Source organism: Xiphophorus couchianus, chromosome 3 (genome assembly GCF_001444195.1).
Source record: "Xiphophorus couchianus chromosome 3, X_couchianus-1.0, whole genome shotgun sequence".
NCBI lineage: Eukaryota > Metazoa > Chordata > Actinopteri > Cyprinodontiformes > Poeciliidae > Xiphophorus > Xiphophorus couchianus.
This window is the reverse complement of record NC_040230.1, coordinates 23,718,860-24,007,217: the sequence shown is the minus strand read 5'-3', so window position 1 is coordinate 24,007,217 and position 288,358 is coordinate 23,718,860. Positions and strand designations below refer to the sequence as shown.

The window sequence follows — 288,358 nt, the reverse complement described above, 5'->3', positions numbered from 1 at the left end:
AAGGATGCATTCTGTGTGTGTGGGCCTGTGTGTGTGCGTGTGTGTGTGTGTGTTTAATAGCTCTATTTAGCCTGGCCTAGTTTCCATTAAAGCAGCACTGAAAAATATGGCAGGCTACAAACCCATCACTCACTCCCCCTACTTTATATTAAATTTCTTCCACATCTAGGACGGATTTCGAATCTCTCGAAAGCGACATTACGTAGTCTTTGAACTACAAAAGGTAGTATTTTGTCTGGCCTAGCAGTTGTTTTCACCTGTTTCCTCCCTCTCCTCTCATCTCTTCTCTCTGACAGGTTTATTGCCAGCCCAAGGCAGTCTGCCACTCACAGGAAATAGAGGAGTTTTGCTGCCTGAATGAAGTAAGTTGTGATGGAAACAGCAGGACAGGTTTCACACACCCCCACACCACACACACACACACACACACACACAAGCAGAGATGATGTTACTTATGCACATGTACTTATATGAAAGGAAACTTGTAGATAAGACAGTAAGTAAAGGTTTGCTTGAGTTTGTTCACATGCCACTGTTGCATGGAAGAGGTACACAACACTGAGATGACAAATAGATCCAATTAAATGCGTGCTCACACAGTAGTGCACATCTCGCCCAGACTTGCTTTAGGGTTCAGAGTTTTCAGTATAAACCCATAAACACTCACACATTGTCCTTTCCACAAGGAAACTTTCTTCTCCAAACATGATTTCCAAACCAAAGTTCTGGTTTAGCTGCTCTTTAATACTTCTGCACAGATATCTCACTCTGCTGGTTTGGGGATCACATGCCCCAAACTAGCCTGGTCCCACTGACCTCTTTAAAAACTTGTTCAGTTTCCATTGCCCCTTTTACTTAAAGTTGCCATCATGCAATTGTGTCATGTCTACCACTTTTGTCCACCATCAAAATGTCTGATTAGTTCATTATTGCCCATTTGTCAGACCTTCCAGCCCTACAGGCGTTCCTGGATACCAGGGGTTATTCAGGAACTCCTGTCTTTAAGGGCTGGTGTCCTGTATGCTTTAGTATTGACCTCGCTCTAATATGACTGAATCAAACTTCCTGGATTTCCTCAACATATCATCTAGCGCTACTTAATCCTGCTAATTAAGCCCTAAATCTATGCAGGTGTGTTGAATCAAGGCGATTCAACACACCTGCATAAAACCACCTGTTCCTGAAAACTGACTTTTGACTCCAGCGGTGCACCTTTCTTAAAACTTGTTTTCTTTTTTTTTCCTTTTTACATTTTGACTGCCTGCATGTTACACCCTGCACATGATATCCTGTGGGACGTTTTATTTTATGTCAGTGGATCTTGGAACTTATATGAAGTGGCAAATCACAGCTTAGTCCACATAAATCCTTATTCTATTTACTAAATCACAAAAATTATTTCAATTATTTGTTGAAATTATTAATTGGTACAACTGGATTTGATTATTGAAAGCAGGGGACCCCAGAGTTTTATCAAGGGCAAAATGAGAAAAAAAATGACCAGAAAAAGTGACTGAGGACGTTTAGCTAACGTCATAAATCCTATGCCACAGACAAACTGGATAGATTTTTAGTACGTAAAATTACTGACTAATGAGAAAAGAGTCTGGACCAATTAAAATTATATATATATATATATATATATATATATATATATAAAAGAAGGACATGATTATTTAAAGTTGGCAAATCTCACAACCTCCGTGAAACATAGGAATGAAATATCAAGTACAGCAGCAGCAAAAGGTTTGCAGAAATAAAGCTTAAGGGGTTTTGAGGGGAGTGAAGGTCGTTGATTTGTTCTCTGAGGGGAGGACAGATCCCCTCAGGGATCTCCCACACTTTGAAATTTCCTGTTTTAAAGCACTTATGCTTTAAATCTCACCCATCATCTAGGTTTTTCTCCCTGTGCGCCACCTGGTAACACTTGAATTACAACATTTGGGAAGTGGATTTTCCCAAATGTTAGCAGATGATAGGCTGTAATCATACTGAGATGAAAATATGAAAGTTTTTTTTTGTTCTGATCTCTTCTGTTCATACAGTTTTTGCAAAGAAATTCTTGGTCAGAAATTTGTAATTTTATCAGGTTACTGGCGGCTTCATGCTTCTCCCAGGTGTCAAGAAAAAAATGCTCCTTCAGTCACATAGCAAACCACTTTTACCTTGACGTGGAAAACGTGTTCAAATATAAAGGACCTGTAGAAAGTGCGAGGTAGAAATGTACTTCTTAAGCTGACAACGACAAACACTTGAGTTATGGAAAGCTATTTATTACAAGCGTTTTAGCTTCTATGACGACATCAGTTTACTCTTGTTTGCCACCTACCATTGCTGTGGTAGACTGGTGTTGAACTCTTCATTGTCCCACAACAACAAAAAATAAAAGTCTGTTAGCAAACAGCAGAAATGTGAGTTGATTCAAAACCTCTATTGCTTCACGGAGCTGGTGGCGACACTAAAAGACCAATTGCTCCCGGTGGGAGGCTTTAGTGTATGATCCGTCATCACACTGATAATGAAACGACACCAACGACACAACTCTAACTCACACCCACGCTCCCTGTTGCTCACCTCCATTTGTCCCTTTAGCTCACCTTGTGGTGCAAAATGAATTCTCAAAAGTTGTCGATGAGTAGAGGGGAGAACCAGTCCGCAGGGAAAACGCAACCCGTGGTCAACCTGCGGGGGTCTTGCTTTATTATTCATCTTCATGTGATTTAAATTTGTGAAAGGATTTAGATTTATAGGGGATCACTATAAAAAAAAAAAAAACCCGACAACATTCAAAAGAAGAGCTGGGAAGAGAAAATATGGCAACATTTTAGCACTAAATATTACAGGTTTTGTATCAGTTCTGCTCATTTTAGCTCTTTCTGTGCAGGTAAAGTTTGAAGTCTGTCTTCCTGGTGAGGAATATGAAATCACTGAGGTGACGTGGCACATTGTTAGGCCTGGTGCTTTGCAAGGACATGTTATTGAAGACCCAGCACTTACTTTGCATGAATTATGATGGACATTGACTCACCTCCTCATTGGCTTCTTTTGTGGCAGTGTAAGGAACCGAGGTGGTGGTTTGCAGTTCATTGTCGACATTTACTCCTGGATCTTTCTTCAGCTTGTAATTCATGCATGCTTGTAATTCATGCATGCCTGCGTTAAAATTCCCCCAGTCGAACCACAACGTGCCATGTTTCCTCTGCCATATTGTCACTGATTATAGACTTTTTTCCCCCACCCTTACAAAACGTCACACATTTAACAGGAGAAACTGAAAGAGCATTACTTTGTTTCTTTGATTTCAGAATGTTATATTTCAGAAATCATGACTTTGTTCTTCAAAGTGGTACAATCATTACCATGCAAATTTTATGTCACCCCGTATTTGAATAGGGTGCATTTGTCAGTAAAATTAGAGACGTGTGGATGAATTTTTAAAGGCCTACTTAATGGAAGACAGCAGGTTATTTATTTCAGAACAAAGTAAAATGTGAAAGAGATTTTCAAGCAAGAAACAAAACGATGCTATCAGTGGCGCCGCCGCCGCATTTACATGCTGCCATTCTTCTCCTCCAAGTCTCGTGATTAGCAAATTTACACTGTCGTTATTTAGTTATTGTCTATTCTGTTAGCTTGTTTTTATGCTATTGTTTGTTTTGTTATAGGAAGCCAGCCTGAATTTCATTGTGCAATGTAAAAGTAATTTAAAATCACTCGTTCAAGCTAGACCATTTAAATATTTTCACACAAGACGTCAGGAACAAGAGAAAAATCAAGTCACACCAGTCTGGATTTCATCTTCAGCGTAATGGATAATCTAAAGATCTCATTTTCCAATAGAGAAAGGTTCGGATATGAGAGACAGGATGAACGTACTGAGTGTGAGCTAAAGATGGAGCTCCCTGTTAAATTCTTTGTTGGCCAAAAGACTGATTCTGTCCAAGTGGTTAGATTTTCTCTTTCCACCAGCAGAATAATTTAACTATGTTAGATTGTTGAATATTTTCTGCTGTTCAAACTGGTTTCATCATGAAAAGAAGGCTGCAGAGCAACCAGCACTGCTGTGTTTTATACAAACATGTGTGATAAATCTACATTATCATAACACATTTGTGGATTTCTATTAGAACGCTGAAACATATCGACGTCCTTAAATGAAACGCAACGGAGCACGCTCCGCTACGCTTAAGCTCCCCCCACATCCATCTATTGTAAGCTGATACTGTTGAAAGCGTAGATTGTTCTTGGTATTACTTTTAGAATAATGCACATACGTGTGCGCTCACTCAAACACTTGATGACCTTTCTGTTTACCGTGCCGGATGAGCTACGGTCATGTGAGCCGCTTAGACACGATGCACTTAGTCATACCTTGATTTTGCATAGAAACACACAGAGGGACCGAAACAGAGCTGTCACCAGAGTAGCTTTAATGATCACTCACCATAAAGTAAAGGGCCATTGCGTGTGAATCACTGAATAAACAATGTATTGTTCCTCGGTACTCTGCGTAATTTGATGGAGAGCAGCTGGATGAGTGGCAGGAATATTCCTCAACACGATTGTTGATTACATTTTTCTTAACGGGTTTACGGGTCATTTGACATTCACCTTCTAGTTTTTTCTCTCAATGGAAGTGTTACTTATCACACCACTGATTTATTTGTTCATGAGCCTAAACTGTGGGTTAAGGTAGCGAATGTTGTAGTTGTTGTTGATATGGCGGCTGTTTTTAAAGACACTTGCCGCTATTGTCCATTGACTCAGCTTAGAAGATGGGAATCTGGACCTGATAATGCTGCATTGTGAGGCACATCCGCTCACAGACGTTCCTTAACTAACTGGACAGATGTCGCACATGGGAGGATGACCTTGGGGTAAGCTTTGAATTTTGCATCTGTAATTACTTTTTCGTTTAATAAATTGTGTCAAAATATTTATTTAAAAACTTCTTTGCCTGGAAGAAAGCAGAACCTTTTGTCCTTGCTTCAAAACACTTTAAGGTAGAATCAAGGAACCGCTTTGGAGTCTCTGACAATTTTGAGAAATGACTTATGCAATGCATTGTACAAAAAAATGTTTTATAATGTTTTCCTATTTACATACATAATGCTTTTAAATTATTGTTTTAGTAGTTGATGTCCAACTCCATCTATTATCTCACCAAGTGCTCCAACAAAAGGAAACTGGACTTCCAAATCTGGTTTTTGAAGACGTTTCATCATCCATCCAAAGGGTTTCTTTACTTCATGTCAATGGCTGGGCATCCTGAGTTTGTAAAAATCATCCATCCATCTAATAAGCTTATTCTTGTGGGGTCATGAGATGTGCTGGTGCCCATCTTCAGCGGTTAACGGGCAAGAAACACCCTGGACAGGTGACCAGGGCAACATGGAGACAGAGTCCTCACAAGACCAAAATATTACATGAAGTCTCAGCCTTAACAGTCAATCTCACACAACATGTTTATGTTGTTTTATTCAAAAATATATATTTGAATTAAACATACGAGCTGAAAATATCTAACCACATTTTATCACACCTTTAACTCAAACTTGGGAAATTTCTCTCAAGGCTTCTTTTAAACGATTCACCTGTCAATTCAAAGAAAATAAAAAGCTGAAACACTCAAAGAAGAAGACAAATGTTTCCATCTAAACTGACGGATACAAGCAGATTTACATATTTCTGACACAAATGAGAACGTTTGATCCTCGGGCACGACTGGACTTTGCGTATTTGTCCTCGGCATCAACTGACAAATACTCTTACATACCAATGCAAGTCTTTAGAAGTTGGAAATGCTGCTCCATTTCCGCACTGAGCAAAGAGAATCGGCACTCATCGGCCTCTGGTTGCGACTAGAGAGACGGGTGATTGGTGGGACCGAATCGGGGGAAGGCACAGTCTGAGGAGGTGATCTTTAATTGGATCTCAGTCGCTCCAGAGGGCCATTTGTGTTGCGCCGACAACAAAAGATACGCTGATTCTAAGCACACGCTGACAGCGATACTCATTTAAAAGACAAACACGCTGCGGTGTAATCGCCGTGCCGCCTTGATAAGTCAGAGTCTTGTGTGTCAACCTTCTCTGTCTCACAGTTTCCCTAACAATCTTCCTGAGCGCTTAAGTGGTTTGTCAGACAATTACCCTTGTGGGAAAACAGGTCTAAAGGTCTGGCGTTTTACAAACGTTTCTCAGTGGACTCTTGTATCATTTATGTAGACAAGAGTCCAATTAACTCAGAGCGGCTTCTGGAGACAAATAGTTGTTTTTGTTCTGTGAATACTATTTGAATTCTGTCAAATCTTTTACATGAGCGTCAATTTGTTCACAACTATCAGTATTCCAATAAAAAATATATTTTTACCGGAACAGGATGGAAAAACCCAAGACAAAGTAAAACAACAACACAACAATAGACCATATTTATGCATCTACAGTGTCTGTATACTGTTTCAGACATTGCACATGAGATTAAAGGTCAGGATTTATTTAGCGCAACAACTACCTTTGGGTGGGAAGGGTTTTTAAAACGGATCGTGCGTCCTTTGAGTGTCCGGTACCGCCGTCCTGAGGGTGGAAGCTGAAACAAAGTGTGTTGCATCTTTAATAATGTTCCTGTGAAGCAACAGGATTCTTCCTGCGTGCTGAGAGAACAGCCAGTCAGTTTCTCCGCTGACCTGATGAGCCTCTGGAAAGTCTTTCTATTTGAAGCTGTGCAGCTGCTGTACCTCACACAAGAGCAGTAAGTCAGTCACGGCCACGACGGAGCTGAGAATTCAGGGCTCAGAGGGGTTTTTCTCTGAGAGAGTTTTTTTTTTCTCTGAAGAATCCCAAAACACAAAGCTTCTGCTCCTGGATTGGCTGCTTTGCAAAAGTCAGCCAATAGCTCGTCGGGTAGCATCGATCGGTCTCAGGTTCGCAAGCTGGGCTCTCTTTGTGCTCTACGAAAAAATTTTGATTGTAGTCTGATTTTGTCTCATTAACTGTCAGATAGATCAAATATTATTTGAATAAAGATATTAATGAAGCAGCGGCGACTCAAACGTCGTCTTAGTGTGTCTTTGATTTGTGTTTCCTGTTGAAAATCCTTCTGGGGAAAAGATCTGTACAAGTCTTTGAGTTATGATTCTCTTCCACCCGGTTGCTGCAGAATTGAGACAGAATATTTATTACCCTTGAATAAATATTTCAGTGTTTCTTTTTGTTGGAAATTTTGCTCTATGTGAAACTAATCCTCAGAGTAATCCCTCATCCCTCTTCCATCCACACATTTTCATGTTTCTCTCATATCAACAATAATCCATGAGTCGAGATGGAAGCAGTGGCCCTCGCAGGGCGGGTCCAAAGTGTTTTCTCACTGATTTAGACTCTCAAACTCCTCTTACTACATGTCACTGAATATTTGTGTTTGTTATCTGCGAGACGTGAAACTGAAAATTAGGAATAAACTTGTGTGTTTGAAGTTTCTCATAAAAAAGTTTCATGTCAAACTACTGAGAAACATTTTCTCACCACCACTTTGTAGGATTTGAAAGATTACAAGAAACGCAAAAACATAAAGAAATGCACTTCAGCAGTGATGGACTAAACTGATCTTGGTCATTTGATCTGGGATCTTTTCAATAACTGCAGAACGTTTTCACCCAGTGACCACAGCAGACTGTCCAGGCATGTATATGTTTTTCACCTTGTCTATTTCCATCGGGTTTCTTTTCTTTGACTTTGGATGCTATAAATATATAAATAGCAGCAGTCCTGAGTAAGGCGAGGCTGGCGGATCACACTCTCCGCCTGCGCTTTCAACCTGACAAAGACCTGAGCTCCTTACTGCGTTTTACATCGTCTTGTATTTGAAATAGTTCTTCAAATAAAGACTTGAAAGGTAAGAAATAAATGGACAAAGTTTCAACATGTGACCATAACTAGCAGTGGAAAATGTTGTTGTGTACTTTGCTTTTTAAGCCGACTCTTGCCGCTTTAAAATTGCTCGTGTTCAGTTTCGTTCCAGCCTAAACCTTTACCATGCAGTATTTTCCTTTTTATTTGTAAGTCATAGTTGTGTAGTACTTTGTGTTGATGTCGTCACATAAAATCCTGACAACTTACTGTGAGGTTTGTGAACCAGATCTAGAGGTTTAATGCAGGGCACTGAATATGCCCAAGGTTTCACTGTATAGACCTGTCTGTGGCACATCCATAACATTTCTACATTAGCAAAATAAGATTATTATTATTTTTTTAATCAAAAAGCTTAATTTGGTGATAATTTGGATTTGGCTAGCCTTGTGTCAGGTTCAGACACAAGCTTTCTAAACAACACATCCTCCTATTAAAACTAAAATAAAGATTAGTGAGTGACAAATACCAAATTATGCTTGGTATTGAATACGGATTAAAAAGAAAACCAAGTATCTTCTGTATTTGCAAGATGTCTCTCCCCAAACGGCAGTGAGCTTATGTGTGTGTAGAAAGAAACTAATTAATGATCATTATTTGCCAGAGTTACGGGTTTCTTTCATATTTTTAGTTTCATGACACATGACTAATCTGCTCATTATGAGGATTATTTCAATGCTTGGAGCAGCCAAAATCTCATCGTACAATTACTGACACAAATCTTTTTTTTGTTTGTTTGTTTTGATGTTTTATCTATTTTATTGCTTTTATAAATCAATCATGACAACAATATCTGACTTTTCTGACCAAAACAAAATACAATAGAGACCTTTAACATAAAAATAAAGCTACACAGAGATGATTTGAATACAACAAGGTGGATGTCCTGAAGTGGCCTAGTCAAAGCCCAGACCTGTTTACAGCTTATAACCCCAGCAACCTGACAGAGCTGGAAGAGTTTAGCAGGAAAACTGTGCAAAACACGACATTAACTAAGCACACCAAAATCAGAGGTCATCATTATTCTTCGTTTTTTTCCCAATGCATCAGTACCAGAGAGAAAAGCAGGCCCACATCATAATGCAACCGCCACTATGCTTGACACTCGGTCTGATGTTCTTAGGCTTGAAAGCCTCACCGTTGCTTCTTTAAACACAATCATTGCCCCATCTGAAAAAATAAAAGAAGAAAGACTTCTTCATGGGAAATCTAAAAAAAAAAAATAGTCCCTGTGTATGTTAAGTTTTTTCAGCCTGTAAGTGTAATTTTCACTCTTTGCAGATAACTGACAATATAAAATCAAATGTGTGGAACCCACTTGCTGATTTGACATTTATTTGAAAGTTGTTTGTTATGTTGTTCAAATAAAAAATTAAAAAGTAATAAGTAATGAATGACATGCTGGCCTTAGAAGAGTGAGTGGAAACTTTCGAAAGCCTCTGAAACTGTAAATCTGAACCTCCGCTTCAAAATGGAGGGGCAAAAGAAAACCCAGAGGCATCCTGGGAAATCTGACACTAATATGTGTCAAACAGAAATTCATTCTCTCCATCATCACAAATGGCTTTTTTTTTTTTGCACCCAGAGAGATTTTTGCCCTTAACCTCATTTCCACTTACCGTCAATAAGAGTAGGACTCAACAGGGCTTTAATTTAGCCGCCACTCCAATATTCAGTCTTCAACATTTGCATATTTTAGTCCATTTTACTGAAAAAGAAAATCTTACAGCTTTTTGACTCGGAAAGTCATGAAATTCTTCTGTGAATACAAACTTCAATTAGGAAGAAAAAGTAAACTGTTTGAGTTTTTGTGCATCCTAATAACCTTTGATGAGATTATAATTATATAATCTATTACAAATACATGAGTAATAGATGAGATTATACATATATAATCTCATCTATTACTCATGTATTTGCCTATTTTTCCAACTGAAAAAGTTTTGATTTATTAGGTTTATTACAATTGTGTATCCTTTAAAAAAAATTGTGGCACTTAATTAGAGTTCGAGGTTGGCAGCGTTGATGACTTTTGGGGAATGTCAGAGAATCTCAGGCACTCGTAACGCGGCCGAGTATTTAAATTCAGCCATTTTTAATGCCAGAAAGGGCGGACTGACACAATGACTCACACAAAGCAAAACCGCGGGGAGCCCAGAATTCGCATAACAAGAGCGACAGTAATGTAGGCAGTGTTTTTGACCCAGTCCTGCTTTCCACTGACAGATGGAGAGACAGAGAGTGCACTCATGGCGGGAGCGGTCCTGATGAGCAAAGCAGCGTGTCTGTGCATGTTAACAACTGTCATGACCTTAAAGTCAAGTGGCCAAACCAAACATAAAAAACCCCCCCAAAAAACAGCAGAAGTATTTGCTCTGAGTTTAGTTTTTCTAGCATCGTTATAAATTCAAGCACTGGTGTTTGGGGGACTTGCAGAAGGAACTTGAGTTGAACAGGATCTTATGGGTTTTTTCCAGCATGACACACTCTCTCACACTGAGAGTGCATCTGTTTTACTCTTCCGTTTTATTTTAAAGCCTTGTGGTAAAATTTAGGTGCATATTGAGAGTTTAAATATTAAAATCAATGTATAAATACCACACTTTTTGTCTACGGAGCACGTTTCGTCTTAGTTTGGTGCCTTTAAATCTACACAAAGAGTGAATAGTTCAGTTAGCCTTTGCACAGGATGGTTGAGTAATCTAAGGAAGTACTTTACTCTCACAAAGAGAGCAGCTGAAGTCAAAGTCAGGTGCTCACAACGTGTAGTGAGCACGATCATGCTAATAAGGAAATGTGAGATTCATAGAAATAAATGTATACAAAGGCCTCTCCTCACCAACCAAAATCAATCTGCAAGAACCAAGATAAAAAAAAATGTGTGTGCATCCAACTTGGCTTCAAAGAAAACAGAAGACTGTGGAACTGTGCATAGGTAAGAACACAGTTCATCCCACAGAACAAGAAATAATTCAAACAAGCAGCCAGATCACAAGTATGAAGTTCACCAGGTTACACAAAAAAAAGGGATTTCTTTGTCCTTGTTTTTATTTGTTTTGACAACTATGGAATATTCTATAAAACTTTTCCCCCTTCATAGGATGAGTAGCTGCACAAACTCAAGTCTGAGTCACAGGCTTTGCAACGCGTTTGGCTGCAGCTGCTGTCCATACCAGTATTTTAAGTGCAATCCCATTTACCATGTGTGGCGTTAGCTTTAAGACGCCAGAATGGCATGCTGCAAAAAAAAAAAGTTGTAGACGGGATAAAACTTAAACTGCTTATCTGTAGAAGAATTAGACTTTTTTGCTGCTTCCTTTCACTGTCACTATGCTTTGTACCACCATTTTCGTGGCTCGCTATTAAAAAAGCGCTGTACTCACAGAGTTGTTTGGAGAAACAGTCTGTGATTTCCCCATGTTACTGACCCTCACACTTTTATTATCTTTTGTTTTCTTTTTGTTGTAGAAATCACCAACTAGACCTTAAATTAGGAGCTAACATTTTACTTCACAGTCGCTGCTTTCATGCTGGCTGACCTTTTTGTTGTGCACGGATACCAGTCGTCCACACTTAACGCCGCGCTCACTGGAGCACAGATTCTTTCGCACTTGTGTGGTTTTTTTCTGTTTCTTTACTTCAGACATAAAAATTTAAATAACATTCAATACTTACAAGCTCAAATACAATTGAAAATGAGAAGGTGTAAAATGATTTTTTAAAAAGGATCAAATATTTTAATATTGTCTTACTGAAATATTTCCTTTTTCTGTAAATAGAGGCAGATTTTTGGCTCAACGCTCTTCGATACTTTGTCTTTTATTAAAATGTCACTTAAAGTTTGAGTCAAACAGCATGTCAAAAATAATAAGATAAACTGAATAGCTGAAGAAACATTCTTGTTGGTATGTTGGAAGCATTCAACATTATATCATAGCAAAATATGAGAAAAGGTTTGTGCATTTTCAGCTATTCTGATTTTCTTTTTTATTTTTATGAGTGTATTTAATATGACAGCGCTGATCCGACTCACTTTGGAAAAAGAGGAGTTAAGAGGTCAGATTTTAAAATTCATTGGATAATACGTCAGAATTGCTTGTGTGTTTTTATGTTATCCAGCATATTTTTAGCTCCATACATGCTTCACATTAACACAAAAGTAAATAAAAACTGCACAGACCTCATTTTATACGTCTGTAGTGAACACTCTGGTAGAATAACAATATTCTGCTGTAATATAACATATTTTCTCTTCTGTAGCAAGGCAGAAGAGAAAATATGTGGGGTTTTTTTTTGTTTATTTTAGCTAAGTAAGACCCCAGCTGTTCACAAATAACATGCTCCCGGTTAATTTGGGCATCTGCTGCAGACGGCTCTACTCTCTACTTCTCTGGACACTCAACAACAAATTTAGGTCTGTCAAAAGTCTCTCCAACTCATTAGCAGTTTTAGTTCATTATCTTTCTAAGAACAAGTCTCATTTTATGTCTGTGGGCCTGTTTTGGCCCTGCAGCCTGGCTCGTCTGTGAAGTGTAGGTGCGTCGCTTCGGCTCATGTTGAAGTAGACGAGTCTAAAACGCGTCACGCTGAGGACGGTGGATTAGAAATGACACGGGCTGAAGGTCTGTGACTCCGTGTCCTTCTAATTCTTTTCTTTTTTCCTCCTGCTGTTGACCATTATGGGCAGCAATAAAACATCAGGACAGGTCCACAGGAGGTGGGAGCCATAAAACAGGCGCGTCCTGCACAGAGAAGTGTGGCTAATGAGTGTAAAGCACACAGAGCTGAGCGGCCATGAAATGCAACGACCAAATAAAAACAGTAGATATCAAAACCAAAAAGCTTCAGGTATAGGCATTAAATACACTTTATAGATATGGTCATGTTCATCTTGGTAATGCAAACATATAATAAAGCTATTATAATGTCATTATTATTCAATTACTGGGCAGGTGTTTACTGTTATTCTGGTCTCTATGCAACAGTAGTTACCGCAAAGAAAACCTTGACAAATATTATATATAAAGAGCTTCTTTTCCTCTGCACATTATGATCACGGTGTAAAATATTAGAGTTTTGATATGAGTATTGTGTGGATGGTAGTGAAGATGATCTTTGAACTATGTCAGCCTGACTGCTTAGTATCTTTGGTACTTCATGAGCTTTTTATTTTGCTCTTAAAACAATACTTTTCTCATAACTGAGCCTGTTAAGCTGATTACATTTTAGCATATTACAAAAATGACATTTTTACAAATGCATTGTGGTTTAATAAGCTTGTGGTTGTTTATTAAAGTTTGACATATTAATGTTTTATAGTAGTTACCTTATGCAGAATTTATTTTGAAACTGCAGTTTCAAACAGACTCAGTTTGTGAGTCTGATTGTGTCTCTGTTCCTTTGCTTTTCACTTTGGTTATTTCAATAAATCCCAAAAATCTTGTTTCTGCCTGTTTCTAGCTACTACATCTCACCATGATATGACATAAAGTGCATGTTGAATCATATTCTGATGTGAGAAAGCCTTAAAATCTTGTCTGTATAAACAAAAATAAATCCCAACCTCATTTGAATGAAAGCCTTTAAAGCCTTTTGATTCAAACAAATCTACTGTACATGGAGCTGCACTCTGTTGAAGTTTGTCACTGCAGAACGTATTGTCAGCTTTTTTAAAGATCTCTTGACTTTCAGAGAATTAATATCACTAGGAGTTACAAGCCAGAAATGTTATGCTGTTGACAACCAGGAAGGTGAGGAAATGGATTGAGCTAAATGCTACAGGCGTCCACAAGGAAAAACCTGTTAGAGGATGTGAAATATATACAGCTCTGGAAAAAATTAAGAAAACACTTAAAATGATCAGTTTCTCTTATAATGCTCATTTTAGAGTAAAATGAACATTGTTCTTTTATTCCATGAACTACTGACAACATGTCTGCGAAGTTCCAAGCAGAAATTTAGTATTTGTTTGCAGAAAATGAGAAATGGTCAGAATAATGAAAAAGATGCAGTGCTTTCAGGCTATAATAATGCAAAGAAGTTCATCTTCATTAAGAAACAACAATAATGTTTTAACTCAGGAAGAGTTCAGAAATCGATCTTTGGTGGAATAACCAGGAGGTTCAGTGCAGTGGAGTCTCTTAATGTTCTCCAGAGCTGCATGTACATACAAACCCTCTGAACTAAACCAGGCTGATGCTACACTGACTCATGAAAACCTCTTCCGTTGTGCAGCCTCTGCTCTTGTTCCCAATCCTCAGCTTCCTGTTGCCATTTCACACTTGTGAGTTGGCTGTCAAGGGCCATCAGTGCGCCCTGGCAGCCCTGCTGTCACTCTGCCAGACGTGTCTACACGGCCGTCCAACAGCCTACTCTGGGACATTTGCATTTAAAGCATTTCCACAAACTTTTAAAACTTGCGGCTGTTTATTAAAGGCGCGTCGTCGGGAGACAAATTTCTTTCTTGCTGTGTTTCGTCAAATGCTAAACATCAAGCAAATGAAATCTAGAACTATCTAAAAACCTTTAAAGCAACGTTTGTATTAAATATGCATGTAATCTTGCGAGTACTTCAACTCACAGACACACCTATGCACCATAAATAATCCTGGCAAAGCTTTTAAAGTAATGAAACCTTTCTGTTCTGCCTGGTTCTCTCAACTTTTGCTCCAAACTGAATAATGCACACATGTCCAACTTTGTATCTCCTGCTATAGCAACGTGCGATAGCGATAAAGGTTGTATGTTTGACTGCACCAGTCGTTTTGTGCGATAATGTCCGAGCGCCTTATTCGTATAATCTGCCTCTCTAAGACAGACGCAGACAGATAAATAAACACGACATCTTCATGTCATTTTCCTGTCATGTCATCTTGTTCTACATCCCCCAGATGACTCAGGTGATGCAAGCGGAGGCGGCTAAATATAGCTTTGTGCTGGAAATGTCATCACTGTCACATTCCCAATCAAAGGCCTTGGTGTGTTTGCTAACCTGAGCTGGTTCTGTCCCAGAGGTCTGAAGCAAACTTCCGAGTCCGAATCCGACTCACACGCATGCTGGCGCTGTTTGTCTTTGCTTTTACTAAGCAGTTTCCTAAAAACTCATATTTTTGAGTAAAAGGTTTTAAACCTACTTTATTGTGAAAAAGCGTTCTTATGGAATGTAGCTTTTTTCTTTTTCTTTTGCTAAATCTTGGCGTCACATATTTGTCGTCCAGAATGACCAGAGAGCATCCTGCTGCTTCGTCCAAATATTTCAGAAGCTCTAAAAGTACAGAAAATGTACTAAATAAAAACTAAAAATTACTTACAAATATGTAGAGTTAAAATCAGAAGTTTCCATGCACTCATTCTGAGCTTTTATTTCTAAACTTTTCCAAAAGTTTGAATGCAGTTTGTGTTAAATATCAAACATTTAACACAAACTGCCATCCTCAAATGAAAGGGAAACGGTGAGAAGGTTCAGGAAGAACCCCTCACGTCAATCCAGTGACATGAGCTCCAAAGAACCGTCGACGTCGAATTTAGTTGAACTTTAACACGGTTGAGGCTCAGAAGTCACCAGCTCAGGCTGAACCTCTGTGAGGAAGATGATAACGGTGCTCAAGATGACGGTGCAGAAGATGAAGGCCGTCCTGCAGACAGTAAAGGCTGCCCTGGGGTTGATGGCGAAGGTACTGGTTTAGAAGAGGACCTTGCTGATGAAGCATCGAGAGACTCTGAAGTCGGACGTGATAAAGACTTCCCAGACGGTGTATGGCCGCACGTCGGCTCTGAAGCCTTAAGAAGACAACTTAAGGCGGGATAGTCGATCTAAAGACGATGCTGGAGACTGAAATGATGACTAATCTTTGGAAGAGACGAGAATCACGAAAAAGGTGGGGTTTCTCAGAAAAGATTTGGAACGACTGATGGGAAAGACGAAGATGCTGCACACAGTGAAGTCGAAGACCTCAAGACACAAACCCAAAGTGGGCAAACTAAACGAAAACAAATCTAAGCCAGACATCTGCACAAAGTGTAAAACAACTGAAAGTGATCTGAGTCACTGGCTTGGAGACTGTAGTCGTACAAGCCGATCCGACTGTTTGGCTCCCACATTGTTAAAAAGTTTTCCAGCTTATCGCACCATCGAGGAGCAACTAATCATTCCCAGCTTCATTCAGCAGCTCACGACGATGAGCCGGAGTCATAAACAGCTGTCCTCAGCCACAATAACAAGCAGTCCTGCAGCAGAAGGCCTCTGATCACAGCATCACGGAGTCAGGCTGGGAGCAGTTCAAGAGACACGGAGGCCGATTAAACTCAAACAACAGTCACAAGTTCTCCAGGATGGTGTGGAGCAAACGGGAAGAACTTTGACAAACTTTTCTGTTTCGTTAGATGGTGTGCCGAAGCTTCGTAACGGTGGCAGTTCTCTACCTCCTAGGTAAAGCTTTAACCATTAAAAGTAATTACTCTGGCCCACTTCAATGGGTGGAGTAAAATATGTTTGTGGGGTGTTTGGGCTTCAGAGAGCCCCCATATCTCTCACCCAAAATGTCAGAGGTTGTCAGGAGAAAAGGTCAGCCGATGTTTCACGAGCTCACCGAGAGCAAATGCAATCCCACCTCATTTGATCTGATTAAATTTGCTGTCTGCTGGCAGGTTCTGATAATTTGATGTACATATTGTTAAAAGCTAAAAATGTCACAACAACGGTGTGATGATTAAAGCCGAGGAGGAGGACGTTCCTCACACCGTCTACAATTAAGGCCCCCCCTTTCTCCCCGAAGTGAAAGACATTAACTTTCAATTTGTTGTCCCTTCTGGAAGCGCTGACGATCACATGAAGGATTGTTGGTGCTGGATTGAATTGAAGACCGTTTCCGGATCACGCTCAGACAATCAGAGCGGTGAAGGTAGGAAACCTTCCTTTACTGGTTATGATTATGTTTCTCTCGTCATTTAGGAGGTTTGAATTTCTAATTTCTATTTATTAAATGACGTTCACTGAACAGGTGGAAAAGAATTAGTACGTTCAGAAAACAATGTGACAAGATAGGACAAAGACGTCTGCTAAAAATGTTTATGTTTGTTTGCAAAGACTATTTGTCTGAAACGTAAAACGATGCTTTACGTATAATGTGTCGTATGTATCAAACAAAACAAAAAGACAAATGCAGATTTGACCAGAAACAAGTTGGTGACAAGAATCAGACAACTGGAAGTTTGATAATATTGAATATATTCAGCCTAAAAGGTGATATGAAAAACCTCCATAACGTGTTTCCTCATTATTGCGCTGTTTACTGGTTTTAAAATCGTGCAGCGTCTATAAATAAACAGGACAACTCATGTTGCAGATGTGTGGTCTGGAGCTGCCTGGAGGGCAGTTCAAGGCAAACAAAACTCAGAGGAGTTGGCAATTGGGTCTAACAATATACTTACAACGCAACAATAATCACAGACATTGCAAAGTTAGTTTTCAGGTCTTACACCTGCCTCTGAGAATGGGCAATAGTTTAAGTTTAAAATATTTATGCTGGATTACAAACATGAAGGGTTTAATAAACCAGGATCATCCCTGTATTGCCTGATTTGGACTCTGTCGGGATCTTTCTGTGAAGATCTGTTTTAAAACGTTAAAATAAATCAAAACTATTGTCCTGTACGTGAGCAGGTTCAAAAACACAAACACGTGCCACAGCATGACGCTGCCACCACCATGTTTCACAGTGGTGATGATGTGTTCAAATCTGATTTCAACTTCCCACAACTTTCTGTCTGCTGGGTTTCTTGTTTGTTCTTTTCGCTAATGCATCAAACCTCTGAGGCCTTCACCGAACAGCTGGATTTATACTCAGATTAAATTAAGCACAATATTTGTTTGCCGTAAACATAACTTAATTTAGTAATTCAGAATAGCCGAATTTCACAATAAAAACATTTTTATTTAATAAAAACCTAACTTTATGTTGAAAATTTTTTTAAAATGCTTGTGTTTTCTATTTAATGTACGTTTTGACGTATTTTTGAGAAAATCAAATGGAATCAAAATGTACAGAGCCTTGTTTTTCTTTCTTGTCTCAAAAGGTTTTTTCTCTTTTATTAACTTTTTTCCATGATGGTAGCAACAGTTTGTGATGCTCAAATTTTGTATGTGAGAAACTTTAAGACAGCAAGCAGAAATCACACATATGCAAGTCTTAGTCTGTCATGATTTGACTACCCTGGGTCTGATATTAAGAAGTTTATTGTTGAACTTTTAAAAATAAATAAATAAAATGCAAGTTTTATTGGTAACTATAATTTCTTTAACAGAGAGTGTAAGTGACAGAAATTGACCAGCTAACCCAGTAAATCATCCAGCACCTAAAGAGACGTTCAAGGCTGCATCTTAGTTTTCTGGCAGCCCTCAGGCCAATTATTCAAGTGCCAACAATCTTCTTTATGTGAAGGGCTGACCGCAGAGGGATGCAGCTGGTCACCCTCCGAGATTATAATCACACATCCCGTCTCTGAAGTGACCTTCTTTTCCAAGCAGCTGGCAATTGCTCTGTGCCAAAGAGTCCTGGCCTCTACGCATTCACATCAGCTGATGGGGGACATGGAAATCCTGCCTGCACAAAATTTAAGCAGATAACACAAAAGTACTTTAGATGTTTTCTCTATGATTTCTGGACTTTGTTTTCTTGTTGTTAATTTCTTTACATGTGGTTTCAATGCAGCTATCTCAGAAACAAGATGCACCGAATAACCACACTCGAGGAACCCAAGAAAAAAAAACAAGGTTGTCTTATTTTCCATCTGACTCAGCTCTGCAGAATGTTCTCATTTTCCCCATGTAGGAGGCACACCTGCCCGTTTTCCTCCAAGCACCGAAAACAAATTTTAAATCATTCTGCCCTGCTTACCCATCTGTCTTGATCCTGCCTCCATCATTCAGAGAGGAAGAGTTGTCAAGCTTTCCGTTGAACGCCTCTCGTTCTTCTCCTCTAATCTCTATTATGATTTTCAAGAATGAAATAAGTACTGTTCATGATGTATATTTATTTAATTTTACTTAAATGTGTTTGCAAAAACCCATAAAATACATCAAACGTTTCTTAAATTAGGTCTACTTCCGCTTCCAGGCTTTGGATTGCATGTGGTTTGGACACAGTGCCCCCCTGTGGAAAACAGCTGTCAGTACAACAGACATAACAAGAAAGCGTTTCGCAAAAATCACTTTTACAGATATTATAAAATCTGATAAATCAACAGTTACCTTGAAACTATCTTCATATTTGGTATATATATATATATATATATATATATATATATATATATATATATATATATATATGTTAGAATATATATATATATATATATATTCTAACATTTATCATATAAATGTAGCAGGTCTCTGCAATAATTACTGCAGAGATCTGAAATAGCTGTTGAGATCCACGTGAATTTAAGAAATTGTAGTAGTCTAAAGTGTTTTTTCATTTAATATTACGATTTAAATTTGACTTCAAGTTTTTGTTATGTTAAAATAAAGAGTATAATCATTTGAAATATGTACAACCGCAGCCCCTTAAAGAGACAGAATTATATGAAATCTACTTTTTCTGAACTTTAAGTCATTTTATAATGTCATTCTGTCATAAGAAACGTGCATGGAGTGTTGCTTCGATTATCTTATGCATATTTGAGAAATACTTTAATCTCTCATGGCAACCACTCAACTGTGCAAAACACCTGGTCGGACCTAGCCCCGCCTTCGAGATGCAGCTCATCGTCGGAGCTAAATTTTCCAGAACTTTTGTGCTTTCGCCTCACAGAGCAGGCCTTCCCTGCTCAGCTCCTTCAGACTAGCCAGCAGTAATTAGCAAACGCCTGGTGGAACTGCACATTTGCTAAGCTCATTATACAAGCTACTTCTCAGTGCAGTGCAGGTGAAAACATTGTTAAATGGTTGACAGAGGAACGCTGTTATGAAGGCGGAGTCTCAGAAAGAGCAGGTTTCAAAGAGGCACAGGCCCAATTTTAAGGCTTTAAATTACTAGTTACTGTTTACTAGTTAACACAGTAACTAACATAGTTACTATGTTAGTTATGCTTAGTTAACACAGTTGCTTGACTGTGCTATAAAATGGAACAATATACCTGGAAACAACATAATACTGCCCCTTTATAGCTGAGAGGAGCAGAACATCATCGGATGTACAGAATAAAGTCAAAGTATAAAGACAACAATTAAATCTTTATTTCATATTTTATTGACAGTTGGACATGTTTTATAAAATAGAGCCCACCAGTCTCTGACTAGAACATATTTCCCTATAATCCTACATAAACTACTCACCTTTATTACTTTTTTTTAACCATACTATATATATATATATATATATATATATTTCAAAATTATACATGTTTGTGTTGCATACAGTTACAATGAAATGATGAAATCAGACATAAATCTGTACAATGGCCCTACAAGCTGAATAACAACTTACATTCGGATGATGTGGCACAAAAATGACATTAAGACACCCGCTGTCGTACCAACATTACTGCTCCATTCTTCTCCTCTGAAATACTGAGTTCTTTTATTTTTCTTAAACTGTGCTGCTGCTTAAGGCAGAAACGGGCTTGTAGACAGCGAACAATCAATGCCCCTGCTGGCAAGAGAAATTATTCTAAAAGGCTCGGCAGTATGAAGAATTTAATCCGTACAGTAAAGGTGATTCCACATGACACTAAAATAAACAACCTGAAACATCCTTCACTTTGAAGATGTGCAATTATCACTTGCGTGACTTATGAAACGAAACAGCTCAATTTCCCATTCATTCAAGCTACAACGTCTTGGTCCAGGTACAAAGTCCAAACCCAGATTACGCATTGAAACTCCTAATGAAAACAACAACCTGAATGTTGATCTGTGTAAACGTCTGAAACGCTGCGTGTTGGGATCACAGTTTAGTTTACCAAGTCATTTTACAAACGTGAGTTCCAGTCGCCCCCCTCATTCAGGTGCAATCGAGCCAGAAAGATTAAAGATTGAACTGATCAACTCTGCAGAGACGGGAGCTGGAGATCAGCAGGATTCAGATTTCACTGCTCTCTGCTGTTTGACCCAAACTCAGTAAATTATGTACATGCTTAGAGATGCAAGGTGGACAGTATTGAAAAAACAAAACAAAACAACAACTGATAAATGCTTTGAAAAAATTAAAATACGCAGCAAACTGACATCAGCTTCGAGGGTTAAATGCGAGATTCATTCTCAGCTGTGCTGAAGGGGCTGATGTTGCAGTATTTTGCTAAACCGCCATGTCTGTGTCCATTTTGTCTGTCAAACTCCCAACACCTACATTCATCAATGTTATCCTTTACTGCCTGGATGCAAACGGACAGATCAAGCAAAATAAATAAAGGGGGGGGAGGAAGAGGAAAATATTCTGGGACTCCTTCAGATTTAACAGCTTTACTCTATTCCCGTAGAATCCAACATTTTATGAGGACTTAAAACAAAAAAAATTAAATAAAAATGTACATCTGAAATGAGAAGAACGCACAGAATCTCACGCAAACCGTTGAATTGCACAAATAAAGTCATGTCTATTGCACATAGCAAAACAAAAGGCAAACAAAAACATTTACAAACCAACAAAGGACGACAAATGCAATAAAGTTTCTAATGAAATACAGTGTGTTTGTTTTTAGGCACATAAGAACATTCAGTCACAGCAACAAGATATCTTAAAGCCCCAATCTGGATTTTTTTTTTTAAAGGAAAAGAGGAAAAGACATTGTAGACAAAAACTGTGACGCTTTTTCAGCTCCAGCGCAGAAAAATAGAAAGACAAGCAGTTAGGATCTTATAAAAATGCCTAAATTGCTTCATGAAACAATGACAACTTTTTAAAGGAAAACATTTGATGATATCTATTGGCTGGTCGGAAATGCGACTGTCCAACCGTTCCTCCGATTAACAAACACAACCAGCACAAACATGACCGTGTCGTGCTGGCAGCGACGCGAGAAGAGGAATCAAAGTTGGCTGCTTTCTGCATCAGCTTATGTGTTAAAAAATGAAACCAGAGAAAGTACAAAGAAGCTATTTAAAAGGAAACTATATTTTATGACACAAAGAGGCTGAAGGGAATTTAGCAAAATTTCTCTTTTTTCTTTCTAATCCAGTTTAGCTTTCATGAAGCCTGTTGAAATTGGAGACGCTGGTAGTCTCAGAGTTCATCTAAAGGTCTCGATCTGGTCAGCTGGGCAGAGGTAATGAGCTATTGGCTTGATTCAAGTATGTTGGACCAGTTCAAGGACGTTGGCTCTTGAGGACTGGAGCTGATGACTGGAAACCGGCCACAGAAACCAGTGCATCTCTAGACATAGCACATGAATTCAGCCACATCGTAAAAGTACTCCAGACTGGGGCTTTAATAATATGCTATATGCCACAGTATATTGCATATACAGTACATTGTACAATAATGACACAAAGGAAGGCAGCATACTCCGTCGTTAATCTGGCCAGACAGTATTTAAATATAACACAGTGTAACAGTTTCAGCCACTACTGCTCTCAGTCGTCACTCCGGCATTTTGTTCAGGTTCACAGACTACTGGCTGTAAGGGGAAATGGGGGCGGATTGAACCGGTCTGCTTTTGCAGACAAAGTGTGCGCTACATATACTTTTTGGCTTTGTATTTGTACATGTGTAATGATAACATGAAAAGTGTATTAAAACGCTGTGATTTTGGCCTAATGTACTGAGTTTTTCCTACCATGTCCTGGTTTGACCCTCACTGTGTTGGCCTTGTGTTGCTGAGTTGTCTGAATCCCAGTTTGGCCTGGTGTGTCTCTGTATTATCGTCTGTGGTGTGACTGGTTCCAGTGCGTGTAAAGTCTGTGGTATGTGAATGGCTTTCCTGACGACAGAGGGATGTGTTTGCACTTTGCCCGTTTCGTCTGTCTGCGCCGGATCCTGTGGGTGTGATGTTTGCGTCGTCTGTGGGATGACAGCGCAGGGCGGCCCACCAGGGTCTTTCATAGCCATGCTGGCCCCCACCAAGGCCGGATAGCTTCGGTTCCTCCTGAGTCCTGCATTTAAACCTGGGAGCCCACCACCCAGTCCGCTGGAGCTGAAGGGCGCCAACAGACCGCTCCCGGAGGAAACCGAGGCGGAAACAGGGGAGAGCGTTCGGAAGCGTTTCAGTTTGTCCACCAGTCCGAGGTTCGCCACCTCGTTCTGGCCGTCTTCGTCCGCCTCACCGTCGTACTCTCTCTCTAGATCCATCAGCACTTCCCTCAGAATGGTGCGAGCCGGCTTGGAGGCGAGGAAGGCATCGTAATACGGCGGATCCTCCTTCGAAGGGCTAAACTGAAACGCGGGCCGCGCCGTGGCAGCTGAGGCGGATTCCTGGGGCGGGGAGTTCGGAGGGGAGCAGGGCTGAAGGAGGAGTGTGTCCGGTCGCCTCACCAGCTGTCTGACTTCATTCTCCCCTGACTTGGCTGCGCTGCTCTGCACCTGCACTCTTCCTGTGGGCGTTGAAGCGCCGCTGGCACCCAGCCCTCGGTCCCAGCTGCAAGGATCGTACACCGAGGCAGAAATGCCATGCTCCAGCAGGAGGCGCACAAGGCCTAGAGAGGTGCTGGTGGTCTTGGTGGAGTCTCTCAAGTTGGTGGAGGACTCGCCGAGGGAGAGCGAAAGGGAGAGGCGGCGCGGGGTGCAGCAGGGGGTGTAGGAGGGCGTGTGCGGGGCTGAGAAGGGTACGGGAGAGGAGGTGTGGGTCGGAGTGCCGATGGCAGAGCTGCTTTGACAAAACGCTACGGCAGGGCTGGAGACATAAAGAGGAGGGCAAAGTAGAAAAGAAGACAGAAATGACAGTCATTAGGTGAAAAATGCTTGAGTTCAGAAACAGATGAACTTGATTTATCAATAATCACCATAACACATCTGCTTAACAACTGAGGAACAGCGAGAGCACTGTGAATTTTTCTTCTTCTGAAAGGCGTTTCTGCAAATCCTACAATGAATTGTAGTGGAAATTATGCAGAAATTTACAGGAGACCATGCATGGATTAAACTTTGAGAAGTAGCTGATATAATGCAATCCAAGCTAAACATGTAACCACTCTTGTAAGATGCTAAGAAGAGTCTCAATCCTTATGTTTCTATTATAAGGAGGTAAAAGACGGTGTTCTTGTGCAAGTGTCATGATGTGGCCTCTGCTATCATCTATAGCACGTTATGGCAGAAACATTTTTCAATATGGTCCTTCTACCTTCTTATGATATAATAGAGAAAAACAAAATGGAGAAGACTGACAACAGCAAGTCAAAGCCTAAGAAAAACTGTGGGGCACAAATTGATCAAAACATTTTGATTGGGCATCTCTACTACCGACATTCTTCAAAAATAAACCTTTACCAGCTTGTAAGGCTGGTAAAGGTTGAAAAAAACAAACAAACAAACTTCAATGTCTTCGATCTGCACAAAACCCCAGACAGTCTTTCTCCCCTTCAGGGCTCAACACAGTGGCTCATCTACCTGCATCTCATCCAGTTCCTGCAACCTCCATGTTCACGCCACATCTCTCCTCCTCTAGACTAATTCATTTTCTGTCCTTCCTGCCAGTTTAGATATTCATATTAGATTATTATCCAATGTATACAGTATTGTGTCACTTCTCATATCAAGACTGGTCAAGCTACAAAAATTAATCAAAAAGCAAAAGACTAACTTCTACTACTCGTAAAGTAATATGGTTTAAGAGTCTACCAACAGAATGACACTCCACAAAAACTTTACACTAGAGAATATAAAATATAACATTTCACCGGCCAATAAGTGAGAAGTTGAACTTTTGTTCAAAAAGACCATGGATGTCTGGCAGCTTTTAGTTAAAATTGCATCAACGTGTCAAAACATGCATGATTCATTTTAGTTTAAACAAGGTAGGTTTAGAAAAACTTACATGCAAGCCCACTAATATTTACTCTGCTAGAAACCTCGACAGCGGCGCAGCGATTGTGTCGAGCTTTGTTCAGACTCCGTGATCACTAGATTTCAAGCATGTCATCCAGAAAATGCATGACTAAGACAGTGGATATTTTGAGGTGTCTTTGACGTAGGCGTCATCACCGCCCTCTGGCATCGTTTTGCAGGAATTTCCAAACCTCAGTAGTCAAATACCTTGTTACAAAATAAAACAAAAGTCAATTTAAAAACATTCAGCGGAAAGTCAGAGGGTAAGGCAAATGGTTTCTCAAACTGGATTTGAACTTTCTGCACCCAGACAAAATGCAGGACAGTTAGATTTAGTCACTGTAATCATTTCGTCCTAAAGGCTTTTCACAGGCCTGAACACTGATTTTAGAATTATTATTTCCTTATGATGAGAATCCACCTCAAAAAGAAACTTGTGCACACTGGATTAAAGAACACATTTAGAGGCAAACCCTGATGTTACTTAGGTTCAAACACACCCACACAAGGTCTTTAGACATGCACGTTCTCACCCATCTGCACACTGAACGGTGCTTTCAATGGGTCTGCTCTAATTCTGCCAGAAGAGCTATTTGATACACCTCCGGCTCGTCTTCCTCATCACATGACCTGTCAAGCCAATCACACAGCAGGGACACAAACACTTGAGCGACCTCCTGTGACACCAAAATGTGTTTCGAAGAAAGAAAACAAAAAGAGAGAAGCGTCCAGCTAAATTTAATTAGCGCCTGTATGTTTGTATAAATTAACAGCGATTTGAAGTGAATATTAAAGGAACCCAAAACAGAAAAAATAAATAGATAAAAAATCAAGCTGAAAAAGTGTGCGTTGATGAATATTTAGGTGCTATGTTACCTGGGGGACACCGAGGTCAGCTGATCAGAAGGGTGGAGAATCCTGCAGGTGGTGAAGGTGTAGGTGGAGCTGGTGTGGGACAGACATTTCCCTGGGAAATGGACTGAGGCAAATTTCAGAAGGAGAACAAAATAAATTCTGTCAGTCACAATGAAAAATGCACCAAAAAGCATACACTGTAAAACAACTGCATGTTGTAAAGAAAGGGGAAATAGGTCGCAGTCACAGTTTAGACCCCAAGCGAAAGCACCCGTTTTAATTAGACCCGCTTTTGTATTTTTCAAGAGATTTTAACATCTAATGATCTACTTAGTTGTTGAAACCGACCTGCTACATACAAGTTAAATGCAAATAAATCGAAAGCAATTTATGTATTGAAAAAAATCCCCCCTCTGAATCAAGACTAGAGTGAAGCAAGGATAGGAAATGAAGGGATGAACAAGAAACAGATGAAAATTATATTCTTTAAATAAATCTCAAATGATCGCAACTACATGCAAATATTGTCAAAGTCCAAACGTGCTCAGATCAAGATTAGTGTGTGAGTGCTGATAGAGGTGACCCTCTGACAGAGCCACTGAATTAGCTCTGAGCGTCATGCATTCACGTGACTTGGAACAACTGCAGTCGCAACACCTGATGCAGCCTCCACGCACGCACACAAGCAAGCAAGCTGGATCCAAATATGATGACATTTCTGTATCTCTGCACTGCGCCAGTCATTTTCAAACTCTAATTTTTTTGTTGTTGTTGTTGTTAAAGTTTTAGAACTTTGCAGGTTTTGGTTTGAGAAACTTGCCAGGCACTGAGGAAGTGTGAGCAAAGCAAAGGTGGCGTATGAAAAGGAGAAACTGAGAAGAAGAAGAAAAAAAAAAAGTAAAAACAACAATCAAAAAGTACTCTGTCTGGACGGAGGCGGACGGCTGCGTGGGTAAGGCGCGGCTCCTGGCTTGAGCGAAGGTGAGTGTGATCATGCAGGAAGTGTTGCCACGTTACAGCTGTGAAATGTCCAGCGAAAGCCTTCCCTTCACTCCTTCCACCCTCCCACCCATCTTCCTTCTAGTCTTCCCATGCTCCAGATTTATTTTTATTAAAATCTGCATTTTGAGGTGGGTGGGTTGGGTTTTTCTTTTCCTGCTAAAACGCTCCCTCACCAGGCATGCGGTCCACAGTGGCGGGTTGCAGGGATTGGAGCTCCTTGAGGTCCGTGTGCCTGCTGCCCTCCGAACAAGAGGGAACGGGAGAGGACGGGGGAGGGCAGGAAAGGGGAAGGAGAGTGCCGGCGACAAGTCCATCTTTTCCTTCCACTGCCTCTTTCAGACCACAAATTCCTCCATTCAGTCCTTCTAGCTGGTTGCTGCCCTTGATGTTACAGCAGGCGGAGCCGGCGGAGGTAGAGTGAAGCGAACTTGTCGGCGCAGGGCTCTCCCCTGACAAGCCGGTGAACGAATCACACGACGCCTCGTCCTCCTCCGGCTGGTCCAGCTGCCAGCTGTCCTCCCGCTCCTGCTCCCGGTCCTGCTCTAAATTGCGAAAGCCCTTTGTGACCACGCCCGGCCGATGATCCAGCAGAGCCCCCATGTGTGGTTGAGCCAGCTGCTGCCATGCGTGCAGGGTAGCAGAACCTGCACAAAAACGGAAAGCCTTATGTTACTGGAGAATATGCTAAAGATACTCTAGATGTACAGTAATTCACAATGAGACCATTTCAGCTGTGCTTCTACCTGAACACACGACATAATGAGCTGTAGATTTATAAACGTATTGAGATATAGATCTGAGAATTGAAACATTGGTGTTATTCCTTAGCAAAACTAACATTTAGGTCTGAAATGTGGAGTGAATGAACAGGCATGCCAACAACACAGGAAGTAAAAACCCACCACACAACCTGAATCAGGTTAGCTTGTGAGAGCTAGCTCTGTTAAACTGCAGCAATATGTTCCACTGAACAAAATATTTGACAAGCATAAAGATAATATCAGAAAAGATTGTGTCCATGTTTTAACTGTCTAACAGTCTCACACGATGACAGACAGCAAAGTGGGCAAAATGTCTATGTTCAGTTTCAGCACTTTGTGGTCCTGTTATTTCATTATTCTTGGTGCTTTTTATGTGAAATGTGGGAACATGTGAGCGAATTAACTGGAAAAAAAGAGACAAGAATATAATGAATGGAAGATGAGGAAATTATATTTTATTAGGGAAGTTGTTTACAAAGAAAACAGAAGTTAAATGGAAGAAGAAAGAATCAAATATAGAAAAGAAAGCTCAAAAATAGACAGAAATGGAGGTAAAAGAAAAGCAGCTACAGATAAAAGATGCCGTGTAACTGGGAGAACAAATGTGTAAGTGTCACGTTTCAGAAGACAGATGTCATGCTAATAGTTTTGCTTACGACGAAAGAAGAAACAACAGAGAGAGCAGTAACAAACCTACAGGGTGATGAAACAGTAACAATAATCTATGAACTTGTCCTGTTTTGTTACGTTACAGTCACACATTTCAAGGCACTTTGTCCCAAAAAAATCCCAAAAGACACAAACATGAAGAGCAGAGCTAAAAATGAACAAAAAATATATACATGATAATTTATATATTTTTGTGTGAACCTACATCTCTGTCACTTTGTTGCTTTTACACCTGAATTCCCCTCCATGTGGAACGGTAAAGGATATTTCTAATTATATACACTATCTGTTTTGTTTATTCTATTTGACCCAACTATAAAAAATGTTGAACTACAAAATAACATTTTCTATACAAAAAAACCCCCACATTGTTTTCCATCCTATTGTTTATGCTACCATGTAGTTTTTTTTTTCTCCCATTTTATTTAATTTTACACATAAGACAGCAAATAGTGTAATGCATACCTTTGTGATTGTAATTTTAGTTCTGAACACTAGGTGGAGGAAAAACACTGCACATGGTGTATTTAGCAGTTTAATCATTAAAAAGTTCCAACTACCAGGAGTGAAATCTAACTCTGTCAGGTGTTAAATACGGCTGTTAAATATGGATATGGAGGTAAATGAATGATGTAATAACTATGCTGACAATCTTAGTGAAAACATAAGTTTATGCCTAACGAATAAGGCATAATTTGGATAATATATTGATTAAATGCATACAAGCACAAAGTATGTTTGCTTTAAAAAGTATACAGACCACGTACTCACTTTTTAAGATTTGTAACATTCCTGCGCTGTCAGTGGCCTGTGTGGTTTCTACACTTTGAACCAGCAGCGCGGCTGTGTGTGTCTGAAATAAAAGGAGTGCTGAAGGTTCAATGTGCCTTCCTCTTGTCTTAAGGCCGTCAGCAGACCGCTGCCCAGAGCCAGAGGAGCTCTGAGGGGAGGCTGTAAACCCGACAGGCTGCGAATCTCCAACAGACTGGAGCTTCTGCGCAGCTTCACATTCGGTGAGGCACTCGGGAGGATCTGTGACTCGTTCTGGTTATGAAAGATTAAATACCGGTTCGGGTGTTTGCCGTCATTGCCTTGCGTTGGACTAATCTGTGTCTCACTGTTTGAGCTACTTAGAAAGACATAGTTGTAGTCCTGTCTCTGCTTCTGGTTGTGATTCTCTTTTCTATTTGAGTTTTTGTTTGAATTCAGGAAGACGTTTTGAAAGCTACGATTTTTCTTTTTCTTATTCGTGTCAAGAGGATCATTAGACCAATAATCACCTTCCAGCGGCTTTACAATCTGCAGCTTCTCCGGCAGGTAGGACCTGGCTGTGATGGAGTAACCCGACCAGATGCTTCCAAAGGAGGGATGTGAGCAGAACGACAGCAGGCTCTCCGTTGGGGACCCCGGGCCCCCACTGCCTTCAGCCTCTCCCTTTTCGTCCTCTTTCCCCAGGTAGGCTAGCTTTCTCTCCCTCTCTTCTTCGAAGAAGCGTTTCTCTGAGAGGTAGTTGTCACGGCGCAGCGACAGGCGTCGCAGGGCTGCCTCCAGGTCCCTGCTGCCCGGGGTCCCCGGCGTACCAGGGGGCCGCTTGTTGGAGTCTTCTGACCTGAGGAGAGAAAGAGCGATAAGAAGAAGAGCAATCTCTATTTTTTCCCCCTTTCTGTTTGCTAAAGATTCAAAATGTTCCTCACCCGTCATCCGGACCCTCCAGGATACTGCTTGCCCTGTTGTCCAAGATGATCCCACTTCCTGTGTCACTCCCGTGGATGGAGTTGGAGCGAGGCGTGCCCACCCTGCTGGAGCGGCCCGAGGTGAAGCACGAGTTCTGATTGGACCCTGGGATGTTCAGAGGGGAGGGGGCCGCGGAGGAACGCTGCTGACGCATCAAGTTGAGGTTTTTCACCGTCTGGAAAACTCGCTTTGGGTGCAGTCTGGAGAAACGAGCGACACAATCGCATTACTACGGAGATCGAGGGATACGCTCAAAGTATCGTGCAGGAACAACGTTAGAGCGTAAAACTAAAGGCACCTCTGCTCTTCTACGTCTGGATCATCCATCTGAAGCTCTTTTCTCATAGTTCCCTCTATTTCTGCTGCAAGCGAGTCCTGGGAGAAGAAAATGAATCCATTCATTCTGCTGGAGCTGACAGTCTAATATGCTAAACTGCATAAAGCTGTGACGGCTCATGTGCTGACCATTGGGAATAAGCCCAGTGTATGGAAACGCCTCGGGGTGTTGAGAGGTAGAGTTTTATTCCTCAGGTTCTTCAACTCCTCCTGAGCCTCATGGAGGATCTCCATACACTCTGCATACTTATCCTGCAGCTCCCGCAACTGAGCAAGGAGAGAGGAAAGGCAGAACGACAGAAAAAAGTGAAAAAATGTAGCAGGTTTGGCTAAACTTAGGCTTTTGACTTAAAACATAAATATATATTTTAAAAAATCATTGCAGAGATAATCACCGCAAAAACATAAAATATTACAAAGCATTTTTTGTGTAATTTCTAGTGCAGATATCTTACTGCACTTGAAATAAGACAAAACTAACTTACAAGTAACTTTTCAGCAATTTGTAGCAGCTTGCTTAGGGTCAATAAATCCTTAATACTGATGAAAAACTTCCAGTTTCATTTGCAGGTTGTTTCATTTGCAGCAAGACCTTTTTCCCATGTTATAAATAAAATAATCCGCCAGTGGAACAAGCATTTTCTTATTCAAAATTAAGGAATTTTTGACTCTAAATAAGATCCTATTTCTTGCAGAAAATTTACTTTTTAGCTACTTTTGTCTCATCTGGTATCTCATACTATCTGCAAAGATATTTGCAGTAGAAACTAAACCAAAAATACTTTTCGTGTTTCTGCAGAATTAAAAAAAAAAACAGATAACATTTAAACTAAATATCTACCAAATTTAGTCTTGATGTACCCTAGCCATTAAGACATTACTTTGGACATAAATAAGACATGACATATTTTAATAGATGCATGTCTTAATTCCTATCAGGAAACAAACTTTTTGGTTGTATAAAAATAGCTTTAAATTTTGATCTGAAAGAGAGATAAACACAAATTATTCTGTCCAAAAACCTCCATCCAAGTTTAACCTTGACCTAAACCTAATTAACATCCAGTCTCTAATTACTGCAAAAACTGGAATCTAAGATTAAATATTTTGGATTAAGGATATTTATGCTTGTTTCCTTTCTGACAAAATAAGTATTCTCACAAAGAGGTTTTTATGTTGGAATATTTTTCTCATTTGTCATTTCATTTCATTCTCATTTTTTCTCAAGTGTTTTTGAACCTAACTAAAGCTTGATGAAAATATTACTTACTATGAGTAAATATATAGTAGAAAACTTCCATATCAATAGTTACAACTTCAAGTCTAGAACTTATTTTTCTAAGTAAAAATTAAATATTTAAGAGTTCGTTGCATTAAGAGAATTCTTTGGTCCTCAAAAATGGTCACTTTTCACATAAATAAAAACACAGATAAAATAGCTTAATAATAATACTGATAATCCTTTGCAGTCATGTGGTCACAGCCTGCAGCTTACCTCAGCAGTGAGCTGTCTCTGGGCGTCCTTGGCTGCACCCAGGTGCTGAGTCAGCTCTTCGTTCTCCACTGCATACTGTGAACACCGAGGACAACACATTGCATGCAGTAGCAATTCTTTATCTAATGTATCCAAAAGTCCTTGTTTGCATTAGCAGCTTTTTTTTTTTATTTATTTTTTGAGGCTTTCGTACGAGCTTCGCCTTCTTCTGCAGGTCGACGATCTGAGAGAGGAGGTGTGTGATCTCCTCCTGCTGTCTGGAAGCATCCTCGCTCTTCCTGGCCAGGTCTTCTGCCAGAGAGGAAATCTGGAGGTTAGCAGCTCCTGGGAGGATAGAAGGGGAAAAAAAATGTATAGCCACTGAAATTTTAATGATAGATAAGAAAAAAAAAAGATATAAAACTCACGTAGTTCTTTGACACAGTCGTTGACAAGCTGCTGCTCTTTCTCCTCATACGAGATCGTTTCAGTCTCCAAATGATTCGCCTGTGAGGACAAATAGATAAAACGGTGATCAATCTTTGCAATCTGAAAAGATTCCACGATGCATTTATTTAACATGGAAAAAGGATACAGGTTTTATTATTATAGCATATTGGTTATGTATTGCTGAAGCTATGTCCCTAAATTATGGCAAAAATGTAAAATTGGATACATCATTAAGCCTCTGGAGTGGCCGCGACTTCAACTCAATTAAAATTTGTACAATTTGCTGAAGCGCTGGATCTGCGGCAAAAAGCCAACATATTTAAATAAACTCAAGTGGTCAGATATTCAGCTAGGAACAAACTGAGGGCTAGAAATAGTGTGCCGTTTATTTTTAGCCACATATGCAGCAGCGCTGTTTAATCAAATGTTAATGGGCTTGTATTAGAACTTATATGTGTATCTACTTCCTGTTATCTGAAATGTAGACTGTCATCTACATTACAGTGAAAGCTCATGCTTCTACGTACCGCAGATCGCAGTGATTTGTTTTCTTCTTCCAAATCTTTGAGTTTCTTCTGCATGGAGTCCAATGGAAACAGGGCCGGGGTGGACACGTTAGGTTCACTCAAACGCACCCTGTAAACACACCAATATTTCACCTGCATTACATTTCTTTTATTTACAATCCCCAAAATAAATAAATTATTATTAGATATTCAACCAAAACTTCTCAATGTCAATTCAACACCACAGCTGCATGCTGATGTGACCGGAGCAGATGAAGTGAGTATTAGGATGCTTACGGCGTGGAGGTGTTTGAGTCCCCATCACTTTCCTCAGCAGCGTTGGTGTAGAACTGCAGCAGCTCGTCTTTCATGGAGAGGTCATGACGCAGCTGAGACACCTGGATGTGAACATATGTGGAAATGATGAACACTGGACAGGGGAAGAAAAACAAAAGAGCTGATTTGGAGAATTTTGTTCACAACATGTCCAAGCACCTGCAAGGCTCAATAAAAAAACAACACATATGTGGCAGTTAACTATTATCACCTTTGAATCTGAGAGATTACAGAAGCCCTTTAATGATGCTGGTATGTACCTCCTCTCGGACGTGCTCCACCTGCTCCTCCAGCAGCTCGTTCCTGTCACTCAGAGCTTTGTTCTTCTTCAGCAGCGACTGTCCGATGCGGGCTGCCAGCTCCAGGTCCCGCTCTTTCTGCTCCAAACACAAACTTTTGATTTAGAGCAATTAAAAAAAAAAAAAAAAAAAAATATTTTTACTTAACCTTTATTTTAAACAGTATTAAATCCCATTGAAATTAAAATCTCTTTTTCCCCAAAAGGAGTCCTGGACAAGAGGCATCAAAAAATACAAAACTGACACTGTTAAAGAAAGTGTGCAAGATGTGTAAAACAACAACAAGTGAGTTGGTATACCAGTCCTGACTTTATTTCACAGTTAAATGTTCAAACTAGTGTTTTTTCTCTTTTGCTTCTCAGAAGGTGGGAAGACAAGTGGAGAAAGTCCCAAGTTCAGGAACTGAACCCTGGACCGCTACGTCTATGACTATTAGCCTCCACATCATTACGTCACGCACCACCCAAGCTACGTACATCAGGTGTGTGTTTATTGCTCAAGAAAAAGACATTTATTCAATCAGTTTTGAATAATTAAAGTGTATTTAAGTAGAATATCAGTCTTCTTAGAAATATATTAATCTTAAAGAGGAGGAAACATCAACAAAAACAAAATAATAAAACAAAAGATGAACTGTTCAAGCTTTTATTGCAGGCAAATTTATCAGGGTCCCTTCATCAGAGCTGCGCAATATATCATGACCAAATGTTTCAGAATTGCAATACCATTGTTCTCCAGATCAGTATTGCAAAGAAGTAATAAATATTAGCCAGTTATACAGGTATCAAGAAATCTGGCTGTCTGTGCCAGTAATATAGTTGGTTATGCTTAATAGGGCAGAAAATGTTTTTAGGAGGATGTTAAAAAACAAAGATTTACTGGATAGACTACTCTGTGTTTCCAACAAATCCAAAGCAGAAAGACATTAACACCGCTTCGTCAAGTGTTTGTTTATACCGTCACATAGTCATCAAAGCCTATGAGTAAATAAAAAACCTTAAAATAGATTCATCTCTTATCGCAGTAACATAAGTGCACGTTCAAATCTTTTTGGAAAAATCCAACATTTATAATTTAATGTCCTTTACTCAGTGGGGAAAAAAGTCAACTTAGAAAAAAACAGGTTTTAACAGAAATCAATGGTGTCACAATCACTGGTCCCCCAAACACTTCCATTCAAAAAATATCAAAAAAGCTTTTTTTTATTTTTACTTTGCCTTAATAAAAGTCAAATTTTCCATCCATGATTCTCTTTTTTTCCTGTGTTATTGATATGACATTTCGTTCAGCTACTGGTCAGTATGAAACTCATATTTGTTTTGTCAGCACACAGTAAGCAGGCAGGTCTGGGAGGTAAAGAAATCTCTCAAGCTCACTGCAGGGAAACTGCAGCAAAGAGTATGATGGGGTCAGGGAGTTCTATGACCTTACATACCGTCTACATCCCAACCATCACAATAAAATAAAAAATGTTTCCAACCTAAACAGGTGGAGATTGCTAAACTCTACTGGGACTTCAACTGGAACCAAGTGCTCTGGTCAGACTAAGATTGAGTTTTTCAGCAACAAACACTCCAAGTGTGTCTGACGTGAAGTGATAAATAGGTGGGAAAAGACTTTGTGCCCAAATCTGATGGAGAATCTATAATGCTGTGGAGCTGCTTTTCTACTCAAAAAAAGAAAAAAAACATCGCCAGACTCAAAATCAACCTTCTTTCATGGCTTTCTCTATCCTCCAATGGGAACACCCACAGTGTGAGCTGAAGAAAAGACGAAATCAGGAGGAGGATTTCACACTAGAGGACTGAATACTGTCCTGTTTGCAAAATGTGGTCGTCTAAAGGGTGACTAATAACTACGCCATTAGCCATTTTCTTAAAACAATTATTTCTTACAATGTTTTTCCCCCTGTTAAATACACATAATTAAAATTTTGATTTTTAAAAAATTAGAATTGTCCGATTATTCTACTGCAAATACAAATCCTTTCATTTGAAGGTTATTCATTAATCTTCCGAAGGACTGGCAATAAATGAAGCAATGGAAGAAATCATGAGCTAAACATACAGAAAAGGCTGCTGTTAGTCATACCTGAACAATCATTAAGGGCTTATTCACCTGAGGCTGAGTCTGCTGCCTCACAAACATTTTGTTTCCTGGCAGTAAAAATAACCTGACACACAAAGGCAGCAAGGCTAAGTTGTGTTTCATGTGCAACTGAAGAACACAAAGCAACTGGCATGGTCACAACCAGAGCTTTGTTCAGAGAAAACCTGCATGCCCATCTGAGTGTTACATCTCAAGTTGTATTTGACAGCAACACCATTCAGTTTTCAGACACTTTTGTCTCTTGATGTCCTACTTTATGCTCTTTTTTTTTTGTCACTGACGGGGAGAGGTGAGCCCTGCGACAGACTGGCCAGGGTGAACCCCGCCTCTCGCCCGGAACGTAGCTGGAGATGGGCACCAGCACCTCCCGACCCCATTAGGGACGAGGGTGAACAGAAAATGGATGGATGGATGGATGGGGAGAGGTGATACATTAAAATATCAGCTTTAGGAAACAAGTTCAACGATGTTGTTCTTTTGACCCTCAGAGAGAATTCCACATTTTAAATCGTCACTTAGTACATCCCCAAAGTAAGTGCTTTAAAATCCCTCTAAAAATGTCGCCTTCTGTTTGATCTGCTTTGACAGATTTTACTTTTCCGTACTGACCTCTTCCAGCAGTCGGGTGACAGCATCAATGTCGCTGTAGGTCTTTGTCATCTGGCCCACTCTGTCTGCACACAACACTGCAGGAGGGAGACACGGAGGGAATGGTAAGTTTCAGAGACTAATGTCCAAAAGAAGATTAACAAACGACAACAACTGCACTTAAAGCAGGCATTACAAATGTGATCTTGAGGATTTTTGCCTTAAATAAAAAAAAAAAAAAGACAAACGGTCACATTTACAGAACATTGCAAAAATTGTTTGCACCTCAATGATTTTTGCACATTTTATCATGTTACAACCAGAAATGTTAATGCATTTTATTGGAGTTTTATGTAGAAGAAAAAGGTTTTTTAAGAAAAGAGGATTAGGCAAGGAGAGTATAAATCAAAGGAGCGCATAGTAACTCTGGAGGAGCTGCAGACATCCACAGCTCTGGATCTGGAGAATCTGTTGACCACAAAACTATTAGTCATACACTCCAAAATTTCACATTTTGAATGTAGCACTGCACATCTTCCTGAACACAGCATCTTTATGGCAGCATCATGCTGTGGTAAAAGCTTTCTTCAGCAAAAAAACAATGAAATCCTGGAAGAAAACCAGGATGAATACTTTTGCGAGACACTGAAAGCTTTTAGAGATCAAATAGTGCAGAAAAAAATGTGCATATTTATTACACTACCAATTTGAAATTCAAAATAGAATCACCATTATGTCTTTGAATTGGTGATTCAATTACATGGACTCTTGGACCTGCATAGCGTGATTAGTAAAGGTGTCTCCAGTATTGACCCTGACAGATAGAAGTGGGAGGCGGACCTCCGCTTGTATCAGACATCAAATTATATAACTTTGATTAATAAACAGCTCATTACCTCCTGGATTTTAACTTGCAACCATCACAGCCGACATGTAACCAGAGTTTAGCTGCTCCCTCTGCAGTCTTCTTTTCGCTTCCAGTTAAAAGCACATGCATGATCAAAATTCAAAGAACAACCTTTATTACCCACATAAACAACGCACTCGCCTTTAACCTAACTAATGAGTCAGAAACGATAAGCTACTGAGCACAGTTTCAGAGCTCAGAGTGTAAAACCACAACCCTGTTCATCTGTATGATTATCCATCTCCTTCATTTGCAGATTCAGTTATCATTTCCTAGTGGAAGGTACATGTCTCATCATGGCTGACTTTTCCACATGCCACCTTTGAAGCCCTAAAAAAAGCCAAAGAAATTTGATCACATCTGACGCTTTCAACGTTTATCTTTAGCAAAAAGGGAATGTGATGCAAGGAATATGCAAAACAATAATGCAAAAAGAGTCGGCCCATGCAAAGCACACATTTTATTATCAACACTTGGAGCAACAGCGTGGCTGTCAGAAACAAGATATACAGCATGTTGTAAAAGTATTTATACCCCTACAGGGTTTTGTTTCTTCTTCATATTTTACAATGTTGGGACCACAGCCTTAAATTTTTTGTAATGGAGGGATGTTTAGATATGATCCTTCCAAGTTCAACTATAAAAGTAGGTGTTAGAATGGCCCAGTCAAAACCTAGACATAAATGCAGCACCTTACAGTACAGTATAACTGCTCTGTGTTATCATATTGTGCTTTCAACCTCGGTCTGTTATGGAGCATGCTTGATTTGGAAATGTTGGCAGTTTTTTTGGGAATCTCATGGTTAAGGTTAAAGATCAAGACCATTTTAGGGACACACACACAGAGAGTGCTGCTTTAGTAATTCTAGCTAATTACCACAAATGCGAATATAAAATGCTAGAGACAGCTCGAAGAATCAACTACACAATCACTTTGTGAAGGTTTTAAAATATTAGTAAGACACTGTTTTACAGCATTTACAGGTGTGCGTCACCTGTCTTAACATAAAAAAATAAGGACTGCTCAGGCCATAGAGACCAACCCCTATAAAGAATTTGTGCTAGCATCAATGACGACAAACCTGAGGTTAATAAATAATCAGAAAAATAAACTTAGATCAAAACTGTAATCTGAACTGTAGCATCAGCAACAAATAGGCCTAAGGATGAAACACACAAATGTACTGTAACACATTTGTGTGTTTCGAAAGCCTCAGATCCACCCATATGCTTGCCAAACCACAACAATTGTCTTCATCTGCTATCTGCCTTGGAAGCGTGGAAGGACAGGGTGCAGCCTGTTTACCTGCCATACTTTATATTTGTGTACGTGCAGCTAATCAAAGAGCATGCTGGCTTATTTCCACTATAATACTCCTGCCAGGTGAAATGACTAAACGAAAATACACGACGATGAATTAAGGCACAAAGGCTTCGGTGCCAAGAGGAAGTATTCATACTTTACTCATTAATACTTTAGTAATAATTTACCCCTTAAGACAAAAGGGGGAGAAACATTTTGATGAGGGCAAGTCTAACATAACAGAGAAGATAATTTAAAAAAGATATGCTCACTCTACCCACTACGTCTTTAATGTGAAGGACATAAGAGAGAAGACGCATTATGTCTTGCTCAGCCATGGCAGTAATAAAAGGTTTATTAGTCCAGAGAGTTATATTAATATTATAATGGATGTTATTAACCAATCAGCTGAACGTATTACCATGTTTTTTATTTGTAATTTTCAAGATGACTGACTGAGTCACAGACACATTTAGCCCACTAGTGAGCAACACAGTGGGCTAAGACTTAGCCCACTGTGTTGTCTTAGGACAACACTTAGTCTTAGGAGACTAAGACAACACATAGAAAGGAGCTCTTGTTATCTTAATCAATGCCCTGAACACAGTCTGCTCGGACTGGTGACATGTAACACAATGGGATTTCACTAAAATAATCATTTCCTTATTGGATCTGGGTTAATATGGCTTAACTATTTATAAAAATTAACTAGCACAGCATAGCGTCTTTTGTCAACAGAAAACTTAAGTTGCAGCTACACGTAAAATGCTAACTCATGCTTTTATATTAACAATGCAACAATCGATTTTTCCCCGGGGTGATTTCCAGTGGTCTGATTTGCCAAGTTTGATTTTGTGCGATTAAAAATGATTTTCAAATCGAACAAAAACAAAAATGCATGACAGCATATGTCAAAAGCAGTGCACTGTTTTTTTTATTCCACACAGAAAAATTTGATTAAAAGTACATGTTATTGATTAATGCATTAATAAGCTAAAAATGATTAGATTTTTCACTTCTGATGCATTTAAAAAAGAGGGAAAAAACCCTCATATTTGACCCACCAATTACCTGTTACAAAAATGGTCTAATTCCGATCACGGGCCATTCAATCAGGGAACCTCTAATTATAGAGATAGTTTTACATTTAAACATCTTATGATGTTTTCTGGCAGTGTAATTTGTAAGACGGCTGATTAAATCTGCAGTGTGGAGTTACAGACGAGGCTGAGGGGAAACACTCAGGCACAGAGAAACAAACTCTAAGGCAACACACAGGAAGGAGCTGTTGTTTTAACCAATCAATCCCCCAAAGCACAGTCTGCTAGCAATGTTGATGAGCAACACACAATGGGGAATCATAAGACATTATTTCCTGATTCCATATGGGTTACAATTCATCTTAACCGTGATCATAATATGAATTACAACAACATTAGAGTTCATTATGTCATTCAGGGGGGATGAGCTATACTGTCCAGTGTGAGACAGAACCACAAAGGAGGGACTGCACCTGCAGGACAAATGCATGATTCCATAGAAAAACAGCAACGTGCAAATTTTTCATCTATATGCTTTTGAACAAGCAATGAAGACTGTTGATGATCACACAGTCTCTATTAACCAGTAGCTACCTTCATAAAGTATCTGCTGCTCTTCATCCATGTCTTCATTCTGCTCATCCTGTTTGTATCTTCCATGCCTGGAGAAGCCAGGTTCCGCCTCTTCATCATCCTCCTGCTGCTTTGTGCTTTCATAAATGGGCAAACAAACATATTCCTCGTCCTGATCCTGGTCGGAGAAGTCCTCATGGCCGGACATGCAGAGAGCCATCCTCCCCTTCTGACGCTACAGCCAACCAGTAAACCCCAAAGTCCTCAGAGGCAAAGCCATGTGTCCTACCTGGGGCCAGTACATTGCTGTAGGTCTGATGTTTGACAGACAAATGTTTGCATTTCCCTCTCGCAGTGCCTGCCTCTCTGACAGGGAAGATCCAGTGTTTGTATGTGTTGGATACCAGCCTGATGAATATGTAGGAGTGTGAGTATCAGCTGTCCCTTATCGCAAGTCAGAAAGAGACTACCAGACAGCTCAACTCCTCCTCCTCTCTTCTCTGACTGGTCAGTCTGCGGCCTGCTCTACTTCAACACAGACACGGGGAAGAGGTACATCCCCACTTGTCTCATATTTAAAGTTAGAAAACTGGGTTGGAGCAGATTAATTCAACAGATGAAGGGATTTAAAGAACATAATTCCTAACTCTGTAATCCACAACTGTTTAACGGAGATTTTTATTTCGACGGTGGAGAGACACTGGCAACTTAAAGGCGGAAAAGTTAAAGCTGTTGAGTGCTGGTTCTTACTCGGGTTAAAAGGAAGATAAGTCATTTTACAACCCCTCTCAGGTGACGACACCTTGGTACAGCCCAGCCTCCATGGTGACACTGAAACTGGGCAAACAGCGACAGCCACTGGTTTCCAGGGTGTGGCGAGATAAACAAACCCCCGCAGGTGAAAGGTTTTACATGGATCCAGCACGCAGTACCATCAAGCCGAAAAATATTTCCCTGTCTGTCCTTGTCCTGATAATATGCTGTATTTCTACCTTTCAAAACATGCATTCCTTTCAAATTGTGTCATAATGGCTTTTTTCAAACCACCGAACAGGTTCGGGCAGACAGTAGCCACCGTCCCTCAGCCTGGTTTTTCCAGTTTGATTCCTGTTGAAAAGGACAGCTTCTGCCCTCCCACAGTGCTCACTCAGGAGGCAACCAGTCATCTGAAAAACGTGTTTAATTCAAACACAATGAAAGTCGATCATTCAGGTTGTTGTCTGATGTGCTGGACCTCTTGGTCAGAGGCGGGCATAACCTGATTCTGACAGAACATTTTACACACAAACCAGCGTGCCAAAGCATCAAGATACTTTAGCCGAGTTCCACACAAACCAAAGGATCTATAACAGACTTCCAAGTTGCAAAACATTAAAACAATAACAGCAAACTTCCAACTTGAGTCCCTGGGAAGCAGCCTGCGTATTCACAAACTTTGTCCGGCCTGCGTTTTATTTTATTATTTATATTGTCTTGCAGAAGAAACAATATGTTCTTGCATCTTGACACGTTACATCCACAAAGCACTTTAGTGAGACTTTATATGTTGCTCTACTTTATGTGACAGAAAGGAAGTGTAAGGAATAAGTTCGGCCATGAATAAACTTTGATCATAGCTCGTTGCCCCGCTGGAAGGTGAACTCTTCAATGAGTCTTAAACCCCTTCAAAAAGTCAACAGTTTTTCCTTCAGTACTGCCCTTTATGCTGTCCAAGTTTGGGACTGGTGGTGCAAGTGGTTCTGCAAAAAACTCGGTTTGCTTTTCCAACACCCGAGAGTCAAGTCTGAGCCACGACTGTGTCATTAAATCATAATAAACATCTCATCCAGTTCATGTTTGAACCTCCCCCTGTTTTATTCTGAGATTCTGTGAAGGGCAATAATACATGGATATAGTTGGACTACACAAGTGACATTAATTATGCTAATATCCCTGTAAACAGATGCCCTAACATCACTGAGTATTACTCAACTGAGCTGAATTATGATCTTAAGGAGGTTCACTTTAATTTTTGAAAACAGTTGAAATTAGGAAAAAGCTTATGACTGAAACATTAAATATTCTCTTCTGCTCAACAAAATGAAACCTGTGAGCCTCAAACGTTTAGAAGTGATCATGAGCTTTAGTCCAAAATCCCAGTTCTTTGCACAACCCTCACGCTTTTCATTGTAATTAGTTTAGAAAAGTGATTCTAGCTCTGGACGACCTTGCATGCTTGAGTAGCTCCACTCAATAGTCCCGCAGAACAGCTCTGTTGTTCTGCGGACAATAAAGGGCTTCTCCACAAACAAGATTCATTGCTTTCCTGGTCACATTCACTCTTTTCAGCCCGTGTGTTTTCTTTCATTCTTGCTTTTGCGCTTAATTTAAATAACTTGGATCAGTTTCTCTCGACAGACATGTTTATAAAGTTACCAAACATTTCTAATATAAACAGTGGCTTTATTTCCAAAAAGCAAAAGTGAAAATAAATTTGCTGAATGAGTGTCTGAAGGTAGTCAACTTTTAATGACTTTTTTCTACTCTGGCAGGTTAAAAAGTCTGAATAATTAAATCAAAAACAATTTAAAAAGACATCCCCTATTCCCAGCCGGCCCCCACATTCCCATTGAAACAATAGATCGGGGGTTTTTCCCACGCCCTTGTTCTGATTGGACTCAGCTCATTCGGCCCAGTTCTTTTGAAGGCTTCTAAAAGCGACAAGCAGTGTTGCAATCTGCCGTTAACAAAAAAGGGACTTTGAGCCACATGCAAATCACTGAGCTAAATATAAGCCAACCTACTTCCCCCTCCCTCCTCATGGCGAGCTCAGAATAAAATCAGCTGCTTGCTATTCCTGCCTCCATGAGGAGATTTGTCAAAAATAATCCCCTCGATCTGATTGCCAAGAAAGCCAAAACACCAAACATTAGAAATCAAAGCTTGGCTGGCAGCCACGGTTGAATAACACAGCTGGAGATGAAGTCTTATAGGAAAGGTGCTTAGCTGCACCACACTGTTTGTTACGTAAGAAAATCTACAGCATCCCTGAAGCACATGGCTATTACAACACACTGACATGAAATAAATTATTTTCCTCCTCCATCCGAACAATATTCACAGGAAATGTGGAATTAGATTACAATTAAAATAAAATAAAAAATACAAGAAATTCCCATAAATACAGCGGTGTACATAACATACCTAATATTAGGTCTCAGAAATAAACAGCGTGTTATGAGCAGCAGGTAAGCTGACACATTTTACTGAAAGCTGCAGCGAAGCCAGATCAAAGCAGGCGACCGCAGACATATCACAGACACAGGCAGAGCCACAGCCTGGTGAAACGCTACTGACTGCTCCAGCCTGCTGCCGTTAGCCCCACCTGTCACATGACCAGGTACCATCACCCCGGGCATCCTCAACAAGTCGCATGCACCAGGACCAATCTGTGGGATCATTACCCACTGTATCTGGTTACACACTGGCGCTCCTGAAATGTAACCCTACATGATGCTGTAACTGACCTTGGCGCATTACATAAATACTTCTCACTGCACCAACACCTACAGAGATTTTACTGCTTGGTTATTCCTTTACATAATTACCCCTCCTGATGCTAGTCATGCTTTTGTTTCATTCATTCATTCATTCATTCATTCATTCATTCATTCATTCGAATGCGCTGTTTCTAGTAAAGCACGTTGAACAGCTTAAAAAAAGTTAAATATCTATTTGTCAAGGCACTGAAGCGCTGTGATTATGTTGGAGAAAATCGACTGCTGAGATCGCACATCCAAATAAGTGCAGTTAGGTAACGTCACTAAACACAAAGAGAATCATTAAGATGCTGTTCAATTACATGCTATGTGGTTTATTTCAACAAGATCTTTCCTTTGTGGCCACCTAAGAGCTAAGTGATAGCTCTTTTGCAACAATAAACTGCTCTTTAATCAGCCAGTCAGTCGGGATTGTAGCATTTTGTATAAACTCTGTTTACTGAAGGTACGCCTCAACATGTACTGCCAGCAAATCTATATCCAGACACAAAAAACCTGAATAAAACTTACGTTTTCTTTATCTTCTGTCACCACTAAGTTTAAGTTTAATCTGGTTGCTTTAACCCTGGATGCACCAGCTAACTTGTATGTTTTTCGCAAAACCACAAGGTTGCATTCGGAATATCCCTGAATCCGAAGCCAACATTTTCTTCCTCTTCAAGTTTTATAAATTTTATCCACCATGAATTACACGAGAAGCCTGGTTGTTAGAGCTCTTGTCCTGGACAGGTTTCTCTTTTGTTGTTAATGGAAATCCATTTTAGGATATTACAGTTTTACCATGTGTAAATTCTACATAATGCCTTATGTTATGCTATAAGTAGAGTCAGAGAAAATTGCATATTTCCAGCTTGAACAGCTAGCAACAAACATATTTTAGTGAGAAATTTTGTGATGAAAGCAGAAAGGTGATAACACTTGTGAGGCATTTAGATTTTTAATGTCAAGTTATGTTATCTTGATATTCATTAACATTATTGTGTGTTTTTCTAATATTGTGCAGCCATAAAATGCATCATATCTAAGTATTAAGACATTGCACTGACAACAACACTGTTCATTGTGAAAGTATGTAACTAAGGGAAGAAGATTCAACATTAACTATTTTTTCAATATTAGTGGATTTCAGCTTACAGGAGTAATGCCACTGTTTTGTCTTAAATTTTCAACCTTTTCCTGTTATGGAACTTGTTGGATTTGGAAATGTTGCTGTCAGATTAAAAGTTAAAATTTATATTTTCTTGTAAAACAAACAAAAAACACGTTGCAAGCGATTACCTACTGTCACTACGTGCTTGTCCAGGAGGAGAGAATGCTGAAAGTCAATGACTTGATGTAGTCTGCTGGGCTTCCTTTAATAGAAAATGTTTGACTAACCAATTTCACTATTAAATTGAACTTGAATGCATTGTTGGATAGCTAAGATCAATTGGATTGGATTTAATTGAGTTTTTGGTAAAGCCTTGAGGTGACTTTTATTTGTTGTGAATTGACACAGTATGATATACAAACTGAAATGAGTTGAAAATGTTGTATTTTGAACACTGTTCTAATATTTTAGCTTTTATAGAGATTGGCAAAAATAAATGTCAGCCAGTTAAAAGCTTCCTAGAACTGGACACTGTAGATCTGAGACAAATGTTAAACTGTGCATGTCTTGATATAACAAAAACTTTATGAGCACTCAACAAATCCTAACTTCTTAACGATACGAACAGTCTTCTTCACAGCATAGTGTGACTGCAGAACCTGATTATATATTTCTTCATACAACTGATCTGTTTTTCTTGTTAGCCGCCTTGAGATGATATTTGTTGTGAATTAGTGTTGTATAAATATACTGAACTCAACTTTAACAACTCTTACTAAAGTATATTGTCCCTTACCGTCCGTACACTCTTCATAGTACCAGTCCAGTTCATAGTAGTCAGCCTTGACAAACCTCTGGCCTCTGGTGTGGCCTCGTCTCTTCATCCTCACTGCTCTGTTAGAAAGACGCACCAATGTTCCAGCATGTTTGGCCCTAGCGTCTTTGGTATGTCCAGCATCCCGGCATGGCTAAAGGAGTTCAGCTACCACTTAAATGTGTAATTCCAGATAGCGTCTGGGGATCAGTCAGTCATTTCTGCTTTGCCCATGCTTGGTGGTCAGCAGAGGCCACACAAGTTAAAACAGGTACTCTTATTCTCATGACATATCCTTTCAGCTTGTCTGTGTATTAGCTCTATTCATTGGATATCTGGTGCCATTTTAGCAGGTCACTCCACAGAGATGTTGCCTGCGTCATCAGCTGGAAGAAGAAAGAAAGAAAAATCACTGTTGTGCTTATGTCCATCAGCAGAGGGTCTTCTTTGAGTCTCCCCGTTTCCTCTAGTGTGTTTTCTCCTTTTTTCTTTTTTCCTCAGTCACTCCGAAGTTTCAGAGCAAAAGATGTAAATCCCATCGTCTTCAGATCCATTTAAAGCTTCATGTTGGTTTGTCTTCTTCTTTTGGCCGATTCCTTGGTGATTCAGTTCCCTTAAGGTCCAGTTCTGTCCTTTGTCTTCCCTGTTACAATACTACTCACCAACACTGACCCACACATGGAGCTCTGCATCTCTTACAATGACTCAATGAATACACTGACAAGCAGCAGCAGCAGTCACGGGTTTTGCAGCAGAAATGATGCTAACCATGACAACACTACAAGGGAGGGCTTTGAGGAAGCTTCTGGCCAATAAAAAGGAAGATTATTTCCCAGCATGCTCCCGCCTACTGCTGCATGTCAGCATTTGTTCCCTCCTCTCCTCTACTTTGTCCTTCTGAGGGGTTGCTATAGTAACAGGCTCTGACTCCAAGGCCTTTCGGCATGGGGAAGCTGTTAGCAGGAAAAGCTGTGTAGCGTTGGCAGTGGTGACGTGGCTGGCCCAAAATGAATGAACATTTTTGTCTTTAAAGGGAATCAGTCACCACCTTGAGAGTGATGAAACAAGTTCACCAGACGGAGGCAGGGAACATAATTCTAACTTACGGTGCATAAAAAATACATACAAACCACATTATTTTAACTGAGAAACACAAACATGGTGTAAGGTTATATATAGTTTACAGATTTTAATGCACTTTAAAGTACACACCTTAAATGTCTGAACCGTGCGTGATTTCAATAGTGTGAAAAACTACAACAGTTATTAAAACTAGTTTATTACTAATGAGCTTAAAGAAGTATTAGTTACTAGCCTGCTAGAGCACTGCTGAAGGATAGTAAAAGATTCCTTAAATTGTGTTAAAAATGCCCACTTCGTATTTGTTTAGTTAATTTATAGGTTTTAACATACAAATATAAACGTAACTGTTTAAAACATAAACTTGTGATTCAATTATTTTTGACTCTTCTGAAATATTACAAAAAACATCTGACCCAACCCCTGGATCTATTTCATTGGAAGAAATCAGAATTAAAGTTATTTTTTAAAACCTTGATTTTTTTTTCAGTATACTGTGCTTCGAAAATTTCAAGATTTGTAGTAAATGTCAGCTGATAAGCCACAATGCTTTCCAATGCAAATCAGAACAAAAACAAAAGAAATCCAATGGAATCAATTCTACCAATCAGACAAAATATCAATATAATCTGTGTTTGGTTAAACGTGTGGGTGGCATGTCATCACAACAGAGCTGATCAGCTGCCTCCATGTCACCATCTCCTCAGACATGACCTTCTCATGTAGCAGGTCACGTCAGCACATGTAGCTGCCAATGCAAAGCTTTGGAAAAAATTTTGTAAAAGAGCGCTGAACATGTGATTTAAGGTTGGGCCGCTAACTGGATAACTAAATGCTTACATGATGAGGTATACCACTCTTTATGATATCTGGTTTGATGCGTCGTGCAAGCTGCGTAAGCCTCATGGCCTGACAGACACCCATATGTCCCAACAGAGCTTATTTATAATGTGCCCTCAGGGTGCTGATACCCAGACCATCTGTCAGAGCAACTTTCATTCATGGCAGATCCTGACAGCCAGGAACTGTAATACCTGGAAAATACAGACAAACAAGGGGTGGGGGGGGAAGCATGGCAGACATCCCAAAGAAACCTTGACCTTGTTGTTGTCTGTGTCTGCACAGGCCACAGTGACCCAGTAGTCACTGAACACAGAGGTGAAGTCTAAGTTTTCAACTGAGAATATAAATAGAACGTGTAATCTAATTTAAGTAACATTACTTTTACTCTAACTGAGTCACTATTCAAGCAGACAGCAGTTAGAACTGAATAATTAATGGTGAGAAAAAAACAAAACAAACTTCTGTTCTCTGGATTTGCTGTGTGCACCAACGGCCCGTGTTTCAGTGAGCCTGCTTGTGTTTATTGGATTCTTGGGTAGCTATGTGGGTGTTTTCCAGCTGAAACGGTGGCAACGCTAAGGCAATTTGATAAGACAAAAGCAGACACATGTATATAACACAAGTTCAAAGCACAACACAAAGCTGAACATTAACCCAAGTGTTGGAGATGCAGCCGGTGTTTGTTTTGGTAACCATGTCCACGCTGTAATGGAAAGATGACCGTCAGAGAAGAATGTCACTAACCTCTCTGACTTAAATAATTAAGAATTTTCTAAATATAGTTATTATTATTACACTGTTCGTTTTTAATTTGATAGAACTGCAAATTAGAGTTGAACTTACAGAAGTATTTGAAGGTCTCTTCTATCTGTTCATTGGTAAGGTCAAGGGAAGAGTCGGGGTCCACCAATGGCGTGTGCAGCCAATCATCCTGATCATAACCGAAGATGGTGTCGGCCCTCAGCTTGTAGACAGGCAGTTGTTCCTCCAATAGGCTGACAATCTCGAGCTCTGGCAAGTCAGCACTGTTACACACATCTGTACAAAGAGAAGGACAAGATAGTGTTCAATGACTGGTCCTTTCTTTGGCAGTATGTTTTTCAAAACAATCATTAACGTCTGTCAAATGGTGGATAAGATTAACAAAAAAAGCCACATCTGACAAGTGAACTTCAAACTCCTGGCTGTTACATCCTAGAAAGCCTTTTTTGTTAATACTAAAATAAATAGTTAACTTTTTTCTGAGGAAACATTTGTTCCCTTAAAGAAGTGCAGGCTGTTCGTTACACGCAATTGAAAAATTAATAACACAGACATGGAGTCAGCTAGAACTGAAGGTGCATGTTGCCCTCTAGTGGGCGATCAAGGAAAAAGCTGGGCTATATAAAACAATGACGACTGAAAACTTATAGACTTGGTTTAGAAAAGATATTCAACATAAAACTCAAATGGAACCTGTTTATGTAACTCCTCAAAACTACATTAGCAAGACAAGGTGTGTTGAATTAATTTAGTAATACACAAAGTAAAAGACATCTGATAACTCATACATTACTTTACAAAAGCACCAACATCATTTGAATTTTTACAATTTTTAATAACATTACTACAACCACAAGTTTTCTGTTCGTTTACTGGGATTTCATTCTATTGACCAACACAAAGTGAACAGGAAAAAAAAAGATACACAGCTTTAAAATTTGATGGCAAGTAACAATTTGAAAAGTGTGGCTTGCACTTGAATTCAGACAATTTACATAGATATTTCTAAATAAAAACCAGTGCTAGCAATTGCTGTCAAAAGTCAGACTCCGCCTGTGGGTAATTTTAATCTCAGTATAAATCCAGCTGTGCTGTGAAGGCTGAAAATATTTGTTAGAGAACATCAGTGAACAAACAGCATCTTAAAAGACCAGGTAGAGGGCGGACAGGAAAGGGAGAAAGTTGTGGAGAAGTTTGAAGTGTCGTTAAATTCTAAAATAATATTTTAAATCATTACAATTTTATGGAATACTGTTCATCATCTGAAAATTATACCTTGAAACTTTAAAACTGAGTCAAAGAGGGTTAGAGGTTTATGAGCTGCAGAGATTAATATTTCAGCTGACAGGATCCTTTGTCATCCATTCTACAACTCTGGTAGAAAGCCATAGTTGAAATATTTTTCCACAAGTAGAGTAAGAGTCGCAGCAAACATCTGGAAGAAGGTGCTCTGATCAGATGAAACCAAAACTGAGAGCTTCACCCAACAAGCAAGACACAACATCTGACAGAAATCTAACATTGCAAACAACCCTAAATATCTGATGCCCATAAAGTCTCCGCACAAAACAAAATTCATGTTGTAGTTATGTTTTCCTCAAGAAATGTGAAACAGCAAAGCTTGAACTGACCACATTAGTAAAAACACTGAATGAGAATCAACACGGAGGGAAAAAAAGCTCTTTGTGTTGCTGTTCTGTCGCTCCACTCTGTCTATGACTCCTTGACAAAGCCGTCTGTTACAGTTTGCTAATCCAGACTGAATGACTGACTGCTGAAAACTGCACACACACATGCAACAGCTGGTGAATCATTCGGCAAGCAGACTCAGTAGTTTTCCTGTGTGTTTTAGTACACTGGAACATGACCCATGTTCATAAAAAATGAAAATATTAATCTGTGTTTTCAATTGACTAATTTATGTCTCCTATAGAATGTAAATATTCTTTTCAATGTCTGAAAAATAGTGTGGCTTTTATATTTTCTGTATGTAACCTTTTTACATTATAACATTGAATGGTTTGACAGAATCTGAACTTTACTATCCATCAAATCTATGGATTTTGATGTGTAGGTACTTGAAAACAACTGTAGCAATTTTGTTGATTTCTAGGTAAATCTAAATGTTTTTTTCCAAACAAAATTTTTAACATTAAGTCCACTGATTATAGGAATGGTAAAAAGAAAATCAATTAACTGGATTCTGCTTATGTATATTTTGCGTTCTTGCTGAAAACTGTAAAAAAGACATCCTATAAATGAGAATAGAGACTTCTTATTGTTGGGAAACCTGCACCAGTCAAGCAGTTAGAGAAGGATCTTAATGTAACGCAGAGGTAGAAACTTCAAAATAAACTCAGCACAAACAGCTGGCGATGTTCAGCCTATCACAATCAATAAATGCTTGGATAGGATCACGAGGATTTCAAGTTCCAGGTCACTCCTCAAATGTAAATATAGACCAGATGAAAAGAAAAAAAAAGCACCAGGAACAGGATGACATTGGTTGGATCAGATGCTGGAATACTCTGCTGTCACACCGTTAGTCAAAGCAATAAACACATCGGGATGAGTGCAGCTGACAGAATCATGGTGAAGTCTGGGGAAAAAAAACCCCAGAAAACTTTTGAAATTCAAGATCAACTACAGCAGTAGTGTCCTGCTACTATACTACGATACGAAGCACCCAGCTACCAACACAGCACATTCAGTAATGTGGAAGCCTGAGTTAGGTAACAGAAGAGCAGCGAACCCACACATTACAAGCAAGTGAACTGGTTTCCAACTGGCCACATGGTACTGGTGTCACATTGCTGAACCACCTGGATGAGAGCGCTGAAGAGTTGCTTAATATAAAGACGACATTCTGACTCTGAAGTTCAACATGGCCGCCTCCTGTTGACCACCACAGTGGAGTAATGCAACTTGTGGAAAATCTTCAATCATGCACTCAAACAACATTACATCATTCTGTGCTTTAAATTACAAAGACTGCACAACTACAAGCGAGCAAGACACAATTTCCATGACAACTGAGACGGACAGACAAACACAGGGGTGATATGTACCGAGTAAAACTCGGCCTGTAAAGTTTAAAATAAAACCAGCAGAAAGACCACTGTACTCACTCATGGTGTCTGGAGCCCGACAACCACCTACTCTCCTGTCCTTCAGTCACATTTTCCACTGGTCCAGGAGAGGGACAGAGGGGACAGAGAGAGAGAGAGAGACGGAGCTGGGAGGGTGAGGCACAGGAAGAGCTAGTGAGCGGCTGCTAAAGGTTTTCGGACAGCTCTGTGTGTGTGCGAGACAAAAAGAGAGGAAAGAGGGGAGGGACGAGTGGAGCGGAGAGGAGAGAGACCCGAGCCAAACTGGTCTGTCATGCCTGACATGCCGATGACGATAACCCCACGGACCGCCCTGCCCCTTGCTCTCTAGCGTTCTCCCTCACCCTTAAAGCCGACAAACCTGGTGGGGCACTTCCTACGAGCGGAGTGAATCACAAACTTTCTACAAGCCCCTGATCCTTTGCAAACAGAGTGAGGTAACGGCATGCCCGACCCTGTTCACGACCGTCTGCCTGCATCAGCCTCTGGGTTGGGAACCAGATGCTTGAAATGTGTGGGAGGCAGTGAAATTTAACACTTTAAATACTGTATGTCTTTCTTTTTTTTTGTAATCCTCCGTGTGTCGAGAATCGGTCTGAGCCAGCATTTGAGCGGCAGAGCAACAAGTCAGTGGAAAAGATTACAGCAATAATCATCAACCTGGCTAACATGGGCAAAGCCACACCAGAAACTCTGCCAAATCACAGCCTTTTTCTTCATAGAATCCCATAAACACCAGGATTTGGCAGAGAAAAAAAACTCGATTTGAGTTCTAATGCTCTAAAGCTTATGTAGGAGAACCTCAGAGGGCACAGAAATAACTACAGTCATCAGAAAGGCAAGATTAATGATAATTTTATGTTTTACACACAAATAATTATCTAAGTCATTTTATATTTACTAATATCATAATTCTTTATAAATATAGCTAAAGAATGTCTAAGTTATCTCAGATTCATTGTGTGCAACATGCCTTTCCCACAGAACTGCTTGGACTACAATAATGAGTTGGTCTATTGATGCACCATGGTTTTAATGCAGCATCAAATATTTTTAACAGGTAAAGAGATGGTAAGGTATTAAAGTCATTATGAAACTGCAACTAAATTGCCAAAACGGCAGACAATAACCAGAAACCGCTTTTTCAATGAGATCTTGTAGTTGAGATATCTGGGGGTCTATGTTTGATACGGACCCAAAGGAGACAGAAAGAATCACTTTTTAATTATTTTGATATTTATTGCAAATTATCTTGCATCCGCCAACAATCACCAATTTTCTTACAGGTACCAATTTTCTTACAGGTACCATGTTTTCCTAATAACTTGCAACCCTAAGTCACACACAGGTAGGCTCTAAATAAATTTAATCCTGAATGAGAAGTTTGTGAAAATAAATCAGGACAAATTGAGAGTATTTCTGCCTGCCTAGATGCAATAATCACAGTTCATAAAACAATCACTTTCAAAGTGTGAGCCTGTGTTTTGGATAAAAACAGATAATGCCAACTATTGGCCAAGCTAAAACACTGATGAGTGATTAAGGTTTTGCCAATGAAACTGTTTTAATTCCACAGAGATTGGATTCTTGCATAACTCTGTCGGTGTTTCAATCAAGACCTCTGTCTCCTTTCTTTCTAAGGCTTCTCCTCTCCTGGCCGTGTCCCATAATTTCACTGCGACTCCCCTCATGCCTTACATCACTGCTGGCTGCTAACCACAGACAAATAACCTCATACCCAGGAAGTGCACCATGGCAACAGGCCGTCCTATTCATCACATTGTGTTCATTCATCTTCTAGATTTACTGACTGGGGAGATTTAAAGGCGACAGGAAATCCAGTGAGAGGGAAAATAAATAAATAATGTGATGGAGCGTTAGGAGGCATCTCAACATTTCATTCATGAGCTGAACTATAAATTGTAAAACTATTTGGATTGCTTTTAATGCTGTTATCACAACAAACCAGCAGAGGGCAGCACATATCTAGTCTCTAGAGATTTTGCCTTTGTGAAGGATGATGGGAAAGGCACATGATCCCAGTAAAAGTTTCCACAGCATGTCCCTTATTCAGCAAGTGATTTTGTACAGCAGACAAGTACATTTTGCAAACTGGCTTGTGCAAACGATGTTGGCAAGACTTTAAAAGGAACCGTGGAAAAATATCGGAGAGTCTCCCTCCAGGGCCTACAAAGACGTCTGTATGCTTTTTTTCATGTTTCAAGGTCAATCAAAAACTACACTGTTTTACTCAGGACTAACTATCGTAAGCTCAAAGCCTGAAATCAACTGCAAATCTTTAGCGTAGTTGAAGTTTTCTGCAAGAAAGCTATTAGTGGAAAGTGAGAATGTAAATATTTTAAAGGACCTCCAGGCTAGATATACAAAACCACAATTTAGAATAGCAACATTAAGAGAACTACAAAAACTCATAACTGATTTGCATATATATGTTTATAGTGACCAGAGTTGAAATCTGAAACCTATAAAAAAAGAATGCATGGATGGTTGTCCCTTTCATGGGAAAATGTGTTTTACGAATTGCAAAGTTTTCCAGGACCTTGAAAAATAAGTATTTACATGATGGATGCTTGAAATCAGAGCAACATCTCTGCCATGTTTACTAATGGCATTCTTTGTGAAAGTTTGTGAGTGTAGGATAGAGAGACATTGCTGTTCAAATAATGAAAGGAACTGAGGTCATGCACATAGTTAGAAGGGAGGGACTTTTCCTGCTTTTATGAACAAGAAAGAAGAAAGCGCTCAATCACTGCAATGCTAAACAAAAACCCTGCTGATGGAAATGAGGCAACTTTTATCTGGAGTGTGTTCAGCTTCTAAGAATCTCAGACATTACAAGTGGCTTTTGGAATTTGCTTACTTCAGAAACAATGTCAAATGTAAGAAAACAACAGTGCAGGAGTAGTTAAAGCTGCTAATTAAAATAAAAATAAGTTATACTGTCTCCACTGAGATCAAATAGTCTCTTTCTGAGTGTAATAGCTGAGGTTTGAAAACAAGTAGTGGAAATGGGTAAAAAAAAACTGATAAACTACTGAGAGCTCCTCTCTCTTTCACATGCTCATTTCTACAGGGAGCTGAGGCCCCCTGAGGCTCCGCTGACAGGATGTGACATTAAAACAGGGTCAGAAACAAACTCTTCCCACTACATATCGCCTTCAACATGTTCCTTCGCCTGCAGTATTCATCCAACCATCTGAGATTGAGAGCTTGTAACTCTGCAACTTTTAAAGGGAGATATGTTCTGGTGCACACCTTCTAAAACATGTCAACACAGCCAAATTGACTTTTAAAGCTGTGCATATTTGAGAGATGAATTATATATACCTAGCCACAAAGTGCTGCTTCAGCAAAGCCAAATGGACTCATGTAAGCTACTGACTGCAACTTTGGGTGATGATATATGCGTCAACATTACCAGTAATGGTCTCGGCATCTTTGCAGGTGGCCTTGATCTCCTCAAGTGCAGCAGGCACACTGACGTACTCCTCCTCCTTCTCCTCCTTCTCCTCCCACTCGTCCGCACTGGCTAATAGCAGCTCTGGTCCGTGGAGCTCAGGTATGCCTCTGTGATCCGAGGAGTCTTCAGGGGCCGGGGCGGTGGAACAGGAATGGGTGTCGGGAGGCTGAGTCCTCGGGTCCAGCTTGGCGCTGAATGGTCACCGATTTAAAACAGGACTAGCCATGGAGTAAGCTCAGATCCACAAAAAGTCACACTTGATTTGTCTTGGGCGCATCTTTAGACCAGAGAGGTAAACGTGATGTCACACTGACTCAGCAGCACAGGTCAGATGACGCAGCCGATGAACCTGGAGTGCTCACTCACTTTGGAGTTAAGAGGAGTCATTCATACCTGGAAGAAAAAGAAGGGTGGAAACACAGAAGATAGGAAGAGTTTTTAAAATTTCACATCATTTATGAAGCCTGATTTATACAGAAAAAAATGGAGCGAGAATTTATGCCCAAACTCAGAATTTCAGTTCGTCTCAGCCAGAAAACATCTGTTATTACTAAAAGCTATAAAGCTGCCAGATCAATCCACGTCATCTGCTGAATATGAGTCTGACAGGATAATTTTCTAAACACTTAAACAAAGAAAAGCACATGAATTAACTATTTCAATGCTGTCGTCCCAGTTACAGCCTGTTATACACCCGACATCCTCAAACAATGTTAGCTTAGCGTGTAACACAAACATTATTCAGCTGTGTTAAGAGCAACAAACCAAAAGGTCTTTGTGAAAATGTAGACATTTAACATTTGTTAAAGTTTTGCGTCACATGGTAGAAACATTTTCAGTTTCAGTTGTTTAAAGTTCCTAAAATGAACTAAAATTGTGCATGTCTGACTACCTGTTAGCATTCCATCACTGAGGATTTCTTCCCTTCTAACAAACTCACTGCAATATATGATTGTTCTTCTACACCTTAAAGGAATTGTTGCAGAAAAGTTTCACATCACTTGAAACAAACTATCCATTTACATATGCCAGCTGTAAATGTACTTACTACGGAGAAGCAAGCGAGACTCCCTGTTTTTTCCCCCCATCAAAGCCTTCTTAGACAATGCATAGTAATTATTGGCGATGCTGATATGTAGACATGGACAAAGTTTTTATAGACACACTAATCTGCAACTGTCACATACACTAAACACAAGGTCAAAGGGCAAATAATTATAGACAAGGTTTCACGTTCTAAAAATGTTGACAATTCACTTAATCATTTATAAAATAATCACAGCCACGACAGAAATAAAATATTTCAGTTTCTTTGTTGGGAGCAGTACAACATATGACATGTCTACTGATGAGACAAAAACATCACCACCTCACCTGAAACTGGTAATGTAAGTAGATGTGAAAAAAATTATTGTAAAAATCAACATCACTGGTGACAAATGTTATTTTTGTTGCATTTTGAACTGAAAACATTTGTTACACACCATGCTCATTAATACAGATAGGGTGATCATTGCTCCCTACTTTTACTTCTGATGTACATAATGTCCTGACTTGTTGCTGATTAACCTTTCGAAATCATTGTTCTCTAAAAGGAAACTTGGCGACCAAGTTAAAAGACAAATTTAAAGTAAAACAGAAATCAAATACCGTGCAGTAAGCTGTCATCTTATGCCAAAGAGAAACTGTTTTTATTCATACCAACCAATCAGTAAACACACTAACCACCCTTAAAGTCTCATACTATCATTATAATTCCCTGCAAATATTAATCTACAACTATGCTTGTACGTCTGACAGGTTTTCCTGTTCCACCCTAGTTTCCTCTGAGACATATTGAGTTAGAACATATGGATCATAGTGGAAAGCAGAATTAGGCCACAGTTTCCATTATTTAGGTGCAAACAATATCCAAAAGCCCAAACACTGTTGCTAATGGCAACATACATAAAACACAAGGAAAATACTAGCTTCTTTAGGTCAGAACCCAAAACAGGTTTGTAAGACAATGTTTTTATAAATCTACTGTTTTCTTTCAGAGTTACTGAACTGTTAAAAGGTAAAGCAAATGAAGGGTGTGCCACTGTTATACAGCCCATTTGTGACTGATATTCTGGCCAAACAACCATCCACTCAACAATACCAGGATCTTAAATGCTGTGACCATAATATCTCTACAGAATAACATGGTCGGGTGGAGTTTTAAAGGAAACTCCACATTACAGTGTGCCAGTGGAGCTAGAGAATACAATACTAAGTGCAGGACAAGGTGTTATTTTTATGTGTAAGAATACAATTTTTTTATTAACTTGTTCTTAGGATATGTTCATAACTGACAAGGTAAAGTTGTTGTTGTTTTTCAGTTTTACAAAAATCTCTGTTTACAAAGCTAAGTCTACAACCTTTACTTTCTAAAGCAGCACAGCTCCTATCAGGCATTTCTACCTTTGAATCAAACAGCAATGAAAAAAAAGAAAAATGTCAACTTAAAATATGATTAAAAACTTTAGTAAGGTAAAGTGGTGAGTAGTATTACTTTATCCGGTTCTAGCTCTAGTCATTAAATTTCTGATTTTAGCTGAAGACTCTCGACAAGATATTTAATCCAAGTCGTCTAGAAATGAACACACGTGACTAGTAATGCTTTCTGTTGCTCAGCCACTCCTTACTGTAGCTAAAGCCCTAACAATTCGCAGTCTGACAAACCACAAATATTCATTTTCAGTTCCTCAAAAAAAAAAGAAAAAGAAAACTAGAAACGCACCACCCAAACTTTAGCTGGTAACTCTGTTAAACTTATTGTACTCCATTCTGAACTTATCAGGTTCAGCTCTGTGCTCTTTAAGTTTCACAACTTGCACTCTGTCAGACCTTGAGTTCTTCAGCAGCACAGAAACCGCAAACACGCCGAAAACACACCTATTTTCACAACATAAGATCCCATACCCTGCAAAGAAAGATCTGACGAGGCCCACAGGAAGTGCTGTCATGTTGTGTCACATACAGAAACCTAAGTGAGTTTCAGCACACAAATCCTTTTCAATGTGAACTCTGAGCTGCAAGGTCAGCACAACATGCTAGATGAATATCATCAAACAGAGCAAACGCACAGTGGTACAGGATGTGTGGAGTGGTGCGATCTGTTCTTGTGTATTATCAGTGTCCCAATGATCAAAGCCTTTAAATGAGAGCCCTAAGTTAATGATATGATATGTACAGTAGGGCAAATAATGTGAAAAGCACACAACATGAAGTGCCAATAAAAACATGGACAACACAATGGTCACAATTTCTTATCCGATAATCAGGACGTTCTGGTTGAGCAGCCTTCCATCGTTTTAACATTAAAATACCAATTAACTTAACTATGCAGCCGACCGGGGTCTATATGAGAACAGGCTCTTATCGGTCAAACAATCAGCCTGGCTAAAAGGTTTATACCATTAGCCTGTGTGCTGCTAAGCACACACCCCCAACAGTCAATACAACAGGCTGCAGCAGCACTCTTTACAACCCCAGAGATCAGATGTGTCCTTGCTCCAGGAGATCTCCAAACTTTCAAAAGCAGATCATGCAACACTGATTAAAGTCCTGAGTGATTATAACAGCTGAAATATAAGCTGGTCTGAAAAACTTGATCAAGTGGTGTGATGACAGAATTGTGTCGACATACTACAACTGATAAAGTGTCACAGAAGTGAAGTCTAAAAGCAGGAAACACAGAGCTACCACAAACACAGAGTTACAAAGGCAACTTCCGGTTGTGCTTGTAAGCTGAGAAAAACAGCAGATGTCCTTCTTATGTATCTTTGAGACAGGGGTAATAAAATTTTGCTCCAAGGGTCATTTGCAGCTCTATGAATGGTGGAATCCTAAAATGGGGCAAATCTGGCCTCTAAGCTGAAGTGATAGACTATTTTGTCTTCTGGGGGGAAATTTTAAGGCATCTTCTTTAAATAAATTTAAAAAAAAAATGATGGTACAACAAAAGGCGCTTCTCTTATCATCTAGGTTTCTGCATTCATCTTAATTTTGTATTAAATAGAACCACAAATATCTGGCAATGTTTGACTTGACTTTCTGTCAGGTTCCTCAAGAGATTTCAGGCATTCAACTCTGGTACACTCTGAGAAAAATACAGTTATTTTACACAATGTGAACCTGTTATATGAAGGTCAACTCAGGAAGCTCCATATTCACCATTATCCACTTTGTGATCAATGGGTCCGATCGATATCCCATTGTGTCGTCTGTGACACATGGAGAGCTGATAATGGCACAGGGGTGAGTGCTACTATATTTAAATTTTATCTTATGAATATCAGTGGGTTGGCTGTACAGTTGGACCAGAAGTTTACATACACCAAATAAAAATGCCCAGACACCTCTTTTCCTCACTGTCTAAAGAGAAAGACCAAATTTCTCGTTTTAGGTCAGTTGGAATGACCAAAATTATTTAGACGATCAAAATGCCAAAATAATGAAAGAAATAATATGCAAGAATACATCTTCATAATCGGAAGTTTACAAACAGTATGATTTTCTGCCTTTTTAAGGAATGAAAGGTAGCCCAGAAGATGATGTCATGGCTTTGGAAACTTCTAAGAGGTCAACTGACGCATTTGAGCTAATTGGAGACACACCTGCATTTATGATCCACTTTAAGGCCACACCTGGAACACACTGCTTTCCTGTTTGACACGACGGGAAAGTCAAAAGTAATCTGAGGAGAATTGTGGAGCTGCACAAGTCTGGCCCATCCTTGGGAACAATTTCAGGATGCTTGAAGGTGCGGCGTTCATCTGTTGAAACAATGACAAGCATGTCTACACATGATGGAAATGTCCAAACATTGTGTGTTTTGGTCTTTGGCTTTTATACCCCAGAACACAAGCCAAAGACCTTACATGAAGATGTAAGACAGTGTCATTATTCGCAGTGAATGGGCAGAAAGGCCACTACAGCCAGGATGAAGCCTTTAGTCCAAACGAAACAAGCCAAATCACAGTGTGCAAATGCATACTGGGACAAAGACCTACATTTTTATTTGAATTCTAAGTTCGACTTATATTGCAGTTCATATCAGAGTTAAAACTGAAGCAATGAAGGCAGCGAAGACCCTCACCACACATAAGCAAGTACAGCAGTTGGTTGTCATGGACACTGAATAGAGACTGGACATGAGATATTGTTGACAGATTTATTAGGCAAATCCAACTGCTGCTCAGGACACTTAGTCAAGCATTTCTGATATCCATGAAGGCCACCAGTTCATGCTGCACAAAGTTCTTTGCGAACTGAAATGTAGCTAATAAAATGTAGGACAATAACTAGTTTAACTTGACCAAAGCTGATACTCTCCTGTCCTCAAACAGAGTAGTCATCAGATGTGGGAGTATTGCTGAGAAACTCCCAAGAGACAAACCATGTCATTGATAAAAGCTTTGTGTAGTCTGTTTTTGAGAAGTATGTATCATAGCTACTGTAAGGTTTTCAAATAAATTGTAATCGGAATGAGTTGTAGGCTCATGCTTTGCATTGGCTATGCAGTTAAACATTTTGAGGTATCTTCGTTTCACGAGAGCGAAAATCCTTCCAGTTCTGGTTCCTTATTATTTACATCGCAGCGCAAAAGGTCTGTGAACATCCCTATTCTCCTGACCTTCAGGAGATAAATAGTAATTTGCTTCATCCTCAATTTGAACTGAACAAGAGGCAACATGTTCAGACAAGACAACATGGATTGTGTAACTAGAAAGGTACACAATAGTAGGAGTGGAGCAAAGTCTCTGTTGTTCATGTGACAGCTGTCTTTCAGAGCTACCACAGAGTCTCACCACCTTATCAGTGGTCTGAGTATTATACGTTTCCAGGTGTGAACAGCGGTAGGTTTACAAAGAGTAAACACGACTGGATTCTGTGTAACAAGACAGCCAGAACTGAATATCTCATTCTGTTTAATGCATACCACATCACAGTAGTTTTCATGTCTATGAGTTACTTCTTCATCAAGCAAAAATGGTTTTCAGGCAGTTTTCCTCCTCCGTACAAGATAAAAAGAAAGAAAACCTTTTTTTTTTTTTAAATTATGGTTTTCATATCCGTCCTGCTTCATTTTAATTCTTCACAATACTCTGTGTAGTTAACACTTTCCAAGGCCTCATTTATTCATCAATATCCAGCTTCCAATGACACCCTCTAACATGCATTTAAGCTATTCTGAAGTGATGTTATATTTACCCGGTAGATATAACCGGAGTCCTTTAACAGCTCATGTAAACAACAAATACACACCCTCATACACTATCACTGTCTACACCACTGCAGCGACAGAATGTGTAAAACAAAAATGTAAATGGGACCCACACAAAAGGCTTCAATTATATACGAGCATTGTGTCATTATCTAGGACTGCACAATATCAGGATGACATAATTGCTGTATAATGGTTTAACTTTATTGCAATGACGACATTGGATGTGGTTAACAAACATTTTCCACAATCCTCCCTCTTTTTGCCATCAAGATGTTGCCACCATAAATATGAATTTATGGCATCTCAGCACTTTATATCACAAGGTTCTTCAACATCAGTCCATGAGAGACCATGTCCTACAATTTTTAAGTACATTCCTGCTCGAAATGGCCAAGCTACTTCCTTAGCATGCCGCTAAGTTCTGCAGAGGTCTGGTAATGAAGCATCCATGTGATTCTCGTGTGCTTTATCACCAACACATGTAATAGTTGCAAGACAGTAGCTCTCCAAGACTGGAGTTGGGGACACCAAATGTATCAAGTATAAGTATGAAGGCTATAATAACAACAATAACCTTTATTTAACCAGATACAAAAACCTCCTTGAGATCTAAAATCTCTTTTTTCAAGATAGCAGCACCGTTTACAAATATCAATACTCACAAAAGTCAATTTATCAGAAAACATACTCTATTAGCATTCAGAGTGTGAATACTAATAGTTATTCATATGAAAGCCAACCAAATATTATACAAAAGCTTCCTGAGACTCGCCACAGTAGGATGCAATAGTTTACGCTGACATCAATGTCTTAAGAAGGGTGGTGATTATTATATTAATGATAGCAATAAACTAACATGTAATTAAGAAAAAAATGTAAAAATCAGCTCGTTTTCAGCAGCAGCTGGTGGTTATGAGCTCATAATTCAGAGCTCATAGGGATTGCTTTGGACAACTATGCATGTATCGGTGTTCGTGTTATCAAGGGCTCCTCTCAACTTCAGGTGACCCGTGCATAGAAAAAACAGCAGGAAAAAAAAAAACATGGCACACAAAGCACTGCGCCCATGTTACAAACTACATAAATGTCTCTCTGCTAAGCTCCGTTTCCTAACGCCACGTTGGGAAATGTTACCAAACAGACCTGCGCTGTGTTAACAAGCCGATTACGTCAGCGGAGAATGTATGAATCTTTGTGTGCACGGTGATGCAAATTACAGACGGAGAGTGGTTGGAGATAAAAGGAACATGAACAAAAAGGAGAAAATCTCGTCTGCCCTTCGTGTCCATTTAGTGTCTCTGATGTGTTTCGTTCAGCTGCGCTCACAGAGACCTCACAAAAGGTGCATGGCAACAAGCCTTTTGTTTTCCCCTTACACGCTCAAATTTGGCTAGCTTGTCTTGCCAGACAAAACATATCTACCACCATTACTCATAGGGAAACACAGCCTTTACAGGAAGAAAACACAAGAGAAGTAGGGAAGCTGGTTGATGGATTTTAAAATTCACCAAATCACGTGATAAAAGGGGGTCAAAATATCTTTTTTCTCAAACTCCGCCACTCATTTCTTGATGGTGTATAACACTTTTAGGCCATGGCACTATTGAAAAATGAAAGTGAGGTGTTTTGGAAATGACAACTATTTTAATAGCAACCTGCTTATTAGCTCCAGTAAACAGACCTGTACTTCAGAAAGGAAGAAGTGATGTTATAAATAAACAACTGAAGGGAAACAGTGAGGTACTGAGAGATGTTGTGCCTGTGCAAAATGTACTCACACAAATGAGACCAAACTTCAACTTTTGGGTCTACTTACAACAGCCCACATTTTCCCGGCCGTTGCTGATTTAGCTCAGGTCATGAACTGCAACACAAGTAATTTAGCAGCTTCTAGTTTCACCGTAAAAGTATAAATCCAATTCTTCATCCATGTTATTTTTAAGTGGCAGGACACAGTTCTGGCAGGTTTCCATGAAGGAGATGGGGCCTGTCCCTGGGTCCCTCTGTGACAGACCGTGTACAATTCAAGCATTTGCAACGGCACGGAGTGAGAGGGTCAGCTGCGCATGCGCTATGATTGATCTCTTCAGAAAAACAAGACCAAACAGATAACAAAGTAGAAGAATCAACATGGTCCCTCACTACTATCTACACAATCTACAACGCTTCAGTGAGTGAGCAGAACAGCAGCAGAGCAATTACAAGCCAATACATGTGAAATGCTGGAATACTGAACCAAATGTGCTGTATTGAAAGGTAGATTAGCTGGTCTTCCTCTAAAGTAATTTAAATTTGACTAACTAATCCTCTTCTTACTTTCTGTTACATTTGCTGTATACATGTACATGTTTTAGAGCTTTTCGCAGCAGCATTCCCCCTGGTTGTGGGTGAAAAGTTGCATATTTTTGATATTACACAAATAACCAAAACTTACCGAGTCACATGTCTTTGAATACACGGGGCTTGGCTGTGTGAATGTTTACAAAACGTTGGTGACGGTGTCCAATATTAACACCCGACCAGTCTGTGTTTTATCTGACCTTCAGTTACGTGTTTGGAGTCCAGTCCAGGTCGTGTGAACACTCTCTGCAGACACAGAGGAGACTGTGAGCCCTGCTGTGTGTCAGAGTACGGCTGACAGCATGTGAAGCGTCCACAGATCATGTGCCGTGAGTTGGCAAACTAGCTGGAACCTTATTTAGCTTCTTAGAATTGGCTGAGAGAGCCACCGCTTCAGCTGTGCAGCCAATAAGTGCAAAAAACCCAAAAACAAACAAACAACAACAAAAAAAACCCCCAAAAAACTGACAAAGTTAATCATTTTCAAGGGTTGGTTGTAAATCAACTATACCAAATATACATGCATTTAGGGTTGTCTTTAAGGTCTGACTTGTTGATATTTAATTGTCAGAACTATAACACACCAGAAAAAAGTGCAATGGATATTTTGACAAAGATATTTACTTTAGATTTAACATTAAAAAAGAGAAATCACAACATAATCCTCGATTTATGCTTCAAAATATAAAACAATATGCAATCACAATACCTTTAGTGAATATTGCCATGTCACTAATTGCGATGGACATTTGTCCTCTCAGGTTCTTTTTGTTGTTGATTGGCTTGCAAATTTAAATTTGAATAAATATCTACCTTTGTTCGTTTTCATTTGCATAGTAAAGACAGATTTAGGTCAGATTTGTGCCACGATCGTTTCAAGTCACTTGAGCCAACATAGTCAAAATGTACTAATATAATATGTCCAGAACTTTACTGAAACCCCTACACTTCGATAACGCCTGACAACTTGATCACTTATAATCTCAGTGAAATCGTCAGGATGTCTTCTAAGAGTGAACGGAAGAAGAAGGTTATGCATTAAACCGATACCATCCTTGGAATAACACTTTTTATGATTTGACTGGATATCAACATGATTTTCCTTGGCAAAGATCAGGGACAGAGACAGAATAACATCCTGATTATAGAGGTTCGCCGATGAGTTCCTACTTCCTAAACTTTGCATCAAAGTACTCATCCTTTGGTTCAACACATAAAACTTTCACATTTACTTTTACAATCTAAAATAAGTAATCAAACAATGACATACTTCTTACTGCTTTGTGGCGTAAAACCTCCCAGAAGAGAGAAAGTAGCTCCGTTTTATCTTCACCGGTGGGGGACTCTGCCTACTGAGCCGTGATGCTCGAGTCTGAACTATCACAATCAACTAAATGGAACTAAAGTATCACCACTAACAACCATAGATATTAAAAAACGGATGCAAATTCTGACCCTAAGTAAGAAATATACATATTCTATACACCTGGCAGCTTGTTTTCAGTTTATATATATATATATATCAATGACTTATTTAGCAGAAGTAAGGAGCCGCTTGTTGAACACGCTGTTTAGAGCCGTGTCAACCGCAAGAAACGAAGAGTTAGTTCCTGTTTGAGAATTTTCAAAATAAACTGCATCCTAAACCATCCAACTTGAATTTTATTTTCTAGTCTAATTTGAAAAACAGTTTATCTTGGTTTAACAGTAACACAGGTAGACAGACAGTTAGACAGACAACTTGGTTGGCATGTAAACTTTGCCTTTGAGCCAATTAAAGATGGGCATCATAAGAACAGTGTTCAAAGACTTTTGCATATTTTGCAGTCTGACAGTTTTGTCTAAAACAGACTTTTAGAAACAATTTGAATGAGCCTACAGTGAGGTCATGTAATCATAGAGTTTGGTCCAAATTGTTTTCTTTTATTTTAATTACTGCTACTGTTTCTTCAAATATAAAACTCCTTCTACAATAGGACATGCAAGGGTTTTTTTTTTACATAAACCAACTCAAAATCAGGGGAATGTGAGGTCAGGTGGCCAGGATGAACAAAATATTTACTCAGGATGTTCTGCATAGATCTGCCACGATCTATGATCTTTGATTCTCAATAACTGCCCCATAACCGGGCTCTAGTGCCACAAAATCCTTAAAAAACAAACAAACAAACAAAAAAAAACTAAGTTGTGATTACAAGTTGGAAAAAATTGTTTAACATATGACAAAGATTTATTAAGTAGAATTTTAATTTCTTGGACATTTGAGTAAACACTTTCATTTTGTGTGTTGTTTGTCCAAAAAACAAAAACAAAAGCTTGTAATTACGGAAATATTTCAACCACAATCTGCAACCATATTATATTACCTCATTATATTAAAGCGCCAATGCATTTTGTTTCCGATTTTAGCCTGTGAGATTTATCTCTGTCTATTATATATGACGGTCACATCAAGGCCTAAATACTTTGAAAATCACTATTGATTTATTTTATTCTATTTAGTAAAATAAGTCATACTTCAATCAGATAGATCAGACAACGTTTTTGGCTTTACAGAGGCAAAACACAGTGGCTACTTTTATTTTGTTGAATAAAATATGCCTACAGGAAGCTGTTCCGTCTAGTGCCATTGTGTAGCCTTACTGGTCGGTACATTTGAATTCTGGAGAGTATCAGGAAGAAGTCTGGTGCCCCCTAGTGCAGGTTGGTAACTACCGTGAGCAAACTTGCTGCAACTACAGGCACACGGTGTTTGTTTCCCTACTAAAGCATAACTTCCTCATATATGAATATACTCAAGCACTGATTGCTCCCATAACTTGGTTGTTAGCCAAAATAATCGCCGCTGTTTTACGATACATGTCGCCAAAATAAATAAATAAAATTATGGAACCCCCCCCCGCCAAACATTTTCTATATTTTTTTATTCTTCCCCATGCTTCGTCTGTTGTCTGCAGTCTGGTATCCTAGCAACGCAGGAATATTCCAGTTACGCAGGGGGTGTGGAACAAAACCATTAAAGTGCTTTTAATAAAACAGAAGTTTATCCTGAATATTATGCCAAAAAAAATGTCCAGCCCATCTAAACACGCTTCTTAATGCACATTTCATAACCACAACAAGCAAAGTGAATCCTAATATTCAGATAAATAATTACAAACCTCCCTCTTCCAGCCGGAAATACGTGGTCCATGAGGCTTCCGCTGACCAACAGCGGGTTGTTGAAGAGGTAAGTTTGAAGGTAGTTGAAAATAATAGACTGCTCCACACCATAGTCTGAAATACTATAGTCACCATTAAATTAGCACAGGGTTAATGCTAATATATTAGTTTTTTAGTGTTTACCAGGGTTTTTGTCGAGTTCCGTTACCTGCGAATTCGGTGTCATAGTAGCTCACCGTTGGTGTTTCACGCAAACAGTTAACGCCTGACAAGAAAACGTCACATAATATTCACCACATACACGTTAGCTACTAATATACAGTACAGACCAAAAGTTTGGACACACCTTTTAATTCAATGAGTTTCCTTTATTTTCATGACTATTGACATTGTAGATTCACACTGAAGGCATCAAAACTATGAATAACACATGTGGAAATATGCACTAAACAAAAAAGTGTAAAACTGAAAATACCCCTAATATTCTAGTTTCTACAAAGTAGCAACCTTTTGCTGTGATTACTGCTTTGCACACACTCTGCATTTTCTTGATGAGCTTCAAGAGGTCGTCACCTGAAATGGTTTTCACTTCATAGGTGTGCCCTGTCAGGTTAATAAGTGGGATTTCTTGCCTTATAAATAGTCATGAAAATAAAGAAAACCCATTGAATTAGAAAGGTGTGTCCAAACTTTTGGTCTGTACTGTATGTGTCAGCATGTGTTACTGCTGACTGTGTGGAGAAAGTCCACTTTCAAACTTTTGCATCCTATTGTTTCTATATTTGTTTGTCAAATAATATCAGTTGATACAAATGTAATATTAAAAATTGAAAATTGATTGAATTTTATGCTAATAAGGAGTGTTTGTAAACTTTGAATCATTCTGAGAACTGGTAGATCTGATGTCAATTGCTTTCTGCTAATGCCTCGGCTTTTAAGAATAGCACCTTGTATTTTGTTCTTTTTTTCCAGAGGAAATGGAGAACTTCATCCTTTATGAGGAGCTTGGCAAAGATGGCAGCTTTGTCGTCTATAAAGGGAGACAAAAGAGCAATCTCTGCTACGTTGCCATCATCTGCACAGACAAAACCAAGAGACCCGAGATCACAAACCATGTATTTTAACTATGCCTAGTCATGCTTCATTTGTAATTTTTTTCTAATGCTAATTTTATTGTAAAGTTTAAATGACATAAAGTAATGCGTTAGTCAATTATGAATCCCTAAAAAAATATCAGTGCACAAAATGTTTAAGGTTTTGACTTAGACTTAGACTTGTACTTTATTGATCCCTTGGGAAGACTCCCTCAGGAAATTGAAGAGACTCCCTCAGGGAAGTTGATGCAAGTTGTATTTCTCTCCTATAAGGTACGACTGAGCCAGGATCTGGATCATCCAAATATTGTACGCTTCTACGAATGGTTTGAGACAAGTAAGCACCTCTGGGTGATAGTGGAGCTCTGTACAGGTCTGTAATTTCTCATTTATTCCCAAATAAATATAGGATTTTTTAAATATTGGGGATGAAATTGGACGAAAGTACTTACCTTTCTGTTATACTTACGTTTGCTTTTTAAATGTTAATGTCTATGCTTTTACCTTCTAGGCGGTTCCCTGGAGTCTGTAGTCGCTCATGATGGAAATCTGTCAGAAGATATTGTGAGAAGGTTTGGATGGGACTTGGTCAAAGGATTAAGATACATCCATGAATTGGGAATCATCCTGTCAGACTTCACCCCTGCAAAGGTTTGCATGTGCAATTATTTTGATCCAAAACCAACATTATAACATGATATGTATTTAAATCGATGATACATGTTTTTTTTTTTTTTTAGGTTCTTCTAGATGGTAGCGGCATTTTGAAGTTTAGTAACTTCTGTCTGGCCAAGGCCGAAGGAGAGACTCTGGAGGACATTTTTACAACACTTTCTGCATCTGAGGAACCAGAGGAAGGAGACAACAAGAACATGAGACCAAGAGTGCAAGGTCAGAGCTTAACATTGATGTATGATTAATGAAGGACATGTGGTAATATAGACCTTTTTAAGATTTTTTCAGATCAAGTTGGACTGTACAAACTATGCAGGAACAAAATAATTTGATTCCTGGAAAACAACAGTATTTACAATACTGTGCGACATTCCCGAATCACCTCTGTTTTATGTTTTGTGACAAAATACATAGTTGTTTGTTGACAATAATGATCTTTTGTAGATATTTTTTTGTAAAGCTGAAAGCGCCCTATCTAGAGCAGTTGATCTCTTTTTGTAACGTGTTTCAAAAACGCCACGTTGGTCTTATTGATCAGGAAGAATAACAAAAATCATGGAAAACATCACATTTCACATGTACTGGGTTCTCACTTTTGAGGACATTTTATACTGTGGATTTTGCATACAGCAAGCAATATGATTTCAGTTATTTTTCTAACTGTATCTGCATGATTCTGTTGCATATTTCTAGGTTCTTCAACCTACAGTGCTCCAGAGGTTGTGCAGGGATCAGAAACCAGTAGGAGATCTGATCTCTGGGCTCTCGGCTGTGTGCTCTACTATATGTACACTGGTACCCACTCACACATGTTTACAAAGTAACACATTCACATATTGAAAAGTAAAAATTAATGAATATGTATGATGAATTTTCTCTTGCGCTGATTTGCTTTGTCTTTTTATATTATAGCTTGAAACTGAACTGAATTTCTGATTCTAATATTTGCCAAAAGAAATGGGAACATTTTCACACTTTATAAGCTTATATTTTATTCACAATGGATTGCAGTAAACGTATAACATTTTTAAATTAAGAAATTGTACCATTTTCAGAACAGGTGAGGTGATTCAGAAACTAACAGCTGAAGAGATCCTAAAATAGTAAGGGCAGGGGAGATTTAAAGCTGTTACAGTAAGTGGTACAAATTACTAACAGGTGGATGAGCATTTCAGCAAATAATTAGGTTGATTGGGAGCAGATTAGCATGAGGTTTGGGTGTAAAATTAGCAACTTAGGCAAAATTCCTCACATGTGAAGATGGGGAGAGGTTCACAAGTCTATGAAAATATCTGAATAATATTCGCAAAGTCACTTTGGGACAAAAGTGAGCATTGGTCTTAAACTGGCACTGCCTAAGAAAACACTCAGTCCTTTTTCTGTTACAAACATCACTGCTTGGACTCAGGGACCCTTCAACAAATCGTCATCTGTAAAAACATTTCCCCATGCCATCCACCAGTAAAGCTTAATCAATCAAATAAGCCATAAACAATCTGTCAGAAACGCTGCCATTTTTAATGGACTGTGGCAAAGTGGGAACTTTACACTTAATTCATAGTGTCGTAGTTTCTGAGTGCAGAACCTCTTAACAATAAAAACATTTGGTGCATCATGACATGAAAGATCTGAGACAGAAGATACAGGACTGTTGAACAGCTACAGCAACTGGTCTCCTTGGTTTCTAGATGTTTGTGGACTGTTGTTTAAAGAAGACATGCTTCTCTGTGGCTAACATGCCCTTGTTCTGCCTTTTGGAGATGTGCTGCTACCATCAGTCTCAGAAGCACCTTTTATTTTCTAAAAATCTTGCAGTTTCTTAAATTATATACTTATGATTACTAAAACATGTTACTTGGAAATAATATTTGGTTTTATGGAATTTGAAAACCTTTGCACTTGTATTTTTTGTATGTTTTACATAATCCTTTTTGTATTTGGGGGTTGTTACTGACTACTTGTTTTCCAGGTAAACCTCCTTTCTGTTCTGATGACCACACTGAACTGACAGAGATGATTTTGCATCAGGAACCGCCACCTCTAAGACAGAAAGGTAACATGCTATGTATCAAACACAAGCTACAGTTAAGCTTCAAAGTTAAGGCTAATGTTAATTATGTCTCTTGGCATTATTTAGGAATGTCTTATTCAACCAAGAAATTTATTTCTGATATGAATTGGGAAAGATGTATAACTCTTTAAAGTGACTCAGTTTTGGAAATAACACATTTTTATTTTCTTTATTTTTCATTTACATTTTAACAAATGTAAAGGCAGGTCACAAAGTACTCTCAATATTGAGGGGGTACATTTTTATTTCCATCACACCAGTCATGTCCTTAAAGTTGTTTTTTTGTTGTTGATTTATTTTTGGTGGGGAACTCTTTCTGGTTGGAAGGCCTCCATGCTGTCACCATAAGCTTTAGCTCCCTCCAGCAGATCAGAATCTGGACTCTAACTGGGCCTCTCAAAATTCTTACTTTTAGTCAGAAGTTAGCAAAATTAAAAATATTACTTTAAACCTAAATCTGCCAGGGGTAGGACTAATTTAGGGTCTTACTGTATATAAAGTGTTACATTAACTTATTTAATCTTTTCCAGTGTTTCTCCCAAATCCTCCCAGTCAGGAATTCCAGAGCCTCCTGAAAGGTTTATTAAATAAAAACCCAACCAAGAGGTCAGACCCATTGATTTTTCATTGAAGTAATAGGTTTGAAATATTAATTATATGTATTTATATAATTTTAGTAATCAGATATTTTGTTTTGGATTTTTGCACACAGCAGACAAGCGCTCATTTCTCAAAATTATTTAAACCTTTTTTTAAATCTAAACATACATATTTTTTGTCACAAATCTAACATTTTTTGTCCTTCAGAAGATGATGGCTATAATTTTGTATTAAAATTTTCCAATTGTTCAGTGGATTCTGACTGTGGCTACTTCCGTTGAAGTCATTTTTGGTTTGCCGGTGTTGAGTTGTGTGAACAATTTTTCTTCATCAGGATCAGCTGTTCGGAGTTGGTGGATCATCCTTTCTGGACTCAAGTAAAAATGGAAGAACATGATGCAAAATATGAGGAAGCTGAAGATGTCAATGGGTATGAAAAACAATTCTGTGATGAAGTTGACTCTATTATCATGGGATGTGTAGATATATTTCACCCCCTGTAACAATTGTCTAATATTTTCTTTTTTTTTGCAACATTTTTGTAAAAACGGTGAGGCTGTCATTTGTTTGAGAGGCTTTGATTAAATTATTTGATGCATTTTTATTTTTTTACAGACACAAAAGGACACACAGCCCTTTTCTTGCTGAAAACTCAGTCAGTCAACCCAGTAGCCACTCAGCGATTAGCCAGACAGGTTTTAATGTCTCAAAGAAATCAACATCTTCTCATACGACAAATGTAGCCGACAGGCCGTATGACACAGAAGCTGAAAGCCAACAATCTGTTACACATGTGTCTGGTGGAAGGTTAAATTACAAAAACTCAAATAAGGAAGTGAGATGTGGAAAAACAATGGCGGACCAAGTTGAGACAAGAGATCTGTCTCAACCAAAGCAGGGAGATCCACAGCCCACTAAACCATATATGACAGGTAACAGATTGTGTTTGGTTTCAACAGTTTAATGGTGTGGCAGTTCCTTACTTGGACCCGAGAAGCTTTGTTCTCTTACAGTATACAAATTTAGCATGTCATCATTTGCCTAAGCAGTTTCAGTTATTTCTAAATCAAGATGGTATTTCTGAAAAAAAAATATCTAAAATTAGGTTATATGCAATTCTTTCTTTAACTCTCAACTTTTTTGACTAATTTGTTTTGCATATATGTGTGATGATAAAAATACAAATTTGCCCTTTTTCCAGATAATGTTCTAGGGCTGAAACCAAAGAACGGGGTGGATCAAGACAACACTGATACAATCTTTCTACTTAGGTATTTTTGTTTAAAACATGTATAGAAATATTTTTCAAAAGTATTCTGCAGTTAAACTTCATCAAAACTATTTGGGGATATTGATCTGGAAGTAATTTGATTAATTAATTTCTGAAAGCATAACTGTAGCCCATGTGTTATCTCAGTGGATTTTCAATATCTATGAACAGTTCAGCTACAAAAAGTTTAATTCTTATTTGTCCATTGTTGCTCATTGTTTATTGTTTGTGTTTTTTCATAGCAACTCAAGAAGCCAATGCAATCTCTCTGACCCATCAAACCAGAACTCTGAGCTTGAGGTAAACGTTACTTTACATACTGGATTCACAGTTAACTTTACTAGGGCCATCTGTGAAACTGCTTCCTAACACAAATGGCAAATTGTCAGTTACGTGGTGTCATTTTAATACATTTAGATATGGGGGAGAAAAAGGATCTAAGTGAATCTTGATTCACTTGAACTAATTCGGTTCAATAGAGTACCCTTGGGATAGAACAGGAGACTCCCTGCATGGATATTCAGCAGACATTTGTCACAATATGAACCAAAATGTCTGAATGTTTCTTAACACCTTGCTGATTCTATACATTAAAGCAGTGGTCCCCAAACTACGGCCCAGGGGCCAGATGCGGCCCGCCTCCACATTTGGTCCGGCCCCCTGAACAATACCAGAGTATTTTCATATATGTGCATTTTTATTTGATAAGTTGGACTTTTGCAATAAAATGTTCCTTAGTAATGAACTTTATTTATTATTAACTATTAGTTAGTAACTATTTTATATATGCATATAATTGACCCTAATCCTTTTTTTTATGTGGAGAACCCAGTGTTATTTGGTTATTATTTATTTCATAAATAGTGTTATTTCCTGACTTTTGTTCTCTGAAGAATCCAGAAAAGGTTATTTGATTGTGCTTTCTGAAAAACAATACATTTTTATGTTTAGCACTCTTACAATCGTCACACTTTTTCTGTTACAAACTGACCCCGGCCCCCCATCAGAGAAGGGACAAGTTATGTGGCCCTCACAGGAGAAAGTTTGGGGACCCCTGCATTAAAGAGTCAAGCAAGAGCTGTAGGTGTAAGGGGTCAACACAGTAAAGAGGTAGTTATCTGATTTTCTCCCCACTGTTTTCTATTTTAGATTGTCACCGATACCGGCGTTGCAAGCTGTGTGAAGCACCTTCTACACGCCGAGTTTGACCTGAGTGTCACCCGAATCATTGACAATCCAAAGGTATGGAGATGGAGATGCTGTACAGGGTGTACAGGCTAAATCCTTTAGGATCAAGTATCACTATAATTAGCCTTTCCGTTGTTTCGTCCTAAATGAGTGTTTCAATTGAAAAACGCTTTATGTTAATCACAGAGGGAAATTCACTGAACACAATTGAAGGTTTTCTTCTGGAATCGTTTTTGCTTTGTGAATGTGAATATTGATAGCACAGTCGCAAGGAAAAAGTGAACAAAACAAAGCAACAAAAAGTAAGATGGTCGCAAACTGAAGTTGATGTTTTTTTTTTTTCCCAATAATGACTTTAACAGATACTTAAGAGTACTCCTGTACGATTTGATCCCAAAAACCTCTGTGTACCAGCATATTCAGGTATGTTGTCTTAATTTGCATCAATAAAGTTGAATATATAGCACAAGATTATCTCAAAGTTAAATCTTTTCCCTCTTGTGTAGTGGAGAAGCTGCTTTCTCTGAGTGATGATGAGTGGACTGGTTTTCTGCTACAACTTCATTCATGCTTTGAAGAAAAGAAACCGTCCATGCCACTCGCCTCCTCTTCTGCTCTTCCTCAGTCTACAGCTGTTCGATCTAGACTCAACCTGCTGTGCTACCTCTGCTGTATAGTTGGCCACACAGTTATTGCTGATAGGCTGATTAACTCAACACTGGTAGGAAAACATTTACTTCAGCTCCCTTTTTGGAATGTAGCTTGAGTGGGTTTATTGACCATAACTGTGTAGTTTGAAATAATATTTAGTGTCTCAGCATACAGTAGCATGACAGTGTTAGGACCTTGCTGTCACCAGTGCTATGTTTTCTATTCTATGTTTTAGGATATCATCAGGGGAATTTCAGAACTTCAAATTCTAAAAGGGAAGAGTCGTATATCACATATTTTTCAAACACAGAAGGTTATATTTCACACATTGAATTCTGTAAATTTAGTTAATTATAGCTCACAGATAATAAAACAAGAATTCAGTGTTTCATAAAACTAGAGTGCTATAAAAAACAACAAAAAAAATATTTTAACTTTTTGACTTTCTTCAAAGACTTCTTGCAACAAAGGCTTTATTTACAGAGTGCACAAATAACACTTCTGTGTTAAACTTTATTCACATGAGTTTTTCCAGTTACTTCTCCACAGCTTTATCTTTGACCTGTCTGCTGTGCTCTTTGGGCTTCATGGTGCTATTTGCTCATTAATGTTCTCTAACCTCTGAGACCTTCACAGAAACTCTGCAGTAATTCTGAGATCAAATTGCACAGATTATTAGCCGATTTTATGACTTCTAAATGAATTTGATTATTCTGGATTTTATGGATAAGAATAAAGAGACCTGAATACAAAAACAAGCCACAATTTGCATTTTTATTCTCAGAAATTTAAAATACTATATAGCATTTCTCTTGATGGTTCACATGTGCTACTTTAATTTACCTTTTCACATGAAATCATTGCAAAAATAAGTTTAAAGATATATCCTGCCTTGACGTTAAAGACATTTTTAACTGAAATTTTTTTATTTTGTGTTTGTATTAGAATATGGAGTACCTGGAACCATGTTTTGTACATTTATTGAGATAAGAACTTTTACCAAAATCCAGTAAAGGTGCCATGCATGAAACCCGCATGCCACACCTGGTCTGCAGGATGGGCTTTCATTGTCCTCAATGCTCACACTTTATGTATTTTTGGAGTGGATTTAATGCTAAATCATATAACAATTGTAGGGTCACTGTGGTAAAGAAAAAAATTCAGAAAAAAGCAAAAATAATATTGATTTAAAAAAAAATTCATATCAATACAATACATTATGGTTAATGTATAGTAACAATTGAGTGTTGAAGGAATTAGTAGGAGCTTTGAAGAAGTAACAATCCATCTACATCCCATGTTTTCACATAATTTAATCGTCATCTCTTAATTTAGTTTCCTAAATCGGTTTGTTTTTCTTTTTCCTTATCACTTCTGTACTCTCCTTATGTTTATTTTTTTGTTGTCTTTTTGCAGCTTTCTGTATTGACCCAGCAGTTACGGCAAGCTCCAAACTGGGATTTGTAAGTACATCCCAAGTACAAAAAAAAAAGTTTTTTTTTCCATGAAGAGAAAACATGATAGCTTACAATTAAGGGCCAATGGAGTAATACAAAAATTTTATAGTTTCACGTATATTTTACAGTAAATTCAGAATTTCCTGTGCAATGAAAAGGCTCTGAATTAAAGCATTAGACAAGCCTGAGAGCCAGACAGGCATGATTAATAAAAGTATGATTTGTGTTTTCCACTTGTCTATCCTTTTCTCATACCATCTCTTCAGTTACAGCTTTACTTTAGGCGTTATCATTGGTTAGCCAGATTTATTATTAATTCAGAAATAATTAAGCTAACCTCTTTCAAGGGGATTTAAGTGAATTAAATAAACCATTGTTCTGGTTTTGATTGCAAGCTTCAGATGTTCTGTTACTTTTAGGAAAGCCAATTCAGGAAGTTTACTAACTTAAATTGTGTTATCATGTTCTCTGTTGTGATATGCAAACACAATACCTAAAATTAATTAATCACATATTTATTTTTGAACAATATTTTACAGACGAAGCAAGATCCTCCGAACGATGGGTCTTCTGGCTCTGTACTGTAGTCGTCTTGAAGAAGACTGCCACGTCTCTGAGGTCTGAAGGACTTACAAACATATTACTGTATTTGGGAATAAAAACAGCTGAGTGCAGAACTTAAACAAAATATTTTTTTTTAAATTATTTTTACTGTAGTATTATTTCAGACTTCATTTAATCTCATTCTTTAACAAGTTTACTTAAATATTAATGACTTTTATCAAAAGAGACTTCTTAGTAATAGTCATAGACAGGTCGGTTACTACAAAGTGACCAGGTAAACATTTTCATGTTTGGGTAATATGAATTCATTACATTCTCACATACTCAAAGATCTTAACAGTAACATCAAAGACACCAGGAAAATCACAAATGTAATACCATTTTGGACCATTATGTGGCAGTAAATGCCAGAGGGAAATGTGTTCATGCTGTTCATGCAATATTGAAAATATCTAAAATTGTACTAAAATTCTCCTTCTCGTCTTTGGGCTAACAGAAATCAAAACTTTTAACACAGTTGAGAGAAGATTTACCCTGAATGAACATGTGAACAGCCACACTTGCTCATGCCATACTCACTTTTTGTATCCAGCTTGGACCAGCTGGGGGCATTACAGCTCTTTGAGACAACTTTCTTCCACATGCAGAAACAAATACCAAACTCCTCGACTTTCCATCTCCCTGTTTGTCTCTCATGCATATTTAAACATAAATAGAAGACACAACTGACTTTTAAGTTAATGAAAAACCTTAATATTCTTTACTGTTGCTTGCACCAGGGCATATCTCTTACAAATGCATTTTATTTTGCTTAGTTGAGATTGTACCAATTTGAAACTACTTGCTTATAATGGAAAATTGCACTAAAAAAAAAGATGTTTTTAGAAACAAAATACAAGTGTATGTTCCGATAATGCCTTCGGTGTGATTTTCATTAAAAGCCAGTAAAATATGATGACTTTTTAGATTTTTCTGTTGTAGCTTTTATGACTTTAGAAGTTCTTAAATTATTTGATAAGCTATTTTGCACAGTGACACACTCTTGCTAAGATAATATTTATTAAATGTACGGCACATACAGTTTTAGCCATATGATAAAACACACGTGTTTTATTGTGCATATCTCTAGTCCTGGAGAGCTACTGTCCTTCAACTTTTAGAAGCAGCCCTTCTCCAACCCACCGGAATCAAATGAACGACTCCTGTCCAAGATGACAGGCTGATGGGGGAATTTGGAGCAGGGATGCATCTAAAAGTTGCAGGATATTAGCTCTCAAGGGTTGGTCTTGGGCACTCCTGGTGTAAATTGATCACATGCTTTCAAGCGCTCTGATCTGTTGGGGAATGGATGCAAGATCTCAGCTGGCTTTTCTGTATCCCTCTGGAACGCTTTGAGGGCGTTATAGATTGTTTGGGTGCACTACACCGCTGGTGAATACTACTGCGCTGAGACGCTGCTGCACCTTGGACGTTTTTACAGTCTCCAGTAATATTTAAATCTGTCTGAAAGAAGTACACAACTTGATTGCTCAGGGCAAAGGTTTTACAAAGAAATCTTACATTGATTTTAGATCATCAATGTTATTATCCTCATCTGCAAAGTGATTTTAATGTGGCGGCTAATGTATGCTGGAGCGCTCTGTAATATGTAATGTGGTGTTTCTTCTTTAGCTTTGAGCAGCTCTTGTTGTTGTAACCATCAGAAATGCAGATGAATTGCAGTTGAAAGACCACAACCTTAATACTGCTGAATGCTTTTGTGGTTAAATCAACAAGTTTCCAATGTGGACTGAAACAACATCTGAGCATAATTACCATCATAAACAAAACGATATTCACAAGCTTCATCAGCTTTATTAATTCACATGGGCAATTTAGTCAGTTTATGTGGGTTCTCTAAAAACAAAAGGTTCATACAGAGCTAGCTAAGTAAAAAGCTAATTTTGTGTGACCATTAGTCCTAATGATCTTTATAATTATAAACCAATTTTCCCTCCTCTTTGTGGTCTTTTTTTTGGTTTGTTTCCATATATAATTTATGTCTGCGTGATTCCTGATGTCCTCATTATAGCATTCATACTGCTGCTGCTTATTTGTCTTTGGAATTTAGAAAAGGGCCAGCCTTGGCATATATACGTTCAATGCCCTTGGTGTTTAGGACAAATGGTGGAATGTTTTTGTTTTTTGTCTCCGTTACCCACTTTACCTTCCTGCAGCTACTGTGGATGTAACTGAGCATTGTGCCTGCCTATCTTCCTCTGTCTGTTCGTGACTATGGCCATGCCTGACCATCTATGGGCTCAGCAGGGGTTCTGTGTGTGTGAGTGTCTTTTATGTGTGTGCACAGGCTGTTTTGAACACTGCCTGTGCGAGCTCTCAGCAGGGGTTTTGTGTATGTAGTTCTGTCTGTTCTTATTGGTGTGTGTTTGTGCCTGCAGATACTGTATTGTTGTGTTTCCTTATATTGCAGGGAACAGATGACCAATCAAACAGAACACACACTTGCATTTTTCTCTTTGAGTGTGTGTCGTCTCAGCAGGGGTTCTCCTGCTGCAAACCTGCTGATTGGTGTGTTGGGGCTGGGCTTAGTTACCATAGTAACTTCAATATACTTTATTCAACCCCTCTATTTCCACCTACACCCACACACAAGTATATCCTTTAAACACATATACAAACAAAGTACACCTGTATTTTTTCACTGTCCCCTTTCTGTCTTGTTCTTTCTATGCTGACAATGTTGTTGTTTTTTTCTTTAAAATGATTAAATTGCTTTGAAAAAAAATACTGACAAGTATTCAGCTGTTAATGTGATGCTGTGTCTTTGAAACCTCACACATTTCCCCCTCACTAAACATCACTCAAAAATGTCTCCCGTTTTTTTTAGCCCACCTGCAGATTAAGAAGTACATCCTTTACTGTGCAGGGTGTTTTACACGATAAGGAGACTAAATGCTCCAAAAAATCTCCCAGAAATCCTTGAGGACAGATTCAGAGGGTACTTGCTGCACAAAAACACAAAAAGTAGTAGTATTTGTAATACCCCATCAAGAAAAGGGCAACAGTTTAAACACATTTTTAAAAATTCAATTACAGTAGCGCTAATGGGTTTGGTATTTCATAATGTAGAACATTTGTTTTCCACTTTGCATCAGATATTACCCCATATAGTCATGCATAAGATATAAAAGCAGGTCTCAGGTTACCAGTAGAGCTCTTGTCAAGACATTCTCAGAATCTGGGCTAATCTATGTGTATCATCACTTTGATTGGTTACTGTGCTTTATATAGATTTTAACCAGACATCACCTGCTTGTTCTTCCATTTGATATGCATTATGTTTTATCTGCCAAAAAACCTTTTAAAACAATGCTCTGTTGTGCAAGCATCATTATTAGGTTATCAGAGCACAGAAAATGGGATGAAAATGTTGCAAATTAGGCACGTTGGTGGAGAGCTGAGTACGTGAAGATAAGGTTGACTGCACTGCAGCTTTGTTAACCAGTCTCTTGGTTCACCTCAATAACTTATTGTTCCTGGAAGTGATGCTGCAGTTTTCTCTTTAAAAGATAAATCATTTACTAGTCTGAACCTCTTATAATGTGTTGGCAAATGTTTCTCAAATATATAAAATAACTACCGTACTTAAGAAGGTTGTCTGGACAGAAAAATAGGTTATATTGAGAAATCTGCTTACAAGAAGGGAAAAAGGTGAAAAGGGACTCAGCCTTAGTCAATAGACGAACAGCAGAAATGGGTTGAGAAACCGGCACAGATCTGGCCAATTCAAACAAATAGAGAAGGAAAGATGAATGTTAAGAAGTTGAGAGGAGGGCAGTTTGACAAAGGGGTCAGGCAGGTCTTGCATCAGATCACAGAATTACCCATTAATGTTAATGTCAGAGAGCTACCAGCTGTCTCACCATATACTTTAATATCAGGCTGTAAAGATAAGGCGCTAGTAATTGTTTTGAGTGATCCAGTCACAAGTCGTGCTAAAAACTGATTTATGTTTCGTAACACACTCTTGGTACCTCGGCTCACATTCAGAGGTCGTCTGGAACACCTGTGCCCACAATCTTTTTACAGTCTGAATACAGATTTGTCTCAAGCCTTGCTCAATCTGTTACATTTCCTCTTGATTTTTTTTTTTTTTCTTGCGTTGGACTTGTCTTATTGGTCCTTCTCACCTTTTTAATGAACATTTTCTTAAAATTTTGGAGCTTGAAGACTGCGTTTTTGCCCGTTTCTTCTCTGGGCTATACAAAACATGTTCATTACAATTAATACACAAAATCATTCTGAGGTATTGAGATTTCACCCGATCAATTCTGTTTTGAGCACATGTGAGAATGTGCTGTTTTAGAGCTAAGTCACGATTATGCAAATAAGCTGCTGCTGACCAAGACCTCCAAACTCAGTGTTTACATTGGCACCTCAGACACGTAAAAACGCCTACAAACAAATGCACAGCGGTACAACTATACATCTTTGACCCAGAAGCAGCCGACATCAGCATAACTCCGCTCTAAAACAGTTTTCCGCAAATTCAATCTTTTTTTTAATATATGTTTGCAAGGTCAGAGGAGAAGCACCTCTCTCAACATGTGCAAAAAATAAAATCAAATCAATGTCTGTAGTGTCCAACTAACCGACATGTTTTCACAAACACTTCATCTTCTCAATGGTAGACTCACTTTCAGTTTACTACAGTTCTGACCGTAAATGCACAGATATTGTGTGGAGCGTAACATGAGACATAGCAGAGGCTATTGCTCAGCATTAGCTTGTACTAAATGAAAAATCATGTTCATACCGAACAACAACACAAAACATACAAGATATTATTAAGTACTTGCATCACCATCATCTACAGATTTGTGACAAACAGTAGGGACAGAATCTTCCTTCAGTCTTAAGTATTTTGGCAAGTCCTGCTTTGTGCTGTTGGTAGTTTTTAAAGTATTCCTTTCTAAACTAATTGCATAATCTACAAATTTTTGGGGGAATATCACAGGGACATTGCAAGCAAAAATAAAATGAAGCCACTTAGCTCTGTTCTCCTTGACTGGGAGGAAATGCATGGACACATGATATGTATTGTAGTCGACAACAAAACATTTTCATTTTCCAGCAGCCATTGCAGTGGTAATCCAGAAGAACAAATTTAGCGTTGTCTTGTAATGCAGTGGGTAGATCTCCACTTGGGTTGCCAGGTGAGGGGCTGGGCTTACCTTGGGATTGCTAGGTAACAAAATTGTGACCTAACAATTTAGAGGTTTTTGAAAGAGGTTGTTTTGCAGACACCAGGAGAACATTTACGTATTCCCAAAAACAGCTGAGTGCTTTTATTTTTTTCACTTTGATTGTTTCTAGAAGTAGGAGTTACCCAAACGAAAATATAGAAACATGCAAGAAGTGAATTTTGCATAATATTTTAACTTTAAGACTGGTATCTGATGTAGAGACACGCTAAGAAAGTTAAATGTATCATTTTTATTTGCAGGATTGACTTCTGAATCTCAATTTTTGTTGAATCGATTTAATCTCTGATTATTTTGTAAGTAGTAGAAGTTGAATAATATAGATCGGGTCCATGTGTAATTTACAGAACAACTGAGACTTTTAAACAAAATGAGTAACAAGGAGATCCAGACGATGACCGTCTGTTATGTTATTTTGGGAAAATATATACAGCTTCCTTGTGTTGGCATCACCAAGGTTTCTTGATAATATCAGGTTGGGACATTGTTTACCACTATGTATTTGTGCTGTTGTTAGTGTGAGGAACATTTCCTACTGGTGCTTGGGTCTTATAAAATTCTGCACCTTTTCTAATGACTGTAATTTATCGTATTGTATTTATTGACCTATTGTGATAACACTGCATGCAAACAATTGTTTCTTGTTGCTGTATTAGTTCAGTCACTGTTTCTAGTCCTTCGTATATATCCAGACTTCCTTCATTCTTGTTTTCAAAAGCATAAAAAGCCACTTCATGATACATAAATTATAAATGTGGTTGTCAGTTTGCATAGATTGGTTTGAGCTTTTCGCTGTATCATAACCTTGAGTATAATACAAACATTTTAAATAATTAATGCCATGATCTGATTGCTTATTACTGCTAGTACTGCTACTACCTGCTGCTGCTCAAATAGCTACATATTACAGTCATCTTTAACATTTATTTATTTATATTTCGATCCACAGTACTAAATTAGTATTGATGTTCCAGAGTCTATTGTGTATAATATTAGACATTTTCTGCATTCTAGTCCGTTCAACGTTACAGAAGTATAACAAGCTGATACTATCTTAGCTTAATTAGTCAGCCTGTATGCTTGACAGGGTGACTAATTAGCCTGTCAAGCTGGCTATAAATGCCATCTGTAGTCAATGGCCTTTTTTCAGCCAGCTGACTGGCAGCATTCAACAGGTGGGGGAGCGGCATCACTGCGTTTTTTTATGTGGAGGTATCTCTAGTCGCTCCAGTGCTGTTTTCCCCAGAACATCAATAAGTTAACTTTAAACTATTGGAGCCAAATAATAAACATTTTGGAAATTTGGTTTACCTCCCTATAAGTGTCCGCACAAAAAGGCACCTTAAAAAAATACATCTGATAGACACACCGGTAGACCCTCATGGAGGAAAGTCTAGATTTTTTTGGTATTTTGGATTCAAATCAATTCTGTATCTAAACCACATCTCACTCTGTTTTTCAGGCTGTGTCAACTCTAACAGACCTGTTGCGGGACAATCTCAGGAATAATAAACTGAAACAGTTCCTGCTGCCACCACTAGGGGAATTTCTCTACATGATGTCTTCTGAGGTATACCTTTCATGTCACCTCTTTCTATGACTCTCATGTCACTGCTGATGAAATAGAAATATTCATTTCAGGAGGTTGGATTTGACAAATAAAATGCACTTGTTTGACAAATGCAACCATTGCAATTTTAATGGAATTTTTCTTTTCCATTAAATGAAAATTTTTCATTTTATTTAATGGAAAAATTACCATTAAATAACAATTTTTAACGCCCTGAGCGGGACTTATTGACTGTCACTCAATACGTGGATACATGCAAGGCTGCAGATGTGAAAGAATACTGGGTCAATTGTCCCAGACCCTAGAGGAGGGGCACAACTGGGCCCTTTAAGCATTAAATTATGACTAAGAATATTGTTTACTGGAGGATAAAAGTTTTTTTGAAAAGTATATATATATATATATATATATAGAGAGAGAGAGAGAGAGAGAGATAGGGAAATCATTATTTATTTGAACATCTTCATTTATTAGTAATTATTTTAACATCATCTATGGCCAGTTCATTCTGATTTTTATGATTACAAAAAATCATTATGATGTCAGTACAACCTTGTAATGACATCACAACAAATCTTCAAAGGTCAGGTTATAATGGTTCAAAAAGTGAAAGTTCTAGGGATATAAGCACTTTTCTTTTGCAAGACACTGTAAAAGACAAAAAAAAATCCTTTTGAAAAAAGGTTTTTGAGATGAAAATGAAATGAATTACTTTGAGTTAATAAGTTTAAATGAATCATTCACTGCATTCCCTGCATATAAGATAGATCAAAATGCATTCTCATTACCTCAGAGAAAAAGACCAATCTAGAGTAAAATGGATTTAACTGTGAACTCTATCATGAGGTAATGGAGTTTAATTTTGTATGCTGACTAAACTCAATTGAAAAGGAATTGACCCCTTACAAGAAAGAGTGAAGAAGGCCTCCTTTATTAGGAAAGGTGATGCCAATTTATTTCTGCTTAACCTCAATCTCACCAGGCGAGTCAATTAAGTAACATTTCTATTTACATGACTGACTGATAACCTTCAAAAATCAATCAGCCTACTTGATTACTATGAATACTCTTCCAAAGCTGAAAAAAGAAATTTTAGAGGCTCCCTCTGGATCACTTTTAACATCTTCTTTAGTAGTTGTTTTTTTTTATTTTTTTATTTCCTTTTAGTGTGTTGCTCTGATCAACTGTCCATCACCTTAAAATGTTTCGAATTTAGGTTCAATCCCAAAAGAAAAAAAAATCAGAGTACCCTTCATAATCCTTTCCAGCACCGTAGGAATGGAGAATTAAATGTTGCTAATGTTTCAGGGTGATGAAGTACTTGGTTTGAATCTTCAACATCTTTTAGTGGATTTAAATAAATTAGACTTCAGCTTAGTAGTGATGGAGGAACCTTTTCAGTTTATCAAAGAAACTGAAAAGGTTGTACCATGAGATGGTTTACTATGAAAAAAATATTTCCCCCCTTACAAATTTTGTTGTACTTTTGCTTTTTTGTGTCGTAATTAAGGGTTATAAATTTATAAATTTCTAGTATTATAAAACGAAAATCTGAGTTTGTACAAATGCAGTTTTCAGACAATTATTTCATCCATTAAAATAATTGTTTTAAAATAATTATTTTAATGAATGAAATATCCAAGCTGTCTTAACCCTCTGGGAAAGAGTAGTTGCCCTCCCAGATGAATTAAATTAACTGTATTTAATCTACCTTTTTTTTTTTTTTTACTCAATTTCATTAACAAAACCCATGCCTGATTATTAGTCTTCAGATGCAATGCACATGATTTAATAATATAAGATTTATAAATAAAATGTAAAAAGTAGAAACACAAAGTCACTGCTATCTGTCTGGAAAGGATTGAAAAGTGATGTCTAAGACTTTGGTACGTCATCAAACCAAAACGAGAACCATATTTGGGGAAAACATGCAGCAGTCGTGAGCCTTTCCAGGAGAGACTGGTCAACCAAAATTTCTCCAGGAACACATAAACAGTTCAACCAGGAGGTCATGAAATAACCCTGAATGATATCAAAAGCTCTGCAGATCTCAGTTGCCTCAGTTGGGGTCAGAGGTTGAGATTTAACAATAAGAAAGAGAGGCTGGCCTCCATGGGAAATTTCCAAGGTCAAACAACTGCTGACCCAAAAGAACATAAAGGCCCCTCTCATATTTGCCAAAAACATCTAGATGATCCTCAAGACCTTTGGGAAAATATTTTAGAGGCTAAAGTGAGTTCAAATGATTAATGCAAGTGATCAACTCTACAAGCCACAGGTGAATTTCTGTTACATATGTTGCCTGGAAAACCAATGTTTAACTTATGCAAAATGTTCCTTTTAATATTAACTAAATAAAGTTGTGTGTTTTTCAGTTCTGCCGTTGTCAATGACATCAATTACCCAGCGCCCACAGGTCTGTCTTTTTCCTCAAGGTTAGATGTAGCCTAAAGCCTATAGTTAGAAACTATATGATAAATGATTAGAAATCTGTGGGCTATGAGACAGTGCTTCTATAAAAGTGAAAAATATTTATATATATTTATTTTCAGAAAGACCTACATATTCTTTTCATGTACATATTTGCAATAAAAACCAAGTGTAATCCAATAATAAACAACTATAATAACCTATAAATTACTTCTAAATGATTAATTGTGAAAGTTTGGCCTTGTAAAATGATGCCTACAAATTCCATAGAAAAGCTTATTTGGGGGAAAAATTGCAGTATTTTTTTTTAATAAACAATAATTTATTAAATAATCGTCTGGGTTTTAAGACGTTTGGTAAAGTGAGAATGAGTATAAAACGTGCTCAGATTTATTTCACAAAAACCCAATTTGGCTTTGTTCAATTTGTTGATTACTTTATCTTTTGAGTTGTTGAAAGAAAGAAATCTACAGACAAATGCAAATTTGAAAAAGAGGGTAATTTTTTGTTAAATAAGTGTGTTAAAACAGTCCTCTGGTATGCAAATTAGTGTTGGTTTAGAGGCAAAGCTCAATATTGTTAGCTACTCCTGTTCTAAGTCTAAGTATTATTGTTTTTTTTTTAATAGAGCAGATCTAGGTTAGTCCAGATGACATAAAATTATTTCACTATTAACAAATGTGAAGCCAATTTTATCATTGTGTTGTTTCATTTATGAAAGATCCAGTTAACAAAACCAAAGTATGAAAGTACCTTGAACAAAAATGTTCAGAATGTTACAAAAATCACAACACAAATCTGGAAAAGTATAAAATTTTAAAATGTAAAATTTAGTATGGGACCCTATATCTCAATATCCCAAGCAAATAATTTACACAATTATTTAAAAAAAATTAAAGCAAACATTTTGAGTAACCAACATTTGTCTAGCCATCTGAATAAGCTGAAGCTATGAAGCATGCTGCTCACAGGGATTATAAACCATGTAATCAAGATGTCTTGACTCCTCGCGCTCCTTTCCCTTCCTTGCCTTGGCCTTTTCTTGCCCTTTTCCTCACTCCTCTCTACTTGTATCTCCTTCACTTCATCTATGTGCCTCTCTCTCATTTCCACTCTGCTCCTTCGCTGCCCCCCCACCCCGAACTGTACACCCTCCCCTCTCACCCGTCCTCCCTGTCTTTTCTATGACTCTCTATCAGGAGGAGAAGAGAGGCTCCCCAGAGGGACTGTGGTTCGTTCCTGCTGCCGCCTACACTGGCTTAATGAGGAGCCTGCGGGAAGGGGTGAGTGTCTCTGTGTATGTCTGCGTGTGCCTGTTTGTGTCTGTGCCTGTGTAGCTGTGACTAAGTCTCACTCTGCGTGAGCCTGTGCGTGTTTGTGTGTGGCAGGGGATCCCTGTGAACAGTAATGATGAGGCAGCTGTGGGGGCCTAAAGCGTTGTTTGCCAGCTGCAAGTCAAGGGCATGCAGAGCAGTCACACACATTCATGCATGCATGCACACTCTTACCTGCATCAAACACAACCCTTTACTGCTCTGCAGCCTGACCTCAGCAGCAATTAGGACCCTCCAGACACACACCTACAGTAGATGGAGCAGCAGCACAAATGGAGGAGCCGATATCTGTTTGCTTTCTGCCTCTTTTCAATTTCATCCCTTTTTTTTATTTACTTCTGCTTTATTGTTTGCTTTAGCCTCTCCCAGCATGGTAAAGTAACATGACATTATTTGGTTTTACCGTTAAAATATATATATATATATATATATTGCAAATTTCTCCATCGTCTAATAAAAATGGTTAAATACTTTAACAAACCGGTGGACTGAGTGAGAGGCTGTTAATATTAAACCATGAACCCGTTATTCAGTTTCATCTTTAAATTTTTCAGGTCATTGAACAAAAAGTCAGGCAATGATGACCGAAGTTAAGAATGAAGTTTTCTAATAAGAATTTTATTTATTTGCAAAAATAAACTGACAAACCTGATCCAATGACAAAACATTGTTGCCCCCCCCTTGCTAAATTATGAACCAAACTTATTCCTCACATATTTTTTGTTGTTTAACTTCTCTATCCACACCATGGCCTGATTAATGCTAAACCTGTCAGAAATGGCTTAATTAGAACCTGTTTGACAGCATGAAGTAGACTAAGGCTACGTTCACACAGCAGGTCTTAAGGCTCAATTCAGATTTCTTTCTGAAATCTGATTATTTTTCTGTGGTCGCTCATGATACTAGTTATATGAAACCGCAGTCAGACTTCTATGTGAACAGTTCATGACCCCAAAGCGACCCGCAAGAACAGAAGAACAACAATGCTCATCATTGGTGAATGCACACAAGCCAAAGTACTTACAAGTGTGGATTATTGATATTAATTTGTTCTGCTGATGACTTCTAGTTATAGTTACTGAACTTCCTTCAAAGGGTTAGTTGGCATTAATGTTAAATACTAATCTTATTGTCTAAATTTACAACATAATATTTAAACATATGCCAGATCTGAACGTAGCATTGTTAAGATCAAAGTAGATGAAAAGAGTATAACACTTTGGACTTTGAAGCAAATACAGGAGCAAAAAGCCACACCAGGTCTCATTCCTGCCATTGTGAAACACAAAACTGGTGCTAAAATTCACACACTCACCAAAATGGGAAAATAGCAAATTAGAAAATTACCTGGTGTGATGGGCCTTTGATTTCAAATGCTACATTCAGATGGACCACAATTCTTGCTTAAACAAAATGCAATTTGGACCAAAGTCTCTTGAATGCAAGTAAATGGTTCATTTATAGAGCACCTTTCCCATGCAAAGGCATGGATCGGCAATCCTTGTATTAGGAGAGCAGACTGCTGTTCTTCACTCACTATGTTGAGTTGAGTGTAATGGTGTGGAGAGACTTTCAAGAGCATTGTTAAACTCCACACCCTACCTGAGTTTTGTTGCTGATCATGTTTACCCCATTAAGATTACAGTGTTCACATATTCTAATGTCTTGTCGTCACAAGGCTTAAATCTTCTCGACTCTATTGAACCTGACAATTAGTTCACTGGACTCCGTCTTCCACAGTTACAGGATCTTGATCCAACAGAGTACCTTTGGGACGTGTTAGAAAATAAGAGAGTATTATACATGTGCAGCTGCCAATTTAGACCAAAATCTCTTGAGGAATGTTTTTATCACCTTGTTGATTCAATTGGCATTGATAATGTAAGACAGTTCTGAGGGTAAAAGTTGTTCTAACCTAATGCTAGCAGAGTGTGTCTAATAAATGGGCCAGTGAGTGTATATTGTGCATAAAAATGATGTGTTGTAAGCGGTCAGCTTTTACATATTTTATTAACATTGGAATTTTATGTTGGAGGCAAGATAAGCAGAGGAGTGGTATGTGCTAGCAGCAACGAGAGCATTTGGGGAGAGAGGCAGTTAACTTATTTATCATTATTGAACAGTAAGATACGCTGATGGCCACATGTAGCCACAGGGACCCCTCATCACCAGACTCAACCTTCCTCGATCTGTTTTCATCATTTACCCGCAATCTACCTGTGTTTATGCTGTTTCTGTCTCCGCATCTCTAAATGAAATCTTTCATTGATGTCAGAAAACTTTGAATGATTCTTGGACAAGATAGGCAAAGTCTTCTGTGTCACCAGTAATTACAAAAACAAGTTGCATTACTATTTATTTCTAAGATGTGTCTCCAATTTTAAACAAGTTTTAAATCCAGGTTTGATTTGAAGTTTCAGAGAAACCTTCACTTTCTTTCATTTACTTGGTGTGTGTATATATAGTATATACTGTATATATACAGTATATATGTATATAATCTACGGTTATTTTTGGGTAACCGTAGATTATAGTGCATAGAGATGACTATTTCTGTTTTATTATCTGCAAATTGTCTGTTTTTATTTGCCAGAGTTAGTCTGGGCATATTTGTTTCCATCACAAAGCATTTTGTATGAAGAACATAGATTTTTGACTGTCTAAAAACATAACACATACAGATATGCAGATTCCCATGTCTTAGACTTCAAGAAACATTTTTAAAAAGTGGTGGCACTTTGAAATCAGCTTTTATTTTGAAGAAAAACTTGCAGGAGTAGTATAGATTTTCTTAGTCACAAGGAGTCCATTATGGAGATTGACAGGTGAACTGTGAGGCACCCCAATCAGATGATAGCACTAAACCAGAGGTAAACATAATAGATCGATATCCGTCTTGTTCGTGTTGCACTTAGCCTCATAAGAATGTCCAGGTTTTGAAATTGCTGGTCAGCAGTGAAATTTTATATGTTGTGTTTGGCAGGATCTTCTTTTTTTCTATTTTCCTCCAGTATTCGTTTTCCCCCAAGCGAACTAGCTTTAACCTGTGGTTCACACTCACGCAGAGAGCTTTTAGGGTTACTAGGTATGACTGAGATTGATTGATAAGTGTTCCGGGTTATACTCTGTCTCAAGCCCACTGTCAGTGGGAGCTGCTTCCTGTGTCCTGTAAGTTTCTGAAACTGATAGTTAGAGGATGATGGGTATTGAATGTACTAAATCTCTGTTGATCTGACTGACATAAAGAGGTGAACTTTCAAGCTGTCAAAACAAATCTACTGAATATCAGAACAACCGAAGAGAAAGAGAGGAGGAAAACTGCAGGGGGTTTTTTTGCCCACTGTTTATTTTGTGCATGGTCAAAAATTTGTCACAAGTAATAGCAGCATATTATGTTACTAATGCATTAGAGTTAACCCAAGACCTAGTTCCCCTTCTCAAACTCTATGGATAAATGCCAATGTTGCCTTGCTTTATCTAATGAAACATACATTTCTTTAGCAGATTTAACCTTATTACTGATTGATTAAAACTCTCAAAAGAATCATGCTACTTTGGGAATGATTTAACGGATTCACAATATTTCCAATTTCCGATGAAGGTGACTGAAACAGTGTACCTTATTCTGGACTTAAACCAATATTTTTTTCTGGAAAAATCAATGCCATCAAAGTTGGAGGTTAATCTCATTAAGTTTAGGACTTTATTGAAAGCTTGCAGCTTGCCAGCAGTGTAACGGCGAGTATCTTTAGTTGCTTATGTTTTATAATGATAATATTGCTTTGTTGCACCCAGTCCAGTGTTGAAGGAAATGTAAACTACCAGATACTTATCCACCAACTTAACAAATTGTCTTGGCAAAATTCTTCCTGAACAGAGAAGATGAGCTGTTTTTGCACTTCTTACACTGACTTTTATTATACATTTCAATGGATTTAGGCTGAATTTCACTGCTGATTTTAACTTCTGTTATATTTCAATTATTGTCCTAAAAGTTAAAATTGAATTGTTAAAATTCATCATTATTTACACAGTGGCTGTTGTGACTGATTGGTGTAGTTTGTTAAATGAATAAAAAACTTCTTGATTTCTATTCAATTTTAGTTACCTTTCACTTATGAACCGTGAATGATGAACATTTAAAAAGAAATAAAGTATTCAAACATGGTCAGTTTGCTTTTCACTGTAAATTAAACTAAAAGTTTGTGTTTTTCAGTTTGGTGAACTTCTTACATTTAAATTTGTCATAACACATTAAAAGTTCCACCAGATTTATTATTCACGAACAAATCTGGTGCAACTTTAGCTATCTCTCTATCAGTTGTGAAAAATGTCTTAGCTGCTTGAAATTACAGCTGTGAGAATAGATTTGAGTGAATTAAATAATATTCCTCAAACACAAGACGGAAAAGTTCTGCTATGTCTGTCGTATAGTCAAATTAGAATAGCATATTTGTAATCAAATATAGAATACAACATGCTTTCCATCTTCAATCATTAGATAGAATGTTTGTACTGCATTTAAATGAGTCTTTGTTGGATTTCAGATTTTAAAGTTTAAATCTATTTGTTGTATACGTTTCAGCTGGTAAAGCTGGTTACGGTTGCAGCTGTGCTCTCTTCTAATGTAGCGTCAATAATGTCACTCGTGAAAATTTCTCAGAATTTTTACATAGCCTGAGAAAGTTTTTTTTTTCTTAATTTCTCTCCTATTGTTTGACTCGCCTATAATATTTTCTGATGCATTTCTTATGCAATTTTTGCCAGAGAAGAAAATTGTCTACCGATGTTCTAAATGCAAATTCAGTGCCACACTCTGTTAATTGCATGACAGCATTGAGACACCGTGCCAAGAACCTGTCAAATATGCTCCAGGCAGTGTGTTTTTGCTGCATTCTTTTGACCCAGTGGATAACCCCAGCCCCTTCTGCTGCTGTTGAGACTTTATTATTTGTATTTTTTATTTTTTGCTGATTTCCAAGCAAAGCACTGCAGAGATGGATACAGATTGTTGTACTAGAGGACGGGTTTGACTGGGGAAGGAAGTAGCGGGGGCCTGGAGCCACAGGGAGCATGGTGGTTTTGCCAATGGAGAGGGGATACTGAAGAGTGACAGAAAGGAAGAAAGGAAGCCAGATCAGTGTAGTTGGAGAGGGGGATGATATGGCAGGCAGACAGAGTGTGAAAGGGAGAGAGTTGTACTTAGAGGGGGAGTTGATGGCATGGAGTGAAAGGCAGGTTTCCAGGCCAGACTTGAGCTGCAGGAAATTATTTATGAGCCTGAACAAGATGATGCTTCAGCTGCCTATGATGAATAATCTGTGTGTGCGTGTATGTGTGCATGCGCTTGCAACAGAAAAGGTGTGTGAACAGTATTGCAGTGATAGAAGCCAGAGGGCACTAGGCAGAAATCCCCCTCAGACACACACACGCCCACACACCCCCACACACGGACATTCGCATACATACACACCCAGCTATGGTGAGCCCATTAATCATTTATCACTATCTTCCACAAAAGAGAGGAGAAAGGGTGACTCCTAAAACAGTCATGGGCCCTACCCTTGCGTCTCTAACATGAGATAGCCACCTCATGCTCCTGATCTATCAAAAGCTCACACACGCATTCTGAATAGAAACTATCCTGTGATATGTAGAGGGCCCCTGTCTAATCTCACCTATATGTCAAGTTATTCAAAACCATACCTAAGTAACTGCATGTTTTCTTTTGTTTTTTTGTTTTTTAATTTAAACTGATATAAAAACTAACAACAAAGCCTATACTTTTACTACATTCAGTATACAGGCCCCATAGTAGGAGCTCGGCACACTAAATGTCAAAAAGTGTTCACTGCTGAGATGGAACTCGTATAATTTATTTTCAACTTTGTTGGTCCACCCAATGTCCACAAAAATCTGGGGAGATTTCTTAAGAATTTGCTCCTTAGCTGGAGGGGCTATGCTGCTTTGCTTGCCTCTTTATAACACCCTAAAGGTGTTCTAATACATTCAAGCTAAGCTACACACTTGGTCAGATTCTAGTTTCTAGTTTTTATTAGCTAGTATGTTTGTATATCCAGAGTTACCATGATTACTACAAATGCGTGATCACCTAACATTTATCAAAGTGTGGTCCCACAGACACTTAGACTTCTGTCTTTTATTGTTGTTGGCGTTATACAATCAGTTTCTTCTTCTGGATACATTCATCCAAACACATCAGGAAAATGTTAAGTTGTTTTTTTTAAATTGAAATATGGGACTTTTACATGTAGGAGAGATGTTATTTGTGTGTTTGTGTGAGTGATTTTTATACTTAAATGCACTCAGAAACCGCCCACAACTCGCAGAGCAAAGTGCCGTTCAAAATTGATTATTGTAAAATCACGATGCACTCAATTACCGAGCAGTACTAAGGTTAACTAAATTGCCTTAGCAAACACAGGGTACAATTTACATATATATATATATAATTTTTATTTTTAATTTGAACTTGATCTATCAGGGTTATAACATTATTACATTTGTTTTAAGTAATTTAGTAGACTTCTAATAGAACACCATCATCAAGGAGTGACAGAAAGGAAGGGTTTAATTCAGAGTCAGACAGGAAATAAAGCATATTTAGTGTTTGAATGTCATTTAGATCATTTTTAAATTATTCATTCAGTTTTCTGTGGCAATAGTCATGGCAAATTACTGTTTAATAATCATAACAAACCTTGTAAATACATTTCCTATTACCTGTAAGTAATACATAACACAAAATAAGGTTTCTAAAACTGATCAAAATTTTTTATTTAGCAAATATAAATTTTGCGATCCTAACAGGCCTAAGGCAGGCAAAGTTTAGCTTGGTCCAACATTAGGAGGTGGAAAAATAAGCTTCTGTGTCTTTTTAACCAGCACATGTAAACAGTTTCAATTGTCTCTTTTTTTTTCTTTTTCTTTTACATTTATTCCTACAGGAGCACTCTATATCTCAGTTTCTATTAGCCTTTTAACAAATATGAGCTTTTGATGGTGGCTGTCCGTGGCGTTAGATGTTCTTGTTAGTGAATGATACGCTTAATGTTCAGAATGCGTTTGAGTCTCTGTCAAAAGTGGTTGTTGAAAACCAGGTGCACAATCTTCTGAAGGCCCGTAATTACAGAGAGAAACCACATCAGACATCTGAACTGTGCAAGCACAGACACTCGGACTGGAGTAGTTTTAGCATCTATGTCTTTGAGACTCAAAAGAGCTGGTACAAACTTGTTTCTATATAAAAGTGGTCCACTGAAGGCCGTTTGAAGTAGTTTGTTTCCTCGGTTTATATCTTCCTGCCTTTTAGGTTTTCGATTTGAAAGCAACTTTTAGCCAGGGGTTCAGAGTGTGTAAATATCATCTGTCAGCTTTGAGCTGCAGATTAGGAACAGTTTTAGATTAACCCATTTGAAATGAAGAAGGCTCTCCTGTTGAAACATGATGAAGAGCAGGGAACTCTTGTTTAAGCCTCAAGAAAAGCCAGGAATAAACGTATTTTTACTGAATCTTCTGGAAAGAATATTAGATTAAAACACATGTATGCATGTCATTAGTAACTAATAGACCAGGTATCATTATGCAGGCAGTTTGTCAGCAAAAACTTTTAAATAGCAATTTTGCTGTTTCTTATTCTTTCTTTCAGTTTGGTGATGTTGCAGGGTATTTATTCATAGGAAAATATTTGTATTCTTTTATTTTTAATAAAGCACACAGTCAGATTTACATCAACAGATTTCTCCCTCATTGGCTGAAAATGACACTCAATCTACAGTCATCAGTAAAGGAGGTTTCCCTGACAGTCACCCCATATGTTTTACAGTATGTTTGTTTTTTCACATAAGATCATGAACCAATATTACTGCATAGTCATATTAATCATAATCTTATTTAGTCCCTTAGGCTTATCCAAAGCAGAATTATGTTTTGGGGGTTTTTTTGAGTTCATCTAAATGTTGTCCTAGCTCATATTCAGTATTAGGCTTTGCACCCAGCACTGCTGAGATCTCCTTATGTTTCCAGTGTATATGACCACAAATGTGCAAATAAATGTGTGTATGCTTTTTAAAATCGTTTAATGAAAGGAAACTTTAACTTGACGAAATTGAATAATATACCCAATGTTTTAATAAAAAGTGTGACTTGGTTCCAATGAATTTCTCTGCTATTTACATGAGCCGTAGAAGCTATACAGCAAATGCAAAATAAAATAATTAAAACGAAATTGTGAGAAATGCAGGTGATTTGTGCTGTCTTCTTGTCTTCACCTTACCAACATATGCTCTTAGTGATAATGTGTTTATGTTTGCTTCTATGTGTGATTGCGTGGGTGTGCGTGTATCGGCGTGTGTATCTGTGTGCATTTTGAGTTTCTGCTTTTGCTCCTGCTGTACAGGGTTTCAATACTGTTACATTTTTAAGTATCTACACCCATGTGCTTCCACATTCATTCTCTGTTTACCCGCCTTCTGCCAAGAGCTATTTTGCATTTTTTTTTTTTTCCATATTCTCTCAAAAATGCAACTTTGGGTAATGCAGAAGAGAAAGCTTCGCTTTTGAGTTTTAGATGTAAGACTTCTTATTTCAGTCAGAAGTGCTTTGCAAAAGTATTCATACCCTCTGAATTCGTTCACATTTTGTCACCAAGTAGCCCATAATTATGGAATAAAAGGAAGCAAAAGCATGACTTTCAAAGTGTTTTGCACTTAAAAGGTTAGAATAAATTCAATTGCCTTCAGAGCAGTAATTAGTATAAAAAAAATCCACTTATGTGTAATTTAATTCCATCGTGATTATAGCTCCTTTGTATGCGTTTGTGAACATTAGTAGACAAACAGTGTCACAAAGATGAAGGGACAAAGATCAGGAATAGGAGTGTTGGGAAGTTTAAGGCAGAATTAGGAAAGAAAATAATTACCACTTAGAAAAGGAGTGAGTTTAGAACAACTGCAAATCTACCAAGACACAGTCACTAACCTAAACATATGGAGGGATGTCATTGTTGAAAGAAAAGCCATAAGAAGTCCTATTAAGTCCATTAAGGGATATTTGGCAAACATGTTTAAAAAGCTGCTCTGGTATGATTACACCACAGTTGAACTTTTAACGATTACGTGCAGAATGCCGTTTGGTGGACAAATAGTGCTGTGCATCACCCTAAATACACCAGCCTTACCATGAAACAAGGTGGTGGTAATATAATGATTAAGGGATTCATTTTGTTAGAAACGACAGGAAAGCTGGTCGGTTGGGAAGATGGATAAAGTTAAACAAAAGCAGGGGTGGTGGTTAAGCTTTTAGAAAGCCGGTGGCTTAAAAATACAGCTGAGTCATTGTTGTAGTTTTTTAAGATCGAATCCTGTTCATGTGTTCATGTGTTGGGATGGCACAGTCTAAATGCACACCTAAACCAATTTACAATCGGTGGCAAGACTGAAAATTGTGATTAAATGATGCTGTCCATAAAATGGGACTGATCTTGACCACGACTGCCATCAACCACCACCATCTTCAATAACTCTTTGAAGAACATGAATCAATGAGCCACAACAGCGTTTAATTTCCTTTTGGGATTAGTGAAGTATTTTTGAATTTGAATTTGAATAGAGCCAACTTGAAGTAAGAATGGGCAAAATTTTATTTAGTTTAACTTTCAAGGCACTTAAAAATAAATTAGTCTTTACAACATATAATTAAACTCATATTTAATGTTATGAGAACAACTTCAAAACTGTTGACAGATTTGCGAACCAGAAGTTGTGTAAATATGTTTTTCTTCTAGGGCTTGCATAAATCGCAGAGCTTCACCTTTTGTAGATAAAACAGCATCAATGTCTGTCCGTGTATCAATATTAATGAGCTCAGTTTTGCTAAAACTAAATTACTCATTCAGTTATTACAGCTAGAAACTGCTGACCAGATCCGACATGTGGGTGTAGTGATGGACCCGGACCTGAATCTTCAGAGAAACATAAAGACAATTACAAACTCATTCGCTCAGGTCTTCTGGTTCTGCTCTACTCTGCATCCACAGAACCAAAACCAAATATGGAGAAGCTTCTATGCTCCACTAATCTGGAACAAACTCACATAAAACTGAAAAAACGAAACAATCCCCCCACCACCCTCCGAAACACAGTTTCTTTAAATCAAGGCTGAAACCCCATTTGTTTAGAGTTGATGTTGATTAATAACAACTACAAATATTCTCTTTATTTTTCCACTGTAATACTGTAATATGCTTACAAGTGAAACATGTTTTAATGATAAAATCTGTTGAAGTTTTTGTTATATAGTAACGGATATCCGTACATCTCCCATTGTGTCAAATGCTCTTTGCATTTTATTTTTTGGACAATATCACAAACAGAATTTTAGTTATTTCACAAAAAAATTTATCCATGACTAGTTCTCCTTGTGTTATGTTCCACAGCTAATAATCCAGTGGTATTATTCTTAACCACGACAGCAAGTATAATAAATATCCTTCTGTTTTTCATGGTCATATTACATTGAGGATAACTTCATCGCCTTTTCCCTGCTCCCTTCTTCATGCGTTTCCTTATTCTGAATTATAATGATGAAATTTCTGCTTGTTTCTCACCACTTGTAAGAATATCTTTCTCACTCTCTCTCTTCATGTAACACCCCCCCACACCCCACCCCCAAAACCATCACCACCCTCATTACCACCTCCACCCTCTCTCTGTGTAGTGCCTGGCAAGGCTACAGTCTATTAAACACACAGACAGTGGGGGCTCCCCCGTGGGCTCATTAGTGAGCTGCTCCGCACAGCCTGGGGAACGCTGGAACAGACCATTCCGCTGGTTCCCAAAGGGGTGCCAGAGGATTCATTATGCTGTCGCTCCGCGTAGTCCCCTGGTGTTGGGAACATGCTGTGATGTTGTATATTGAATTAATAGGTTGGTGATTTAGGCTGTCAGTTGTCATTAGAGTCCTTGTGTTGGTTGAATATGATGTATCTTTTTAATGCGCAACATGGATGTGACAATGGATCACAGCTCGGCCACCGCTGCGTGCCACAGGTAGCTCTTTAGGTTTTGCGGTCCTGAAAAGACCTGCTTTCTGTTCATTAGGTCAGAAAGCTGGACAGTGGACCTAGTTTTGTTAACGTGTTGGGTGGGTGGCAAATTGAATCCCTCAAAATATGTTAAAAATAGACCTGAACGTCCCAACATCTGAAGTGGAAATGTGGTTTTTGTGCTGAAAGCAGCTGTTTTGATAATGTCTCTGTCACAAATACTTGCGGCGCATTATGTTTGTGTTTTAATGTATTTTTAAGTAATTTATTCAGTTTCATCTTTATTTTCTCTTTTTACTAATTTATGTTCATTACTTTGGTCAATGTTTGCTTGTATTAATGTTTTATTAATAAAGGTGGTTTGAAAATGATGGTCCTGTAAAAGCAACTTTATTAGTGCTAATTTTCTTTAGATATCACTTAAAGAATTAATTTAAAAAATAACACATTCTCATAGCATAATTAAAGATGCAGTGATCATCTTTAATTATAATTAAAGATTAAAGATGACCTGTTGCAGATCCCTGATGTCCATTTTGTTTTTGTTTTTTTTGCTAAGCTTTGACCTGCTGATATTTTGATTTTCTGTTAAGACTTATAAACAAGAACAGCACTACATTTTAAGTTTTTTAGCTTTAGTTCCAAGAGCATTCAATTTTTTTTTGCAAAAGAAGAGGAAGTAACACCTTCTATGTGGAAGAGGAGACGCTGTAAAACAGTGGATTAACTTTTTAGCTCTGGTGGCCTTTATTTGAAAGTGCTATGACAGGAAAGTAGGTAATGAGAGAGAGGGAAGACAAGCAGCAAAGGTCCCAAGGCTCGGAATTGAATTTGCGACGGCCGCATTGAGGACTAAGGCCTCCTTATGTGGGTTGTGCTTAACTCTTGCGCCACCACAGCACCCCATGAAGTAGCTGTTTTAAAAATATACAATCTGATGATATTGTTGGCATTTTAAACTTGAGTTTAATGTGAATTAAGTAAGGATTTGAACTTCAGAATCACAACCAGACGGACATACATTACACTTAAAATGAAAATCTTCATAGCAGCGGGATACAACAATATGTTAGCAAATATCAGCAAATTATAATTTCTCAATCGACCATCGTTGCGCTTCGTTCAGCCAAACAACTTCTATTATTTCGATGGCAGGTTTCTCTGGTTCAGCCTGTCGGCTGCATCATTCCCTCCAATCAGCTGTGACTTACCTGGGCGCTTTAGCTCTGCCAAGAACAGAGTCTATTTGAGGATTTTACATCCGTTGTACAGCTTCATTAAACATGGTATGTTGTTGTGCTTTCCAGATTTTGTAATTGTTTGAAAATTATCCTGACTCGTGGTCAGCTTATTCAACAAATTAGTTGAGGTAGAGAATTAACGCATTAGCTTGTTAACATCTTTCTACTACAGTTAAGGGACCTACTCCACAGAACTTTTTTTTTTAAGTCCAGCCCTTTAACTCTGAGATTTCCAAAAGGTGTCAGAATGTCCAAAACCAGTATGTTTTATAAAAGAAAAAGGTTGACAGTGCAAAAAAAAAAAAACAACTGACCTCCGCTTGACCTTAATGTTGTCTGCTGAAAGTCGAACAACCATTTCTTTGGCTTGCAACCTGAATGAACCACAAAAATGTCTGGATATGTTTTTGAAAGACTTCTTATTTTAAAATAGCTTTCCAAATCTTTTATTTATTTATTTTAAAACACCTTAGTGTAACAAAAATATATAACTTACATTTTTCTTTTCCATACTAAAAAGTTTTGCTGTTACAGTGATCTGTTTTTACTTGCTTATGGTGCATTCACTGACTGAGAAACAAAAGAGGATTTTCTGGTCTGGGCTGTGAAATTTTCCCACATTGCATTGGCTGCAATTCAGCTACAACTGGTAAAGGCACAAATCCAAAACTCTGCACAGTTTCAAAGGTTGCACCTTTTAAATTGAAAATATTTGTTTTTGCTAGAGTTGTTACCTGTATCTCCTCACTATTTATATTTCCTGTATCTCCTCACTATTTATATGGTACTCTGCAAACTAATTGTACACTAGAGGGTGAAATGCGAAAAGGGGTTTAGTTGAAGTGTCATCAGTGACACCTGCTCTACTTTTATAGGATGACCATGATAAATTGGCCTGGTGGAATTAATGTCGCCGCTATTAATGTAAGCCATTTTTCCTGAAAATGTAGTAAGAATTATTTTGGAAGACGTTCCATTGCATCTCACACCTTGGAGAGAGTAGCGTCAAAGTGATGTAACACAGTGAAACGAAATAACAACCTGACAGAGGCAATCACATCTGTTGTACTTCCTGTCTTTCTCCACAATGACTCTTGTGGGAAAAACTAATTTCCTCAGCCACAGAAATTTCATTAGCCTGTCCCCTTTGTCTGAAAAGAAGAAGCTATTTTCTGCTCAGGCAAAGGTGTGCGGTTGCATACTGTACATATGTAGCACACAAGCACAAATACAATACTTTGTGTGTTTACTGAAATTATGTTGTGTTAATTTAATTTAGTATTTGTAAATTGCTGCAGTATTCAAAACACAGTTTGAATGATTGCAATGGTTGCAGGATGCGTGATGATTTAGTCTCAAGATTTATTCTTATTAATGGAAAAATTAATAAGAAGAGGCATACTGATGCTAGGATATGGCATCAGTATGTCTTTTGTAAAAATGGTTAGTAATAAGTGAAACTTAAAGTTCCATGAAAATTTAGTTTCCTTACATTCACTGCACTGTCAAATTATTAAAATAACTCCAAAGAGATTTAAGCATGTTTTATTTTCAAATACTAGCACAGTCTTATTCAAAATTTTCTAAATATCAACATTGACTTTATCATAATATATATGTCATTGGGTATAGGTCAAAATATCACTACCAACTTTTCACTTTTTGAAATGTAGGCACATAATCAAAAAATTATTTCAGAAATTGAAAAGAGAAAATTATTTGTTTAATGCTGACTGAAGTGAAAAAACTGATATTTTCATTTATGTTTCTTCATTGAAGTATACTGAAATCAGACAGAGTGATTTTGGTTAAACCGTTCAACCCCTACTAAAAATTGGAGCTGAGTTTGTGTATTTCCCTTGCAGGATGATGCCGTGGTTCATCATATGGCTGCAAAAGCCGTAGAAAACGTCTCTTCAACCGTCTCTGGTCTCTCTCGTCACATGGCTACCACAGAGATGGGTTCCGCTTTGTGGTACCTGTTCAGTCACTCGACGGTGGAGGCCGTCAGAGTCACTGCCATCTCTGTAAGCTCACTTGGCGACATTCACTCAACACAAAGGCATGTCATGTACCTTCTGTAAAGCAGGAGAAAATATGCTTTGAGTAAAAATGTTCTTATCTAGTGCAGCTTCAAGGTAAAACTGAAGAAAAAAAGGTTCCCTGTTTACATCAGCCATATTACATAGAAAAGCATGAACATCAGTTTTCCAGTTCTGCCACAGATTCTCTATTAAAATTAGGCCTGGGCTTTGGCTAAGCCATGCAGACATTAAACATGATTTGATTTAAACCGTTCCGCTGAAACTCTGGCTGTACGTCCAACAGGATAGTGAGCCTCCATCTCAGTCTCAAGTCTGGGCTTGAGGTTTAACTATGTCTTTCCAGAATTGTCCAGTGTCCATACTTTTTCCCCATCATACATTTTCCTCAGCAGAAAAAAAAATCCCCACAGCATAATTATGCCATTATGATGTGTTACCATAGGGATGGGTCTTCAGTGTCATGTCCTAAACAGCTCTTAGAAAATTACAAATAAGACTTCCTATAGCTTTCTATTTGTTAATTTGGCCCAGCCTGCCAGTTTAAGGTGATGGTTTGTAGGTGTGCAACGCATGAATCTATATTTATTCTAAGATGAAGTCAGAAGCAGGTGGATGCTTTTATTAATTAGAAGACTTCTGCAGGCAGTTGTCTTGGATTTTATTTTGGAGTAGTTAATTAAAAGGGACTGAATGCAAATGTGTGTTACGTTTTGCAGATTTTTATTGGTAGTAAAACGGCACAGTTTATTATTTTCATAATATTTGTGCTTAATTATCTTCATTATTATGCACTTATTTTATTTGTAGGTCCAATTAAATTCCAGTAAATATCCTGAAGGCTTTAACATGACAAAATGTGTACAATGTAGAAGGTCTGGAAATATAATCACTGTTGATTATTACGCCATGCCATATTTTCAATCACCCACCAATGCACTCCAATATGTTAATTATTTTGTTATTGTGTGGGGCAAATTTTACAGGTTAGTTGTTACAGGATAACTACTCATGTATTTTCTTTAACCTCTAACACTCGAGACCCCAAGCGCAACATACTGTAGCTTTACAAAGACGTAGACCCATAATTCATGAACGACATGCAGTAAAATAGCTCATGACGAGCGCGTGTTTTCATTCGCCTTTTTCCCCAGTCTCTTTCAAGGCTATCCCGGCTGGACCCAGCAGTCTTCTTGTCGGTGATTGACAGCTGCGGCCCCGCAGCCGTCTTGGAGGGCATAGGTGGAGCAGGGTCCAGGGTGCAGCAGCACCTGCTCACTGCCGTGGCCTCTGCCCTCCTCGCCTCACACATCCACAAACATCGTATCACACAGAGCAGGGTATGTGCACTCTCTGAAGCACATGTGCAAGATATTACAAGAAGTTCAAATGTCAACTTAAAGCTATTCGGGCTGCATATTATCAAGCAGCAACGCTGTTTTAATACAGACTTGCGCAGGATATATTGTGGTTATTCAGGTTCTTGCTGATGAGCACAAGAGATTTAGTGAGAAATGTTCTTAATGTCGTCAATACATTGAAAACACCCATCAATAAACGCATAATATAAAAACCACAGTTTGTAAAATCCTTACATTTCATCCTCTCTCTGTCTTCACTGGTTTACCTCCTCTCCTCTTTTTTTCTACATAGTTCCTGAACTAAATCTGAACTGTACATGGACTAATTTGTCAGGAGTTACTTATTTAATTTTTCATGAGAAAACCCATCTAGTGTGTATGTGATGTGTTAATGTTGGGGAAGCAGAGGGGCTGAAATTGATTTGAAGGTTTTTAACTTGCAGTCTAGAATTGGTAATTGACTCTGAACTGAATTTATTTGCATTGAACACTTCCAATTTAACACCAGAATACAAACTTAGTACTTCAACTCTGCTCTAATTATAAACTGATATGCATTCACCCCCCACCTTTTTTCTCTCCCCTGGCACAAAGACAGACAGTCCAGGAGTTTGTTTACACAGAACTCTGTCTGTTTGCGTGTACGTACGCGCACGTGTGGGGGTGTACATGCATGTGTGAGAGGGACTGTGACTGTGTGCTCAGAAGCACAAACACTAATTTGTTGAGTGTGTCAGTATCTGGGCTAATTGGCTGAATGAATACGCTGCAGTCTTCTACTTCTGCAAAGCATTATGGGTAGTGGGGAGGGACTTATCAGCTAAGAGCACACGGCTGGGCTTTGAAATTAATTAACTTGGTGTGTTGCACCACACAGACTAGAACATGCTTTCACATTTGCTCCTAAACACACACACACGCACACACACTTGGTTGTGTATGGTGTTGATGATAATGGTGCTGTTAACGAATGTTGGTCAGTCCAATTTTTTTTTCCTAAAGAGTTAGTCCTACTTCTGCTAAAGGAATGGCTGTTGAAACATTTGTATGTCATAAAGTGCAGCCTAACAGGATTATATGGTTTTTTTTAATCATTTACACTTTTAAGCATAGCCCTTATTTATGTTTCCTTACTTCCCAAAAATCACCTGTAGCACAATTGTTTATACCCCTAAAATGTTAAAATGCATTAAAGAAAGCATTTCTATAATTTATGTTTCACTCTTTTCAGTTGGCGAGAGCCTAGTAACGTCTCATTAGTAATCTGTGATTTCTGTTTCACTAAGGTATAAATATATGACACAGAGGTCCATTTGTTTCAGCCATTTTGTCAAGTTTAAACTTTTCACCATACACAGAGAGCAGGACTGTAAAGGCAGAAGAAAATCTCCAAAACTCACTGTTTGAGAAGTGCAGCAAAGAGTGGCATGTAGGGGCCACTGAGTCTCAAAACAGCAAACTTTGATGTCGTCTACATGCTAATTGGTGGTTTAGGATGCTAGAAAAAGCCTCTATTGTTCTACCATCACAAACATAAACATGTGGAGGTTTTTAAGCTTTCCTTTAACTGGAACTGTGTGGTTTGCCAGTTGTTGTTTTTCAACAATCATCAGCCTGCAGACTTAAGATTCAATGGTGATTCTGTTTTGTAGGATCTGGTTCTGAAAGTGCTGCGTTGCTTGGAGAGCCCATCTGCTGTAACAAGAGCCAAAGCATTACTGCTGTTACTGCTGCTAACACAGGACAACACACACATGCTGCTTTACTGCTGCCAGCACAGGTAAACACTGTACACCACTATAGTTCACACACAGTTGAGTAGTGAACTTACTCTCTGTTATACATCATTTGATTATTTATCCATCTTAATCTAGAGTATTTGGCACAAGGTAGATCTACGTATTTGAAGAACTCAACAACAAACTGACATTATGATAACTATTTGTAACTGAGTTGTTACAAGTTCTAGGTGTTCAAAAACAGTACTAAGAGGCTAGAGAACTTCTATTTGGCTAATTAAAGACATTTTGCTTTTTAAATTGCACTTTATTCCTTGTTTCTAAAATGTGACGCCTGCCTGCTGTGCTTTTCTCAACTCACCACATTTCATTGCACAGCCTCCTGTCTGACTGCACCGAGGCTTAGAGTGGAGAAGCGTCCTCTTAGCTACAGTCAGTCTGGCAAACCATTGGCTAATTAGCTTCTCTGGAATGTAGCGGTATACATACACACACAGCCTGAACTGTCGGAGAACAAACACGTTGCATTTTTGAATTCCATTTCAGGGTGAGATTTCCCTTTAATTATTTATCTGTAGCTTTCAGTACAGCTATGTTTTCTTATCCAACAACACCGCTATATAAATGGCCTCTTCAGTGTATTCTCTGGTAAGACAAATGGATATCTGTTCTCTATGGCCGAAGAAGTATTTTTAGATTAAATGTTTGAAAACATTTTTCGATTAAAAACCAAAACCGGGTCGCAACAGAAAATTCTGATGCTGTAAATCACACAGGTCTGCGGAAACATTTATATATTAATATAAATATATTTCCCCAAGACATTTAATTTTGTCACATACAGTTTAATCATTTTCAAACTTCAAACAGTTTATTCACAGCTTGTCCTGTGGTTCATCCCACTGCATTGCAGCATTAAATATGTCACCAGCATATGATGGAATGTATATGCATGATTCTTGCATCCATACAACCCTGTTCCCACTTGGCTTTTCAATTTAACTATATGTTCAAATTACTGACACATGAATCATTATAATTCTCTTTTATTGGTGTCTCATCTGTTCTTTCCCCCTGGCTCCTCACAGTGTTTGCTCAGCTTTTTCTTGAACTGGCCCTCTTTAGAAATATATTAGGATGGGAACTTGGAGAAGGATTTTATACACCAGGGAAGAGATGCACTAAATAAAATGTTATGGCCGATTTACAAAGCCTTTTTTTAAAAAAAAAAAAACTATGACCTGCTCAAACTAGTTTTAGCCAAGTGCAATTTATTGTTGAGAACTACAGCATCAAAAAATAGAAAATGGTATTGAAAATAATTGTTTATAGCCTTCCTGCCGTGAGTAGTCAGTGCTCTTATTTTGAGCAGAATCAAGGTCGCGTTGTGTTGTATAAGACATGACTTACCCATGCTTTAAAAAAAAAAATACAGCTTAAACTGTCTTTGGCCTCTTAAATTGGTGATTATGTGGCTATTGTTGCTAAAACAGCTGCTTGTGTGTGCATTCTAGATGCTCACAGATTTTCAACAAAATCGAGCACATATCATGAGAAACAGAGGCTTAAACCTCAGAAAGACGAAACATAGGATCTATCCTACAGTCAGTTCACCTTCTTGTTGTCTGCTGAAAGTTGTGTTCTCTCCTGGAGCCTGAATGAACTGCAAAAAATGTTTTACAAGTGTTATAAAATTACACTTTTCATTTATGTATTCATCTAACTTCACTTACCTGATGCTTCAGGTTGTTACCTGAGTCCTTCTCATTCATAACAGCATCCAAACCAAAAAATTATTATATCTGTGCTGCATGGCAGCGATTAGGTATGATGTGTTAAGTGTGCGTAAAAAGATCTGGTTTCTGAGTGTCCAACTGGCTGGTTAACTGTCAGGAGGGCCCAAGCTGAAAATCTGCCAATTTAGTCACCAGTTGATTTGTCTGTGTGTTACTAGAAAAGAAGTTGTAAACTACTCATTGACTATGACTCACTTGAAATTGTCATATTAGGTGGAAAATGAATTCCTTACTCATTCTTCTGGGATTTAAGTATCTCAGGAAACAAGTTTTCAACCTTAAATAGGCAGCAGCTTTGCAAACTTACAGTTGTTTAACTTTTATTTGTTACATCTTTTTATAAATAACTTGCAGGGGAATGTGATCCATTATGCCTCTCACCTACACACTGAACATGTCTCGAAAAAATTATTTCATACAAATTTCACAGTTTATTACAGAAATAAACTGTGAAAGAAAATGGAAATGCAACACAGTTTGTGATCTTTTTGATCCCACCATTTTCCACAATCCACTGCCATCTCTGAAACATTGTATGTCGATTCCCTTACCATACCGCATGTAAACACATCTTCTTTTATTACATTAGAGCAGGATTATAGAAATTCAATGTTTTTGTTTTTCATTTCCTCTGGCTGTTTTTATTTCTGCCTGTTTCTTCACACGCCCCACTTGTTCTCCTTCTGTAAGCAGAGTTGGATCATTTAGATTTGGTTTGCCTGTCTCTCTCCCACTGAGAACGCCACATGACTCAGCCACACAGAGACACATATTTGCCTTAGTCTCACTCTCTCACAGCCTTGCGTTGTGTTTAATTAGCACCTCGATAACATGAAAATATGCGTGCCTGTCTCTGTGAGATAAACTTGCTCGAATCTCACCAAGAGGTGTCAAGATTGGCAGCGAGGGTGGAATGTGATGGCTTTCAGCATATCCAGTCACACCCACTCAGCCGCACAGCGAGCAACTTGTGGGTCAGTTTATGAGTAGCTTCTGAGTCTCCGGCCGTCAGTGACAAAATGGTGGTAAACTGGCGGTGCCTCTCTGTTCAGCGGGCTGCTTGGCTTGTTCACAATTTTTGATGGCATCTTGTAAAAGAGCAGTCCTCAAACAGTAATATCATTATGCTATGGAAAATGTGCTTGGGCTGTTTCCTTTATAGATCATAGTTTTTCTTTCTATAATCTTGACCAAAGGTCCAACTTTACTATACGAGTGTTTTTATGATTATTCTAATCTGTCTTTATATTGGCTTTACACTACTGCATTTAAAGGTTTGGTGATTTGGGATGTTAATCTATGAGATGAGTTGTAAGCCAAAGTTAAAGAGGTTATTAAACGTTTGGTTAACTGATTGCTAATGCATATAAACAGGTACATATAAGAAAATATATTTTGAAAGAGAAACTTATGTGAAATGAAAGCAAAAATTTCTTTCTCAGAAATTAAAATGTTACATAATATTAATAATAAAATACAGTTTAATCTGAAATGCCAGCCATCTGAAATATATGTTCATTTCTATGCACTTCATGCTTGGTTGAGGCTCCTTTTGCATTAATTCAGCATAGCATGGAGGCAATCATCAGTCTGTGATTCTGCTGAGGCGTGATGGAAGCCCAGGTGGTTTTGATACCAGACTTTGTTTTACCAATTTTGATGTGGGGATCATTCTTCTCTTGGAACTCATGCTCCTGAACAACCTAACTCATGTTCTTTAATCTAATTGTTACATGTTTTTGTTAAATGGTTGAAACATGTTCAGATAAGTTGCCCCCAAACACACCTCAAAATAGTTTTTTGTAATGTTCTTTGAGTCGTTCCAGAACTCTGACCTAGACTGACAAAAAATCGTGTACCAGACTTAAAAAATTTTTTTCTCAATTTCAACTGCAATGATTAGGTGACAGAGTCAGTATTTGGTGTACACTGTTCCCTCTTCTTACTTTGAAAAGTCTGTGAAGTTCATCACTCCCATCCCTCCTCCTCCGGGACGGTAAAGGGGCTCCCAAAATTAAAATAGTTATTAAACCACGATGAGTCTATGTATACATCCAACTGGAACAGGACAATCCTGCATTGTCTGTCTGCACAGACTTGTGATGTACCTGGAGAGAGACCTGCGGAAAGCCACTCCTGTCAGAGACAACCCCAGCCAATCAGGATACCTCTATCAGTGTCTGGATTTACTGCTGTCGCATTTTAGTCGAACTGCACCGGTGATAATGGGTAGGCTTGGAAAACTCTCACTCAAGCAAATAAACACACACACACACACATACTGGATAAAATAGGATTTGTAAAAAAATTTTCATTTGATTTTTTTTCTTCACTCAAATGAAGTTATCTCAGTTTAAAAACCTACGTTTAAGATAGTTGTATTTCTAAGGGCTTTAAAGTATATTGAAAATTACACTCTTTCCTTAATATCTTCATCACCAAAAACAACTTTGACTTTAGTAAATGTATGGCCTTTTTATTGACAGGTAGGAGGTGCTCATACTTTAATAGCTAGTCATACTTTTGGCCAATTATATTAATTTTTACCACGTGCAAAATAAAGGAATGATAGAAGCAAGGAAAACATAATATTTGTAGGATATCATCATCGTCACTGGCAGCTTTTCTGCCTAATGTCATTCATCTCTATCATTACTTGTTCATTCTCTTCCATTTTTATGTCTTCATGTCTTCATCTTTTCTCTTAAAGAGGTTGTCTTGTCTGCATTGAGAGATGTGATTGGGAGGAAACACCCATCTGCAGCTCAGAGTAGACAGCTGAAACAGACTTTGCCAACATTGTCTGTAGTTCTAGAGCTCCTTTCATCTCAGGTAACTTAATGGTTGATTTAATATTTTAGCAATGTTTTTAGTTGATGTTTTTAAGAAGTACCTATTTGGTTAAAACATGGAGTGTGAGTCAGTTTACCTCTTGACTGTTTTACTTAGCTGACCTTTGAACCACTCTGTTTTTGTACTTGTTGGTCTGTTCGTCTCTCTCCAGGTCTTCAGACCTCGAATTGTAACCCAGGAGTTTCTGGTTCAAATTGGATTGCTGCTTGTAAGTGCTTCGTAAGCCATCTTTACTAACTGTCCATTTAGATTTTATTACAAACTAAAGACAAAAACCAAAAGAGAAGTTGAAATTACAATTTGTATTGGATTTGAGTTATTTCCATCTTTTAGAGTGATTTTTATACTTACCGTTAAAAAAAAAAAAATCTCTAAACACTAGAGGTTTTTGTAGTTCTACACATTATTTAGGTGATTTAGACTACAATTGACAAAATGACTAACTCATATAACACATAGTCATGGAAAAAAATACTTATTATATTTGCAGAACATTACAGTCATTCTGACTGTCTGATTTCTTTGATTATTTTGTTCACTTTTCCCTGTAGCCACCTTCATACAAACACTACTTACAATTGTATAGAATTGTCAGATCTAATTACTGTGATATTTTTTCGTCAAAATGTTTCAAGGTTTACTGTAAACTACATCAGAGTCCTCCACATGTTGTTACTGTTTTATATTTTATTTCACACTAAATATTTACTGTCTGAACCGTAGCATCACAGTGGAATTAGTAGCCCAGGATAAAATCCAACCTCTTACTCTATACACAAACAAACCCCACTGCAGCATTGCAAGTATAACATAAGATTTCTGTGGTCTTACTATTTTCTTCTTTCAGAACTACATTATTTCTGTGGAGTCCAATGAAACTAACCTGTCCAGTGGTGTGGGTCAGTTCTTTTCCATTGATTATTTTGTAGATGCCAAATGAGAAGCTACAGCTTTATCTGTAGTCATAATATATCGATATGAAGTCACTTAGCATTGGTGTATATTTCTTTACTTTAATACCCATTGGATCTTACACAGTTCCTAATTTTTAAAGTTACATTGACTGTTAATGTTATGACAGAGGCTAAACCTTGTATACTTTAAACATTTTAAATAAGAAACAATAATTATACTCCTGTGTGATTAAGAAAACGGACACAGTCCTAAAAAGAAATGTGTGAATTGTGAATTCCAGTACGTATTTAAACTGCACCAGCATTCAACCATCTTAAGCAATTAGGGAGTTTAATCCCTCAATCCTGATTCTGTGCTGCTGATAAATTTCATTCCTCATTAGGTGTTGCAATATGCGAAGAGCTGATTAGAACATCTCTGTCCATTGTGGAGGTCCTGAGTCAGCACCATACTCTAGTCACTCAGTATCATTGTGCTGTAAGTATATGCATATGTACCTTCCTATTTGTTTTCTGATGTTGCCCTGATTGAATGTTTGAGTTAGTGTGTGTCTATCTACATATGTGTGTGTTTGTCTGGCTGTTTAACAGGCTTATATTTCCATCAGTAAAGCAGCATACAGTAAATCATGTGTCTTGTTATATTCTTTAGATAATACAGTCAGATGGGACTGACTGCAACTTTTACTCATTATGAAATGTCATTATATTTTTTAAGTTGCTAAGTTTTTTGCATAAGTTGTTCACACTAAAATATATATACTGTATGTACTTCAAGCTCTCCTGATTGAGGCCGCTCCCTACAATATCTCTAAGGCTGAGCAAGGCCACTCTACTGATGAAGCTCATTTTAGCTGATTGTTTCCAGTATTTTGTTCTTAAGATCATAATCCATATATAATGACTATATATATATGTACAAATGTAGAGATCTTTGCTTGTCCGTTTCTCCTGATCCATCTTTCCATCACTGATGGACAAAACCACTAGGTACTTCAACTTCTCCTCTTGAGGCAAAGACTGACCTCTGACCCCCTGGGTAAAAAAAAAAACAACTTCTATTGAGTAGATTAAACAGGGCTATAATGATAAAATGTACTGTATAAAAAACAATCTATTATTTGCATCTATTTGTACTCACTGTGTTTAGTATCTTTTCTGTTTGTAGCATGCGTTTACGATTATAATCTTAATTTACTCTAATTTCAAGTGTAGCAAGAATTTTAAGACCCTATACGTATTGATTTGTATAGGGTGACGCCAGTGGGGTCCTGAACATTTATTTAGAAACCACTGTGCGAGGGTATTTGATATTTATATAGAGCTTTATGCACTAAAGATGCACAAAGTTTAAGTGGTCTCTGAGGACACTTCTCTCTTCTTGGACCACAAAACAAGCTTAACTCTATTTCACACTTTACTTTATCCCAGCTGCACTTTAAATACATTCAGAGCTAAAATATATGACTTTGTTTCTTTCTTTTGTAAGTGTTAGTTGCTACTCATCACTTAAATACCTGCATTAAATTATGTTACGTAATCGGCCTACTTTGTCAATTTCATATTGTAACTCCTGGTATTATAGAGTATGTGCCCTTCACTCTTTCTAACTGGTCGGCTGATATCAGAGAGCAGAGGGTCAACATGTGAGCTATTGGCAAGAAATTAATCAAATATTGAACCAAGCGAACCCCATCAGATTTGTGAGTGTACTGTGCAAGCGTGCAATTTGTGGATGTGCATGGAATGGAACAATGAGATTGTATTTAATGACTATTGACGTATGGGAATGGAGCACTGCAGGAAGCAGACAAGATGAAAAGGGAGAAAAGAAAGAGATGAGGAAGAGACAATGGAGCAAAAAGGAGACTTTCTGCTACTGATTGTCAATAACACAGGAAGACACTTTAATTACCCCCAAGCCAGCTCAGATTAGCTTTTATTGCTTCTGGACAAGGACATGGACTCCTACCTAAGTTAGAGAGAGATCTCTAACTTCTCAGCTGTAGTTGTGTAACAAGAAAAGTTTTCTGTTAGTTTGGTCTGTTTCAAAACCTTTTTTAATAATACTTTTTTACATTAATTCTTTTGTCATCAAAGCACATAAACAAGACTGAAAAACGTGTATCAGTAAACCAAGAATACAGGAAAGCACATTGCAGACAATCAGATCCATAAATTGTATCTGCTGTATTTGAATTGAAAAGACTTAGACAAATGTAATAAAGAAAAAAAACAGCAAAACATATAAAAAAAAAACAGTTAAAGAGAAGTGAAAACTTTTAGTCAATACAAAATCCAACACAAAGACTATTAGAAATTGGTGCAAAACACTGCTTTCAAAGCTAAACTGTAAAGGTCGCAGCAGTTTATAAGGTAAAATGAGGTATAATGCTAAAGCTAGCTAATAAAACTAGCATGCTATCATTGGATATGCCAATGATAGCATGTAGGTTGTCTCTCGCAAGTTGACCTACAGTAAAATACATGCAGTGTGAAAACCCCCCACGTAAAAGCTAAAATTAGCTAAAAACGTAAAGCTACCTAAAATACTAATGATAGCATATAGGCTAGCAACCTATTGTAACATATTCCGATCAGTCTGAAAAACACTTGTAAAGGCAAAAATTTGCTAAAACACTAAGCTTAGCTAAAGTCCTATTGAAAGCAACTAGGCAAGCACTATCATGTTGACGTGCATTCACATATTCCAGGCAGTGTGGAAAAAAAACACTCACTTTAAAGCTAAAATTAGCTAAAAAGGTAAAGCTAGCTAAAATACCATTGATAGCATTAGAGCGTTGGAAGGAAAGTTGAAAATTGGGTTGGAAATGGGGTTTGAAGGAGAGTTTTAATGAGGGTTGGAATTAGGGTTCAAATTCAATTCAAATTCAAAAATACTTTATTGACAACAAAGGGAAATGAAATGAATGTTAGAAATTAATTTAAATGTTGGAAGGAGGGTTGGAAGGATTTTTGCGTTTAGATTTAGATTGGGAACCCTAAATCAAAATGCGATCAAAAACTTGTAGAGGGATATTATGAAATCTGTAAAATTTATGAAAAAGTTGAAATAAACAAAAGTAGTTAGATGTGAAAGAGCGACAAAGTTTTAGCAGAATTTCTCAGAAATTATGGGATGGTCCATTCATTTCAATGGGGCCTAAGATGATCACAAAAAGTTGAATATTTCCTCTACCATAGAAGGTGTCGATACCAAAAGACATAGCCGTAGTGTCCTGAATGAGCAAAATATAGTAAAAGTTGACTGGTTAAAATTACACAAGAATGCAGAAGTAGTTCAGTAGTAAAAAGTGTATGGAAAAAAACTGGAGGAACTCATTTCAGTCCCTGTTATAATTGAGCACAGTCCAAAAAGTTTTGTTTATCGTACCGACAGGGGCTCCATAAATAAATGTAATTAATGTATTATATGCAATGCTGCATCTATCTTCTAATGAAACAAGCTACTATTGATTTTGGGGGGGGATTTTTTGCACCACTGGACAGTAGACAGCATGCTAACAAGGTAAAAGGGTCAAAACCACAATCGCAAACAAATACACACATTCATGTGCACACAGGCTCCACCTAGCCTTTTGATGGCTCTGCTATTAATTTGCAGGCCATTAGGTAGTGGGCAACTTCCTTTGTAGTTTTCCTTCTTGTGCTTTTAATGTAATGACCTCACACACTGTGTCTGTGCTAGTCTTGTTTCTATGGTAATATTAGTAATCATGCAAATTTGTGGTATACAGTTCTTGCCTAAATAAGGGTTTGACAGTTCTGGAACATGCGTCTGTTTGATCCTAAAATAAATAAATAAATGAAAAGAATCACTCAGCAGTGAATTTCCATAGTAATTTGACCCTCTGTGACAGTGGTCTGCTTGGTTGATGCCTTCAGAATTAATGCAATGCAGAGTTCCCTTTTCAACAAAATCTAAACATGCAGCCAGTTTATTACCCGGTTTACTTTAGAGGGTATGTTTCCTTTCCCCCCCCCCTCCCACATAAGACAATAAGGATGCAAAAGACTTAGCTGTTAAACAGATAATAAAGGTTTAGTTCAGGATATTTGAAGAAAGGTTCTGTAAAAAGATTAGAAGTGGTTCATATTTTATTTCTCATAGATTCTCTGGGTAAAACTCCTCAAAAGATGGAACTAATGGCTTTTTAGATTGTTAGATTGGGGGCTAATTCCAAAGCATTTCTTTCCGTGAATGCTAACCTGTGGACATTTAAACCATCACCGCTGTCACTTCAGGTAATAAAGGATTATTATTGATAAAGGAGCAGATTGTTTTTTATAACATCACCAATGTTCTACCTTTTTTTAGACATAATACTTGTATGTAGAGCATTTTCAGGTAATTTAGCTGCCTGATATAAAAGTAAGAAGTATTGTAACAGCTTAAAATGAAAAGTGCTTTATTATTTTGTTCAGCGGTTTCTCTGACCTGAAACTCTCACTACATGTTTCATACAGTTGTTTCATACAGTTCCTATGCAGACATGACTGCATAGGTTCGTAAAATGATGTTTCTGAGGTTGAACTTATGTGGTCTTCATTTAGCTTTATTCTAAATGAAGACCACATGAGAGCCATCTGCTGCACATATGATTGTAACTGCTTTTTACCTTTTAACAGAACCTTACTGCAGAAAATCAAGAACTATCCCTTTAATGCTGTATATAGGACAGTTCAATTTTCCTTTTACATACTACTTGATACTATCTCCCTTCTGTTACTGCTTGATGTGATTTGTTTCACGTTCTCATATGATCTCCTGCTGGACTTGCGTATCGCCAGACTGTAAATGATTCTGCCACATTCTGTTTTCTTCTGTTCTTGAAGGTTGTGGATGCTGTCCTACCTCCTCTGACAACTCTGGCTTTCAGCAGAAATGGTATGAGTGGTGTGTCACTTTTAATAAAGTGAATTAGACAGAATAGCAATAGAAAGAGAGGCTAGTATCAGAGTGCTGGGAGTGGGAAGGAACTGAAAAAGCTGAATAGCAAGTTTTCAGGGATAGGATCATTTTAATAGGAGAAACAGACTCTCTTTTTTCCATTCCCTGTCACTTGAAATATATCTGTTATAAAACAAAAGAAAGAGTTTGTAATGTATTGATGATTATGGGCATACAGAAAGATGGTTAGCGGGGGAGTTATGTAATGAGTCAGGGTGCATAGTTGGACATCAACTGCTAACAAGAAGCAAGATTATAAACCAGAACAGATAACCTTGAATTTTTAAGGTGGAGAATCAGTAGCTTGTGTAAATCACTCTTAACAGTAATTTAAAACATTGTTTTGGTTTTAGACCCTCTGTGAGTCATTAATGTGTTGTCGCTGTGGGTGCCCACTGCCCACACAGCAGAGCTGGTTGTGAGGGTAAAGGGAGGTTTTGTTTGCCTTTAACATCTTGTTTCTTTGTTACTTGTCGTTCCATTTTAGTCTAAAATGTTTTGTAACCTTGAGCCTTTGGCTGTTTTTGTTAGCATGGATTTTTTTCATTCTCTTTATACATTTTTATAAATTTTTTTTTTATATTGTAATGATGTAATGAGGCTACTTCTTTAGCTATATTAGTTGTGCTGTTTTAGCTTATGTTTGCACTGTAACACCATTTTGTTAGTATCAGTTTTTCCTTTAAAAAACTGGCATGACGAGCAATGCTTGTGATCGAAACATACAGCTGCACCTTTACACCTTCGCTACAAGCTGTCTTTTAGTTGATTCATTGGTTTCTCGGTAGATGAGGGGATTTTAGGTAAAAAATCAGAAAGTGATGTACATAAAACATGACATGCTGTATTCCAGCCAAATAACACCAATAGCACATGCTGGTCTAAAGTCTTCTATTTATTACAGATGCATGAATGCCAAACTGTAAACACTTGATTTATATTCAGTTTCTCTTTCTCCCCGTTACAGTGGAGTGGTCGGTGTTTGTTTTGAAGGTGCTGTCTGAACTCAGCCTGGTTATGCTCATCCAAAAAGATGATGAAAATGCTGATGAAAATGAGGACAAAATAGAGGGAAAGAGAGACAGGAGAGAGACAGAAGGAGGAGCAGCTGAAAGAAGTGGAGATGGAAGATCCTGCAGCCAAGTCTTATCTGTCTTCACCAAATCTCTACTTTCAAGGTTGGTTAGTCTCCCAAATCCTTTCCTGACAGACTTGCTGTATTTTTAATTATGTTTTTTTGTGTTTGTTTGTTTAAGAAACAAAGAAAATGTTCTGGCTCTGAATAGCATTATATTTTGTGAAAAAAAAAAGTTTAATACCTTTATTGTCTTTATATCTCTATCAGAAAAATTATTTTTATGACTATTAAGAACCTATTAGTCTCATGAAGTTGCTGCTGCTTTGGTATAAAAAAAAAATGGCAGTGATGCGCTACATACCGGCACTAACATCGTTTTTTTCCTATATTAGTCATTTTTAACACATTGGTATCTGTCCAGTAAATCAAACTGAGCTGATATTAACAATCGATACATATATCAGATATCAAGATACCAACCAAATCCCTAAAAAAGAACATTATGCTATGATTTTACATGACTGTACATGTGTTGATTTACCAATGACCTTTGTTACTTTTCACAGCCCAGTTTTAAAAGGTTGAAGCTACTGAATTTTTTCTGCCCTTTAGCTCCCTTTTTTATTACTATAGCTTTAGTCACCTCACCTTCCTCTGGTGAAGCATCATGCGCTAAATATTAAACTTGTTTCTGCCCAGGTTCGAAGTTCTTCTTTGTGCAGCAGAACCTATCCCGCTCTACGCTCTCAAGTTGCTGGTATCAATGACTGAGCACAGCACTCAGATCTGCAGGTACCGCACAGGCAAACCATGACTCACATTTAATCACTCAAATATCTAAAGAAATACGCAACAAAATGCAATTAATTAACCTATGTGGTCTGTATAATTAAATAGACCTGCAGAAAAACTTTAACGCTAATTATTCTGAAGTAACAGAAATGTTATGTTTAGTGGAGACACCTTCTAATTCACGTTGCACATTTGTTTTGATTTAAATGCTTTGCAGTCCTTGCAGGTACTGATACAAACACCACAGTGTGTAACATTTTAATTCCAAGGCCAGTGATTTCTAGTTCAGCTCTGTGAATCACTATCCAGGCGCACACATGCATAAATGCACGAACACACACACTCACTTGTATTAGGAGCAGTGATTTATCTGCTCTTTGCAGGATACAAAAACACCCGACTGATTATTCAATGCAAATGATGCAGATTCACAACTAAAAGTAAGAGCAACTTTCCAGCTGAAGCAGTGCTGGTGAGCTGCATTCAAGTGGACCTGTTTTACCTTTCTTAAAGCCAGACTTCCCTGCATTAGTAATCATTTTAGTGACAGGTAGTGCTACATAAGCTTAAGTGCGTACTGAATTGACACGTTGTGCTGAAAATTCTTTGCGAACTAGCTACTCCTGAAGAGATGTGCTTAAAAATGTAATGCATCCTCTTTAAATATACAACACTAGGACAAAATTATCTCTGCATAATGTAGAAGGGATTCACTATCCAGGAATTTAAAAACAGCTCTTGTGAAGGAAGTCATCTGGCACCAAAATAACAAGAGATAATGATGTGTTGCTCTTGCAGAGAAAATCTGCTGATTCCTTGTCTAACCATGTGATGCCTTACCAGGGTGTGTGAATCTGCGTGTGTGTATGTGCTTGTGTTTAATGTGTTCATTGGTTACATTAACATGGTTGCACTGTGGCTTTTGGCTGACTGAGCTTTACTTAGTTCACTTAGCTCCCAGTGAGTGAAAATGGTTATCGTAGAGTTATGACAGCATTCCTGGAGATCTATTGAGCAAACACAAGGAGTGTTGATTCTACTACATAAACTATCGCAATATTTAATTCATATTTTAGTTCATGTTTGTTGGGTTAATTTCACAAGCTAATTTGGCTTCCTGTTGTTTTTGTTCTTGTGGAGGATAAATCTGCTTTACTTCATGGTAAAGCATTTCCCAACTTTGCCCTTTATGACACATAATCACACTTTGCAATTAAGTTATGGTCTCTGTTTTGTTTCTAAACCTGTAGTCTGAGTTATTTGTGTGGGTTCTTATGTTTTGATTGTTTCCTTTATGTTGTTATATAACATTCACAATTTAAAATGGCATACTTTTTTTCTCAGTTATTCTCTCTAGGCAGTTTTTCTACTGTTGTTTTCCACTTTGGTTTAACTTTAGTATAACGCCTTACAAATGATCCTGCCTACCTCCTGCATGTGCATCGGTCCTTTTCCTCCCACCTCAATTGATGATGGATGCGTACTTCTTTACAATATCTTCCTGTTTTTTTTTTACTTGTTTGTTTTTTTACATAAAGAACTCTGCTTTTTATCACTAAGCATCACACATCAACTGCACTTTTAATCATATTTACATATTTATTGATAAATACTGTATGCTGATGCTCTCCAGGAACCAACAGTGGAGAAAGAAGCAAATGTAATCATGACAATGCGATTAGATTATGAGGTTTTCAAACATCAGTACTCAGAATTTATTGTTGTGAAGATAAATCCAAAATCTTATCATGATAAGAAATGTATAACAATAAATGCCCACCCCTGGTTGTAATAAACTTTTTAACAAAGTAGGTTCATAGTCACCCATGATTTGGTGGTGATGTATACATCAGTTTAACGTGAATGGATTTTTATTCCATGGCCATCAATCTCGTCACTTGTGTAGTTATTAGAGATGTACACTGAGGAAGAAGTGATCAGGTACTGGGTTAGCCAGGTAAATGAAAGGTTGAAACAGAAAGATAAATACATCACAACACTGAAATCTGTATGTGTTGTTGTCAAAGAATTTGTGTAGCTAACTATTAGCAATGATGAGGTCAAAGGTGGTTTCTTATTTTCTCTTAATATGGATTTGAGCAAGACAACATTTATGCCCAAGTTCTGTGTCCTATCCTGACTTGTAGATTCACTCATTAACCTTTCAAATATTGCAACATTTAATTTAAACCATAACATTACCTTTGTTTTTTTATTCCGATTGCTTTTTCTGCTTGTTTTATCTGCTGCGGAAATAAAGCAATAATCTCTATTAACCTGCTCTCCATACATTCCCAACCACCGATTCTTAGAGTTAAAAGTTCATCTGCATAACTAAATACGTCCCCACTTCTCTTATCTGTAATTTTCCCCACTCTTGTCTTCATACCTCTCTTCCTCCACCTCTCCTCATCCCCTTCTTTCCTTGACACAAGTAGAGTGACGTGAACTTTTCAAATTGGTGTCAGCCCACTCTCCTCTTTACATCTGTTTTTCTCGTTGAGTTTTTTCATTCCCTCTGTTTGACATTATTAACAACATTTAACATTTTTTTCCAATCTCCGTCGCTCTCTTTCTCTCTCCATCTCTAATTTATTAACATCATTCCACATTTCGCTCTTTCCCTTTGCCCTCACTCCACAACTTTCCCTCCATCGCTTCGGTTTTACAATCAGAAATTAAATTGCCTGGGTCTTGGTTAGATAAGTGTGGCTATGAAGCCAGCCGAGTGGTAATTAGATGGTAAATTGGAGACATTAACGTTGGGAAGGGAGCCTGCTGTCTCTCTCTTCATTATCACAGTCCAGACACCTTCAAACAACTACATTTACTATGACCTTTAGCCAAAGACCTCTTCCTGTGGGGTTGCAACACAGTAGGTTTTCCCATCAATGTTTAATGTCCTTAAATGTCTGCCTCTGTGGGAAATGTGTGTTTATGTGTTGTAGCTAGCTTTACAGACATCACATTTTCTTATGGGACTGCGTATAGATATATTATGCACACACAATTATAACAATTAAAATGATTCCAGGGCCTCATGCAGAGAATAGAGGCTATCAAAATGATGATGCTGCCAAAGCTACTATACTTTTTTCAGTCACTACCAGCAGAACCAGCCAAATCTATGTTCCAAGAAATTGACAAACTGATTTCAAGATTTATTTGGCAAGGGAAACAGCCAAGGACTAGATTTAAAACTTTACAGTTAAATAAAAGTAAAGGCGGTCTCTCACTCCCAAATATGAATAACTACTACAAAGCAGCACAAATAATCCCATTGGTGGAAATGTGTGACCCCTCATACACAGCAAAATGGAAGGAGATTGAATGCAAAAGCATTGGTGTCCCCTTGCAAGCAGCAATTGGAAATATAGACTTAATAAAAGACCTTAAACAACTCAATCCATGTTCAGAAACAGCACTCAAGACCTGGTCAAAATTAGTAAGAGAAAATAAAGAGTCATGTTTACCAATCAGGTGGATAGCATATGATCAAGATTTTACCCCAAATAAAACAGATATTACTTTTAAAAAGTGGATTGATAAGGGCTTGGTAAAATACAATGATTTATATCAAAAAGGTTGTCTGAGGACCTTTCAAGATATCAAGCAAAAATATGGCCTTGACAACAGAGATTTTTTCCGTTATCTACAAATCTGCATTATCTAGAAAAAACAAACAAAGATAAGCTAGACGGAACATTTGTCGACATATTGAACATCTTTCTAAAATCGTATCAATCAACCCCCGTTAATAAATTAACGTCTAAAATGTATAATGAACTACAAAACTTGGCAGGGGGGAATACACTATATATAAAGGAGAGATGGGACAAGGAAAGGAACAGTCAAATTCACATTGAGGACTGGTCGGACATTTTGAATAACTGTTGGAAATGTACATCATCACTAGCCTACAAGGAATTTGCTTGGAAGACTGCTACACGCTTCTTCAAAACACCAGCTCAGAGGGGCAGAAATGCAGACAGAACATGCTGGAGGTTATGTGGGTCGAATCAAGCCGGCCACTTTCATATTTTTTGGAGCTGTCCTAAACTATTTTCCTACTGGGAGACAATTAAGCAAAGTGTAGAGTTTGTTATTGGGGTCAATCTTGTTCTGAGCTTTGAGACGATGTTCTTGGGCAGACGACCAAACTGTGTAAAGGGATTCTATAAAACATACATGTTCAATATAATGCTTACTGCCAGCAAGAAAGCAATCACTCGAAATTGGATGACTGATAAAACACCCACACTACAAGACTGGATAAACATCATCCAAGACATTCGCAAGATGGAGGAACTGACATTTGCACTGAAACTGGAGCAAGACAGATTTGAAAGATCCTGGACCCCATGGCAAACTTTCATGGACTCCAGATCTGAAAACGATGACAATGAGGTGACACCCACGGTTCTTTAGCTACTCTGTTCGATGTATACTGTTTTACAGTTCAGGAAAGTTTTTATGACGTGGTACCAGTTTGTTAATTCTTTTTTCTCCCCGTTCCTCTGAGAGGGTCTGGGGCGGAAGAAGGAAAAAAAAAAAAAAAAAAAATGGAACACTAAATACCGGTGGTAGGATAACCACAGGAAGGGGTATGTTGTACGGACCAATATGTTAAACTGAATGGATGCTAGTATATGTCTGTACCACCTTTTGTAAATGGAGGAGATACACGTCCTCCGTGTTGTTCCATAATAAAAATTTGAATAAAAAAAAAATTAAAAAAAAAAAAAAAAAAAATGATTCCAATCCCCAATGCAAATATTTATTGGCAAAATTTTTACTTGTTTGTGAAAATTATACACAAGAAAAATGTAAATAAAGAAAATAAATTTTACAAGGGATTTTATATAAATCAAAAACTAAATGTTACTTTCAATCAGAATGCTTCAATCTCAAAATTATTCCACCCTGCTAAAAAAGCATGCATATGCAAATGAGGTGTGTGTTCAGGTACACCCAATGCACCCGAACAGAGCCAAGATTACTGAGCCTTTCATAGAAATCCTTTAATACCGGGGCTATTAATAGACGCAAGAAATATGGCTAAAACAAGGGAATTGTCCCAGAGATCACTGCCTTGGACAAACAATCAAATGATACAAAAAAAGACAGCAAAGGCCTAAATTGTTGTTAAAGATTCTGTTGGAGTTGACTTGATTGCAGCTAGATCAACATGTATTATAGCACCTGGACCTGGCAGAAAGATGGCCTGCCACCAGATTCCTGAGGAGGCAAGTTGACAGAACCCCTCAACCTAAAAAGGACCTATATACCACCAGGTTTTCCTACCACCAGGAAAACCTGGTGGTAGCAGCCAAGGAAGTTTCAGCTTCTACAGAAAAGTTCATACTATGTCCAACCTCAACTGAGCTGAAAAATAGGGGGAAAAAAAATTTAGGAAAGTGGAAACATAACTTTATACCTCCACACCAAGAGGAGGAGCTACTCCATCAGAAGAAGAGCTGAAAGATACAGCAGTATTGTAGCCATCCCAATCACGTGGCTTGAATTTTACTAAAAATCTCTGCTGGGATTTTTTAAAAATATGGTTGCAACCTGTAAACTCAAGGATACAAATAATTTGTGGGCCTTTTGGTCATGAGGAGTGGGTTAATATTCCTAAAGAATGCTGCAAGAAGATGGTGTCTGGTTTTGCAGCATGTTTGTCGCAGATTGTAACGACACAAAGGTGCCCTTCAAAGTAATTATATATTTATCATTATTAGAAGTATTTTGTGTTTAGTTTGGAGAAGGAAAATGTTAGTTATTTAGAGCTATTTGTGTAATCTTGCCCTTGTTAGTGTGTATATTTTGCCAGTAAACTCAATTTTGCTGCTGTATACATAGCAATAGAAAGTATTTCTCTTGGGTGGTGGTCATTTCGCCATTACCTTTGTACCTTACATTGTTTCAGTGTCAGCCTAGTTGCTTTCTGTCTCCCATGAGTTGTTCTGTACAATCTGGGCCTAATTTTTTGTTTACACAAAATTAAGAAATAGAACTTAAGTTTCAGTTAATAGGGTTAGATCAGGGGTCATAATTTGGGTTGTTTTAGAGTCATATGATCAATAATGGAAAACATAGCACAAATAAATAGGATTAGGTTATAATTCTACAGAAAATGGTATAAAGTTATCCTTAGCTATGCGTAAGATTTAAGCAAGTTACTAAATTACACAGTTGTTTTGGTAAATATATAATGACATGGTTTGTTGAAAGTAGGTTGGGACAAAATGGGGGTACAAATTGGCCAAGAGGTGATAATTTTCTCCCACGTGTGAGTAAATACATAAAAAACATTTTGAAATATTAATTTCCCCATATTTCTTTTCATTACAATACAAATCACTATAAAAACGGTTTGATAAATGTAATTTATGGCTTATATAATGAGGATTGATTAATCAGTTTTTGCTCTATTATAGGTCATCTGTTGTGCTCTGGTTCGTTCGGTGTTGTGCACTTTGTCAATTGATGTATGGCTGGTAGTATAAAGGTGGCCCAGTTTATCATGTTGTGCTGGCCTGGTCTGTCCTCTCATCTTTCAGCCTGTCAGTTCCATAATGGGGGGTCATCCATCACATGTACAAGCAAACACAATCACACACGCACAGAGACTTACACACACAAAGTAACTCAACGCTCAGCTTTGAGGAAAACAGCTGAATACAATGAACTTAAGCAACAGCAATTACAGATGTTTAATAAGCGTTATAAGCTCGATTTATCTACAATAGAGTCACAGATGTAGGCAATAAATTTCATCACAATAAAGGATGAAAATTTTTGTTTTTAACAAGTGAGAAAAGGAGCAGTTGGAGAATAAATGTTTTCCTTCAGTGATGCTAAATCCAGCATCTCTTAAACTTTCTCCATGCTGTGTAAAATATCAGCACATTCAGAAGTAGCAGATGCGAACCAAAGTATGAGTTAACTTTTTCCCCTCGAGAGTTTCTAGTATTGAAACACCCTGAAGTTAAAAATTTAGGCCATAACAGTAAAACAAGTGCTTGATTCAATAAACCTCAGTTTGTTTTGCACATGGCTGAGAATTTGGGGTAATGGTGTGGAGAATACGCTCTCAGTAAACATGAAAATTTTATTGATCCTAAAAAAAAAAAAGAAAATAGGTCATAGGACTGCAGCAGCGTTGGGCAGGTGGAAGAACAGCAAAACGAATGTAAAAAGTAAAAAAAAAATGTATATATCACAAGGAATTAATTTAAAAAAGAACAATTTGAGATGAGACTTTTGAAATGTTTGTTTTTAGATCCATCGCACTTAATCTTGTGTTTATCATTTTCAGCTGGAACATCTTCACTAGTGGCAGTGTGTTTACACACTTTATTAAGTTAACTTGTTTGAATGGAAGCTCCTAAAGGTTGTCTGATTGTTTGTTCGACAAGCGATGAATCATAATTAGATTGATGATAAATGACTGGGCAACGTATTAACACCCGTCTGTTTCGATTTAACTTGGTTCCCATTACGACATGAATGCTGTAATGCTTCAAAATGCACATATATGTAAATAAGACATCTATTTAAACCACTTTAGATGCTTTGTCCAGATGGTAATTAAATGTAAATCAAAGAACCTTAATAAATTAGAGAAGAGATTGTAAAGCCATTTCTTTTCTGCCCTTTTCTCCATTCCATCTATATTCCTCTTGTCTTTCAAAGGGGGTTGATCCACTTTCTTTCTTCTGCTTCTCTTAAACCCTCCTTTTCTTTTTTTTCCCACCATCCCTTTGTGTTCTCTGTTAAAATCTGCTCTTTTATAATCCCGCACTTCTTTCTCCTTAAAGAATATAATTGTCCTCATCTTCTCTTCCACTCTCGTTCCATGTCTTTCCATCCCCCTGTCGCACCTTTCCTTATTTCATTTATTCTCATCACCTCTGCTCTTTAAGAAACTGAAGAGAGATCTCCTCTTTTCAGTTTCACCGGTGCCAGAAAGGTGTCGGTGGAGTTAATGAAGATTAAACAGTCCAATCCACACTTATATGTCTGCAAGTCTGTGTTAGTGTGCAGCTCATGCATGTGTGAGTCGTGTAGAAAATCCATAAAATGAATTTTGACCTTGGTTTGTCTACAGCTCTTTCAGTATCTGTATTATCTCTCTTTTTCAGGTTGATCAAACAGGGCAGGATCCTCCCAGTTGTCTTTCAGCTCATTATGGTAAGAAACAAACAGTTTAATAATGTTTGTCAATCAACTATTCTTAAATATCGCCATATGTATCATATATGATACATAAGTTTCTGTGGTCTCTATTTTTTACCCCATGATCAATACTTACCCAAACAACCTATTGTATACAATTTGAGACTTGTGTTCTGCCACCTACTGGATTAGGTGGCAACGTTTTTTTCTCTTTTCAAAACGTCGTCTCGCATGAGATTGGTCATAATCGTTTTCCAGGAAAGTCTTTGCCAATTTTAGACAACTTACAGTGAGAATAATATATACATTGTTATTCACTTTTTCAAAGTAATGTTTTAGGTTTTGAAATAATGCACAATTACTTAGAAATGTTTTTGTTATATTACAGTTAAGTCGTGTTAAAATGTGTGCATCATATTTGGTACTGCAGGTATTTAAGGTGCTTTATCACTGAACAGTAATGTCATATTTTTATAAAGTAATCAATGTCATACCAGCCACAAACTTTTGTTTACTCAATAATTAGCATTAAATGTCATTTAAAAATAAATTTTGGGTTTCTTTCACAATAGTAGTTATTCTAAAATCATAGTTACGGTGTATCGACTAGTTATGTATATTTTAGATTTTAAAAAAAGAGTAGCGGTAGAAGAAAGATAAAGGAAATACTTTGAATAGTCATCAACATGATAATGTTTTACAATTCAAGCTACATAGAGCAGTCAGGAGAAGATGATGAGGATTATGGTGAGGACTGGACTCCCCCGGCCATGCATGATGGAGGATAGTCAGATACCAACTATGATGAAGATTATGACAATCAAAGTGTAGCCCAGACTAATATGGCAATTGAGGTCCAAACAACTACCCTGGACACAGTCAGAAATGAATCAGTGAAGACCAATGTGAAAAGCAAATAATACAAATGGAGAAAATACTGTTAAGTCCCATAATTGATGTCACTGCCAGGGTTGAGGGTTGCCATAAAGCACAACTGTTACATGTCTCTCTACATATACTCAAGCACTTTGTCACTGATGAAATGCTCCAGGGAATTGCAAAACATTTTCCACTGGTTCAATGCCAATAAATGAAGAAATAGGTTCACTACCTGTCATACTAGATCACAATTAGGTTGTTTTCCTGGTTCACTCTGAAGTCCATTCACCCTCCTCCACTCTTCAATTCATTTCCATGCCTCATGAAGCAGTTTTCCATCCACTCCAAAACTCATAAAATGGTTCTCAAGCCAGCCATTGTTGAAGCACGAGTTCATGGGAGGTGTTTCTCTTCTTGATATATTATCAGCATTTTTGAATTTTGGCTTTAGATCCCAAATATGGTGCATGTACATCCAGTGGCACACTGTTACAGTAACCATCATCAATGCTTGAAACCTCTACACAAGAGATTAGCTGAAGCTATAACCTAAAATGCTTCAGTTGGCACTTCTCCTACAAGTGCAGGCAAGGTCAAAATCAAGTATGGTAGACCACTTTCCTCTCCTGAAGCGACTTCAACGGCACCCTGTAGAAGACCAAGCTGCAGTGTGCCTCTTGATGTGAGAAAGAATGGCATTGATCATTTTCCAACATGGAAAGTCCAACAGAGATGCAAGTACTGTTCTGGAAATCACTTTTCACACATCTACTATAAAAAGTTTAAAGTAAAACTTTGCTTGAATAAGGACAGAGACTCTTTTGGTGCCTACCACGATGTGAAATAAATGGCTGTAAAAATTTGTTGGTGGAAATAAAAAACTAAGAGAAAAACTTCCTAAGGTGTTCCATACTTTCTAAATATTATAGGCAACATTTGTTTTTGCATCTAAAACTCACATTGTTGTGAGGCAAAAGTTCTAAGAAAAGCCTGGCGTATCAAATGCAATACAAAAAATATATCATAAAATAAAGGACATGGCAAAAAAAAAAATGTTTTTGCTTCAAGGCTTCATGAAGATCCTAGTTCTAAAAAATTTGAATTTTCTGAGTATTTTTTGATGAGTCAGGCTTTAAAGGGTTCAGCTGAGAAAACAACAGATAAGACAAACTTGTGTGTATATGTTGCACACTCGAACAAAAGTGATGTCGAGACATGCGGTTGTTGTAAATTTCCTTTACTTTCCTTTTTTTCTCGAAACACGAACAACATCCATAATCCAACGTGCTTCACACTCAGGCTGCTATCTACTACTCGGCTTCTTCAACACCGCAAGCACTTAGGACCCAAAGCTGCCCTAAGCGCCTGTTCAAAAGTGATGCTTTTCTAAACTCCTTTCACTCTCAGCCAGAATAGTTATCAACATATATATATCACATGGACAATGAATCACAGTGCTTTTTAATAACAAAACAAAGCAAAAATATTCATAGGAACAAGAGTGGAATCATTTTAATGGAAGGGGGGGAGGGTCCTTGATCTAAAGTCCCCAGCAACTGGTCCCCCACATATATATCATATAGAAATTCACCAATCAGTCAACCAGGGATTTTAATCATTTTCCCTCTTTTTAGTTCTGATCAGTGATTGATAGGTCAAAACCTAAGTAAACATGTTGTGTTATTTGCTTAAAGCAAGCAACATGACCAACACATTGGCCAGTATTTTAATTTTCATGTAAAATTTATGCATTTTCAATATTTTTTCACCTGTTCTTACTTTGATAATATTTGTAACTTTTTCCTTTTTCAGTGAAATCAAGATTCCTCTTGTATGAACTAGAGTAGCTAGGACAGCATAAACAGCACCAACAATATGTGAGGCTGTAGCAAGGACCCTGAAACGCTTCCAGTTTCCTCGTCTTCAGACTTAACTCATTAAATGCATCTAAACTAGGAGCTCCCGCCATTTTCAGTCTATAAACGGTTCAACCAACAGCATGCACTTTGAAGCACTTTTTTGAGTTTAATGAAAAATCTGATAAAGGTTTGGGACATGTGCTTTGACACACATATGGGGATTATCCTCTTAATTTATTCATTTTCTCTTGGATCCACAACTACTAGCTTTATCAAAAAACCTGCAGGGCATTTTTTCCTCTTTAATGTGTTATAGTGCCTAAAAGAAAAATCTGAATCAGTTAAAATCGAACCTGTCGAATTAGACTTCAGTGGAAAACCGGAAAGCCTTATCAGTGCATCTCTTTATTTATTTTTTTATTCCTCTCTCAGTCTTGCTCTGCGCTTTCTCTCACTCGCTCCATCCAGCCGCTATGCAAATGAGTTGGAGTGGCGTTGACCTATTAGAGGGCTTGAGTAATTGACTGGCAGGTCAGCACGAGGGAGGAGGGATGCTTAACAGACTTGGAATATGAACTCCACTGTTCACACCCAATGCAAGACCTCATGCACAAACACACAGCACTTGTCTGTTATCACTGGAGCATAGCAGGGTTCCCAGTAAACAATTTATTTCTCCTGACCCTTTTTTGCTAAGACACATTCTAATACACCCACCCAACATAGGGCAATCTGTTTACAGCTAACCAAAATACTTGTGCTGCAAGAAACAATTTCTCCCTCCTCTCCTCACACACGCACACACACACACCCATCCACATCCATCCTAAATAATGAGCGTTCGACATGGCTGCTTTCACAACCGTGACTAGCTGATGCAGAATTTTTAAACACTCTTATCCAACAGCCTGATTAACTCGTCTCCTGATTGTTTACTGCTGTCTGAACCACTCATGTCTGGGTCCATTAGAGCTGTCTGTGTTGCTCACCTATGGATTGATTTATGTTGCCTGAAAACCTCTGATCAAGACAGAGCACACCTGTCACTCCTGATCACACTTCTCACAGAGAAACTCTCTTAATTGTATTTGTCTACATGATGAAGTAGTTCTGCTTCAAACATAAAAGGACCTCAGGATGGCGCCTAAAACGGACCTGTTAACTGTTAGCTTGCTGAGCCTTTGCTTAGATTCATTTGCTTACAATAGACTCTTGTTAGTTACATTGTTGTAGCATGAGTTTCTAGTGGGTCTTATAGGAGGATCCGAATTAAAATAACCTCTGCTTTTGCTCATTGTTATTGTTCAGTTTAGGCTTTTTTGTATTGACTATAAAGTATTTTTGTGACCTTCTTAGTTCATAAAAATCAAATAGGTTTAGCATCGTCACGGAAAGGCAGTTTGTCCAAAGTGTGAACGGATGCCGTTGTCTTCAGCCTCAGGCAACTGCACCTGATGAGTACCAGCCTGACTTAGCAGCCCGTACACAGACCACACTGATGTACGCAGACCCTGGAGGCAAAGCTGGCATATCTTTAAAAGGATCAAATGCTGAAATGGGGGCAGGAGAAAGAAGGAGAAATGGCAAAAAGCTGTAAAGTAAGGACTGCAGATCCTAATAGTAGGTGAAAGTGTTAGCTGCAAGGAGTGAAGGTAGAAGTTAAGGAGAAGGAAGCATTCAGGAGATGGCAGTAGGAGGAAGGTAAAAGCTGCAGTCTGAAACATTGTTTCTTCTTAAAATAGACAATTATCTTATATTAAATCCCTACTATTCTCCAGTACTTCTAAAAGAAATGCATAATTGAACCTTTTAGTTCTAGTTTTGCCCACCAAGGATCAGTTTGTGCAAAATATGACATCTGGTATTCTTCCCAGAGAGAACATAGCTGCTTTTCATTTCCCATGCTTCTATCAATAGAAGTGTCACAGCAGATCTGCCTGAGTGTACGAGCACACAGTCTATAATGAGAACAAAAAGATCATTAGGATGGGACTATTTTCTGGGAAGGCGCTGACAGCTGTGTCTGCATAAGGCAGCGCTTGAATTAAAGCCGAGCTCCACTGATGCTTTAGACTGTCAAGAAGCTAAAACTCAAACCTATGTCTAAAAAAGGTCATCGCAGATCACCCCAACCCATTGAGGGAAATTTGTTAATCACTTTTAAAGCAGTGTTGGGTTATGTTAGGCTCATGGCAGAAAAAAGAAATTTAAAGTGGAGATGCAAGGTTTTTGGCCGACAGCGGCAAAAACATTGTCAGATTATAGTGCATTTGATTTGATATCAAATCAAATGCAAAGTGAATCACTATCACCCTGCAGAAGGTATTTTTTCTGTGTTTTCATAAACGGTGCTTATACAGAGAAGGCATAAATAAAGTTTACCTCCTTCCTTTTTTCCATTTCTTACTTCTTTACAGTTATTGTTAGATATTTTCTGGTTAAAGGTAGGAGATGTAAAATTTTAACTTTTGGTTGATTACATGAGTAAAACTGAAAGCTGACCTTGCATCCAACTTTTTTTAAAGGCCAACAGTGTCACCAGTGGAACAGTCCAGAGCGCAGTCGTCCTGTTGTGTAATCTTAGCGGAGACACAGTGAAGAATCCCCAACAGCAACATCAGCAAGGTACAGTGAGTGTACACTCCGCACCCATTTCCTCTTCTGTTTGTGCCATTTTAATGTTTTATTTGGTCAGTGGAGGAAGCGAATTAGATAGGACAAGTTGAAAAATTGTTGTTAAAATATCAGCCTTTTGTGATGCAAAAAGTGAGACCATTTAAAAACATTGTCCACCGGCATTGTCACACATATCCTGTAAAGTTCAACTGAAAATCAAACAAATTCATTTTGAAAAAATAAATCATAAAAGCAGTAACAATAACCTGGTTGTCTAAATGTGTATATCAAGCTAACACTGATAAAGTAGCTTCATTTTAATTTCATTTTTGATGACAAAAAGAAATTAAGAGCATCTTGACTTAAATCTGCCAATTCCACCTGGCAAAACTTCTCAAAATTTTGAAGACTTTTCTTATCCACAACCCTTTTCATGGCCATTTCCACACTTCATTAATTACCTTAAATGCTGCATTTTCCTCTGGTGAAGCCGTTCTACTGTTGATGTGTGCTTGGACTTGCTGTGATACTGAAAAAATAAACTCCCTTTTCACAAATACCTGAAGGTTTCAGGTCACAACTGCCTGGTATTTAGAACTGCTCATATTTTAATCCAACAAGTAGTTAGTTTAAGCACATGCAACCAGGTTATTGTGTATTTTTACGTTCTAAATTTTTAGAGAGAATCTTTAGAGATTTTTTTTTATTTTTAAGTTGAATTGTACTGGAAAGGCATCAACTTAAAATTTGGAAGCTTAGAAATGATTCATCTAGGTGTAATTTTTTTACATCAGAAAAATGTGGCAGTTTTGTCATCCATTGTATCCACTGTGGTAAAGGTAATAAAAACCATTTTGTTACGGTCAGATACAGGTTAGTACTTTCTTTAACATTGGGTCATTCTTGCACCATCTCATACAATTGCAATTACCGGTACATGTTTAACTGTAGATTCAAAAAAATAATAAATATTTATACGCAAAGCTTGAACATGCATAGATGCATGCAAAAATCCAAACTAGGAGAAATAACAGTAAAAACAGAAGTTTACAGAATACAACTGTACTGTTCAGTGGTCATAAAATACAATTTTGTAATGCTTCCCTGGAAACTCGTGCTAATTTGTCTCCATGTCCCTTTCACTGACTCTGTGTGCATCTCTCCATCTTTTCCTCGGTGAGCTCATAGCCAGCATCTCTTCTTCTATTTCCATTGGGTCAGCAGTGCAGCAGTTCACTAGTCAGCATCATTATCATCCAATCAGCCCCCCTACCAACAGGAAACTGTCAACCCAGCACTAACACTGGCCTGGCAATTAACACCATCTCCACTTCTTTACTGCTTCTTCATTCCTCTCATGTCCTTTCTGTTTTGTTTTTGACTGTCCCGCACTTTTCCAAACTAATCAGCGCCTGTTTTTACCCCCTCACTGCCCATCCTCCCCTCCCATCATCTCATCGTCTTCTGTTTTGTCTGTTTTCAGTTTTACACATCCCTCATCACCTATTTTTGGCCCTTCTTCTCCTCTCTCCGTTGTTTTGGGAGTCGCTCACTGCAGATCGGTGTAGTGATGGGAGAGATCAGGGGAAAGGGGAGAGGAGAGGAAAGCAAAAAGGGAAGAAGCGTGAATAATTGGCTTTTTAAGGTGTGACAGAGAGAGAGAGGAGGGTAGCTGTGGTTTGCGAGTTTGTGTGTGTATGTGCTGTTAGACAATGAAATAGACAGTGAAGAAGAGCAAAACAAGGTAGTTGTTTTTTTGTGTGCTTGTGCAAACGTGTCTATGTCTATTCCTCCGTGGACGTGTGAGGCTGAGAGAAGATGTGTGTGTGTGTATGTGGAGCAGAGGATTCAGAAGAACCCAGCATCTGTGTGTGTGTGTAACAGAGAGAGAGGAGATGAGGTTTATAATTGGGCAGATTTGCCTCTGACTGAGATAATACCCCCTGGGGAATGAAGACAGAGATAGGACAGAAGAAGGGAACAAGAAAAAGAAAAAAAAAGATGGCAAAAAAGAACAGGAGGGAGGGAATATACAAGGGAGCCAAAACACCAATAGGGGAAGTAAAAATGGTTGCAGAAGGTTTGATGGGAGGAAGAATGGGATAAACAGGCCTACATTTGGGTCAGAGACACTTGGGAAGGGGATGGGATTATGGAGGAGAAAATTGGGAGGTTAAAAATGAGTGACAGGGATGAAGAGAACCAGCAGGAGAGAGATAACCTGATTCCACAGTGAAATGTGATTTCAAAATAAAGTTTGCTTTAATGTGCGTGCTCGTAGATTGCTTGGTTTTAATTTGGGCGCATGCAGCAGACTGACGGAAACTGTCTAGGCTGTAATCTGATTAAATAAAGATACGAAGCCTAGGGCTTATCCACTGAGAGGGAATATGAAACCTGTTTTGTAGGCACACTGACGAGCAGACTGACGGATTTAATAAGGAAATGGACACATTGGGAGCATCCGAAATTCAGTCTAACAGTTCAGAAGTGCTTAATGTGCCGAGATATCTTTGAGCTTGGTCCAGGGTTGAGGTTTGGACAAAACATGAGACAGCTTCATCTTTGATTATAGAAAAACACTTCACAAACTATTCCTCTGTGCTTATATGGATGGTATATAATTTTTTTCTTCTCTCTTGCATTTTATTTTATTTTTTGGCATCTTGGCAAACTGCTTCAGTGCATGTGCTGCTTAATGTCGATGCGATTTGCATCAATGAGTCATCATTCAAAATTTGTTTCAGGTCATTTCCCAAATGGTGTCTCAGCAAACTCCCACATATATGTGAAATCGATCATTTTGCTTTTTAGCATAACTTATACACCAAGATCTGTCTTCCATATTAATGTTTTCCTAATAGCAAAGCTTACAGAGATGAACTGAACTGACATTTCTTCTTAGTGGAAATCAATGGTGTGGTTGTTCACCAAGTTGAAGACACAATGACACTTTTTTTCTCTCTCTCGGTATTCAATGAAACTAAACGTGTTTTTTTTTTTTCTGTTTTAGCTCAATTAGGTTTACCAAAGTCATTAAATGTGCTAAATGCCAGAATAATCAGACATAGAAGTTTGTTTATCTGAGTCAGATTGTGCTGAGCTCAGGAGTTACCCATTTACTCCCAAGCTTTAACTAAAAATACTAAGAATTTATATATTTTATATGGAAGGGACTTTAATTAATAATTAAACATTAAACTTATTTTAATAATTAATTTATATGCGACGTGTTTTTTATTATTTTAATTACAAATACCACGAACTACGTGAAATATTTTTATTGGCCATTCGTGAGTCAGATGAGTTTTCCTCTTCTTTCCTCTGGTGCTTACAGTTGTGCTCTGAGCATTTCAGTGTGTTGTTTCCCAACAGAACTGATTTAAATGCGGTTTATAAATAGATAACTCTGCTAAGCTTTTGCTCGGCTATTTTTAACTTAGATGGTGACAAAATACTAAAATAGATCACTGCAAGGTAACTGCTTACTGTTATCATCATCATCATTTATTTATTTATTTATACATTTTTGAAACAATACCCTTTAAAATGACCAAGTGTCTTAATGAGATAAATACTAAATGTTGTATTACACACACATCGATAGAGCTAATAGGTTTTCTGCTATGACACTTCTAAATTGCTGTATATTCAGATGTTATCATGATGTGAGTTTGTTGTGCTAGACTGTACTCATGTCATAATTACAATAATGATATTAAGTACCATTTTTAGGCAGTAGCAATATTATTGTTGTTGTTGGCAAGTCTTGAGCAGAAATACCAAAACTATTTTATTGTTTTAAATTAGATATCTATTTTATTTAAAGTGCTGCTCATGCCACTACTGAAATATTCCATATTACTTTGCTTTTCATTGTTTTTGTAGTGCAGCTGATTGCCTTCAGATTAGGTACTTGCACATCCATAACATTCTGAAAAAAATTAATGAATGATAAAGACAAAACCCTAGTTATAAAATCTAAGTGAAATTCTATGGCTATTTGGTTTATTTGCTTTGTTGCTCTCCCTCCCTCATATGCCCAAACTTGGCAGCTTGCTCCATTGCAACCCCAAATCTCCCAAAAACAACTATTTGAGAGATTTTCTGTGCACTTTGTTTTTCTTTTAATCTACAGGAAAAGTATTTGACAAACCTCGTTTTCGGGCTGTCCAGTCTCTAGTTTCAAAACTTTACTCGCAGTTTTTCCCACTTCATTGGATATATTTCAAACATAGCAGCAGAGTTTTTGTATTTGATTTGAACAGCCCAGTGCCGTCCAACAAAATAATTTGGCAATTTGGCAGAGTAACAATACATCTGACTGATCTTTCTAGAGCCTGCGATGTTAGTTACACTAACCAAAATTGAGCACTCATCTGCGTTTTAACTAAAGATCTACTTGAACTAAAAAAGAAAACTGGATTTGAAAAGATGGATTTAATATATTAATATATTAATTGGTTTAAGGGCATCTGTTTGCTTTCTTTTTCCTGAGAAACAGAAAAGAAGATCCAGAAGTGTGGACTTACTACGTATATAACTGCATTCATTGGGATCCATGACTTGTGTTCAGCTTGTATTTACAGACATTTCTGTTTAGGCGTTCTCGGTTGTGGTTGCCTGCAACATCTCTGGAGGCTCATAACAGCTTGTTAAACTTACTTCAAAAGGGGAGGTACGTTCTGTCAAATATAATGAGCAATGGAAGGTGAGTCTGTGTGTGGTGAAAGTAATTAAGGTTATCTGAATCATATTATATATATTGGTCAGTCTCTGTGCCCTGAGCTATTTAAAAGGGAGAAAGAGAAGTAGATTGCGTTATTTTTTCTTAATAATCCCATTAATTAAGTTTTCTTTTAGTCATGGTTCATGTCTAAACAGTAAATGGACTGTTTTACCAGATGGTGATACCTTTTTTTTTAGTGCAACACAAAGTTGTTGGATTGAATTTATGTCTAATATTAAATTCACCCTCTTGAGGAGAATGTTGCAACTGAAAGCACATTTTCTTTTTATTCCTTGAACTTTGTTTACTCATAACCATTACAAAATGATGTGAAGGCAAAGTATAAAAACCAATCGAACCTGGCAGCTGACGTGACGATCCCAGTACACCCAAAACAGTCCGGTTCCTTTCCTCATTAGTTCAGGTAAGACTCCTCTGATGTTGTCTCTGGATCAGGAGAGGCTTGATATGCCGAATGTGACATCTGAGGCCCATGTCTGGTATTTGTCTGTCTATGGTGGCTCTTCTGGAATAGATTTCACTAAACCTGCGGTTCTCCCTGTTCCTTTTGCTATCATATTTCTTCCTTCCACTCAATTTTCAATGAGAACCGTTGTCACAGTAATCTAATTTTCTGAGACATGATGTGTAAGCTACAATTATCAAATTTATAACAAAGGCCCTGGATTATATCAATCTTACGCGTGATGATTTTCTTTATAGGAGTTTCACTTTCTGAGATGACTGGCAAAAAATATTGCACTTTTTTTTAGACAAACTAGTACATGCACATATATATACATATAAATACATATATACTGTATATAATGTGGCTATCTCAATAGCAAAATGCCATTCATTTTGACTGTAGATTTAACCTGAGTAGTAGCTTTATGTGAGTTTGAAATATTTAGAAGTTTTCTGGTCCAACAAATATGAAAGTCAGATTCAGCCCTGACTTGGAAGCATTTTGTGCTCCACAGAGCTGGTGGAGGTGTTGGTGAGCACTCTCTCGGAAGCTGCGCAGGTTTACCTTGATGGAGAAAAGCATGCTGGAAGGAAGATCAGCCTGGTTGTCCTGCAAGCTCTCTTGGAACTGCTACACAACGTCCTAAAGCAAACATCAGGTGTTGTGCGAACTGCACTGCAGGTACGACTGCTTAAATTAACAAAACCCTGTCGATCTTTACTATAGAATTATATGAAGGACACAATATATAAATATGTATATGCATATTTGGGTTTTTTTTTTCTTATGTGAGATAATTTCATGTGACTTGCTACATGTCCACTTATAGAGTGTACATTACCTTGCAAAAATATTCTCATGTTTTGTTACATTTTAACCAGAAACTTCAATGAATTTATACAATTTATATAATAGACGAGCACAAAGAAGTACAATTTTGAAGTAGATAGAAAATAATATATGGTTTTAATTTTTTCTTTCTAGTAAAATTTTTTATACCCTTTACACTAATACCCAAAAATAAAATTCAGTAGAGCAAATTTTCTTCAGATGTCAAAACAATAGTCAAGAAGTCATGCAAGCAGTTTGCCACAAACCATGTAGAGGACACACCACATACATTGAAGAAGGTGTTCTGCTCTGATGAGGCAAAAATGTTCAGTTTTGGTCATGTAAAACACTGTGTGGTGGAAAACTACACTGCTTCAGGTATATTTGTGGGAAAAAGAGTCTCTTAAAGACTTGACAGTAGTGCTGAAAATCCCTTTCCAGTGGGAAAGTGACCCTACATATTTCTGCGGTTTGTTCAATCAAAGCGTTTTTATGCACAAGAATGGCCCAGTCAAAGTCCTGAGTTGAATTGAAATGAGAAACTGTGGCAAGAAAAGAAAATTGATGTGCACAGTTGTTGTCCATCCAGTCTGATGGGGGTTGCAGAGACTTGTAAAAATTTGAAGTTTGTAGATATGAAAAGCTGAAAGGGACCTAACTGAAATGACTTGTAGGTGTAAATGCAGTGAAAAGTGGTTCTACACTGGCAGGAGTGTAGGATGAATTCAAATGGATGCGTAGACTTTTATTTTTAAAAATATTTCTGTCCACTTCACAATTAATATTAGTCTAAAATAAAAATTTGGTAACACATTTAAGTTTGTAAAAAAAAGTCAGAGCTGTGAATACTTTTGCAAGATACTTCATTTTCAACACTTTTTTTTGTTTTTTACTGGCCGGTGAAAATCTTTTTACCGATACATCTCCGGTGAGCCCACATCGGCCGACAAAAATCACAAAGTCATCTACCTCAAAATGTTGTCCTTCTATCTTTTCCCCCCAAAGGCGAGTGCATGTGTGTGTTCGAGTGTGTGTCCATTGATGTACGAGGTAGAAGCTAGCAGGTTTAAGCAACTGCAATATTGAAGTTGTAGACTCAGGAGAAAGTGCATGAGGTCCCTGGGACACGTACAGACACACACGCATACACACACACAGGCATATACTGAGGGGCCTGTCTGGCTATGTCCCTGCGGCCTCATTATCACCGCTGGCTTTGTCCTCAGCTTGCCTCACTATATAGACAGACACACGCATACACACAAACCAGCCCCCATCTCCCCATACTGTGCACCCCAGCCCAGTGCATACATATTAATGCCTGGACAAGGGGGTGGGGGGGACTAAAGTGGAAGGAGGGTAAAAGACTGGGTGAAAGAGAGGACAGAGAGGAAAGAGGGGAGAAGAGGAAGCATGGAAAGAGAGATGGAGATGGAGGGGAAAAAGGAACAAAGAGAATGTGCAGCAGGAATCGATTCCACCATAAATGCAAAGCTCATTAAAAAAGAAAAATTCTTCCTAAACCAAATTCTTTTGGGTAATAAGGTCCGATAAGGGAAGCGGACGTGACTCGGCCGCTCTTCCTAAACTGTTTCACAGTTTGTCAAGAGAGAGTATGTCAGATATTTCAGCGCAGGGGTGGGAGAAAAAAAAAACCCAGATCAGAAGTGACTTTGGTAGAGGAAGAGGATGTACGCCAGTATTAATCATCTTATTCCACTACTAATTGGCCTGAAGTTCCACTGCAGGCACAGACTGAACTAAAATAAGCCAAACTGTATTACCGGGACGCTAATGATAAAGGAAAAAAAAAACAAAACACAGAATACGAGAAGGTTAATTCTTTGTGGCACGCTAAAAATACTTGGTGTGGCAAAGAAATGTTCAGTCTATGTTGTCCTGAGCGTCTCGTTAAGGATCGGCGGCAATAACGACACGCAGGGAAACTATTTCCTATCTTAGTCTATCACATCGTCTTTCTGTCAGTCTGTCAGAATAAGTCTTGACAAGTCTCTGGATAAATCATTATTGACTGTCAAATCTCTATAAATGATTTAATGTGCGTGTGTGTGTGTGTGCGTGTGTATAGAGCCAGAGGCTATCTTGTTCAGCAGCAGAAACGGAGGCAGCAGAGAAACTGCTCATAGCCAACAGACCCTTGAGCCAACTCAGCACTCACCTCATTCACATGGTGAGACCTTACACTCGCAGCCTTTTTGTGTTTGTGCTGATACTTTTTCCAAGCGTGTTTGTGTACGTCTCTGGATTATTCTCACTGCATGGCGAAAGTTTTCACGACCGAAGAACTTTGCCAGCCACAAACTATGTTTCATTGGTGTTTTGTGTGATGGACTCGCACAAAGCAGCGCAGGATTCCAAAGTGAAATGAAAGTGATGGTTTTCAACGTTTGGAAAAATACATATATATACAGTATATACTGCATGTATATGGAAAGTGTGTTGTGCTTTTGTATTCGGCATCATGTAGTCAGTACTTTACAGGACGAATTTAACTTATAAACTCAGTATCACGTTTCTTTTTGTGCTATGTTTCCACCAGTTTGACACATCTACACTGAACATTTCCCATTATTCTTTTCAAAATAGCTCCACCTCAGATTGTCTGTGAACTTTGAAATTGGATTCTCGTTCAGTTTCTGATCTGAACTTTAACTGCACCATTCTGATATATCCATATTCTTTGATCCACCTTAGCATTGAGTCTCTGCAGCTCCTCCCAAGTTAACATGTCCCACTTTTCTTCTTCTCTGGTTAATACTCTTCTTGCACAGCCTGTTATTTTGGGTTAGCTGTGTTTTTTGCTGTTGTGAAATACTTTTTCCAGACTTGAGCAGATATGAAAAGCTTCAAATAGTTTCATAACAACCCTCTCTCCAACTTTATCCCTGACCTTTGTGTCGTGTTTCTTGGTCTTCCTGATGTTGAGAAAGCCCTTGCACACATCAACATGGAGCTTAAAGAGCTGCAGTGTAACAGCCACCCTCAAAACAAATTACATCTCCACAGTTCCCCGCGTCATCTGTGAGATGGTGCCTTGACTCCGCCTCCACAACTCTGGATGAGTAAACGCCCTATCTCTGAAGATCAATGAGAGATTGCAAAATTCAACTCACTGATGCAGGGTGCATCCTTAAAAAGTCTTATTTATATATGTAAAATGAATGCCTTAAAATGTCTTAAATTAATTGAAAAATATGTAAATCGGCCTTAAGTTATTCACAGATCTTACATTTTGCCCTGGCAGGTGTATTGATTGTTATATATGTAGTTTATTTTTCTTGTGGGTCTTTTCTGCCAGACATCTTGATTACATTCTGCGACGTGAAGCAGAGGAGGCTACCGCTAACCAGCTGTCAATAAACCCTTGCTAGCTAGCTAGCTTTTTTACGCCCATCATTGGAAAGTGTAAATTTATCGCCAGCTCATCTTTGCCACTGTCTCACTTCTCTTGCCAACCAGAACGATTCTACATGTATTCTGTGAATCAAGCTTGGCTCTTCTGTATAAAATATGCAATTTTCTTTAGTACATTTTGGCCATGATACTTGTCTTAAATTTCCTTCATGATGATTTTAAAAAGGAGGAGCCTCTTAAACATTCTTACATTCTGTCACTATTTTCTCTGCTGGCCATCAAATGTGCTGTAGATAACTCTCCCATCCCTTCATGTGGCCTCAAAATCTCAGTTCAAACTATTAACAGAGTTCAGATTAAATTTAGTATCACAAAATCTAAAATAAACTACCAAGATTCAAATTCTTTAAACGTAACCTGTTCTTATCACCTTTGACATTTATATTTAAATAGCCCTCAAAGCTGGGCAGAGTTTGGCGAAGACAGGTTGCCTCATAAGAAGAAAGAACTGTCCTCTTTACTTTTATGAAATGTAAATGGTTCAGAGAGTAACCACAAGCACTGAATACACACTTAAACAAACTTAACAAAATGAAACATTGATATGTTTCCCATCTTCTTCTAAGAGCGGTCACTGAATTAAATATTCTCTGGAATGATAGTGCAGTGGATCATGTAGCAGATGATGAAAACAAGACGAGTCAACAATGCACTGTGAAAAGTTGCCATGAAATAAACTGCCTGTGAGACAGAAGAAAGAATCCACACCAGAACGGAGGATGCTGTAAGTCATCCTGGAAAGTCGATGGCATTGTGGAGAGAGCAGCAAGAAAGGAACTTGGGGGCCAAAAAAGAGGGGCGTCTCCAGGGACACAATGAACACATTAGAGGGTTGATGGAGCAGCCAACACACTCTCGACCTCTGCTCAGCCCCTTTGCCCTTTGAAAGATTAGTGAGTGAGTGAAACGCTGTCAATAGCAATGAAATATCACTAAAACTGCCAAAACGGGTAGACACCGGTAAACCTTTTATTAATGTAGAAAGTTTAATCGTTTAATTTTGGCTGAATGTAGGTTACAAATTGATACCCTAACCATTCTTCTTCAGGGCTTTCTGGCGAGAAAGGAGAAGTCATAGTTCCAGCAGTTACGATCTTCCAAGTCCTGAAGCAGCAAAACGTCTCTATAATACCACCGCAAACCTATTTTATTTAGAGTTTCTGTATTTTTTTTTTATAATTCTCTTAATAATGCAGTGTCAATGTAAATACAGTTTGTCACACTTTCACAAAGCTCTGTAGTTGGTCTATTTAAGAGGAAAAATCTGTTTTACCTGCTCCATGCTAAACAACTTTTAGGAACCAAATTAACATAACTCCAAATTAAACTTGGAGTTAACTTGTTAACTCCAAGTTTACGCTCATAAAGTTTCTCTGCACACAACACAGTGTGTTGCAAAGATTGGTAGCTAAAAAAGTCAATAATCTTTGAAATTCCGCTAATTTTAGCATTAACATGAATTGGACTGTGGTTTGTCGTATGTTTCAATCATCTCTCCAGCTGTCCACTGAATACCAGGAAGTGTGGGAGGAATCCATTCAGTGTCTGTCCTTACTGGTACAGCTGTACGGCGGAGAGGGTCAGGACTGCTTATCGCCTTCGTGTTTACAGAGCTTCTCCCATCTCCTGCGCACTCACATGAACTCCGAGAACCCCCGAATCCAACGCACGGCTCTGAGGATCATTAAACGGCTGGTGAGTCGCTCACACAGAAGCATCTGATGCAATATATCTAAATTTGTGCTCTGGCAGGAGAGAATCTTGGGGCCATTGAGAGATAATAAAATAATAACTAGACACAGACTTGCACTCTAACTCTAACTCTCACAGACTCTTACTGGGCTCCTACTTTCCTGAATAATGTGCAGTTTCTCCAGGATGAGACTGACAGAAGGTGCAAGACGGATTGAGGGGGGAAAAAATGCTGGGTTGTTTCTTCCTGTCAGTATCTGGTCAAGAGTCTGTCCAATTTTGTGGGATAGTCAGTATGATTTGTTGCTCTGATGAAAGCCAACCTGGAAGAGAGTGCAGTGGAGCACAGCTGCTGCTCCTCAAACACAATCAATACGAGTTTGTTAGTTTTCTCACACCGAGTAGAAAACTGACATTTACTAAACTTTATTTTAACAAGGTGACAGTTTCTATTTCTCTGCATTAACACAACAGTAAAGCAGTGCCGCCCCTTTAATTGAACCGTTAAATCAATAACTCCGCTGTGTTGGAAATATTGATTAGCTGCATTATTTGCAAATACAGCCTTGAAACACTGGAGGGATATCTACTTTCATTCTGCCAGAGGTGCGCAATATATTGAATCGCAGTGTCGATATCTGTAATAATGGGATTGCATAGGACTGCTCGGATTCAACATTTGGTTGGATACTTTATTTAACATTCCTTGAATGCAAATCCTGTTTCCCATTAATATATATTGGCCTGCTGGATGGTGTTTCATTGATCTATATATTTTACAGTCACTGAGATGCTGAAGCCCATAAAGAATAGTAAAGACATTGTAATAAAGAAAAGACAGGCAAGAGCTTCGAAACACTATGTTAACCGTAATAAATGTCATCTTGCAATATTACATAGTACCACAACTCCCTGTTATGATACTGCAATAAAATAGTAAAAGATGTTCCAAAGTACAAGACGCACATTTCACTCTGTGATGCTGAGCCTGATACGCTGTTTTACATTGAATGGTAACCCGCTTACTCTATGATAAACGTCAAGGTTTGCATCCTTTCCTAATACATATATCGTTGCATACTTTCTTAGTTTACCATGTTTTTTTATTCTGGTTGTAATGAGTTGTTAATTGTTATTCAATTTTTGATTTGCACCAGGACTTTATTTTTGGGCTGAGTTGACGAGGGAGTCCGTCGAAAACACATTTTAAGTCGTCAACAGACGGCTAAAAAAATAAAAAAACATGTCTAATTTTTCCGTACACCTCTATGAATTATGCAAAATGCATCCCTAATGTTTTGGCTTGGCCGCAGGGTCATGAAAAAGTTTCTGCACGTGGGACACAAGGTCAGCTGCCACCTTTGTATTGCATGAACTGACCCAAGGCTGTGCCTGGAAGCTACTCTACTTTGTAGTTGTGCGTGAAAGAGGAAGGAGAGGACATTTGCATGTGTAGATATATTTGTAATTCTCCTCACTAATTAGTTCTGGCCATCTGAACCACCCACTCGCTCTCTCTCTCCGTGTCACAGACCCTTTTTTCTCTTTCCCCTTTATTTGTCTGACAAATTTGTCATTTTGTGGAAGCTCCCTCATTACCCCAGTGCTGTGCTGCCTCAGTGTGCCGTCTCTCTCTGACTCTCCACCCTGAGCAACACACGGTGCTATATTTCAGCTATTTCCTTGTAGCTAGGGGATGATTCACCAAGCAGCATCCCAGTGGAAATATAACTAATTTATTTGGTCATAAAAAAAATACCCCATGTCCTCGGTCAACAGCTCTCCTGTTTTTCACACTAATGCACACATAGGAGTCATCAAATGTATGATGATAGGCACATTTTAGAGCCCTAATACTTCAGCTTAGTGTTTCTGATCTTGTACAGCTATAGGTTAGGTTTGGCTATTAATCAGTACCAAAGGCTAATACTGTTAACAAAGTTAGTAATTTAGATCAAAATTAACAAGTCAGGGCACCTGATTATGAGAAATCAATAGTAGAAATTCCTCTGTCATTTATTGTTCTATGAATGCCTACTTGGTGAGGTGTGGCATTATAGAATAGATGAAGCAGTAAATTTGAACATTGATATTCTCAGACATCAAATGAGGAATGAACACAAACAACTTCTCTCCAAAATGTAAACATTTAATGAAATACCTCCAGGTAAAATACTTCACTAAACAAACTCTTTAACTAGGCTAGCAACATTCAACTAAGCTAACAAGTAAAAGCGAAATAGTAATAATGATTTTTTTTTTTACTAGTAAAAAATATCTAATAAAATGATAGAGTGATGTCACAGTTCAGTGAGAATATGGATGTTTAAGAACCAAAGTATGTTTTGAGAAACTGAAAGGTCACAATGAATAACAGCTGCAATGCTTTAAAACAAGCAGTTTAAATGCAACTCTCGGAGGAAAATAAAACAAAATTTGAATAAAGTAATGTTTTGAAAATGATTTGCTGAAGTAGAAATCACAAACATTTTGGACAACTGATTCTCAGTGTTGTACTAACTAGCAATCACATCGACTGACTAAATGGCACGGTGGACTACCAAGATGGTGGCTTAATAATCTTTATAAATCGCAAGATGGCAAACAAATGGCAGACCTGATGATGTCACACCTGGGATTAGCAGTTCAGTTTAGCAAAGAAGGAAAGTAGCAGATGCTGTGCTATTTAGCACCCTTTGAAGAACCTCTTTTCTGTCTACTACGATTAATTACAGCATAAACAGAATAAGTTGAGTGTTAAGCACAGCATAAACTAACTGTGGTTGCCATCTTAGCGTTAGCAGAGCTCTTAGCGTTAGCATTATCAGCTCAGATAACAAACACAATTCAACAATTGTATAGGAAATATTCAGAGACATTTAATATAGGTGAATGAGAGAAGAGGAATGTAAAGCCACCAAAAAACAGAATAAGATCACATTACTGGCCTATCTGTGCTTAAATACTTATTGAAATAAAGTTTGAATCACCGATAGCCTTAGCTGCGGCTCGCTCTGGGCCTGCTGCGGGCCGAAACAGTTCAAGCAACACAATAAAAAGAACAATGTTTAAAACTGTTTTATCCTAAGCTGATTTTCTCTGCCGAGACACGTAAATCATTCTAATGAAGGGAGGAACTGTGGCGGCCACGCTGTGTTGGAGGCAGCGGGCGAGCACAGCTGCAGTTCCTATCCCGTCTTTGTCGGCCTAGTCAGAGACACTGACGTTTCTTTACGAATCTGTAATAGTTAAGAAATCCCAAAAGTTATTTTATTCATAGAAAAAAGACATAAACAGGCCCTACTTGCTAAATATCTGACCTATTTAGGCATAGGAGTTCATCGTTTTCCATGTTTGGATTCTAATCTGTTAATTGTACCATGCAATGTAGTGCTCCTTAATTTGTCTCCCACATTTTGTCTCAAACACACACCTACTCACTGAACCGAGCGTCTGCCCTTCACAAAAGCTTTTTAATTATCTTTCATTGATTTCAGGCCTCTGTTAATCTCAATCAAAGATCCCGCTAATAGCTTTGAAACTGAAAAGAGGGGAAGGGGAGAATAAATCATTTTTGAATTAGTGAAATCTGACTGCAATTTATTTTTACAAATTAAAGAGACTAAAAAAAACTGCTAATTCAATAAGACCGTGTGATAAGTTGCCAGAGAACGAAGCATTTATTATTTCCGTAGAGTAGTTTCTAATTTATTTATTTTTTTACTTGTTCGTTTGCTTCTGGCAACATGGAGTTAATGATCTGTGACGTGTCTTCTCGTACAACAGGAAAAGCAAACTTTTCCACTTTTCGTCTTGTTGCAGCCACAAAATGTAGTTAATATATTTTATCTGAGGTTTGTGTGCTAATCCAATTAAAAGGAGCTCATAATTTTAAAGTTAAAGAAAAACATAGTACCTCTAAATAATATCCAACGCAATTAACTACTATCAGAATTCCCCTAATTAGTAGAAATAGTCCTGTAGGTAATTTAATGGTAATACAAATACAGCAGCCCATCCTATCTGGCTCCACAGATCCACAACTCTGGTGGGAGCTAAAATGTCAAGGTTTTGATCGAAGGTCAAGGTTCGATTTAGGCCTGGCCTAAATCCCATTGAAAGGATCAAAAACACGAAGCTCATGTTTTGCTCCTACAGTTATTGCTAATTATTCATCAAATGATTTACAAAGCACTTAGCCGTATAGTCAAACAAAACGCATCCTTTCAGTCGTTCTGTCAGTCTCTGAAACACACATCTAAATGTTCTGTTATTCATGGATCATGTACAAGTTTTTTCTTTTCTTTTTTTTTGTGGCGAATCTGTTTCCGCGCTGTCAGGTACATTGCCACTTGTCTAAACTCGACGCCAACGTGACAGCCCTGTGCTATACGTCTGAGGAGCTGCATGTCTGTCTGTCAGCCGTAGTTTGTCTGTCTTTCTGTCTGGGTTCATCTTGTACAACTTTGAGTTCAACATTATTGACTCGCTCGTTCGTCACGTATCTTGTTGAGGGGAGGATGGAGGATGAGGTGGTAGCGCCAGGATGAAGAAGAGATGTCTGCGTTTGGTTGGCAGGCACACATGAAGGTCCTCCAACGCCGATGGAGAAGGCAAAAAAAAAAGTGTGTGTGCACTTGTGTGGAAAATAAGTGAGGGGAGCATCTTTTCTCTCCCCCTAACCCCGTTACTTAGCAACAACTGTACTGTGTCGCCACAGAGACAGACATGATGATGTCACCAGAGATCAGAGAAAGCATGTTCTCCGAAATGCAGTGACACGAATCCACTCATCAGCACACGGACAAGCAAACTCACACAGAGAGACACCGACACAAACATGTTTTATTAGTTAGTTGTTAAAGATTTGAGCCACAAAATAACTTTAAATGCAAAGTTAAGGCAGATTTTTATCACTAAACTGTGTGTTCAGTTTTGTTTTTTTGTTTCTTTTTACTCTGGGGAAACTCAGAGACATCACTATGATGAGAGGCCTGACAGAGGAGGCGTAAAACCAGAGGAATCCCAACAGGAGAGAACAGATAGTTTAGGGCGGGGCTTATGGACACACTTCATAAGACTGCAGCATATGAGTCTATGTTCAGTGATGGAATCATAAAGTAGGTCCAGGAAGCCAAACCATTCAGACTACTTAATGACTAAAAAGTACAGACATCAGGAAAAAAAGGGCCTGCAGTGAGAAAGGTGAATTTTGATTAGTTTATTTTGAAATGATAGTAACACACTTGAGTGGCATGCCCTGTTAGTATCATGGACGAGCTTTATGCTTTTATATTCATGAGATGACTTGCAGTTTACTGAAGAAAGCGTTTTAACTCCAGAGAGAACGTTTTGTTTTTAAATCTACTGCATCACTACTGTGAATTTTCTGCTTTGCAATGTAAGAAACAGAAAATAAAATTCATCACACTTTTCGTTCTAGTTCTTTGTTCTGTCAGAATTAAAAAAAAGTAATAATGTCCCTAGACCAGGGATCGGTTTTAGGTTTTCAGGAGTGCAGAACCATTTTGATTCCTTTCCAGAGCCGTATACAAATAACAGCCAGAATCGAATTGGTGTGAAAGTCTAGTAGCTGCTCTACTAGCCTGCTTGTGCCACATGCTAAGCTGTATTCTCTTCCAGATTTAACGTTTTTCATTCCATTGTCAGATTGAAAAATACTCTGAAACATTTTTACTGAATTTTTCTCTCTCTCTTTTTTTTTTTCTCATTAGATACAAACTACAGACCAGTCTGGTTGGCTGGAATGTCCTGAAGGAACGGGCCTAACCAATCTGCTTCAGGACATTGCCGAGTCCAACAGGTGCATCTTTCTAATGTGGAATGCTTGTTTTTATCCGGTATTGTATTGGTTGAAAGCTGAAGAGAAAAATACAGTGACATCTGGCAACGAGTGGAATAAATGAAAGAATGCAAATGATGTCCTTTAAACTCCAGTGGTCAGAGCGGGTAAAAAAAGTGACTCGGGTAAAAGATTTGGCAAACTGTAATCTTAACATTGCGATGTGAAGTTGTCACAGCTGCAGCTCTTGTGGGATGTTCATGAGACTAGTTTAAAAAACAAACAAGTTCTAGATTGTGTATGTCTTTGCTTAAGAGCTTAAGAGAAGAACAGGGAACAAAGACAAGGAGCTTGCAGAACCACCACGATGTTTTTTTTTAGGAAAGTTCTCATTGAGAAACTTGGATCTTGTCATTCAGTTGGATTTTGTTTTTCACATCCATCTATTACTGCCCATATCCAGTAAAACCAGTAGCCTCTTTGGCCAAAATGAATCAGTTGAAGAACTCGAGGTTTTAAGTATCACGATCGCAGACTGGTAGAGAACTTGTGTGACGTTCTGGAAGAGCCAGTTCGGTCTATGTACAGACACATTCTCTTTCCCGCAAACCAGTTTGTGGCGCTGGAAAACATACTAATTACCAGTGTGGGCAGTGTAAATATTTGTAATAGCGCACAACCAGAGGAATCAGCCTTCCTTTCTGCACAGCAGCTCTTTTCCAATGTGTTTCCGGATAACTGAGCCCGTCCAACCTGTTTCTGAGAGCGAATCGTCGTTTCCTTAAATGCGGTTCTCATCTGTCAACAGCTGTTCATGAACCTTTTCCTCCTGTGTTGCTAAGTAGTATTTGTGCTATCAACCCTACGCTGCTATTTGCCCATCTCATTTCAAAACATCTTTACTCTTGAGAAACCCAATAAAAGGATTTATCCTTTTCAACCTTTTCAAAATCACTGATGTATTTAGAGTTTAGCCATGATGCTGCTTGGTTAGCATCACACAGATTCCCTTACTCGTATCCCGGAGTTGGTTTTTGTTCTGTCTAAAGGTAAAATGCCTTTCAACAGGCTCTGTTAGCCGTGTGTTTGGCCTGCTGAGCCGCCTGTCCGGCTCGCTCCTCTGGGACCAGCAGAACAAGTCAGACCCTACGAGAAGCTTTAACCTCCTGCTGACATAGTTTCTTGACTCACGTTGACTGAAACACATCAATCCTTTCACTGTTAAAAGTTTGCTATAGCAAGAAGCATGAAAAACAAATTCTACTTTTGTGTGTTTTGCCCTGAAAATGTATTGAAACTCCTCGAACTTTATCCACATTTGCTCAAGTTACAACCTCACACTTCATTCATTTTTGAAGAAACATTGACGTTACGTCGGTTTGAGTGTTTTTGGCAATAAAAATCTGTAAAGTGTGGCATGCATCTGTAATCAACAAGTGTATTTCTCTGTTGTACACCTGGAAAATGAGATTTGTGCCCCTTTTGTTCTGTCCTATATCAATAAAACTCTTGGCAGTTTCAGTAGAGGCCGATTGTCAACAGCAATTTTCAAACATTTTCCCCACACTCACAGTTAGAGTTAATCTGAGCTATTTTGCTCTAGCTGTGGTGGTAACATTTAGAGTTGGTAGTCCTGCAATCTTGAGTCTTCTGCAGTTTCTAAAAAACTTTTTTTACCAGTATTGAGTCATCTGCCATCCTATCAAGTCCGACCAACTTCCTTGTCTCTGTTGAAAACATAAAACGTGTTTCTTTTTAACACAACATTTAATGCAAACATTCCTTTAATGTATGTCAGTTATATCTGTCACATCTTGTCTAAAAACAAAACTCACTTTTCTTCTCGTCGGAGAAGAAAAAGGACAGGAGGTCAGATAAAAAGCTCACAAAACAGACAGAGATGTAAAATACTCCTTCACTAGTGAAGCTCTGTTGACGGGTTTTGGTAAAAAAAAAAAAAAAAAAAAAACGGAAAAGAAAACTTCAGTCACATAGCAGAAGATGATTTATCCATTCCCTAGTAGTGATGTGTAGCTATCAAAACCAATAACCAACATCTGTAGGGACAAGCGTTGGTCACTGCTACCCGTCCAATGTGTGTGTTCCCATTCGTGCACCTGCATCCCCGCGCCGGCCTGCTTTTCATGAGTGTGTGGGCTGAATGTTTGCTCCCTCTTTGAACCGAGGGTTTTCTCACTATAGCGACCGTGCTTCCTTTGATCCTTTGATGTCTGAGACCAGCGACCTCTCACACACACACAAACGCACGCACCCCCCCCACGTGCGCACCGTGCCGACACACACAGGAACACAGTTAGTTGCTCTCCCCCTCCTCTGTATCCAGATTGCGTCTCTCAATCACACACAGATCCTGCCAGATCAATAATAAAGGTGTATTGTTGGTCTGCCATTGAGGCTCCTCTTACTCGACCCGCCCTCTCCAGCTCTTTTCTCCTCCACCGCCTCTTTTATTCCCCCCCCTCCCTTTGTCGCCCTCGCAGCCCCGTATCTCCAGCATGCACTGCCCCTCTCCATTTCCCTATTTTCCTGACCTCCTCTCCTCGCCTCACTTTCCCGTTTCTCTGGCAGATGAAAGCAAAAATCAGCTCTCTGCTTTGAAGTGGCCAAGGCTGGCGCCCTCCCTCCCACCCACCCATCCAGCAGCAGGGAGAGGGAAGTAGAGGTTTTCAGGGGAAAAAAAAGGGGTAGGAGATGAGAAGAGCCATGTGGAGAGAAGGAAGGGGACAGGAAGAGGTGGGAGAGGTTTTAATTGAGAAGATGAGAGGAGTTTGGGCAGCGGCAGACGAGGGGAAAGGACGCGATTTGGAGGGAGAGCGGAGGTTGGGGCCTAGATACTAATGATGTCATTGTGCTTTCACCATGGCAACTTGAGGAATGCTTTTTTTTTTAAACCCTCAAGCCTGACCGTCTCCAGAGGGAGGGGGGGTCACTTCAACTCCTGAGGAAAAGCCTCAGCCCCCCACCCCACCCAAAACCTGATCCTGGCTCACCGCCACGCTCAGGTCTGTCAAAGTCGTCGCTAATGCCAAGTCAGCGCTCTGATATCCGCGCTGACATCAGACGCGGGACCAAAACGCTCCTTCTGTAAACAACTTTGTCTCAAAAATTGTGAAGCAGCAGCAGCAGCAGAAATCTGCTGCAGAAATCTTTGACGTTCAGCAGTTGTGGAACTTTGAGGCAGGACCAGAAACAAACTAAAAGAAAGAAAAGAAAACAAAAAAAAGGGTGGGGGATTACGAGGCGATTTTTAGTAAGATCCTGGCAATATGTTCCAGAAACAAGTGAGCATCGAAGGGCACCATCTGCTCAGCTGTGATCTGGCCCCCTCGCTGCTACATGTGGTGCGGACAATGCTGAGTGTTGCTAACATTGCACTCAGAGCCACTTGTAATTTTCCTTCAGTTTTCTCCCCGTAATATGAGAAGCTGCTTATTGTTTATGCTGATAATCTAAAACGTATAAATGCAGAGGAATCGACTCGATTGACCCTTACTGATGACCGGCCAGTTGAAGACTCAAAAACTCCGATCGTATTCTGTTTCGTGAATGCACCGTGCAGTGAGGCATAAAGAGGTTATGTGAAGGGAGCACATTTTCTAAGACATGTCTGCGATTCATTCAGGCTGCTAGAAGACGAGAGAGCGCAAGACTTTCTGCAGAAACCAGCAAAGCTAAACATATTATTTGAAGGTTTTGCTGTTTTGAACTTTTCGGCTTCCAGCCTCAGTCTGTCGGGGAGCAGGGCGTTTTAAAAATGCTGGTAAAGTTGAGGTATAAATCTTAATTTCTCGAGGGAAACGCGAGGAAAATTTATTACTGTTCTAACAATATTAACTACTTATAAAAGATGCTAACGACAGTTTAAGATTCCAACATTAAAAGCCTCTTTTACAGAAACTCCTCTTTCACATATTTGTTATGACCAGAAATATGTTCCTAATATAAATAGCAAGACTGGAAACTAATATTTCAGGCCTGTAAACATATCTTATCGTACTATATTTGTAAATTAAGGATGGCCCGATCAGATATATTGAAAATCTGCTAAAAAATTCAGACTAAAACCATTTTTAGCTGGGCTGTTCCTCCTCGTCCTCTGCGTAGCTGCATAGTGTGTATTTGCTAGCATAGCGTGTGAGGATGTAATCAGTGACCAACGTCTGAAGCTGGAACTCGCTCACTTTATCCAAATACCAAAACTTTCAAGGGTTTGCGAGGCCTCTGGGGAACGTTTTAATTAGATCAATTATGAGGATGGTAATTAAGTTAAGAGGCATGAATCTGTGTGTTTCTTTTTTTTTGTCTCTCTTTTTTTTTATCGAATTACTGCAATAATTGAACTTTCAATGATGTCGCTGCTTATAGCTACACCTGTACTGAGAGTGTTTAGATGTGTGAAACCATGTTTATTTATTTATTTTTATTATTCATTTCATCATGTGGCTCCAAGTCCAGATCAGTGATTTTGTGTCTGAGTCGTTATGTTGAGCTGATGATGGATTTTCTGAAAAATTTTTAGTGTAGAGCTGACTGTGTCGCCTGAGGACTTTATGCATTCATGTTATTATTACAGTTAGAATGATATCTGTAAAGTGTTGTGATTTTGATACAAATGTAAGTAAAAACAGAACAAATGTAACATAGTTGATTTTAAGTGCTTATGGAGCAGAATATTATTCCATTTTGCTCTTCTGTGCTTTATAATGTAAAACAAGCATGCAAGGCATTGAGAATACACTATATATGTGAGATAAATTCATTGTTTCCAACTCCATGCTCAGATTATGAATAATATATATGTATATTTTTCGTTTTAGGTGTCCTGCTGATGTGGCTACACGGGCTGCAGAAATCCTCCAGGAGCTTTCTGGACCCCAACAGTGACGACATTTTACTCTTTTTTTTTTTTTAACCCAGTGCCGATTGCACACTCAGAAAGTTTGTTTGTTTGGGACTAAAACATCCTCAGAAACAGGAGTTTTGTTTCGCCGGTACTTGAAAACCAATCGGGTCTCAACATAAGACACTCGGTTGGATTTGACGTTTTGCCTGTTTTAATAAATTAGATTTAATAATTTCAGTCTCAGTCAGCAGCTCCCACATGCTGAAAGCTTCACACGCCACTAAATCACGCAGTTCGGCTATCGGTCGCTTGTCGTGACTCCCTTCATCCATAAATTGGATCAGTGACGGTAAAGAATGTTGCTGTGTCACCAGAGTTGACGGCTCATTTGAAAACATCCATCAGTCTGCACAGGATTACATCATGAGCAGTAATTTGGGCTGTCACATGCATCACAGCACTGACCTTGGAGTCTGTTTAGATGTTCCCATTTAGCTTTAATGACAGAATATTGACTCATTAGATTAGCCCTCAGCATGGCGGGGTGTGTGTGTGTGTGTGTGTGTGCTGTGACAGTCAACAATGAATACTTTACTCTGCCTCTACAGCATAACACGCAGTTTTGCACGCAGAAACAAATGAGCTTAGATTAGGACAGACCTGTGTTCATGTTGGCCTCTTCTAACAGGAGAGCCTGTGAAAATGATTGGGATTTCATTTAAAAATATAAATACTTTGCACTTTGTACGTTTTAGAGTGTGGACGAGGTCAGACGCGGTAATACAATCTGAGCACATGCAACACAGGAGAGTTCATCTATTAATGACAGCTGTGCAAGGAGCTTTGGAAAAAGGATCTGCCAAGTGTGAAATCCAAGCGTACGCGCACACACACGCCGTCACCTGCAGTTTCACAGGCCATCAGTTTGGCGTCAACGGGAGCCGGGAGCTGTGGCCGGTTCACAGCTGCGTCTGCCGCTGTTGCGCGACGGAGACTTCATCAGGAAAGTGAAACGTTGTTTAAAAATAACTCTGCTGTGGACGTTCTGATTGAAGAATATAAGGAAGATATCAGGAGACTTTCTAATCGGGCAGAAAAAAGTATGACGGCGTATTAGGGCCATTGTCGATAGAAAATGCACTATAGATACAAAATCTCATTTTTTCTAGAAAAAAACTTGAATATTTCTGAGTTTTAAAAGTGAGCTCCTGGTCTATGTCTATTACCCCCCTATTTTTGGGGGTAGAAATTTACTTGTCAATTACCCTAATATGCTGTCGTACAAAAAGCCCAACTGTTTGCAGTGATATTCCTAATTACAGTCTGTTTACATAATTCCCAGATAGCCTGGAAAACTGGAATTTCTTTTTAAGGACAATTCTGGAAAAAGGAAAGTAGTGAATAACACTTCCAGTGTTTACTCCTAATTCTGTTTCCACTCACCACCCTTTGACTTCTTACTTCATTTCAAGCTTATTAATTTCAGGTTCATACATTTCAGTGTATTTCCATCAAGTAGAACATGAATGTAAATGTACAAGTTGGAGGTTACTTATCTTTTTACAGGATGTTTCCCCCCAATAAACCAAATGCATCCAGAGTTGGGAGTTAGCGATTTGTTTTCTCCAGGTGTTTACATGCTTCAGATGAGTCGAGTTTTTATAAATGATGTGACCTCAGGGTCACTACAGTCTCCTCTAGTTGACCCCAGTGTGCTGTTCAATGAGTTCTTACAGCGGGGTGAAATATTGCGTTAGTGTGATGCAGTAGGGTCATAACTCGAGACGTTTTCTAATCTATTAAGACACTTGAAGTCGAGTTACAAGCCTGAATGATTGTATTGTTCCCACCTGCACAAAAATACCTGTGAATCTGCTAATTAGTCTGGAAAAGTATGGACTATTGACATGAAAAGGTGTACATTCCCAGAATATGCTTTTAAAAAAAATCTGAAATGTTATAAAGGTGGTGCTGAATATGTGAAGGAGAGTTTAAGCCCCAGTGAGAAGTTTGTCAAAACCAAACTTCTCACTGAAATGAGACAGACACCTGGGTGAAATGACAGTCCGTTTTATTGTTTCAGAACACAGCAGGCTACAAGCAACCAGCGCCTCACTACTTCACCCCTTAGTAACAGCAGACCAATAGGAGCACGTCTCCACCCCTGTCCTTACAGACACGCCCACCCAGCTCGGTCAGCTAACCCCCCTTTGGAACAGCTGGGACACGTCGGTGTCCTCCTTTAAAGCAAGAAAATAGCTCGATATTTGGACCATGATTTCCAATTCATGTTTTTTTGTTGTTTTTTTTTTTTTTTTTGTACAAAAGCTACACAATGTTACACTTGATCATTAGAATACAATTCAACTGATTACCTTTAGTGTTTGGACACCATTTAAAATCTCATCCAGTTCTTTTGGATGGAGCATCACCACTTGAAAAGAAAAAACAAAAAACACTTAGACTTTAAAATACGAGGGACTAGAAAAAAACAAACAAAAAACGATGAGTATCATAATGCAGAAAAATAAAAAAGCAAGCCAAGTTCAGTTTGTACCATTACAGACTTAAAACAGAATAAAAAAGTAAAACAACCCAAAGTATTAAAAATGAAAAAAAAACAAAATACATTAAAAAAAACTTGTTGGAAAAAAAACAAAAAAGAAAACAAAAAAAAAAGCTCATTGAGATCAAAATCTGTGTTTCGTGTCAGGATTGAAGTCGGCCTTTGATGAAGCCGAGAGACCAGAACCGAACCGCACTAAAAAAAAAAACAAAAAAAACAAAAAACTACTTTGTCCCAATGGAGCTCCTGTAGACAGGAAACTGCTTGCTGTTGTTCAGTCATCTTCAGGCACTTTCTGAGACCCCGCCTCCTCCATATGGGCAAATCACGATGCAGGTTCATCCAGATCACATGATACAGCTGGAAGGAGAAGAGAGAGAAAAAAAAAAGGCATTCAAGGAGAGGAAGTGGAGGCTACTGGGTCTGGTGAAGAACCACACACAGAGATCAAACGCCACATCACACAGCTTCAGAGCGGGAGCCGTCCGGACATGCAACAGCCAGAGTGAGCCTCCTCCTCCTCCTAACATTTATCTGGGATACTCCCCACTGTGCTGCTTGGAGAAGTCTACAAAGTGGAATGAGAAGTGGGTCTTACCTAGTAGAAAGTGTAGTGTAATGGTGGTCTTGGTATTTACAGGTCGGTATCAAACCAGGCCAGTTGGTTTGAGTCGCCGGGTGGAAGGCCCTCTATCAGCTCTGGGGCGTGGCCCAGGTCGGGCAGCCCTTCTACGGGTGGGTAGTCCTGGCCTGGGTGGTGCCCTCCACCCAGATCATGGTCCATCATGGGCTCCATGCCCATGGCGTCCCCTGCGTAGCCCCCAGAGTGGAAGGGACGGTAGTTTGGGTCTGGGGGGGAGCGAGGGTGGAGGAGAAGCAGGGGAAGCAAAGCAGCTGTTAGAAGCATGTTAAAAACCACACAGTCACACAGTAGTACGATCATTTCAGCGAAACACCGCACGGCAACACAGCACACAGTTCATCCGTCGGCAGGCTGCATGGTGGCTCATCGGCCCACATGTGGAAGCAATTCAGTCCCAGTTTATGCTGCAGCTCACTTGGTGCCGCGGCGGCTGGATGGTAAATGAGTTCACCAACATTCAGCAAGTTTGGAAGCAGAAATGCAAATAAGAGCTGGCAACTGTTCCCTCTAACCTGCTAATAAGTAAACAGAGCGGCAGACTGGAACTTCCTGTGACATCCCAGCCATTAAAATTACCCTACACACCAGGCAGTTACTGACATCACACACCAAGCTTTAAAACGTTGAAGCTACAAAGATTTCCGCCGAACTTTCCTTTAGATCGAAGGTAAGACTGAGTGGGTTATGAGCTCAGCCGCTCTGACGTGTTTGTGCCTCTTTTCATGTGAAAGTGTTGCAGAAGCATAAACCGGAGAAGGCAACTCACCATCTTGTCTGTAGCCCAGAGGCTCTCCCTGTGCTCCGATGTCCAAACCCAGGTCTCCAGTCTGTGGAAACGCATAAAATGTGTGAACAGAGAAGTAGCAGTCTGGATGATAAAGACCATTGTGAGAAGAAGAAAAAGCTGCCAGTACCTCATTCCAGGACATTGCTTCTGTCCTGAACAGAGAGCTGGTCAGCTCCACAGACAGGCGCTTCTTGTAGTCTTGAGGTTTGTCCTCCGACATGCGGAACAGAACTGCTGCTGCGTATGTTGCTGGGGAAGGACATGAGGGTTGGCTTTAGAAGGAGCTCCTGCAGCTTTAATGATTACATTTCATTAAGCAAACACTACCGTTCCTAAATTGATTTGACATGATTAACCAAATTTTGGGTTTTTGAAGATTTAATTTTCGAAAAATCTGGATTTTTGCTTCACCAATTCACTCTAGTTCAGAGTGACGGCAGCTGCTAAGGCCGCCATCTTTCTTGACAAGTGTTTTGTTTTATTTGCAGCTTCTATTTATTAAGATTTTCAATTCAGATCAACTCTGATCAAATATAAAAGGTCATGATAAGTTGGTTTCACACTCCTACACCCCCAGGAATTGAGTCATAACAAAGTCGAATTAATACAAGAATACAGTCTGATTACCAAAATAAAGTCATAATAGTAAAACGAAGTAGTAATTTTATAAGAACTCCAACAGTAAAAATAAAACGTTATTCACGCTTTTCTTCCCCCTCATTAAAACAATGATTTCAAGACAATAAATATGGTAAAATTACATCTATATTCTGCTAATATGACAAAAGGTCTTGTAGCCCTGATACTCATCACAGAAGGGATGATTGGAATAAAATCTGCTTTTTTAAAATTTTCTGTCATTTGTCTTTTTTAGAATACAACATGAAGAAAATTTTAATTAAAAATCGATAAAAAAAAATAAATAAATTCATAAATGGTCCAAAAAATTACAATTAAACAATGTTTTAAAAATCTGATTTTATTTTTAAGCCATGTCGCCCAGCCTCAATAGTCCCTATGGCTCATTATATGAAATGAACTTATGCATTTATTTAGTATATGACCAGTTAGGGAGCTGTTTTAAAAAAAACAACAACATGAAGAAGTAATAAGCAGGCATTCCTCTGGACGTACCAACTCCTTCGTTGCGGCTGTGCAGCAGCTCCGTGAGCGGGGCGCTGGCTCCCTCGGCCTCGATGGCCTCGGCCACCTCTTTGTCCTGGGCCAGCTCACAGAGGACGCCTGCTGCTACGCGCTGGATGTTCTCAATGGGAGAGTACAACAGCTGCACACAGACAGAAACTCGCAGTCACATTCATTCCTACATTTCCACCTCCACGTTTAAAAACAGACAACAGAAAGACATACCTGTACAAAGAGTGGGATGGTGTTGAGGCCTCTGATGACCACTCTGTTATGGAGATCTCTGGCCAGGATATGAAGTGCTCCTGTGCAGCCCTCCACAATCTCCTCCATACGGACTCCCTCCTGTTAACACAAACACTCCATCAGGATCGGGTAAGCCCAGCGCCACCTGCTCATCCTGCCCTCCACAGGATGTCATTAGAGCTCTTCTGGCCGCTCTGTAAGCGTGCAAGAGCTTATGGAGGATCATCTCGGAGCTATGACGACGGGAGTTTAGTGCGAGCTGCTCTTACCACAAACTGTTGCTGTGTGCCTCCCATGCTGGTGCGTCTCTGCGTGTCCTGGTGGGCTCTGACCAGCAGCTGGACCAGTCTGGGGATGGCGCCCTGCTCCCTCAGGGGGGAGTGGTTGGCGGGGCACAGGGCTAGGTTACGGATCAGACCAACTGTAGCCTGATGGGAAATAACACGGCATGTTTAAGATGTATGCGTTCGACTGAGCACCACTATGGAATTAACAAAAACCTCAGACATAAATCTGGAAAATGCTCATTACATATTTTAAACATAAATTAAGAGCAGGAGCGTGAGCTTGGGTACCTTGATGAGGGGCCAGTGTGATGGTGGATGCAGTAACTTGACGACCACAGGCAGGCCGTAGTGCAGCCGCACGGCATTCTGGGCCATCTCGGCGTCCTGATGTCGAGACGTGAGATGGCGCAGGGCGCAGATGGCTGGCTCTGTGATGTCTTCTCTGTCTCCGGCCCGCAGCACAGTGCGAACCAACGCCTCGATGCCTCCAACCTGAAACGCACAACGCAACAGATGAATGGATGAGGCATGAACAGGTTACAGCAGGAGTGTCAAACTCCAGTCCTCAAGGGCCGCTGCAACTTTTAGATGTGCCTCTGCTGCACCACAGCTGAATAGAATAATTAGGTCACTAGCAAGACCCTGGAGAACTGATCTACACAAGGAGGAGGTGATTCATCCATTTCATTCCAGCGTTTTGTACCTGTGGCACATCTAAAAACTGCAGGACAGCGGCTCTCGAGGACTGGAGTTTGACACCTGTGGGTTACAGGGTTCCGACCTACAGGTTTAGAGAAATTCATGCACAAAAACAAAAGCATTGCTGAAAATTAGAGAGATCCTACTGACCGTAGGAATAAGTAGTTGCGTTTGCATTACAGACATGAGCAAGACTCTGTTGATATCCCACTAATGTTGAAAAAACTATTTCGCAATTGCGGTGTTTCCATTAAATAAGAAAAGCAACTGAAACAACGCAAACACGTTTGATCACGCTACCGGTCATTTAAAAAATCATACCACATTGTCATCCTCCTCCTACCACTTCCTGTTTTCATGGCAGTTTATCCTAGCACAAAAACATTCTAAAAAACTGCAAGTTTTATTTGAAATTGCCGTGTTTCCATTACGCAAATTTATTTTTCTCATTCCAATTTGCGTAATTCTATGGTCAATGGGTACACAGCAAGTGACTGACTGCAGTTTACTGAAGAAGAACGTGCAAATGAGGCTGATAAACTGAGTGTAATCTCACCTGGCAGACCATCATTTTGTTCTTATAGTTGTTACAGGTCAGATTAGAAAGGATCCCAGCAGCACAGGTCACCACGTTGATGTCGTCACTGCCGAGCAGCTGAACCAGAGTTCCCAGAAGACCTTCCATGCCCTCCTGGAAAGCAAACAGAAGACAGTTTAACATCGATACTGTGAACTTCAGATAAAGACTGAGGGGAAAGAAAAATTATTCTATTCTTATATTCTGTATAATAAAAATGAATCCTGTAACTATGCAGTTTTGTGTTAGGTCAAACAGAGTTGCTGCAGCTGCTCTCACCTGTTTGGTGGCGGCATCTGACAAGTTCCTGAGGGTCCAGAGACAATTCTGGACCAGTCTCTGGCTTGGATCTGTCAGGTGGAGACCCAGAGCCTGCATACCTCCTGAACAGACACACAGTGTTACATATGGAACGGCCTGCTGCTGGGAAATCCCCTCAACGTAAACGATTCCCTAGGGTTAAAGACATACCAGCTTCAACAATGGCCGGTTTGTTACTGGAGCACACCGACAGAACCTTAAGGACGCGGCTTGTGGTCCACAGGAGCTTCTCGTACGTGTAGGTCCTCATGATGTTGACCAGTGCTTGGGGGCCACCACTCGCCAGAATGATCAGCTACACACAAACAAAACCAGGTTAGGCTACATGTCAGAGCAGCTCTGACATGTAGCTTCCTCCCTCTGACCCCTTCCTCACCTTGCTTTCCTGGTTTCCATAGGCTAGTATCTGCAGACAGTCAGTGGTGATGGCCAGGAACTTAACATTGGTTTTGCTGAGCAGAGCCACCATTTTCTGAAGACCGCCGGCCAAGCGGACGGCCATCTTGGCTCCTTCTTGGTGCAGCAGAAGGTTGTGGAGGGTAGTGATTGCGTAGAACAGGACGGAATCAACCGGCGAGCTGCGGAGGAGAAACTGTTCAGTGACACAAACTCGACAAGCTGGGAGACGCTCGCTACCGGTGGGAATCATCGCCGCACCGCCTACCCAAGCATTTTAACTAGAGCCGGTATTCCTCCGGACTTGAAGATGGCCAGCAGCCCCTCTCTGTGATGGGACAGGTTGTGCAGAGCTCCTGCCGTGCAGCGGGCGGTCTCCATGTCGTTGGTGTTCTGCATGGTCCTGACGATAGCAGAGACCATCTGAGGGGAGCGCATGATGGCGTGACGAGAAGCTTCCTTCTTCGAAAGCTGGTGGACCATCACTGCTGCTTTGTTAACTACCACCTGGATGGAATGAGATGTCATTTTGATCATTGTGTAAAAAAAAAAAAAATTAAAAGGCAAAAAAAAAAAATAGCTCCGGCAATGAACCGATTTTATTGATTTAATCCAGAATTCAGCACGCCAAGAGCAGCCATCTTGTTTGAATAGTATTTTTTACAGCTTCTATTTATTTAAGTTTTGTATTTAGATCAACTCTACTACATTTTTTTGACAAAATCATGATACAAGAATAAAGTTGAATTAATACGAAAAGAAAATCTCAATATTATCAGAATGAAGCCGCAATATTTGGAGAATGAAGTAGTACATCTGTGAGAACTCAAACACAAAAATAATTTTAAAATATAGAATTTTTAAAATATTCTCTTTTGTGATTTTTTTAAATAACCAAAAAAAAAAAGATATTAAGATCAAAAATCAGAGATTATATTTCTAAGCCACATTGCCCAGCCCTAATCTGGGCCAAACATTTCTGAGGATGAAGACCTGGTCCTCATCGTTGAGCAGCTTGGTGAGTTCCGGTATGGCTCTGGTGGCGAGCTCGGCGTCATCTTGGTAGTTGATCAGATTGACCACAGCGTGTTTGAGCATCTGTGATGGCTCCGCCAGCCTCTGGACGTTGGTGGGGTTTGTAGCGTCGTACTGTGTGGACGGGATCTGCATGCCCTCCTCCAGAGTCTCTGGGAACATGGCCGCACGCACCCGCTGAGCACGCGTCATGGCGTACTGACCGTCTATGTCTAGGACAGAGAGAAGGGATGTTTAATCACTCAACGTTGGATCAACTTTAACCATTGCTTCCTAATCGTCCATAGGGAGGCAGAGAACAGGTGAAACCTACCTTGTACTTGGTCCTGGGAGAAGTTCTGGTTGAAGCCCTGCTCCCACTCATACAGGACCTGGTTGTTGTCCAGGTCGTCCTCCTCTGGGTTGCCTTTCCCGCTGAGGGAGGGAGCAGTTGTGGTGGCCCCTGAATGAATCCCTGAATCCAGGTAGGACTGCTGCTGCCAGTGGCTGACGGCCGCCTTGCGGTCCGGCTCCATGGCCATGTCCAGTTCCATCAGATCAGCTGAGGAGACGCAATTCAGCCAACTTTAGAGTCACTTCATCAAACTACATCTAGCCAAACATTCAAACTGGACTCGATAGACGAATATTTGTGCTCAAGAATAGGCCTGTCACAATAACAAATTCTGCTGGACAATAAATTGTCCCGGACGTTATTGCTATAAACAACAATATCGTTGTTTTGAGAGCGTTTTCAAGTTATATAATAATGTAAGAAAACATTCTCAAAGATCAAACTTTAGATTCTAATAAACATTTAATACTGGAACTGGAAGACATCTGAAATATCCCAAATAAATCAAACAGAAACAAAAAATTAAATCAATTATAATTATATGAAGACTTTTGTTATCTGGCTTTTTGTAGGAAGAGAGAAATAGAAAAACGATAAATCATCCGAATGGAACTTTTTGAGTTTGTTTTCATTTATCATGCGATTATTTGATTTATTGTGACAGGCCTACTCAAGAACAAACAAAAACAAAAAAAAGCTCGACAACTTTTACAATTGTGCAAAAATGACCCCTGAACCCCAACAACTCACCCTGGGAAGCCATGTTTCTTTCTCAAACCACACCCAACACAGCTTCCTGATCTGCAGAGGGGGGGGGGGGAAACAGCAAATTGTCAAACATTTCCACTTCCAGCTTCACATTACACATCCAACTCAAAGAGGAAAGCACTAAAAGAGCAGCTGAAATTAAAGATGATATTAGTTCAAAGGAAACGGCCCAGACAAGCGACTTTATAGTGTTTTCTTTTCTTTTTCTGCCTCCTCCCTTTCTTGGGCTTCCTCTTCCCGTTTCAGACAGATATGCAAACAGTTGCAGCTCACACACAAAAGCCTCCATTAAGGGCAGCAGCTACCAGCGAGGAAGGACGAGGGAAGTGCAGCGCTGGGTGGAGAGAGGAGGCAACGGGAGGGAGGAGGGCGCTCGCATTCCTGAGCTGGCTTTGAAGCCGAAACCACACACTGCTGGAAAGTAAATACTGGCAGTGGCAGGAGAGGTAGAGCAAGCAAAAGGGATTAATTTAGCAGGGGAAAGGGGGCAAAACTGAAAACGGGGCATTTTCAATCCACACTGGAAGATAAATGTTATGACAGAAACAAAAGTTGGCGACCTTCTACAAAGGTCTGTCAAAATAAGAAAAGTTTGAACCTGTGGAGTCGGAATACTTTCAAAAACCATCATGTGAAATTCAACATAACAGTAAATAGGAGAATAAATGAGTTATCTTTACAACATGGTAGTCTGAACGTCCCTTCAAATTAAAGAGGCGCCATATGAGAGACTAAAGGAAAAACACATTTAAACCAATTAATGAGACAATAAAACCAAAGTACATTTCCTACAGTATACAAGGCCAGCTACAGCTTCTACCCAGTAAAATAAAAACACAACCCAGCCCAAAACAGCAAATAAAGTTACTCAGTTTTTCCACAGGTATAGAGGTCAGGGTCACGTTGCCACTGTAAAAACTACAGCTTTGGTTTTTGTTTGTTTTTTTTGACCTCAGAAGTTTGAGTTCAGATCAGGAAGTGGTCACATTTCATCATTCCTGATGCCGCTTGCCACCGACTCTACCAGACATTACTCTAACTTGACCAAAAACTCTCAACATTTATAAAATCAGCACACTTGAGACCATGTGACATGCAACACTAATATTTATGAACCCAAACTGAACCGATTTAGCTGAAGGTCTGGTTTAACAACAGTTTTTGAAAACATATGGGGCAGTAACCTGTGTAGAAAACAAACTTATTGTAGACTTTATTGAAAGGAAACAGGCTCTGCTACAGAAACAAAACCTCTGAAGCACTCAAAGAGAAATCCTGTCAGTCAACACAAATAAGAGTTTGACTCCTACAAACACCCGTCCATCTTGTGTCAAAATCACAGTAATGACTAAAATGACAGGATATTCACAAGAGGGGAGGTCTAGTTTCTGTTTCAGACAATTACAGAACAGTCCCTCTGACTTGGCTTAATCACATGTTATTAAACCACATGTAATTTTCCAGGAGACAGACAGAGGTTTTCTGGGGTCTGTTGCTCTTCCCCGCTTTTATATCCACAGGAATGAGAGCGCAAATCATTTAGAGACACACAAGATACACAGGTACAAGAGTGTGTGTGTGTGTGTGTTTGTCCTGTGATGGACTGGTGGCGAACCAATGACCTCTATAAATGGATACCAGTCCCTACCATCCTTCTAGGATAAGTGACGGATTGATTGAGCTCCTTTTGAGCTAATCTCATGTTTTTCCCCCCTTTAAAAATTGCCAACTTCAATTTCTACTGAACAAGTTGCTGGTTTGAAGGCACATTTTAGCTCAGCAAAACTGGAAACAGGACAAAGGAAAACGTTCACGTTTGTCCTTCGGTGGCAAAACTCAAACAAGGGGAAAAACAACTCTATCCTCTAGAAATGTGTGATATCTGAACAGTTTAGGAGCAATAAGTGGGTTTTATTGTACTGAAGCAATAGCGTGACCAGCAGCAGTACTTTCTCTCCAGTGCAGCTGCCACTGGAACAAGTGACAAATGCTGGCAGACCTAATTTCCCTAATCTACCCTGCATCTCTGAGCCAACACTTCGACAACTAAAATAATGTTCCATCCTCTTGGTCCAAAAAAAAAAAAAAGAAGAAAAAACAGGCTGTGGTTGCTATGTTTCAGAGTGCTGTTGGTCAGTAGTTGAAATGTAATCTTTGCACTGTAACAGTACATGCAAAACTACAACAGCATCTTTTGACTATTATGTTAGTGCTCCTGTCTGGCAGAAAAAGGTGTGGCTTTAATCATTCAAAATCCAACAAGAGTTTGATTCTATTGAGTCCAATCAGCCGTTTATGAAAGTACAAAATCCAGGAAGAATTGACACAAACGTAACTTAAAATCCTGTCTGCAGCTGGATTAAGAACCACCTCCGAGTGTCTGACTGAACAGCGCATCTGGCCCAGTATCGGGTGAGAGCAGTAACACATGGAGGAGCTGATTAAGCCAAGTTTATTCAAATAGAATAGGAGCAGCAGCAGCAGCAGCAGCAGCAGCAGCAGCAGCTAGCTACGACTTCATTACTGGGAGCCTTTAGTTTTAAAACAGTCTAAATTTCCTCTCAGATGGTTTCTAAGGTTTTTAGTTTGTTTTTTTTTTAATGAGATCTCAAATAGTCCTGGAGTGTTGCAGCCCTGCCCCTCCCCCACCAGTTGCTGCACAATGCTGGTCATTCTGGCTAAAACAAGGCTACAATATTTTCCAGAAGACTTAAAAAAAATAAAATTTAAATAGGAAATATATCCTGTTGGAAAACATGACAGAAAAGTTGTGGAAACTAAAGGAGTGCAACTCACTCTCATTCACAACTTTTTTTTTTTTTTTTTATCTCTAGTTGGCAACAAAAATTCAAGTAAAGGTAATTAAACATTGTTACACATTCAAAGTTTCCCCAAGAAAACTTGCTAAGCCCGGAGGTTGGGTGCTAGGGCAGTCATTCATCCAGCAGCCTGTCATGTTTTTGAGTTAAAAATGTTTAAAGTTGACAGGAAAATTTGAAAATATCACTTGATAATTACATGTTATTGAAAGATTGGAAGACTAATACCTGAACATTAACTATAAAGTCTTTAAAAAAATGCATTTAAGTAAATAAGCAATGCCTAGCCTGGTGGGGGCACAAGTAAAGCCTGGTGGCCCGCCAGGCTTATAATATACTGGGGGAAACTGCACATTTTCACTTGAAAGTTTTACCCCAGGTTAATCCTACATCAAAACCTAAAAGGAAAAAGAAGGAGGTGGGGAAAAAAGCAGGAGTAAAGATAAAACAAGCTACTAAAACAGGGCAGGCACAAATTTACTCTGTAAATGTGAGTATATGAAGCTCAATTGAAGCAGATAGCCAAGGAGAAACTCCACCGCCGTAGTTTAGCCGGGCGACTAAAAGAGCCAATCTTGAATCATCTAGAATGAGACGACGTCTGCCGTTTCCAACCATGAACTCAAATTTGCTGTTCACACGCCATCCTCCCGGCACCGCCGGCCTGCCCTTGCATAACCCAACGCAGTCCTAACCAGAGCCACATGCCTCATACATGCCTGGATGCAAATCAAACATACAATCAAAGCACACCGTGGAATCATTTATGATTCACGCTGGCGGTTTGAGCGGTTCGTTTCATCTGGCTTAGAAAACGGAGCTTGTTCTTTATAGATGAGCAAAAGAGAAATCTCTGGATTCTGACAGAGAGAAAATGTTAAAAGTTAAACAGTAAAGCTGAATTTAAAAAAAAGAAAGAAAAGAACTTGTTACTGCGGGACTTCTTACTTTCTGTGTGAACTGCCACAAGAATCTGAACGGTGGGTTACTTTGAAGCCATATGTGAAATCCAGTATGTAGAGTTGTGCCTGGTGCAGTTAAAAGGCGGATAATTAAAACCAGATGCACGTTGCCCGACACAGCAGCCACTAGAGGGAAGGTCTGTGCAGCGAAGGGAAGGAAAACATCACCTTTAGCTGAGCTCGGCTGGGCCTGTTAAGCAGCTGTCACATATATATGAGTGCAGATTATGCAACTATGACCTACGCTAGTTGGTCATGTTGCACGCATGCCGTGCAACATGTCAACAAAGTCTCAGTCCACTTAGACAGAGAAACTTTTTTTTTTTAATGCAAGCCGACTCGCAGCAACACAGATGCAGCTAAAATGCTTCCAAACTTCTATGTGCTGCAGCTCAACGTTGCTGACGAGTTACAGCGTTGACGTAAAATGTAAAAACGAGAAGAACAAAAATGTGTGTAGTACGTTTTATTGTGATCTAATCTAGCCAGGCTACACAGACGCAAAGATTAATGTAAAGGGTTTTCAAAATCAGTTTCTATAAGATTCAAAACAGTCTAACAAAATGCAAAAGAAGCTCCTTTTTTCCCACTAAATTAGTGCTGGGCTATGTTCAAGTGAGCCTTGGGTAAATTACCCCAGGCTAAATTACATTTCTGTCCATTTGGCCTGCAGACTTTTGTGGCTAAATTTTACAACCCTTTTCCTGGTATGTTGAGGCATAACAAAAAAAAAAACAAGCATATGATTATTTTTTAGGGGTGGAAAATGCAGTACTTGACATAAAAAAGCATTTTATTTCAGGACAATACATAAGTGTACATCCATCCACCTTCTACAGAGACAATTGAGTTTCTTCTGGAGAAAACACAGGGCAGTCAATACCTCCAGATGAGTAAATGAGCCAAAGTAAAACCATTATTGGCAAAAGCAGAGAGAAAAAGAAGCAGCCACAGGCTTAGCCGGCTAAAGTGCAGGGTCAGCAGCACTCGGTACTGGCTGCCAAGCACCACAATGAACCAAATGCCTGCAGCCGCTGCAGAGTCGTATTTTGTGTCTCAGCTGCAAAATGCTGCATAGCTGTGGACACAGGACAAACGTCAACGGGGCTCGCGTGAAGAATTCCTTTCTGATGCTGGGAGATCGCCAACGTAGCTTACACACACACACACACACGTGCAGATTAGTTTTTATTTGTTTATGCCTCGAAAGTCTGCCTCGGAACCAGGTGGCAAACACTAATCACTGCCTACATCTAGACAACGCTCGGTAGCAGAGGAAACAGGAAACCCAGCGTTGTTCCGGTAATGACAAGACCACTGGAAAGGTGGATCGTCTCAAAACAAACCACCTACGTTTCCGTCTGAGAAATTTCTGTGCATCATCAGAAAAAGGAAAAAAAAAAAAAAGTGTGTTGACGAGACAGCAAGTTTAATCAACTTTTTTTTTATTCCATTGTGCAACCTGCTTGGGGATTTCTCTGATGAGCCACGCAGACACAAAAGAAGACAATCAAATATTCTAAGAAGTCTGAATAAAACACGTTAAATTGGGAACCACTTGATTTTAAATCGATCATTTTAGTTGCCATGTTCAACGTATGCAGCTAGCTGTACTGTATGAAAATCTTTTAGGTATCCTTGGCAATCTTTCAAATTGTCAAACATATTTTATGAACAAAAACACTTTAGTATTTGAACAAATGGGACATTTTAACCCAAACATCTCCATCTACATTAATAATCTTAAACTTAAATTCACAGTATAGCTTAATCCTAACTCTTAAAACTGATGCAGGACAGAGGTTTCATCCCTGAAGGCCTATTTAAAGTAAGTAAATATACCAGAAAATGACCAAAATAGGTAGCACAAGTACACATGCAAACACACATATAGGAATGTACTAATGTGTTTCATACTTAAGCTTTTTAATTTCTTAACACTGCAAGTCATATCTGAAACCACTACATACCCCTGTACTGAAACCATTTCATATCACTTTATATTCTTCTTCTCATGAATTATTCAGATTATTTGTCAACATTTTTTTTTAAATCCTCAAATCTCAGTTTGTTTTTTTTATTTATTTATTTAATTACATGCCACTGTCAGGATGCGTCAGAGTCAAAGCAGGTACGAAACGTCCCCTGGTGGGTACGAATTGACGCGCGGTAGATGCGAAACGTCCCGCGGCGGACGGCTCCGCTTAGGAGAAAAGTGGGAAGGTGCGAAACGACAGAAACCGCAAAAGCAAGAAAAATCCGAATGGGTCAAATTTGGCTTTTTCAGCCCCGCAATATTAACTAACGCCGCACCAACATGCACCCGGACAATCCGCACGCCGCCCCGCCTCTTCTCCACAGCTGCCCCCGACTTTCTGCCCCAACACCAGCGACTCAAATTTCACACTCAGGCTCCTCCTCGTCTTCCTCCCGAAGCACATCGGCTCGGAGGGATTTTGTCGGTCTTTGTTTAAAAGGAGGACGAAAGGAAAAAAACACACACGCTTGACCAAAGACTTATAGTCAGACTAAAACACAAAAACTTTGTTTCAACTGCGATATGTACATTAAGCAGCTTTGACGCTCCGTGCAGGTTGGGAAGCCTCACAAACTTCCACCTCGAGACAAAACGTTTGTTTTGACTTCAATACAATTCACAAATTCGCTCTGTGCGGTTTTCACATCGATTGAAATAACCACGCAAGAAGTTAAAGGTGAGCCTCCCCACCTCCGGTAGTTTTGGTTGCGCATAAACAGCCGAAAAAACTCGGGCGAAACTCAAGAAGCCCAAACGTGAGTCACAATGGAGGAATGTGGCCAACAGTCTGTAAGCTAACAGGCTAACCTTCACTAATGTTGACTACTTTTAAAAATAGCAAGACGAAATATCCACGTTTCATCCAAACTCTGGGTTTTTTTCCCCCCGCTCCCGAATTAGGTAAAAGGCAATAAAATCCAAACGTGTCTACGTAATGGCTGGGAAAACAGCCTGAATGTTCCTTATAAACATTCGGTCGATAAATATAAGAATACAAGCTTTTGCCCCAAAAAGGCGGTGATTGGATCATCCCAAAAAAATCTGCCGTGAAAGCAGCTGACTCGCAGGTTACCGCAGCTCCATCCCCGGCCGGCTGGCCCGCACACACACACCTACACACACACACACACACACACACACACACACACACACACACACACACACACACACCCCTGCATACACATAACAACCGACTCCACTCCCGCTGGCGTTCACACGGACCCGGGTGCGGAAAAGGAGGAAAACTGAGGAAAGCCGATAGTTTTGAACGTTGAAGCCTACCCTTGTCAATGCGACAAAATCCGTCCACTTGGGTTCCGGAGAGTAAAAAACCACTTGGAAAAGGAAAAAGAAAAAAAGTGGAGGAAAAATGTGTGGAGCGGCGTCAGCGGGGAGCCCTCATCCACTCCCTCACAGGCAGCTGCAGACAGCAGGTACTGACGCAGCCAGGACAGCGGAGACTGGGAAATGTAAGATGGCGGCGGAGTTATATAGACCGGAGAACACCCGCATTCTAGCCATATCCTGCCGTGCTCTCTAATAAAATAGAAACTAAGATCAGGAATCATTTTTCGTCTTCCTATATCTCTGACTCGGTTCTACATTAATTTACCTATGACAACAATACAATTATTTGGTATGAATAAATACCTCTTTTTATAGAATATGCATTTGTACGTGTGGAGTATGAATACACAATGAAATGAAGTTCCAGCCTCCCCCCACCCCCAAAACATAGGAAAACCGATCTTCTTTCCCGGAGTTATCTTGGTTTGTAAAAATATCTAATGAATAGAAAATAAGTATTTTTTTTAAGCTACGCAAAAATAGAAGTTTACTAAAACAGACTGTGTCCGTGTCATTGCTAATTGTACTTATACTGTTACTCTACCTGAAATGGAATGAAAAAATACACTGCTAAAAAAGTTTTTTTAAAAACTCAGCAAAATGGGTTGAAACGAAGGCACCGTCACTGGGTTTGGACCCACGTGGTTCCCTAACCTTTTACCTTCCAACCCTCAAAATAACAGCAAAACAAACCGGGGACTTTGGCTGCTGAGTATACAGTCATTAAAAAGTCACCTGAGTAGGGTAAGTAATGACAACACAAACAGCTTCAGCACCCATGATATAGTTGTTAGGTTTTTTTTTTAACCAATCCATAAGCACTGCTTTGTATTTCTTGTATAACTTAATGCATAAATGTGCTGTTACCATTGCTATGCGTGTAGAATATGCTAGTGGTCTGACAAACATTAAAACAATCATTCACAGTGCAATGAAATGCACTCAGAAAACGTGTTTACTTTATTGGTTTATTTGCTGTTGAGTCACTCACAGATATTCAATACTCAACTGATAAATGTCCTCGACATTCAGAGGCAGGCTTTTGTTTTGCTCACAACTTGTTCCTTTGAAAACAAAAAACAAAAAGACATTCTGATTATGTCTGCAGGCGACATGACAAGTAGTTCAGCAGGTCTGAGCAGCTCTCTAATGTGGATTACCTGCATCAGGGTTCAATTCGACAAACCTGCGCTCGTCTGAGACGCCTGGCATCCCGATGGCTGCTAAAATACAAACTCAGCAGAATCAAATCCCACATGTTAAGGAGAATTGCGTGAAAGTGATGAGCAAATCACTGGGAAGTATTTTAGCATTTGAGTGGGGAAGTTTTGGCAATTAACACATCTACAGATTTAACCAAATCAAGCCATTCGAAACCTATTCCGGCCTCAGATTAAACACGGGCCTGTTTCTGAACTCCACCAGGAAAAAAAAAACAAAACAGATTGAGCCAATGAAACCTATTAGCTGGCATAGATGTGGTCCTTTAAGCATATAGTGTGATCTCCCTTTCATTTGGAGATCACAGCTATTCATTTTCATACAACTTTCTATGTGGTTCAGTGCTGATACAGTTAGGAGGGAGGCTCTCATATAAAATTTCAGCATGCATTTCAGGTCCCCCTCGTCAGTGTTGGTCCCTTGATTGGTGAAATAAAAGGTGCGGAGCCGGCGAGGTCCCTTCATGCTGCATGCGGCAATGTCACCAGCAAACAAAGGTAACGCACTCTCCTGTCGTCTGCCTACAGGCTACTTCATTAACCTATATTTACAGTGCGTGGGTGGAATAGAGTGCCGAAACCCCAACTCTGTCTGAAACTGTTAATTCAGCTGCCCCCTCACAGGAGCGTCACAGCAACGCAACGAGCGCATCAGCAGCGTGACTCCACCCTGTGTCATGAGGCAGCAACATGATTGATTTTCTTTTCCCTGAATCCCTTTTCAAACCACGCCGAGAATTACTGCTGTCACTCTGGCAGACGCCGAGCCAAGGGGTTTTCAAGTCGAAAATGGGTTCACGCCGGTCACATGACTTCACGGGACCGCAATTACACAACCAGAAGAGCGACAAAATCCTTATGCTGTGAGTCAGGTCAGGAGGACGGGGTGATTTCACATTCGTACAGTTTTAAGTATAGTCCAAAACATAAATCAGCAGAGAGGTTTTGTGTTCACTTGTCAGGCGGTGGGCTCGTGATCAGAGGTGTGATGATCTGTTTGTCCTTCTAAAAGCACCTAAAAATTGGATCTTCCCACTACGTACACCGAATATCAAACGGTGCAACATTTGTTGCAGGGTTCAGAAGCGCAAAAAAAGGGAATCTTTGATAAAGTACATTAAAATATATGATCACAAAAGCCCTTTTGAACAGAGAGAATGGTACACGCAGCTTCTGACATAATCGTGTTTTTGTTAGATGGCAATTGCACATTAAAGCCTTCACCTTCTCTGGAGTGCACCACTGTAAAGCAGGAAGTACTTGTAAACTCCTTCATGAAAAGACGTAGCTGCCTTTGTAGTGCTGAAACGCTGCTTGCACAATCTAAACAGAGTTTTGTGATCACTGTCTCGGGTCTAATGCTTGAATCTCAAATAAAGAACTTCCCCGCTGAAGCATATGTTCCAAGAGAAGCAGGTTTAGGTTTTTATGCTTTTTTTTTCTTTTTAATGATTCATGCAGGATGTTGTTTTATCGGTTGGATGTAATCTAAACAAGTAACATGAAATATTCATTAAAAAACATGATTGTATTCCAAGAGAGAGAGAGAGAGAGAGACAGTGACTTTGCAATATCTGAGTCGAGCTTTGATTACCAGAAGGTTTAATCACAACCAGACTGTCACGGGTCGTCGTCTCGTGACCATGGAGTCTGGATTAAGAGCACAGACTTAAAATCAGATTTATCTTCTGTGGAAAATCCCTCTGATGTCTAATCTGGGATGTCTGTAAAAAAGACTTCAAACTGCTCCGCACAAGCAAACAGCATCGCCTTTTATGCCGAACTTGTTTCTTGCGAGGCAGGAGAACACACTGGATTCATAAAATGCCTTTCTGTGAACCTAGGCTTGTACATGCGGTTCCTGACTTTTTAAAAATTATTATTCAGACTTGTCAAAACTGACTCCCTGATGAGAAGCTCGACAGGAAAGTGGCTCTCCACTCAGGCCTGTGTAACAAACAATTTCCAACAAGGGAGGTCCACAGTGGGAGCTTTTAGCTGCGAACCTGTGTTCACATATGAAAGGAGGTGGAATAAACGCGACTATAGTACAAAATGTTGCAGATTAACGACTGAAAGGGAGAAATATTGCCGATCATCTTATTAGGAGTGATCACAGGATGATTTTGAGATTCGATTTTGATTGATTTTATTTTATTTTTTTACTTCGGACTGTAACATATAAAAGAGGGAGAAAATATACTGCAGATTCTTTGATAGAGATAGATGTCTGGAATCCAACAGAAAATGAAGCAATGGCTATGTTAAACCCAGTTCATGCATGAAAGCGCATGTAACTAACCTTGATCTGATTTTTATGAAATAAAAAAAATATATATTATAAAAGTACTTACTTTTTGATTGTTGAGTTTAGGAAGCATACATAGGAGGAATATAGCTTTAATGATTGAAGGGGAAATGTAACATTGTCAGTGTGTTGACTTGATCAGAGCTAAAAAGCAAAAAAACAAATGCTAATTCTGATCTCTGATTGTTGCATCTAAAACAAATCGCTCAGAATTAGCAAACATCTGTTGTTGTTTTTTTTTAATATATATATATATATATATATATATATATATATAGTGACGGCTCCCTTGGAATAACATTGTGGGTTTGCAGAGCATACCCTTTTAGCACATACCTTCATAAACAGCCAGCACAGGTAATACATTTAGAACAGTCCCAATGTGGGTCACGCTCAATCCTCTCTATCCCGCTTTATCACAGCAGTTCTGCTACACGTGAGGGTTAAGCATCCCATTTTTGGGCCGATCCAGTTGAGATCCTGCCAAAGATTAATCCATAATGCCCGTGGAAGGGCCCTTCATCCAACATGCTGCTGCTGAAATAACACAGATAGCTGCTCTGTTCCCAAGCATGCACCGCGGCTCTCCGATGACCCAGCGCTGCACCACTTCAGGAAGCCCACACAGCTCTCGCTCTTCCAGCTGGAGGGACCGTTTCATGTTCCGCCCAGGCGCGATGAGGAGTCTGTGCATCTGAAATGCAGAGATAGAGATTGGTACGGCAAACTGTTTACTAAAACAAACATGCAAGCAAATTTGGTCAGGACAGAAATAATCTTATTGAAAAATAAACAATCTCTGCCCGTTTTTGTTGGAAAATGTAGCATTGAGTTCAGATGTTTTCATTGGCAACTCCAATCATGTGTCGGTGCAGGTTTCAGTTCCTTCTCATAATCTCCTGGAAATATTTCTGGAACTGAAACTGCATTAATGTCGACTTTAAAAATAGGACGCTTGTGTTGTAAAAGTTTGAGGGAACATTTCCCACGTTTGTCCGACAATTCGTAAAGCCTGCACGTCGTCTACGTCGCCAAATTAAACTGCATGTGGATATCATGTGTGGTTTTAAGACAGGCCACGCTAACGTCGCACTCATTATCACGCAATTAAAAGTCAGACGGACTGAAGCGGACCTGTTTTTGTCCGTACGCTTCAGGTACGGCAAATCTTTTAAGAAGTTAAGAGTTTTAAACCGGATAAATTGTGAATCAGACCGTTGCTACAGTTTCCAGCCCTTTTAATGAGACCAGAGATATTTTCCGTGACCGGAGTGTTCTTCCGGTCACGAAAAATCACAGACGGTCATGGCGTGGAAACTAAAGGAGCAGCACTCATCACTCTCATTAAGGTACCGCCGTTTTCAGACTGCAGTCAGGAAGGTCAGAGCGGCGTCTCTGTAGCCCGACTAATTAACTGGCTAATGTCGGCTTGTTATATTGTAGAAAAAGCACAACGGCAGAAAATGTAGTATTCTAAAAAACAAGCATTCATTTAAAAAAAACAAAACAAAAAAAAACAGCTGGCATCTAAGTGAATGTTTTTTCAAAGTATTTAATTTAAAGTACGAATACATTGGTGCTACAGATATTATACCTGCAGCAGTATCAATAACTGCAGCAATAACTACTGCAAATATTGCTGCAGCAGTTGAACAAAATATTGCTTTCGCTTTTAAAATCAGTTAGATCATGTCACATATTTGTATAAAATACTGTAAACGGCATTTTTACTGTGATCCATTGTTCATGCTCTAAACAAAACACCTGATCACATTCATATTTTATTGGTCAAAACAAGTAAACCTGGAGATATGCGTCAAGTTTATTCTTCGACATTGTCATTTGTATTCACGAGTTGAGTGTATAAAAGTCAAATAAACACGTCGCCGTGTGGGGCTAGATGCGCGTAGATGCACCGTTGCCCTCGGTATATGTTCCATCTTTATTCATGTACTGCATATCGTAACTTTTATAAAACTTTCAGGCTACATTTCACTCTAAAACACATGTATCCCGTTGTCCCACAGCTTCTGCTGTGGAGGAAAAACTCCCAACATCAATCCCCAAATCCCAAGAGAGCAAACCACCACACACACAGAGAGACTGGCTAAGGCCCGAGGGGTGTGGTTTCTTTCTCTCCCTGTAAAAGAAAGGGGCAGCTCAAAGCTATAGATAGGGGCAGACAAAACAAATACGCCCTTACACACAGGGACACACACACACACACACATAGCAGGAGCAGAACAGCAGGGTCAGGGAAGTGCTACTGACAAGGCCGTATTGAAGAAATGTTTGTTTTGGACCGTGTGGTCACGAGGTCCTTGACTTCTGGCCTTGTGTCAGCTAGAAATGATCAAATAATGCACTTCCTTGTGCTCTAGTAATTTGATATGAATGAACAAGTGTTTATGAACACATTTATAAGTGCATTTAAAAATAACAATGGGAGATGCAGTAATCAGGCTTTTCCCAGGCTGATAGCAATTTCCGATTTGCTTTGAGGTTCAATTTCCACTGATCATAATTAGTTTTTCTAAGAACTCTAAACACATGAAACAGGAAAAAAAAAAGATTGTTTGAAAAGAGATAGTAGTTTGAGATCCAACTGCGGCTGAATAGATCATCCCTATGTATGATCCAAAGCATTTGTTTAAAAAAAAAAAAAAGGTTCACGCAGTTATTTGATAAATTCTTGGTTTTGGTGCCTTTAGTAAAAGAGAAAATAAAGGATTATTAGGGTTCTTGACCTGTCGATCACTGATCAAAGCTAATCAGTAAACAATTACCTGTTCTGGTCTCTTATTGATCAATTAGTCCACCTGTAATAATTTTTAAAAAATTATTGAAATAATGGGTAACAAGATGGAAAGCTGTATTGAAAACAACTCCATTATAACCTGCTTGGAGTAAAAAAAAAAAAAAGTGTACTTTCTCAAATGCAGCCCAGTGTGTGAAGGACGGGACAGAAAAATCCCATCCTTGAAGAGGTGAGAGGACACGGCACGAAGCCGATATCCAACTCAGACTACAGGGGGATTAGAAGAGTTGGGCAGTCTAAGCCGATACAGGAAACAATGCCGAGGAGAGGCTGACACAAAAATGAAGTGATGGCTGTAGGGCGGTGTTGGACGCCATGTTGAGGGAAAGGCTCTTTTGTTGGCTCCACTCTGCTGAACGGGAGACTACGGCGGCGCCGAACCAATACAGGAAACAATAACCTGATTTCCACCGCGGAGCCGAACGGGATTTAGAGTTCGCCGCACTGCAACATCAAAGGCCCCTCATTTAAGCAGCCCGTGTGACATTTCACCTGCCTCTCCCCACATCCCGTGTTATTACAGCCGGCAGTCCCTGCATCTATACTGCATTAGCGGTTGCCATAGTGAAAGGTCCTCCATCCCGCGTCTATCCTGTGCAAAGGAGGAAACGCTCAGAGCGGACTCCGCGAGGAGAAACCGAAGGTCTGAGAGACAGCTCAGACCCAGTGACAGCTGTGTGACGTGCAGGCGCTGAGATGTTCCTGTAAGGACCATGCTGAGATTTCTTGCTCCGGATCTATCGCTAGTTTACGAAACAGCACGACTAACGCAGCGTGCCTCAACACGCAGAGGGCCCACAGACGGCGTTCGCTGCCATACTGTTCCAACTTTATTCTCTCCCCCTCCACGACCGTTCTGCTGCTTCAGCTTGGTCTTATTAAAAGCAAGACAGAAATAACTTTCCCTGCGCTGACTCTCAATCAGCACTCGAATGCGCAAAGTGTCACACGGCTTCCCGATATTTTATTACGTCTTGTGATGGGGAAATTAAGACTCGTCACAGACAGCGAACCGCTGCAGCTGAGGGTTTTAGAGCTCCTCAAAGTCATTTATCGGCTGGATTATCGTCAGCAGCTGTCTAATAAAGCCCGTCACATCTGGATTTATGTGCCGTTTGTGCCACATCCGCAGCAGGGCACAATCACTGTTGTTATTGTTCTCGCATCAACGCGAGCTAAGACGTAATCTCAACATGCCCAGAGAGAGAGAGAGAGTAAATGTTAGCTGAAGAGGGAGGTGGCACTCCGGGTGATTTATCGAGATTTCAAGTCAAGGCAACAGAAAACTAACAGCATTATTGATGAGAAAATGATGAGAGGAAGAGATGACCAAATATGGGAAACAAGCAAAAAAAAACCAAACAAAAAAAAAACAAACAATTAGCTGGAGTTTTTATTGGTTTTTCTACAAGGCTTTTGATGATTTATGTGTCTTAGGCATGAGGTAGTTAAAGGTTTTAAAATGCTGAGGTTTTTAATCTACTAATGTTTTCTACTGCACTGCTGCTACACTTTAATAAAATCGTTTTAATGTCATGACAGAGAAATAAAGATTTTCCAGAATGGATCATCAAGTAATGCATGTCCCTCCCGTGATTGCTGCACACTGTCAGTCAGCTGGATTTTTTTTGTGTTTATATCTTTGTAAATCTTTATGATTGCACAAACACAGACAGTCACTGAGCACAGATTAAAGAAGTAAAATGTATCCAAATTACAGCTGGCTCACTAACGAACGCCTCCGTTAAACAGCACCTCTTTTCCGACTATTCATCAATTTGCTGTGCTACTCTATAAATGGCAGAAGAACATGCAAATACATTTAGTAATAGTTAATTCTGTATTTTTGTTTAAGTATATCTAAATAGCAATAAGTAAAAATTACATATTTAACATAACTGTGATTGTAATAATACATTATTTCTTACTGTAGTTGTAAGATTCCGTGTTAAATAAAATCAATTACATCACGTGTAACATTTTTTGCTTTCAATTTTGTTTACGACGCATAAAGCGGTGGCATTTTTAACAATACCATACTGCAAAATCTTTACCTGAGTCTAAGCCTGACAGTATTTCAACTCATGAACGTACAGTATCATATAAATCCTATGTGAAAATAAATCCAATTTGCAAACGCTCGTCAGTCAAAAGTGCATCTGGAAAACCTGAGTCCTTGTCCCCGCATGAAGAGACTGCATCACTGACAAGGCTGACTCTGCTCAAATTAATTTAATAAATCATGACTGAGTGTATTATTTCCACTCACTTTGTGGCACAATAATTCAATAATTACTATTTGGTTATTCCGGGCAGATTCAAGCGGCGGAGCAGCAGTTACAACAGCTGTGTCACATTTATCTTAAAGTCATCTTTCCACTGCATGAAACAACATCCTGCACGGCAGCCTCCGCTTCACCTTCTGCTAATCGATTTAGGAAGCCTCCTAAAACACAGCAAACACCAAAACGGACAGGCTTGTTACGTCCATTTTTATTAAGGCAGAGGACTTTGTCATTAGCAAATCAATTGCTGGTCCTATTCACATTTGAGCTGCGAATGACTGGAAGGAGCCGCCGCCCTCCCCCCCCCTTTCAGTGATTCACTGACTTGGAGCTGTGGCTGCAGTGGGGAAAAAAAACCCAAAAAAAACTCAACTACTACAAACCATTTGGAAATGTCCTTAGAACTTCTTCTTCTTTTGCTCCAAAGCAGCTTATAGACAACAATGTCAAACTGACAACTTCTAGCATGGCTGATCCTGCATAGGTCCGCCTGGCTTTTGTGAGTGCGTGTGTGTGTGTGTGTGGGCGTGTGCTTACGACAGGGAGTGTGTGTGAAATACAGATAGAAGAAGAAAGAGGGAAAAATCAACATCAGAGCGTATTGTGGAGGCGAAGCCTCCCTTTTAAAAGGGTCAATGCAAACACACACCCACCTTGACAATAACACTTTTCTGTTTGCACACGCTGCTGGTCATGAATGGCGGTCCTCAGCACAGGCCTCAGTCAAAGCGAACGGGGCTGAATGGTAAAGGAGATGATGACTGAGTCAACCAGAAGAATAACAAACTGCTTTTCAATGTCATCTGACTTAACATTGAGTCATTTCGTTGAAATTACAGCTCCTTCATGGCTCACGAACCAATTTAGCATGTCACGCGACACAAAAGAAATGTTATTATTTCTGATTACTGAGAATTTGGATATTTAAGTAGTGCAGCATGATAAATATCTAGCTTTCTTATTTGATCTGTAATGCACTCGTGTTATTAAGTATGAATAATATTTATTTAGGCTTTGATTTGTTTCATCGCTCATAAAAAATAAAAAAAAATCTTATTTAAAATTCACCCATGAATGTTGATTAAATGTTTTCCCCTTGTCTAAATTTTGACCGTTGATGCAAAGTTACTCGTGTACGTTTAGGCCTGTCCACTTTAATTATTTTTCAGCCAACAAAACAGAAGGCTACGGTCTAAAGAAATGCAAAAAGAAAATCTACTAAAGCGTCACGTTAACTACTGAAAACACGACCACACGTAGCGAACCACCAACCTTTTGACAAATAAATCCATTAAAGCCTCGTCGGAAAATGAAAAAAGAAAATATAAAGGACATAGAACTACATTACTTGGATGTCACTTAAAGGCCTTGAATGTGTAATCATAGCACCATCTATTAGACAGCACTTCAAAAACTTATTGAAATCTTATCGTTTTAGTCGTTTGTAGCCAAGGTTAAGAGTATACGCAAAGATATACAAATTACCTGCAGAGATAAGGTGTACAGAGGCAAAGATAACAAATCTGAAATATGCAGGTATTTATTATCTGCAGAGATATGAAATGTGGGCCGCGATTGATAAATATGAAAGGAGCTTAAGTTGAATTTTCGTCTCATGGTGCAAATATACTTTTTTTCATCACTGTCATTGTGAATGTAACCCACTCAACAAAAACTGATTTTTTAAAGAAATTTTTAAAACTGGGAGACCAGCAGCTCTGCGTCCTGCGGAGTAATCTACTCTTTATGGTTTGTCAAATCTAAATAAAAATCTGTCCACCGTGAAGCTAAAATGTGTTTTGATTATGTTTTTAAAATTAATTACGGAAATATGTGAACATGTCACATTATTTCATTCATCTTGTTCTGAGGGTATAAGTCAATTGTAAATATATGCGACACAGCTGAAATGCGGCTATTTATTTTGTTATTTTTTCCTCTTTTTTAAAAAAGTAAAAACAACTGAATTATAACCACACACTTTATTGTTCCAAACAGATTAGTGCAAAAGTGGATGCTAAGCTACCTGAAAGCCAGAGGGGGAGCTCTACTGTTCGAACAGCTAAAATTACAAAGTATCTTTGCTCTTTTTAGGAATAAAAAAAATATTTAAAAAAAAAAGCAAGGAAATAAATTTATGTTATGAATGAATGATAAAGCAAATATAGCATGCATTACATACATTATGTACATTGTATGCTGAACAGAAGCAGTAACATAAATAGTATTTGTAATACCAATTGCATCAATTTGAGTAAACTAAACTGTATTTAAGCACATATTCATCAAGAGTGCTTTAGCCTGATTTATAGTAGCTATGTAGTGGTGCTAGTGAGAAAAAATAAGATGAAAATATAAAAAGCATCAAATTTCTTGCCTTCATATTGCATATCTAATTATTTTCTCTTGATGTTTTATAAAGCTAATATGATGGTGGAAGGTTGATTGAATTTGCCTTCAAAACTACACAAGATTACGCAATGTGAAAAACAAGATTTGCATCTTTATTAAAGATGTAGCGTCCTGTAAAATAATAAACATGACATGTACACACACACACGCATATATATATATGCGTGTGTGTGTGTGTGTTCTGACTATACATATATTGCAGATTCTGGGCTCTAATTTTAGAAAGGGCCCAAAAATGAATTAAATATAACGATGCAATGCAAACAAGTGCACGTTTCTCCCCCCGCACCAAAAGATTACACATCGAATCAGCACAAACTCCACCCAGCAATTGTAAGAAAGTCTGGGGAAACAAATCAGCATCGAACAAAGATTTGAAGCGGCGGAGGCGACACCAGCCTGTAAACAATGGCTATGGCTGCCAGTTTCACTGTGTGTCTCACTGACCACAGTGTTAATCCACTTAAGAGACAAAAGACACAAAACTACTGATCTGACACTCTTCCATACACAGCACCTCTCCATATAAAATATAACCTTTTTTTAATTATTATTATTATTACTCTTGTTACCTCGCAATTTTAGGTAAAACACAAAAATTGTGTTTTAATGACGCGGTCAGACTAAAGACGACAAAATCTCATCGGAGGGTCGGTGGGACTTGGCCGCGGTCTGCGCGATTTTTCACGGTGTCTTCTCCCTCGGTCTTTCTCTCTCCTACGCATTACCTTAACAAAAGCCTTTCTCGCGCACACAAACATCCACTCGACCAGTAAGCACAAACGGCGGAGACAAAATGGCTGAATAGTGATGGCGGGACTGCATGTTCTTTATGTGTCGACTAATCAGCCAGCACTAACGTGTCAAACACTGCACTCCCACTCTCCTCCGAATGGGAACATTGTCCTTCAGACAGAGAGAAAAACTAACACTCTTTCGATACCCAGACAACGAATAAAAAGCACATAAATAAGGCTGCAGTCACCACCAGAAAATCAAATACGAAAACGTTGGGACAAGTGCTATAACAACGACTGCTCATTCCATTCTTTCGCACAGCAATAGTGTTTGATATATATATATATATAGCAATTGTTGAAAATAACAGTGTCCCTCTGGTGTTTTTATGTGCAAGATAAAGCACATAAAAATGAAAAACAGCTCTACTGTCACAACCCGAGGTTTGACCAATAACCTGTCGCTATAGGTCCAATATTCTCCACTCGCAAACACGTAATATGGCATCAGTATTCTGTAAAGCCTGTCTGTCTCCAGCTCTGCTGCATTATTTTTAATTTATACACCAGTAGACAACACCCTCAAATCCAAAACTTGAAAAATATAGTCATAGATAGATAGATAGATAGATAGATAGATAGATAGATAGATAGATAGATAGATAGATAGATAGATAGATAGATAGATAGATAGATAGATAGATCATATTTATTTTAGTGCTCTGTCAGACAGGAATTAACTTTGTGAATATTTTAGGCTTGGTGGACTGAAAGAGAGGAAAGAAACACAAAGAATGTGACTACAGGACCACTCTATAATCCTGTCAGCCCAGTCCATGGTACGACTGTGTGTGTGAAGAGCAGAAGCCACAGTGGAATCAAATCCCAAAACGTTTCTTTGTTTATCACTTGCAACAAATGAGCATTGTTATTTCACTGTTCTCCTTGCTACGTCTGACTCATTTTTGTATTCGCCGTAGACTTCGGAGGTCTCATGTCGTCTGTGTTGTGGATTCACATGAGCATTTTTGGGGGGGTTTGTCTTTTGTGAATATTGATCAGCTGAGCTGAAAATGGGGGTGGTGGAGTTAGAATAAGGTTAGTCTGTCCCAAACGGTCGAAGACGAGGCCCTGGAAATAACAGAACGCTACTGATTCACACAGGCAAACAGTTCGCTGAAAAAAATCCTCTACTTTAGTCAAATACTCTCATATTTATTTTGACTGAAAGAAATTAAAAACGGGATATGGCAGGAGTAGAACTGAAACAAATTATTGCTCTTCTTCTCTTTGTGTTGTCTGTGTGTTTATGAGACATCAAGCGCAGATGAACAAAAAGGTCGCCATATATCACGATACAAATTTTACACCGTTCCACTGCGTTTATGGCTGCCCAGTTCACGTGGAAACACAAAGATGGCTTTAATTTCCCTCTTCATGCCTATTGTAAAACTCAGTGGATCTTACAATTCACGCGATGTTCTTGTGTGTGTACACACACACACACACACAAGAACAATTTCATTAATCTGTGTAAATATTCGGTGAAACACACTTCAGATAAAAAAAAGAGAACAAATTTAAACACCAAACAACTAATCATCGTGACACCAATCAATATTTGAACAAAGGTGCATCGAAACAAACCAAAAAAAAAAAAAGTCCACAAAGCTGTATTTTTGTCCAAGACATTGTACGCCCTCCGTCTTACAGCTGGCTATCCGACAAGCAGACAAAGAGACAGTACCGCAGTGTGAAAATGTAGTGACGTAACTGGCTTCTCTGCAGCTGAGAATTAGCTTGGGTATGTATCGGTTCATTTTACGCTCTGAGGGCCAAAGTCAGCCTTCATACCGTTGATCGTATTTTGAAAGTTAGCTGCTTCCCAGTTAGGCTATTGTATCTACAATTATGCCTTGCCTTGTTTCCTGGTGTGTATATGTGCTCCAGTACATAGACAAGCAATGGGGATGGGCTGGGTCTGGCTGTGGTAAACTGAATTATCAGCATCTTACTCTTCGCTTCTTCCTTTCTCGAACTGTACCTCACCCATCCCCCTCCTGTCCTCTCCTCTCTTCGTCTTTCCTCGCCTCCAAGATTTTTCCACAGTGAAGGAGGTAAATAAAACTGCAGTGCTAGAATTTTAATAAGGGTCTTTTTTTAAATTTTTTTTTTCTGGTTTATGCCTGGATAGACAAGTCAGCAAAAGGAAAAATATGACAAAAAAAAAAGAAAACACACTCTTCCCACCCACTAATTGCAAAAATACTTTGAAATTCACATTTTGAGACAGAAGATACCAAGGCTGACTTTAGCATGGCATTAATGACTCAGAGGGGGGATCAAGCAATGTTGTTTTTGCTAGCTACGTCAATGCTAGCCTTAAATTTCTATTGAGAGAAACCTTAAAAATGCCAATGTGGGGTTTTAAATCTCCTTAATGCAGAGGCTCACCTGGTTGAGGTAGCCGCTAGCCACATGCGTCATGAAGGCCTAAAAAGGCTGAAGTCTGCTCCTTGTAAAATCCAGTCCCAGTCATCCTAGGGTGAAACAACAGCAAAAAAAAAAAAATTTATTGCTGAAAAAATGGCAAAAATAATAACCCATCTTTTGAGTTGAAAGAATAAAAAGTGGCAGAAAAGAGGGAAAAGGTGAGCAGATGTCATCAGAAAAGAGGAGTGAAGCTAGCTAGTGAGGAAAGGAGAGGGATGCTAGTTCTTCACCGAGCAACTTTAAACTTTGAGGACCGACGCAACAGATGCAGCAGTGGTGTATTGTGGAGGGTATTAGGGCAAAGGGAGACCCCAAAAATCTCCCCCACTGTGCCCGCACATTTGTTTGTCTGTGTGTGTGTGAGTGTGACAGCAGGGAGCAGCTCAACGCAGGACGCTGCACGCAGCAAGGGGCCATTAGACATGGTGGGGTGACCCACATAAAAGATGCGCGCACACACACACACAGAGGCATGAAACTTTCTTTTCTGCATTCAATGTGGCATGATAACCATAAAGCTGGGATTCTTTAGCATTTGGGTTTAGCACGGCCATTGTCATCTGGTTCTCACAGTGTGGGATTTGGTGAGCTGGTCGAAGAAGCCTTTTACAACCAGGCATGTTCTTCCTGGTCAGTACTTTAAAGTAAAGGATCTGAAATTAAGTGTGGTTTGGGCATTTTTTCCCACTATTTCCCACACATTGATCTGTGTTGACGGTGCTGACATAGAGAGTAGTACATTTCTGTACCTGTGACTTAGCGAGAAGCTGTGCAAGTTTTAGATGACATTTGCTGCCTTATTCTCAGCATGAGAATATGTCAAAGCCCCATTTGGCTGCTCAGTCGGGTTATGCTGTCCACAGTCGCCACATACTTGCTTAGTTTGAGGGATTTCTGCAAACTCAATACAGTCGGCTGGGTTTCCTTACATTAACAAAAAAATAAATATTTTTTTTTTCCAATTGGCATAATAAATTGAACTCGACTTCAATGTTTTATAAAAATGTATGATTTGATCCTATTGTGATCCTTTTATCACAATATCCATCACAGATATATTATAAAGGCCTCCTTCACAATTATTTGCACGCCAATTAAAGGTGTGTAAAAAAACAACTGGTTGTTATGGAGACTTGGTGAACTCAAGACAAGACAGCTTTGGAAGAAACCTATTATCTCCCTCACCATCCTCCTAATTGTGGGTGGTGGCAAGATAAACTTGGGTCCTCGTCAAATGTTGCTTGTCAAGTTTAGGTTGTTTTCAACTGCTTTGTTATTGCTGACTATAAAGAAGGGCAAGCGCAGCTGTTTTCTTCTAACCAATTCCTAACTTAGTTGAACGTCATGTTTTTTTGTTGTTTTTTTTTTTTTTGCCTTAATCTTAGGAGTGGCCAAGTTTAAACGGCTTCTGTGTCGTGTCACAGAAGGAAAACTTGAAATCGGGGATGCGAATTAAAACTTCCTAAACACTCTGATCAATATAAAGTAAAGCATAAATTTAATTGAAGAAATGATGCTGAAGCGGAAGCTTGTTTAAAATATGCTGAAGAAGATTACTGGGCGAAAATAGTCTGGTTCGGTGATGGCATAGCTGAAATCTTTGAGTGTCATTTATTTGATTTATTTTGAACATGGTAGAAGTATAAAATCGCACACATGAACAAGAAATGCAAAACACATATTTCTGTACTACAATAATCTTAACATGCTTAGGAAGAAGTAAGAAACTTATGAACTCCTATCTCATGAACTTATACCATATTTTCAGATGGACCCTCATTATTAAATCAAATAAAAAACAAACATAGATTAATTAATGTTCCTTTTTATCTGGGTTTAACATCCATACATCCAGAGCCGCACACACTCAATTTACATAAACACATTTGCAGGAAGAATGCTTGTACACTTCAACCCAAAAACGACATAGAGAAAGAGAAAGGTTGCAGGTGTGAACATCATGGTGTGGGCTGCCTTACATCATGTGATACTGGCAAACTTCATGCTACTGAAGGAAGGATGAATGGAGAAATGTACCGGGACCTTCTCTCTGAGAACCTGAAGATGGAATGTGGCTCATTTTATCTAATTAAACTCCTAATTGGTTTTTTAAAAAAGTGAGGATGGTCCAGTCTGGATAACTCATTTGTTTCCAATTCAAAAATAATAGAAAGAACTGAAGATCTGAGTTCATAGGAAGTATCTCTAAAATATTTAAGCTTCGAAGACAGTTTGTGCCGAAGAAAGGGTAACAATCGCAATTTTTCCATCTGTGAGAATTGAAGTTGTCATCATCACAGCAGGCTTTTCTGCAAAGTATTTAACACATTTCTGTAAGTGTTTTCAATACGTGGTTAATGTTCCATCCCAATTTTGTACCCATGACTTGATTGGTTGCCCAATTTGCCTTGATTTATTTTTATTTATGGATTACTCGAGTCGGTGCCAATATTACGTCAATGACCCCGAAAGAAATATTTATTTCGAGAAAAACATTTTAAATACTTTTTTACTTGCTTTAAATGTTTGTGGGGTTTTTTTTTTAGCAGTTTCAATACTCCAAGCTGCCTCGCTATATTCTCTGACCAAACATAAAAAAAAAACAAAATCAGACATTTCCTGCGTTGACATGTCTGCTGGACCAACATGCCAAAAGGTTTGGTTGAACATAAAACTGCTGCTTCATTGTGACCTATTAACACAACTATGCTTTCTAATAGGTACCCCAGCTCAACGCTGGTTGTTTATTTAATGGACCAAGCTACATCAGCTTTCTCAGTAACTCCATCACAATGTGGTGCTCATTAATAAGTCCTAAAATGTGCCTGTTTTTTATTTCTTTCTCATCCATAATTACAGTTTGGCCGCACCGCTCCATTTGCACATAGAACTTCGCTGCAGACAGATTGTTGAGTTGGCTTGCAGTTCTGAAACTCTCCTTCTTTCATTATCCTTATCTTGCCATATCTCCTCCACTAACTCCCCATACACACACACACACACACACACACACCCCAACACGCCTTCACGCCTACATTGCCAGAGGGATTTGCAGCAGCTAGAAAGAACAGGAGTGGGTGTGTGTGTGTGTGGGTGTGTGTATGTGTGTATGAAGGCGTGTATGTGCGCAAGCACAGCATGGAGTTGCCAATTACAGCAGTGATTAAAACCTAGCGGTGTGGAAAGAGGGAGCAAGAGAAAGAAGGAGAGGAGAGTAGGAAGGAAGAAAAGAAAAGACGGATCTGGACGGACAGAGAGACGGTGAGGGATAATAATGGTGAAGAATACAAATGCATCTCGCAACATACAGCCTCTCCAGCCTCCCTCCTTTTTTTTCTTATCAATGTCCTGAATTGGAGCTGCGACATTTATGGAGAGCGAAAACTCCTGCAAATAGGCTCCGGCAATTTGCTGTGCGGCGCTCAAGGAGAGGCTCCGTAAACAGGAGTGCATCAGTGTCAAAATGAGCAACATCGTTATTGAAGGTTGGAGAAAGTCGGGATAATAATAATCAGAGTGCAGCGATCTACTGAAGGCTGCTGCTTCTGAAAAAGGCATCGGTCCTGATTTACCTGCTGACTGTAATGTCATAATTAGTGTCAGGAGACACGAATAACGAATAAATAGATTTATGGGGGGAAAACTTTTTGCTGCCTACAGAAAGTAAGGTATGAGATACTTTGCAGGAAGTTAAACTTTAACCTTCAACAGCAAAGATAGTACAATAAGAAAGTTACATTATATCTACTTAATAGAGAATATTTCACAATGAAAGTAAGAAAAGACACTGAATCATCAGTTAATAGACTTTCTCAGCTCTGTGTGTAAACCAGAGGTCTCAAACTACAGTTTTTAGATGTGCCACAGGTACAAAACACTGGAATTAAATGACTTAATTACCTCCTCCTTGTGTGGATCAGTTTTCCCAGCCTTGCTAATGACCTAATTATTCTATTCAGGTGTGGCGTAGCAGAGGCACATCTAAAAGTTGCAGGACTGCGGCCCACGAGGACTGGAGTTTGAGACCCCTGGTGTAAACTGTCAGATTATATGGAGTTAGTGAGAGGCATCTAGTTATTACAGCTGTTAACGTTGGGCTAATGAAAGCCGAAAAGGCAGGGGACGGCCATGATTGTCTTCCTGTTGGTGGATCACATCATGACCTGGTTGATCTTAGAGAACCCTTCCCCTCTCCGGATCAGTGCCCTTCATGTGTCCCTCTGTTAACAACAAAAGCCTCATATTACATTACAGAAGAGAGCAGGATGGCAGCACAGTTTACAGCTTAACGTTGTAAAATGTCTGCACCTGTATGGCACTAGGGGGGATTTACCCATTTTTTTTTCTGTGTATTATTAACCATATGGGGACAGCTTTGGGTTGTTTTATTTTACTTGCACTCTGCGATGAGTCGCACCATCACATAGAACAGCAGCTTCTAGTTTGCGATGAACACAGACGATGCCATCGCAGGTTCATGAATCACACAAACACGTGTCGGAGGTTTGGTGAGTTTACCGTATAGTACTTTGCAGAAGAATTCATACGCCCATCGCGTTACGACCACAATTTTTTAATTTTGTTTTTGTGATGACTGAACAGTTCTCTGTGAGATATTTTATAAATTAACCCTGCATTAAAAAAAAACTTCTCCACAGCTTTATTCCTGGCGTATAATTGGTGTTTCTTCGCAGAGCAGATGTATTCGCCGATTGTTGTGAAATCACACACAGCTGCCTGTGGTCTTTACCAGGTTATTGAACTCAAAAGGCAGTGGGGGTCAAACCCAAATGACTTTTTTTTATATATATATATAAATTTGTAAAGCGAATTAGAAAACAATCTGTGATTTTGCTTCCACAAAAGCCTTTCGCTTGCATTTCAAACAAGACGTAGTTATTGCATGTGCTTAAGTCATGAAGACGTACAAAGGACGTTCATTAGGTCCAATTTCAATACGGCTCGACTCGTGAGAGCCGTACAAGCAGGAAAGTTGGGCTCAGAAATGAAGACGCTCGTCACATGACTGTCTATTTCTACGACTCGTGTATGCAACAGTTGAAAACATCTGCATACTTTTATTTATCTGCCTTCCTGGCGCTCACACCAAGTTATTGAAACTATAGCAGAATGGCTGTAATATGTTGAAGAACCAACACACAAATCTGTTTTTTACTATATCAAAGAAGTACCTGTTAACAACCCGTTGAGAAGACGTGCTCTTTATCGTTCAGCTGTTTTCAGCTCAGTGAACCGACGTCTCTCATGTCGACCACAAACAGGAAATTTCACTCAGCTCTGGACTCTGCAAGGATGACTCCCAAAACAAATGTTGGTTAAGCTAATCTCTGAGTTACAAGACTTAAGGCTTTTATTCCGTCTTTTAGTCATATCTTCAACAGGAGTGTCACTCATTTTGTAAAAAAATAGCCTTTGCATTCTCAAATTTGCCAATTTAAGCTGTAAAAAGTAACATTTTGGGGGGCGATTGATGAGGTTAAATGTACTTTCTTTCTTTTTTTGGAAGAATGTACCTGTCAAACACTGAAACATTGAAGGAAGAACAAAACAAAAGGACAGCAGAACACATTTTCAATGCAAACCTGATATTGCACCCCTCAAAGCTGAATTAAAATTCCTCGATTTATTTTATTCATCATATCGAAAGCCAGCCAGGCTCTTTCTAATGAAGCCAGCGGCTAGTTTGATGTTTGTGTATGGCGTGTGTGTGTGTGTGTGTCTGCAGAGTGGCAGGTGAGTGAGCTATCTGCAGTGCTCACACTCTCACCCCCTGCTGTGTTTAATCAATACCATTCTGTATTCCAGCCTTCACACATGGCCACGCACACACGCATAACACACACACAAACACTTTGCAATATCTTTCTGTGAGACATCTTGGGAATACCAAGCATGAGTAACTTCACACTTCTCCTCAGTGAATAAACACTGCACAAATACATATAGAGGGAATGTGTGTTTATATGTGCTTCTTTTGTGGATGTCTGATGGGGTGTGTGTGTGTGTGTGTGTGTGTGTGCGTGTGTGTGTGTGTCCAAAGTGGGCGAGGATAATTAATTCTAGTCTGTCGTGCCCACAAAATGTGAGAAATATCTATATTAAATGAGACATATACTTATCCCACTATGTGTGTGGGTGGGTGGGTGTGTGTGTGTGTGTGTGTGTGTGTGTGTGTGTGCTAGTGAGGGTTTGGATGTTAGGGGAAAACTTCTCAAGAGCAGCGGCCAGATCGATTCAAGCTCATCCAGGATGGAAAGAACGCAGCACAGGAAACAAAAGGCAACAGAGCGAGAAAAATGTTCTTCTAAAATTTTGATAAAAACAATGCACATTGCGTTTTTATTTATTTATTATATATTTTTTTTAATTAAAATGAATCAGCTAAATACCGAGACCAAATCTGCATTTTATCGTGATAAAAACACCAAAATGATCAGCACTCTCGATGAAAAAAAAAATCTAAAACATGTTAAAAAGCTTTTTTTTTCTTTTTCCGCTCCAGCAGAGAAAAACAAACAGCTCAATCAAAATATGTCCATGAAAAAGTACCGTAACCCCATCCGATGAATTAACAGGAGTGATTTTTGTCCTTTTTAGGTTAATCAGATCACCTATAGGAACTTTAACTTAGTAATCCATGAAATCCCGTTTCACTTGGGGATAAATATGATGTGGCACAGAACCTTTCTCAAAGCAACTCTTCAAAATGGGTAAAAAATAAAAACATGAGTATCAAGTAAGACAGACACACATTCATTTTTATAAGTAAGAAAACTGTCTTATAGTAATCTTAAGTTGTCTGTATCTACAGTGGCTGAAAAGTTTCAAACCATTTCTCTGTGGCTCTGTGTTTACCTGCAAACTATTCAGAAACCTCTTCATCCCACTCCAGCTGTCTATGTGCAAATAATAACACAGAAATGTGACAGTGGGCCCTTTTAAACACAAAGGCAAATTGAATCAAAAGACAGGTCGGTGTTTAGATATTTTATGTTTTTCTCACTCGTGGCCAAACGTATTTCTCTACACACCCACTCAGTTGTACCTCTGTAGCAGAGCCTTTCTCCAGAAATAGCCTGGAACGCTGTTGGGTTTTCCTCAACATTTCCACACCACTTTGACCTAATCCCAACCTGAGCGGTTTCCTCATTCCTAAACATATCGCGTTACCTCGCGGGAATTGTCTCTTCAGTGGAAAATGAGTTTCCCACGTTGCGACTCTGTAAACCAACCCGTGGTCCTCAGAACACGAGCAACGCCTGCATCGCTCACATTCCCCACTTAAAACCAAGCCGCCCCCCCCCCGCCACCCTGCAGGGAGAGCAAACACTCGCCGCGCATGATCGCCATGATGATATGAAATATGAATTATGCATAAAGACAGCCTCGCCTGGGCCGTGGCTACAAAGCCACGTGGGTTATATTCTCTCCTCTCAGAAATGTCCCCTCAGTATTAATAATATAATAATCTATTCCACCACGTCGCCGTCTGGCCCGCTGCCGACTGGGCTTCGTAATTAGTTTGGTGTTGTCGTAACGCGATAATGAACTATTGTGAGATTTATTCAGAAAATATATAATTAATGCGCATTTGCATAGGGGGTGAAACTGTGTATTTGTGTTAGAATGATGTTTAAGCACAGGTAATCTGATAAACCTACTGCTTTGTTACTAGCAGGAAGTGATTTTAATTGTCAATCAATTAAAAAGTATTAATACCCCTTGAGCTGATTTTTTTTAATCACATCACAGCCACAAACATTGGTGTAATTTCTATTTAAAGCAACACAAAATTAGCCTCAACTTTGAAGCGCAAAGAAAAGACGTGGTTTTCAATTTTTTTTCCCCCACAAAAACCTCTGAGGCCTTAACTGAACATCTGTATTTAAGACTGACTTTAAATCTCACACCTCACTAAATTCTGTGAATACATGTTATTACACTGGATTCTACTTAGGGGTGTCAGATTAAAAGGGGAACTGAGTACATGTGCAGTACTCTCAATTTTGAGATTTCCTTTTCTAGCGTCTCGAACACTGCAGATTGTTTTTCCTTCTAGTCCAAATTTATGTCACACAGTTTTGGTCTCTGTGATACAAAACCCAATAAAACATACTGAAGTTTACGTCACAGAATGTAAGAACAGGTCAAGAGATACAAATACTTTTGCTAGGATTTCTGATAACAGGACAATTTAGCAGTTACTTCTTTATCTTTTATTCCTCACTTTCCTCCAAGGTTACTCCGCAGCAAAACACGGACACAGGGAGAATTTATATCAGGCACGCCGGAGTGGGACGGGACGTCGACGGTGTTTGTTGGACTCATTTGTGATTATATTTTTGGGATCTACATTATTATCTCAGCATTCAAGGCTTTTTTTTTTTTGACAGCGTGACAGAACGAAACACTTCATTATGTCTGAGCTCCAGGAAGAACCACCTATTTTAACAGCCTGGCTATTATTAGATATTTGTCTAGTACAAAATTGCCACTGAGATTATTGAAGTAGCAACAGATTCCATGTTGACAGGCAGACAAAAAAAAAAAAAAAAAAAGTGTCGATGGTGGCTATATTTACCAAGACGAACAAAAAAAAAATAAAAAGCTGCTGCTGGAAGTGAGGAGAAGACAGGAACGGGGCCGAGAGCAGCGGTGAAGAACTGAATTCCCCAAGACCTTTGGCTAAATGTGATTAAATTAATTGGACGTCACCTTCTGAGAGCGGACCACTGTTGATGGCAGAGTTTGATGCAACAGCGCTTAATAATGTTGCATCAATCCACTGGAATGAGATCAGAATTGGTCTTTGTTCCATTCATTGGCTCTGATCTGCAGCAGGCAGGTCTACTTAATAAAACAGTGTGTACTTTGATGAACTATTTTAGTTTATTAACTATCAGATACGGTTGGTAGACACTGTTGTCGTTGGCAGCATCCAGCATTGTTACAATGGGACATTTAAGTGATTTTTTTTTTTTTCTCTCTCTGATGGTCAAGGAAGGAAAACGACAACTGAATAAGAAACTAAAGTTTTTTAATTACCTGCCAAAAATAACAACAAACTGTAGCTGATTTCTCTATTAATTACAGTTCAATGGTTACTAAAAGCTTGTTTTTATGCTCACTGTTTTCTGCAAAGAGATCCTCCAAAGTTTCAGAATATGAAAATGGCTTCTTCCTTATTATTACCACAGTTATTATTTTGTGTCCTCTCCTCTCATTCTTGTGGGACTAATTGTTTCTGCTGTATATCCTCCCTCCCTCCTGCGTTTCATAGTGGCCTTTTCTGAATGTGTGTCTCTCACACATTCAGCCCTCAGACGACGTCTGGGTTACAGGTTCTCACTCAAAGCTTGAGGAAAAACTTCAAAGAGCTTTTCAAAAACACGAGAGCCAAATATGGCGACAGCTCAAACAGCATCTTGTAACATATCAAATTTGCCGTTTGAAAATGTAAACTACATTCTACTAGTGGTGTTTATTTTTCAAAAGTCAGTAAAATCCAGTTTTTATTTGAATCCCTGATAAGAAACCTAAATGTAATTCCTGAAATTTTCTTACTTTTTTTTTTTTTTTATGTACCACCCTTGGTTTAAAGGTGCCTTTCATTTGGCCTCCCTTCAGAAAGCCTTATCCCAGCACCCCAGCTATTTAAACCTGCAGACTTTAATTTTATTTGTAAATTCACAATGTGTTTTTGATGGTAAAATATATATATATATATATATATATATATATATATATATTTTAAATATCACCAAGCTTAATCATGAAACAAAATGGATGTCTTACAATGAAACGTAGAGCACTTTCAGATGATTGCGTGTGCTGTCACACTGGATTTTAATGCAACGTCAAATTATTTTTTTGACTCTCCAGCCATGTTGCTTTTGTGTATGACTCCACGGCTCTACCACATATCTGATGACGCCATGCGTCGACGTTAGGAGCCCGTCTAATTATTTCCGTGGCACAGGCAGACTTTGGCTACGCACTAAGCAGACTTGACAGCCACGTGTACAGGTGTGGGTGTGTGCTCATGCGTGTTTGTCATCTGGGTATAGGTGCAGAGCTGCTGACACCTCAGCGGCTAGAGAAGGACCGTCCCTCCTTCTGAATTATTTAAAGGTGGAATCATGAGAAGGGGAGTGAAGGATTCGGGTTCCCTTCTGCAAATGACTCAAAACCTCGGCGCAACTTCGCTAATTATGCTCCTTCTCTTTCGCTCTTGTCGTGTGTTTTCCACGTCGGTCCCCTCCCCCCACTCCCCTCCATCGCATCCCCTTCTTCTCCTCCTCTCCCGCCACCCGCCTCTGCTTGCTCCTGCCAGAGTTAACAACTTGCCAGGAGAAATACGATTAACGCAGCAGAGAGCCACAGTTTGCTTAAGAGGCGACACACACGGGCGATATTTCCCCCGACTGCGCTTTGACAGACAGAAATTGGTGGGAGAGGAAAGGTGAAGCAGGGAGACAGGGTGTGCCTGGGAATAATAACAAGGCAGCGCTGCAGCCCACCTATAATTTAGTAGGTTTCTGCGCGGTTTGCAGCGACAACCCCTGCTTCACACACATACACAGGTCAGGAGAACTGAGTCGAAATTATCTTTGAGCATGAGACTGATTTTTTCTTTCTTTTTTTTTTTTTTACACCTCTCTCCTGCTCAACATGTACTGGAGACGTACTCAGCATCGCCGTCTCTATATACCCAGAGTAGCAAGTGGCACATCAACACCTGCTCTCATGTACAGGTGCATCTTAATACATCATTAAAAAAATTGTTTATTTCAGTCATTCAATTTAAATGGTGAAACCTGTAAAATGCTTGAAATATATTTCAAGCATTTGTTAATTATGATGGTCGTGGCTTAAAGTTGATGGAAAAAATTAAAATTAGTTCATTATTATGATTATATACGATTCATTTAGATAAAAATAATCTTTTATTAAAAAAAAACCAATGTCAGCCATCGTCGGCTCTGGCGTCTCTTCTTCTGTGTAGTTTAGGTCGGGGCAGTTTTCAGGCCAATTAAGCACAGTAAAATCACAGCCGTTAAAGCCGGTCCTGGTACCTTTAGCAGTGTGGGCCGGTGCCAACTCGTGTTGGAAAATGAAATCGGCATCTCCATAAAGCGTGAGGGAATTTTAAGATGCTTGACGTTTTCATGAGAGATGGCTGCACTGACTTCACCCTGGATAAAAGCACTGCGGCCAAACCCCACGCAATGCTGTGACTGCTGTGGAAACGTCACAGTGGACCTCAACAACCTTCAACCACATCTCAAAATGTACTTTAATCTGAAAAGAGAACTTTATCCAGTCTTATTTCTTACTTCTGGCAAGGTCTGTGGTTCGTGGATGGCCTGATGTATCTGTCTCCTGGTTAATCTCCCCAAACTCTTCAATTAGCTTTTCCTGCAGTGCTCTCAATCCTGCAGGTGGTCCCTGTTGCTTGTGCACCTTTTTTCTGCCACACGTTTTTCCTTCCACTCAACTTTTCTTTAATATGTTTGTATCAGCCCTCCCCATGACCAACCGGGTTGTTATAGAATCGAGTTTTGATGTTTGTGTTGTTCAATCTCATGAAAAGTAACAGAAATAAATGCTTGAAATGTTTCACTCTCAGTGGAATTGATGGAAAAGAGCTTCACGTTTTCAATCAATATACTGCAATAAAATGACTTACAGGTAATATGGAAATATACAAAACTCGCCTGTAATATTTACTTCCATATTGGGGAATCGGGTTGTGCAAAACTTTGCGTGATGTTACATTTTATGAACCACGCTGTCGAAGATAAGGAACCACACTTAATCACTTAAAATAGTAAATAAAATCTAACAGTGAAAAAAAAATCAGACAGAGAAGTAAGAACACTTTTAAAAGAAACTTGGATGTGGCATGAAATCCAAAGAAAATCAAATTCCTCACTTAAACATTCATGGGCTAAAACACCGCATTGTGTTATAAGAAATGCATATATCCAGAAACATTCATATTGTTGTAATAAAGCAACGTTACTGAAGTCTATAGAGAAGAAATGGTTCCTGTTATTATTTTAACAACGCACGCTTCGCCTGGTTTACTTGTAGCAGTTCTCATTCACAATTAGGAATCCATTGATTTCAAAGGAAATACAATGCTTAAAAAAACTACATAAAGAAAAGATTGTTTGTATAAGAAGATTTGAAATTGACTAAATAGGTGAATATGTATTTAAAGCAATGGCGTTATATGTTTATTACGCGTCAGAAGATGTGGTATGAAACTGCTGTAAAATATTTTGAATCAGTTCCTAAATGTGTCACGAACTGAAACGAGAACATGCTTGTCAAAATCTCTCCAAAATTTAAGCTGTAAATATTTTTTTACTAATATTGATCATTCCGGTGGTTTGGATTATATGAATGAATTTCACTGGAGGCAGAAAAATGCATAAAGGAAATTGCAAGGTGAAAAGAACAAAACGAATCCAAACAGAGACCAGATGAGATAATAACTCTAAAACAAACAGCAGCAGCTGTATGGAAATACTAACGGTAAATGTATTCGCTCTAGAAATGATATTAACTCTGTTCATTAACAAATAAATTCCGAAGTAAGCTACAAATTTGTATTTTTCTGCTGTGGATGCATGGAAAAAAAAAAAAAAAAGGACCAGCAGCGATCGAGGCAGGGACATGTTGACAGGGAACGAGGGAATGCAGAAGAAAGGGGAGGAGGGAGAGATGGAGGGAGGCAGAGCAGCGGAGTGGTTTTAGGCCGACTGAAAGCCAGCAGGTCACAGAGGTTCCCTTTAAATTTAGAACCAACCGCGAACGCTCTCCGTCTCCTCCAAAAGGCTGAATGACTGATTATAATGGCTGCCTGTTTCCATCTCGTCCCGTCAGCCTCTCTCCGTGCTGCTCTCTGAAGCGGCGCTGTGACCGGCGAGCTAACATGTGGGCAGGCCTACAATTTACAATTACAATTTAGGCATTTAGCAGCGGCCCCGTAACAAAGTGACTGACAAAGAGACCCAGAAGAGGGAAAAAGAGAGACAAAAAAAAAAAGAGAGGCCTGTGCTTCCTGTTATCCTCTGCATCATGATAAAAACTGAAGACGACCGGGGGGCAATGATTGCTGTTCAGACCCATAAACATTGTTGATTTATTCTCAAATATGCCAGATTTACCCAATAAAACAAATTATATGACGAAAAGAACTGAACCCCATGCACAATCCAATCCTCGGACTTTAATTAGAAATAGATACGTTGTACAGATTACAAATAGGTCACTGCTTGACGTACATCACTCTAAAACAAGAGTTTCATCCATTCTGCCTGGTCTAAACACAGTAAGGTCTGCCAGTCACACTTCAGCAGAGATGCACTGATCTACCTTTTCCTGGCTGATACTGTTTCCTGATTTTTTAAGGATTTTAATATGCAAAAGAGGCAAAAAGTATCACACAAACTATCTCCTTTGATAGTGATGTTAGCTTTAAAGCCAGTAGAAAATAAAAAGAATTAAAGCATATTCCCTAACCTTCACCGGATTTTGATTGAATTCAGAAAAGTGCATCCATTGGTTGATGTGTTTGTAGACAGAAAATTGAGGGAGTTCACAGTTTTTACGCATTTAATAAATTTGGGGGGAAAAAAAATTCTGATTTTTCACTATTTGATCTGCCGATCACCGACCAGATCGGACAATCAAAGATTGTCTGATTGGTAACGGTAGTTTATCTACATTTGTAAATGTCTGATTTTCTTTTAGCTTTTTTTTTTTTACCTTTAGACGGGACAACTTTTATAATTTAGACCTTAAAATGCAATTTTGTTTTGTTTTTATTTCTTTCAAAGAAAAAGCCCAACCAGGGACTGAGTGTGCAAATTACCCAGAGTCTACAGAAGTGCAACATGTAGAGAAACAGACCCTTTGACAGTGTGCTCTCTCTGATCAAACAGACCTGAATGACCGAGTGGATCTGCACACTTCAGCAAAATGCAACGTAAAAACAAACAATCAAACAAACTCATAATCTCATTTCCTGCTCAGGTCCAGTTCTGCTGCTGAAGCGACTGCTGTTGTACACAGACTCTGCAACACAATGCTCTCGCCAAACACGTGGAACACCATCAACAGCAACAACGCCACCAAGTCTCCAACATGAACACGTACGCGCACACGCAAGTCAGTGCTGGCATGAACTGTTAGAAATTACACATTACAATTCGTTAAACTTGCTCATTTATTTGAGGAATGAGGTGAAATTCAGCAGCTTCTTCACAAAATGACGTTGAAGTCAAAAGAACGTGAACAGGAGTGACTCCCGTTACTGCAATTAATGAAAGTTGACAGTTTTGTTAGTGATTATTCAGTTAAGCTACCGTACTTTACATCATTCTACTGTGCCGTGACAATGTGTTTCATAACTATATTTGTAAAAAGAATTACGGCATTAATTTAGAGCAGCTTAAGCTGTGTAAATTACTGTTTAGCTACAAAGTCATAGTTGCCTGCAAGTTACTTTTATTTTACCAACATGCACATTACAAGTCTCAGCACCTGGATTTTACCTGTCCACCTCCGAGAGACACAGTGTCAAAATGTCCTACGTGAATCCTGCATTCATTGGCCAGAGGAGGTTTGGATCTCCTCCCTTTTTTTTTTTTTTGTTTGTTATGGTATACAGCAGAGAAACCTGTTGTGTTGTTTTCATGTCAGATCGTCATTTCGAAATCTCGGATCTGAGGCGCGAGGGGTAAAAGCAGGGACAGGGGAAAAAGTCACGACCCGAGGGACAATTAAACGTTAATGCGCTGCATCGCAATCCGGCCACCATCACAAGTTTTAAAGAGCAGCAATAAAACCGCAGCATTGAGTAATAGTGACTTGTTCTCAGCACATATCTAACGGGCTTTTGAAGTCCAACATTTGCTCAATGTAAGATCAGTGCGATCCACAGTGCAGACAATTCCTACTGATATTTATGAAGTGTATCTAAAAAGAAACTCAAAGACGGTTTTGTTCTTTAAAACGGAGAAACAGCCAGTTCCCTGCACTTTTAATTTTAGTTCACTTTTTTTTTTATATATATATAGACACAGTGCATGTATTAAATAATAATGCAACAAGACAATTAGGGGTTGAAAGTGTGAAACTGCTCCTAGATGAATAGCTTCGAGATGACGTCTAGTGCAAGCAGCCTCATGGTAAATGTCTTGTAAAGCACAGGCAGCATTTCAAAGATGAGGACAGTATGGAGGAGAAGAGAGAGGAAAAAAAAAAAACCTCAAAGCAAAGAAGGCAAATGAAATGAACACAGAGCAGGTACTCACTCGGACAGATGCAGGAACAGCCCCCCAAAACACATCAGTGAAATGCATCGGTTCGCCTTTACCATCCTGTCAGGGTGCAAGCTATAGTTGCCTTGGCCCTGGCTGGGCGTTATTTGTGAGCCAAATCCTTAAAGAACAAGAAGCTTTCTCTGCGCCTAAAACCTGCCGACAGACAGGGGGCTTTGAAGGCCCCCAACTGAGCTCGGCACAGAGCTTTGAAGCCAACTGAAAACTGCGCTTTATGGGACTAAATGAAAGCGAGGGGAAAGGAGGAAAGTTGGAGAAAAAGCCGAGAAACACAGAGGACTGTTGCTGTTTTTTTTCTTCTTCTTCTTGCTTTCTGATTGTGAACGTGTCTGCAGCTTGATATGTTCGCAGCAGAGTTATCCAAACTTTGTCTTAACAGTGAAAACAATGTCAGTGTGCTACAACATGACAGCTTCTATAAGTGTAAACACCACTGATGCATAGATATCCTCAGATATCCTCTCACTAAACTATTTTACTTATTGTCAAAAGAAACCAATACATATTTACTGCACATGTACGGCTTCTGGCACATAATACTTTAACAAACTGTTTTGTTTTAAGCTTATTTTACAAACACTTGCAGTATTTTTATCCGTTTACAATAGTTTTTTGTGATTTCAACATCATGTCCATGTGAATAATATTTGTTTGCACAAAATGCTATATAAAACTGAATAAAGGGGACAAAATATTGCATAAAAATCTAATTGAAATTAGTTTTTTATCCACTGAAAAAGGCTTTGGTAAAACATGATATTTTCTCTGTAGACTTTAAACAAGGCCCCTTCGTCTTTAACGCAATGTCTTGGACATTTGCTATAAATGGCTCTTTTTGTCTGCTTAGTTCCAACATTTAATAATGTTTTGTTGTTTTGCTTTTTTTTTTTTTTACACTCCTTGTTTTTATGCATGATTTGCTGTACAAACACATGAACACATTTTCCAAAAATAAAATATACGAGTTTGTCTTTAAAAAAAAAAAACCCAATATATTTGCATTCCTGATGTTGAGTCGGCACGACAATGAATGTTTGTGAAACCATTCTGATCTTTGTTTTCCTTCACTTTTCATTTCAAAGGCTGCAATTTTGCAGTGCTTATGCACAACCTATTATCAGATTTATCCACATTAATCCCAAAGATAGTCGTGGGTGAAGAGAAAAAGCTTTCTTAGAGAAAAAAGACGCACATTTTCATGGTAATAAAAGTGTTTGTTTGTCACATAAACAGTTTCCAATGAGGTGCAATGCTTTCCCCCCCCACCCTCTCCTCTCTTCTGTCACCTCGTTGTTTGAACTGCGGTTATGGGGGGAAAAAAACTAATCTAATGGCGCGAGTTCTCCATGACACATCATTTCCACGCCGCTTTTCATGTTCCTCTGTTGAACTAATTATCGGAGGGGAAAACAAACAGCCCTTATATTTCCAGGCCCAAAGCCCGTGCATCCTACAGGCGCCCGGGACGCTCTCTGTGGAGACACATCTGCAGTCAGATCGCTCGCTCTGGACACACTGAAGCCATTTATCACTGTCTCCGTCGCTCTTTCAGCGGGTCCTTTAGAGGCACACACACCATCTCGAGCGGGACAAAACAGCGGACGAGCCTCTGTGATGTCCTGACTCGCTCCACTCCTCTCCTCTTCCAAAGCTCCGGCTCCGGCGCGCTGGGACCCAAAACCAACACGCACACAATGGGGCCTTGTTGGAGTCGCCCTAATGTTTCTAATGTCATGTAAATGAGACGGGAAGAGGGCAGGAAAGAAGAAGAGAGGACCGGAGCCGCGGGAGGAGGAGGCGGTGGGAGTGTTTGTGTGTCCGAGGAGGCCGCTAAGCTCCCATTACCAAAGGATTAGGCAAATGCTGCCGTTGTATCGACGCTGGTTCGACAGCGAACCGCCAACCCTAATCTCCTCCTCTCTTCTCTCTTCGACAACGCCTCGTCAACGCCTCCTCTCCTCCCTCCCTCGCTCCCTATATAGTCCCTTCCACCACCTCCTCGATCGTTTGTCGAAAAAATATTTACAGAAACTTTCTGGATCCGACTCCTCAACTCCAATTTACCGGTTTTTTTTCCTTTTCCTTTTTTTCCCCCAGTCTTGAATATCCACCCGAGCTCCAAACTCAAAAAAACACACAAATACCGCTAGACTTACTTGGTTTACAGCCAGAATAAATTTGTCTGTTCATTGATTTCTCTGACATGAGATGTGTGTGTGTGGGGGGGGGGGGGGGTGTGTGAATGTGCAAGAGGTGATCAATATTGAAAGCCAGAGTGCTTCTCTGGTTTTTGTCTGTGATGTGTTTGCCTGGAGCCTCTCAGTGAAGTGGTGACCTGCTGGCTCCTCAGCTCACCGGCTCCTCAGTTCGCTGCTCCTCGGAGCGCAGGCAGGGGGACCAGGGGCCGGTCCCTGGATGCTGTGTCCCTGAGCGCACTGGTGGCTCCTGCAGAAGGATTCACTTCTGTTTCATCCGCCTGCAGAGTGAGAAGGAAAGAGCATGTGTTATTATCTATTTGTCAGGACGGGGTCTGCATCCAAACTTCGCGCTGCATCTGTACGAGAGCCTTACGAGCCGATAACTTTTGAGTCGGAATTGCACAGATTTACTCGATCCTGGTATTTACCCAACATTAGAAAAACGAAACAAAGGTCTAGTAATCTTATTTTCTAAGATGAGAATTTTGTGGTTGGAACTACTTCTGAAGAATGTCTAAATACTCCTTGAATGTGTAGGCTAAAATCAGTATTTATTCGCTCTAAACGTGTTAATCAGTGTATTTAAATGTCAGTTAGATGTAAATGCAGACGTATTATAGCCCAGAATAACCAGCACGAAGAAAATGAGCAAGGACAGCTGGGTTTAAACTCAGAGCTAATCATTTTCTAACACAGAGCTACACAACAACACAGTTTCATATTATGCACAAGTCCAGAAGATTTGACGTTCGCCTGCGAAGGGAATGTCGAAGAATTATGGCTGGAAATCGTTATGTCTTGATGTCAAAATATTCATATAAATACCAGCCAAGTATATTTTTGCCCAGAACATTGTAACATGTTGTTATGCTGCCCCTCACGAAGCAGCGTTGTAAATCCACAATCCTCACATTAGAAAGGAGGCGTCACAATTGTTTTCTTTTTGGTCCATATCCAAATTAGGAATGTCAACAGTTTAACAAAAGGCTAAAATATAATATAATAAATAACTGTCTCTGCATTCGATGAGAACGTCTTGAAATTAAATATTATCTAGCATCTTTTCACATTGATGTAATTTGGCAATACACAGATAAAAAATGCTTTGATTTGATTGATAAAATTATTTTTAAGGACACAAATGTAATCTTGAAAGTTTTACTTCTGTGTCCTTCTAGTCTAGATGGCCACATAAAAACTTATGGCGGGCCGATTTGGCCCCCGGGCCTTGAGTTTGGCACATGTGCATTGAATGAATAAATAGTCAGTATTTCTGCCCTGCCTCCACCAACAATAATGTTACTTAAGTCAGAACGATGAGTTATGATAATTTACTTTTCACACCCTGACTGCCCATCATAAATGAAAAATATGTCCAAACAGACAATGTAAATAAGGGGGGGCAGCTGCCTTTAAGTCAGCTGAAAGGCAGCGTGCAGCCAGGAGAAGGAGAAATGTGATAGTATCAATGCTTTCCATGCATCTTTATTTCATGAAACTCAAATGACTAGAATATCTTCGGTCATTTAGTTGTCTTTCTTACACCTCTTGCTGAGGCAAGGTGTTGCTTTAAATGTGCAAAATATGAAAAAAAAAACAACACAACAACAACAAAAGAGCAACATATGTGCCATATGTAACATGCGTGAATGCAAAAACAAAGACATGCGTAATCTCTGCAGGAGTTCACGGTAACTATTCAAAACAGCTCAGGCTGAAGAATGTTGTCGAGAAAGGATGCAGCTATTCTGAGACAAACCGGCTGTGTGATGTTTGTTTCTGTGTGTGTGTGTGTGTGTGTGTGTGCGCGCGCGCGCGAGCCCGGGCTCGTGCATGTCGGGCAACACAGGTGACAGTTGCAGGAGGAACTTGGAATACTCAATTATCACATTACCCGGAGAGGCCGCGCGCGGAGCACGCGCACGTGCACGCCAGAGAGTTCGCGCGTATCTGTGGCGCTGCCTGCAGGCCCCCCGCTGAGGAGCTCAAACACACCAGCTGAGGGGGCGGCGGCGGCGGAGGCGATGGTGTTGTGGAAGGGAGGGCGGCTGGTTGAAGAAAAACACGAGGCTTGCGAGTGACATTGAGACCAAGGTTAAACACGAACCAGCAGCTCTGCAATAGGCTGCCTTGGGAACAGTAGAAGAAGAAAAGCGTCAGAAAATGCTGCAGCCTCGCCCGTCGCTTCTGGAGCCGCGGTAAGGTAACAGCTCCAGATTCTGAAGGAGCTACCCATCACTTTTTTATTATTATTATTATTAATTTTTGATTTACCCACGAATATCCTTAATAGTCTGTTTGCTGGGTTCCACTTCAATAAGCCCCAAATAGAAGGAAATGACATTTGTATCTGGAGTCAAAACGGCAGAAACTTGGGTAACAAGCTAGGTGTACATCATTTTAGAGGTCAGACTGCGGCCTAAATAAGCTACAACTGAAACAACAAACATCCAGACGAGCATCAAACCTACAAGAGGACAGAGAAATTGCCAGATTTTTTATTTTATTTTTTTGCATTTAAAGAAAAGTTCTCCAGTGTATTCATAGCAGCTTGAAAAAGTTGCTGCTGGAAGATTTGCAGTCACGCTGCTCTTATGGTGAGCAGTGAGACGCCAGAGAAAGCGCCACAGGCTGCAGAGAAGAGCGGACTCATGCTCCCTCTCTCTTCCACCTGCTGCTGCACACCTCTGGACAGCTGGCTGAAAGAAGGCTCCAAAACTTTTCCCTCGCTTATTTAAAAAAAAAAAAAAAAAGAGACAAATTTGGCTGCTCGGAAATACAGCAAAATGTGAAATGTCATTACCGATCCAAACAGTTATGATGTGGAAACTAAAAGATTTGCATTAAGCACTCTCTACATGACAACATGAAACCTTGATTAATCAAATGTCGGCTTGTGAACATTATAAGCAACTTATTTTCTTTTTGCTTAATTCTGAGTGTCGATATCAAAGTCAAAATAATCAAATGTTATGTGTCTGTACTGAATTGATATACCGTATTGCAAATACTATGTTGTGTTTAAAAAAATTTTTTTAGTACACATTCACATCATTATGTACATATTAAAAAAGAAATCATCCTACCAGATTTGCCCTCTGTGTAACAGTGGAAGCTTTTTCTGTTCAATTAGCATTAAACATGTAATAAAGAATATATTATTTCAGCAGATGTAGAGAAATATTAATAGCCTCATTTTTACAATTTATTTTAAACACAATGAAATCCACCTCATAAGGATCCATGCTTGTTTAAATGAATTGCTGAGCAGGGTAAGGTTTATTAAAGGTGGTTTTTAATGTTGATCTTAATGAGTCAATTTACATGACAACATGAAAACACTCATAGCTTTTCAAGAAAATCATATTGTTCGAAAATTCAGCTCCACTAATTATAACTATCCAGCTTTTTATAGCAAATGTAGAAAACATCTATTTTATTTAGTTACCACCTGAAATATGCTTCAAGAAACACCAAGCTGTTTCTTGAAGACAAGCCAGCATCAAGAATGATCTCAGACGCTAATAAATATGTTTTTTCTGATGCCTTCAACCAATTTTATTTGCAAATATGTTCAATTGAGTACATGTTTGAAAGAATACACTTTTTGATTTATTCGTCCACTTTATACAAAAGACTAGAGAGTTATCCTGGCTTTTTTTTTGGTTATAGTCAGACTTGCACAGAAACAAAAGAAAAAAGCAAAAAATCGAGATCAAAAGAAAGAGCGCTCCGTAAATACAAACACCTGGAATGTTCTGCAGCTAGGATAGCATTAAAACAGATTAATTCACATAAAGCATCTCATGTAAGTCATGAATAACAAATCTTTATCTTTTAGATGTATAACAGAGTCGGGATAAGACAAGAACAAAAGCTCCCGTGCATCAAAGCGGTATTTCTCTGGGATTGTACCCTTCTCTTGTAATTACCCTCTATGATAAAAACAAAACAAACTAATATAACTAATTTATGACTTTAGCTGCATTTAAGTCATTCAACCACTCCCACACATCTTACAGAAGGGATTTTATTTTTTTTTTTTCCTAAGCGTTGTAGATTTTCAAAGTTTTCATACGCGGGGTTCTTTCCGACTCCGGGGTTAGACAAAGAAGCAGAGGGTCAAGGTTCACGTGGCTAATAGCTGCTCAGGGTCAGCTTGGATACCAATCAGGTGATACGGCCTGAGTGGTGAGGCTATTTAAAGTGTAACGGGTCGAATGCTGGACTGCAGGGATGTGGGAGAAAAAACGTGTTGCACGTGTGCATGCGTTGCCATGTGTATAGAGTGTGTGACTCCACTGGTACGCTGTTGGCGGAGAGAGAATACGTAAGTTTAGCTTTGTTTCAGTACGCTAGTATCTTAATGTTTACAGTAAGTTTGCCTTGTTATACTATGGTCATTCCTCGTAAGGTTTTCAGAGTATTGGGAGATTTTTTTTTTTTCTACACAACAATGTTCCAAAATCAAGAACATGACCAATATCACAAAATAATGTCATCGTCAATGACAACAACAACAACCGTACGGCTTTCCAAAACGGGTCTAAGGTGATTTCTGACAAACATCTGCATAAGGAGACACAACATGCAGTCTGTTCCAGTGACAAGAGGTGAGACACCTTGGACAGATCAGCAGTCCATTGCAGGCCAACACAGAGACATAGGAGGACAAACAATGAGGCACAGCCCAATGCTTAGGAGCTCTTGTTTTATTTCTGCTTATTGTCTAATTGAATCAAAAAGGGTACTCTAATTAATCCTTGGGTCCAGCAGTCCAGAACCCTGCCAACGATCCTGCAGAGTGAGGATTTGATGTGTGGAACAGCAAACCAAGGCCAAGATAAATGAGCGAAAGCAACGTCTGCAACTCCAATGTGAGTTCATAAGGGGACTATTTGCACCTACATTTTTTTTTTAGATTTTTGTAAAAGTTAGAAAGCTAGTTACCACCCATCTGACGTCTACAGATGGTTTGTAATGAAGAGTCATTTTAATTCACAGTTCTTTTTACTTTTACTTGAATAACGCTGTTCTCTAAAATACTAGAATTTGCACATAACGTTACCATTTGGTTTGTCTCATCAGATAATTTTCACAAATGAAATCAGATGTTACAATCAATAAGCTACCCGGACAAAAGCAGCCTTTTTGCCAAGTAGTTTTTTCCTTTTTCTTGAGTAATCTTTTTAGGACGCTGACTTTTATTTGAGTGAAAATGTATCTTATATGAGTGACAAAGAGTATTAACTATTTTGCAGTATGAAATTTTTTGACTTTTACAGCCTGTTGCTGTTAGGTTTGCAGAAATAGTGGTTAGAGATGACCTAAATGATCATTTCTGGAGTTTGACCCTTGACGTGGCGATGAGAGGACTTAGTGTTTTTACCAATAAAATGTCATTTTTTTAGTGTTTTTTTTCTTCTTCTAAGATTGCTTACTAAATAAGATTTTGCTAAACATTCACCATCATTTGAATATATGAAGGGAGATCAACTGGGATGCTTTTTTTGCTACACAACAGTGTGCTTTTAACTGAGCAAAAAAAATGTATACATGTAAAATAAAAAATCCACAGTTGGACTTGGTTGTTGCGTGTAATAGTACTGCATCAAAAGTTTCACATCAATTATCAAACACTGGCAAAATGCTGCAAGAGAGGAAATTTCCCCATTGCTACCTGCAGGATATATGAGAAATCATTTAGATTTTAGTGAGGAGGAGAAAGATCTGCCAAGTAGAGTACATCATCACTGCTCCAGATATTTAATTTGGTATCCATATTTCATTTGCAAACCTGCATACAAATGTACGTATAAATATTCATCTTCAGACGAAGACAAAATCCTCCGCTTGGTGAGCGTGGAGCCCATTTCAAAGAGGCGCGGGCTTCGCACATCAAGATCAAGAAGTGGTCGAGGCTCAAGTCCACACCTGGGAAGCCGAGTCAGGAAGTGAGTGAATGAATTAGTGAGTGAATGAGTTAGCGGGGCTCTCGGTAGGCCTGTTTCTCTTCTGCTGTTTGGTTCTTAGTACTGTTTGTGTTAGGAATTGCTTTTAAGAATGTGTCAATTCATAGCATATTTTAAAGTTGTTGCCTCTACATGTGCCTGTTTTAACTTAAAATCTTAAATTAAACTTTTAAAAATACTTCTTATTTTTATTTTTGTAATTGAACCATCCCCATTGTGGGATTAGTTGTCACAAATGGCAGATCTTAAGTTTTAAACTGGTTTAACTGGGGTAGCATAAGGCCACTATTATGAGCTGAAGCTTTCGTTGCACATACATTTGGAACTGACCAAGGATATCACTCTTATTATTTTGGAGAATTGAAGTTATGACTGCTGGACATGAATGGATGGATAGTGCCTTTTAAAAGTATTCATGCCTCATTAATTTATTTCTCACATTATGAACATATACTTTCATGCATTTCATTGGGATTTTCTTTGACAGGCCGTCATAAAGTGGCACATAAACACAGTGCAGAAAAGCCATACTAAATCCTATATTCGCAGCATCCCACTCGCCGTGTAATTCCACAGTCAACAATACTTTTTGCCCTACAAAAGTAACACTGCACAGAAAACATGGTGGTAGCAGTAACCTGCTGTGGGACTCAATATTGGGAAGCGGTCCAGTTAGGGTGGGGTATAGGACGATCATCCTAGACCAGGAGTATCAAACTCATTTTCGTTTTGGGCCGAATCAAGATCATGAATGCTCTTAAAGGGCCGGTTGTGCCAGAATGTATTGATAAAACTTGTTCACAAACCGTTACAATATCAATAAAGTCCTAAAACTAAATATTATTGAACTTCTTTTCAGTCCCTCCAGGATTTCGTGATACTTTTTGTGATTTTTTACAATAAAAATCAAAGTTTTTTGTGGTAGTAATTTGGAAATATTTGTGCTTATTTATGATGGCAAATGTGGCTTTTTGACTATGATCTGACAGCAATTAGGGCTGAGGCAGCTGTTTAGTACAACCAAGAAAGTTTTTGACAATTTTTGAGAAAAATCTGCAATTATGTAGTAGCGCAAAAAAACTGCAGAGATTTGTTGGCTTTGCGTGAATTTCCACGATAATTCTCAAGAAACTGGAGGGACTCGTGGATACAATTTGGCAGTAATCAGATAAAAACATCATTGATTTGATTGAAAACATAATATTTAAGCACATTTAGTGTTTAGTCTAGAATCCAGAGGGCCACATAAAAAGCTATGGCGGGCCAGATTTGGCCCTAGGGCCTCGAGTTTGACACGTGTGCCCTAGACATATGGTCAGGACTTCAATGGAAATGTTTGGATCGATGCATATTTGTGTGTTAGAATGGCCTAGTTAGGGGGCGTGCCGTGGTGGCGTAGCGGTTAGCACGACCCGTATTCGGAGGCCTTGAGTCCTCGACGCGCCCGTCGCGGGTTCGACTCCCGGACCCGGCGACATTTGCCGCATGCCTTCCCTCCTCTCCTTCCCCATTCCTGTCAGCCAACGTTCGTAAAAGGGACACTAGAGCCCACAAAAAGACCCCCTGGAGGGGTAAAAAAAAAAAGAATGGCCTAGTTAAAGCCCAAACGTAAATCCATGTGACATCCTTAAAATGTTATCCATCAAATCTTGTGCCAAGACTCATGAGAGGTCAAAACATCTGTCTCTAGCCGACAATGTTACTGATAATTATCTAATTTGAGTTTAGCTGCTTCTTTTTAGTGCTCTTTGGTAGAATCACCATTTAAACTGAAATACATCTATGGTTGTGTATAAAAAAGTGAATACATTTTAAGAGGAAGAAAATAGGCCTTTCCAATGGTGTGGCTAGTTATATATTTAGGGCTTAATTGCTGATCTTTAACTATTTTGTGTGGATTTGAACCATTTGACTAAATGATCTTCATAATTACATTTTCCATAGAAAATGATTCTGTTCATATTGTTATTCACTCTCATTATCATTGCTGTTTCAGAATGCATTCGGACTGAAATCATTGAATCCAGTCAAAGTTTGTGGCTCGTAATCACAAATTTGTACCTTAGAATTTTTAAGATGAATGAAAGTCAAAAAATTAAATAAATAAATAAAAAATCCCCATGAAGTGGTAAAACAGAAAATAATCAAAAGAGCTGAAGAGCACTGAAGGAAAACGTGGAAGTGAGAAGTTGAATTCAGGTGTCCATTGTCATTCTAAACACACAGCTGTGTTTTGTTTGCGCTCATGGAAGTACGGGGGAGATTGACAGCCAAAGCTGATCTCAGCATTTTGACGATTTGGAGATGCGTCTGAATGTAAAGAGCAGACGATTTGTTTGTGAGTCTTTGTTACTCTTTTCCATCATTCGCTTTCACTTTTCCCATATATAAAAGTGAGTCCCAAAGACACTTTCCTTCTTTTTTAGGATTCTGATTCCTGCTTTTTCTTCTGCTGAAGGGGAATTCCACACTGTATAACAATCCACCTGAACAAACATCAGCCTCAGCAGCTGAGGGGCTTGATAGTATGTAGTAAGTGTTGTATGCAGTCTTTTCATCTACACCGAGGTGACTAAACTGTAGTATTTATGGGACTTAGTGAGTAAAACCCGCCACAAAGGGGAGATCTTCTGCTGTTTTGTAGTAGCTGATTCACAAACCTTTGGTTACGTCTGTGTAAGTCAGGAAATTCTAATCTGAATTTAAGACAAGCTTCTGTAATTGTTATGTCTTTCGAATCAACAGAACAGTAGAATAAAGCTGTAGCATACAAAAAAATGTCTGATTAGATTATTTTAGTGATTTTACTCTCTGGTTTTTAGTGATGTTTTTAGTTTTCCTACAACGTCGCGCATTTTACACCCATGTGAAACAGAAATAGGTACGGGTCATCCCTGCCACACCCCATCAGAAGGTTTTTCTTACTGGTTTTCTTACATTTCTTAAAAGTTAAATCATTAAACTGAGAATTTTACGTCCTTCAAAAATATTTTCCAGCAATTAGCTCACTTCATTGACTAAAAAACAAAAAAAAACAGAACTCAATCAGTCAAGATTGGATTAAACTTACTATTAATTTGTTCTTCAGGGATATATTCTATATACATCTGAGGAAATAAAAAGTCATTTTTGTACCCCGTGAATAGCCTTAAACATACCGACTATGCTTTTCATTTAAAGACAAGACAAATATGTGACTGTTTGGTGTCAACATTAGCAATTTATGTCTTTTTTGCATTAGAGATACGCAATGTTTTTCCTGCAAATTTCAAAGAGAGAAAGTCATTTCCATCTCATAACCACTGCCGGGGTAAATTGCGGTCATTTGTGAAGCTCATCTGTCACTTATTTACTTGTTTATCTCTTGGTTGTCATTCTCTCTGGCCTGAATCCATCTTACATTTAGTCTTCTCACCTAACAGCTGATCCAACAAACTCTCCAATGGTTGCTCCAGCCAACTGTGACTGAAGCAGGCGCACCTGAGTGAGGGGGGTGAGTGTGTGTGTGTGTCAGGTGTGGTGGGGTGAGCTTACTGCTAAACTGGGCTGCTTACTTCAGACTGAATGAGAGAGCGAAATGAAAATGTGTGTGTATGTGTGTTCAAGCGCATAAAGTGTGGTAACCTTTAATTTTGGCCTTGCGTAGGGAAACATCAGCGTGGGGTCAGGTGTGCTGCGTCCTGCCTAGCCAGCTAACCTGGATGGGAATGCGTGGGCGTGGGTGTGTGTGTGTGGGGAGGTCAGCTGCGGTAAAGGACCTGAGGATTTGGGGATTATCTTGGATTTATTTGGGACGTTCCCTGCTTTTCTCGGGGCAGCTACAAATTATGACGAAATGGCAGCTGAGGGTTTGTCGCTGCGAGGATGAGATTGACGTTATTAATCACAGTTTTTTTTTTTCTCCCGTTACGAACGCTCGGGGCTCAGCAGATGAATCATGTTTCCACTGAAGATCGACCACAATTCTGCTGCATAATGCAGAGTTTGTTCAACCACTCTATGACTGAACAGAAGTGTAGCCTGCAGAAACTCTTTGCAGTGCCCATAGATAAGAGTCTTTTTGTTCCTCTTTTCTGTTTACCTGCTCAGTTTACACGCAACCTGCAGCCTTGTTGCTTTATCTTCTCTCCCTTTAATTCCCCCCCAACACACACACACACAAAGACTCAAATTTCTTTCTATCCCTTTTACGCTGAACTTGATCCAAAAGCAAACTACACTTTCAAGCACCAGGGTTATTTTCCCAAAACAGGACTTGAGTTACAAACACAAAGTTTTCAGCAACGCTCCACATCATTTATATGGAAAAGCTAGGCGTGTTTGTAGCTAACGTCATAATGTAGCCCCGCACAATGTGTGCATTTGCCAGCCCGGCAATATTTATGTGGCGTTGTTCAGAGCTGTTGAGACGTGTGCTTACTAAATCCTGCATAATCCGATTTCTGTCTCACTGTAATGTTAGCAGCACATCTGGACTGGCGCACTAGACAGCCAAAAGGCCTGTGTCTGATGCTGGTGAAATTTACATTTTTAATTATGTTGTTTTTATTTGAGCTCTGCTTTAATTTTGATCATAAAAGAGAATAACACAACGCAACTGGTTAGATTGTCTGTTAATTTATTTATTTTTGTCCTGAAAGCTGGTGACTTCAGCAGGTCTTGCAGATCCAGTTGTCTTAACTCTAATCCACCACTAAACACAACTTAACTTCCTCTTGAATGCTTCTTCTAGTTGTTCAATCTCTAGTAGAGCGTCTGTTGTTATCATTATAATGGAATATAACTGCCGATAACCCAATAAACGTTTGATAACTGCATAGATAAGAAGCACTTAAAGTTGGCCTTCACATTAGATTAGTGCATTTTTTGATTTACGCATTCAGAAAAATGAAGCACACAGACATTGGGAAGTTCTTAAAAAATTAAATGCATCTCAAGGTTCATTAAAAATAATCACAGAGAAAAATGAAAAGCCGCATAGACAATACTTCATCTTAATAGGAAGTGAAGTAGAGCTTAAATGAGACGCAAACAGGTCAGTTTAATCCACTGAAAAAGTTTCTTCTGAATTAAACAAAATTAGACTCATCTGTCAGCAAATAAATAAATACATGAATAAGTAGAATGTTATTATTCACAGGTCATTTTTATTTGCGTTAAATATCTAAACAAAAATACGATTTAGATTTTTAAAATCATTTTCTTGAGTGACATTTTTTAAATTTATTTATTTTTAAAAATCTAAATATAAAAATGTAAAAAATATTTTCTTTTATTTTGCAAAAAAACATAAAAAATTGTCTTTGCTATTACGGGGTGGGCCATAAGTTTCCATACATACATAGGAGAATGTAAAATGTATATTTCTTTCATATTTCAGATACCCAAGAAGATGCGTTTGACAAAAGAGCAAAGAATTGAAAATATACCGATGGCTGGTTCGGGAAGCAGTCGCATTGTTGCACGAAACTTTTAACAGAAAACATGGAACGAGCATCACACACAACACTGTGGCAGAACTGGAAATGTTGTCCAAGACGTGCACAGAGTCCCACAAAAATAAAAACGGTTGTCCAATATAAAATGTTTATTTTTTTCTGCGTATGGAAACTTATGGTCCACCCTGTAGAATGATATAAATAAAAATATACATAAATCACCAAATAAATTAATGCACGGTGAATAGATCATGCTAAAATGTGCCTACAATCAATATTTATATATTTAGTGCAAATAGGACAAAAACAAACCAATCACTTGGGATCTTATAAGGTAACTTAAAAAAAGCTGCATTAGCTAGGCCAGTGAACTGATTAGGAGGACGACGTAATGCCTGTGTTTGCCTTTTCACGGTTTATCTCCCACAGCAGACACAGGTGCAAACAGAGAGCTAGTGTTGGATGGGCAGGGGGGGCTGCGGTGGGAGCGAGTGGCACAGGTGGCACAGAGCCCCAGCCGTGCCGAGGGCATCAGCTCGGCATGTGGCGCACAGCCAACCACGCACAGCATATGCCAAGGGGGCGAGTGGGGGAAAAAGAGGGAGGAAAGGATTTTTCTAACTACCACATGGGTCCGCAGGTCTCCTGTCTTGCACCATATGCTGCTGTCAGCATGTCTGTCTACCTGCATGCCTGTCTGTATGCCTGCCTCTTTGCCAGCTGAACAAAGTGCTGTCTGTCAGTGGTCAAACTGTGGGTGCCAAGATGACGGGCGCACGATTCGACAGAGGTTTCATCTACCTTAGACCTAAAAAGATCCTGTGTATACAAACACACTCAGACCTACATCTGTGCACTCGCACAAATGCCCACAAGTACAGTGCCAGCTTGTGTCATTATCATATTCATCAATTATGTAAACAGTTATGTGAACACAAGAGTAACGCGCGCACACATACACCCACACACACACACACCCACACACACTCACACCAATTCTCCAAAATACATGCATTTTAATGAAGTGCCGTGGGGCTAGACATGACCTCCGCATTGCCTCTGTACACATATACACACCAACACACAGGTGTTTGACATTGCATAGCTGAGGGCAGAAACCACGTCTGCATCAGGATGAAAAACGGGGAATATTTATGATTAAACGTATGAATTTGGGAGAATTATCTCGGAATAAATTCCCTGAAGTCTTCGGGAGTTTATGAAATTAAGCAGAAATGCATAAAGCCATTCAACAAAAAACAAGCAGAATGTATCCCATAATATGCGATTAAGTATTTGTTCACTAAATACTAATGATTCACCTTTCTGCATATCCTTCCCATGTTTAACATAGAGTATAGTCAGGATAGCACCAATTTATTCATGCCCATGCTGTCAGTCTGACAGAGACGCAGCACACACCTTGAGGGCTGAAAAGTTTGTCATTGGTGTGTTTCAGGCAGAGTGCGGTGTTAGTGAAATTTTGTTGTCAGACTTAATCAAACTGGTTACTGTAACCTGGTTGAGCTGCGGGCCATGAAAGTTTAGAGCTCTAACTTAGGTACATACTAAAGTTTCAGCACAATTGGATCGTTCAGGTAAGAGCTAATATTTGAAGTCTTGCATGTTGTCACCGACAGTGATGTCGGACCATTTTTTTCAGTAACGAGTAATCTAACGCGTTGCTATTTCATATCCAGTAGTCAGACTATAGTTATTTATCAAAATCATTTTGCGTTACTATTTTCTTTTGCCGTAACGCACAACCTGGAGGCTGTGGGAGGTTAAAATCCTTCTTAGAGTTTTCCAGACAATAGTGGAGCACACAAAAACATGCACAAATTACTAATGTTTTTCTTTTTTTGTACTGTATCCATTAAAAAAAATCTCCCCTTCAGTTCAACCTTATAAGTGGAGACACATTATTGATGTTACCATTATAAAATAGCTTACAATTAAGTATCGGCAAAGATCAATGTAATTTTCACATTTCACATTCGTTGTTGTTAGCAGCTGCTGAAAGTAACTAAAAAAGTTACTTTTAATGTAACTTAGTTACTTTCCAAATCAAGTAGTCAGTAATCTAACTGAGTTACTTTTTCAAGGAGTAATCAGTAATCCGATTAAAGTTACTTTTTCAAAGTAACTATGCCATCACTGGTCACAGTTATGTTTTACTCACATCGTTACCACATAGGGTTGCCACAATACTAAAATTACCAACCTGAATACTAAAATAATTCCCAATATCAGTTTAAATGCTGTGCATATTTTTTGTCTTTACATAACGCTTCTTTAAAAAGAACATCCGAGAATACAATCAATCATTGTAGTATGATTGATTGTATTGATTGATTATGACTATTATTTTTCTTTTTCCAAACTAAATCTTTAAAACAAATTTTGAGCTCTTGGCCATGTTCATCTGGTGAAATAACATATATTTCCTGGTTAAATTCCAAAAGGCACAGTACATCAACATACAAATAATCCTCAGGTTACCCAAACCAATGTGAGGTGAGCAGTTTAGCAGGCTTGTAGTACAAAAACAATTTAATTGAAAGTGCAACATATGCAATATTGACATCTGTTTCTTTTAGCACAACAGAGTACTTTGGATTCAGTTGAGCAAGTAATAGGAAAATGCATTCCCTAACATATGTGGTTAGCAACAGCCTTGCACAATTTCTGTGTTTATGGTCATTTTGCTTCATATTTTCTCCAAAAATCAACTGGAGTCTGTATTTGTACATGTGAGTACCAAACCAACAGGGCTGTGTCCAATATTTTCAGTAGGAATATGAATGAACTACTATAGATGAAATGAATGAATGAAGATATTGATTATTTTTGACAACTTTATTATCAGTCAAGTTGTCAAAGTCGTTGCTGCTGGATCTGTGGGTGTTTGACTTTCCCCCCTTTGATTTGTTAATTCTTGGATCCCTTGCTCAGCCTCCTCTCAACCTGTTTGTTCTCTGTCTCAGCTGTGACTCCCTCACCTGCAGCCCATGCCATCATTCACCTCCTCCTCTGTGTATTATTGTTCTCTGGTTTCATTGTGCCTCGCTGGCTCTTTCGGTGATGCAACCCATTTTCCCTGGTCGCTTCTCTGCTATAAGATCTGCAAGATTTCAGTATTTGTTTATCAAAGAAATGCGTCATAATCATCCCAAACTCCAGCCTGCATGTTTTTAAATTACTTTTTAAATCGTTGTCAGGTTTAGTATTAACCAGTGAAGTAATAAAAATAAAAATAGAATAATGAATCAATGTTATAGAAAGTCTGCAACCCAAACAGATCTTTAGAACTAGCGATGCTTTTAATGATAATTTTACAGCGCAAGGTATCGCAGACTTCCACTTTTGTCCCCATTAGTAGCTCCTTTGCTGCTGAAGTCAGTCATTTCCATCTAAACTCTGTTGTAAAGCTGCTGTTAAATAAATAAATATAAAATAAATAAAACCTGATATTTGTTTCTTCTCCAGTTTCTTTCTGGAGAAGGAACCAAATGATTAGCAGTGTCAGACTGCATTTTCAGCTTGGCTTTGCCACCCAATGTTCATTACCATTTTGACATTTGCAATCAAAGACTTTCCTGAGACACAGAGTTGCTAAAATCCATCTCAAAATGCCAGAATATATAAGAACAATGGTCCTGAATGTCTATGCGGTGACAGAGTAATGAGGAGACAAAGAGAGACAGGGCTTTCAGTGGCCTCTCCTATTTGCTGACTAATGAGGGAATAATTGAGTGCAGTCGTCTCCCTGATTAGAGACAGGCTGGGCCTCGAAAGAGACAGAAAGACGGGAGTCAGGTCTTTCTTTCTCTATGCTTTATCTTTCAATCTCCTATCCTCTCCACCCTCTACTGGACAGATACTTATCGCACCAGATACTAATTTCTACTCATGCGCGTTATCCCCTACGCATGCTGTCACACACTGGTACTGATTGCTGAAACAATACATAGCTCCGTCTGACAATAGCAGCAGCATAATTGGCCCAGAGGACACAGGCAATGACATTAGCAGCACAGAGCACAGGGGAAGAGGAACGGCGGAGCAGGCTCGTGATTTGGTTAAGAAAATTAAAGAGCAGCCAGAGAAAGTCTCGTTTTGTCAGCAAACATCCTCCCAGACTGATGTGTCCCTAAAGAGGAAAGTGTGAATCCAAAACAGATGTTTTGACTTTTATCGGTCAGAAGAAAAAAGCCGCGCACACCGAAATGACTTAAGAGTTGTATGCAGAAAAAAGATGAACAACTGTGATGCAAAACATCATTTCATATTAAAATAAAAAAGAGCAAGAATTACTCAAGGAAAAAAAATAAATAAATAAAATAAAAACCAATTTGCATAGCTGTTCAGGTGGGACTCACAACATGCATATTCTAATTTATTCTTGATTTAACATTTTATACATATTTGTAGGCATTTAAAAACGTTAATTTAGTTTCCATACGGTGCTAGGTCTAAAGAAGGTGAAGATCAAATATCAAAAGAGGTGGATAGCAGAGTGATTATACACACCTCTCACTGTTGCTTTAGGTAAGAGGTTGAGACCTCTCATCTGTTCACATGGGGGCTGGAGCTTGTGGAATATTAATGTATTTTAGAGGCAAACATGAGCTTGGCCTAATTTGGTTCATGAAAAGGACAGCTATCCCAAACACCCCAGCAAATCTGCAACTGGATAAGAAAATAGTCAAGTTTTAGCAACGGTCCAGTTAAAGTAAAGGTAATGGTAATGATAATTCTATTTTCACCAATGGGAAATTAGTTTGCAGCATGTCCACATATCAAACAACACATGGATTACACACAGACAAAACAGAAAAGCCAAAGTTCAACCATTCAACATCAACAAAAATGCAACATGCAGTAGCACCAACTTCTGGTGCTCATTTTAAGTTATTGAGCAAAACAGTAGCCATTGCTGAGAAGGAAACTTTATGTCTCTTGGTCTTCACAGCTGACATTTCATACCGACGACCAGAAGGAACCAGCAGAAACTCTCCATGGAGATGATGGTTTCAGCGTAACCTGACACAATGTGCCTCTTACCAGCCACTTAATCCAGATTACCCAGAATAGTTTTGTTGATCAGAGACAGATTTCTGTACCACGCAAAAACACAAACCAGAAAAGAAGCTCATTAAGACTTTTGTTATCATGTGTGAAATGACGACACATCAAAACTCTGTTTCCTTAAGAATCACCACTGCTGTTGGACCTTTTTTTTTCTGTGCAAACAAAATGTGGTTCAAAGTGACTAATATTTGAACAAACCCCAAATAATAGTCATTTTCCACCAATTCAACGACGCCCTCCAATTACTACTGTTGGTGCAGGATGGTGTGGCGACTTCCAAAAGTCGATTATCATTTCTTTTTAGTTTTCAGAGTACGGATTTTCCAAAGTGACTCATCACACCCCAGGAAGTCTACACTTGATTTTAAATGCTGTGGTAGGTATTGAAACAAATGTCTGCAAACCTTAATGCAGAGAACAGGATGTCTTCTGAACATTTCTCATTTTTTGACTTGAGAGCCTGATAAGTCATGGAGGAAACAAATGAATGAAGTCGTTGCTGCAAACAGTTGGTGTGACAAGCTGTTGAAACATGAGGTGGACTGTAGGTACCCGTAAGCATCCTGTAGGTGCCCCTGTGGGCAGCTGTCAGGTGCCCTGTACTGGACCACTGATGATTGGCATTAGCTGCCCTTCGACTCGTGGCACACACTTGCCTTCAGGCGAAATTCTTACAGCCATAATCTTGTAATCAGTGTGTGATGTTGACTACGAATAAAGTACATCCTGATGTATCTATTTTTGAAAACAAGTGGTTTCACCATGAGAAAACAGTGGAAAGGCAGTGGAAGCTGTAAAAGAACCGAAACACAGATCTGTCACGAGTTTGCCAAACTACAGAAAAGGCAGGAGAAAGTCTTGGTAGCTAAGCAGGGTATAAAGATATTCAAGTGAGATTCCAGAAGAAGCAAGATCTCCCGATCACGGAGGAGAGGAAGGTGGGAGTGAAAGGTTTAACATTTATCATCGTGTTCCCGTCAATCACGAAACGCATTTTCTCACGCGGTACCGAGCTGAAACGACGAGTCTCTTCTCCGTCCCGACACATTCGTTGAGATAGATAATTATTCAGCTGCTAAATAATTTGTAAAAAAAAAAAAAAATTAGTCTGCGAGGCAGAGAGTGTCAGAATGGAGACGCTCTTTTAACCACGTCATTCATTTCTAACATCCCAGGTTTTCCCTCCACGGACCGCGGCACGAGGACAACAACAGGAGGCGCTCGTGCTGGAACGGATACGTGAACCGCAGCCCGAGTTTCGCGAGAAAAAAAAAGATTGCTGCTCTTTCCTCTCTCGGCCTGTTTGAAGGGCTGCGGTGTCTTTCACACGTTCCCCTCAGCGTTTGTCTCTTGTGATCCGCGAAAGTGGAGAAAAGTGGAAGCGCGCACACATAAACAAACACGCACAGAGAGCCCCGACAGCGCGGCGCCTGGAGCCGCGGTGCAGTTCGCGAGCGAAGGCGTGGGTGCGTGCGTGCGTGTGTTTGTAGGACGGGTGCCAATCTTGGCATGGCTGGATGCCGGACTGAGGGCCTCCTGAGAGGGGACCAGGGGCACAACAAATTGGCACGCTACACTTCGCAGTCCCACCTGCGTGTGTTTTTCGGCGCCCGTGTGTCTGTGCGGAGAGCAAGCCGATATTAATGTGTGTACCTTGTGTGTGTGTCTGTGCCCATTTCCGTGGTGAACGCGCCGTTGTGTTTTTTTGTGGAACCTTCTGGCTGGGAGCAGCATCAGCTGTGGATGCGATGAGGGAGAGAGGGCTCCTTTCCCTCCGTCTTGTTTTGATCAATCTTTCTCCACCGTTTTTCACTCTGCTCGGCTCACCTCTCCCTCGTAGCCTTCACCCACCCAGACTTGTTCTTGGCTTACTTTGAGCCCTTTCACATGTTTATTTTTCATAAACTCATAATTTGCACATTTCATCCGAAGCAGAAGCCTCTACCTCATAAACAAGCTCCCCTGCAAGGAAAAATGTATTTATACTTCAATATCTGCATTTAACAAAAAATAAATCCTAGAGAAAGAGAGAGAGAGAAAAAAGTCAATCAGGTGTTTGTTTTCCAGTTCTTTGAGTATTTCTCAGTCTCTCTATGGCTTAAGAGTGAAGATGCAAATATTTTTAAACAAGTAAGAAATATTCACCAGCAAGGCTTAAACAGCTAAACTAGTTTCAATAAAATTTTCACAGGAGCAAAAATCTTACTCTTGCATTTATCCACAAGCTAATCTTGGTGCTGCAGAAGTACTCACACACATTATTTTACACTTTGACACATTTCAAATTTGAACTTTAACATAACCTGCTATGGATTTTATGTGTTAGACCGAGACACAAGGTTTGCATATTGAGGTTTACAAAAGATAACATTTGGCTTACAGGTAATTCCAAAGCAAGTCGTCTGAAAATGTGGTGGGTGTTAATATTTTCTCCAATTCGAGCAAAACTTTGTAGAATGTCTTTTTACTGCAATCACACCTGCAAGCTCATACAAATACATTCTCCTTTGCAAGAGGGTTCAAGTATGGATGGAGAGCACGTGTGAACATCAGCTTACAGTTAATGCATAAAGTATCTACTGGGTTTCCATCCTTAAGTTGACTGGGCCATTCTGGACCATACATATCCATATACAGCTCTGGGAAAAAAAAAATATTGTTTCTAAATGAATATGAATTTGTTTTCTTTGCATTATTTGAGGTCTGAAAGTGTTGCATTTTTTTCATTATTTTGACCATTTCTCATTTTATGCAAATAAGTTCTACATTTTTGCTTGGAACTTCAGAGACATGTTGTCAGTAGTTCACAGAATAAAAGAACAATGTTCGTTTTACTCCGACATATACCTATAAAGAGTAAAATCAGAGAAACTGATGACTTAAAGCGATCTCTTTAACTTCTTCCAGAGCTGTATGTTTGGGCTGTTGTAATGCTGGCAGGTCAACTTTCTTCCCTGTCCAATGAGTTTTCCAGCCTCTGACACATTTTCTTGTTGTCCAGACTTTATCTCCTCCATCTTTTCCACCATCCACTAGCAGCTCACTGTGGATCTGGTGTGTCCAGGGGAGCTTAGAGAACAGGATCTCTTCAGATCTTTAGTGCCTTTCCCACACAGTGGTGACAACGCTGTCCACTCTTAAGACTGACTGTCATTACAGTTTATTTAGAACCAAGTGGACCTAAATGGTCCTCTCTATGGATAATCTCCTGGACTGAAGAATTTCCCATTACCTCCTACTGTCCACAAGATGCAATCCAAAACGTTCTTACTGGTTCTAAGAAAGCCCATAGCAGGATTATACAACATCTACTCTGTACCCAGGGACTACACCATGTCTCACAAAGCAAAATCCTCATTATAAAGCATCATCAGGCTTCATTATTTGGGCAGCTAGAAGCTGTTCCTTATTATCATTTTATAAATCAATGAGTTTGAGTGTTTAATTACCAAAATGTATGTTTTGTTTTTACTTCCTGACTTCTTAATGTCAGAAAAGCCATTCACTACGTCACTGTCTTACTCGCTTTGTTTTTCTTCTCCAAATTATATCATTAAAGACTGACCTTTACAAAAGGACATTCCCTTTTCTTTATTTTCAAAGTTGAAAATATTGGTTTTCTCTGTTGTACACTGCTCTTTATTATGTATTGCAACATAATTTTATTCACTATTCTGTCTTCTTCAAATCCAAAGGTGGCTGCAGACCAGTTAAAGTCTTTAGACTGTGGGAGAAACCCTAAATATTTGGGAAACACCCAAGTTTTCATGGCGAGGGCATGCAAAGCCTGCAGAGAAAGGCTTTTAAACTGGAAACTTTTTGTTTTGAGGCAAAATAATAACCCCTTAACCCCGAGCGCCACCCCGTCTCACAGTGCAACTACATGTCTAACGATCCTTGAAGACTGAGAGAGTCCTCAACTACAGATAAACTTCCACTCCTGGTGTTTTTGTCTTTTCCATGAGACCTTTCCATTGTCCATTACAATGTACTTTATTCTTTAACTGAATTATTCTCTAAACTACATCAGTCCAGAATGGCATCGTCCTCGTTGCTTTCCACCCACATTCTGCCCACAGTGTTTAAAAAAAAAAAATCAATGAACCGACCAAATTTCTTGGACGTTACACACCAGAGATGTGCAACGTTGCCATATAATAGTGATCTGCAGAGCTGTGAAAAAGTATCTGGCACATCACAGAATTTCATGTTTTCACTTTTAATCCTCATCCTAAATTTTTTTCTCATCAGAAATAATAATATAAGTTCTCTTGGTGAAAATATCTGGATTCAAGACATGAGTATTTGTTACAGTCCAGACTTTGCAATCTAATTACTTTCTTCAGGTTGCCCAGGTCCTGAAGCAGCACTGCATCTCCATGACCATCACATTAAATGATAATCAGACTGATTTTTGGTCAATGTGATACGGACCTTTTTGGTTAGGTGCCGGTTTTACCTTGGAGCTCGTCTGTCAATGCAACGATGCCCAGTCCCTTTCTTATAGATCGTCTTTGTTAAGAGCATCCATAAAAGACCCAACCTCCTGTATTAGTTGTGGATGTCCTCTTGGAATAAATGTGGTAGGCAAGCAAATCCGCGGGAAGTTCCTCACCATTTGATATTTTTTTCCATTTGTGGAAAAAATGACTGTGCCAAACTTATCGTCTGTTCCCAATTGCTTTTTTTTTATTAGGACATACTGTGTTGCTTTTTTTAGGTCCTAATTCAAGTAGTTAGACAGACAGTAAATAAGTAATCTCTTGATTTCTGCCTGATTCTGTGTTCAGGCCTGGGTTTGGCTTGTGGAACTGATGTCAATACTTAAAATATGGTTATACACAGAATGAATTAACAGGATTTTTATTCTTGCAAAATTAAATAACCTTTTGTTTATTATGATCTAAATAAAAAAAAGAAAATGCAAGGAAGAAATTACACTGTAAAGGTGTAGTTTCTTCTTCGGTGTTGTATCCTGGGGAAACAATACTGTATATCTTTAGCTATCTGGATGTAACTCTATGTAAGATATGTAAAAAAACATAGCATAGCTACTCTGCAGGGTTTTCATGAAACAAATAGTAGACATCTGAACCTTTTTTTTTCTTTTGCTTGACAAGGTGTTAAAAATATGGATGCTTAAAACAAAACTCCCTTAACAGAGAGTTTCTTAATGAAGACGAGAAAGAGCAAAGGGCCAAGACATGAAAGATTTAATCTCTGAGGCAGAAAGGAGCAGTGTGCACTTAGAGTCAAAACCCTTGTCCTGCAGCTTAGCTTCCATGTCAGCAACAGTTACAATCATTTACTAAGTCTGTGCCAGAAAACAAACACAAAAGAAATAAAAGGGATCTTGCTCATCTGTTATTGTTTGGCCGATAAGGTAGCGAATTGTACGATTTTTGGAATCGTGTTTTGATAAATATTCCCCAAAAGTCACTTTATATGTCGCCAGGCCAGCTGAAGGTGTTTTACCTTGTATCCAAGGACAAAAGTTTTTTATTCTGGAATAGTCAACGTCAGACGCGTTGAGACCAAGGACAGCTAAACTTTATTCGGATCCAAACTTTCACTAAAGATTTAAAGTCCTGCTGTTTTTCTAAATCTCAAAATCCTAAAAATCTAGAGGATGCAAAGAGGAAGACCGACGCCAAGAGCCGAGTGAAGGACAGAGGGCAGGGAGATCAAGAGAGAGGGGAGATCTTCAAGCAATCAGGCGCTCTGATAATCTGTGGGTTCAAAAGAGGGGAATGTCATTGATCTCCCTGAGGACAATGCCATGCAGAGCCCTGTCTTCAATGCTAGCCACAAGCCCAGAAAATAACCCTTCAACCCTGCACCCACTCACACAAAGCCAGGCCCTTTGGTTGTGACTGTGAAAAGAATGGAGTTCCTACTCAGTCAGCTTGAAGCCTTGTGAGTTTACCAGGCCCAATTACAAGAAATACACCAGCAGTCTGCAGCATTCATATTTATTCCTGACTAATAACATAAATAGAGATATTGATACAGGATGGTCAAGGTGTTACATAGTCCTCATCGTCCACCCGTTGATAATTTTGATCATTTGTCTCATTTATTTCAATAAGGTTCTTTTACCTACATCTATTAGAGCCTCGCAAACACAAAGGCGGCTCTAAAAGTCCAATCTACTCATTATCTGATAAACTACTTCAGCACGCTGCTTGCTAAAAGTGGTGCAACTAAAGTGCTATCCAGTAAACAATAGTGGCACTGTATCTTACTTTCTAAATATATTGGTGTCATTTATGCTTTTAAAAAAAGGTTCAAACGACAAAGGTAACAACCACACTGTTAGTTTTGGGGGTTTGCAGAAATGATCAACTAGAGTTCACTGTTGTCATGATAACTCAAAAATCTTAGTGCACTAGATGTTTACCTATGTCAGAGACATAGTAAACATTTACTTAATTTTCTAAAAGTCTAATAAAAACTGCAAAATGCAAGATATTATAAAGCAAAAAAAAAGGTAAATAAAACTGAAATATATTAAATGTATTTTGTCACAGTTATTTATTATTCTTTATTTACCTTTTTACAATAATTGTATTTCCTACTACAAATAAACTTCAACATTTAAAACACACAGAAAAATGATTGGTTTGTAGCAAACTAACACATTACAGGGCACTCATTAGTAACACAGTGCCTTGCAAAAGTGACATTTTTCACATATCGTCACATTACAATCTTTAACTCCAGTCTATTTTGTTGGGATTTTAGTACCTGAATGTAAATCTTAGCCAAAGGAGGACATGTATACATTTCAAAATGCTTTCCAAACAAAAATCTAAATAGTGTAGTTTACATTTGTATTCATTCCCTCTAACTAAATGCTACGTAGAAACATCTTTTGGTGTCACTGAACTATTAAAATCTTCAAATCTTGCTTCAGATTCTCAAATGGATTTAGGTCTGGACTTTGATTGGGCCATTCTGGCATTTGAATATGCCTTGATATCCACATTTAGGTTTACTATCTTGTTGGAAGATAAATCTCTCTCCCAGTCAACAGCTGTAGTTGTAGATGTGTCACCAGACACAGAGATACATGCGGGTTTCTACATGTTGCTGTGCACGCAAATATTTACACCCTGTCCTGCCATTCCCAATACACAGGCAAGAGGAGAGGAGAAATTTTTAAGGACGAAGAAAAAGACAAAAGGAGGAACACATTGAGACGCACACACGCACAACCAAAGCGTGATAATGGTGACATTTTCAGTGCGCCCGTGTCTGAGTGCGGCTGGCTGATGGCCCACAGAGATGGCCTTTAGAAGAGTGACAGGCCAAAATTACCATCAAGAGCCAGCAGTATTAACTCTACATTTTACATAAGCGGCACACACTCTCAAACACACACAGTCCTCGCCTTTATTACAGCTCTATGTTGAGTTCAATAGCCTCATAACCTCTGTGCTAGAGAGATGAGATTGCTCTCTCCTTCTCTGCTCACCTATCTTTCCCGCTCTCATCTTCCCTTGCCTCCATTTTCCGCTCCACTCCGCTGGACAACCCCATCTCCGTCTGCCCCGCTCCTATCGGCTTTTACAACTCTTCTTCTCTTATCTGTTTCTCCACCACATCTCTCCAAATTCCATTCTGCTATTTCTTCTATTCTGTTCCTCAGACGTAACTTTACTAAAAACGAATCGAAGTGCATGTATCTAAATTTGCACAAAGCCATTTTGGAAACAACACAAAGGTTTTCAGCAGTAAAAAAAACATGGAACAGATAACTGCATTGCTTTTTGACAGAAGACGTATTATTGGACGTTTCTCTAAACCACTCAAGGTCAAAATCATACAGGAGCAAACATACACATACATGGCCACAGGTATTTGATTAAATATCGCTCAGCAAGTGGCACCCCGAACACAAATGTTTTGTAGACATCAACAAGCTTCCTGTACAGCTCTGGTTTGATATTTTAACTCTTCTCCTGATAGAATTGGTAAAGTTGATATAAATTTCGGGTTTTCTTGGAACGATTCAACTGGACTGAGTTGAGGGCCTTTCCAGAAACTCGATGCTTGTCAGCTCTTTGCATCCTTAAACCAGTTCTGTTGTGTATTTTGGATCATTTCCTTGCTAATTGTGTACAAATATCGAGGCGTTACAACCACAAACCCGGGGGATTTTATGGGATAGACCAACACAAACACACATGCCTACTTTTCTGAAGAAAAGCAGCACACACCGCTTTAGTAGTGGGGATGGTGTGTGCAACTGGGTACAACTGTTGCACACACCAACTGTTGTACGTTTGCCCAGTTGTAAACGTGGCTCTAGCGTAAAAACACTTTGATGCATGACTGGAAAAGTGCTATGTAGTTTCATTCAATTTACCGTGCCATATACTGTATAACTTGTGACTGTTAAGGAAATATGGATATTGTTGAGTGTTTAATATGGCTAATCTCATGCTATGTGCGTTTAAGAGATAAACATTCCTATTTGGACAAATGTTAAGCAGAGATAAACATTCTCCTGGCAGGGCTGTAACTTAGAGCAGCCACAAAACACTATTCTCTTGAAAGGCGTTAAATTAGCAGGCCATAAATAATATCTTCCCCTGCCTAGAGGTCGGAGGTTGGGGGTTTCCCAGGGGCTCTGAGCTGCAACTGGAGTTGATCACAGATTTCGAATCTTGGAAACATCTATGTTTAATTTCGGATACACCTTTTAAATATTGTTCGTGATAAGGCAAAGATTCAAATCTTGGGAGATGCTGAGTCCAAAGGAGTAAAATAGGTTTTGTGAAATTAACTTATAACTTTAACAACTAAAATGACTCTTGAGTTTTGTCATTAAAACTTAGGGGAAGGTTTAAGTTTTTCCAAGGTGGCTCTCAGTTGGTCAACAGGAGGAACGCCTTCTTTGCATATATTAAAATACGGAAACACCTCTTTGGTATAAGATGACATGTAAGGAGGAAAATAGAGAGAGTTTTTTCCATTTTTCTCCACGTGGGCGCCTTTGTCTGTCTCTGTGTTTGTGTGTGTCTGTCTCCCTTGTGTGTCTGTTATTTTGTGATAAAATGCATATCTCTGTACCTCTGCAGCTTTGTTAACTGATTCATGCGTTGCTTTGTATGAATTAAACTCTGTGATCTGTGACGTCAACACGCCGTGTTGTGGTTTCGCTTTACAGCTGCGCTGCTCGCCGAGAGGATCCGGCTGTTTTAAGGAAGATACGAGCCAAACGTTTTGTTCAAAGTTTTAATAAATATTTCTTCCTTTACATGACTAATGAAGAATAGGAAGTTTAGGATTTTCTTTCGACAAGAAAAGCCAAATTCGTGATGTGCAGACCTCGATAGCTGCCCTGTTGACACTTTCATGAGCAATGGATCTCTGAAACTCATAAAGAATTTTGGTAGACCTTCATTCTCCCTCCCTGCTCAATGTTTGCCTCCCAGTTTGAGGTGAGTTTGGGTTGGACAAAGCTTTTCATAACCTAATCTTGTGTAATATTTAGGTTAGGTTTATCCCTGACTAGTCTGCATGAAGTTCTTGGCCCTCATAAGGCGGTTTGTTTACTAATGTTCTCCAACAAAGATGAATTAATACTGGGAATAAATTAGACATAGGTTTACTCTTTTTATAGGCTATGTGATTTCTGAAGGGAACTGGTTACACTCGGTTTTATTTAGGTGCATCAGAGTAAAATGGGCTAGATTCAAATGTATGCAATACGCTTTCTATTTTTATGTTTTTTCAAGCTGTCATTTTTTCCCCACTTTATAGCCATGCCACACTTTGTGACATTCTATCACATTAAGTCCCAAGTTTGTGGCTTTCGCTTAACAAAATGCGGAAAGGTTTGCGGCGTAGGAAGAATTTCGCTGATAGATCTTGTAGCATTTTTGTGATGTTGTTTAAACACTAAATGTTGAAAACGGCTTGTGCAGAGCAGAACACCTTCCGCTGAATAAGAGCAGGTGAGCTTTGTTTCAGCCTTCACAGACGTACAAGTTTTTACTAACAAAACCGTCCTTGCCAGCAGGGGGATGAACATCGACAGCCGTGACTACACGGACCTGCTGGTAGTCAACAGGCTGCGGTATTTATTGGTCTGGAAAGTCAGTGTGGGAAGCTGAGGGTTTTTTTTGTGTGTGTGTGTGTTTCTCTGTGAGGGAGAAAACTGCAGCTTGTGCATGTGTTGCGCGGGTGCACGTGTGCGTTATCAGGCCTGTGCAGACTCTGCCGTCCAGCGGTTTTGCGAGATGAGACAGAACGAGCGATTTGCCACCATGAAACACTGAGCAGACTATTAAACGCACACATGCATGCACGCACATGCACAAACACACATTTAAGCAGCCAGATGTGGCCATCTTTTCCACCCACAGACATTCACTCTTCTCTGTTGTACCCCAACACCTACTCACACACACCTCGGCTGGCCTTATACTGCAGCACTATCAGAGTTTGCTATTAGTTCATATCTTGGCCTGGGGCAAGCACTTGGACCCGTACGATGACAGGCATATCTGTTGATGGAAAACTAACCAGCCGCTGGCCCATAAGTCGGCGTCAAACAGCACACACTCAAACAGTGCTGGGATGGGAACCTCTATTTTTTTTTACTTTTTAGCTTTTATCTCACAACAATTCAGGCAGAGAGCAAAAAAGGCAGCTCAAGTTAAGACAGATAAAGAGATGAATAGTGAGTTTATCAGTTTTCAACTCCATTTTACCCGGCTCCGACATTTATTATTGTTTCTCAGAGATGTCGGCGCGGCCTTGATCAAAACTTAATTATTGCCTTTGCAATAATTATTGGAAACGTTTGAGCTGTGCAGGGCGTCGGCAGCAGATCCCTTTGAAAGTTTTGGTTCACTATTGATGCGCCCGCCGCGATGTGTGAGCCTTTTCATTTTGCACGACGGGAAATTCATCACGGTATTAACAATGAATCAGAGAACAGGGAGCATGAGGGGTCTGAATGCTGATGATTAAAACTGGCGGGGAAAAGTCTGAGCCCAGTCGCAAAACCAAAACAAACTGTTGCGCTGCTAAAATCTGCCGCATTTTTGCTTTCATGTCGCTGAAAATGAACAAATGCGGAAATTAGTACTTTGCTTTTAGTGTTTTTTTGTTTTTTTTTAAAATGCAGCATTTAAATTCACATGTGATTGGAGCAAAGAAGATCAGACAACTGATCTGCAACAGGTTTTCAGAGCTCTGCTTTGGTGCTGGAGGATTTCACTACCATTTAATACTGATTTTTCTTTTTCTATTTCTAATTCATTTTTTGTCTGTGGCCAATTGAAGCATTCGTTCACGTTCTGTTTGTGGCAAAGACACTCTGCAACCGCAACATTTAATCTCAAGAAGATCTTTCTCTTTAGATTCTAATTGGGAAGGCTTTCCTTTAGTCAGAATATAGCTGTACAACACTTTCTTTATTAAGTGTTCATTTAACACCAAAAAACTAGTTAACACCCACATCATAGTCTTAAAGTTGTGAACTTTCACCTTAGGAAACGACTATGTGTCATTACAACAGCAGCAATCGGGCTCAAAAAGAGCACAAGCAAAACTAGAAGTGAAATCTGCTTAGATCTTAAGTCTCTGACTCTGGTAAAGCAATTGGACTCTGATCTTATTTGTTTACTGGAGCAATTTTATCCCGATCCGATGTATTATGCAGTAGAAAAAGGTTCAAGGAAAGTTCTAATCCAGAAATTACAAAACATGTGTCTGCATGTATGCTAAGGCTGAATGAGGACAAAAAAAAACCTCGATCCACCAAGAATATCAACAGGTGGCCAAGAATGATATGAAAGTTATCAGACGATCAAAACATGTAAAATCCCCTCACTTTGGCACAAACACATTACACAGTGTCGACCGCTCCTAGTAAAGATGTGCTAAACAACCCAATCTTTTCTTCAAAAAATTTTGTTTTAAAAAAACGTACATTTTTTAAATATGATTACCTTATACAACGGTGGGAAAACATGTTAAAAAAATATCTGTTATTGACAAAATTAAAATTGTCAAAACGCTGTTAAACGTTGTACAATTTCCATTAGCCAGTGAAGCCAATCTCTCGAGACCATTCAGAGTGTCGGTCCTCTCTGCAGCTCCTGATCTCTGCAGGTTTTCTGTAGGTTTGAGGACTCAGATGACCGTGAAAGAGGGCTGGTTTTCTGTCCGATTAACCTTTTCACTGTCAACACGTTTTGGATCGTTGGTGAAATCAAAATGATTCCAACTGGAAATGATTTCTTTTAGTGAAAAGATGCATTTCCAGTATAATGGTAGAGCGCACCAGGTATTTATTTAAAAATACCCTGGTATTCTACAGAGTCCATGAAGCCATGCGCGCTAACACCAACAGGCTTTACCAGAGAAACTGAAAGTAGGAATGAGGTGCTTCCTCTGTACGTTAAGATGGACGCCACGCCTCACTGGCTATATTTTTCATTTAACAATATTGGTGATAAATTGTTCTCAATCAGCAGTTTAAAATCCTTTAAAACAAAGGTAATATATATATTTTAGATTAGTTCAACTGTGTGAGAAGTTCCAGGAGTGACAGAAAGTTGTACAAGTTGCAGTATTGAACCTTATATTTTAGGTAAATGAGTGTAATGTCAGGAATCAAATCATAAGTAGTGCATGAAATTGGTCGGCTGAAAGAATAAATGAGAATAATTTCCTAAATGGAATAAATGAGACGCACCGATTCCCCCTATTCCCTGAAAGTTTGCTCTGTCAAACTCCCTGTAACCCCGGGGTTTTGTTTATTTTGGTTGTGATGATAAAAATATATACGAACCAGAAGCCGCTGCCACATATCAAGTCGGAATATTATTCAAATAAATCTGCTGGTCTCTGGTGACTTGTTTTACTTGTGCTTACAGCGCATACACTTTCTAGACAAATTTGAAGCAGTACTTTATTTTTATTTCTTGCATAGAAAACAAGCGCAGATCACAGAGGCTGCACCTTCAGGCATCAGCTTACCTTTACGGCTGGCTGTGCATGTAAATGCCGCACTGTAGCTGAATGCACGTCATTTATAGGCAACGTATAGATAGCACCAGCGCTTCATCAGTGTTTTTCACCCAGCCCGACACACGGGCCAGCTCCGGGGACCCACATTTACGTCCACGGCGACTAAATTGAAACGATAAGAAGTTTTCTAAAAAATAAACAGTATAGATGTTTAGGATGCTGTTAAATTATTGAAAAAAATGAAAAAAAGTTGCGGCAGCAAACAGTTTAAATCTATTCAGCTCTCCAGAGAAGACCCCTGCTTGCTTATATTTGTTTTCTCCGTTTATTCTGCTTTTATTGTCCAACTACCCCGGGCGAAACCATCACAAATGCCTAGTGGGGAGGAGGTTGGGAAGTGGGGGTGAGGGGGGTGTTCAGTAAAGCAGCCAAGTTGAAGCAACACTCTGCCGCCGCCTTCCCAGATTTACATTCGGGAGCCATTTTCTCCGCTACCCAGAATTCAGTCCGAAGAGAGGTCTCTCCTCTGTCTCCCGCTCTCCATCTCCATCCCTCCCTTGATTATCACAGTCCACTCTATGAGGAGACAGTAAAGGGGCAGGGAGGCTGAGGGTGGGGTGTGAGGAGGGGCGCAGGAGGAGGAGGAGGTGGTGGTTTGGAGGGTTAAGAGGGAGGGAAGTGGAAAGAAGGAAAAGATGAGAGACAGAGAGCGCGAGACTGACAGACAGGGAGACGGGGTGCGGGGGGTAGTACAGAGAGCTGCAGCTATCTGCTGAAATATTCATGTTGGTGCCAGCAGCTTTTCCATTCCCCGCTCAGCAGGGGGCTGCTGTTTGATACATCCATCGCTCTCTCCCTCGCTGCTCCCCGCAACCCCTTTCCTCCCCACCTCCCTCAGTCTCTCTTAACTAGTGAGGCTGGTAGATGGTAAATGCTCTTCAAGAGAGGGAAGGTCTCTTTCCGTGCCAACCTGGACAAACGCGTCCCTGCCCCTCGGACATAGACCCATCTGCAGTGGCAGCACGACTTTTATCAGGTTTTTATTTTTATATTTTTTAAAAACAACCTCTCATGACTTTTTAAATGACAAAATTTAATCAGAACTGAAAACATTACAACATATTTTGAGTTTTAAATTAAATGAAAAACATAACATACAGAGTGACGGTATTTGTATTTGTTCATGAAAAATATTAAAGAACACCAATCTAAATAAGAATGACAGAGTCGACTGCTTTTTACTGCCTCACTTTGAGATATATCGACATATAAAACTTTTACTTACAATTTCAACTGAATTGAACTTGCTGGCTGTTTGTTTCAGGCCCCAATAAAACATTTTGTTGTTATATTTTGGGAAAGATCATAGTTGGGTTTCATTTTCACCGCTCTCCCTACATTTGCCACATTAGAAGGAACTTCTTTCAAGGTTCAGTAGATCAACAGATTTCTTTCTGCATTTCTTAGAGAAGTCATAAATGTTAGCCTGTACAAGTTCATTTGAACACAGCCATCCGTCGATCTGTGTAAAGCTCATCCAGTGTCAGCTCACAGAGACTAAAGGTAAAGAGACCTGATCTCATTCTGCTCTGCAGTAAAGTTCTTTGGCTTCTTCTGGAGGATCCTAAGGCTTTCTAGGTCAGAAGAGAAATATATTTTCCCTCAAGTGAGTTCTGGGGCTGCATTGTGTTAGGATGGTCATTTCCACATTCTGGTCAGAATCTTGTTCTTTGGGTCATAACGCCTTAGCCATGACTAGGAATGCACCGGTCTACTTTTTTCACTTCCAATACTGATGCAGATATCTGAGGTTTAGTATCGGGTGATACCGATACAGAAAAACATCGGTATATGGAACCGATACCAATACATTGCTGTATCTGTATCGAAAAACATTACTGAATTCACCTTAAATGTCTCTTTTTTTTTAAACACAGAAGTTTAATCGGTTAACTCTGGACCTGTGTAGCACACTTAAATACACCAATAGCTCCACAAACTTGGTCAAACATGTAAAAACAGCACAACTTTAATTTGCAAAGTCCAGCCAATTAGGAGTATAAAAGCCAATGTTAAATAAATAATAGAGAAAGTGAAACTGACAAAATCACTCAGGTTGACCACTTTGGACAAATGTAAAAATAAATGGCAATAAATCTTCTTTCAAATTGTTCAGAACATGAACTTAGGATTTCTAAGCATAATGTAAAATAAATAATAAAGCATGACGTCACTCAGAGCACAAAACATCCTTGTGAATCAGGCACATGGTCACCAATCGAGAAGTTTTTTTCAATATTGGGACTGATGCAGATATTAATATTGGAGCGGTGCCTTTCTAGTCTAGGTGGGGGTCGGATTGTAGACTGATTGGTAAATCAAGAGCCTTAGGTTGTGAGGTCAGGATTGTCTTCATCCACAGGACCGTCGACTAGGCACCAATCAGTCTATCACCTATAGCTCCATTCTACAAACTATTGTGACAATAAGAAAATGACTGTATTCTGATCCAAAGGGAGAAGTCCAACTGTTTCTGGTTAATAACGGCATAAGAACTGGTTTAGCTGACTCTCTCTGTGCCACTTCACACTCTGCAGATCCCTAAACTAAAGGTTGTGGTTCAAAACACCAACATCATTGCAAACCAGGAAGCTTCCTCTCTGTGACCACACCTCAACATCCTAATCATGGGTCTCCTGCAATAATTTTGGCATGACGCACCACAAATCTGACTCAGCATGCAGGTAAACATCAATTGCTCACTGACCAGATGGTGGGCAAACACACAAATACAAATTTGATAGAAAGAGTGAAGAGTGCATCAAATGTAGTGTTATAACTTTAGAGCTTTCTTAGTAAAACTCAAATGTCTTTGTGAATTAAACCAATGTTTCAATTACCTTTTCCTTTGATCAGAACCAACTTTTTCAGCACTACATCAGGTTGTACTGGTTTAGTTTGCTTTACTTTTTTAGACTTTGACAGAAACGTTATTGAACTGGTGATGACTATGATGTCACAGCAGCAAAAAATACTGAACTAGACAAAACAGCATTTACCTCCAACTATTACTTCATTATGCTTCACAGCAACCCAATTTAGAATAACACAGCATAAAATATAAGAGAGCAATATCATATCCAGAGGCGACTAAAAAAAATCAAAAAGCTAAAAAGCAGCCCCGCTTTTCTCGCGTTGTAATTCCACTGCACGCAAACTTCAAATGGCTCCGGGGAAGTTTTACTATCACATCATCATCGTTTATCGAAGAAAAGCTGTCATCTTGTGTTTGCTAGACAAATGTGGGAAACAACTTTCTTTGTTGTCTGAAACGGTGAGCGCTTCTTTTTAACTTAGCTAAAAATGTGACCGTAGGAGACGAGAAAAAAGGAGCAGGTCCGGGTAGAAAAACAAAACTCGGAATTTTCAAGAAATCTAATTTATTAGCCAAAAGTTTGATCAAACAAATGCGGGCTCACAGGACTCAACCTTGGCTCCAGAGGCCTTGCCACCGTGCGGAGAAAACAGTCCAAGGGAAACACAGCTGCATGGAGTCGAGTCTCATAGGACGAGGTTCTACCTTTCAGTGAAACCCCCACATCATTTTATTTAGATCAGATGTCAGGACTGGTGGTTAAACAGGGAGGGGCTGCCCTCATGATTTCTGTGTGTATGTGTGCGCAGGGGTGGGTGTGTGTGTGTGTGTGGTTGCACTTAGCCAGCACATGCATTGAGGGATGTGGCAGATGTTGCAGAGGCAAGGATTAGTATGTGTGTGTGTCTTTAAGCGTGTGTTAAAAATATCTTTGCCACAGCGGGACGCCATGGCGGCCAATTACAGTGCAGCATCTGGGCTAGCACACATTTATTGGGGTGAGTCGGCGTGTGTGTAAATGTGTAAATGTGGGTGTGTGAGGAGGTTCAGGCTGAGTTCAGGTTGCTCACATCTTAGCATGTAGAGTTTGAGAAACAGCTGCAGCATGTGTTTAACAGCGACGAGGCTTTGTGTCGGCGCAGCGCAACCAGAACTCACACACCATGAAAATGACACCAGGGCTGTGGACGATTACAGGAAGCCAGCAGTGGATACATATGAAAAGGCAATGAAGACAATAGGGAGAATGGAAAAAAGGGAGTCTAAAGAAGGGAGAGCGGAGGAAGAAACTTCAGGGAAAGCAATTGTTTCCTGGAGATATGCCATGTGTCCTTCACTACACTCTCAAGAGAGAAGATTTCAAGATTTTTTTTTGTTGCTATTCGCTTCAAATCTAAACATTCGTTTTTAGATCATTTTCAGATTTTTCAGGACATGTGGCTGTCCTTTAACAAACACATGTTATTGTGGCACCAGACTAGGCTACCCATAATTTAACTCGGATAACAAAGAAATGTCTATTTTCTTTTTATAAAATATTGCAAAATTGTTAGTCTTAATAGTTTTTCCTTTTCACAAAGTTTACAATTACTCATTATTCAGCTACCGTAGACTTAATTATCACACATCTGAGTGACAATGACGCAAATTGGCATTTTCTACCTCAGTTCCTCTCCTAGCTATATTAAATGTGACGAGAACTATGCGAGGCCAAGGTGGCGTGCAATCATGCACTATAAAAGAAGGGAAATAACCATTAATAACCTGTGCACCTCAAAGCCTTCTCTGGTATTTCATGGCATTAAAGGGAAGAAAAAAACCCCAATTTTACTTGGACTGCTGAGATTAAAACCGAGCTTTGTTTTAATTACTTTAAGGAATGCCAGAAAGAGGCTGCTGCAGGAGGTGCAAGGCCACTGATGAGGAGTAAAAACTGCTCCATTGTTATTAATTATGATAGGCACACAAGAGCAAGCTGGCCTCCTATGAGGTGTTCAGAGACTTTATGTGACCCACAAATCCCATTTATGTGCCAGGATTGATTGTAAAACACTATTTCATTCCGCTTTTGTCTTATGGAGTGAATATGCTAGATGTATAGGGTCTTCCAAAAGTATTGGAAAAATTGGATGTTTTCAAACTTTGTCTTGTTTCAATGAGAAATTATTTCATAGAGATTTTATATGCTAGACCACATAAAATAGTGATTAATTTCAAAGCAGACGAAAATGTGTATCCGATTTTCAACAGGTTTCATTTAATCTGATGTTCTCTAACAAACCTCTGCGGCCTTCACGGAACAAAGATGTCCCTACTGAGATTTAATCGCAAAAATACGATCCCTGTTTCTAAATTAGCTGACTTTGGTAGGTAATAAGTTTAGAATATAGAGGTCTGACCACAAACTTTTCAGATTTTTATCTGCAAAAAGTGTGGAAAAAGCCGACGTCCTCTCCGTTCCACGTGCGCTACTTTGTGCTAGATCATTTCAAATCACAATGTCTATGTTGGCAACAAAGCTGTAGGAACACTTGCTCAAATCACCAAAAGATTCAAACAAATGTCAACAATTCACACAAAAAGTGCTTTCAGGTAATCTTTTTCAGGTGTTCAGGCTCCACACAGTGAGAAAAGCTACTTTGATCCTTCATTAACACTGGAGAGAAGAAAAAGCATAGACTGCTGCAATGGGCATATTGCCGTACAATGCACAAAATGCCCAGTAGGGTAGAATTAGTGTATCAGCATAAGATAAAGCATGTAGAGTCAGATAATGTATGGTCCATGCATTGACCCCCTGACCTCCACCCCAAAGCATCTTAATCTGAATGCCTATTGCAGCAAGGACTGTGAGTCTCTGCATCAGGATCTGATTCATTTGTTTATAATTTTTAGTTCACTCTAATAGTTGCTTTGATATCTTGTAGTGAAATCACAGGTCAACTGAAGCTGCCTTCATGCTATTCCCATCTGCCTAGCACTACAAAACAAATAAACAAAACAACAACAAAACACACACACAAGTATGTTGCCCAAAAAGCAAAACTGTAACAAAAACATACATGGTCATGCATTTCACAGATATATATAAGGTTGACAGTTATTGAACATTCTTCCAAAGTGCAGCGAGGCCTTACAGGCAAAAAAACCCCCCAAAAAAACAACGCCTCTGTGGGTGGGAGTATGAAGTCACGGAGGAAATCACTTTTTTCCTCTGACTAAATCACAACAAAAGAATAAAAGAGTGAAAACAGTAATCTACATTCTCACCATGAAGATAATTAAGCAGTGTTGAACGCTTCCTTGGCTCCAACCTTGTGTCCTTTGTCCCTGAGTTCTGCCGTTTCCTCTGACATCAGGTTTACCGCTGACCGTGTACAACTACTGCCCCCGTGTGGCGAAAGCTAGTCATTGTTTTCAACACTGCACTGCAGCAATGCCTGGTTCTCCTCAATATGAGCTTAATGCCAGGTCTCTTGTATGTGAGATCACCAACTTAAAGCCCTTTCGCTTACACTGAACTACAAGTGTAGCAGCAGCTGCAGCTTATGTCCAGCTGCAACTTTTCTGCTTACGTCAGCATCTGTACGACTGCTTACAATGCAGTTCAATACAACTTTGATTTTATGTTACACCTTTCTGATATTGTTTGTTATTAAAAACAAACAATTGGATGGTTTTGAAGTAATCCAGTAGGAAGAACCCGGGTGATTCAGACATATATTTCTACCTCAGACATTTTAAAAGATTTCTTTTCAATATCTGAATAACCTTGAAGCACTTTGTATTGCCTTGTTGCTGAAAATGTGCTATATAAAATTATTTACCTTTACCTAAGACCTCTAAGCTAACAATACTGAAATCCATCAAAGGCGTCAGAGTGATTCCAACATACTTTTGATCGACTAGTGAGCAGCTATGTCTCATACAACAGAAGGTGAAACTGGTGTGTTTCACTGCTTCAAGGAAAGCAAGTTTGGCAATGTCAGCAAAGAGGAAAGAACAGCTTTAACAAGGAAGGGTCAACAAGTAGAGAATTTGAGAGACTCAGAGATCATTTAAAGCACTTGTACAAATTCTTGTGTAAGGACCAGTAACATGTTTTTCTATGTATGTTTTTATAAAATATAATTGCTATGATTTGTGATCTTACTATAGCTTTGTTGTTGCTATCTTAGCCATGTCTACCAAGCCAAAAAAAAGTCTGTGACAAATGAAACCCGGTTAATGAAACGACACGACATTTAAACGGTATAAATGTCTCCATGCTGTGGACAAACACGGTCTGAGCAAAAGTTTGAAACCTTTTCTGGCCTGTCTTGACTTGGTGCTTTTCAAATGTAGGCAGATGAAACCCGTTCGTTTGTGTTGAAGTTTCATCGACGGGTGTCCATGCTGGATTCCGGGGCAGGAACAGCACTTCCTGTGCTGCGGCGACACTCTTGGGAAAAGTTCACAGTCCCTCTGCGTCCCTGCATCATGGACAGGACGACTGCGGCGCCGACCCGCAGGGTTTCCTCTCTGCCACAGTTCAACATCTCGACCTCCACGTTGGCCTTCGACCAGCATTTCACCACAAACGCCAAAGGGATACTTCTTCTGGCGGAGATAGTAAGTGTGACTTTTTAAGACTAAATGCAGTTCTGCTGTAAAGTCAGTGAAGATAGGAAGATATGACATTTTGGGATTTGGCATTAATTTTAATCTTCATATAGTAATAGATCAATTAATTACTTTCCAATCTGAAATATCTTATATGCTTATATGCATGCGAGCTACATAAACATATACAAATGATGTTAAATTGAAAGAATAAAGTGAAGATCTCAGTGAAGACTGAATTTAAAGGGGCAGTATTATGTGTTTTCCAGCCGCATAGTGCAATTTTATAGCACAATAATGTAACTATATTACCTCCAGTTGTTATAAAAATGCAACATATATCAAATATGACTTTAAAAAAATTTGACGTTGTAATTTTACGCCTTAAAATTGGGCCTCTGTCTCTTTAAGAAGCTTTTGAGATCTTTGGCACTCAATTAGAAAAACACAGAACTCAAAGGGAAACGTATTTGAACATTAACCCTGGTGTGAGAAAAGTCATAAAAGTCGAGAAGCAGTGTTTCTATGAAAACTGGAAGTGAACCAAAAACAACAAAGCAAATCAAGTCTCTGTCCTTTCTTTCCCTCGTTGTCTCTCTTCCTCTTCAATTCAGCCGGAGGGGGAAAAAAAAAAATCCTGGGCAGCTTTTCTCCAAATACAGTCTGGCTGGCTGCCACGGACCGGACCGGACGGGCATTCCACACATGATGCAATACAAGATGAAATTCTGTCAAAAGCAGGATTTTTTTTTTTTTTTTTACATTAGGCAATTAAATTCCCAACGGAGGCAACTGTGTTTGTGATTTCACTTTAAAATAAAACCCACAGTCAGACAGAATCTTCCGGTGATATGAAACATCCTGCAGGAACTTTTTGTTGGGAAAAGGGAAGGGTGTGGTTTGTTTCATGGGGGGAAAAAAACAATTAATCACTCACTGCCACCATTAAAATGATTTGAGAGGGGGCTGGGAAGAGTCGACAGAAGGCTGTTTAGACATGAACAAATAAGACAGAATATCTGTGATGAATCCCTGATGTGGTTTCATTTGTCCTCTCCTCTCTGCAGCTGACTGGCATGTTGGTCTGGATCCTGATTGGCGGCACCGATTACTTCCGCCTGTCAACTCTTTGCTGGGTGATGTTTGTGTCCATCCTGCTTTGGATTCTGACCATTTGCCTGTTCATAATTTATCTCACCGGAGTCCACAGCAGGATACCGCAGATCCCCTGGACGACGCTGGTAACCCTCACACACCAAACACACACCCACGCCCGCACACACACACACACACACACACACACACACAGTCTGGCTCAGTAAATCAACCGAATCGATTCCACTTTGGCGTTTTATTTGCGAGCTGACGTCTCTGTGCTTGCCTCCTTTAGTCGCTGTGTTTCAACTGCGCTGCTGCTGCTCTGTATCTGGTGACAGCCGTGGTCGAGGCTGTCTGTGTGGGCCAGGCCACCAGAGGGCGACACAACTACAACTGTTGGGCAGCATCAGCAGTAAGCGCACAAATGTCAATGCAAGCTCTTTTAGTCTTTGCTTCGTTGTTAAATAACTGGTCTCTGCGCGATCCTAAAGTCGATCAGATGATTTTGACGGAGGCCGAGCGTGGCCAACTCACTGCTTCCTGGATGATGAAAAACATCGTAAATCCATTATTCAACTGGGTGACATTCTCCCTCGTTGCTGTGTGAATTTCCTGCAATGTTTAATGTAGGAAAACAGATAATAATCATTCTCATAACAAGTTAGCGCTTTGTTTAATTATTAGAAACAGACAGTTAGATTCTCTGTCACAGTCACAAACACAAGGGGGCGCCCACTCCCCACTGATTCAACCTTCACATGGAAACATCTTCTATCCTACATCCCAGATCTGCTTAGATGAATTAATCAGGGATTGCTCTCTGTTCCAAAATGAAGTCTAACATCCAGCAGAGAAAAAGTTTTTGGCCCCCAGTGTGGTTTTGCAGACTTAAAAACAAAACAAAACAAACAAACAAAAAAAAAAAAACAGCTGAAGACATCTTTAAAGATTGATATTTCAACAGCAGCTACGATGGTGTTATTTATGTGATCTTTTATTTATGTTTTACCTTCTGCACTTCTATCATAGTCTTTAATTTAAGAGTCTGTTGGAAGAAACTGACTTCTTTTTATCTTTAAAGATGCTATAAAGAAAGTATTTATTACCCCACTGAGATTGTCATTGACATTTTCCTTTGCTTGCCTCATTTGGCCCTGCAAGCCATGCCACCCTAAGCAGAAGGTCAATTCGCTCAAACCAAAAATTACCCATACCACAATGGCTACCAGTGCGGACCTCCTGAAAAAGACATGTAGGCTGTAAAAAACTTCATGGAGGCCTAAGATACCGAAAAATGTTCTAGAAAGTTAATGGACCTGATTGTCTCCTATACAGCAAGAACCTGAGTGAAAATCAACCAAGCTACATTGGTCAGAGAACTGTTCTCTTCTGGAAAAGTGGACATTTTATCGGTTCTTTGCTTGTGGACACATTTTTCTTCTTGTTAAAAAACGTGTTTGTACCTTTCAGAATTTACGTCAACCCTTGTTTGTCTTTTCGCCTTCAAATCCTTTCTGCTTTCAGTTCTTTGCATTTCTGGCCACACTGTGCTACGCAGGAAGTGGCTACCTGAGCTACCGTTTGTGGAAAACCACAGAGGAAGAACAGTAAGGCCTCTTCAACAGACGCTCAGAGAGGAGGAGTGGACAGCTTCTTCATCAACCGACGCCGCTGACGCCAGAGTTGAGGAAGTTCGCCGATAGACTAAAACGATATAAAGAGTAAAAACAACAAGATTTATGGAGGAAAACTGGATTTTCAGTATGTTTGCATAATTTTCAGATTAGTTACTTTTCCTGCAATGTCTATGCTTATTTCATCCAGTAGATTTGAATACAATTACAACGAATCGGGCAGATGTGAACAATGACTCTTTTCACTTCCTCGCTGAATAATAATAATACAAAAAAAACAATTACACCTTGACATATTTTTAGTCATTTATGCAGCATACTAAAATACATTATTCATCAGCATCACTCATAATCTTGTAGCTATTTCATAAAGTTTCCATTTCTGCCTTGTGTTGCAGCAGCCTGAGCTCTGCGCTGTGAATGAAACCCACAGTTTTGTGAGTTTTTTTTTTATTACTGTTTGGTTGATCTATCAGATACAGTTCCAATAAAAATATATCCAAGTTTGTGATTGTAGTATGAAGGGATTGTTAAAATTGTTGAACGGGGTGTGTATACTTTTGCTAGGTAAATTTAAACAGGCTGCCACGTTGCTGGTCCAGACCACAGAGTGTAAGCAGGACAGAAAAAACACGCTAAAACCCTTCAAGCAGAAGTCATACAAGTACTCCAAAGAAATATTATTAAACACCTGTCATAAATCCAATTAAAGTCACAAGTTCACCTTCTGTCATGTTCTTTGATTGTATTGCATTAAAGATATTTATGAATATTTGACAGTCCAGCTATTAGGATAACAGCTTCAAGAGTAAATTGACACTTTACGTATGAAGTTTGATGAAATCTTGTACAGTGATAATAGTTGACGTAACCATATGCACAGTTTCAACTCGAAGTGCAAACCTGTAAAGTGTTACACATCACCAGTAGATGTCACTGTTGGGCTTGAGCTATTATTGGGTTTCCTGCTTTTCTTTGCCAGTAGGGGCAAGTTGGTCGATTGGCTTTATTATTCTATTTCCCCAATGAGGTTCCATTCATTCGTTCATGAGTCAACATTTTAATTGTCAATAAATAACTCAAAGAAATATGGTCAGGAATGCTTTAGGTAGTTGGAAAAAACAAGACTTTTTCAAGCTAAATGTGTGGCCATTGAGATGAGTTTGAAAGTATTTTAAATGCTTCATCACTCATGAACAAGACACCGAGATACTTGAAGAGCGCCACTAGTACTCAGGGAGCAGTTCGCCTCTTTCAGGCTGCGAATCGTGACCTCAGAGAGGAACGCACTCTCATCCTGCTCGCCTCACTCTCAGTTCAAGGGACAGAAACACGTGGAAAAAGCAAAAAAAAGTTTCTTTGTACAGGTTTCCGCTGCTCTTACGGATTTTCTGCCTCTGTTTCAACGACAGGAAAAATTACAAAATGCAGTGTTCATTGTGGTCACCGAGACATAAATTTAGGAAATAGGGGGGGAAAAAAGAGTATTTTCTGCTTTTTCTTTTATGTTTAAATTTGTTTTCCTTTTATTGGTGTTAACACATGCCATTCCCTCTGTTTTTCTGAAGAACAGGACTCCTTCCTCGGAGCCTGGCTGAGTTTTACTCAACAGGAAATAAAGAAGAGTCAAATGTTGACCAGTGAACAAACTTTCGCAAAGATGTTCATTTTAAAACCAATGATAAGGTGTTGCTGTGGTGGCGCGGGGAGAAAAGCACAACCCATGTTGTACCTTAGTCCTCATGCCAGTAGTCGCAGGTTCGATTCCAGGCCTGGTGACATTTGCCACATGTTTTCCCCCTCTCTCGTAACCCTCCTTACTGTCAAACTACTTTCAAATAAAGACCACTAGAACCAATAAACACCAAGAATGTTCCAGTTGCACTTAAAATTTCCGGTGGTTTACCCACACATGTTCCCATGATGATATTTAACGCCTCAGTTTTGTTGATGTTTTAAAATCTGGATTTTTTCTTGTTAGATATGCATAACAAGAACGAGAAGATGCAATATACATCTTGCACTATCCAGTTTTTAAACTAACAAAATAGACTATTTCTGCTTAATCTCATGGGGTTTTGTTTACATTCAAGATTAGATGATTGTTCCCACACCAGGCCACAAAGTGCTCCATCAGATCTCTGTACTCAGCCTCTCGTCTTCCTCTGATACTCACAACAACTGCAGAGTCGTCTGAATATTTCTGTAGATGACAGAAGTCTGACTTGTGCTGGAAGTCAGAACTGTAGAGAATGAAAAGAAATGGTGAGAGTTCAGTGCCCTGTGGTGTTCCCATGTTGTTGGCCACCTGGTTAGACACACAGTCCTTCAGGCTCATAAACTGTGCTCTGTTTGTCAGGTAGACACAGATGCAGGCGATTGTTGAGGCCTCCACCTGTGTCTTCTGGAGTTTCTAACAGAGCAGATCAGGCTGAATTGTGTTCACTGCACCTGAGAGTCAAAGACCCTGATTCTCACTGTGCTGCCTGCTTTGTCCAGATGACAGTGGGTTTGTTGAAGCAGGTGTCTGATGGCATCATCAGCTCCAACTCCACGGCGATATGCAAACTGCAGGGGGTCCTGATATGTGATCGTCTGTTTACTCAATTGGGCCGCCAGGAGTCTCTCCAGGACCTTCATGATCAGGGCAACAGGTCTACCGTCGTTATGACTGATGGGTGACTTTTCTTCGGTACCGGAACCTGGCAGGATGTCTTCCACAACAACGGAACCTCCTCTTGGGTCAGGCTAAGGTTGAAGAGCTGCTGCAGAATCCCAGCCGACTCAGAGAAAGTGAACAGAATCTGACCCAACTGGACCTCACAGGAGCTATTTTGTCATGATGACAAGACTGATGATAAGGCTGTGTCATGGCACCCAACCTCCAGGATTTCGCTCCTGTCGGCAATCCACTCATGAATAGTAATTCCACGTTTTCCCTCAGATTCCAGACAGACATTTAGAAATCCAAAACACACACAAGACAATGTGAAGACAAAGTTTAGCCGATTATGTCTTTATCAACTTGAAATTCTTTCAGAATGTCCTTTAAGTGGTTCGATTTAGATTAGTTGCTTTTTATATGTTTTATGTTTATTAGCATGAGTGAGATATTACATCTCACTCATAAGCATGAGTCTTGCAATCTACAGACAGTGATGACAATGTATTTACTTACATTATATGGTAAAAGTGTTTGACACGTAAACATTTAAAAAGCATTTCTCAGACTTTAAGTTGTGCTTTTACTCTGTTCAAGCTTTCTATTAAGACTAAACAGGAAGCCGACTTAAAGACATGAAACTGACCCAACAAACTTGCCAAGATTTCACAATAGCAGCATGCAAGACCCTGCAGTGCTGCTGCTGCTGCTGCTCTGGCCTCTTTTCTCGCAGCTTCACCGTTTCTCCGGTGTTTAAAACTTCTTATCCAACTTGTTGACACCCCCAAAGTGTGTTGCATCGTTATGAAACAGCCCTTCTCATTGGGTCTTTGGGTAAGTAAGTATGCTTTGTTCTTAAGAAGAGAGAAAGTCTTTCATAACTAAAAAAAAAAAAAGAAGAAAAAAGAATAAGCAAGAAATCATCTGCTTACATCACATTTTTAAGAAGGATTACTTCACTGTTACTAATAATAAATGTGTTGCTCTTCTGAAAACAGCAGTCAGGAGGGAAAATGAAGGAAATTATTTGTGGCCCCGTCATATCTTTTCACAGAAAGTCTACAAGCATGAGCGTAATAAATGCAACTCTTAACTCCATGGTTAGAAGGTCTAACATTTTAATACGTAATGCAGCACATGCCAATAAAAGAAAGCTTGACAGTGTGTTTGAAAGTGTGGCAACAGCATGAGCCTTTGCCAGTATGTCTATTAAATTGTGCAAGAAATCCAGGAGCGCTTCCTCAGCGAAACAGCGACTTCACTAAAGGACCTCAGCCCGTGTTTCTGGGCTGGTTCTACTCTAATAAATATTGTTAATCTTCAACCGACATTTGTAAGTTTCAGCTAAAATATCCCTGACCTCCGCTAAAATACGTGTCATCCGTGAGCGCAGGACAGAAGGACCTCTGTCTGATCTGGCCTGGCTCCAGGCGGGTCAGTACGTGAAACACACGAGGCGAGAGCAGAGCACACAGAACCCAGCAACGCAGCGCAACGCCATCAAAGACTCGGCCGGCGGAGGAAGACAAAGAGTGAAATTTGTTTGCGCAGGTACCTGCAAGTGTGGCTACATGAATGAGTAGGATGTACTTCCCACACACTGCTGGTGATTCACATCATGAAAATTTTGGTTTTTTGTTTTGGTGGCTGCATGTTAACAGTAGAGGTCATAACCACTCCTGGCGCTTGTCACATACCACAGATATTTCAGATAAACTGCTCTAATACACACAAATCTGTATTAGGGAATTTTTTCCCACACCTCTGGATTGTGGAGGGTTTTGTAAACTAAGTCACCTTCAACACTTTTCCCTTCACACACACACACACACACACACACACCAAAACACGCCCACAATGGAAAGCATTCCACCTTCTTTCTGAAACAAGGTACAGATTGATTTATGTATGGAAACCTCTGCCCACCTGACCCACCGGTGGTGCCGGTGTTGGAAAGTATGAGAGCAGCTTTACATTTGTTAAAAAAAATAAGAAAAAAATAGCTTGGTGGCTGCAAGGCCGCGGGATCCCGAATCGAAGACTGACACGTCGAGTTAAACAAAGGTCCATATAAGCAAACTACATGGCAGCAGCAAATATAGAAGCAGAGCAGAATGCTGGCCTAGAACTTCTCAAAGTAAAGTCCAGTCTGGTCTAAAGTCCAGAGGTTATTCAGCGTGTCCGTGGCTGATTTTGGCAGGGCACCAGAACGTAGATCTGATACGTTTGTAAAGGTTAAACTCAGACCCAAAGTAGACTGCGGAGCAGGGAGCAGACATCACGTTTTAAAGCAATTTAAAGCCAGTTATCGCTGCAGATAAAACAATAAAACCCAAATGTGCTGCGAGCGTGGAACGTGTTGAACGTAACAGGACAGAGAGACTCTCTTAGGACAAAAAAATAAATATAAAAAATCCAAAAACCTGAAGTGGAAAATCCAAAAGTCTTTCAGTCTTTGAAGAGAATGTCGTTTTATTGATGATGAAGTCAGGACTCTGAAAGGGTTGCCACAAAATACCAGTTATGTTGGTCAAATTAAAATGTTAAGTCACATTATGCCATCGGTACGGATAATTACCACATTTTGCACTTAATGTTTCATTCATAGCATCCATTTTTATTATTACCCCAAACATGTGTTATTGCACTTCTATATAAATATTTACAATGTAAAAAAAGTGCAAAGGTTTTTGACATAGGCTTTGCATAAACCACCATAACCACTGTTGGAGATCCAAATCATTAGCTTAACTTCCCCCACCCAAGAAAAAAAACAAAACATGTTGCTGTGAAGACCTCTGATTCTGTCTAATCGAACAAAAATGTAGTTGGAGAGAAAGATGAAAGAACAATCTATATAAGCAGATTTATATAGAAATATGATTTGAAAAGTCAAAATTATTCTGTCTTTCTGTGTCTCTGCCATTAGGCCGAATTTGTGCAAGTTTCTGCATTTCTTTGGGAACCAAATAAAGACGACTGGCTCATCTAAGATGTTTTCCGTCCAGAGTTTGAAGAGCCCTGCTCCAAACTGTTCAGGGAGGTGTGGAACATGGTGCTCCGGTCAGATGAGGCCAAATCTTTGACCAGATTTTAATCAAAGAAAAACCTGTGGCAAGGCTTAAACATTTCTCTCTGTGCTCTTCGTCTACATCTGCATTTCAGCTGTTGTGCAAAAAATTTCAGTCTATAGATGCATTTCTTCAAAATCCGGCAGGGACATTTTCCTGCAGCTGTTCCAGCGACGAAGATATTGTCAGAATATTCAAACTATCTCTTTGTAATATCCGCAAAATTGTTTTCTTTTTAGCTTTTCACTATCACTCATGTTTGTGGTGAGAGGCCCACATCGTGATAAACAACCCAACACTCTGGTATCTTTTTACTGATACATGTAAAAAGTTACTAAAATGGCTTGCTGGATATTAAATCATAAAAGTATCACAATCATAAATAAACTCAAATAAATAACCTCCATAAGGCCACATTCAGGTAAATGTCTCAGCATTGGCAAAGAAGTGCTTGAAAGACAGAAGAAGAAAAAGACTAAAAACCTGTTGTGGTCTCTTTTTTTTTATCTCAGCAAAACAGAAAAGCTGGCAGTCGATTGTGGATTTATTCAGAATCTGAGAGTTTTTTTTTTTCTTTATTACTTCGAGTGAAAAGTGACGAGAATTGCTGCGGTTCAACACTTGCTTTCATCTCGCACCCTTGGGAATTTCTCATGTTCTGCGTGTGCTGAGGGAGAGGATGCCACAAGAGTTGGTTTCCGCCCTCTACAGTAGAGCTCACATACTGACTAAGCTTCATGTGAAGATATAACCTGCCACCCAATAGAGGTGTAACTAATTAACCCCGACTGACCCGGTCAGAGCCGTTATGCTGTCGTTGCATCTAAGTCAGTCGTCTGCTACGCGCTGCTGGGACGATTATGTCACTAAGTGGTGTTAGGTTTAGTAGTTTTGTCAGAGGTTGCTGAGTGAGAGTTGGACAGGGTACATGAGTCAGACGGTGATAAAAAAAAAAGCGTGACGGAGAACATTAAAGCCAGTCAATACACTCTTTTTTTTTTGTTTGTTTTATAACTCCAAATTCCAGAATGTTCTGGAAGCTAAACCTTTATGGTGTGAAACTAAAATCCAGCCTTTAACAGCAGCTTATGAGAAAAAAAAAAAAATCCTGCAGAGCAGCAGTTTCTGATCCAGTACAAACCAGTTTCTGAGCCCAAAGATTTACTTCAGCGATTTAACCCTCACTACTTTGCCATCAGGTTGAAGAAGGAAAGAGGGGGAATAAACCAAAACAAAACAAATAATCTCTCTGCTTATTAACAAACAAAATGGAGGAGAGTCTGAACCAAACTCACTAATCTGCACATAATTTGGATTTATTTCAATTTTGGACTTGATGAGATTAGAAAATGAGACTTTGGAGTGAAAACAAGAAAAGTAGTGAAACTGCAAGCATCGAACCTTGCAGCAGATTTGAGAAATTAACTTCCCACAGTTTGCACATGCAGGAAGGCTTGTGAGTCTTGGCAGCAAACCTCTCACGGACTTTCGTACAGCTGGACATCAATGTCGGCTCAGTTCAGCTTCTGGTCAGTGTAAGGCATTGATTCTATCGCCTTTTCTGACTTAAAAATGTTACAGCGACATCTGACAATTTATGCTACTAAAAGCAAAAACTGTCTCTGCAGAATATAATTTGTGTTTTGGAGTCTATCTGTTGAAATAAAGCTAATATTTTTGCTACATTTGCATTGCAGCAAAAAGACATTTAAATCAGAAGCTTAATGGAAAGCAAGGGTTAACTTGTGCTTGAGATTTAAGGAGTTTGAAGCCATTAGATTGATTTTCTTCTCTTTTTTTTCTGCAGCCTGAGAGATTAGAAGTGGACTTTTTCCTAAAACAAACAAAATGAGGATTTGACCATCAAAGATATATTGTGAAACTTTGCCACAGTCCAAATGTGAGTTTCTTCCCCCTTGTTTTTCACTGGGTCTCAAATCTCTTTTTGAGTCTTCATAAAAGGGGAAGAAAGCAATTTTATATTTTTCTTTTGCTTTGGTTTCCTAGTCGGCTTTTTTTTTCTGGCTCTCCATGTCAAGATTGTGGGCTGTTGATAACGCACGTTACAACCACAAACTGTGATGCGTTGCATTGGGATTTCATGAGACAAGCTGAAACAAAGTAACACATATTCTGTATTTATCCAGCTTTACTCGGATGCCCTTAAACTATTTGACTATGTTCAACCAATCACCTACAGTAGGCTCACAATCAGATGTGTGTAGTTTAAAATCAGTATGAATACAGCCGTTCTGGGAAGGCCTCAGAGGTTTGTCAGAGAAAAGGGAACAAACGGCATCATGGAGGACGGGGAACGCAGCGGTCGGGTCAGGGAGAGAGATGGTGGGAATGTTTCGCAGTTATAGAAACAAAATTTCACAAACTTTGAACATCTCGCAGATTTCAGATGTCTAAACTGTCCGACTGGACGAGGAGAGCATTGGTCAGAGAGACAGGTGGTGACTCTGCTGGTGGGAGAACCTGGTAACAAAACATCTAATATTTGTGAACTCAATAATTTGAGCCCTTGTGGAAGAGTGGACAAACGAAAGAAAACCAGAGTCCCATTTTGTCACAGAGGGTTCATGGGAAAAGTTGAGACGAAAATGTACGTTTTGCTCAATGCAAGACGCAAAACTGTGGAGCAGTTCATGTGCTTAAACTGCCTAGTCAAAGTCCAGACCTGAATGGAATCAAGAAGCTGTGGCAAATCCTAAAAATGGCTTTTCACGAACACTCTCAGTCCAACCTGAGTGAACTTGAGATATTTTAGAATAATGGGCAAGAAGATTCTCCAAACGCTCCTCCCCCAAAAAATATAATTTACCTTCCACTTCACAATTATCGGTCAGTTACTTGAAATTCATGAACATTTGACATTTACAACAACCTTCAGGTGCAGAAGCACACATTTTGATGTGGTTTTGGTTTTATTACACTGTAAAAAAAAAAAAAACATCTCTAAAATACTGGCAGCTGTGGTTGCCAGAATTTTTACCTAATTATCCGGTAAAATTCTGGCATTTCACCGTAAATTAGAGACGTTTTTTTTGTTGTTGTTTTTTTACAGTGTAGAGATCCTGTGAAACTGTGCGGTCTTTGGTAAAATATGAGAAACTAGAAGCCAAATGTTATAACTATGGCCTGCTATATAATCTTCTCAGTCTTCATTGATCTTAAATCTTTGGTAGAAATATAAAAAAAATAAAATCTAGACTCAAATTTGATAAGATGCTTGAGAAGTGTACCTTGCGATCCACATGACGACATTTTGTCAAAACAGGCAGCCATAAAAGAAACATTTGAAGTGCTCTAAGAACAGGATAACTCCTTGCATTTTCATTCTAGACTATCAAACTCCCTGTTTAGGATTGAATAACAATAGCCGGTGGTGGATGGTTTCACGTAGAGCCTGTGGTGGCGACTGGAGGAGAAGCTGCTCCAAGTAGAAGAAAGAGCGGATTTCCTGGATCTGGGGGAGAGGTCAGTCATCCAGCCAAGAAAATGACAAATATTCGTTGTGTAACCACATCAGATTTACTTACAGAGGAATGACCTACACACAGTTCATAGCCCCATTTTCGCAGAAACACATTGACTTAAAGAGCTCCCCAAAATAGTTTTCTATCAAAAGAACCAAGCGTCATGTGGAAAAAGTAGTTTTATTCAAGGCTTCTGATGCAGATTATGTGGAGGTTTTTAATGCCACGATGTCGTGGTTGGAGAGACAGCTCACAGATTTCTGTTCAACCCGTCATGGCAACACAGATGTCCAAGCTGTCCGACTGGACGAGGAGAGCATTGAGAGGCAGGTGATGGGGGGATGGTAGAATCTGGTAACAAAACATCTAATATTTGTGAACTCAATAATTCGAGCCCTTATGGAAGAGTGGCCAAAAAAGCAATCGTTGAAAGAAAACCATGGAAAACCTTGAGACCAAAATTTACGTTTTGGTCTACATGTATAGTGCATACTTTTGTGTATGGCTCAAAAGTAACACATCACTATAAATGCAACAATTTTATAAGATTTTTTTGCATGTACTCGTGTGTGTGTGTGTGTGTGTGTGTGTGTGTGTGTGTGTGTGTGTGTGTTATTGATCTTGTCTGTGTGACGGAATAGGCCCTATCCCGCATTGATCTTCCTCACTGTTTCTCTTGTGTAAGGGATGCCATGGCTGATTGGTGACCCCAGATTGTCTTTCTGGTCCTTATCAAAAGACCAACAAAACTGTATGCTTAAGCACTGCTACCACTGCCCCAAATCCTGATACAGTGCTGCCACTGCGAATAAAAACGCCCTTATCTATACTGCTGTAATCATTGACTGATTCAGAAGGACTCAAAATCCTTATACGCTCAAATAGTAGTCTCTGGAAATTCACAGAGCTAAAACCCGTCGACAGCTTCAAAGTTGCTTTTGAAGGTTTACTGATTAAAATGTCACTGGATGCCGATCTTCATAATACTTGATCTATCTCTCTTGAAACACCAGTTTAGTCTGAACACCAGCGTGGCAATACTAATGATCCCTTCACACCGATTACGTCTGAATGGCAAGTATTGAATAATCGCTTGCCGACAAACGATCGACGCCATACTCGGCCTTTGCTGATCTGATTAAATCTCCAAGGTAAACACAGAGAGTCAGACAATGGAGCGTGCCGTATATCACGGGCCCCCCGTGTTTTTCGAACCCTCCCGTCTAAAAAAAACAAATGATCAATGATCTGAAACAGAATAAACAAAACGGCCGAGGTGGTTTTGACCTCAAAACCTCCGAGATGGGATGAAAATGTATTTCCAGATACAATCCCTGTCAACAAGGCTCGTTTCTATTTGACGCTATGGTTTTAGGAAAATCATAGGGAAATAACAACTTCTGATAATCATGATAATCTGGATGTGAGTGTGATGGCAGGCGGTGATGTAATGTCTTTATACATTCGTGTAACCGCCTGAAAAATGAAAAAAAAAAGTCAAAGTAGAAAAGTCGAGTAGAAAAAAGAAAATGCTTCCAAACACCATTAATTGACACATCTTAAATAAACTCTTCCTTTTAGTGACTATAATCAAAATGAGGAAAAACATGAAGTGCATAAATGGCATTAATTATTGAATGCTGACATTACTCCCATTAAAAAAAGAAATTGTGTTGCAATGCAAAGAAATCTTCCATATCTGCACTCCTAATGGGACGATAAGATCTGTCAGGGCCCCAAGGAGCCAGAAAGACACAATAAAACAGGCTAATCAATCTGAATGACATACTTTCAGGCCCGCTATCTCTCTGTCAACTCGCCATTTTCTTTAACCGAGCCTTACTTTGACACAATAACTGAACTTCCACCAAACGTCAGGATGGACACTGGGAGCAGGTCAGGTTAATGTTTTACCAGCGTTGGTTTTCAAGGCACAGATCTGCACAGTCCACAGAGTACGTGCAGGCCGTGTGGAGAGACGGGGGAAGGGTTTATGGTCAAAGGGGCTTATCTCAGCGAATTGATCCGCTCCTATAAATTGTGGGGATGGCAGGGCCGAGGTGGAAACGCTACTTCGGCTGTGAGCCTTCAGGCTATCAACTTGACTTCAGCTCTTTAGCGTCTACGGCTTCGTCTTCAGTTATGGGAATTGTCTACAGCGTTGGAGAGTAAGTAGCTCTGAAAGTGTTGAATGTGCTGCTCTGCGTGGTTTTCCATATGAGCTGACAGATCAGCATGTTTGTAAAAAATAAGGAGTTCAAAGTGTTTCTCTTTTGTGGAACAAGAGCTTATTGTCCTGCAAAATAAACTATTTCTATGTTTTGTTTTGAGTTTTTTTTTTTTTTATGACAAATTTATTTTTTTTTATTATTACATTAGGGAATCTATGATTTTGCAGTGCAATTTTCTAGGCTATTATGTTGTTGTTGTGTTTTTTATTTAGATTTTTTAAATTTGGAAATGTAAGACTGAGAAAATTAAAATAAATCATATTCATTATTAGCATTTAATTCCACAATATTTGTTTTTAGAAGGTAAAGCAATTCAGTCTTCAGTAGTGTTGCTAATTTAGCCCCGCAAAGCTGCAACTGGGAAAGTTTAAAGAATGTCCCAGTTTCCAGCTATTTGTGCACATTAACAACTTTATCAATTTAATTCACAATTTAGAATAACATTTTGCATTTTCTTCTTACCATTGCATGACTGCACACGCACACACCCACACACACACACACCAGTCTGTGGAAAACCACAAACGTAAACCACAACAAAACTTTTGTTTCCTACATTTACTCTAAAAGAATCATTTATCTAAGCTGTTGATAACAGTTCTCTCTTATTCTAAATAAAAATATCCCTATTTCCAGCACTTGATGGCAGAAAATGACAAGTTTGCAACACAGCATGAAGTAATGCCACCAAAACAAGTTCCTATATTCATTTCCAAATGACACAATGCTAACACTGAGTACTTAGCACAAACTTAAAAAAAAATCAGCACCCTGATTTTATGTGTCTTGGCATGTCCTCTGCCAGTCTGACATCGCTATTGAGTTTAGATAATCAACCAATCCTGCAGAGCCTTGAGCAGGATGACGTGTGCTTGAATATAGCAAGAACTGGGTGGGATTTCAGCGATTCGTTTCCAGTTTGGCATGCTGCACCTTATTCGAAATCAAACCATCTTCGCTCCCTTTGCCCTGCAGGGTTGACCACCTCTACACCTTCTTTGTGCAATGGTCTCCAGACATCTACAGCAAAGGCAAGAAGAAGCGCTGCAAGGCCTACAACAACGTCAGGAAGAAACGCCAGAGCGCCTACCATGTCGTGTCGTGGAGAAGGCCGGAACACATCTGGGTGTTGCAGCAGCCCTGGGCCAGCAAGCCCAAGGCTGCAAAGAAGTGGGAGGTAAGTTGTTTTTTTGTTTTTTTTTTCTCAGACAAAGAAAGAAAAACAAGAAAACAAGTCAGAGATTGTTGAGCTCTGCTCTCAGCATGTCTCAGAGACATTCTTCAGGAGAATTTCGCCCCTCCTCTGTTACAGTAAAGCAAGCTGAGGGCCCTGCAGGCCAAAAAAAACCTGTAAGCTTTGAGATGATGGGAAAACCCTCCTTCCTTATATGGACATCCTTTCTCCTCCTCCTCTGTAGCTCGGGGCAGGGTTTCCGTTTCCATGTATGAAGGAAAGCAAAACTCTAGTCGCAACGGTTAGCCAATAAGCAGCCATGCGGTTGGATTTCCGACTAATGAAAGTGAAAGCGCCGCAGAGGCTTTATAAGGGGAGAAAGTTTCCCTTCAGAGAGAGCAGACATGTGGAAGAGCAGAGCGCAGAGGTTGACGGACGACTCGGGAGCTATGAAGAAAAGGCAGAAAAATGTCCGAGTGCTTTATTTTGCCAGCGACTGTGCGGAGCCGTACGTTGAGGTGAGATTATTATGCAGATTATTTGATGCCAAGCGCTCAGGGGTTTTACGTACAGCTGCGCATCTGTAGGACAAGTCTGTAATGTGACAAAAAATAAAATAAAAACGAATGTCAGGCAAAGAGAAAATATGTGGGGAAAGCAACAGTTTTCTCATGGCTTTGTTGACATCTTCTGCTCAGATCATCACGGTGAAGGACTCAAAGCATCGCCTGAGTCTCTGCAGCTCTGTGGAGTCTGAGGTGGATGAGACCGAGTACCAGGAGGCTGAGGATGATTTTCCTGTGCTGAGCCATGCCAGCCAGCTGCTGGATGACTTTCGCCTACAGAAGGTGAGTGTTACTCCACAAACCTGTCCAGCTCTAGTGGAAAAATTACTTTTGTGTTATTATTTTGGACTTGAAAAGCTAGCATTAGATATATAAGATCATCTTTTTTTCCCCCTCCCACAATAGATTGCAGCTAACATGCCTCCAAGGACCCAGGGGTATCCGTGGCAACTAGTTTATAGCACTATCAACCATGGGAGCAGCCTAAAGACGCTCTACAGGAACATGGCCGACCTGGACAGCCCCGTGCTGCTGGTCATCAGAGACATGCACAAAAAGGTTTGCATCTTAACTGTTGGCTTCAACACAGATTTTGACACGAGTAACAAAACCAAAACATTGACTAACGAGCTGCTGACTTTTGTTGCCTTCAGGTGTTTGGAGCTTTTTCTTCGGATCCATTCAGAGTCAGTAAATACTGCTACGGAACGGGCGAGACCTTCTTGTTCAGCTTCAATCCTGACTTCCAGGTAGGGGGGACTCCATTTTTATTATCAATGGGAAAGCTGTTATTAAACGTATAGTATCACAAAAAAAAAGTACAATTGACTAACATTTTGTGCTTAATTCTCATTAGCAATACAGGTGGAGCGGGGAGAACTCCTACTTTGTGAACGGCAACTGGGAATCTCTGCAGATTGGTGGAGGAGGGTACGTTCTCCTTTTCTTTCACTCCTGGCTAATATGAAAGAGGCAGTTTATGATAAAGCAATAAGAAGAAGAAGTCAAAGATTTAATTTCTAGTTTTATATATGTTTTTTCTCTCTCTTTTTTTTATAGGGCTGGCTTTGCTCTCTGGTTGGATGCTGACTTGTACCACGGCGCCAGCTTTTCCTGCCCCACCTTCCGCAACGCTCCTCTTTCCACCAATGAAGACTTCATCGTGCAAGACGTTGAAGTCTGGACTGTGCAGAACTGAACAGGGAAGCATTAAGAAATTAAGATTTCCTGTCTGAAGTTATGACACTTCAAGGTCAGCCAACCCGTGTGCTGCATCCAGACAGAGCATCCGCCGTCAGAGACGCATCGGCACCAGAGCAACCGTACACGACTGGTTCCCTCGGTGGGCTTCCTGCTCGGTGAACTGGGACTGTTGGAAGCGAGTGGTGACTTGAAGTCCCACAATTCATGCTTCCTGTTCCTGTAAACCCCTCTGGGTGTTCGCCGGAGTCACCCCCCGCCGGTGGCCTTCTGCGATCCTGAAAAGCATTTCGACGCAACGTTCACACTGAAAGACGTGTTTGTTTACAGTTCTAAAATTGTATGCATGGCCTGTGATGTGTGTGTGGGTGTGTGTGTGTGTTTATACCTGCTTGTGCATTATTTGCTTGATGGTAAAAAAAACACTGTAACAGGATAGTAGATACAGCTGCCTGTCTGAGCTGGTTTCATTTCAGTGTAACTCCTTTCTGATAAGGTGAGATAAAGCACTGCTTTGCACTACGACTAGCAAACTGTAATCTGTATATGTGGTGAGTGAGGAGGAAGTGAAAACTAACCGTTAACCGTCTAATGTAATGCCACTATGTTCCTCTTTGGAGTATATACAGTAGCTGTAAGATACAAATAATTAATGCTTGAAATCTTTGGCTTATTTTTGTATGTGATTATTTATAGATAAATCCTTTTTTTTTTTATACAGAAAATTTGAAACAAGAAACTAAAGCACATTTTTGCTTGTACGTCTGTTTGGTTTATTTGTTTGCGCGCGAATCTGGTTCTGACAGGCAGTGCTGGCACCGCCGCAGTTCTTTTTCCTGGAAAAGATGTGTGTTTCAGTAAAATGACATGTTAAGCTTTTCCTTTGGAATTGATTAAGCTTAATAAAAAAAAATTATAGAGATGTTGTCAAACGTAAAATGTGTCTTGTGATGTGGTTAATTGAAAGAGCGAACTGGGTTAAAGTGGTTAACAGCTCAAACAAAAATATTCACACACACACATATATATATATATAAATCCACCATACGCATTTAATATCTATTTTACACCAAGAGATAAGTTACAAGGAACTATGCCTTTTATCAATGGCAGAAAAAAACCCTCAAGGTTGCTTGATGCGCAGTGATTGAAGACTTTAGTTAAACTTTAACTAGGACAATTAAAGCCAAAAGAACTCAGTTGGTGTTCTATGAAGTATTTATTTTACAACATGTTTTAGTAGCGATTTGAGACTGAACGGTTCTAAAAGTGATATGTGTGCATGTTGTTGGCTTTAGACAGAGAAACAATGAAATGGCCTAATTAGGGCCGTGGTTTTCTGAACTCTTCTGTTCTAGGCTTCGTTTTCCTGGCAAGCATGAGGTTTACCTGCAGCTGTCACAAATAGGGACTGAACGGAGGAGCAGACACACAGTCTTCAAAAAGTCCGCCACATTTAGAGGAGCCGTCAGTTCAGCATTCAGGCCACTGACATAAATATCTATTTACTTCTGTGATTCATCATTTCTTTGATGATCTGAAAGGTAAACTGTTGTCAGGGTGTCATACAGCTGATAAAAATAAAGCATAAGGTGATCTCACAGGTCATACAGCTGAACGTACATGCAGCTGTCAGTTGGTATATATGGCGATCTGACAATGTACGACTGGCTCCAACTGCGAAACAGATGTCATGTCCTAGATTGACATGATATCTGTTTGGCCTGATTGTCCAACGTACCTGAACGCAGCACATCATCAGAAGACGTAATCTTAGACTGAACCACTAAGTTGTCTCATGGCTCTGAGCCATCATTATGTCATTATGTCATTATGTCATTTCACAGAGGGCTCATCTGTGATGTTGCAGGGTTAGTTTTTCTTATTGCAGCTTTAGTTTGTCTCTAGTTTCATAATTTTATAAAAGAAGCTGAAAGTGATTGCTCCAGATAGATTTCTTGGGATTCCCAACTATTATCTTTAGAGATCCCTCCAGCAAACCTGAATATCTTATTATGTATGCCGCCGTCTTGACCTGGACCCGGCAGCATGTTGTATTGATAAAAGAAATGATCATAAATTATTTACTGTTAAAGCTGTTAGAGGAGTTTCTAAATGTTGGGTCATGCTAGTGACGTTATTCTTTCGTGTTTGAATATCATGTTAGAGAATTGACACCAATCAGTGCAGTGGCTTTGTGTTTCTGCAGAATGTTTGCATTGAAACGTTTTTATTACCAAGCAAAAAAAAAGCTAAGCAGTTCAAAGTGTGCACTGACACATCTGGAAAGCGCCTAACGCCAAACTGCCAAATGTGTGACGTCAATCAGGTATGACAGAGGATAACCCATAATTTCAGTTTTAGAGAGATGCTTGGATTCCGTATGTCGATTTTAATTTCCCTCATGCATGTTATGATTCAATATGCTCTTTTCTTTCTTTTTTTTTTCTTTTTCTCCACAAGCACGACCCAAAGTTAGGATCGAGTTGATTGCAAACACTTCTAGAAGGATAACAATGTCAAGTCTAAACGTGTAGGCCGCTGACGTAAACTGAACTCTGGGGGATGTGGAATGCAGAGTGATGCATGGATCAGCGAAAGTGTGCGTACGCCGACGAGTTCTTCAGGGCTCTTTTTATTCCAAAATTTCACTTACCTGTTTCTGAAAATATGGCTGTGTTTGCGCCCCCCCCAGATTTCTTCTGCTCCTTTTTGTCACTGTTAAAACGTTTCAGATCATCGAACAAGCTTGAACGTCGAAGGTAACAACAGTAAATACAAAAAGAGAAGGTGAAAACTAACCCCACTTTATTGTTAATTAAAGAATTAACTGTCTGCACTCACGTCTTGGGAAGCTGAGTTCAGTTTCCCTGAGGCCACAGTCTGACCTGATAACTTTCAGACCAGTAAAATCAAGAAATTACATAAATAGAATCTGTGTGGCAACATTAAGTGGGGCAATAGATCTTCTGTTCTGGGCACCTTGCCATTGATAGAACCACCGACTCTGGCAGAATTAAATCATGAAGGAGAATGTCCGACCCTGGTTTTGCTGAATTAAACCCTTAGTTTATGTGACAGGGCAATGATGCAACAGACATGAGCAATGTCTCTGAAAAATCAGGATTTCTTCTGGTCATCTTTGTCTTATATCAAAGTACGTTTGACGATCTGAAACCTTTTAGTGTGACAAACAAAGCAAAACAGAATAATCCAGAACTGGACATGTTTATCCTCCGGGTTTATACTTTGTCTAGTTACTGCAGCAGCAGCTATTGTAACATGTAGGACAGAGGAACTTTCCTGCCGGTGGTCCGTGGTTAGTTCCATAACTCTGTCAGTAAGTAGCTTAAATACATGAAGTGGATGTGGCAGGACTTTAAACCGCAGGTGTTTCTACCTCAACAACAGAGACATTTGTTTAGGAAGTTATTTTGCAATGTGGGGAATTAAACGTTGAAGGTCAGTAGAATATGTTTCCCACATCATGGTACTAACTCTGACGTGGTGGATATTTATTTCCAGTGGACTTTCTGTTTGGAGTTGTTTGTCCGACTTATGTAGTGAAAGATCCTCTGTGTTTTAAAATTAGGAAAAAATATATTCCATTAATTCTGGTCACTTTTAATTCAGGTGGTTTTACAGGGGGGGGGGTTCTACATCTATGTCCTTAAGTTCCAGCATGTTCCTCACAAAAATGCACCGTCTCTAGTTTGTTTTTGTTTGTTAAACATTTTCTCTGTATCTTTGCCGCACTAGGGACTGTTTTTCCATCTGTAGCTGCTGCTCGGTGCTCTACCGCAGAGCCACACGGCTCCCCCCCTCCCTTAAAAGAAACCTACAAAGAGGAACAAACAGACTAAAAGAAAAACTAAATCCGAGGAGAAAACTCTCTTGGACATTTGTTTTGGGAATCGAAAACCGAAAAAAGAAATTTGTTTCAGAACCCAACCATCAACGTTCTGTTATCTTTTGATCTGTTTGTAAAAAAAAATTTTAAGAGAGAAAAGATGAACGTTGCCGTGGTTAGAGTTTAACCGCAGCAACTTTCTGCTCATGAAAATTTCCCATGCAAGATGTTCCTGTAAAAGCAGAGGAAGCCACATTTAGTTCTTTTTTTTGTTCTCACCCCTCTACTGAGCTTATGGTTAGAGTTAGACCAACTACCTGTGTTGGACTTGATTTGTGTTTCATAAAAACAGTAGTGATCTTACCATCCTAGATACATCACTGGTTAACTTTGACACACACATTTAACTGTGTGCTAATGAACAAAACTATTTAGCTTTAACTTTAAATATAAATGAGCAAACAAAAAATGAATTAAATTGAACTTAAATTAAATATTTCAAAAAGCAGATTCAGTCAATAACTACTGTTGTCTTTCCTCCACTTATGCACTGCCTTGCCCCGGTCTAATAAAAAAAATGCCAATCGACTACCCTGAAGTTTTTTTTGTTTCAATCTGACAAAATGGTTGAGGGATATAAATACTTTTGCCATCTGCAGTCCAGTTGAGTGTGTATCCCATCTTTTTTCAGTGAAAGTGAACCAGACTCCCTCATAGTAACATTTCCCATGTCTGAAAAAGGCCGGGGCATCCGGCATCATGGAAAGAATTTACCAGATTTGATGAGAGATCATCAACAAGCTGCATAATATCCTGGAAAGGAAATGACGGCAGTACGCTTTTGCGTGCTTGCGCAGAGAACTGTTTTTCTTCTGTTAACATGAACTCTGTTAATCTGATTCAAAAGAAAAACGTCACCTTTCTAAGAAAAAAAACACATACAGCAACTGTTACTTTTTTTAACTTTCCTGCTTAAAAGTTTCAAATTAGTCAGGAACCTCACTTCCCAGATCCAGCATGAATAATCGGCCATTACAGGTGATTAAGGCCACATGTACACATGTTCACATATGAAAACCTGCATGTCTGTTTCTACTTACAAGCTTTACGGCTGATTGTTTTTTCAAGCGTGCTCTACTGATATAGTCTGTCTGCCAGAAGTGGCCCAATCTCCAGTAGATTGTCTCACTGTTTCTCTTGTGCAAGAATATCAGGGCGGATTGTTTAAAGTCTGTTGTGGGAATTTTCCTTTATCAAAGAGTGAGGGGGAAAACTGTTTCAAGAGCCAGAGAAAGCATATATTCTCAATCAGAATTTATTCAAAGGCTCTACAGCGTTCGAAGCCTCTGCTCACAGTCAGGAGAAAGAGCCTCGAGCAGAACACAGTTTACACTTTTATAGGGAGAGTTTCACTCCATTCACGTAGTTTGATCATCTCCTTGGCTACAGAACAGACAGCAGACAGCAAGCGCACGTCTTCTTTCACTGGGAGCCATGATGAAGATGAAGAAACAATTCAATGACTTAATTGTAATGCTAAGGCCAGAGAAGCTAAACTCCTTCAGGAGTCTTTTTCATGAGCTCATGCATCACACAAGAACCATAATGCTGCTATGCATAGATTCAGCTAATAATCATAGTAACCTTAAAATGTTCCCACTACACCTCAGATTGTCTTTCTTGAAGTCTCGGATTTCAAAAGATAAAGAAATGTATGCCTGAGCACTATTACCAATATTAGAAGTTTTTATAAGTTTCCAAAGTGCCAATCTTTAAACACTAATGGCGCTGTGCCATGTAGAGTTCAGTTTAAACCAGTTGAGCTCATTACACTATAATTCAATGGTCATATTTAGTACAGCCAGTACAGCATCACAGTCAAACTCAGTTGATCAATCAATCGATCCCACCAAAACAAAATTCATCCAGCCACTAACATTCAGTCATTGACTTAGAAGGTATCCATCATGGATGCAGATGGTGACAGTGGAAAGGAAGCAGTCTTTTGTAACAGAGAGAAACCTGCAGCATAAACAGTCTTAGACTGACTGGCCACATTCAGTGACTGGCTTGTAGCTGAGAGAAAAAGAAGCAGTCAGAAAATAAATGCATTGACTTTGGGCCACACGAGCTTTCCTTTGTGAAATGGATAAAGAGAACACAGTCAGTGGCAGCAACAGCACTAGCAACTGGCTCTACCCAGAAAAGAGACAAAGCTAAACTCAGGCAGGTGTGCTTCCTACGGTGACGAAAATCAAAGAAAACACATTTTTCTCGTTGACTCTGTCCAGGAAGAATGCGCAAAACCCTGCTTGAGCCAGGTACAATTTCTATAGGAAAGAAATAACAACGTTAACAACAATGATGATAGCTTTTACTGTTTCAAACTTTTAACACATTCTATATATTTTTAGTTGACTTGGTTGAAAAATAAAAGTAAAATGTGTTTGCAAGTGGAATCTATGTACACATTTGCATTTGTTTCCATCATTTTATGGTGCAGACGGTTAGAGGACATGACCTAAATCTGTGTGTCTACTTCTAGAAGCGCAGGAAGTGAGAACCAAATAAAACAGGTCAAGACACACACATGCCCACCCACACACACACACACACACACACACACACACACACACACACACACACACACACACACACACACACACACGCACACACTCCCAACACACACGATTAAACTGTAACAATGAGAACCCAAGGAACTTTTGAGGAAGCGAAACCTACTGTAGGTGTTAACTGTGGCCTCTACTTCATTTCCTCTGTTCTTCTTTGAATTTTTTTTAGGGAAAAGGTATTTTGTTCATTTTTTGTAATGTTTAAAATGATATTAATATATGTACATGCATCTATTTATTTCCTTTGAAAATGGACATAAATACGCTAACTCTTTTCAGCGCGTTGCTGGTCTGTTTCCTTCACACATCAGGAGAAGTGGCACTTTCGCCATTTCATTTTCTGAAAACTAATGAGACGTATTCTGTTCACTGCTAAAACTGACAAGGTTTGTCAGTCCGTCAAGGGTAACGGACTGACAAAGCAAACTAAAATGGGACTAAAGTCCGGGAGGATGAAGATATGTTTACACTGCGGGCTGTATAAAACAGGACAAAGACAGGAAACTGAGCCAGTGGTGTTTGTGTCAGGGTTATTCAAGTTATTGTAGTTCATTGGTAATTTAGGTGCCATACAGTTGAATTCCTTGCACCTTTCAAAGCATTCTGACACACTTCTCAGCTACAACAACATAACTAACAAGCAGCATCCGTACTGTGATTTAATCTAAAAGAGCTAAAAATTTAAGAAGAGAAGCTTGACCTTAGATTACTGATCTACAGCTCAGTGTGTCACAGTAATGTCGGGTCTGATGAGATATTTGCTTTCTGTCCTCAGTCTCTAATTTACTAGCTGCATATAAAGCAATGACAAAACCAAAGCGACTTGTGGAAACCGGAATCACTGGAAACCATCATAATGGCTATTCTCGGAGAACGCTGCAGTCTAACGGTCGGATAAAATGTTGTTGGTAAGGGATGAGTTTATAGGATGAGATAGATTCTGGAGGAATGGACACTTTTAAGATGTGCCAAATGTTTCTGAGTCATTCCCATTTGTTAAAACCAAATTTATGCGGTCAGGAATGCACAAGAGAACAAGCGAAAAGTACTGAAGTAATGTAACTTCAGAAATCCCCAACAATTACGGCTGCCAAAATCCAGCGACACGTTGGCACTCGTTGCATTTGGAGTGAAGTGTAGTTTAAGCTGCTTAATCAAATATCAGCTTACACCATAAATATACTTTTAGGTTCTACAATAAAAGTGGAATAATTTCTGATTCTGTTTTTAATTTCTAATAGAAAAAATATGGCAATGCGACCGAAAGATCAATGCTGAGTGACCACTACAGGGCAGACGCGCAAATGTATTTGCGGGTGCTAAATGTATTTGCAAAGCTGAGCAGCATGAGATTCTCATTCTGAAAATAGATGGAGGGACAGATCTGCGCCAAAACTTGGTCTCCTAAGCAACCGGTTTCTTTCTGGATTGTGTTTTGCTCTCAATTAATAAAGGATTTGTGCAACAAATCCAGGAATCCAGTGGCAAAGAAGTGGAAGCAAAACAGTTATATACATACTGTATATATATATATATATATATATATATATATATATATAGAAAATGCAGAGAAGATTGCAAAAAATTACACTTTGAATTGCTTTGGAGTTATAAAAATCTGCACTCCAGTACAGCACCAGTAGAGAAGAAGCATGTTACTACTGATGAGATGATGAGGTGCAGCAAAGAAGATAAGCAGAGCGCCTTTGCTGCGGCCAAATTTAAGGACAGACAGACAGACAGAGCCTCCGAACAGGTTAATGTTTCACCCGTTTTGGGCTTTTGGCAGCTTCACATGGCCTGCACGTACTCTGTGAGCCGCGTGGTGCCGTCAGCTGATAAAAGTGAGGGCTTTTGGTCAAAAGGGCCTTATCTTTGCAAATTGATTTTAGAAAAGAGAAGGGATGGCGAAGTCACAGTGGAACCATTTCATCAGTATTTAGCTCTCAAAGTGATCAGTTTTCTTCATTTAGACCATCTAGATCACAGGTCTCAAACTCCAGTCCTGGAGGGCCACTGCCCTGCGACTTTTAGATGTGCCTCTGCTGCACCACACCTGAATAAAAATAATTAGGTCATTAGCAAAGCTCTGGAAAACTGATCTACACAAGGAGGAGGTAATTAAGTCATTTCATTCCAGTGTTTTGTACCTGTGGCACATCTAAAAACTGTAGGTCTGCGGCCCTCGAGGACTGGAGTTTGAGACCCCTGGCCTAGAGCTTCGGTCGTCATGAGGATGACCTACAGCGCCGGAGAGTGAGTACAGAGAAATATCACAAAGCTGTGACAAATGGGATTGGTTTTGATTGTGGTAGTTTATTTATTTATTTATTTTTGGTCTTAACTTTGAATAACGACGTTCTATTTTCTTTAGCTTGTTAGAAATGTGCATGCGTCCAAACTGAACCTCACCACAGACACAGTGGAGCCTTCAGGAGTTGCTTATGTTTTTGTTTCACATGTGGACAAATGACATAAGTTTGTCTCCGACAGTCAAAACAAAAATAAAATTCAAATTTAGGCGTCGGTGCTGGTTGATGTCAAACACAACAAGCCCTTCACTCTTCCCAGGTTTTAACGAAGACTCAGTAAGTTGCAAAAGAATCCTGTTCTTCGGTTCTTTGATTCGTTTCTTTTTAATTGTTACAATTTTCACAGGGGACATAACAAAATAGCTTTAAGGAGAAAAATGGCATTTTCTTGAAGTGAACTCAGAGGATCCTTTTTACTGCGGTGTAAATCTGCATTCATCTTTACTTCGATGCCTTGAAATAAAGTCCTGCACAACCATTTGGGAGTTTACTTTCATAACTCCCAAGGAAGTAGAATCTACATGTGGATTTTTGGGGGTTTTTTAGATTAAATGCCACTATCAACACAGTGGCAACATCATATTGTAGGAAGCTTTTTTTAATATATATATATATATATATAAGGGACAGGATAGCAGGCTAGCATTATTAGGAAAATGAATGCAGTCAAATAAAGGGGAAACATTTGAAAAAGTTGTCCAGAACTTCAGGCTCATCCTGAGTTTCACTTTTGGGCAAGACCCACAACCCTGAACGTGTAGCCAGAGCTGCAGCAGAATGGTCTATATCAAGTAAATCCTGAAAACCGTGGACGTTTTCTTTTCACTTTGTGTGTTACTCTAACGCATGCAGCATATGCATTAGAGTAACGCATAAATGCTATAAATTGTATTTTTACAATTTATAGCATTTTATATTTTATTTTTATTTTATCTACAACTACTACTACTCAGTGGTAGTTGTTATTGTTTCTTGTGCCTATGCTGTAACTGGGAAGTAATTTCCCTGCTGGGATGAATAAAGTACTTCTATTCTATTCTATATTACAACATTGACAAAAATGCAAAAAAAAGCCAATGTCTATGAAAACAAGAAAAGCGCCGTACTGTTTGTTTATTTAAGTCTCAAAAACAAACACTGTCTTTGCAGCCACAGAACAAATGTACCCTTTTCCATGAGTAATTTTCATTATATTTGCATTTTGTTTGCACGCAGGGTTAGTCATTCTCTACACCTTCTTTGTGGAATGGTCACCAGAAAAAAAAACTACCCAACAGGCAGCAGGACAGCCGTCGTCCTGCGGCGGGCAAAGCCTTTGTTGTCATCAGCAAACTCTTCAGCAACAAGCTCAAAACTGCAAAACTCCGGAAGGCACGCTCTAATCCAGACTCGGTGTGCTTCTCCAAAAAACCTCATGCGTTTCTTGAGAAAACCTGACCTCCCCTCCCTTTTACTGTAACTCGAAGAAGCATGGAGCCTGGCTGTTGTCCCTGGGGTTGTGGGAAATGCCACATTCCTTATATGGGCATCCCATGTATTCCCTCTCTCCATATCCCAGAAGCAGGCGTGGCCTTCCCATCAGCACTGGAATCAACGATCATTTGCAGAACACACCGACCGGGGAGCTTGAGTTTCCCCACTAATTAAAGTGAAGCAGTCCCTTTTTTTTTTTTAAAGTAATCGTGGACAGGTGCTTTTAGATACATACGGTACAATCGGAGCGACAGAGTTCAGAATAACACAGAGAAATCAGGAGTTATCGGGAAAAGGCAGGAAAATATCTGCACGCTTTATGCTGTCAGTGACTGTGTGGAGCTGTATGTGGAAGTGAGATTAACTTTATTTGCTCAAGAGAGTGGGAGTCGTTACGAAACAAATAGACTTTGCACAGTTCGCTTCAAAGACACAGAGATAAGACAGTTTGAAAGCAAAATGAGCACATGCAAGAACAGACACAAGTAAAAAAGAAAAAAAAAAAGAAGTTACATAGGGTGACCATATTTTCATTTGGGAAAACCAGGAGCGCTGTTCCCATGCTGTGGCACGCTCTCACTTAACATAGGCCTACGTAATCCTACAATAACATGATATTTACAGTTGGTTTATTAAAAATGCTTTTCAGTAAAAGTCAACAGCAATAACTCCAATAACAAATGATAATTTTATTCAAAATGTATTTATTAAGAAATGCTTAACAATTCCTGTAATGAATGAATAGCACCACAAAATGGGATGTCTTTGAGCGCTTCGTGCGCCACTTCAACAGAATGAGGTGCCTGAACACCATCAACAACAGCCTCGGTCTTAGTTCGGGCACAACTAAACTTTTTGGCAGTGTCTGAATCGGGGAGGGTCTTTTTCAACAATGAACTGGTGCAGTCCATAGATCGATTACTGTTGTGATGTTTCACTGTGTGGAATGACCATGCAGCCTCCGCTGCATTCACTGCATCCTCGTTCCCTGGTTTGACAAAGTACTGTGTGATCGAGCTAGCACTACTCTCACCTCGGACAGCTGTTTTGTGTTTCTCGGTGTCCAGGTGGCTTTTCAGATCCCTTGCACCTCCATTGGACACCGAGACATATGTGCCTGCTTTGCACACTGTGCACAAGGCCTCCCATTTGTCTCGACCCGGTCTGAAAGCGGGGAAACTCTTTTGTAAATCGTCGGTAAACATACATTTGCGCTTTGGCATGTTGTTGGCGTACTGACAGCCACGCTGTCTATCTTCTGATTAAGAACAGGGCTGCCCACACAGACCCGGCTCAGGGATTACGTCACACGCAGCGCCGTGCGCAGTGCCCTAGTGCCTGTAAATTTAATGGTTCCAATGAAGGTAATTTAAAAAACAGGACATTTCCTCACTTTCTAAAAAAAACCCGGGACGCCCGGGACAGGACGTGAAATACGGGAAATACGGACGCTTGGTCACCCTAAGTTACATTTTATTTTTAGCAACTTGTTGCATCCCTGTTGCGGATCATCACGGCGGCGGAATCCAAGCGCAGCTTGAGTTTGTGCAGCTCGGTGCAGTCTGAACTGGAGAGCCATGAGTCCCTGGAGCCTGAACACACACTGCCTGTCCTGACACACCACAGCCAGCTGCTGGGCGAAGATCACCTGCTCAAGGTGACCCACTGCTCCTGTCAGAGAGGCAGGCCCCAAGTGAGACATCCAAGGGTGTTATCTCATCAGAAACTGATGATTTCCCCACAGCTTGCTTCTCACATGCCTCCAAAGACCCAGGGGTATCCATGGCAACCGGTGTACAGTACCTCCATCCATGGGACAAGCCTGCAGACGCTCTATAGCAGTGGTGCCCACAGCTGGACCTCAAAGGCCGGCATCCTGCATGTTTTAGTTCTCTCCCTGGTGGTAGTAACAACCTTCTCAGCATGTCAATGTTCTTCGTAGGCCTGCTAATGATCCATCATTTGATCCAGGTGTGTTAAACCAGGGAGAGAACCAAAACATGCAGGATGCCGGCCCTCGAGGACCGACTTTGGACACCCCTTCTCTAAAGGAACACAGCTAACCTGGACAGCCCAGCGCTGCTGGTCGTCAAAGACATGTTCACAAAGGTTTGCATCTGGATCTCACAGGTTCCCAACAAGCCAAAACACCAATTAACAAACTGATGTTGTTGTTGTTGTTGTTATTTTCAGGTGTTTGGGGCTTTCTGCTCAGATCTGTTCAGTCAGTAAATATTTCTACGGCACAGGCCAGACCTTCTTGTTCAGCTTCGGTCCTGATTTCCAGGTAGGAGGTTGGGGGAGCTTTTATTTTCAGAGACGTCTCTGAATGTAGCATTAGTAATAATTAAAGTTCACACTTTCAATTGTCATTCTTAACACGAACCTGTTAGAGAAACATAAATATGTGAGACCACTACCACTAATTGAATGGACACATAGGTACTTTTATCGATGTCAGCCAAAGATATAGGTTGAAGAAGGACATAACAAAAACGATTTAAAGCTAAAACTGTTAATATCTTTTATTTGTGTTTTCTTTAGCAATACAAGTGGAGTGGAGAGAACTCCTACTCTGTGAGTGGCAGCAGGGAACCTCTGCAGATTGGTGCAGGAGGGTAGACTCTGTTCCTGTTCTTAATAAATGTGCTGCAATATATTTCAAAGATTCTTCTTCTAAATGTATACGTTTTCTCTCTTTTAGGGGCGGATTTGCCCTCTGGCTGGACGCAGATTTGTGCCGTGGTGCGAGCTTTTCCTTCCCCACCTTCCACAACGCTCCTCTATCCACGCACGAGGACTTCAACGTTCTGGACATCGAAGTTTGGACCGTGCAGGGACTGAATGGCAGCGTCAAGCAAACCAGGTTTCTTCTCTGAGGCTGCGATGCCTCAAAACCCAACCAGAGTGGAGCATCAGCTCTCTCCACTGCACCTGCATGAGAGCATCCCACATGTTGCACAAAGCCTAAGAGACTGGTTCTGCGGACCGGTTCTGCGAGTTCGTACTCTGGTCGGTTGAAATGCGACTCCTAGAGACTAGAGGAAACATGAAAAGCTCATTGCGAAACTGGCGGAGGAGCCGTTAAAAGCTTTGTCCTGTTGTGGCCAGCTTTGATTGTGTCACGCAACACGAGGTGTCTTGTGAAAGTCTTTTAACATTTTCTATTTATTTTCACTTAACGGGAATGACTTCATTACTCGTAGGTTTAAAATGCACTTGCAGGAGAGAACAGTTGCAGAACAGTATTTGCTTGTGGCCTTAAGTGAAATGATTAATTTTATGATGCAGACACTGTAATAGGAGAGGAGGTAAATCTGTGCATCTGCGCTAAACCAGTGAAAAACCAGTGAAAAAACCCAAAAAGCACAATAAAACTGTTATGACTAGAGACTGAGGCACAAAACTTAAGAGTTAATGGCCACTGCTCTTCTCCTAAATGCCCTTTGTTCGTTTAAGGATTCCTTTTAGGGAAATACGTATTTTGCACATTTTTGCAATGTTTTAATTTTTAAATACATGTGTATACATCTATTTTTTCTTTCTTTTTTAAAAATGCACTTAAGCAAGCAAGCTCTTTCGAGTGTCTTTCTGGTTGTTTTTACTTGAATGTTTACATGTCAGATGAGGTGGTGCTGACACTGTCACTGTTAAAGTCTAAATAAATGAAAACGTAGTTCTATTTACTGTTAAGGCTAAGTGTATCATTTGTATTTTTTATTATCATACCTCAACAAAAACAAAACATAAAATAAAATTACCACGTAGAAGGTGTGATGTGCATCACTCTAGCTTTGAACTGCCAAAGTGTAATGGACAGACAAAGCTAAAATGGAACCAAAAGACAGAATGTCATTTAGATTTGCGTGTTTGAACTGGAGATTTTATAAAGCAGGACATCGGCGGGACAGAAGCCTGTAGCATGGTTTGTGTTTGTGTCCTGATGAGCTCAGATGTTTGAGCAAGAGAACTCTGCATCTGTCATCAACTTTGGGGTCTGCATATGAAAATAATGTTGTATTAAAAACTTTAGTTTTTTTAGTTTTTTCAGCCAATTATTATGCAAAAGCATGTTTCTCAAAGCTAATTTGCTTGTACATATCCCCCCCTGCTGGTCACAGACAGTTTAGCAGCACAATGTCTTAGTAAAACTCTCTTTTTTCTTAAATAAATAATTTCACTCAGAAATGTTTGCAACATTTAAGCCGAAGAAATAATAATAATAATAATAATAATAATAATAATAATAATAACACCCCAGTCAAGGAAATCATATATCATATTTTGAATGCACCACATGTTTTTTTCTCTCTCCACAGTTTAAACTTATAGTTTCTATTTTTCTGTGTATAATGAGTATGTAACATGACCAACCAATAGTATCTGGCAAATATCTTTCAATAATTAAAAAAAAAGACAATAGGTCTCAGACAGCTGTCTGTTCTATTTCAAAACATAATATTGTTTTAATTGTGCTCTAGTTCAGAGGAATTACCTTATTGAGATAGGTCATAGGGTTTCTGATAGTTTCCATGAATAACATTGAAGAATCTCTAAGAAAACTTAAGATTTTAGACTTAAATAATTTATACAAGATAAATGAAGGAGACTCTGTTAAGCTTTAAAAAAGCTATTGTTTATGGGTTTTAGTTTGCTTCTAAAACCCGTGGATGAGCAAATGTAACACAATGCAATAAATGAATTGAAGCACACTATCCCTCATACAGTAGTTATTGGTTTAATTTAAGACTTTTACTTTTACAGCCCTAAATTGAGATAATTAAGAGATGCTTTTATTTGTTTTAAGACCGTGCAGAGAAACCCTGCACCGCATCAAAATGTTACCACTGAGACAATTAACTTCCCAAAATGCACCTATGAACAAGTTTTCCCCTCTGACCTGGTGCTTGTGTGAGCGTATCCACAATATACAGCTGTCTGTTCATTAATCACGCCAGAACTCGAACGTCTCCATGAATCAGGCGAGGTTTAGGTTAAGTCATCAATGACGTTACCCTCAGAAAACGACAGACAAGACTTGACAGACGCATCATTAATCGCTTTCAAGTGGTGGCCGTCTCTCTATTTTTTTTTTCTCTTTGCCTTCTTGTCTGTTCTGGCAGGAACACGCCGGGGTTTTTTCATCCATCCTTTGTCTGTTCCCGGTTGCCAGTTCATCACAGGGCAACTCTGGACAAAACAATGGATGCACACATAGACTTACACAATTTAGAGTAACCAGCTGACCTAACAGTCCTGTTTTTGGAAGCTGGATGAGAAGCTGGACATGCACTGAGGAACATGCAACTTCATGAAGAAAGAAACCAGGCCAGTATTTGAACCCAGATGCTTCCGGCTGCAAGACAACACTGTGAGCAACTCGTCCACCATGGAGCAACTTCAGGGTTTTATTTCTCCAGTCAAACACTAAACATACAACAACGCAACAATGTGGGAAAGCAGGGGTAGCCTTCAGTCCTCGAGTCTACTTATGGGAAAACGAAATGATTATAACAAGTATTGAGTCACTCTACAGCAGAACAAGGGAGATTGATAACCCTGGCAGATTTAGATGTGAAGTACCGTATATTTATTTTTACCTTGTGAAGAAATTTGTTGCAGACAGACTTCATAAAGTCATGCCACCTGTGGAGGGTTAGTAATAATAGATTTATGAAGTAGTAAATGGCATGTTAAAATCAAAATCGTAGCAACAAAGTGCAACTAAATATTTTTCCAGCATCGTTATCTTCACTGCAAACATATTTCTGATTTATGAGAAATTATTCAGCCCAATTTTTTAAATATCACTTTTAGTGCTACTGACATGTACTGCTTCAGTTAGCATTAACAGTTTTTTGTCAAAGGTTTTTGTTTCCTGATTAAATGATCAGAACCAGATATGGCCCTCTCCACTTCATCCAAAACATTTTCAAAATAACTAACGCCATTTGCCTCTTTGGAGACTAGGATCTAATATCAAAAGGAACAGCTGTTGATATTATTGTCCCAGTTTAAATATGTGTATAACTGCATATTAAACATATGTAGTTATATTTGTGCTTCTTTTATACACAAGGATATAAAAATAGAGAGGCAAGCACGGACTTTAAACAACAACAACAACAACAACAATATTTTCAGGCCAAACAGAGACTTATAAAATCATTTCCCCCGTTCAGTTTTCCCAGTCGCGCATGCGCAGCGGAAAACCTGTCAAAGTTCTGTTCCTGTTCACATCTGGGGAGAGGATAAAAAAATATACATGATTCAGTTATTTTGTCATTTTTGTTGAGCTTTTAAGGTTACGGTTAAGTTAAGACGCTATTGCGCTAGAATAAATATATTTACATGTACATAAAGAACAGAGGCTGAATCCAGAATCGAGCATCTGGGATCGACTTCTCTGGTCTTAGTATTGACAATTCATGTTGCCCAGCAATGGCCGAGGGTCAGACTTCTTCTCAGCCCGTCTCAACGGGCACAGACCGAGCCGGCAGTGTGCCAGCGGAGGGTTATAACAACAAGTGTGTTTTCTGCAGGATTGCAAACAATGAAATGGACACAGAGCTTCTCCACAGAGTGAGAATCTTTTTCTTCCTGTTTTGTGCGTGGATGTCAGTCAGCTAGCTTTAGCTTGTTTTTGTTAACAGACTCTCATAGCAACGGATTTTGCTCTTGTCAGACATGGACAGGGAAGACGTGGCTGGTATTGAAGCTTCCTTCCAGATATTTTAGTCGATTATATCTTGCAGAACAGTGAACCTGTAGTGCAGTAGTTGTTGTGTTAATGGTCCATCATGTGGGTAAGGTGTGTCTCGCATCCCGTCTGGTCAAAACAGGGTTCCTGGACAAGTCAAAAGTTCACGCAGTAAACGGCTGTGGTGAAATTTCTCCCTTTTCTAGACTCAAATGTTCAGAATTGTCAGGATCCTTTAGTCCGAGTACACAAAGACAGAGTCACTGTTCATTTTAAGCAGAAGATGAACAATGGATGGGTGAATAATGGATAAACAGGAATATAGATCGATGGATAATGGACTAATGGATTGAATAATGGATAGAGTGATGATTATCTGACTGCAGATGGATGGTGGACAGAGAGATGGATAGATACAGGATGGATGTACTATTGAAAAGCTGAATTCTAGGTTAATGAATTGATGAACAGGTGGAGGGACAATAGAAGAGAATATCATTTATTGATCTGGGGGAAATTGCTTAATAAAGCGATGATAACTTAGCAGACTGATAAAGGATGAATACACATTGAACATTTACCAGTCATTTTTACATGTAGCCTACATTTAGCCTACATTTCTACATTGTACATTTCTACATGTAGAAAATGTAATTCTAGGAAATTACATTTTCCACGCTGCGTTTTCTGTTTCTATCCTTATCCAGACGTGGAAGATACTTCCATCGAAATCCGTACATTTCTGAATATTTCTAGCCTTCAAAGGAACCAGCCTCATGTGGACACAGAGCAACATGTGGCTTATTATAAACCACAGACTGGTAACTTCAGGTTTTTGTGAAATAAATATGTTGCAGGATGAAGATATTTGCTGTTTCAGGGACATTAAACCCGCAGCTCCACATCATTACCTGGTTGTCCCAACCAAACATGTTGGAAACTGTAAATCACTCAACATACAACATGTGCCTTTAGGTAAGGTCACTCATTTGTGTATTTTTATTTTTTTTCCTGCACATACGGCCAACAAGCTAAATTCTCCTCCTGTTGTTTCTAGTGAAGCAAATGGTTGACGTCGGGAAGGATGTTTTGCAAAAACACAACGTGACCGATCTCACTGATGTCAGGTTAGCAACATTCAGTATCGCACGCCAGTAAATTTAGAGGATCGTCTTTTGACGAGTGACGTATGTTGATGTGTTATGTGCAGCAGATGTAACAGTAAATACTTCACATGTTTCCTGTGCAGGTTTGGCTTCCATTGGCCACCGTTCTGTTCCGTCTCACATTTACACCTTCATGTTCTGGCACCAGTCAGTCAAATAGGCTTCATGTCGCGCTTCATCTACAGACTCAACTCCTACTGGTTTGTCACGGTAAGTTTTAGAAAAACTTTGAATTTAGGTTTGTTAAAAATGAGTGCTTTACCCGGTGCTTCTGTCATCAGAGATATGGAATATGTATTTCTTGCTGTTTTTATTTTAAATGGAAACAACAAGATTAATCCCAACTCTTTTCTCTCTCTTTGGTCAGTTTTGAAATCACAACTTTCTTCTGTCAAATCCTCAATATCTTATTTAATTACTGATGCTACCCTACAGATTTAGAATAGGTCGCCTAAAGTTTTTAGCATTTCAATTATAGGAAGACAATCTGATCGTTAGTTTTTTATTTGCATATATTGCATCACAGAGTTATTTGCATTTAGAGTGTGAGTGTAGTGGGTGGGGTGCTGCATTTGTTGGTATCTGTAGTGTAGCTGTCTCTATACTTTATTCATGATGGGTAAGAACAAAAAAGAAGAAAAACGCCTGAACAGCTAACATCTTCTTTTATTGTCAAATGTTTTGCAGGCAGATCAGCTGATTGAGCTCCTCAACTCTAAAGTAGAGACACATTGAACTCCGTATCCATTTTATTCTTCAGTGAATTTTGATAAAGTGGCGTCAATTGTCCTTCCTGTAGCTGCCATGTTGGAGGATACAGGATCTATTGTTCTTTCTTGTTTGACAAAGGTTAAGGACAGTGTTTTATTTTAAACGTGTGTGATGCCCTGTAGGGCAAGTATTTCTCGGTTTCTTCACAATGTGCCACAAAGATGCCCCAGGAAGGGTGGGGTATCAAAGCTCTCCGTTAGCTTGTCATCTTAGAGAAAACCAATGGCTATGGACCAATTAGCATTTTTCTGATTTGATCAAAACTGAAAGATGATTTGATTTTAAAATGCAACTGTAGAACAAAACTAATCAACATCAACAGAATCTGTGCGGTTTTCGGTCATTTCATAGGGCCTGCATTGTGAAGCTGAGGTTATGCATGTGAACAAAAATACATTAAATTGAACATTTTGAACATATGAGCTGTGCCGCCTGTTTTACATGTGTAATCCTCAAAACGTTACTTTGTTTGTTCAGGTACTGTACAACATGATCATAAGAAGCACTGCGACGCAGTTAATGCACTGAAGATACTTAAAATGATTGTAATGTGTAAAAAGAAAAGTAAAAAAACCTCCATTGCTTATAGGTGGTATGTGTGAAAGATGTACATTAATACTGACTACCAGTTTGTGAAAGTCTGCTTTACCTCAAACAAAACCATATTTACAGAATACACATAATTCAAAATTAAAAAGCAACAACACTAATTTTATGGCAGACTTGTGTTTTTTTTTGAAAGTGTGTGATTCTATTCAGCTGATCAGTTTAGAAGCTTTTAAATTCAGAAGCCATCCATCTTTAATCAGTTTTATCAAATGTCAGGGCATTGTCATCCTTTATTGCTGTGTATGAACTGAATGTAAATGTATGGGCACTAGAGCATGTTTTGTACAACCAATATGCACTTTGAATCATTAATTTAGAATAAACAATGTTGCTTCTAAGGGGTTGTTTGTGGTCTTCATTAGTCCTCATTCTTTCTCGTAACTCAACCCGTTCAGCCAGTCGGAGCTTTGAGGATCTGAAATCATATAAGTTATTATCCCATGGCCTCTATTGTCAAACGTTTCCCTGATGTGTACATACTGGTTAATCACGTCTTGAAAATGTTTATTGAATTGCATGGTTATAACTAAAAAGTGCGTCCAGTTGTGGCCAAAGGTTTTGAGACGGATAGCTTATTTTTTGTTTGTTTTTTCACAAACGCTATTGTGTCAGTCTTTACGGGAACACTTTGCATTGATTTTACGTTGCTGTTTGGCGTGATCACTCAACTCAATATGAAATTAATTATGATGAACTTAATTCATAAAAGTCTGTTTTACTCCATGAGGTAGCCCTGATACAAAATGACATCCCAACACCAATTTAGATGTTTGTGTTATGTGGACAGGACGGAAAATCCTCACATTTCCTGCAGGAATTGGACAGCAATTCCTGCAGGAAATGTGAGGATTAAGCTACAGAAGATTGGGGGGTAAGGTTAACTTTGGCACACAAAGTCCTCCTACTTTTATCCCTATGCGAATCTATTGGTGCTTTATAAACTTGATGTATCTCTTTATAAAAGCCTTTAAAAGTTCAGAATTTTATATCAATATGTTACAGAGCTATAGTAGCTGGCAGAAAAGATCTAGACAACAATGAATCAGTATTGATTTGCATTTCAGTCAGTCTCAAAACATTTGACTATATTTGTACAGTTTCTTAAATAAAGTCAAATTCGCTAGTGTCACATTTTTAAAGTAGTGCTTTTATTACACTGTACATCTTACTGTGGTTAAGGTACAAAAACCCCAAAACAAAACTAATCATCATGACAGTGCAACTACAAAGCACCTCTGTAATAAACACATATTGCGAGGCTCTGGTCCAAGTCGGATCAGGTTCATCCTATAGCACCAGGCTGTCTGTCAGCGGCAGGCTTTGTGTTCACCTTTGGTTCAGGCCCATCTACCTCTCTGACTTTAGATACTTGCTCATGCACTTTCAGTGCATCATAAAGCCGTGGACTTCAATGCGGCCGGGTTTGTATGGTTCTTTTCATACATTTATGGGCTTACAGCTGCAAGCAACATCTTGAAGAGTGGATTATTTAACATCAAAGTTGTTTTAATCGCCAGATGTAGTACAGTAAAATACAGCAGTGGGGACAGGGAGCGCATCCTCAGTTCTTTTAGAGAGGAAATCTCATACTAAGTGTCGAGCATTGTGGCAGACGGGTGATGAGTTGGGCTTTTTCTGGAGGCCAGTGCACCCTTACACTGAATTGGCCATGAATTCACATGTACATTGTAACAATATAGAGTCAATTGTAAGATTAGATGAGAACAGATGAAGTTGGGCTCAAACTAAGTACTTTTCAGGACTGTGCAGTAAATCTACAACCGGATGGATGGAAGAGAAACAAAACACATCAAGATGTTTCAATGGCCTAGTCAAAGTTCAGACCCAACTAGACCAAACTGCTGTTGAGACTTGTAATCCTTTATGAAAAAAAAAATGTATTGGAAGTTTGGGCACAATTTTTTCCTGAACAAACTATGAATTTATTCAAGAAAGAAAGGCGTGAAATTATTGCTGCACAATTTTCTTTTCCTCATAAATGCATGAACTATCAACCTTCACTACAGCTGATGACCTTTAATAAAAGTGTTTTAATCATGTTTGGGGAAGTCTTAATTTTTGGAACCACCTGACCTTCACCGAGGTTGTAAACAGAAATACTGTCTTGTTCTTTTGAAATTATGTCGGAAATGTTGATGATAATTCTACCTGCTTGTGTCTTCACTTTGAGCTGATCTAAAACTACTTTTTAATACAAATCAGGAGGATTTGTAGAGAATTGTATTTTATTTTATTTTTTTGAAGTCACTCTTTCTCAACATGAATCAAGGCATCAACACAAATCCCAATAAGTGCTTATTCCAACAAAGTGATAATTACATGATTGTCCTTTCCTTGCCACAGCATCTCCCCCTCAAAGTCCACCAGTCCCTGTTTTCTGGCCTGTAAAAGAATTCCCACCAGCGTATTGGAGATGGCCACGTAATGCTCAAAAAGCTTCCCGAATTCAACCGTGATCCCTTTCCTGTGGCTGTCTCGTCCGTCCCCGTCGTGCTCCCCGATGTCCCTTATCACCTCGCACAGCTTCTGGACCTCCCTGCCGATGTGTGTGTGAGCCTCCTTCCCACGTTTCTCAGTCAGGGACCCCTGCTGGGGTCTCCCGTAATCATCCTGTCCCCTCTGAAGGGCCACCACAGTCTGCCTGGTGTCATGACTGAAGGGGTTGAGCTTCTGGCTCTCCTGGTGCTCACTGGACCACTTCTGCCAGTTTTCCTTGAGGCCTTGGACAGAAACGTTGGGCATCGCTCTGTCATCGTCACTCCGAGCGGGAGCGTTGAGGTTGACCTCGGGTTTAAAGTTGCTCCTCTGGCTGTTGGTCCCCATTATTCACCCCCTTCATTTCTGAATACAAGAAGAAAAGGACGTTGCAGTGCTAGCCACATATTGCAGCTATTACAAAGTGGCTTAGAGGCAACATTTTGGAGTTTCCATTGCAAAGCTCTGATCTCAAAGAAAATTTCTGGACAGTGTTGAAAAGTGTCTGTGTGCCCATAGCTGGTGTAACCTGACTCAGCTGCTGTGTCAAGATGGATGGGTCCAGCAAACTACTGTGAGAAGGTTGTGGAAGGATAAACATGGCATAAAGTCTATGCAATGCTACCAAGTACTAAAAAATATACATGCATAATGCAAGTATGTAGACATCTGAATTTGTAAAATCTCGAGTATAAGTCTCATTATCCTGCCATTTAACAAATAGAAGGAAAAAAAAGTTAAGCTAAATTTGTTGAAATGTGGTTAAATGACATACATAGAGAGAAAAAAGTATTTTATTATTAATATTTTTAGTATCTTAATTTTAATGCTAATTATCACCGGAAGTCGCAATCTGTCCAGTTTCACGTGACATAGTAATAAAATTCAATGCAAGAAGATCTAGTAGAAAAGAAACTACAATCTATGATTGATCGTACTTCCCCTTTTTCTAACCAATAATTGCTTTGTTAACCTTTCAAAACTTCAGAGAGTTGATTATCCAACTTTCAGATGACAGATTCGGATCTTACCTGACCGGCAGAAACCTTCCTACATGCAGCCAAACTCCGGTACGTTCCGGTTCTTCACCTGATGTGGTTTATTAGGGCTGCAGTTTTGCTGACAGCCGCAGCACAGCGGATGCATCAGATCCACACGCAAGCCCATCTGATGGACATCTGTCCCCACCAGTGGGGACGAGGACACTTCCGGGCAGCCAATCACAGACCGCCGTGAAAAAGCGTCTTATCTGTTGGTCATGAAATAGCTTAAAGCTGATTAAAGTACCGTGGAGAGGAGGGAATCTTTCCCTTCCGGTAAAGCAAGTAAAAGTTGCGTACATTTGATTTATAAGGTTCTTATTTAAATATAAATTAATTAATGTTAATTAATAAATGTTCCGAATTAGGTACACTGTTTATAATGGTACAAATGACTATAACCATTAAAACGTAGAGCTAAACCAGTAACTTCAACATATTAGAGAGTATATCATCAAAAACTGAGCGCACATAACCCTGCCTTTTGTGGTTACATTGTCACCTCCAAGCGGCACCTTTTGTGCATGTTCCTGTTTCTAGCCGGACTTATTTTGAACCCGCACTAGCCATGGCCGCCTCCGGTAGCAAATCATGCCTCCAATATCTCTTCCATCTGGCTCATGACCATCTGGATTTTAGGTTACCGGTAACGATAAAACTAATTTCTTATTGTTTGTTTAGCTTCCGGTGATACATTTTTTTTACAGCTAGTTGCTATATGACCCGCTCCACTCTGTTATAGCATGGTATTATAATATGGTAGCTTAATGCTAATGTAACAGGAATGTTAGTACGTTTGAATGAATCGATATCCGCAGATTAAAGTTGCTGATTTAAGATAGAGTGGTTACAAAATAATAACACCTTGAAATGTTTCTCTTCCGACCACTCTATTTGTGGATAATCCACTAATACTTGATCTTAAAGTTTATTTCCATTCACGTCTATAAATGTCATTTTTTTGCAACTTTATTTTTTAAATGATATGGACTAGGTTTCTTTTAAGGTAATGTAATTTTTTTAAAATAAAATAATCTCTAAAGCAGCTTTAAGGAACAATCCCTAAAGTTTCCCTGCTGTTCAGGGAACCCTCCTGAAGGGTTAAATGGTCCCAAAATGCATAATTTGATCTTAGGGAACCTAAAAGTTGCCCTCAACCTTTAAGATGTAATCTTTAAAGAAACTCCAAGAAAGTTTACCACACCTCTCACTATTTCTCAAATAAATAACGGATGAAAATCATAGAATATTTCCCCAGGGATAAAAGTTATTCAGAGTGGGCTTTGCAGCAGTTTAACAGAGCAATGCGGAAAAGTTCCCTGAAAGTTTTCTTCAACTTGTTTGATTTAAACCTTATGGAACATTTCCTGATGGTTGAACTTAATTTTCAATCTGTAGCCTTTAGAGAAACCTTAGCAAACATTCCTTAAGCATTTCTAGAAGGTTATGTGCAACATTTTCTGAAGTTTCAAGTTTTTTTATGTCATGATTTCTGTTAAATCAATGATGTCTTGACATAATTCTTCATTTATGCCCTGATTCTAATAGGAGATTAAGGCTCTGCTGGCTCTCCGACTGAAACCATTCCATCCCTGCGGAAACTTTAAAGAGCAGGTCAGAGGTCACCGTGTGCACTCTGATCTTTTTGTCTGACGTTTTGCAGGTCAACAGATGGTTGCGTGGGATTTAGATTAGAGCATCTTTTCATCGTCCTCACAGTCGGTACGTTTCTATTCTGCTGTTTTTAGTCTCCTTTCTGGTGCTTGGACTGCTTGTCGGAGGAAGATGTTTGCACCGTGATGGCCAGATCTGTTTGTGCAAAGTAAGTGTGTGAGTTCTGCTCACAGAGATCTTTAATGAGAAAAAAAAAATGTTACCCTCCTGTCTTGTCCTCCAAGGTCTGCTTTTGAGCTCTGGGGCTGTGGACGAACACACAGTGAACTCAGGACATCCCTGTTAAACTACCCACCAGAGAAAATGGTGAGTTAGCTGTGGTGTAAATCACAGTTTACCCTTAGCAACTCTACTTCTGACCTCCTCTGTCCTCCTTGATTTCGCTACAGAGTCCTTACATGCAGAAAGGCTCTTCGTACAGAATAAATGTCTACACCTTCAATAAAACATTGTTGTTTGAGGACAGAATTAAAAAGATTGATGTGAGTATTTGTCTGAGAGTGGAGACGGATGGTTTACTTCCACATTCAAAGGTTGTATATTGTATTAATGCCGTGTTTATCCTACTCTGCTCATTAGGCCATGGATTATCTTCCCTTTGAAGGCAACGTGAGCCTGAAAAACCCTCAGCACATCTTCTGTTTGTTGGAGGACTATGGCACCGACCCCAACAACATCCCTGAGCATCCAAACTACATCTACTTTGGCAGATGGGTGAGAAATAGAAACTTTGCAAAAATATTAGTTCTTCAACTGTTGCCTCATCACAACCGCAAACTTCAATGAAGGATTGTTTAGTGGAAGGGAAAGATGAATAGGTTTTTCACATTTTTACAGACGTGAAAGGTACGACATATATTGGTGTTGAGCAATTACAGTCAAAAATATTTAAGCTTGTGGTTGTAAAAAAAAAGAAAAAAAATCAAGAGAAATGAATACTTTTGGAAGGTGCTGTAGATTAATCTACCTTTTTTTTGGTTTGCATTAAACTAAGATAGGTGTTGATGTGATTTCATTTTCATACCTGCGCCTCAGATAGCAGACGGTCAGCGGGAACTGATTCGCTCCTACAGCGTGAAGAACAGACATTTCATCGGGAACACCAGCATGGACGCCGGCCTGTCGTTCATCATGGCCAACCACGCAATGGCCAAAGACAGCGACCTTGTTTTTGACCCATTTGTAGGCACAGGTAAGATCTCTGAAGCATGCAGCTGTGGACAGACACTGCATCAGAAAATGCTTTTCACTGCCTCCCTCATTCGGTCGCAGGGAGCCTTTTGGTTGCGTGTTCTCATTTTGGAGCGTACGTGTGTGGAACAGACATCGATTACAACACTATTCACGGAAAAGGTACGGCTCTTCTCTCAGCTGCAGTTAGCGCGTCTTGTCTCTGTGGGTTTTTAAAAAAATATATATTTTACTGCTGTAGAAAATGTCCCGTTGGAAGCGCATTGACAGAGTCTTTTGTCTTGCACTCTAGGCCGGTCCAGTCGTAAAAACCAGAAATGGAGAGGACCCGATGAGAACATCCGAGCCAACCTCCGGCAGTACGGAAAAGAGGACATGTATGTGGACGTGATGGTGTCTGACGCGTCCAAGCCGGTGTGGAGGAACACAGCTCTGTTTGACGCCATCATCACTGACCGTAGGTTCTTTGTTCATTCGTTCGAAGATTGCTAAATTTTAGAAGTCGCTTAGTCCAGTTCAGAAGGAATAAGTTTAAACACAGCAAGTAGGAGGAAAAGTTTGATATCGCTGCTTATGACTTGTTTGCTTGGCGCTTCCTTTAATTCATTGTGTGTTTCAGCTTTCACCAAAACAAATACTTGTGTATTTTTATTTATTGTTTTTTTTTTTTTTTTTTGAGAGGGTTGGCCTACACCGAAAGTTTCTTTTTATTTGACGATAAACACTCAAAAAAAGGATTAAAGTGGAAAATTCTTCAGACTCACAGTTAAGCATGGCGGAGCATGTGAGATGCTGTGGGCCTGATGTTTTTCAGTGGTATGTTGAGCATTTCAATTAAAAATAAAAATCTCGTAGCTTCCTACCGGAATCTGTGAATGGGTTGTGTTCTTTATTTCTAACACGAAGACATTGAGCTGTTTTGCAATTATAACAGAGAATAGGTTTCACACCTGCTCTTTCGTGAGCTTCTAAAAAATATATATTTATTAATTTATGTAACTCTTTGCTTTCTTGTTGCTTAGTATGTTCCTTTTCATACATTTTTTTTTTTGTTCAGCTCCATACGGGATTAGAGAGTCAACGAGAAGGACTGGCTCCCATAAGGACACTATTAAATCCCCTGATGGGCTGTAAGTTGCACTAAAATGCTATTATCCAAGGAAAAAAAAAATACTTTAACTTACTGGTTTTATGTACAAACAAATGCATTTCTTTTTAAAGTTTTCTGCATCAAGACTTAAACCCTAGTTCTCGCAAGTCTCTTCCACAGATACGCAGAGTCCCACGTACCTGTCTCACAGGCGTACCACCTGAGTGACATCTTTACAGATCTGTTAAGCTTCTCTGCCCACCATCTTGTCTTGGGTGGGAGGCTTGTCTATTGGCTGCCTGTACACAAGCCAGAGTGAGTAACATACATGGTCTCATCTGCTAATAACAACACACAGCCAGTTCAGTTCCCAGGACGGCCACAGCTCCAACCCTTTGGTCAAGAGAGATTGTACTGCTTGTTATGTGAAAATCAGTGGTTAACAGATGGAAATAGAGCTTCCATGAAAATGCAACCACGTAAAAGCAAAATCAATTAAGCTGTCTTTATTCATAGAACATCGTTTATACACAATGAGGGCAACAGAAACCTTTAAGAAAAAAAAAGCACAGCAGGCATTGAAAAATTCAAAGAACAAATAGAAACTTTATGAGCTAATCCTGACCAGGGGGAAACGACTTATCAACTTTTTCAAGTGATAATATGAAGGAACTGTCAGTAGACGAAGACAAGTTTATAACATATAGCATCATACAAATGGTTTACAAAGAGAAACGAGTCACATTTAGCTTATTAGGTAAAGCATGACAGATTTTTTTTTATGATCAGATCATCTGTGCCCTTTAAACTATGTTGAGTATTTGTTCTTTAAGCCATCTTGAATTATTATTTTACCTTTACAAGCTCGTAAAAATGAAAATGTATCTCAAATGTTGTTTTGAAAAACAATAAAACCTGTTACCAGTAGGGGGCAGCCTCATACCATAAACCCGGACTGCTTGATTCTTGCTCGTTTTGTGCACAAAGTTTACATGAGCGCTTCACTTTACCGTTATGATAAAGTAGCACAGAAGCACTAAAAATAAAGCTTTCCGTATGCTTTCTCTCTAGTTTTTCCCAGCATGCCCTTCAGTGGAGTCATGATAACTCTCCAGTCACGCGTGTAAATAAATGACAGTGTTTGCGCAAAAATAATGTACAGGTGTGTGAAGGTGTTTCCAGGAATACAGCTGGGCCTTGGCAAACCACAACTGACACCGCTGAGCTGCTTTATAGGTTGTCTGAGCAAGATGGCCCCTCTTAAACAAAGTCCATCATTGTTAGAAGCACCATGCGACACAGCAAAGGGAAGGAGTGCAGGTGTTCAGCTGTAAAGGTGTGAACCGCAACAGGCTTCAGCATCAACGGCCCTTCTGGGCAGGAAAAGCCCAAAGGGCCTGCAGTTTTTTTTGAGCGCTGATTATAAGGTTTCGGAGGAGATGAGATAATCGCGCGCCGTGTAGCTTCGGAAGAGGCAGGGAGCACATTCAACGTAAAAGGTAACGGCAGTTTGCTTAACTGTATGGATTTTCATACATGCGTGAGCGTGTGTGGTCTTGCACTTGAGCTAATGTTTGTGCCATCATGTTCACACGTCATCCCATCAGTCCCCGGCAACCGGGCCTGTGCCAAAATAAACACGCGAGGCCGAGCAGGCAGGACAGATATATGAATTATCTGTCTCTACGGTCTGCAGGCTGACCTTTGTGTTTTGTGAATGTTTGTGTCTGCGTGCGTAGGGGTGCGTGTGTGTATGTGTGTAAGGCCAGACGTAGCCTGTCTCCTGGGCCCTATCTGGCGGCTCTACGGGGAACCCTATCAGGTTTCAATCGCCCCTTCCAACCAACATATGCAAGCATGAATCTGTGGCTGTGATAGAACCAGTGGGGACTCTGGACGTCTGGCCGCTTCATGACAATAAAGAGCTGTGCGTGGGCGTTGGGGGGGGGTGTGGGTGTGTGTGATGACAGGTGACATGAAGAACTGCTTTAACTTTCCTCCATTTTTGCCCCTGAAAAATAATAAATGAAGTAGAGAAAAGGATAAAGATGGATGATGTTGCATCCGTCATCTCTGCCATAAAGTTACCCAGCTGCAACATAAATACGCAAAGCTGAGATGTAAATGGTGCTTTGTTAGGACAAAGGCAATACTTGTATAAAGAATGATGTTTGAGGATTTTCAATTTTTTTCTATTTTTGATTAACCGGTTCTTGGTCCTGGAAGTCACGCATAACAAATCCTTTAACACACATTTAATGAAACAGGGACACAGATCAATTACTTAAGTCGCCTTCACACTGGATGAACACCGCCACACAGTCTCCAGGACTTCGAAGGCCATTCAAACGTGGCTAGAAAACAACAAATCTGTAAAACCTAAATCCAATTTAAAGGTAATCATGGCAATGCTGCACTCTTAAGGAACTTTTTCTCCTGCTCCTCCCAGCCATCCTCCCGTGTGCTACTGAACTGGGCCTCAGGTCTGCATCGAGTTGTTTCCTTATTCCGAAATTGCTCCAATCTCAAAAAGCGTTGGGGGTTTCTGCGCCGTCATCAGCAGTTTCAGCCTCGCTGTAGGGGAGGAAACACCATCTGGACTTTAATAAGTTAATGAAAAGATGCAGGTGAAGGGGGTTTTCCAAACAGATTGCATCCAGCATGCCCTCCTACACAATGATTCGAACATAGTGCAATGCTCTTGGTGCCTATAATTACAGATAAAGTCAGAAGGAATGGTGTATGAAACTAGTTTGTTTTTCCACTGATCACAAGAAGCTAATTAAATAGAGGATTTTAAATTTAAAATAGCCTTTTTTATGAGTTCAAAAGTGATCGTTTTGTAAACCTTTTTCTTCTGCTGTCTCTACATTGCTTAATATGATGCATTATAACTACAGCTTAAAAAAGCTGTCTTCAGTCAGCCACTGCATGTGCAATTTGGAGGCATGTGTTCCTATAAACAAATATAGATATATTTTTGTATGGAACCTCATGACGGCACAATGTTTATTGGTTAGAGGTCCTGAAATTTTCTCTATCAGTCAATTGTTGAGATCCGGTTGGTTGCAGATCGTGTGGTACACAAATCCTGCTGTCTGTAGCCTGTTAGCTTAGCCGCAGACTACCTGAGAAGTAAAAACAAGTCGGACTCCTCTCTCTGCACTGACTCTTTCTGATAGGCAGCGCAGAATTATCCTTTGGCTGCATCACCAGCCGTTCCCATAGCAACCAAACATCCCCACATGCGGCCAAGGAAACGGGGCGAAACGGTGATGTTGAAATCTGGCTACGAGTTGTCGGGACTGTCGCTACGCTGGTGGCGGTGTGGGGAAGGTGCTACTGACACAAACGCGCAAACGCATACATCATGCTCGGTTAATAGGCCTTAGCGTGGACTGGCCTGGTGATGATGGAGCGAGCAATCAACCTGTCAGCTCAGATTCACTTTTTCCACCTTCTTTTTTGCACCCAACAAAACCTTCATAAGCTTACAAGCTGTGATCTCATTGCACTGCTGGAGCAGATGGTGTTTATTAGAGAAAGAGAGCAGCACAGAGAAAATAAGACCTTGCTGTAAATCCTTCCTTAGTCCAATAACTCAAATGTTTCCAGTCATTCAGTTTTTCTTATCATAACTTAAACTTGTAATGAATCAGTCCACTTTTTTGTGTCTCTGCTCGGAGGACAAGCACCTTGCTGAATGTGTCCTGTTGTCCGTTTTCCAGGTACTGCGAGGAGATGGTTCCTCTTCATCCTTGCCTTCGTCTCATCAGTAACTGCGAGCAGACGCTCTCCAGCCACACGTCACGGCGGCTAATCACCATGGAAAAAATTAAGGAGCCAGAGGCAAGTGCTAGCGGAAAAATGTCAGGCTGGAAGCTGGAAATCCAAAGTGTTTATGGGAATTAAAATTCCAATGTTTTTCTAGTTGGAATCTAGCTGGTCCGATGTTTTTTGCAAATTTTTTTGTTGGATAAAAACAAAAAGGAGCGGATGAATAAAACCCAGTGTGTTCCAGCGCAGTTAAGTCGCGGCGGGTCGATTTGCTCTCGCTCACGTTGTTAATATTTACTTCTGATCGTTTGCATAATTCAGTTTGATAGGCCAGTATCTGAAATACTTATTTAGATTTCTATCCCTGGTTTGGGTCAGTTGAGTCTCACAAAATGTGACAAACGATGAGTCCTATAATACTGAAAGAACGCCAAATGACCTCCATCTGGTAAATATCATTTACTGGAGTCATAAAACTACATTACATTCTAATTCAACAAACTAGGTTCAGAATAGAGAGAAGGATGTTAAATTGTTTGTGATCTCAAAACAACTTTTTCTAGGTCCTTTCTGCAAAGATTAGGTGCTGTCACCTCTTTTTCATTTCACAGCTGCCAAATGGAGAAGGGGTGACATGATGAGCCCAGTCAAGTCAAACGATTAATTAATAAGATAGAAATAATGGTAACACTTTATTTAACGGGGTGTGCATAAGACTGACATGACACTGTCATAAACATGACATGAATATGAAGGAGTCTTTATGAATGTTTACGACTGTTGTCATGAAGTGTCATTTGGTAAATAATGACTCTTTTAATGGACTTTTAATGCAACTTTGCATTAACAGTGTCATTATTTACCAAATGACACTTCATGACAATAGTCATAAACATTCATAAAAACGCCCTCAGCTTCATGGCAGTTGTTATGTCATTTTTATAACAGTGTAGTGTCAGATAAAGTGTTGCTGAGATAATAAAGTAAATCCATTCCTTTGATGTACCTGCCAGGTTCTAACTTCGCTTTTTTTCTGTTCTGGAAGTGCAGCCGTATTATATATATGTCTTTGTTTTACAAATGATCATATTGTTACTTATTAACAACCTGTGAGCAGCAGAAATGTTTGATGTTTTTGTGTGCGTGTGTGTGTGTGTGTGGGAGGGGGTGTATAGGTGTGTGTGCTCGATCAGAAACATTTATATGAAGTGAAAACACGTGTGTGCCACCCCGCTCCTTAATGCAGTCATTGTATTTTGCAGAAGTGCTCCGTTTGTGTGACCATGTAAGCATGAGCGTATGCAGTATGTGTGTTTGTTTTCACATGACATCCCACTGGAAGTGATGGTGTCTGTATTTCTGTCTGCAGCAAATCCTCGCCATCTGGCTGTGATTGGCTCATTTCTTTTATACTGGAACCCTAAATGGCTTAATCACACGTCGTATGGAAAACAATCCGTCTTTGGATCTGACATCCAGTCCACTTCAAAACCCACAAAATTGCTCCCACGAACGGCGCTGTGTAACATGCGCACACAAACACAGAGTTGTGTGATGTTATCTGAGCGGTATCTGTCTCAGGTTGCATTTTTCTTTTCTTTCCAAATGGCTTTCAGAGTGCTCCTATCTGCACGCTTTAATCAGGCTTCCCAGCCTGATGTTTCCCAAGCAAATGTTTGCTTCACTTTGACGTGTGTGTGTGCGTGGGCGCGTGCGTGTGTGTGCTCACGCTCTTTCTGTGTTTCTATGGTAAATGGCATGGCCTTATTCCTTTTAACATTTGATTTCTAATCGGAAAAAGATTTGTTTGATTTAGAAATGTCAGTGTCCAGTCCACTCTCTGTATCTGAATTTAAATATCTGCCAATATTGATATTTTCCATCCAGGAGCTGAAACAGGCTTCTCCTGCTAAGCTTGTGGTTTTTTTAGTAGTAGCATATTAGTTAAAAAAAAGTCTGAATTTGCTTCATCCAGTGACAGAAACACTCATCTGTGATTTAAATTTTTAGCTGCCGCTATTCTTCTAAATTCAGAAATTAACTGTTACCCATTATTTCAGTTCAGTTTAGTTAAAAAATGCTAAATACTACTAAATTTAACAACGGAAGTGACGTCACACTACTTGAGAGATTGAGAGAAGTAATGCTGAAAGCTCTGTAAAATAGGGGTTTATTCTTTGGAGAAATAAAGTAAAATATACCTTACACTAAAATTATGTTTTGATTGGCAGCCATGTCCAGGAGTGTACAATGTTTGAAAATCATGTGATGGCATTATTGTTGGTTTAAAATTACAGTGATGATATAAGTTTTGATAAAAACCACATTTTCCTTACTCCTCTCTTCCAACCTTTTGCATATTGTGCGCCATAATCGGTGTCTGCAGAAGTAAGACTCCATCCAACTGCTTGAATATGTTAATGGATTGCAAAATGTAAACTCATGCAATTATTTCCTTTCAAACTGTTCTTGGTAATTTTATAAATGTGCGCACTGTTTTTGGTATGGCAATGTTGTTCTTTCCCACAAGACAAGATTGCGTCATCGTCACTTTCGCCATTTTTTGCATTGAATCCCAAGCTTTTCTTCTGTGACTTGTCTAAATCTACAGCAACTGGAGTTGTTTTTTCTTTCTTTAAAAAAAAAAAAAAACTACTGTTGTTTTTGCAAAGGGTCTCATAGTTCCTGCTGGTTTCTAGTTTTACTCACCATGAAACAGGAAGCCGCTGCTTTGCTCCACGTCATTTTATTTTACTGGCTGTACGTGATAATGCTGCTGCTCTTTCACACTGAGTGTGACTGCAGGATGCTGTGAATCACCAGCAATAGAAAACCACCGGTGAACGCTGAATGAACTAAATTAATTTGGACTAACAATTACCATCTCTTCTTGCTCATGTCATCTCCTTTCCAAACTACTTGACTCATCTTTAGCATTTCAGCTTTTTTTTACAGTCAGGTCTGAGTCTGCTTATGCATCACTACGGACGTAGGTGTT

General features: G+C 39.3%; 9 protein-coding genes and 3 long non-coding RNA genes across 22 annotated transcripts in view; 7 read left to right on the top strand and 5 right to left on the bottom strand.

The window, feature by feature from the left end:
* Positions 1-18,118: 18,118 nt before the first annotated feature.
* LOC114142206 (uncharacterized) lies at positions 18,119-19,057 on the bottom strand. Its single transcript, XR_003594974.1, has 2 exons — positions 18,798-19,057; positions 18,119-18,503 (listed from the first exon to the last, which is right to left on the bottom strand). It is a non-coding gene; the product is annotated as an uncharacterized LOC114142206 (long non-coding RNA).
* A 1,067-nt stretch (positions 19,058-20,124) lies between these two features.
* On the bottom strand, positions 20,125-54,731 carry trak1a (trafficking protein, kinesin binding 1a). Of its 5 annotated transcripts, XM_028012552.1 has the most exons (17): positions 51,074-51,406; positions 48,027-48,221; positions 36,016-36,092; positions 33,259-33,375; positions 32,960-33,060; positions 32,684-32,792; positions 32,135-32,213; positions 31,921-32,051; positions 31,728-31,802; positions 30,362-30,499; positions 30,195-30,271; positions 29,857-30,096; positions 29,443-29,771; positions 26,906-27,376; positions 25,752-25,854; positions 25,409-25,505; positions 23,616-23,724 (listed from the first exon to the last, which is right to left on the bottom strand). In XM_028012552.1, the coding sequence occupies exons 1-16, from the start codon at positions 51,075-51,077 to the stop codon at positions 25,433-25,435; spliced, it is 2,319 nt and encodes a 772-aa protein (XP_027868353.1). In that variant the 5' UTR covers positions 51,078-51,406; the 3' UTR covers positions 23,616-23,724; positions 25,409-25,432. The 5 variants fall into 5 exon arrangements, with proteins under 5 accessions (XP_027868352.1, XP_027868349.1, XP_027868351.1 ...); XM_028012551.1 differs by lacking the exons at positions 25,409-25,505; positions 51,074-51,406 and adding an exon at positions 54,492-54,731 and having other exon boundaries at positions 20,125-23,724; XM_028012548.1 differs by lacking the exon at positions 25,409-25,505 and having other exon boundaries at positions 20,125-23,724; positions 51,074-51,405.
* Positions 54,732-66,201: 11,470 nt separating this feature from the next.
* Positions 66,202-153,270, top strand: ulk4 (unc-51 like kinase 4). 4 transcript variants are annotated; one of them, XM_028009829.1, is made up of 37 exons: positions 66,202-66,358; positions 67,264-67,406; positions 67,659-67,758; positions 67,897-68,036; positions 68,126-68,276; positions 68,754-68,855; positions 70,030-70,113; positions 70,662-70,737; positions 71,066-71,161; positions 71,347-71,663; positions 71,933-72,002; positions 72,244-72,301; positions 73,151-73,243; positions 73,552-73,612; positions 73,696-73,910; positions 75,257-75,303; positions 75,837-75,915; positions 82,588-82,695; positions 86,325-86,408; positions 100,631-100,792; positions 101,962-102,147; positions 103,821-103,948; positions 107,799-107,932; positions 108,414-108,535; positions 108,708-108,764; positions 109,404-109,455; positions 109,854-109,948; positions 114,328-114,379; positions 115,410-115,620; positions 116,220-116,312; positions 124,460-124,508; positions 129,757-129,856; positions 135,560-135,726; positions 137,966-138,067; positions 140,812-141,006; positions 146,739-146,827; positions 151,645-153,270. In XM_028009829.1, the coding sequence occupies exons 2-37, from the start codon at positions 67,269-67,271 to the stop codon at positions 151,709-151,711; spliced, it is 4,080 nt and encodes a 1,359-aa protein (XP_027865630.1). In that variant the 5' UTR covers positions 66,202-66,358; positions 67,264-67,268; the 3' UTR covers positions 151,712-153,270. The 4 variants fall into 4 exon arrangements, with proteins under 4 accessions (XP_027865630.1, XP_027865641.1, XP_027865649.1 ...); XM_028009834.1 differs by having other exon boundaries at positions 66,317-66,370; XM_028009840.1 differs by lacking the exon at positions 137,966-138,067.
* A 454-nt stretch (positions 153,271-153,724) lies between these two features.
* On the bottom strand, positions 153,725-168,763 carry ctnnb1 (catenin (cadherin-associated protein), beta 1). Of its 2 annotated transcripts, XM_028009861.1 has the most exons (17): positions 168,573-168,762; positions 161,455-161,505; positions 160,684-160,911; positions 160,329-160,582; positions 159,604-159,842; positions 159,316-159,517; positions 159,090-159,234; positions 158,898-159,001; positions 158,598-158,732; positions 157,631-157,834; positions 157,325-157,483; positions 157,035-157,154; positions 156,801-156,951; positions 155,794-155,915; positions 155,646-155,706; positions 154,835-155,085; positions 153,725-154,596 (listed from the first exon to the last, which is right to left on the bottom strand). In XM_028009861.1, the coding sequence occupies exons 2-16, from the start codon at positions 161,465-161,467 to the stop codon at positions 154,871-154,873; spliced, it is 2,352 nt and encodes a 783-aa protein (XP_027865662.1). In that variant the 5' UTR covers positions 161,468-161,505; positions 168,573-168,762; the 3' UTR covers positions 153,725-154,596; positions 154,835-154,870. The 2 variants fall into 2 exon arrangements, with proteins under 2 accessions (XP_027865662.1, XP_027865667.1); XM_028009866.1 differs by lacking the exon at positions 154,835-155,085 and having other exon boundaries at positions 168,573-168,763.
* An 829-nt stretch (positions 168,764-169,592) lies between these two features.
* On the bottom strand, positions 169,593-236,390 carry LOC114141842 (uncharacterized). Of its 2 annotated transcripts, XR_003594914.1 has the most exons (5): positions 236,129-236,390; positions 200,644-200,764; positions 182,873-182,958; positions 177,923-178,007; positions 169,593-172,860 (listed from the first exon to the last, which is right to left on the bottom strand). It is a non-coding gene; the product is annotated as an uncharacterized LOC114141842 (long non-coding RNA). The 2 variants fall into 2 exon arrangements; XR_003594915.1 differs by lacking the exon at positions 182,873-182,958 and having other exon boundaries at positions 236,129-236,387.
* Positions 202,425-240,920, top strand: cmtm8b (CKLF-like MARVEL transmembrane domain containing 8b). The gene is made up of 5 exons (XM_028012701.1): positions 202,425-202,684; positions 237,203-237,469; positions 238,528-238,701; positions 238,851-238,970; positions 240,083-240,920. The coding sequence occupies exons 2-5, from the start codon at positions 237,251-237,253 to the stop codon at positions 240,167-240,169; spliced, it is 600 nt and encodes a 199-aa protein (XP_027868502.1). The 5' UTR covers positions 202,425-202,684; positions 237,203-237,250; the 3' UTR covers positions 240,170-240,920.
* Positions 240,921-251,428: 10,508 nt separating this feature from the next.
* LOC114141840 (nuclear receptor coactivator 7-like) lies at positions 251,429-255,517 on the top strand. Its single transcript, XM_028012699.1, has 7 exons — positions 251,429-251,575; positions 252,614-252,815; positions 253,511-253,660; positions 253,784-253,936; positions 254,032-254,127; positions 254,235-254,308; positions 254,438-255,517. Exons 1-7 carry the CDS (start codon positions 251,454-251,456, stop codon positions 254,574-254,576), a joined length of 936 nt encoding a protein of 311 aa, XP_027868500.1. The 5' UTR covers positions 251,429-251,453; the 3' UTR covers positions 254,577-255,517.
* Positions 255,518-263,156: 7,639 nt separating this feature from the next.
* Positions 263,157-265,355, top strand: LOC114139460 (uncharacterized). Its single transcript, XR_003594450.1, has 2 exons — positions 263,157-263,317; positions 264,589-265,355. It is a non-coding gene; the product is annotated as an uncharacterized LOC114139460 (long non-coding RNA).
* Positions 265,356-266,204: 849 nt separating this feature from the next.
* Positions 266,205-268,539, top strand: LOC114142254 (nuclear receptor coactivator 7-like). Its single transcript, XM_028013428.1, is given in 8 exon segments — positions 266,205-266,210; positions 266,330-266,539; positions 266,591-266,622; positions 266,898-266,955; positions 267,040-267,071; positions 267,073-267,133; positions 267,391-267,464; positions 267,551-268,539. Coding segments are annotated over 8 exon segments (648 nt in total). The 3' UTR covers positions 267,726-268,539.
* A 2,535-nt stretch (positions 268,540-271,074) lies between these two features.
* On the top strand, positions 271,075-274,430 carry hint3 (histidine triad nucleotide binding protein 3). Its single transcript, XM_028013688.1, has 5 exons — positions 271,075-271,428; positions 272,404-272,521; positions 272,604-272,673; positions 272,796-272,922; positions 273,400-274,430. The coding sequence occupies exons 1-5, from the start codon at positions 271,288-271,290 to the stop codon at positions 273,445-273,447; spliced, it is 504 nt and encodes a 167-aa protein (XP_027869489.1). The 5' UTR covers positions 271,075-271,287; the 3' UTR covers positions 273,448-274,430.
* Positions 274,431-275,221: 791 nt separating this feature from the next.
* LOC114142294 (actin-binding Rho-activating protein) lies at positions 275,222-277,883 on the bottom strand. The gene is made up of 2 exons (XM_028013505.1): positions 277,620-277,883; positions 275,222-276,954 (listed from the first exon to the last, which is right to left on the bottom strand). The coding sequence occupies exon 2, from the start codon at positions 276,934-276,936 to the stop codon at positions 276,409-276,411; it is 528 nt and encodes a 175-aa protein (XP_027869306.1). The 5' UTR covers positions 276,937-276,954; positions 277,620-277,883; the 3' UTR covers positions 275,222-276,408.
* A 237-nt stretch (positions 277,884-278,120) lies between these two features.
* Positions 278,121-288,358, top strand: part of trmt11 (tRNA methyltransferase 11) — a 12,771-nt gene continuing 2,533 nt past the window's right edge. The window contains exons 1-12 of one of the 2 annotated variants that reach the window (XM_028013502.1): positions 278,121-278,274; positions 279,177-279,242; positions 279,377-279,450; positions 279,527-279,608; positions 279,692-279,784; positions 279,882-280,016; positions 280,338-280,494; positions 280,575-280,655; positions 280,786-280,950; positions 281,551-281,623; positions 281,764-281,898; positions 285,312-285,432. In XM_028013502.1, coding sequence (XP_027869303.1) covers positions 278,197-278,274; positions 279,177-279,242; positions 279,377-279,450; positions 279,527-279,608; positions 279,692-279,784; positions 279,882-280,016; positions 280,338-280,494; positions 280,575-280,655; positions 280,786-280,950; positions 281,551-281,623; positions 281,764-281,898; positions 285,312-285,432 — 1,260 coding nt within the window. In that variant the 5' untranslated portion in view covers positions 278,121-278,196. The remainder of the gene's footprint in view (positions 278,275-279,176; positions 279,243-279,376; positions 279,451-279,526; positions 279,609-279,691; positions 279,785-279,881; positions 280,017-280,337; positions 280,495-280,574; positions 280,656-280,785; positions 280,951-281,550; positions 281,624-281,763; positions 281,899-285,311; positions 285,433-288,358) is intronic. The other variant, XM_028013503.1, reaches the window with a different exon arrangement.

What these genes read in the sequence shown, in the direction of transcription:
- trak1a (XM_028012548.1), bottom strand. An exon ending in GACTCAAACACCTCCACGCC is followed by an intron (nt 32,793 to 32,959) that starts GTAAGCATCCTA and finishes GTGTGTTTACAG; the next exon opens with GGTGCGTTTGAGTGAACCTA. An exon ending in TGCAGAAGAAGGCGAAGCTC is followed by an intron (nt 31,803 to 31,920) that starts GTACGAAAGCCT and finishes CGGTGTTCACAG; the next exon opens with TATGCAGTGGAGAACGAAGA.
- ulk4 (XM_028009829.1), top strand. Translation starts at nt 67,269, where the DNA reads ATGGAGAACTTCATCCTTTATGAGGAGCTTGGCAAAGATGGCAGCTTT. An exon ending in CAAGCTCCAAACTGGGATTT is followed by an intron (nt 75,304 to 75,836) that starts GTAAGTACATCC and finishes AATATTTTACAG; the next exon opens with ACGAAGCAAGATCCTCCGAA. An exon ending in ATCGTATCACACAGAGCAGG is followed by an intron (nt 102,148 to 103,820) that starts GTATGTGCACTC and finishes TCTGTTTTGTAG; the next exon opens with GATCTGGTTCTGAAAGTGCT.
- ctnnb1 (XM_028009861.1), bottom strand. An exon ending in GCTCTAGTTAAAATGCTTGG is followed by an intron (nt 159,518 to 159,603) that starts GTAGGCGGTGCG and finishes TCTCCTCCGCAG; the next exon opens with CTCGCCGGTTGATTCCGTCC. An exon ending in CCATCCCACTCTTTGTACAG is followed by an intron (nt 156,952 to 157,034) that starts GTATGTCTTTCT and finishes GTCTGTGTGCAG; the next exon opens with CTGTTGTACTCTCCCATTGA.
- cmtm8b (XM_028012701.1), top strand. Translation starts at nt 237,251, where the DNA reads ATGCTGGATTCCGGGGCAGGAACAGCACTTCCTGTGCTGCGGCGACAC. An exon ending in TACTTCTTCTGGCGGAGATA is followed by an intron (nt 237,470 to 238,527) that starts GTAAGTGTGACT and finishes TCCTCTCTGCAG; the next exon opens with CTGACTGGCATGTTGGTCTG. An exon ending in AGATCCCCTGGACGACGCTG is followed by an intron (nt 238,702 to 238,850) that starts GTAACCCTCACA and finishes TGCCTCCTTTAG; the next exon opens with TCGCTGTGTTTCAACTGCGC.
- LOC114141840 (XM_028012699.1), top strand. Translation starts at nt 251,454, where the DNA reads ATGGCAGGGCCGAGGTGGAAACGCTACTTCGGCTGTGAGCCTTCAGGC. An exon ending in TCAGAGACATGCACAAAAAG is followed by an intron (nt 253,937 to 254,031) that starts GTTTGCATCTTA and finishes TGTTGCCTTCAG; the next exon opens with GTGTTTGGAGCTTTTTCTTC. An exon ending in CTGCAGATTGGTGGAGGAGG is followed by an intron (nt 254,309 to 254,437) that starts GTACGTTCTCCT and finishes TTTTTTTTATAG; the next exon opens with GGCTGGCTTTGCTCTCTGGT.
- hint3 (XM_028013688.1), top strand. Translation starts at nt 271,288, where the DNA reads ATGGCCGAGGGTCAGACTTCTTCTCAGCCCGTCTCAACGGGCACAGAC. An exon ending in CATACAACATGTGCCTTTAG is followed by an intron (nt 272,522 to 272,603) that starts GTAAGGTCACTC and finishes TGTTGTTTCTAG; the next exon opens with TGAAGCAAATGGTTGACGTC. An exon ending in ACTCCTACTGGTTTGTCACG is followed by an intron (nt 272,923 to 273,399) that starts GTAAGTTTTAGA and finishes AATGTTTTGCAG; the next exon opens with GCAGATCAGCTGATTGAGCT.
- LOC114142294 (XM_028013505.1), bottom strand. Translation starts at nt 276,936, where the DNA reads ATGGGGACCAACAGCCAGAGGAGCAACTTTAAACCCGAGGTCAACCTC.